General features: G+C 46.7%; 1 protein-coding gene across 5 annotated transcripts; it reads left to right on the top strand.

Moving 5' to 3' along the window:
* Positions 1–71,370: 71,370 nt before the first annotated feature.
* Positions 71,371–224,362, top strand: ATP5MC2 (ATP synthase membrane subunit c locus 2). Of its 5 annotated transcripts, none has more exons than XM_078687968.1 (5): positions 71,371–71,453; positions 217,078–217,150; positions 220,680–220,757; positions 223,311–223,501; positions 224,058–224,362. In XM_078687968.1, the coding sequence occupies exons 1-5, from the start codon at positions 71,386–71,388 to the stop codon at positions 224,170–224,172; spliced, it is 525 nt and encodes a 174-aa protein (XP_078544094.1). In that variant the 5' UTR covers positions 71,371–71,385; the 3' UTR covers positions 224,173–224,362. The 5 variants fall into 5 exon arrangements, with proteins under 5 accessions (XP_078544094.1, XP_078544104.1, XP_078544112.1 ...); XM_078687978.1 differs by lacking the exon at positions 71,371–71,453 and adding an exon at positions 139,483–139,526; XM_078687986.1 differs by lacking the exon at positions 71,371–71,453 and adding an exon at positions 215,410–215,453.
* The last annotated feature ends 63,996 nt before the right edge of the window (positions 224,363–288,358 follow it).

The following is a 288,358-nucleotide window of genomic DNA, read 5'->3' as shown; positions in this document are numbered from 1 at the left end:
TTCCAGTATTTTATACTGGAAGAGATACATAGACGATATCCTTGTCATATGGGATAAAAAACATGATTTACAACAATTCATGGACTGGATCAATAACCGTGACCGATGGTTAAAGTTTACATATACAGCAGATGACTCAACCATTGACTTCTTAGATCTCACCATTTTTGTTGAGCACAACACTCTGCATACCAAAACTTTCACGAAACCAACCGCCAAAAACAGCCTTCTTTCTTATAAGAGTTATCACCCTAAGCCTCTTAGAGACAATCTGCCTTACAGCCAGTTTTTACGAATCAAAAGAAACTATACAAAAGATGTTGATTACAAAAAACAGGCACAAGAACTGAGTAAGAAGTTAAAAGCAAGAGACTACACTACAGATACCATCAATAAGTGTAGAAAACGTGCAAACAACCAACCCAGAGAATGTCTCTTACAGACATACCCAAAAGACCCTGTGCAAGATTTGACAACATGTGTAACCACATTCTGTCCCTCCACGTACGAAGTACAAAAATTAGTGAATAAAAACTGGAGCATCTTAAACACAGGCAAATTTACTTGGCCAAAACCACGATTCGCAAATAAAAGAACAAAGAACTTGAGGGACAGTCTAGTCCATACGCGTCCCAGAAAGAAAAAAACACCTAGAGTCACCATAAGAGACGCAACTATGACACCAATAACAGGCCACCACCCGTGCAGCGACTGCACTGCCTGCAAATTCACAACAACTTCTAAGCAATTGCAACTCACAGATACACTCCTATGGACACAGAGACAGCATACTAATTGTAACTCTACCCACGTTATATACATGGCTAGCTGTCCCTGCCAAAGGAAATACATAGGGATGACCTGTCAAAAAGTTAAAACCAGAATAGGAGAACACAGGAGCAATATAAGACTTAAAAAAACTATGACAAAACTCTGTGCCCACTTCATTGAAACAAAACACTCTTGTGATGACCTACGTTGGACAGTCCTAGAAATGTTGGAGGACAAAAGCCACGAAGCAGAAAAAAAACTATATGAAAAAGAACAAAGGTGGGTGAATCGTCTTGGAACCCAGATCTGGGGCCTCAACGATGCCATACCTTGGCATCAATTTGCAAAATAACATCTTGAATCATGTTCATACCGTCACAGCTCTCAGAATAATACTGTATAACTACGTGAGGGCACCTTTCTGGACTAATATGACCTGAATAACAACTACTTTGAGTAATTAAACTACCCCAGTACACAGTATTTACTATAAATAAGTGTGTCCAAACGATATTCGGACGACTCCAATATCATTTCACAATGAGAACTCTGGATTTCCATACTTGTAAAGGAAATTGAAATGATCTAACATTTAGCAAAAGAATGAAAATGTTTCTAGAAACGACATGTTCTATATAAATCTAAGTGAAATGCTCACATCTAAATTCCTAGATTTATAGAAACTTTAATCTGAATTGCCGATGGTATGAACAAACCAATGACCCAGGTCAAACTATAATTCTATCCTTCGCGGATCATCGAGTGTTTGTTTGCTGTGCTTGCCTCAGGACAATAAAGCTACTGATCTCAATAGAAACATTAGCCCTTTAAAAAACGAACACACGAGACCCCTCCCTATCCAGGGGCAGAGTCAGCACAAGCGGCGAAATCGGAACCCACGCGGGTAATGGCGTCTATGCGGAGCAGTCTCCAACTCTTTGCCAGTGCGGTAAGACGGCACCATTCTCTTGCTAAATTCGGTTCCGCTTTCCTTTAGCTCTGAGCTTCAAGGAAGCTGGAACCCCCTGACGATATGAAATCCCTATCACTACAAGGTAAGACAAAGTCTGTCCATTTGTATGATAGAAAGTAATTTCCCGACAGCTTGTTAGTCTTCCAAGTCAATAATATGTGCATAGTTAAAGTATGAGCGCGTAGTGATAACAGGCTGATCACACAATACTGCGTAAAGAACCATACTCATTGATAACTTTGTGCGCGGAGTCGAATCTTTATCAATAAGAAACAGGAGAGTCAATGATTTTCATTATTTTTATTATTTTTACTGTGACAAGTACAATACTCGCTATGATCATTTATCAAAAAAATACTTTGCTATTTAAAACTCCAGTCCTTTGCCTCCTTACAATCTTCTACCCATTTGTCAGATACAACCTTTAATTACAAAAAAATAGGCAATCCCAATAGAGATACCTAAATAATGGAAGAGGCATTCGTTTTACCCCCCCCCCACATGATACAGCCAATAACTACGCAAATTGTTTGAATGGTATTTCTTGTCTGTATTTCCTTCTGTCTCTCCCTATTCACAGCGCAACTGAGGGTGATTGGGCAGTGAAAGCCTACAATAAGGCAGTGAACAAAACAAGTTACTACACTAATTGTGTAAGTACATGCTACCGCTACGTGTTTGTTTGTGTATGTGTAAGTCCTGACGAAAGCCCCATAGACTCGCCTGAGCCAAGGGGGGCTGAAACATGTCGACGAAACCCTTTTAACACTTAGAGATCCAGTAACTTGATCCCTTACAAGTATCATTTTTGTTTTATCAATATAGACTCTTACCAATTATTAAAGTTCATTCGGGGAAGAGTTCTATTTTTTAATATCACTTTTTCACTCTTTTTTACCCTTTCCTGGTGGGGGTACCTTTAAAACCATCTCTGGACACTGCAAGCTAGACCAGAGGAGCCTCTGGGTGAGGCGGGCACAAATCACAAACTGTGGTACCCAATGATAACTGCCAAAAACTACAATGTGGGGCGGAGAAACGATATACACCGCAAAACCGAAATTACATTGAGTTTTTTTAGGGGACCACAGTACCTTTACCCAAAGGTTTAGATTTGTAACTAGTGTCCATTTTTTATATTTGATAACCTGTCTACCAAACCTGGGGAAGCAAATGGACATTTATTCCTCCTCCCTACCTTTAGATCATTCAGTCTATTAAGCAGCGCACAGCTGCGGGAGTTCTTTTTGAACTAGATAAATATTATTCTCATACATCTAACTTTTGGAAAGAGAAGGATAATGGAAGGCAATGTTGGACTGAGTTTTGATGAAAGCGATGTAGAGGAAATACTGGCAGCACAGCCACTTTTACAAAATACGGCCCTCACTGAAGTATTAGCACAGACGGATGACTGGGACACACTTTCAGATAAGAAAAGAGATCAAATCCGCACAGCGATTCATGGCATCATTATGACAGAATATTTACGTTTCAAAACAGCTCCGAGGGGCCTGTGGGTAAATAATGCCCCAAGAATCTTTCTACACGACCTGGCATTCCGAAGAGATTGGTCCTCCATATCCTGGAAGTGTACTTTAGACTACCTTGTGCTCATAATAAAAACAGCTAAAAGACTCTCAGAGGCATTACTACTAGAGATCCAAGCTTGTGAAAATGAACTTAAAAAAGGCATGAATCCACAAATTTATAAAAGAAGACTGGATGAAATTAACAAGGAAATGGAAGAAACCAATGAATTCATTATGCAAACAAAGTTACAAAAACTGGGGAATGACCTGAAAAAATTCAGTCAAGAGAAAATGCACCCATATTCTAAAGAAGATTATAATACCACTGATCAAGGTTCAGACAATGAATCCACAGGCAAGAATTCATCAAACAACTCAACCAGCAGCCTTGAAGATCATGCCACAAAGAGAGGCAGAAATACCAACCGTTATCAACGACCAAGAAGGGGCAATAGATGGCAAAGACCATACTATCCAAGTATGAACTTACCATACCTTCAGCCTTTCATGCCACCTTATGGAGGATGGATGGACCCATATAACTATGGAATGCCACAGATGCCACCAATGGGAGATCAACATCAACAAGGCCAACAGAACCAATACCAACAACAACCGCCTTTTTTAGCGAGAGGCCAGAATCAACCAAGGGGAAGGAAAAAGTCTCTAGGATGGCAAGACCAACAACGGAACATATTAACAAGAAGCATGTCCTCAGCTCAAGCAACAACGAGCAAGAACAATCATTAATAGTGAACCTTTCAAATGTAGAACTAACAGAAGACCAAAAGAATGTACTCAACAAGGGATTAGGATATGTCCCTACACCACCTATGGACAGTTTTAAACTCAAATGTGAACTAGCAGAATTCTGCCGTACCCTAAAATTGAAAGCATTCTTTACAGGGTCACCAACATCACTACAAGATGGGGACACAAGGTTAAGGAGGAAATCCACTTTCAACCCACCAACAGGAAGTGTTCCACCAGAATTCCAAACCTTTGAACAAGCCTTATTGAAAGGAGTGGATGCGATGGAGAGAAATAAAAAGACCCCATTTCAAAATCTGAGCAGACGTGAACGACAAGCGCTTAAAGACCTTGAAGATAATGAAGACATAGTGATAAAACCCGCCGACAAGGGTGGGGGGATTGTGATCCTGAACAAAGAAGGCTACAATCAACAGTGCCTTACTCTCCTGTCAGACACCAAATTCTACAAAAAAATCGAAATTGATCCTTCAGAGAGATTGGTAAATACTATCAAAATGATGGTCTATGAGGGTGAAACACAAAGATGGATATCAAATAAAGAGGCTGACTATCTTTTGGCAAAAGAACCTAAGACTCCTTACTTTTATTCACTCCCCAAAACACACAAGAACAAACTCCCACCACCAGGACGACCTATAGTTGCAGGTATAGGATCGATCCTGGAACCACTTTCTAAATTTGCAGACGAATACTTAAAACCTTTGGTTCAGAAAATGCCCACCTACTTAAAAGATACTAGAGACCTGTTAATACAGATTTCTGATAAGTCATTTGATCAAGAAACAATGCTTTTGGTAGGTTTGGACGTAGAATCATTGTATACGAGTCTACCTCAAGACGACACCCTACAAATGCTCGAGGACGTCCTTTACAAAGAAAACTGGGAATATCAAACCCGAGACATTTTGTTTTACAATGTTGCCAATTGGCTCTAAAAGAAAAAACATTTTGAATATGAGGGAGAATTGTACTTACAGAGCCATGGCACCTCCATGGGGAGTGCTTTTGCTCCTTCGGTGGCGGGACTCTATGTGAGCAATTTTGAGAGTCAACACATACTCAATGATTCAAACCCGTACTCTTCCAGTATTTTATACTGGAAGAGATACATAGACGATATCCTTGTCATATGGGATAAAAAACATGATTTACAACAATTCATGGACTGGCTCAATAACCGTGACCGATGGTTAAAGTTTACATATACAGCAGATGACTCAACCATTGACTTCTTAGATCTCACCATTTTTGTTGAGCACAACACTCTGCATACCAAAACTTTCACGAAACCAACCGCCAAAAACAGCCTTCTTTCTTATAAGAGTTATCACCCTAAGCCTCTTAGAGACAATCTGCCTTACAGCCAGTTTTTACGAATCAAAAGAAACTGTACAAAAGATGTTGATTACAAAAAACAGGCACAAGAACTGAGTAAAAAGTTAAAAGCAAGAGACTACACTACAGCTACCATCAATAAGTGTAGAAAACGTGCGAACAACCAACCCAGAGAATGTCTCTTACAGACATACCCAAAAGACCCTGTGCAAGATTTGACAACATGTGTAACCACATTCTGTCCCTCCACGTACGAAGTACAAAAATTAGTAAATAAAAACTGGAGCATCTTAAACACAGGCAAATTTACTTGGCCAAAACCACGATTCGCAAATAAAAGAACAAAGAACTTGAGGGACAGTCTAGTCCATACGCGTCCCAGAAAGAAAAAACCACCTAGAGTCACCATAAGAGACGCAACTATGACACCAATAACAGGCCACCACCCGTGCGGCGACTGCACTGCCTGCAAATTCACAACAACTTCTAAGCAATTGCAACTCACAGATACACTCCTATGGACACAGAGACAGCATACTAATTGTAACTCTACCCACGTTATATACATGGCTAGCTGTCCCTGCCAAAGGAAATACATAGGGATGACCTGTCGAAAAGTTAAAACCAGAATAGGAGAACACAGGAGCAATATAAGACTTAAAAAAACTACGACAAAACTCTGTGCCCACTTCATTGAAACAAAACACTCTTGTGATGACCTACGTTGGACAGTCCTAGAAATGTTGGAGGACAAAAGCCACGAAGCAGAAAAAAAACTATATGAAAAAGAACAAAGGTGGGTGAATCATCTTGGAACCCAGATCTGGGGCCTCAACGATGCCATACCTTGGCATCAATTTGCCAAATAATATCTTGAATCATGTTCATACCGTCACAGCTCTCAGAATAATACTGTATAACTACGTGAGGGCACCTTTCTGGACTAATATGACCTGAATAACAACTACTTTGAGTAATCAAACTACCCCAGTACACAGTATTTACTATAAATAAGTGTGTCCAAACGATAGTCGGACGACTCCAATATCATTTCACAATGAGAACTCTGGATTTCCATACTTGTAAAGGAAATTGAAATGATCTAACATTGAGTGTGGCAGGTGGGGACAGCGCTCAAGTCGGGCCGTCCTTCCCGCCCTCTTGGTGTATTTAACAGAGCCCATTCGCAGCGCTCGGTGCCTTTCAGATGCTCTCCCTGGTGAGGGGAACTGGGGCTGCGAGCGGCAGAGGAATTTTACTAACGTGATATTTGATTTATGTTCTGAAAAATCAGCGCATCTGGAGCGTTTTTAATAATTTTAAAAATCGCCTTACTTTATCTTTGGGGGATGTCAGTATAAGGGGAATTGAACTGCTAGGCACTCTGACACCTCTATCACCTTTTATTCATTCATTCTTCTCCTTCAGCCCAGCGGTGGGCGCCATCTTGAGTGTGGCAGGTGGGGACAGCGCTCAAGTCGGGCCGTCCTTCCCGCCCTCTTACCTTCCTATAAAATGTGCAAGCCAATCAGACGGCGCAGCGGGCTGGCGCAGCGGGCGCGCCGGATGCGCGCCGAAGCCGCGCCTAAGCCAAGCCCGTCTGCGCCCGTCCGCGCCAAGACCGCGCCAGGCACAGGGCATACCGGCCAAATTACCCCTATGATCAGGTATGACCCCTTTGAACTATATTCCTTGCGTCACGTCATGGGAGCCCACCACTGTAAAGGCTGCCTTCCCAGCAATCAACTTTGGGGCCCTTTCTCGTGTCGCCTCTGTAGGTGGACGTCCCTGGGTGTCACCACTGGAACACCTACACCCCCCCCAACCTAAGCATTAATTAGATACATTTAAGGGAGGGCTCATTAATGCTAGGTCCCTAGCATGCCACGGTCAAGACATCCATGACCTCATACAATCTCATGACTTAGATGCCCTTTTTATTACAGAAACCTGGCTCAATAATTCATCGAATCCCGATCTTGCAACCGCCCTACCCCCAGATTTTACTATCTTTAGGCGTGATAGACCCATTGGCCGGGGAGGGGGGGTAGCCTTTGCCATTAAGAAATCCTTCACTTGCCATACCTTCGACCTAAGCCACCTTAAGGACTGTGAGGGCATAGGCTTTGCTATCAAAATTAATGCTTCCACCTTCTTTTCAGGGGGGCTCATCTACCGCCCACCTGGAAATGCCACCCCCTTTCTGGACTCCCTCGACGACGCTCTTGGATCACTCCTGACACATTATTCCACTTTCACCCTTCTAGGCGACCTGAACCTGCACTTGGAATCAGGCACAGACCCGCACACCATTTGCTTCCAACAATCTCTCAGTATCTTCGGTCTCTCCCAACTTGTCTCCTCCCCGACACATAGGGCTGGACACACGTTAGACGGCATTTGCTCCAATCTGACAACTATGACCACACTCCCCCCGATTTCGCAAATATGGACCGATCACTGCTTTATCCCCTTTGTCATTAAGGTAAACTCCTCCATGTCACCAAGCGCCAAGCGCCTCCTCCCTCCTTTTTCGACTAATTGGAAGAAGGTGGCCGAACGTATCAAGTCAGACCTCCAGCCTTTGGCCCCGCCCCCCACTTCAGTCGGGGATGTCGTGTCCGACTCCCGTAACTTCGACACCTGGATTGGCAAAATTGTCTCAGACAACTCCAGTCCGACCCGCCGCCAGTCATCCCGCCGAAAAAAAAAGCCCAACGCCCCCTGGTATACCCAGTCCCTCACTGATAGCCACCTCCAATGTAGGATTCTAGAAAGGACATGGAGAAAAACCTACGATGAAGCCTCCAGGCTACTTTACATCCTACAGAGGAAACTCTACCTCTCTAACATTAAAGCGGCCAAAAGGGAGTATTTTACCAAAGCCATAGAGGAAGCCCAGCAGAAACAGCAAATGATCTTCTCCATAGTTAAGTCCTTCACACATCCCAAAGCCCTCCTACCTGAAATCCCTCCATCCCAAACACTATGCAACCAAATTGCTGATTTCTTTATAGATAAAATTGCCAACATTCAGAAAGATTTCCCTCAACCCCTCACTACCACCCACGACGCCGTTACAATTCCCTCCACCCTTGGCAGTTTCCAGCCAGTCTCCCTTCAACAAACCCATAAGGCCATCTTGGCCTGCAAATCGGGAGCCCCCACGGACTCCTGTCCCCCTAGCATTCTTCATCACCTCATTGAAATTGTAAATCCCACGATTAACGCCATTATTAACGAATCCCTTGAATCAGGCATCGTTCCCGATGACTGGAAAAAGGCCATAGTAAAGCCCTTAATGAAGAAGCAAAACAAATCCCCCACTGACCTCACTAACATGCGCCCAATCTCGCTACTACCCGCGCTCGGCAAAATCACGGAGCAGCTAGTATATGGCGAGTTAAAAACCTTCGTAGAGAACAATCATCTTCTGCACCCCCAACAATCAGGATTCCGTCCAGGCCACTCCACTGAAACCGCCTTGATTGAATTATCCGACTCTATCAAGTTCTTGCAGGATGAGGGGAGACAGGCTGTACTCATTCTGCTTGACCTAACTGCAGCATTTGACACCATCTCGCATGTCATCCTTATCAACAGAATGCGCGAGATTGGTGTGACAGATACTGTACTGACATGGATCATATCGTTCCTTTCCAATAGATCCCAAACAGTTTCACTAGGCCCCTACTCCTCCAGAGAAAGACCAATCGCATCAGGAGTCCCCCAGGGGTCAATACTTAGCCCTCTTTTTTTTAACATTTATATGACCCCCCTCCTTGCACTGATAGAATCCCACGGAATCCTCGTTACATCGTATGCTGACGACACTCAGCTTGTCGTTACCATCGATAAAAAATGCACGGACGCAGTCTTTAGATTTAAGAACTGTCTCTCCGAGGTCTTTCTATGGCTAAATAACAACCACCTCAGATGCAACAGTGCCAAGACTGAGATTATACCCCTAGGGTAAGACTTGTCCTTTTCACCAAAAGATTGGTGGCCAAAAAACTCAGAAGCACCTCCTAGTGCTGTCTCATCGGCTCGCAATCTCGGCATCCAATTCGACTCATCCCTCAGCTTTGATGACCATGTTCGCATCACTGCAGGGAGCTGCTTTAGCCTTATTAGAACTCTGAAGAAATTCTTCGACTTCCTCCCCATCTCCGCCAGAAAATCAGTCGTGGTTGCCTTAGTCCTCTCCCGACTCGATTATTGTAACGGATTAATGGCAGGAGTGAAGAAGTCCACCTTGAGGAAATTGCAATGTGTTCAGCATGCGGCTGCTAGACTCGTTCTCAAACTCCCCAGAAGGTCCTCAGCCTCAGCTGCCCTCAACACCCTCCACTGGTTGCCTCTTCACAAAAGAATCTTGTTTAAACTCCTATTCACTGTATTTAAAGCCACCAGGAAAACTGGCCCCCTGTACTTTACCAAGCGCTTTACGTACTACAATCCTACGCGCTGCCTGAGATCCTCGGGAACCCACCTTGTCGTTATCCCCAGATTCAGGTTAAAAACGCGCGGGGGGAAGACTTTTTCTTTCCTGGCATCTAGAGCCTGGAACAACCTCCCCGTCAATCTCAGACTAGCTGCCACTGAGAGCCACTTCAGGAAACTCTTGAAAACCTGGGTATTCCAGCAATCCGACTCCTCAGTCTTTGCAGCCATCTGATCTGTTTATCACTATGTCTCTTTTCCTGCACGCTCAGCGCCAAGATGCTCCTCCCGGAGCGATAGTCGCGCTTTACAAAATCCCATAAATATCAAAAAATAAAATATCAAATTTAGCAAAAGAATGAAAATGTTTCTAGAAACGACATGTTCTATATAAATCTAAGTGAAATGCTCACATCTAAATTCCTAGATTTATAGAAACTTTCATCTGAATTGCCGATGGTATGAACAAACCAATGACCCAGGTCAAACTATAATTCTATCCTTAGCGGATCATCGAGTGTTTGTTTGCTGTGCTTGCCTCAGGACAATAAAGCTACTGCTCTCAATTGAAACGTTAGCCCTTTAAAAAACGAACACACGAGACCCCTCCCTATCCAGGGGCAGAGTCAGCACAAGCGGCGAAATCGGAACCCACGCGGGTAATGGCGTCTATGCGGAGCAGTCTCCAACTCTTTGCCAGTGCGGTAAGACGGCACCATTCTCTTGCTAAATTCGGTTCCGCTTTCCTTTAGCTCTGAGCTTCAAGGAAGCTGGAACCCCCTGACGATATGAAATCCCTATCACTAGAAGGTAAGACAAAGTCTGTCCATTTGCATGATAGAAAGTAATTTCCCGACAGCTTGTTAGTCTTCCAAGTCAATAATATGTGCATAGTTAAAGTATGAGCGCATAGTGATAACAGGCTGATCACACAATACTGCGTAAAGAACCATACTCATTGATAACTTTGTACGCGGAGTCGAATCTTTATCAATAAGTAACAGGAGAGTCAATGATTTTCATTATTTCTATTATTTTTACTGTGACAAGTACAATACTCGCTATGATCATTTATCAAAAAAATACTTCGCTATTTAAAACTCCAGTCCTTTGCCTCCTTACAATCTTCTACCCATTTGTCAGATACAACCTTTAATTACAAAAAAATAGGCAATCCCAATAGAGATACCTAAATAATGGAAGAGTCATTCCTTTTACCCCCCCCCCCATGATACAGCCAATAACTACGCAAATTGTTTGAATGGTATTTCTTGTCTGTATTTCCTTCTGTCTCTCCCTATTCACAGCGCAACTGAGGGTGATTGGGCAGTGAAAGCCTACAATAAGGCAGTGAACAAAACAAGTTACTACACTAATTGTGTAAGTACATGCTACCGCTACGTGTTTGTTTGTGTATGTGTAAGTCCTGACGAAAGCCCCATAGACTCGCCTGAGCCAAGGGGGGCTGAAACATGTCGACGAAACCCTTTTAACACTTAGAGATCCAGTAACTTGATCCCTTACAAGTATCATTTTTTTTTTATCAATATAGACTCTTACCAATTATTAAAGTTCATTCGGGGAAGAGTTCTATTTTTTAATATCACTTTTTCACTCTTTTTTACCCTTTCCTGGTGGGGGTACCTTTAAAACCATCTCTGGACACTGCAAGCTAGACCAGAGGAGCCTCTGGATGAGGCGGGCACAAATCACAAACTGTGGTACCCAATGATAACTGCCAAAAACTACAATGTGGGGCGGAGAAACGATATACACCGCAAAACCGAAATTACATTGAGTTTTTTGAGGGGACCACAGTACCTTTACCCAAAGGTTTAGATTTGTAACTAGTGTCCATTTTTTATATTTGATAACCTGTCTACCAAACCTGGGGAAGCAAATGGACATTTATTCCTCCTCCCTACCTTTTGATCATTCAAAGAATATAGTACCCACAACTAAATTTGTTAACAACTATGTCCCATGAAGTAACATGAGGACACGTTATCTTGGCATTAATGGTATATATATGCCAGGTAGTCTTGTTTTTCATGAAGACTAAGAACTAGGGAATCTTAGTAAAACATGAGACTCAAAGACTAGATACAGATCATATTGAGGCAGGGTTACCAAATAGTAGGGCATTAGAGGTAGAATGTAAATGAATCAATGTGCAATTGTCAGATCTAATATTGGACCTAATTGGAATATATTGTGACATGTTTTTTGTAGATACCATGGTAATGAACAAGTCCGGAAGAAGGTGCAAGATTGTGTGAGGCACCGAAACGCCGCATCGACAGTTTGTTCTCTATCTGTAATAAACAAGTTGTACAGTGATGGAATGAGATAGTTAGCTCTGTATGTTTGAGAAATTTGATGTATATTGAGATTTATGTAACAAACGCTTAGTAGCAGTATTTAGGAACTGGTGTTTAATAGAGTTGAAAAACATTTTATAGTAATGTGCATAGAATTGTCAGCAGAATACATATGATATAATGTATTAGTGTTTTTAACAAAAAAAATTGTAATAAATGAATGAAATTCTTTACTTTGTGTTTGCAATATTTGTTCATGTCAATACTGATCTGCAATTGATTAAGTTGTAAATTTGGTAACCCACGCCTAGACTGATTTCCCAACTTGTGCAATCTCTGCCTAGGATAGGATAGCATTATAAGTCTTGTTGTCAAAATCAGGAGAAGGAGTTTTTGTTTAAGATTTATCAGTTCCACATTAAAATAAGTGCTAGCCACCTAGCAGCCAAAGATATGAAGGACATAGTGACAAAGGTAACTCAGAAGAAAAAAGCACATGCAATTTATCCCCAACTAGTACTTTTATGAAAATATGAGTCTTCAGAAGAAAATATTGATAGTTTGCATGGAAAAAGTGCGAGAGACACCACAAAGTATGACCAGTAATCAGAATCTACACTAGACTATGCTTGCTAATAAGAACTTGGCATATCCTAGGAGGACTATACACAGGAAAGTCTAGATAATATATCACATGAGAGCAAAAAAAAAAAAAAAAGGGAGAGGATGAAGACAAAAAGCAGGGAAGAAAAATAACATAAAAACGTGAATAAAATAAAAATGGAAAAAATAAATAAATAAAAAAAAAACACCTATCATTTAAAGATACACTAGTATAGCATATAAAAACACGAGTATGACTACAATAAAATAAATAGATAAACTAAATATATATATATATATATATATATATATATATATATATATATATATATATATATATATATATATATATATATATATACATATAAAAACCGAGGGAAAAAAATAAATAAATAAATAAATAAGTAATAAACAAAATATGAAGATTAAGGCTGAATAGGGAGATAGGCACTCAACTTTAAAAAAAAAAAATAGTAAAAGCCCTTGGCAGTCCTAACCTTTTAAGGATTGATAATAGCTCCAAAACCCAACAATGTAACTGTAGCCGAGGGAAAAGAGCAAGCTGCAATGGGCGTAAAGGTGGCCAGACATCAGGCCACAGTAAGTAGGGGGGGGGGTTTCCCAGGGGGGAGGAGGAGGGGGGAAGAAGGGGAGAAAATATAAAAAGTCCTCACAAGCCTAATCAAAATAGTTCTCTAGCGTGTCCCTTTGATTTAAGTCTGACTACAATAAAGCCAAGGTTAGTAGTCACCAGAAGCCAAAAACTGACCATGAAGGAGGGTGAGGTGGGATCAATAAAATGACTTTGCACCGATATCTATCCTGGAATGTTAATGGTCTGCGGGTGATGGGTAGAAGGGAGCGCATCTTCCAATATTTAAGAGACTCCCAGGCACAGATCATTGTCCTCCAGGAGACACACTTAATTAAGTCAGAGGCCGAACAGATATTAAAGAAATATAAATGGATAGACAAATTCTGTTCTACAGATCATAACGCAAATACCAGGGGGATAATATTTATCTTTAAGAAATCAGCCAGTGCACAAATTCTAGAATATAAAGAGGACTATACAGGGAGATGGCTAATAGTTAGAGTATTACTGGAAGGCCAAGTTCGCACTTTGGTGGGCAATATGGCCCCAATTCAGATGACCCATCTCACTTAGATGCAGTTAGGAATCATTTAACAGTAGTGCAGGACCCAGTGATCTGGATGGGAGATTTTAACATCGTACTCAACCTTAAGTTGGATAAATCCACAAGCTCCAAAATTCCTAGTTCACCTAAATCGAGGCAAACACTTATTGCAATAATGAAACATCTTGGCATGGTAGATTTGTGGAGAGAAAAAGCTGGCAATAAAATGGGGGTTTCCTTTATAAATGGCCAGTTTAAGCATAAATCAAGAATAGATTATGCTTTTTTTAGTTATTCTTTGAAGGACACCCTGATAACAATAGATTACCTTCCTTCACATCTTTCAGACCACTCTGCACTTTCTTTTACTATGAGATTAGACAACAAGACCGTATCAACATCTTGGTCATTTGACCGGACACTCTTGCTCGAGGAAGAGGAGGTCAAGTTTCTAGTAGAAGAGTCTTCAACATTTTTTTACTTAAACTTAGGTTCCGCAAATCTGATGGTAGTCTGGGAGACATTTAACGCCTTTTTGAGAGGACAGATTACCAACAGGGCCTCGTACAGGCGCAAAATCTATAGAGAAAAAATAGCCAATCTTGAGGAGGAAATGAGACTATTAGAGCAAGACATTGACAAACGTCTGGCAACACCACAAGAACAGACAAGGCTAGCTGAAAAGAAGGCACAACTGGAAGGGATCTTACAAGAAAGGATTAACAAGAGATGGGAAGCAAGTAAGATATCCCAGTTTGAGTTTGGAGAAGCTGCCGGCAGAGTTCTGGCTTGGAAAATAAAATCAGACCAAGCTCTCAAACATATCAAAGAGATACAGGTAGAGGGAGAAGTAACAGTAAGAACATCTAACTCAGACATAGGTAATGCCTTCCACGATTTCTTTGAACTAATATATAAAGAAGATCTTCCCAACAATCAAGGGGCTAGGGAAAATTGGCTCAAAGAAATTGTGCTTCCTGCTCTCTCAATGTCACAGAATAAAGCTTTAGAGAGTCAGATTACAGAGGAAGAGGTAAGGTCAGCAATACGGCACTCCAAAAAAGGAAAGGCGGCAGGCCCAGATGGTCTCCCAGGAGAGATATACAGAGCTCTGGAAGAAGTCATTGCCCCTGTTCTGTGTGGTTTATTTAACGACATCCTAATAGAAGGAAATCCAACACCGAAATCATGGGGGGGGGCAATAATTGTGCTCATCCCAAAATTAGGCAAATCGCCCCGGGAATGTGGATCTTATCGACCCATATCGCTTCTAAATAACGATTATAAAATCTTCACCACTATATTATCAACAAGACTGAGCGGCGTAATATCTAGCCTAATACACCAAGATCAAAAGGGCTTCATCAAAGGGCGACAACTGTCAGAATTAACACACGATCTGATAGGAGCCATAGATATTGCATCAGCCTTTTCCCTACCCTTGGCCACACTCACGCTAGACGCAACTAAGGCGTTTGACAGGGTTAATTGGCCCTATTTAGAGGATGTCCTCGCAAAATTTAACTTTGGAAATAGATTCCGCAAAGCAATATTTCAGCTATATAGTGCCCCCTCAGCCAAGCTATTGGTTAACGGCATCTTGACTGAGGCATTTCAAATTACCAGGGGCACAAGACAGGGATGCCCGCTCTCCCCACTCCTCTTTAATTTATATATTGAGCCATTTGCCCAGGTCCTGCGGGCAGAAGCAAATATTCCATCGTTTTGCTTTGGGGAGTGGGAGAGGCGGGTTGCACTATACGCTGATGACATTTTGATCTTAACATCGGATCCAAAAACTACACTACCCGTAGTCATACAGCGAGCAAAATAATTTGGGCTTATCTCAGGGTATGACATCAACTCGAGTAAAACAGAAATAATGACTTGGAATATCCCAGAACAACATCTGGGAATAAATGTTTCACCGTCCATGCGGTACCTAGGAATCCGAGTTACCCAGGATGTGGGCAATATTTGTCAAATCAACCTAGACAGAATCCACAAAGAGAGTAAAAAGCTGTTGAAAACATGGACACACTTGCCGCTTTCTGTATCAGGACGAGTAAACCTAATAAAAATGTGCATCCTCCCCAAATATACCTTTATATTTAGTACTATCCCTTTGGCTTTTGATCCCAAGGCAATCAAAAAAAGTCAACAAGAAATTAACTCCTTCATATGGAACTATAAGTCAACAAGAATCGCTTGGAAGAAGCTGAGGAGAAGAAGGGAGAAGGGAGGTCTGGCTCTGCCTGTCCTACTATACTACGCGTGGGCATTTCAGCTGACTCACTCGAGGATGCTTCTAAAAACGCCAACTAATTTGCTGAATGGATCAATCTACAAAGCTATGTTAATTGGGGCAAACCTATCAGTGGATGGGTTTATGTTCAAGTTTGCCAGCCAGAAATTCTTCAAAAAAATCAAACTTAAAATACTACAATCGTGGTCTAAGACCTGGCTCATCATAAGGAAAAAACTCGGGCTGTCATACTACTCAAACTTTGCCCCAATACGGGAATCTCCCGGGCTTCCACTATACATGAGAGACAGTTTGTCAGGTGTACTTGAGCAAGCAGGGATTACAAGATGGGGTCAACTAGTTAAGGACGGATTATTAATTGCATGGGACGAGTTAAAAGACCACGTTGGTCCCGGAATGTCCAGATTTAAATACATCCAGCTGGATAGCTGGACAAGGAGCCAGCGTAGAAAAGATAAACACTTGGGGAAAGTAAGCCCCCTAGAAGAACAGCTAGTGGAGAAGCCAGTGGGAAGAAGAGAGGTAGCATTTTGGTATTGGCAGTTGCTTGAAGAAATTGATGGAGATTTCTCTCTCCCAGTCCAACTGTGGGGCGCAGTAATTGGCTCCCAATGTGAGGAGATGTGGTTGACTTCTTTTGCCCTCTTATACAAGACTGTGAAACCATCATGGCTAAGAAGAAACCACCTTTTTACAGCGTATCGAGCATATATCACCCCACTCAAACTTTCCAAATTTCTCCCGGACAAAAAATGTAACAAATGTAATCTCACGGGAGCTTCAGATGTACACATGTTTTTGGAACATAACCCTGACATAACTAGGTTTTGCCCTGACATAACTAGGTTTTGGCTAGAAGTGGAGGCAACTCTAAAATCCATCATGAATACACCACTCTCAATTACACTACCACTCATCATCTTTGGTCTGGATGGCAACATCACAGGTAAAGCAAGATCATTCCTCTTCTACGCTATCTTGCTGGCTAGAAGGCAAATCTGTATACACTGGACGGAGAAAGCAGCCCCTTTACATTCTGCATGGCTTACTTCACTATATGAAACATCTAGATTCGACCTTAATAGATCAGGCAGTAAGCGTAACTTGGCATTTTGGGAGCTGCTCATCGAGTGGAGATAGAATCCGTTTTTTTTTTCCCCGGGTCCTGTGATTATGCTGATAAAACTCCATGGACTGGGTATTGCCTCGTTCCGATTATGGTCCTACAGGTGGTAATGCACCTAGATGGAGTCACTCTGTATGCCTTGTGTCACTGGGTTTTATCTCCCACCCATTAAACTACTCGAGTCCTGGTAAATGGATGGAGGGGACCTCTGAGTGAACCCTAAGGCAAGGACTCGCTAGGTGGTTGGTATTTTCCCATACTGAGGTCATGGCAAATGAGGACAAATTTTTTTTTTTTTTTTAAATGTGCATAGAATTGTCTGCAGAATACATATGATATAATGTATTAGTGTTTTTAACAAAAAAAATGTAATAAATGAATGACATTTTTTACTTTGTGTTTGCAAAATTTGTTCATGTCAATACTGATCGGCAATTGATTAAGTTGTAAATTTGGTAACCCACGCCTAGACTGATTTCCCGACTTGTGCAATCTCTGCCTAGGACAGGATAGCATTAAAAGTCTTGTTGTCAAAATCAGGAGAAGGAGTTTTTGTTTATGATTGTTGACCCAATCCTTTTCCTGACAAAAGGGTAGCTCCCTCCTCATTTATTGAAACTGATAAATCTTACATTGAAATTTATGGTCCATTCTTTGTGTGTGTATTCCGGTTGTATTGATGGTTTAGATATAGCTATGCCAACTATCAGAACATGAGATGTCTGCCGCTAAAAGTGGAGGTGACATTTTGAGGGGGGGATGTGAAAGTTGTACAAACATAAATGCAGAGCCCCAAACTTTTTCTCATTCACATAGAAATGCGCTGCATATGGAATATTATGCCTAGGCATGCATTACAGATAGGGCGCACTTTCCAATCCAATCCAATACAATAATAATTTTATTTGTTATGGAACTCCAACGGAGGTCCACAAAAATGCACCAGTACTATCAAAAAGACATACTTTAAATGCATTTTTTAAAAGAGTACACCAATAGATTAAAATGAGGACAGGAGGAGAGACATACTTAATATACAGTGTAAAGTTCTTTGATGTCAACCATTAGACGCTACAGCATACAAACAAAACTTTACAAATGTCCTAATAAATAGGCAGAAATATTTTTAAAAATTGAAATATCCTGTAGCAAACCATTTCATTTGGTGAGGACAAGATAAATGTTTGGGCCTCCTGCGCAGAATGGATGTTAAATGTAATAAATGATGATCTTAAAAACATACACCTGGCCCTTTGTAGTTCTGGGCACACAAATAGCACATGGTTGAGATCCTGAATTTGTAAGTAACACAATTCACAATTTCTCTCCTCTCTTGGTATATTTTCCCATACCTCTAATAAAAGAGAGAGGGACCCCACAACCCAAATGGATGGAGTACCACAGAGGACTTTTTAGTCAGGCAAATATTCCCTTTGTGACACCTTATTATTGAAACAAATATTTTCAAGGACACAATAACAAAAATAAACATTTAACACAAAACTGTCCTAAAGGCAAAGTGAAAACACATGCAAAATTATGAAAAATACTGGACAGTTTATTCATCACATAATACACTATTAAAAAGATATTTTCATTAAAATAAATTTAAAAACAGGGGAGTTGACATTAAAGGTAAGGAAACAATAGATTCCTATTTGTCAGCCTCCGCCAGCCCAACGACTTGAAACCAGGTTTATATTATACTGCAGATACAGGCATTGAGTAAGATTGCCGGTGATAAGAAGTACTGATCTCGCTGGACGAGAATCGTTTTAAGACATATGAGGTACTTACCGCGAGAAGTTATGTCTAGAAAATGGCCATCAAGAAATCTTCTGGGAAGACATTACATTGTATTCCTGATGAAGGTGGTGTAATTATATTGATCCACCGAAACGCATCGCATGAGAGAAAGGAGGATTGTTTCATAAATTTATTGGACAATTATTCTGACGTTTTCGCTGAATGAATTCTGCTTGTCTATACCTCCTTTTTTACAAGTAGGAATCTATTGTTTCCTTACCTTTAATGTCTACTCCCTTGTTTTTAAATTTATGTTAATGAAAATATCTTTTTAATAGTGTATTATGTGATGAATAAACTGTCCAGTATTTTTCATAATGTTGCATGTGTTTTCACTTTGCCTTTAGTACAGTTTTGTGTTAAATGTTTATTCGTGTTATTGCATTCTGGCCCCTCTGCTGTTTACAGTTTACATTAATGCCCTTGAACCTGTGCTTAAGGAAGCGACCCCTGATATACCGCGCATAGGGGAGACTTGTGTACCGGTCCTCCTATACGCGGATGACGCTGTGCTTCTATCACGTACAGGGGTCGGGCTCCAACGGTTATTAGACACCTTTGGTCTATTTATGAACTCCCTAGACCTTAAAATAAATGCTAAAAAATCGCAAATAATGATCACGGGAGGTGGCTCACGGTGTAAGAGAGTGAAAACTTTTTATTGCTGTAAGGAAGAACTATGCAGAGTGTCCACATTTCCTTACTTGGAGATCATTTTTAATTTCAAAGTGTTTTTATTGAGTTTAAAAGCAAAGAAGACAGGCAGTGCATTGCAATAGACATTCATCAGGCAAAAATGACGAGCGAGACAGACATACATGTCTTCTCTATGAAGCAGTAGAAATGTAGATAAATCATGCCCAAGTTGAGAGGCGTTGCCTGGAGTTCGGTAAAGGCGCCCAGTCAAAGCGATGAATGAACAAAACGATACGAAAAACCCACCCGCCCCCCAACTCCCAACTCCAACCCCCTCCCCCCACCCCGACCATTATGCCAGTTGTCCAGATTGTCTGCAAGAGCCTTTACAGGCTGAAGCGCCTTAAGGTGTATCGGGTTGTGTTTGGTCTCTTATACGGGCCGTGAGTCGCATGATGCGGAGGTATTTCGGACACGTGATTTCGTGGAATTCCCTGGATAGCAGTGATAGGAGCGGTTGCCAGGTGGTCTGGAATGCGTCAGCGGTGTGTGTGAGCGTGGCCTGGATCCGTTCCATGCCCAATGTGAACAACAGTTTGTGTAGCCAGCCAGTGTGAGTGGGTAAGGTGGGTGATCCCCATAGTGACAGGACGTGTTGTGACGCTGCTTGCATGGCGATGCCCATCTGTTTGCCACGAGGTGATCTCAGGGGGAATGTGAGTGCATTGGGCAGCCCTAGGAGTGTGTATGCTGGGAAGCGCGGGATTTCGGTGTCAAATGTTGAGTCTATATCATCCAAAACTGCCTTCCAGTACTCCTGCAAAGTGTGGCATTCCCACAGGAGATGAGTCAGGGTGCCCTTTTCTCCACAGCCCCTCCAACACAACGCGCTTCGAAGAGGGTTACCCTGATTGAGTCTTGCTGGGGTAAGGTGCCAGTAGATGGCCAGCTTTACCGCCGATTCCCTGGCTTTAGTATTGCGAGTAGTGTGAGCAGCTCTGTAGTGTATGAAGCCCCATTCTTTAGGCGAGAGAGTCCTTCCGAGTTCTGATTCCCAGCGTTTCTGTCCTGCAGTTTTAGCCGGATCGGTGTCTGGGGAAAGCATCTTGTAGAGGTCTGAGATAAGGTGTTTATCCGATTCCTTCGATACCAGCCAGCGTTCGACTGGCGTCACCTGCCGACCGACCAAGGGGGCATTATCCGGCTGCAGGAGCCAGTGGCGAATTTCGAAGTATTGAAACATGTGGGGCTTAGTCACTCCGTAGTCTCGCGTGATGTCGGCGAGTGGGAGAAACCCCTCCAAATCAAAGAGATGGCCGGCTGATCGGCAAGGTGTGTCACGCCATTGCAGGAAGGCGTGTGGATCCGTGCCCGGTGGGAATGCAGGGTTGTCAAAGAGAGGGGTGAGTGGGGAGGGGAAGGTCGTTAGACCTCTCTTGACTGCTACCATGTCCCAGGTTGCCATGGTGGTTCGCGTGATAGGGGAGCGAAGGAGGTATCGTGGCCTGTGCTGGCGGGCAAGAAATGGGATCTATCACAGGGAAGTCTGGGCCATCGCTCTATCTTGAAAGAGCCATCTCTTTTCAGATTCGGGTCGGTACCACTCCACCACGTAGCGGAGTTGTGAGGCCTGAAAATATTGCAAAAGGTTGGGGATACCGAGGCCTCCTTCGTCAACATTTCTGTACGCCACTCGTTTGTGTAGTCTTGCGCGTTTCTTTTCCCATACGAATTGGTGAATATCATGTTGTAGGTCAGTAAGCACGCCTGACGGCGGTAACACCGGGAGAGTCTGGAAGATGTACAGGATTTTGGGTAAGACAGACATCTTCACTGCCGCCACTCTGCCGAGCAAAGAAAGGGGTTGTTTCGACCAACGCGTGAGGTCGGCCCGGATTTGGGAAGACAAAGTGTTATAGTTAAGGGTGACCGTTGAGTCTGTGGAGGAGGTTAGAGTGATCCCCAGATACGGAAGCCGAGCGGAGGATTGTAGGTCGCAGCCAAAGTTAGGCGGCGGGGCATTGGGAAGAGCATGACAGCCCAGGGGCAGTATCAAGGATTTCCCCCGGTTAATTTTGAAGCCCGACACCGCTCCAAAGCTCTCCAGTTCCGCTAGGAAAGCAGGTATTGAGCTTGATGGGTGGTCCAACGCGGCGATGATGTCATCGGCATACAGCCCCACTACGTGGGGTTCACGGCCAAAGGGTATTCCTGTGATGCTTGCGTTCTTGCGAACTTTCTGTGCTAGGGGTTCCACGTATAGGGCGAATAGAAGGGGCGAGAGAGGGCACCCTTGGCGTGTGCCTCTCTGTATCTCGAAGGGGTCCGATTTGAGGCCGCCTAACCTGACCCGAGCCATGGGGTGGTGATAGCAGCTCGCTATCCAAGCCTGGAACCGGTCGCCCAGGTGGTATCGCCGCAGGACAGCCTGCAGGTAGGTCCAATCGACGCGGTCGAATGCCTTCTCCGCGTCGATGGCCAGGAGAGCTGAGTCTGAGACCTGAAAGCGAGTTTTGTCCACGAGATGTAGTAACCGCTTAGTATTATTGCTGCATTGGCGGTTCGGGACAAATCCCGATTGGTCTGGTTCGAGGATGCCGGGGAGACAAGGGCCTAGACGGGCCGCAAGTACCCCCGTAAACAGTTTCAGGTCCAGGTTAAGTAAGGAGATGGGGCGGAACGCAGAGCAATGTGTCGGGGGTTTGCCCGGTTTGGGTAGAACCACTATATCAGCTGCCAGCATGTCTGGCGGTATGGAGCTTGGGCCCTCAAAGGAGTTGAACAGCCTTGCGAGGACTGGCGCTAGGATATGGCCGAAGGTTTTATAAAAGCCCGACGAGAAGCCATCAGGGCCTGGTGATTTAAGCGGGCGGAGGCGCGCGATGGCAGCAAGAATCTCGTCTGCGCGAATGGGGGTGTCTAGGGCTTCAGTTTTCGCTGGACATAGTGGCGTGATGTTGGCAGATTGTAAGTAAGTGTCAATGGCCGTCGGTGACGTTGTGTCCGCGCTGTACAGAGAGGCATAAAAGGAACGGAAGGCGGAAGCTACCTGCGCGTCCTCTGCAATAGTGTTGCCGGAGTCGTCCAGGAGCGTAGTGATTTTGGAGCGTTGGACTTTGGCTTTTAAGGCACTGGCCAAGAGCCGTCCGGTACGGTTGCCCCCCACATAGTACGTGTGGCGGAGACGAAGAGCGGCAAACTCCGCCCTGTCAGTATCGAGGCTAGCCAGTTGAGCACGGGCAGCCTTGAGTTGGCGCCATATTCTCGGGGCGCATGTGCGGCTGTGGACCCTTTCTAGTTCAGCCACTTTAGTGGTGAGGTCATCCCTCTTTTCTTTACGAAGCTTAGCGTCGGCGGCAGCGATAGCTATCAATTCCCCCCTCACCACAGCCTTTAAGGCCCCCCAAAGGGATGAGGCTGAGACTGCGGGAGTGTCATTAGTAGCTAGGTAATCCGAAATGCATTTGTGAAGTTGGTTGACCACGGCCGGTTTCTGTAAAAGGGGTTCTTTGAGTCTCCACGAACCCGGAGTGCGCGGTGACTTGGGCACTGCGAGCGTCAATTCTACCGCGTCGTGGTCAGAGAGGGCTGCCGGGACAATAGACACTGTGGTAATGTGAGGAACAAGGTCCGATGAACCCAAGAAGTGATCTAGACGCGCATAAGTGTGGTGTACATGGGAATAGAATGTGTAGCGCGCTGCGTTGGGATGCATAGTTCTCCAGAGGTCTGAAAGGTCTCTATCTTGTAACCAGGTTCTGCCCGTTTGCGAAAGCGCGCCAGTGTCACCATAACGGTGCCCAGATCTATCTTTATTTGTGTCCATGACGAGGTTGAGGTCCCCCCCAATAAGCATGTGAGAGTGAGGTGACTGTAGTGCCTCTGAGAGTGCAGTTTGCAAGAAGGGTTCCTGACCTGCATTGGGAGAGTAGGTGGAGCCTATCGTGAATGTGCTTGTGCCTATTAGAAAGGTGTGGGCCAAAAGGCGTCCCTTGATTTCTCCTGTTTTGGCTCCCACCCGGCCCTTGAAGCGTCGGGACACAAGAATAGCTACCCCAGCTTTTTTGGACGTGAGAGAGGAGAAGTATTGTTGTGGGAAGGCTCGGGAGCGCAGCCTGTGCCAGTCTTTAGCTAGGAGGTGGGTTTCTTGCAGCAAGCATATGTCGGCCTCAGAGTTTTCCAGGTAGGAGATGACCGCTCTTCGTTTGATCGGATTGTTGAGGCCCTTTACATTGAGAGACAGTATCTTGAGTGTATCAGCCATCCCGTGGGGGTATGGAAGCAATCGAGCCTATTAGCGTAGGATGCCGCAGCATAGTAAAGATTATAGGCAACACTTGAACCCTGTATAGATCCCATGGCATACTGGTCGCCTCCCTCGTTCCCCATCCCCCCCTACCCATTTCCAACCAACCCGGAGGGCCACCCTAACCCCAACAGAGTGGACTTCCCCGACACCCCCAGAATCCCTGTCCTCCCCCACACAGACCCCCCTCCCCCTCCCAGAGCAACCCCCCAACTAGAACATTTCAAAGTCTCGGGCCTATTTGTGTAAGACACGGTCCGTAGGAAGTCAATAGAAAGGGTACCATGGTTGCAGCCGAGTTGGCGGCTCCCCGGCCTGTCACCCCAGTTAAGCAAAGTGTGGACAATAGAACACCCCCCAAAATGCCATTGTCTTACAGATCAGGTGCTGTGTTGTCCGCCACTCCCTGCACAGCCGCCTCACGCTCCTGAGCAACTGTCGCCGGGTCCGGTTTCAGAATGGGTCTCGGGGGTCGTCTCCGACGTACCGTTTGCCAGCCGTCCCCCGCACGTCGGGACGGGTCATCCTGCGATCTGTTTGGAGAGGTGTCTCTAGAGCCCGAACCCTCCGGCACGTCAATTCCCAGCAGAGTACAGGTGTCGCGGAGCGATCTGAGCTGATGAAGGGAGCCTTTCCATTTAAAGATCAGGCGGAACGGGTGACCCCAGGAATAGGGTATTCCATTATCTCTCAGGAAGTTCGTTGCTATCCGGAAGGCTTTGCGTTTCTGTAGGGTGATGGTGGAGAGGTCTTGGAAAAGGGCCACAGGTTCGTCCCGAAAGCTGATGGGTTGTGCCTTCCTGGCTTCCCGAATGATGCGTTCTTTCAGAGGAAAGTCTGGGAGGAAGGCCAGGATGTCCGGCGGAGGTGCAGGTGCTCGGCGCGCCATGCCAACTCTGTGAGCTCTGTCGATCCGAATTGCGAAATCGCGAGGTTCGCCTAGGATTTCCCTGAATAGGTCCTGCAGGTATTCGACCAGATTGTCCTTTTCGGCTTTCAACGGGACTCCCCTGACCCGTATGTTGTTCCGCCTGGAGCGGTTCTCCAGATCTTCTGAGTGCGATTGTAAGTCCACCTGCTGGTCTTGAAGTCGAAGTATCTCCTGTTGTAGCCTTTCCACCTCCATACTGCGGGACTGATCCGCTTCCTCCAATGAGGCCACCCGCTCGCCCAGGCCATCCATGTCACGATGGAGCTCCCGCTGCTCCCCAGCTAGGTCTTGCTTCAGAGTCTGAAAGTCCTCCCTCAGGGTGTTGAAGAGGGAGGCGAGGAAGGCTTTAGTAATGGGAGCGGTGTCATCGTCCGGTGTTTGGGGGCTCGCTGGGGGCTTCGGGGACGCCGGTGTCTGAGTTTTATCCCCTTTCGGTGCAGTTTTGTGCAGGAGATCCACAATATTCCGGTTCCCCTTGCGGTTAGAGTGCGCCATGGTGCCCGGGCTGGGGTCAGTGGATCCGGGTGTGGGGAACTGCCGGGGTTCTTCGGGCGTCTTCTCAGTAGCAAGGAGGTGGCTAGCCGTCGAGGAGTGGCGGGCGCCCCAGGACCTTCACGGGGGCAGTGTAGGAGGTGAGGTATGGTGCTCTGGCAAGAGGATGACCAGACAGCCCCAGGGTCGCCGAGCGCAGATGGCGCCTCCGTGGGGGGGAACTGCGAAGGGTGCTCCTGGCACGCGTGGCAGCAAGAAAGTACGGATTATCCGGGGTAGCGGGCTATGCCAGTCCGGGGCCAGAGGATTCTGCCAGAGGGAGCCCCCGGTATGCAGCAGCAGATGCGTGAGGCGGAGAAGTCCGTGTGCGCCAAGTGTATGCGAGTAGGCCTCAGGCAAGGGGGCAGTGTTGCAGGCCAGATATCGGTGCAAGGTCCCGGGCGCAGGTAAGCCCTCAAGTGTCCCCGGTGGTGGTCGTGCCTGGACCGAGCATTCTGGTCGGGCAGATCCGCCCTCGGAGGTGTGCCGGTGTGAACTCCCAGGGGTGCGCAGCCGAGCAGGATTGCTCGGAGGTCGAGTGCTGACCGTCGGGGTTCTCTGGCTCCAGGGGAGGTTTTCAGGGCCTGCGACGGGGGTCCGGTTCGGGCTGTGACCCTCGCCTAGGCAGGGAAGGTCTGTGGCTTTTGGTCCGGCGCTCTGCCCCAGGGGGCGCGGGTGCTGCGTCTCCGCGGCTGGGGGGCAGGTCGTGGTGGGACGCTCACCAGTCGTAGAGCGGGTGTCTTCCGCCGAGCCGCAGTCTGTGGGGAGGCCTGGGCGGGTCGCGGGCAGCGGGCGCCTTACTTGTTTCGTGCGGCAGCTCCGGTGGGCGGAGTCCCGTCCGCCTCTCAGGTAGGCCCACGCCGGGGCCTAAATTAGCTGAAGGCCTGCTGGCGGTGCGTGCAGTATCCGGGCGCAAGAACACTCGGCAGTCCCCGGCCGCTCGCCGTCGTCCGCAGGGCGCGCCCCACCTCGCTCCGCGGTGCGCGCCTCCGGCGTGCAGTCCGCAGTGCTGGCCGCCGCTGCGTTGTGGAGCTCCAGCGGGTGGTGTCAGTCCCTAGCCGCCATTACGCCTCTCCCGCCGGCAGCTGAAGAGGCGGGTTGTAGGCGATCTCCGGCTTGGAGGGGCTCGGTTGGAGGCTTTCCGTGGAGGTGAGGCGTTCCGGGGAGAGATTCGAGCAGTTTGTAGGGGGGTGTCTGCTAGAAATATCGTGCTGTGGGGCACAGGGCTGGGGAGCCTCACGGAGCACGTCTTCTCAGGCCGCCATCTTGGCCACGCCCCCCTTGGGGATCATTTTTGAGGATAATGGAAGCTGGGGCCCACAAATAAAAAATAGAAACAGCGCCCTTGTAAGAACATCGTCGGCTATAATGGGCTTTAGCAGAAGATTGGGGGCAAGGCCAATCTCAACCCTTATGAACATTTATAAAGCCAAGTGCCTGTCTGTCGCCACCTATGGTTGTTCATTATGGGGCTATGGTCCGACAGACTGTCTTCAAGTTACAGAGAACACATTTTTTAGATCAGTCTTGTCTGTGCCCCAATCTACGCCATCTTACTCTGTTCATTCTGAGTTGGGGGCTGGTTTTATAACAGACATAATCAGAGTGGCCCCTTTAATTATGTGGCTTAAGACTTGGCTGAATGACGAACTGTCCCTTAATCGGTCTATCTTCAAAGATTGTCTCTCGCTTGATAATGTACATAAAAGTAAGTGGCTGACCTATGTAAAAAAATGGGTTTAATGTACTGGGAAGACCTGAGCTCTTTTCTTCACCGGAAATATTTACACATAAAGACATAGCCATAACCAAAAGGGATATGTATACGAGGTTGACCTCAGTAAGAGAGGAAAAGGAGCTCATAAAACCAACTGTAAGAGCTAACCTTTTGGTTGCCAACCACCCTGGTCCAGAATTTTATCTTACCTTGGTTAACTGCCCCTTTCATAGGTTCCTTTTAACTCGCTTCCGACTAAACATGATACATTTGATATTAGGTCAATATCCAACATGGTGTAAGCCTGAACAGTCATTACCATGTTCCTGCGATAATTTTTCTTCGCAGGACACCATGCACTTCATGATGTTTTGTGGTCATTTCATAGAGGAGAGGAGAAAGTTTCTTGTGCCTGTTCTCAAAAAGGCAGGGTTTTTGCAGGTTAGGCCAGCACTTCTTTACCTGCAGTTACTAAATAACCCTAGTGCCATCTTCCATATAGCCAGTTACTTGGTGGGCGCTGTGCGCTCAAAGAACAGGCTCTAGGGAAACGTGAGATTGACTACATCCTTATGAAGTTTGCATTTTGTTATACAAAGGATACCGTGTATTGGGAGTAAGGACAACGGAGGAGAGATCAATTTATTTTGTGATAAATGTTGATTTTAGGACAACGGAGGAGAGACCATTTTATATTGTGATAAATGTTGATTTTATGAAACTAGTGATGTATTTTTAAATCTTACTCCTTCTCTTGTTTTTAACATGATTGTCTTTTTTTTAAAAAACACTGAAGTATATTTTAAATCTTGAATGATGTGTGTTTTGTTTTGTTTGAATTCTTGACACTGTGTATTTATTGTACTGCGCCTTTTTTTATATTAATTTATCGAAATAAAGTATTTTGACTGACTGACTGACTGTTATTGTGTCTTTGAAAATATTTGTTTCAATAATAAGGTGTCCCAAAGGGAATATCTGCTTGACTAAAAAATATTTTCCCATACACCAGTAACTTCTCTTAAAGGCAGCAGGTTGGTTCTCAAACGAAGTATCAGCCTTCTGATCCCATGTGGAAGATTCCATATTAAATAAAGCTGTGGTCTCCTCCCCCCCCCCCCCCCGTACTCCCACAGACCACTTTTCTATGTTTGCATCTCAAAGCAGGTGCGCCAGGTGCAAACATGAAAAGTGCGCCATATCAGGAAAAACCTGCTGCCCTCTGGGCAGCCACAAACTCAGCTAAACACTTGTGAGGTCTTAAGATCTGATGTCACTTCTTGTGACGTCACTTCCTGTGATGCCAAGTGCAATGTCATGCGCCGTGATTTCCCAGGCCATGATGTCATGCGCTTTGATGACATCTGCATACTAAATTGGTTAGTCCCTCCAAATCTTTTTTGTGGACTTGTTTTTCGTACTTGTGCCCCGCCAAGAGCACAGCAGGTAGTGCGTCAGAGAGGGGGGGGGGGGTGATTGACAGCCAGTCTTTGTATGCCTTGCTTGCTGTATGTGCGGCACCCACAGGTTTCAGCTCTGCCTTCCATACACACCAGCTGCCCAGGCAGCCGGGGAGCCGGCGGAAGAGCAGCATAAAAATGCAGATGCGGGGCCTGGCATGAAATAACGGCCCATATAAATCCGCCTCCGCCCGCCACAAGACGGATCGGCCACATTGAAATTCCGCCGCAGTGGTAATTAAGGCGGCCGCGCTCCGCAGCTAAATTACTCGCCTGTAATCCCGGCGCTCCGGGTCCTGCGAGCCGGCTCCCAGGGCCGAGCAGCAGCCTTTTTTATCACCCTCCTGGGTGTGCCTGCCGGAGAGTTTTCCTCCTCCGAGACCGTAAAGCTGCCGAGCTGATTTATTCCGCCCTCCCGAAGCCGATTACATAGGTTTCTGCGCTGTCCCGCCATTCCGCTTTTTGGGGTCCGTCAGAGTGCTTCGAAAATAAAATTCTCAAATCCCGCTCTGAAGCGTTGTACTGTAAAGATGCTTGCACCTGGAAGCCCCCTAACTAAACAGACACGAGCACCGGCAGTAAACACAAAGGGGTTTATTTACAAGCCCCTTGCGCCACTTTTGCGTCACTTTTCCCATGTTACATTTGACGCAAAAGTGGCGGAAGGGGCTTGTAAATCTGCCTCAAAGCATCTGGAAATAGGACGGAACCAGGTCAGTTTCTGACCTGGATTGACCTGCACACCCCAGGGCGGTTATTACTTCTACTTACGGAACTTGTAGCATAACATTTATTTTTTCAGGTTTATATAGCGCGAACTTGACCGAAAGGTACAGACTGGAGCGCTTTATATGAGCGTCACAAGGCCGCGTTCATTTCAGACATGGGGATATTAAGTGATTTCTCCAGAAGTTGTTGAGCCGGTTTAGAACCTGGACATCCGAGTTTAAATTCTGGCTTCATGACCCGACAAAACTTTGTGATGCTGGGCAAATCACCCAGTCAAAACCCCAATCCCTTTGTTTCCTGGAAAAAAAATTGTGAGCGTCCTTGAGGAAAATCATCAACTGGCAGTATGTGTGATACAATTTGTAGTGACAGTGTAGTGTTGCCCTTTAAGATATGTTTAGAATTGTTTTGGGGAAGAAATCCTGTGTAGGTTGTACCCTACCCTGCTCCTGTACTTTCCTCTTAATAAACTCACCTTTTTACTAAATATTGAGTGGACTCAATACTACAGACAGTCATCACTGAAAGCAAACAGGCGCCTATCATATTATGAGATAATATGGTAAAGGTACCTTCAAGGGATTTTGTTGAAAAATATTTTGTGCTTATTAAAGAAACTTAATTCGCGACCCCAATGGATAGTGGTCTATGTTCAAACATGTAACGTTCTGTTATTCATTCAATTTGACAAGTGTTAATAATCACTTTAAATAAATAAAAAATAAAAATACACAAAAAAAAGGAGCAGAAATAACGGGTGTATACAGAAAATATTCTTTATATATTATTCAATCAAGGATAGGGTACTGGATAGTATATTTACAATGTTACAAGAAGTAAATGATACAGAGAAATCAACTCCACTGTAACAGTTGTATACGCTTTTCTTCCTTGTTGTACTGAATACGTGATAAGCAAAAAGAACAAGCATTTACAATGCAACGGTTTCGCCTTTGCAAAAGTTAGAGCTATTGGCATTGTAAATGACAAAATTTTTATTTATGTGTTGGTTTTGAAAACAGATAAATAAATGGCATTGTCATTTACATTGCCAACAGCTTAATCTCTCGCAAATGTAAGACCTATTGTACTCTACTGGACGAGCTCATCAGACAGCAATTACTACCACACACACACCCAGAGCCACACACACACACCCACCCAGAGCCACACACCCCCCCCACACATCCCAGAGCCCCACACACCCAGAGCCACACACACACCCAGAGCCACACACACACCCACACAGCTTTAAGAGGTCACTCAGAGGTCGCCAGTGAAAATTACCAGGGGCAGCCTCTGTTTTTACCTTTGCGATCCCACCTCTGATAACACTGTTAAAGGACACTTGAAGTAAGCCCGTAATGCATTCATTAGTAGAACATACCCAGAAAAGCCGGTGATGTAGCTTGGTGGATTAATGCACCCATCAGGGAGCTCTATGTGTAACCTGGAGTCTGTAGCTTAGGATTCCAGCTGGCTCCAACCATCCATTCATGCTTCATATGTTGGAGATCTAAGCATTATTAACTTGGATCTTATTCAAACACGTTCTTGGAAGCTCGCACTGATTCTCCTTTTAGAATCTGTTGAATAAATGCAGCAGATAGCCTAGTAAAGTGATCACGTTGAACCTAGTCCTTGCCAAGACTCAGGATAAAATGATTAAAGAACTAACACACCTGAAACATTTCTATACACCCTTGCTAAACTTTTCCAACTAACACCGATTCACATTAATAATTGGTGACGTTTCTTCTGTATGGAAAACATATGTTGCAAATGGTAGATTTTAACACACCTCTAACTACTGGCCATGGCGCACCCCTTGTTTGCAGATCAAGAGGCAGAGGCGAAGAGATTTGGAGAAGATCAGACAATGTGGTGTGCTAGTTTGTCAACCATGTAGCCACCGATTACTGCTTAACTCACCTTGTTAGATTACTAAAAGTAGTGGACACCCAGATGTATGCCACGTCTGAGCAATACCAAAATATAATCAGGATATTGACTAATACAATGCTGTGAAGGAACAAGCATGCTAAGATAACCAATCTAAGGACCTAAATTGTTCCAATACGGGCTGCTAGTTATTTAAACCAGAATATCGCTGTGACTGTGTGCATTTTTAACTGAGCAGTCATTTCAGCAGAGGGGCCCTGGCCTCTGTGTTAGCACAGCCTGCCTTTGCGTTTACAGAGCCCCATCACTATTAAAGAACCCTACCTGTCTAGCAAGCAGTACAGCTATTAACAGAAGGCAGAGGGAACCAAAGCTCCAATGTGAGAGGACATTTCCAAATCACCAGCTGCGAGTGTGTCAATGTTCTCCGTTAAATGTTTATTGACACTGGTGCTTGAAACAATACTCTCAGTAGAAAATATAGCTATTGGAGCTTGAGAAGATAAAGGCTGTCCGTGATTGAGACCCTGCTTCCCCTCACTTTTATTTGATACCCTTTCTACCCAACATTTCTGTGGAGGCAGCTGCCAATTAGTAATGGTCCTTAAGCATCATGCTACCAATGTCAGGAAAAACCTGCAAAGGACCCAGGAAACTCTATAAGCCACCTAACACAAATGCGGTAGAGGGGCGGTAATAGTGGGGAAACAGTCACTGCTGCATCCCGGCGGCCGCCCGTCCTGAAATCATTCAGACAAAAAAAAAAGTTGTACAAGATTCCGGACCAAGGTATAGAGACAGTGGACATTACTCTTCAAAAATGCCACTAAAAAGTAACTAAACGATTATCGTGTGTTATAAAAGCTCCGAGTAGTCTTGTATGTGAAGGGGCCTTTAAAAATTAGTGTTGTTGGGGAGGTCCAGGTTTTAGCACTGTACTGTACTTCAACCTAAAAAGGCGCCACTATGTCAGTAAAACCCGCTTTGAGTATCCTGTGGTTTTGCAGTTAGTTATTTTACATACTTTTGAAAACATGCAATGGGATGTCAAAAGAGCAGGCATAACAAGTTAATCACTACTCCTTGACGTGGCCATAACACACTGCCACCTTTTGAAGTAAAGTCTGCTCAAAAATAGATCCAACTATTCCATGTACGACAGCTTATTTTTCAACGATTATTAAATGCGTCTCCAAACTTGATTCCTTATACTGCCACTAATTCCATAGACATAACCTCGGTATTGAAACAAGTCAACACATCTGCACAAAAGAATAACCAAGTAATGTAATAACTTAACTATGCAATCGCCAGGAGTTCACATGAAGGTGGACAGACTAGAGAACAAACAAAACAAGATGTAGGATTGGCCACTGGAATACACATTGTCTATAAAAACGTATGCACCCGCACTCACCGACTGTCTTCTGGCGGGCGGGGCTCTCCTCCTCACACGGGAGCCTTGCTCCCTGCAGCACTCCTCCGGCGGTCGCTTTGGGGCCGCGGGCGGGGTTCCTCTCCTCTCCTAGATGCAGCAGGGCTCCCTCGCATCACGGGAGCCCTGCAAACCGGCCGCCATGCTTCTTCTTTCTTCCCCCCGGGCTGCGGGGGCGGGCACTTCCGGCCGGCCGCGCTGGGATTGGCCGGCCGGCCAACCACTTCCGGGTCGCTGCGGGCAGCGCAGCGGCCCTTCTCCTTAGGTAGGTAGGCGGGGGCTGATTTTTACGGGCAAATGCCGGGTGGGCACCGGCTCTAGATCACCATCAATCGGGGCGGGAGTGGACACGGACGGCGGGAGGGGGCGGGAGTGGACACGGACGGCGGGAGGGGGCGGGAGTGGACACGGACGGCGGGAGGGGGCGGGAGTGGACACGGACGGCGGGAGGGGGCGGGAGAGGACACGGACGGCGGGAGGGGGCGGGAGAGGACACGGACGGCGGGAGGGGGCGGGAGAGGACACGGACGGCGGGAGGGGGCGGGAGAGGACACGGACGGCGGGAGGGGGCGGGAGAGGACACGGACGGCGGGAAACGTGCACAGGACAGCGAGGGGACAGCGCATCAGTGAAAGGGGAGGGAACGGGAAAAAACGTAACTCCGCCCTGGGAAAAAATCTCGGGAACGCCCCCGAATCTGGTCCGGCCTTGACGGACAGATCTCTGTTCCAATGGCTAGCCTCCATTTATGGAGCTAGCCAATGGGACAGGGGGGCGTATTCCATTCTCCTTACTGGAAATCAAGAGATTTCTCTGGAGGCGGAGCTAAGAGCTCCGCCCTCCAGCGAAACCTAAAAAGCGTTGGTCGACGTTTCGGTCTCTAGAATTTGATTGCCGAGACCATCTTCAGGACAAGTGAAAATATACCAGTTGACCCCTTTATAGGATGCAGGGTTAGCGTTATTTATAGTAGTCTGTCAGTGGAAAATCCAAAGGATGAAAATACATTCACAATTAGTTCCAAATCTTTCTCTGGATGTGAAGCAGTGCTAGAATGTATAGAAAATCCTGCCTTCAATGGTGATTTATATAGAGCGTCTTTATTTAGAAACTGCTACTTGTAGCCTTCACACAATGTGGCAGTAGGTCTATGAACCTCTATTTATTCGAGCGTAGCGTTCGGAACCACCGAATATTTTGAAAGCTGGATCCTCAGGGTATATTCTGTTGCTCACTAAACTTTACTACTATCATATTATGAAGCATACAAATTTCTAGCTAACAGTGAGTTAATGGCCCCTCAACCTCACACAATGCAGGTTTCACTCTATGCTCGGACTGGCCATTTGGATGAAAGTCATTATAGAACGATAATGCCCTCTAGAAAGTACATTAAATCAATGCTAGTTATGCAGGGCCTCTAGAATTATGTGACAAAACAGGACAAAATTATGCAGCGGGATAAAAAAATTATGTAGCAAGCGATAAAAAATTATGTGGCATACGGTGGCATATTCTGTGACAGTATTTGTTTGCAATATTGTCATTTTGAATACTCATTAACGCTGCCAGGGCATTAGTACTCCTTTATTATCTGCATACACCAATCAGCAATTGAAAGGACTCCAGTTCACCTTTTTAAAGGGTCTGTCACCATCCGTGGTGCTTATTTAGTAACTTTTGCTTGGTGGATAATGTGGCAAGTATGATACATCCATCACTATACAGAATATGCACGCTGGATAGCTCTAAGTTAGAAGCAGGACAGCTATACATCAATCAATAAATCAATCATGACATTTGTAAAGCGCGCTACTCACCCGGAGGGGTCTCAAGGTGCTGGGGGAGGGGGGTACTTTACTGCTCGAAAAGCCAGGTCTTGAGTTGCTACCTGAAGGAGAGATGGTCCTGGGTTAGCCGGAGGTGGATGGGGAGGGTGTTCCATGTCTTGGCTGCCAGGTAGGAGAAGGATCTTCCTCCGGTGGTGGCTCTGCGGATGCGTGGAACGGCGGCGAGGGCGAGGCTGGTTGATCGTAGCTCACGGGTGGGAGTGTAGAAGGTCAGGCGGTTGTTGAGGTACTTGGGGCCCAGGTCGTGGAGGGCCTTGTGTGCGTGGGTGAGGAGTCTGAACGTGATCCTCTTGCTGACAGGGAGCCAGTGTAGGTCTCTCAGGTGGCCGGAGATGTGGCTGTGTCGAGGGATGTCCAGGATGATTCGTGCGGAGGCGTTCTGGATGCGTTGGAGTCTTTTCTGAAGTTTGGCTGTGGTTCTGGCGTAGAGGGTGTTTTCGTAGTCCAGTCGGCTGGTGACGAGTGCCTGGGTGACCGTCTTCCTAGTTTCGGTGGGGATCCACCGAAGGATCTTGCGGAGAATGCGCAGGGTGTTGAAGCACGATGATGAGACGGCGTTGACTTGTCTGGTCATCGAGAGGGAGGAGTCCAGGATGAAGCCCAGGTTACGTGTGTGGTCCATTGGCTTGGGAGTGGTGCCCAGGGCAGGGGGCCACCAGGAGTCGTCCCAGGCGGAGGGTGATGATCCCAGGATCAGGACTTCCGTCTTGTCTGAGTTCAGTTTCAGGCGGCTGTTCTTCATCCACTCGGCGACGTCTTTCATCCCTTCGTGTAGGCTGGTTCTGGCGGTGGCGGGGTCGTTGGTGAGGGAGAGGATTAGCTGGGTGTCGTCAGCGTAGGAGATGATGTTGAGGTTGTGTTGGCATGCGATGGCTGCGAGGGGGCTCATCTAGACGTTGAAGAGGGTTGGGCTGACAACATTGCACCTAATGTTGGTGGAAGGCCAATGCCCAGTGGGTGATGGTGGCGAGGGTGTGCCCGGCCACACCTAGTTCAATGAAGCCACATTTCATAAAAGACACAGTCAGAGTCAAAAGCTGTTTTCTGCGTTCTTCATCCGAATCCTGGCCTTTCGACAAGCACCTGGAAAAGAATCATATGGTCATTCTGACTTGGACTTTAATTTGACGGTTTGTTTTCAGTTAATTTCGGAATCATTTGATAGAAAAAAATATCTTCATCGTCATATCCATTATCGCTACCCCATGTCCCCTAATGTGGCCACAGAGCAGGAACAGAAATGGAACAGAAGTCCAAGCTTCTCTGTTGCGCACACGCAGCCACACCAGTTCACGGGTGCAAGCTTCCCTCACATAGCACTATTTGTGTTGCAGCACTCATGTAAGCTTCCTTTACACAGACTGCTGCAGTGCCGGCCCGCTCACCAGTACACAGATACAGCATGGCCTGCAGCCATGGAAGCTACCCTAACATATAAAGCAAGTTCAGCATGGGCAGCGGCACTACAAACCTAATTCACCCTAAGAACAGGTAACATTTTCAGCAGCGGTGGATGTTTCCGCAGCAGGCAGAAACAGTCTCAGTCAGAAGAATAGCATGGGCAGCAGCACAGGCTTCATTCACGCTCATGACAGATAAAGCACAGGCAGCCACAAAGCAAGGCAAGGCACTTCCACTTCATACCAAAATTATCACGCTGCAGCAGCCACGCACGCTTCCACAAACAACCCAGCACGAGCGCCGTAGCAGCAGATGCTTTCCCTCCCGTGAACCACATACAATGTGAGCAGCAGAATGCAAGCTTCCCATACACTTCCCATACACACTGTCCGATGTAACACTGGCAGGGTGAAGCAGTCGGTACGACCATCATCCCGTACCCCTCGGCTCGAGGATTGAGAGCCGTGCGCAGGGTACGCCTCGTACTGACCCAGGACTTAAGACTGTCCCGCTTCCCCCTTCCCTAATCCTCAAAGACTTTGTGGTCCCTCGACCACTGTGTACATAAGAGTGCTTTCTTCGTTTTACTGCTTATATAAAGAACTTGTTACTAGAATCTCCCGGTGTGGTGTCTGTTCGTAGTGTGGTGAGAGCTCAGTGTGTACGATCCTAGACTCGACGTCCTCCCCGGTGAGGACCTCACGATAAGACTCGGCAAGTTCTGTGGGAGAGGTGGGTCTTGGGGTGACCGGGTGAGCTTAACCTGGCCCTCTGAGATCGCCCCTTCTAACATTGGTGGCAGCGTCGCGATAAGAACCTACGTCTAGGGATCGTACAGCACTGACACACTAACCGAACGAAGAGCAACCATGAGCATCACAAACGACGAGACCACCTTCCAGATGGAGCTTCTGAAGGACTATTCACACCGTGAGCTCAAGCAATTCTGCAAAGATCTCCATATCCCGTCAACGGGATTAAACACCAAAGAGGACTTTCAACAAGCTCTAACAGCCTGGGTGGAGACCGGAGCCCAACCTCCAGCACCGACAGAAGCCGATGGAGGGGGAGCACCCCTGATCGAAACCCACGCCCCGGAACAAGAAAGAGCAGAGTCCCCGACGCGGACTCACAGCACAGAGAGAGGTCTGTCTTGAGAAGAGATGACCGACCGAGAACGCAACCGAAGCCACGAGCTAGAACTAGCCCGTTTGAAGATGGAGGTAGAACTCAAGCTGGCCGAGAAAAAGCTAGCCATCGAGCAGCTGCGGCTGCAAGGAGAACTGGAGGAGAAGAAACTCCAGCGAGAACTGGAGGAGAAGAAACTCCAGCGAGAACATGATGGAAAGAAGCTCCAGCTGGAGCACGAGCGCAGCATATTGGAAATGGAACTAAAGGCCCGGAATGAAGACAACCGAACAGCAGCGACCCGAGAGTCCGTTCTCCCGGTGGAACCCAAGGTCCACATCCCCAAGGACGTGGTCAAAGAATATTACAAAAACGATGATATCCAGCAATGGTTCAAGGCCTACGAGGTCGCCATGACCTCCCATCGAGTTCCGCAGAAAGATTGGGGAGCCGGGCCGTGGGGTCGATTCCTGAGCGAGGGGAGGGACACCCTACTCGACCTACCGACTGCCGAACAGACCTCCTACAGCCACATGAAAGAGGCCCTCCTTACAAGGTACGGGCTCACCCCAGAAATGTACCGCCAACGCTTCCGAGAATGCAAGAAGATCCCCGGCACCACATGGGTAGAATATGTCAATTTCTACAGCCGGGCCCTGGAAGGGTGGATCAAGGGCAGCAAAGTATCCACCTTCGAGGGGCTCATCGACCTCATTGCGTATGAACACTTGTCCCTGAATTGCTTTGTGGAACTCCGACAGCACCTCCTGGACAGCAAGTTGGCTGACCCCCAGAAACTGGCCGTCGAGGCCGATGGCTGGGTGAGCAAGAGAGTCCCCCGGGGGCCCGGGGGAGATCCTGGCCGAAATGAACAGGGATCGTCCCGCCAGAGGGGAGGGGGGAATCAGAATAGACAGAGGGCATCCCAGGTAGGGTCCCCGCGCAGTCCCCCCAGAAACCAGCCCGGCACCTCGCCTCCCCCAGCGCGCGCAGGGTTTCCACCAGCTAAGCCAGGGCCCCGAGTCAGCCAAGCCTGCTACCATTGCCAGCAACCCGGACACTATGCCAATGACCCCCGCTGCCCTTTGTTCAAGAAGCCTGCCGCTGCAGGGCCCCCAGTGCGCCACATCACCTCAGTAGCCCTAGAAGAGGAAGGGGAGGAAGAGTTCGAGGGAGCGGACCCCGCAGCAATGATGTTAGTCTCCCTGGGTGATAGGTAGATGGTCCCAGGAGCTCCCCTACCCGATAACACAGAGAAATACCGACAACAGGTGACTGTCAATGGCCATCACATAGGGGCGCTCAGAGACACTGGGGCCAGTATCACTGCCGTCAAACGGCACCTCGTCACCGAAGCCCAGATTGTTCCCCACATCTCCTGCAGGGTGATCGCAGCCGATAACTCCATCCGCACCTGCCGGATAGCTCAAGTCCCGTTCGAATGGGGGGGCGTCTCCGGAGAGTTACGAGTGGCGGTCCGCTCAGACATGCCCGTGGACTGCCTGCTCGGCAACGATCTGGAGAGCTCCCCATGGCAGCGGGTTGAGAAAAGGACCCACTTGGAGATGGTGGGCCTGCCCGAGTGGGCCTGTGTGAGTACCCGGTCGATGACCGCCCGAAGGGGCGACCGTAGAGGCGGCACCGGCGACCCCCGAGGACCCCGAGGTCCCCGAACCCTCTGAGACCCCTGAGCTGTTCCCCGGGGAGAGCTTCCCCCCCGACGCAGGTCCCCTCGGCCCTGGCGTCGAACCGACCCCGAGCCTGGACGACCTTCCTGAGCTGGCCCAGTGGCGCCAGGAAGGAGGACCATCCAGGGAAGAGTTCTGCCTAGAACAGACCTTCTGTCCATCCTTGGTTGGGCCGCGGCAGCAGGCCGCCGCCCAGGCCGCCGGTGACCAGTCCGGCTCCCACTTTGTCTATTGGGAAAACGGCCTCTTGTATAGCGAACAAAAGTCCGCCGAGCTAGGGTCAGGCCGAGTGCTGGTGGTACCCCTACGCTTCCGCGGCTTTCTCCTGAACCTGGCCCACGACGTGCCCCTGGCGGGACACTTGGGTCAAGACAAAACATATCACCGCCTAGTCACCCACTTTTACTGGCCGGGCATGCGCTCCGATGTGGAGGCCCACTGTAAGTCCTGCCCCACGTGTCCGTCCAGCGGAAAGAGCGGGGGGAGGCGCAAGGCTCCCCTCCAACCCTTCCCCGTGGTCAGTACCCCCTTTGAAAGGGTGGGAATCGACATTGTGGGCCCCCTCGACCCCCGGACCTCCTTGGGACACCGCTTTATCCTGGTCCTGGTGGACCATGCCACCCGATACCCCGAAGCCATTCCCCTCCGAACGGTGACCGCCCCTGTAGTGGGGCGGGCCCTCATGGCCATCTTCTCCCGGGTGGGATTCCCCCGAGAGGTCGTCAGCGACAGAGGGACCAACTTCATCTCGAAATACATGAAGTCCCTTTGGCAACAATGTGGGGTGACGTACAAATTTACCACCCCATATCACCCCCAAGGTAACGGCCTGGTTGAGCGATTCAACCGGACCCTCAAGGGAATGATCATGGGTCTCGAAGAGCCCCTGAGGCGTAAGTGGGACGTCCTCCTTCCCTGTCTCCTCTTCGCATACCGCGAAGTCCCCCAGAAGTCACTGGGGTTCAGTCCCTTCGAGCTGCTCTACGGGCACCCCGTCAGGGGACCCCTCACCCTGGTCAAGGAAGGGTGGGAGACGGCGGCCCCAGAGCCCCCTCCCGATGTGTTTCGATACATTCTGGCCCTCCGGAACCAGACTAGGAAGTTCCGAGAACTGGCCGAGGCCAACCTCGAGGCCAGTCAAGAAGAAATGAAACGGTGGTATGACCAGAATGCCACTCTGGTCGAGTTTCAGCCCGGACAACAGGTCTGGGTGATGGCCCCCGTGGAGCCCTGTGCCCTGCAAGACAAGTGGACAGGGCCCTTCAAGGTGGTAGAACGTAAGAGCCAGGTGACCTACCTCATCGATGTAGAGTCCCCCCGGAACCCCTTGCGGGTCCTTCACGTGAACCGCCTCAAGCCCCACTTCGCCCGGTCCGAGTTGAGCATACTCCTCGCCACGGACGATGGGGAAGAAGAAGAAACGGAGCCCCTCCCCGATCTCCTGTCCACGAAAGAAAAAGATGGCTCCGTAGAGGGGGTGAGTCTCTCCTCCTCCCTCTCTCCCGAGCAGCGCGAGGACTGTCGCCAGTTGTTGGGACAGTTCTCGGACCTCTTCTCCCTCACCCCCGGCGTCACCAGCTGGTGCGTCCACGACGTGGACACCGGGGACAGTCCACCGGTACGGCACAGAGCCTACCGCGTCCCTGACAGAGTCCGGGCCTGCATCAAGGCCGAGGTATCGAAGATGTTAGCTCTCGGGGTGGTCGAAGCCTCTGACAGCCCATGGGCTAGCCCTGTGGTCCTGGTTCCGAAGGCAGCCGCCCCCGGTGCCGTTCCCGAGCTGAGGTTCTGTGTTGACTACCGAGGGCTCAACGCAGTCACCAGAACCGATGCTCATCCCATCCCCCGAGCAGACGAGCTTATCGATCGCCTCGGGGCTGCTCGGTTCCTTAGCACGTTCGACCTGACCAGTGATACAAGCAGATCGCCCTCACCAAGGGGGCTAAGGAAAGATCCGCTTTTTCCACCCCGGATGGTCACTACCATTTCCGGGTGATGCCCTTCGGGATGAAAAACGCCCCCGCCACCTTCCAGAGGCTGGTGAACCAGGTACTGGCGGGGTTGGAGGGGTTCAGCGCTGCGTATCTGGACGATATCGCAGTGTACAGCTCCCACTGGCCCGAGCACCTCCAGCACCTCAGCACCTCTGGGCGGTGCTGACGGCCCTGAGAAGGGCCGGGCTCACCATTAAGGCAAGCAAGTGCCAGATCGGACAAGGGTCCGTAGTCTACCTCGGGCACCAGGTCGGAAGCGGCCTCGTAGCCCCCCTCCAGCCCAAGATCGATGCCATCGTGGCCTGGGAGGCCCCCACGACCCAGACGGAAGTGCGGGCGTTTCTAGGGCTCACGGGGTACTACCGCCGGTTCATCAAGGGGTACGGCAGCCTCGTAGCCCCCCTCACGGAGTTAACCTCCAAAAACCAGCCGAAGAAAGTCAGCTGGACCTCCGCCTGCCAAGAGGCGTTCGAAACGTTGAAAGACGCCATGTGCACTGCCCCCATCCTGCAGGCCCCCGACTACTCCCGAGAGTTTGTAGTCCAGACGGACGCGTCCGAGCATGGCATCGGAGCAGTCCTGTCCCAGGTGAACGAGAACGGCCTAGACCAACCAGTGGCATTCATTAGCCGGAGGCTACTCCCTCGAGAACAAAGGTGGAGCACCATCGAGCAGGAGGCCTTTGCGGTGGTTTGGGCCCTGAAGAAGCTGAGGCCCTACCTGTTCGGTACTCACTTCCGGGTCCAGACCGACCACCGACCTCTCCGGTGGCTAATGCAGATGAGAGGGGAGAATCCCAAATTGCTGCGCTGGTCCATCTCCCTCCAGGGGATGGACTTCACTGTTGAGCACCGGCCTGTCCCGATTCGTCCGCCTCAGCGAAGAGAACCCCCAAGAGGATGGGTAGTTCTCCCCGCCTTCAGCTGGGGGGGACGCGTGTTGGACCCGGCCTCGTGGCGTGGGACGCCTCTGGCCCTCCGCCCCCTGTGAGCGTAGCCTGCACCCCGAGCCTGGTCGTCCCCCTCCAAGTAAACCTAGATCCCCCGAGAACCTCGACCAGGCCTGCCTTCCCTGCTCCACTCCCGGCTCCGAGCGCCTAACCTTGCATGCCCCACAAGGCCCGGACGCCATCTTCCCTTCCCGACATCCCTGTCTCCCTGGGCCTAGCGTGACCCCGGCCCCAGCGAACCCCAGACTCCAAAGGCGCGCCAGTCCCAGCTGGGGGGTAAAGCGCTCCCCGGGTGTGATAAGCCAGGCAGTTCAATGGCACCTCCGGCCTCCCCTGAGAGACTGGTATCTGTCACACCCTTGGCCCTCCCCTGTGGGCCCGTTTCGATCGCACCTTCAGCCTCCCGGAGTGCTGGCTCCAGACCTGCTGGGCGTCTGGGAATTCCCGGACCCCTCTGTTCAAAGGATCAAAGACCCCACCGCCGGACCTCGCCAACGACCAGCCCCCAGGGCTTGAGACCTCCACCTGCGAGGGTCCGGACATCAAAGGGCCCCTGGACTATATCTGGGCTCGCCCGACAACTAGCGGGCAGTTGTATCTTGGACCTGAAGCACAAAAGATAGACCCCGCACCCTTCGAATTTCAATTCCAATGTTTGTACATCAATATTACTTATTAAACATAAATGTTAGTAAGCATCAAGTTGTTCTCCCAAGAATTTTTCAGATCCAATTTCTTCAAAAAAGTTCTTTTTATTCGTCAATCATAACAAAATAGCCAACGCGTTTCGTCCGTGATCGGACTTCTTCAGGGCTATACAAAAAGAGAAATATACAAGATAAAATATTTACATATAACTAAATATATACAACATTATCACACACATACTCAATATGTGTCCATTAAAACCATACAAAGAGGAAGAACCAGATATCTTCACAATACATTGTATTCGAAACATTATAGTTCCTATTCTGGGAGAACATGAATCTAAGAGCACAATGTCACAAGAACCCCAATGTCACATACAATCACAGTATCAAAAACCAGTGCATGCAGTTTATACTCGTTGTGTCTAATAACACCATTGTCAAGAATCCCTTGTATTAATTCTATAAGGATAGTCAAAATCTATGTACAAGACAAATACTTTGCTCAGCTTCTCCTTTATTTTTAGAACAAGCATTCTTCACATATGTTAGATCTGGTAATCTGGAAAATGCAATAGTATATTCTTAGTAACAAAAAGATTTTTTCAAAAATTCTAACTTCAAACTTACTAGGCATTCAATAGTTTTTTTTAAAAATGACAAATTCAATCAAAACAATAATGCTGTTGCCATTGATCATCATTATGACGTGTACATATTTCATACCTTACATGTTACATTCCTAAATCAGAAACATGATTTTACTCCATGCTGCTAATAGGCAAAGCTTAAGAATGTCAGTGAACATTCACGTTATGCTCTTGTCTCTTGCACGGCAGGACTGTTCATATAAACCCAAGAGACCATACATTTGACTCAAAAGCCTATCTGAAGAAAACAATTTGTTCAACAACTTCCATATTCCACTTGTGTACCTTTTAGCCCTACATTTGCATTACTTACAGCATGGGGCATGAACAGTCAAATTTCAATACAATGGAGTGTTCCAAGCGAGAAGATTTTTCAATGTAGAAAGCCTATGAAAAAAATGCAAAGCAAAAGACCATTTGTTGGGTATATGTCCATTTCCTCAGACACATTAATCAGCATCCTAGTCCCATTGTGTGTGCAGGTTTATATATTCAATATTTATATTACTATAGCATATTTATCTAACAAGAAGGAGAGTTTAAGAAGAAGTCGCATCCATCTGAGACTAAATCCACCATCTTGGACTAGTCAAGAAGGCATGTGTCGGTATGAATATTGCCAACCGACAATCATGGATGTACAATGTAAAACCCTATTTCAGCTTATAAACAAGTAGTCAGTGCCTGTGCGTTGCTGGACTAGCCCCAAGTTCGTCAAAGCTATTCCCAACGAGTGCAGCCTCACAAACGATATTGGCGGCCATCTTAGCTTAGTCAAATATTTTTTCTTTTAAACCGCCCATTTTAGTGGCTGAATAGTATACACATTCTTGGATCAAGAGAGTACCCACAGGACACGATTACTGGCGCCTGGATAAGCATCTCGCAAGCAGAGGCTTACAAATGTGTCACCGCTATTCCTAACGAGTACAGTCACTCGAACGGTATTGGCGGCCATTTTAGCTTAGTCAAAAGTTTCTTCTTATGCAAAGTCTCCTTCAATAACTAAACAGTAAATACACCTTGATGCAAGAGAATGCCAGACAAGCATGGTTGCTTCCGCATAAATGATTCTCAAGCAGATAGGAACTTACCGCAAAGAGTATCGGCACGTCGTGGATATGTGGTCATCTGGTTCAAAAAAACCTTGCTGACCCTCGAGTTTATATACCAATGAAAATAGGCCATCAATCACCAATTAACAACAGTAAATTGGCAATTAGCCTCATTGAAGTCGAGTATCTATGACGTACTGTTATTTTCGTTTTTTGGAGCGCCATTTTTAAGTCAGTCACACGAGATAACTGTGTAATACTGAATACAACGGCCATCTTGAGCAGGTTATTCTCGAATTCAGATGGTCGGCCATATTAGCCTAGTCAAAGAAAGTCCGTGTCGAGGCCATAAATTCAATAAAACGAACGAAAAGCAAACTTTAAGGATAGATTTATAATCTATACCTTCAAAGTCGTCCTTTTAGCGTGTATATTAGCATCCAAATTATTTTGTTAATGCCCCAACACAAAAAGTCACGAAGACCCTCGATTTTAAGGCGACTGTCTAGATCTAATCAAAATATAGAGATAAGGCATCGGCCATATTGGCCTAGTCTGACTAGTATTCGTATGTTAGGCAAAAAGTCAGCAGATCTATATTTAGGGATTATTCACAGTCGATGTTTTCGTTTTTTTAGGATTTCTTGAAAAAAACGACAAGTTAATATATCTTTTTTAGACGTGACCTACAAGAACAATTTGTGGTCAATACTTAGATGGTCAGTGAGTCCAATTGGTCTGATATTGATATGGCATAAATTATAATTCTGATCATATGGTTAAAAATCCATAATAAGTGAATTCAAAGTAGAATCTACATATTCATTACAAAAAACTAGGTAGGCAGATATACAGTGATTAAATGGCAAGTCTCAAGAAAACTGTCCAATATATACAAACTCCAATCTTTAGATTAACAACAGCCACACACTCATAGTTCAGCCATATTAATTCAGTCTTAAAGAAAATGATGGAATTCATTTATGACATTAAGTCCCTGACTCACTGATCGCAGTCTACAAATCCAGCGGCCTCTAACTGTCTGAGATATGTGGTCCTATCACCTCCCCGGGTATTAGCCAATGCCCTGTCCAGTGCATGAAACCTAATATCCTTTTTTAGGGGATGGCACTCCAAGATATGTTGGGCCACCGGGCTGAGTATGTCACCATGAATAATATTCCTAAGATGTTCCTGAATTCTTATCTTTAAACATCTTGTACTACTACCAACATAGACCATATTGCAATCACAAATAATCAAGTACACCACAAAGGTGGTATTGCAATTGATAAATGTGGTAATCCTGTGTTTTTTAGGGCTGTTATAACTGAAGCTCTCAATTTTATTGATTCCATATTTACATACAGAGCAAGTACCACATACAAAAAATCCGGTTGGTTTGACTGGAAACCATGCGACGGTGTTTTGTTTGGGAGGTTTTACATAACTAGGACATAATATGTTTTTAATCGTTATTCCCTTTTTATAAATAACTCTTGGTTTGTCAGGAATAATGCCCATAGGCAAGGTGTCAGATTTCAGTAGGTGGCAATGTTTTCTTAGAATGCCGTAAACATGGTTACTATACATACCATATTCAGTGATGAAGGCACACTGATTTACAGTTTTAGATTTCTTTGGCGGTTGTTTAATCAGTGTTTCCCTACGTTCCTTCTTACGGATCTTATTTTCTGCTTTCACAATATCATTATTTGTGTATCCCCTCACTGCAAAATCCCTTTTTATTCTTTTGATGTTTCCCTCAAAGTTGACCTCTTCACTACAGTTACGGCGTGCACGTATCATTTCGCCATAAGGAATTGCTGTTATGGTGTTTTTAGGATGACAGCTGGTCGCATGCAATATACTATTGCAAGAAGTCGGTTTTTTGTACATATCACTATGGATTGTACCATCTTTTATGTACAGTCTAAGATCCAAAAACACAATCTCTTTCTGGGAGTGACTAATAGTTAACTTGATGTTGAAGTCATTATTGTTGAGGTAATGAAAATAGTCAGTTAATCCTTCAACACTGCCCTTCCAAATAAGGAAGACATCGTCAATGTACCGGACGTAAAATATTATATCGTCCATCCACTTGCCAGCTCCATGGCCCCAGGCATGCTCCATCTCATACAGACCCATAAAAAGGTTTGCATAGGATGGAGCAAACCTGGAGCCCATGGCCGTACCCTGTTTCTGTAGGTACCAATTGTCTTCATGCAGAAACGCATTCTGCGTCAGTATCAATTCTGATATGGTCAACAACATCTGAGTATGTTCCAGATGGCAGGCATTGCGTTTATACAAGAAATGTTTCAGTGACTTCATTCCATTACTCAGCTCTATACAAGTGTACAGGCTTTCCACGTCCATAGTTACAAACGTGAAAGTATTCTCTTCCCAGACCACATCCTCCAATTTACACAAAAGCTCTCTACTATCTTGTAGATAAGATGGCAAATTACGTACAAACGGCTGGAGGAAGGAATCAACGTATTCAGCAATGTGTTCCGTTGGCCCCCCATTGCCAGATATAATGGGCCTACCAGGGGGGAACGTACCACCCTTATGCACCTTGGGGAGTGTATAGATGCATGGAAAACGAGAGTTTTCTGCTAATAAGTATCTATATTCAGAGTCTGATAATAGTCCGGATTCCTTCCACTCCACTAATCTTGCATTGATGGTACACTCAATGTTCTTAATCGGATTCGAATGTAATCTGACATAACAATTCTGTTCACTTAATTGTCTATGTATTTCATTTGTGTAGTCTAGGTGGTCCATAATAACAACATTCCCACCTTTATCAGCCTCTCGGACGACCAAAGATGGGTCATCACGGATAGACTGAAGAAAAAGTTTCTCGGACTTACTGATATTGTGAGGATGTTTGCATCTGTTCTTCATGTGATGCATGTCCTCTAGTTTGTAGAGATCATGTGTGACCCTAGTGGAAAATTCGTCAATGACAGTTTTTGGGCTGGATGGTATAAACTTGGAACGATTTTTTAGACCACTATCTATCGTTGTATCCTCACATATATCTAAGTTCCGTGCATGAGTAACAAGATCACCCAATTGATCCTCATCATATAGTGTAGCTATAGTATGGGAAATGTCAAGTTCTGCAATTGTGAAATCTGATACACACGAAGCATTTTGTACAGGAATACAGACATTGGTGTGTTCTGCAAAGTATTTTTTTATTTTCAGTTTACGAGTGAAACGAAATAGGTCCACATGTACACTCCATTGTATTGAAATTTGACTGTTCATGCCCCATGCTGTAAGTAATGCAAATGTAGGGCTAAAAGGTACACAAGTGGAATATGGAAGTTGTTGAACAAATTGTTTTCTTCAGATAGGCTTTTGAGTCAAATGTATGGTCTCTTGGGTTTATATGAACAGTCCTGCCGTGCAAGAGACAAGAGCATAAGGTGAATGTTCACTGACATTCTTAAGCTTTGCCTATTAGCAGCATGGAGTAAAATCATGTTTCTGATTTAGGAATGTAACATGTAAGGTATGAAATATGTACACGTCATAATGATGATCAATGGCAACAGCATTATTGTTTTGATTGAATTTGTCATTTTTAAAAAAACTATTGAATGCCTAGTAAGTTTGAAGTTAGAATTTTTGAAAAAATCTTTTTGTTACTAAGAATATACTATTGCATTTTCCAGATTACCAGATCTAACATATGTGAAGAATGCTTGTTCTAAAAATAAAGGAGAAGCTGAGCAAGGTATTTGTCTTGTACATAGATTTTGACTATCCTTATAGAATTAATACAAGGGATTCTTGACAATGGTGTTATTAGACACAACGAGTATAAACTGCATGCACTGGTTTTTGATACTGTGATTGTATGTGACATTGGGGTTCTTGTGACATTGTGCTCTTAGATTCATGTTCTCCCCAGAATAGGAACTATAATGTTTCGAATACAATGTATTGTGAAGATATCTGGTTCTTCCTCTTTGTATGGTTTTAATGGACACATATTGAGTATGTGTGTGATAATGTTGTATATATTTAGTTATATGTAAATATTTTATCTTGTATATTTCTCTTTTTGTATAGCCCTGAAGAAGTCCGATCACGGACGAAACGCGTTGGCTATTTTGTTATGATTGACGAATAAAAAGAACTTTTTTGAAGAAATTGGATCTGAAAAATTTTTGGGAGAACAACTTGATGCTTACTAACATTTATGTTTAATAAGTAATATTGATGTACAAACATTGGAATTGAAATTCGAAGGGTGCGGGGTCTATCTTTTGTGCAGCATATTGGAGAGACAAGGCTTTGTCCCTCCACCATTGGGACTCAGGGGATTTTGTCCCAGACCTCCAGCACCTTCTTTCTTATGAGATAACTGGGACTTTTGTTCTTAGTGCGGGCAGAGTGGCTTTAATCCCTTTTCTTTTTTATATACAGTATCTTGGACCTGAAGCCTGCTGATCTGATCGCGGCTGACCCTAAGAAGACTCATCCCGAACCCCTGAGCCCTGCTGACGCTGTCGCGGCTCCTCCTTCGTCTCAAGGAACTGAACCACCAGAGCCCTGCTGACGCTGTCGCGGCTCGAGCTGAACTGTAACCATCGGAGCCCTGCTGACGCTGTCGCGGCTCAAAGCTGAATCGTAACCATCGGAGCCCTGCTGACGCTGTCGCGGCTCAAGCTGAACTGTAACCCTCGGAGCCCTGCTGACGCTGTCGCGGCTCGTCCTCTCTAAGACCTCGGGGCCCTGCTGACGCTGTCGCGGCTCGAGCTTGAACCTGCAACCATCTGAGCCCTGCTGACGCTGTCGCGGCTCCTCACGAACTTCTCCAGATCGAGCCCTGCTGACGTCGTCGCGGCTCGAGGAGTACTCTGGTCCGGCTGGACCATTGAGACCACCATCACGACCGAGCCGTCTCGACAGAGGTGAAGCAGTCGGTACGACCATCATCTCGTACCCCCCGGCTCGAGGATTGAGAGCTGTGCGCAGGGTACGCCTCGTACTGACCCAGGACTTAAGACTGTCCCGCTTCCCCCTTCCCGAATCCTCAAAGACTTTGTGGTCCCTCGACCACTGTGTACATAAGAGTGCTTTCTTCATTTTACTGCTTATATAAAGAACTTGTTACTAGAATCTCCCGGTGTGGTGTCTGTTCGTAGTGTGGTGAGAGCTCAGTGTGTACGATCCTAGACTCGACGTCCTCCCCGGTGAGGACCTCACGATAAGACTCGGCAAGTTCTGTGGGAGAGGTGGGTCTTGGGGTGACCGGGTGAGCTTAACCTGGCCCTCTGAGATCGCCCCTTCTAACAGCGATGGATGCGAGGGGACTCATGTATACGTTGAAGAGGGTGGGACTGAGTGATGATCCTTGTGGTACGCCGCAGATGACTTCGGTGGCCTCTGATCTAAAAGGGCGGAGGCGGACTCTCTGGGTTCTTCCGGCGAGGAACGAGATGATCCAGTCCAATGCTTTCCCTTGTATTCCGACGTTGCTGAGGCGTTGTATGAGGGTGCTATGACAGACTGTGTCGAAGGCTGCGGAGAGGTCAAGTAGGATGAGGGCAACTGTTTCTCCGTTGTCCAGTAGTGTTCGAATGTCGTCTGTTGCTGCGATGAGGGCGGTCTCGGTGCTGTGTTTGGCTCGGAAGCCGGACGGTGAGGGGTCGAGGGATTTGTTGGATTCGAGGAAGGTGGCGAGCTGATTGTTGACGGCTTTCTCAATGACTTTGCCTGCCAAAGTCATTGAGAAAGCCGTCAACAATCAGCTCGCCACCTTCCTCGAATCCAACAAATCCAACGAATGGGAGGAGCGAGATGGGGCGGTAGTTCTTAAGTTCAGTGCGGTCTGCTGTGGGTTTCTTCAGAAGGGCGCTGAGTTCGGCATGTTTCCAGCTTTCCGGGAAGGTAGCGGAGTTGAGGGAGCAGTTGATGACGTCTCGGAGATGGGGTGCGATGATGGAGTCTGCTTTGTTGAAGATGTGGTGGGGACATGGGTCGGTTGGTGATCCTGAGTGGATGGAGTTCATCAGGCGGATGGTGTCTTCGGTGGTGATTGGGTTCCAGGCGCAAAGGTTGATGGAGGGGGGTTTTGGTTCGGAGGTGGGTGGAGCGGATTGGTCTCCGGACTGGTTTTCAAAGCTGTTATGTATGTCGGCGATTTTGTTGTGGAAGAATGAGGCTAGGGAGTCGCAGAGGTCTTGGGAGGGAGTGATGTCGTTGGTGCCGGCGGTGGGGTGGGTAAATTCTTTGACGATGTTGAATAGTTCCTTGCTGTTGTGGGCGTTGTTGTCAAGTCGATCCTTGAATGCTGATTTCTTGGTGGATCACATCAGTTGGTGGTATTTGCGGGTGGCGTTCTTGAAGGTGGTCAGGTTGTCAGTGGTTGGGTTTTTTCTCCAGGCTTTCTCGAGGGTGCGACAGAACTTCTTGGATTTCTTAAGGTCATCGTTGAACCAGGGGGCTTTTTTGCTACCTTGTTTGATTTGATAGTTTTTCAAGGGTGCTAGTTCGTCGGCGCTGTGGGTGATCCATTGTGTGAGGTTGGTGGCTGCTTGGTTTGGGTCTGATGATTTGGCAGGAGGGTTTTGGTGAAGTGATGTGATGAGCTGGTCGGTGGTAATTTTGTTCCAGTTTCTTCGGGGAACTGGTTGTGGGAGGTTGTGGGTCGTGGTCTTTTTGTAGTTGAAGTGAACGCAGCTGCGGTCCGTCCAATGGAGAGCTGTGGTGTGGTTGAAGGAGATGTGCTTGCTGGAGGTGATGATTGGGTCGAGTGTGTGTCCAGCATAGTGGGTGGGGGTATCAACAAGTTGTTCGAGTCCGAGGTTGGCCAGGTTGTCCAGGAGGGTGGTGGTGTTGCTGTCGTTTTTCTTTTCCAGGTGGAAGTTGAGGTCTCCCAGTAGAATGTAGTCCTTGGAGGGGAGGGCGTGTGGGCTGATGAAGTCGGTGATGTCTTCGCTGAATTTTGTGCGGGGTCCTGGTGGCCTGTAGATGAAGGTGCCTCTGAGTGTAGTTTTGGGGTCGGTGTGGATCTGGAAGTGAAGGTGTTCGGCGGTAGCGAGGTTGTCGTCGGAACTGGTCGTGATGCGGATGGTGTTCTTATGGACGATGTTCTTATGGCCATAGCAGCACATGCTTTCCCTCTAATGAACCACGTACAACGTGAGCAGCAGAATACAAGCTTCCCTCACACACTATCCAGATGTAACACTGGCAGATGCAGTGCAAGCTTCTCTCACACATGAAGAGGTGCAAAGAGCGCAGTAGCAGCACATGCTTTCCCTACCATGAACCACGCACAATGTGAGCAGCAGAATACAAGCTTCCCTCACACAATATCCAGATGTAACACTGGCAGATGCAGTGCAAGCTTCTCTCACACATGAAGAGGTGCAAAGAGCACCTTAGTAGCACATGCTTTCCCTTTCACAAACCACATACAATGTGAGCAACAGAATACAAGCTTCCCTCACACACTATCCAGATGTAACACTGGCAGATGCAGTGCAAGCTTCTTTCACACACGAAGAGGTACAAAGAGCACAGTAGTAGCACATGCTTCCCTCATTAACCACGTACAATGTGAGCAGCAGAATAAAAGCCTCCCTCACACACTATCCAGATGTATCACTGGCAGATGCAGTGCAAGCTTCTCTCACACATGAAGAGGTGCAAAGAGTGCAGTAGCAGCACATGTTTTCCCTACCATGAACCACATACAATGTGAGCAGCAGAATACAAGCTTCCCTCACACACTATCCAGATGTAACACTGGCAGATGCGGTGCAAGCTTCTCTCACACATGAAGAGGTACAAAGAGCGCCTTAGCAGCACATGCTTCCCTCTCAGAGAACAAGTATAATGTGAGCAGCAGAATACAAGCTTCAGTCACACAGTGTCCAGATATCAAACTGGCAGACTCAGTGCAAGCTTCTCTCACACACAAAGAGGTAGTAAAGAGCACAGTAGCAGCACATGCTTCCCTCTCGTCAACCACGCACAATATGAGCAGCAGAATACAGGCTTCCCTCACACACTGTCCAGATGTAACACTGGCAGATGCAGTGCAAGCTTCTCTCACACATAAAGAGGTACAAAGAGCGCCTTAGAAGCACATGCTTTCCCTTTCACAAACCACATACAATGTGAGCATCAGAATGCAAGCTTCCCTCACACACTATCCAGATGTAACACTGACAGATGAAGTGCAAGCTTCTCTCACACATGAAGAGGTACAAAGAGCGCCTTAGCAGCAGCTGCTTCCCTCATGAACCACGTACAATGTAAGCAGTAGAATACAAGCTTCCCTCACACACTGTCCCAATGTAACACTGGCAGATACAGTGCAAGCTTCTCTCACAAATGTAGAGGTGCAAAGGGCGCACTAGCAGCACATGCTTCCCTCTCATGGAACACGTACAATGTGAGCAGCAGAATACAAACTTCACTCACACAGTGTCCAGATATCAAACTGGCAGACTCAGTGCAAGCTTCTCACACACACGAAGAGGTAGTAAAGAGCGCCGTACCAGCGCATGCTTCCCTCTCGTGAAACACATACAATGTGAGCATCAGAATGCAAGCTTCCCTCACACACTGTCCAGATGTAACACTGGCAGATGCAGTTCAAGCTTCTTTCACACACGAAGAGGTAGGAAAGAGCGCAGTAGCAGCACATGCTTTCCCTACCATGAACCACGTACAATGTGAGCAGCAGAATACGAGCTTCCCTCACACACTATCCAGATGTAACACTGGCAGATGCAGTGCAAGCTTCTCTCACACATGAAGAGGTGCAAAGAGCACCATAGCAGCACATGCTTTTCCTTCCACAAACCACATACAATGTGAGCAACAGAATGCAAGCTTCCCTCACACACTATCCAGATAAAACACTGGCAGATGCAGTGCAAGCTTCTCTCACACATGAAGAGGTACAAAGAGCACAGTAGCAGCACATACTTCCCTCATGAACCACGTGCAATGTGAGTAGCAGAATACAAGCTTCCCTCACACACTATCCAGATGTAACACTGGCAGATGCAGTGCAAGCTTCTCTCACACATGAAGAGGTGCAAAGAGCACCTTAGCAGCACATGCGTTTCCTTCCACACACCACATACAATGTGAGCAACAGAATGCAAGCTTCCCTCACACGCTATCCAGATAAAACACTGGCAGATGCAGTGCAAGCTTCTCTCACACATGAAGAGGTACAAAGAGCACAGTAGCAGCACATACTTCCCTCATGAACCACGTGCAATGTGAGCAGCAGAATACAAGCCTCCCTCACACACTATCCAGATGTAACACTGGCAGACTCAGTGCAAGCTTCTCACACACACGAAGAGGTAGTAAAGAGCTCAGTAGCAGCACATGCTTCCCTCTCGTGAAACACATACAATGTGAGCAGCAGAATGCAAGCTTCCCTTGATAAAGATCAATTCAAAAATGGTCAGGCGATTTCAGTAGATGTTTCCTAAGTTAAATTTGCCCGGCGTAAAACGCCTCTAATACCATACGAAGTTATTCAATAAAGAGGCAGGCGCTGGAGACAGGAAGACAGGAAACAAGTTTATTCCGACGGAGTAGAACACATCAGATCAGACAACAAGGTATCGTCTCGAGGTGCTCTCTCAACCTCTCTGAGACCTGGTCTTTTATACACTGGTTTAAGACATGTGAACGTTCTTTATTACAACAAGGCTATTGTGAAGCATGAGAACGATATCCCCGGCACCCCCCCCCCCAGTTCCGGCCCATTCCAACACATGACAACAGTAGAGGCCCTTTCCCCTCATATGATTGGGAGGGGGCTATCACGCAGCAGAGTGTTCTGCCGATTCCTTTGGAATGTGTGCGCCTGATCGAATCTCTGGGGGTGGGGATGTCATGATCAATAGTGGTCTCTTTCAGGAGAGGCGAGTGCATTCAGTAGTGGGCAATAAACTGTATCCTCGGGCTAAGGGATGATCAGCGGTTCGTGCAGGCAGTCGGGCTCAGAGGAAGGGGTCATCAAAGGAGGGGTATTCATGGACGGAAAGGAGGTGTTGGTCAGGCGCGGGGTGTGATTCCCTGAGACAGCGTCATGGGGGGTTCATGACTTGTGCATGTGAGTGCGGGGGCAGCCAGGATGTGCGGGGAAGGCTTGCAACGTTCAGGGAAGTGTGCTGACGGGCGATCGTGAACAGGGAGACCATGGTACCTAAAATGGCTGTCGTGTATGCTCATACGTGAGTCTGCAAGATGGCGTAGATGATGTTCAGTACACGAACTAAAATTCCACAGTCCTCCCTTTAACATGTCTCGCCAGCTTGTCAGTTTGGATCAATCCCCATGAGACCACGCACCTCTATCTCGTATAGGGGACTCATGTGCTCAGTTTTAAAGTTCAAAGTCTTTGGGCACATACAGTTGGAAATGAGTGCACATAAAGGTGGTAAACATTGAATACCTAAGCAACACCCACACAGTATCATGATTGGTATCAATAAAAACGTGAACAATCTCCATCCCCAGTTCTTTAAAGTGCCCCAGAACCAGCCTCCAAGCGACCATCCTTCCTGTTCCTGGTGAACCTCCGAGGACAGTCTGTGGAGGTGTTCGATTGCTTGGTAGACTGAAGGTGAGTTATCTGGCACATAGGTGCAACAGCTGGAGCCGATGAGGCGGCATGCACCTCCACGGTCGGCCAGAACCACATCTAGAACAAGACGGTTTTGAAGAGCCACCAGGCGGACTGCCTGAAGCTCAGCCGTGTTGTTAGCAAGGATGCCAGCGGTGATGTTAATGGTTGTTTCTACTGCCTGAGTGAGGTGTCGGATAGCGCGGCTATTTGCCATTGGTCTCCACAGAGGAACAAGTCCCTTTGCTGCATCCAGGAACTGTGCTCCGGTGGAGTCGGCTTGCTCAACATCTCCGGCGCGCTTTTGCCGGTGGTGGTAGGCTGAAGCCACATACGTGGGAGGAAGAATGAAGGCGATGTAGCACGTACCCCTCCAGCCTTTTGGGAGCCACGTGTAAGCTTTGGTGCCACAAACAAAGTACATATTCGGGGAAGCAACAAAGGAGGGGGGGTCAGCTGAGACCAATGTTTTGGTGATGCGACAAGAACTGTGACCCACCAGCTGCGTTCCTTGTCCTTCGAGGCATACGAGTCCTGTGACATTGATGACAGACAGGGCCACGGTCAGGGTGGCAGCCATTTGTTTCCGCAGGTGGGAGAAGGTGGGTCTGGCTGGATTGTGGAGCACTTGCATTTCGACCCTTTCTTTGGCAGGGATGTTCGTAAGGAAGGTTGAACCTGAAATTGCAGGACAAAAGGGCTTTCCTGTTTTGTTCAGCCAGAACCCATTGTAGAAGTGTGACACTGTTTGACCAGAAGCGGCGCTGTCCTTGTGGCTTTCCTGCATGAGGATCAACCAGGCGAGGCAGGAGCCGTGAACTGAAAAAGGAGAAGGGATGAAGGGGATGGAGTGTCCGGTAGCATGTGGGAGCAACCCACAGATCCAGCAGTTCGTGGCATTCGCAGCAAGGTTGTGCTGGTGCAACAGTTGTACGAAGGAATTGTTCCAGAACTCCCTACGCCTTTCTCGGAGCTGAGGTGAAAGGGTGATCAAGTGGTGCTCTTTCATGGTGGTTGGCTGGACAGTGGTTGGCAACATCTGGTGAGCGGGTGTGCTTTCCTCCAAGATCCAGAAGGAAGTCATGAGGAGGAGGCAAAACAGGAAGACAATGAAGAAAGCGATTGTCTTTGATTTGTGCAAATTATCAGTCTTTGGGTTCCTGTAGCGGGTATTTCCTGTTGCTTCCGACGTCTTCTTATCTGGCGCTTCCATCATCTTCTTATCTGGCGCTTCCATCATCTTCATCTTCAAGGTGCTCGGTAGTGGGCAGAACCACAGACTTCGTTTAGCTTCTCTCCGGGTAACCCTTGGTTGCTTTGGGTCACCGTTCTGAGATTTTTAACTTAGTCAGTGGCCTACTTAGCCGAAGCTCCCTCCTTTCGACGCAGGAAATACCCTTCTCGAGATGGCACAGTGGGATCAGAGTGTTTTGCAAGTTCGAGTGCCTTGGTATCAGGATAGCAGTTCAGCGATGGTCGGTCTTTGTTCAGGAGCTCTTCTTGGGTGCTGACGTTGTCTGTCGTGGCCAGGGTCGAGGAAACCTTTTTGCAGTGATGGGCGTGCAGCCAGTGCTTCTTCCCCTCCACTCGAAGAGCCGTCCGAGTGGTGATCAGTACTTGCCAGGGGCCCGTCCACCGGGGTTCCAGACTCTTCGCTCGTTGAAAGTTCCGGACTAGGATGTAGTCACCCGGTTGGATATCGTGACCGGGACCCCTGGAAGCATCGGGGATGGCCTGCTGCACCTGTTGATGAATGACAGACAATGTTTTAGTTAACTTGTATAAATAATCTGACAGCAGGACGTCGGGGACGTCGTGAATGGAGGTCGATTTGGGGGCAGTCCAGAGGTTCATAGGTCGCCCAAACACAACTTCGTAGGGGGTCAAGTGGTGCTTAGTGGGAGTGGAGCGCATCGATAGTAATGCCAGTGGAAGGGCATCTAGCCACTTAAGTCCTGTGGTGGCCACTATTTTTGACAGTTTCAGTTTCAGTGTAGCGTTGTGTCGCTCAACCAGGCCAGCGGATTGGGGGTGGAAGACTGCGTGGAACCTCTGCTTCACCCCCAATCCCTTCAGGATTAGTTGGATAACCTCAGCTATGAAGTGGGGGCCATTGTCGCTCCATAAAATTCGACAAAGGCCGTAGCGAGGGAAAAACTCCTTCAGTAGTACTTTGGCAGTAGTCATGGCAGTGTTATCACGGGTCGGATAGGCTTCCACCCATTTGCTGAAGGCACATACAATGACTAATACGTACTTCAAGCCTTGGAACCTCTCCAGTTGGATGTAATCCATCTGGAGGACCTCAAAGGGGTGGTCGGGGATCCCAAACCCTCCCCGGGGTACCACAGTTCCTTTCCCGGGGTTGTGTTGTAAGCAGATAAGGCACTGCTGGACTAGGCGTTTGGCCGAGTCGGGGATCTTGTTGTTGTGCCAGACTTTGGAAATGAGTTCAATCATGGGGGCAGAGCCTATGTGTGCAGGGGAGTGTGCCATTGTCAGTATGGGGATCAAATATGCATCAGGCAGTAACCATTTGTTCGTGTCTTTTGTCCGCCAGCAGCCTTCATCGTCCCTTAGACCCACCCGTGCCCACTCAATCAATTCGGGTGGTGTGCTGGCCGATTGGATGTCCCTGATTGTTTCCCTAGCGTCGGTCCATTTTTCTGCTTGTGACCTGGTCACATACATGCGTGTCGTTGTCCTATTCTCAGCTGTGGTTCGGGCAGTGATGTCGGCTAGTGCGTTTCCCTGTCCAACTAAATCTGTCACCTTCTTGTGTGCCTGGCATTTGATCACTGCTAATCGTTTGGGGAGAAGAACTGCTTCAATCAGGGCGGAGACTAGATCTCCGTGAAGGATGGGCGTGCCGTGGGACGTCAGGAATCCCCTTTCCCTCCACAGGAGCCCAAAATGATGAACCACCCCGAAGGCGTACTGGCTGTCCGTGTAAATGTTTGCCGTGGTTCCTGCTGCTATGATACATGCTCGTGTGAGGGCAATTAGTTCTGCTGCCTGTGCGGATCGTTGTGTGATGCGAGCTGTTTCAACTACTGTTCGAGCTGTCGTCACCGCATAGGCAGCAGAAGTGGTGCCGTCTGGGAGTTTGATGCAAGAGCCATCTACCCATAGTTCTCCATCAGGATCTGTGAAAGCAATGTCTCGGAGGTCAATTCTACTCCTGGTCTGTTCGTCCGTGAGGGTCACACAGTCGTGTATAGGGGGCACATCGGGGTCGTTTTCAGGCAAGGGTAACAGTGTAGCAGGATTCAATGTCGTGCATCTCTTCAGAGTGATGTGGGGCGCAAGTAAAGTCAATTCGTATCCTGTCAGTCGTGCACTAGTCAAGTGTTGAGTCTTGGTCTGGTTCAAAAGGGTGTCAACTGCATGGGGTACTAATACCGTGAGAGAGTTCGAAAGTACAATTCCCTCACTCTGTCGGATAGAGACAGCAGCAGCGGCTACTGCTCGAAGGCAGGCAGGTAGAGCTCTGGCGACTGGATCAAGTGTGGCAGAGAAGTAGGCGCAAGGGCGTTGTTTGGCGCCGATGGGCTGAGTTAGAACAGACAATGCGCATCCCTCTCTTTCGTGAGTGAAGAGGGAGAAGGGTTTGGAGTAATCTGGTGTTCCTAGAACGGGTGCCGAGCAAAGGGCATCCCGCAACTCCTTAAAGGATGCTTGGCATTCGAGAGTCCAAGGGAGTGGGAACGGAACATCTTTGGCCAACAGGGAAAGTAAGGGTTTTATAATGAGACTGAAATTTGGTAACCATTGTCGGCAGAAAGAAGTAAGGCCCACTAGTGAACGGACTTGCTTTTGTGTTTTCGGAATGGGGGTGTCTAGAATGGTTTGGATTCGGTCGGGCGTAAGTTTCCTCCCTTCTTTGGACAGGAGATGGCCTAGGTATGTTACTTGGGGCTGGCAGAACTGCAGTTTCTTTTTGGAGACTTTGTGGCCATTCTCCGCAAGAAAGTGCAAGAGTTGGATAGTGGCTGTGATTGCAAGTGGAGTGGTGTCGGCCGCCAAAAGGATATCATCGACATATTGGATCAATACCACTCCATCTGGTAGCTGGACGGCGTCCAGCTGTCTTTTGAGGGCCTGGCTGTAAATGCTGGGACTTTCAGTGTAGCCCTGGGGAGCTCTACAAAATCGGTATGAACGGTTTTTTAAAGTGAAGCCGAAGAGATAACGGCTGTCTGGATGGATGGGGATAGAGAAAAATGCATTTTTAAGATCAATAACGGTGAAGGTGGTGGCAGTGGACGGGATGAGAGTCAGAATGGTGGCGATGTCTGAGACTACGGGGTACTGTGGCACCACCACTTTGTTGACTTCTCGCAAGTCGATGATGAAGCGGTACGCTTTCTCCTCTCCCTCACCTTGCTTCTTAACAATGGGTAGGATAGGGCTATTGCAGACATTACTAACCACTTCCTCTACCACTCCTGCATCTGCCAAGGACTGAATAATCGCTACCAATGCCTTCTCGCCTTCGGGCGATATCCGGTACTGTGGGAGTTTCGGGAGTATTGCATCTGGTCGAACAGTTATGTGTACAGGATCGATCATCATTCGTCCTACATCCGAGTCGTTTCTGGCCCATAGGTACAGGGGTAGGGTATCGAGCAAGGATAGGTCAGCATCTGTTATGGTGTACATATGTCGTGCGGGGTAGGGTCTGGACATGCTCGGGTTGTCGTACAGGATGACTCGGACTCCATCCGGGGAACACCTAATAGTAGCTCGGAAATGTTTCAGTAAATCAATACCCATAATGGCGTCAGGGGAGTTGGAGGAGAGCAGAAACGTGGTGTCAATGGGATTGTTTCCTAGGTCAAAGGAGATAGGTACAGACAGGGGATTAGTGGAGGGCGTTCCATCGAAACCTATCGAGGTAATGTGTGAGCCAGACAAGGGTGCCCTTGGAATCAGTCGTTTTGATAATACACTACGTGTCGCTCCAGTGTCTACCAAAAATGGAGACTTTGTACCCAGGACCTTAGCAGTGACGTAAGGACCTTGCTGGTCAACACAGAGCTCGACTGGATCCCTCCCTTGCCCCTGGCAGTCCTATGCAAAGTCGTGAGCATTGTTGCAATTGGACTGTTGGCACTGATTCTGTTGGGGGCGGTCAAATGTGTTTGGTCTGCCAGATCGGTCATTGGTGGTGTCGCGGGTCTGTCCTTGTCCCTGCCCTCCAGTTTTGGGGCCATTTGTCATGTTCCTTGTCTCTTTATTTTTAATCAGTTCCCGAAGGGCCAGGCATTGAGACTTCCACTGTCCAAATTCTTTACAAAATGCACACTGGTTCTCATCGAGGTCGGTTCGTGGAGCGCCAGGTGTGGGTTTGCGGTCTCTAGGTGCCGAATTCCTAGGGGCATTCGACTGGTAGTTTCCCCTATACCGTTCCCTTCCTGTAGTCACTCCCTGCAGTTGAGCAATCATTACTCGTTCCTTTAAGTCCTTTTTCTTTTTCTCAGTTGCCCTTTCGTTCTCGTTCTTTTGGTGTTCGTAATACTGAGCCATCTGAAGGATAGCTGCAGGTTTAGAGGCCCCCCAACTACTCTCGCTAGTCTGTAACTTTTGGGAGACCTCTTGCGATAGCCCCTTTACGTAGTTTTGCACGAATAGGTGTTGTCCGGTTGCGGTGGTCATGTCTTGGCCACTGTAGTCGGAGAAAACCGTTTCAAATCGGGAGAAGTATTCTGTTACGTCCTCCTGAGGTTTCTGGCGGCAAGCCGTGACTACCGACCAGTCTACCTTCTTTTCTGGGATCAACGTCTTTAGCTTCTGTACTATTTTGTCGGGGAGTTCCAGTATGTCTTTTACAGGTTTCTTTCCGGGCTCTCGCTGCCTATCTAGTTCATCGAGTTTTGTCCAGGTGTGTCTGAACAGATCTGTGTGGTCGGCTCTCCGGATTTGCTTCCACACATCAGCCGGCAGACACAACCCGAAAAACAAATCAATGTCCGCTAGAGTCATTATAGTTGAGCCCAAGGCTGTGCCTAGTTCGGTATAAAATGCTGTAGGGTTCTTTCTTAAATCGGGCAGGGTTTGCCTAAAAGTTCAAATATCTTGCCGATCCCATGGTTGGTAAACCCAGTTGTACACAACCCTCCCTTTGGCATCTGCGTGGTTGATATCATCGTTTGTTCCCTGACCTCTTGGGGGAACCCAGTAGGGGGCGGCTTCTCTGATAGGCATCATAGTGTTGGCTGCTTCTAACGGGGGTTCAATCGTCCCAGGGACTGTGATCTTGACCTCTGGTTTCTGTTCCGCGAGGTGGCGGAAAACCTCAAGCGTTTGCATGAAGAGGTCCGTCACATCGCTCTCAGTCCCATCTCCAACATCGACCCTTCTATATAGAGTCGTCAATTTAGCAGGACCTTTATTCTGGTACCTATCCTCATACGCGTTCAGGGTGTGGTAGCTGAACCGTAAAATGAAATGCCGTCTGTGACTACCGGCATGTGAATTGTGCATATTCATCGTATATTCTTCGCTCTCCTTCCGTTCTACCAGGGTTTTCGCTATCTGGTCGATTCCATCCCGCTCATCTTTGCTCAACCTATTTGGCCTGGCTGTTAGCTGCCTGTTAGTCTCATGTTCATCTGCTGTTGTTACGAATGTGGCTGGTGCGAAGGCCGTAAGAGCCGGGGCACTAGCGCTAGGGTCACCTTCGCCTGCATTTTGAACTGGTGAGGTTGTGCTAGAGGCTGGTTGGGAGCATAAGGAGGAGGCATGTAGATAATTGGAGGACCGAGCAGTAACTCGTCATTTGCCCGCTGTTTGGAGGGCATCTCCGGGTAGAGCGCAGAGGTGGTCCTGACAGGGCATTGGCCTGCCAGTCCTGATTCTTGCGTTTGCTTAACTTCCTCTCTTCTTCTTATTTCTTCATCTAGTTCTTTTGCGACCAGATGGGCGGCTTTTCGTAACTCTTTCACCATTTTTGCTTCCTCTCTTTTCCTGCGATGTTCTGCTTCTTTGCGCCACATGCCAATACTATCGAGCATAGTGGGCGTTGCCTTATTTATTTTTACAGCTGCTTCTAGTGTTTTTATTTTATTTTCATCAAAAGAACCTATCAGTGGCCACTGACTTTCAGGATCCTTTTTTGTATATTTATGCCATAACTTACTATAAGCTATAGCGACTAGTCCTTGCTTAGTAAACATGTCCTTATTAGGGGTGCCTTCCAGTGGAGCTGGATGGTTCATCTCTAATAAACGGTCCGGGTTGACCCAACTATTAACCAATGGGGAGAAGATAGGCATGACGGATTACAATGGGGGGCAAAAGCCTGCACTACCTATCTTTTCACTATTTGCAAAGACTGGACAGAATATTCTATTCTACGCTATTTGCAAACAGAGAATACCTCCAGAAAGAACCAATTCCAAACAGTCAATGTTTGGACCAACAATCAATCAATGAGGAATGAAATAGGTACGACGTGTTAAAGGTTTGCGTTACCTACCCTTCACTATCGGCAAAGGGAGAGAGAATATTCCTATTCTTCCCCGTTTGCAGGCAGAGAAGATCCTTAAGAGAACCAACTTCGAACAATTCAATGCTCGATTCAATCAATCAATCAATGGGGAGAAAAATAGGCACGACGTGTTAAAGGTTTGCGTTGCCTACCCTTCACTATCTGCAAAGACTAAACAGAGTATGGCGATTCTGTGTTTGTTTGCAAATAGAGAATCTCTCAGAAACAATCAATAAGTAATACTAGTATTTTCAAACAATCAATCAATCAATTCCGCAATTTGTCGTGTGCCACGACCTTACCCGGACCGTATGGACAGTTTCTCGTCTTCCGCTTCCAGCGCCCGATCGTCCTCTACTCTCTGTTGCTATCGCGGCACTCCTGGTGGTTCCCAGTCAGGACCGTACATCACTCGGGAGAGGTCTGCTCGGAATCAGTGAAGTTCAGATGATCGGCTGTCAGACGAGGGTCTATCGGACAGGAGCTCTTCCGATCGTTGCAGTCGTTCACTCTGTCGTCGGGACCTCTCCCACTGGATCCACGTGTCGCTGATGGGCCCCGCGTTTGGGACACCAATTGATAAAGATCAATTCAAAAATGGTCAGGCGATTTCAGTAGATGTTTCCTAAGTTAAATTTGCCCGGCGTAAAACACCTCTAATACCATACGAAGTTATTCAATAAAGAGGCAGGCGCTGGAGACAGGAAGACAGGATACAAGTTTATTCTGACGGAGTAGAACAGATCAGATCAGACAACAAGGTATCGTCTCGAGGTGCTCTCTCAACCTCTCTGAGACCTGGTCTTTTATACACTGGTTTAAGACATGTGAACGTTCTTTATTACAACAAGGCTATTGTGAAGCATGAGAACGATATCCCCGGCACCCCCCCCCCCCAGTTCCGGCCCATTCCAACACATGACAACAGTAGAGGCCCTTTCCCCTCATATGATTGGGAGGGGGCTATCACGCAGCAGAGTGTTCTGCCGATTCCTTTGGAATGTGTGCGCCTGATCGAATCCCTGGGGGTGGGGATGTCATGATCAATAGTGGTCTCTTTCAGGAGAGGCGAGTGCATTCAGTAGTGGGCAATAAACTGTATCCTCGGGCTAAGGGATGATCAGCGGTTCGTGCAGGCAGTCGGGCTCAGAGGAAGGGGTCATCAAAGGAGGGGTATTCATGGACGGAAAGGAGGTGTTGGTCAGGCGCGGGGTGTGATTCCCTGAGACAGCGTCATGGGGGGTTCATGACTTGTGCATGTGAGTGCGGGGGCAGCCAGGATGTGCGGGGAAGGCTTGCAACGTTCAGGGAAGTGTGCTGACGGGCGATCGTGAACAGGGAGACCATGGTACCTAAAATGGCTGTCGTGTATGCTCATACGTGAGTCTGCAAGATGGCGTAGATGATGTTCAGTACACGAACTAAAATTCCACACCCTCACACACTGTCCAGATGTAACACTGCCAGATGCAATGCAAGCTTCTCTCACACACGAAGAGGTAGTAAAGAGCGCAGTAGCAGCACATGCTTCCCCTACCATGAACCATGTACAATGTGAGCTGCAGAATACAAATGTCCCTCACACACTATCCAGAAGTAACACTGGCAGATGCAGTGCAAGCTTCTCTCACACATGAAGAGGTGCAAAGAGCGCCGTACAAGCACATGCTTTCCCTCCAGTGAACCACGTACAAAGTGAGCAGCAGAATGCAAGCTTCCCTCACACACTATCCAGTTGTAACACTGGCAGATGTAGTGCAAGCTTCTCTCACACATGAAGAGGTACAAAGATCGCAGTAGCAGCACATGCTTCCCTCTTTGAAACACGTTCAATGTGAGCAGCAGAATGCAAGCTTCCCTCACACACTGTCCAGATGTAACACTGGCACATGCAGTGCAAGCTTCTCTCGCACATGAAGAGATGCAAACAGCACAGTAGCAGCACATGCTTCCCTCTGAAACACGGACAATGTGAGCAGCAGAATGCATGTTTCCCTCACACACTATCCAGATATAACACTGGCAGATGCAGTGCAAGCTTCTCTCACACATGAAGAGGTACAAAGAGCGCACTCACAGCACATGCTTCCCTCTCATGAAACACATACAATGTGAGCAGCAGGATTCAAGATTCACTCACATAGTGTCCAGATATAAAACTGGCACATGCAGTGCAAGCTTCTCTCGCACATGAAGAGATGCAAACAGCACAGTAGCAGCACATGCTTCCCTCTGAAACACGGACAATGTGAGCAGCAGAATGCAAGCCTCCCTCACACACTATCCAGATGTAAAACTGGCAGATGCAGTGCAAGCTTTTCTCACGCATGAAGAGTTGCAAAGAGCGCCGTACCAGCGCATGCTTTCCCTCCCACGAACCACATACAATGTGAGCAGAAGAATACAAACTTCCCTCACACACTATCCATATGTAACACTGGCAGATGCAGTGCAAGCTTCTCTTACACATGAAGAGGTGCAAAGAGCCAGTGGCATAGGAAGGGAGGTGCGGTGGGTCCGGGCCACCCTAGCTATCATCACTGAGGGGGAGACAAAATGGCAAAGATATGTGTTTTGAACATATATTTTTGCCATTTTGTCAAGCCGGGGTGACAAGAAATTTTCCATACCGGGTACTACCTGAACTTGCTATGCAACTGCAAAGAGCGCTGTAGCAGCACATGCTTTTCCTCTCACGTCTCACGTACAATGTGAGCAGCAGAATACAATCTTCCCTTATACACTGTCCAGATGTAACACTGGCAGATGCAGTGCAAGCTTCTCTCACACATGAAGAGGTGCAAAGAGCGCTGTACCAGCACATGCTTTCCCTCCCATGAACCATGTACAATGTGAGCAGAAGAATACAAACTTCCCTCACTATCCAGATGTAACAATGGCAGATGCAGTGCAAGCTTCTCTCACACATTAAGAGGTGCAAAGAGCGCTGTACCAGCACATGCTCTCCCTTTCACAAACCACATACAATGTGAGCAACATAATGCAAGCTTCTCTTACACACTGTCCAGATGTAACAATGGCAGATGCAGTGCAATCTTCTCTCACACATGAAGAGGTGCAAAGAGTGCCATACCAGCACATGCTTCCCTATCATGAAACACATACAATGTGATCAGCAGACTGCAAGCTTCTCTAACGCACTGTTCCTGATGTAACACTGCAGATGGAGTGCAAGCTTCTCTCACACATGAAGAGGTGGAAAGAGTGACTTAGCAGCACATGCTTTCCCTCTAATGAACCACGTACAATGTGAGCAGCAGAATAAAAGCCTCCCTCACACACTATCCAGATGTAACACTGGCAGATGCAGTGCAAGCTTTTCTCGCGCATGAAGAGTTGCAAAGAGCGCCGTACCAGCGCATGCTTTCCCTCCCACGAACCACGTACAATGTGAGCAGAAGAATACAAACTTCCCTCACACACTATCCAGATGTAACACTGGCAGATGCAGTGCAAGCTTCTCTCACACATGTAGAGGTGCAAAGAGCGCCTTAGGAACACATGCTTTCCCTTCATGAACCAGGTACAATGTGAGCAGCAGAATGCAAGCTTCCCTCACACAATCTCCAGATGTAACACTGGCAGATGCAGTGCAAGCTTCTCTCACACATGAAGAGGTGCAAAGAGCCAGTGGCATCGGAAGGGAGGTGCGGTGGGTGCGGCCCACCCTAGCTATCATCACTGAGGGGGAGACAAAATGGCAAAGATATGTGTTTTGAACATATATTTTTGCCATTTTGTCAAGCCGGGGTGACAAGAAATTTTCCACACCAGCTACCACCTGAACTTGCTATGCAACTGCAAAGAGCGCTGTAGCAGCACATGCTTTTCCTCTCACGACTCACGTACAATGTGAGCTGAAGAATACAAACTTCCCTCACTATCCAAATGTAACACTGGCAGATGTAGTGCAAGCTTCTCTCACACATGAAGAGGTGCAAAGAGCGCTGTACCAGCACATGGTTTCCCTCGAATGAACCACGTACAATGTGAGCAGCAGAATGCAAGCTTCCCTCACACACTATCCAGATGTAACACTGGCAGATACAGTGCAAGCTTCTCTCACACATGAAGAGGTGCAAAGAGCGCTGTACCAGCACATGGTTTCCCTCCCATGAACCACGTACAATGTGAGCAGCAGAATGCAAGCTTCCCTCACACACTATCCAGATGTAACAATGGCAGATGCAGTGCAAGCTTCTCACTCATGAAGAGGTGCAAAGAGCTGCAGTAGCAGCACAGGCTCTCCCTTTCACAAACCACATACAATGTGAGCAACAGAATGCAAGCTTCTCTTACACACTGTCCAGATGTAACAATGGCAGATGCAGTGCAAGCTTCTCTCACACATGAAGAGGTGCAAAGAGCCCGTACCAGCACATGCTTCCCTATCATGAAACACATACAATGTGATCAGCAGACTGCAAGCTTCTCTAACGCACTGTTCCAGATGTAACACTGCAGATGGAGTGCAAGCTTCTCTCACACATGAAGAGGTGGAAAGAGCGCCTTAGCAGCACATGCTTTCGCTCATGAACCACATACAATGTGAGCAGCAGAATACAAGCTTCCCTCACACACTATCCAGATGTAACACTGGCAGATGCAGTGCAAGCTTCTCTCACACATGAAGAGATGAAAGAGCGCCGTAGCAGCACATGCTTTCCCTCCCATGAACCACGTACAATGTGAGCAGCAGAATACCAGCTTCCCTCATACACTATCCAGATGTAACACTGGCAGATGCAGTGCAAGCTTCTCTCACACATGAAGAGGTACTAAAGAGTGCAGTAGCAGCACATGCTCTCCCTTTCACAAACCACATACAATGTGATCAGCAGACTGCAAGCTTCTCTAACGCACTGCCTAGATGTAACACTGCAGATGCAGTGCAAGCTTCTCTCACACATGAAGAGGTGGAAAGAGCGCCTTAGCAGCGCATGCTTTCCCTCTAATGATCCACGTACAATGTGAGCAGCAGAATGCAAGCTTACCTTACACACTTTCCAGATGTAACACTGGCAGTTGCTGTGCAAGCTTCTCTCACACATGTAGAGATGCAGAGCGCAGTAGCAGCACACACTTCCCTCTCATGAATCACGCACAATGTGAGCAGCAGAATGCAAGCTTCTCTCACACACTATCTAGATGTAACACTGTAATAGCGCAGTAGCAGCACATGCTTCCCTGTCATGAAACACGTACAATGTAAGCAACAGAATGCAAGCTTCCCTCACACACTGTCCAGATGTAACACTGGCAGATGCAGTGCAAGCTTCTCTCACACATGAAGAGGTGAAAGAGCGCCGTAGCAGCACATGCTTTCCCTCCCATGAACCACGTACAATGTGAGCAGCAGAATAATAGCTTCCCTCACACACTATCCAGATATAACACTGGCAGATGCAGTGCAAGCTTCTCTCACATATGAACAGGTGCAAAGAGCGCCGTAGCAGCACATGCTTTCCTTCCCATTAACCACGTACAATGTGAGCAGCAGAATACAATCTTCCCCCACACACTATCCAGATGTAACACTGGCAGATGCAGTGCAAGCTTCTCTCACACATGAAGAGGGTCACAGAGTGCAGTAGCAGCACATGCTTCCCCGCCGTCCCATGAACCATGTACAATGTGAGCAGCAGAATACAAGCTTCCCTCACACACTGTCCAGATGTAACACTGGCAGATGCAGTGCAAGGTTCTCTCACACATGTAGAGGTGCAAAGGCAGCACATGCTTCCCTCCCATGAACCACGTACAATGTGAGCAGCAGAATACAAGCTTCCCTCACACACCATCATGATGCACCACTTGCAGATGCAGTGCAAGCTTCTCTCACACATGAAGAGGGTCACAGAGTGCAGTAGCAGCACATGCTTCCCGTCCCATGAACCATGTACAATGTGAGCAGCAGAATACAAGCTTCCATCACACACTGTCCAGATGTAACACTGGCAGATACAGTGCAAGCTTCTCTCACACATGTAGAGGTGCAAAGGGCGCAGTAGCAGCATGTGCTTCCCTTTCATGGAACAGGTACTATGTGAGCAGCAGAATGAAAGCTTCACTCACACAGTGTCCAGATATCAAACTGGCCGATGCAGTGCAAGCTTCTCTCACACATGTAGAGGTGCAAAGAGCGCAGTGGCAGCACATGCTTCCCTCCCATGAACCACGTACAATGTGAGCAGTAGAATACCAGCTTCCCTCAAACACTATCCAGATATAACACTGGCAGATGCAGTGCAAGCTTCTCCCACATATGAACAGGTGCAAAGAGCGCCGTAGCAGCACATGCTTTCCTTCCCATTAATTGTATTGTATTGTTTTGTATCTATGCTTATATAGCGCTACTGCCACCCTACTGGTATCCTGGTGCTTTAGATATCCAGTCAATGTAGAGGGTGGACCTGCACACCAAGTTTCTAAAGCTATTCTGATGTATTCACTGTCTGAACAGTTTTTGCGTGCTCTCTAGTTGTAAGGGGGCGTGCCCTGCTCCCTAATCATACCAACTGTGTAAATATGAGCCCATGGAAACCCTGAGCTGCTAGAGGCACAGCTATAGGGCAATCAGCCTTTAAAAGTATAAACACATATTAATCGTTTTTTGCTAGTATTGCGAATATATTTTATTCTCATAACATAAAATGTTTGTAAAGAGGAAATAAAGCTGATGAATACAGATTATGTATTGTAGTTATTATTATCACAAGCACGTTTCTATGTAAACAGTGAAATGTTCATAACTCACATTATCAATTTACATTTCATAATTCATTGAAAATAACATCAAAATAATCATGGTTCATATCCAAAATCCCAATGCATTTCGGGTTTAAGTAAAACCCTTCGTCAGGGGATATAGAAATTAGAGTTTTATAATGTACAGTCTTGAGATGTCGACGTTCAATGTTGAAATCTTTAGATATCCAGACACTTGGTCAGCTGGCTGGTGAAGAGAGAGAAAAGAACATAGATCAGAGTTTTGGGAAAAGCCAGGTTTTCAGGCTTTTCCTAAATTCGATTAATGAGACACTCTGTCTGATCATTTGTGGTACCTTGTTCCATAACTGTGCCCCTACCACACTGAAGGCCCTCCCCCCCATCCGGGAGCGTTTACATTTCCTGACTGCCAGCTAGCCGGTACCCGAGGACCGGAGCTGACTCTGAGGGAGATACCAGGAGAATCTTTCCTGTAGTGGAACTGGGCCCATCTCATGTGAGGCCCTAAACACCTGGCAGAGTGACTTAAAAAGAACCCTTTCCCTGATTGGTAGCCAGTGGAGCTGCCTCAGTGCGGAGGTGGAAGAAGAGTCACGTCGTAGCCCCAGTACCAGTTTTGCCGCCACAGACTGGACTCTTTGCAGCCCCTGAAAGATGTACTGGGGGGCTCCTAAATATAGGGAGTTAGAGTAGCCCAGTCTGCTCAGCACTGGGCTGCTTACTACCACAGCGCGCAGTTCTCTTGGTAGCATGGGGAGTATTCGACGAAGCAGGCGCAGCAGGCCAAAGCAAACATTAGCTATCTTGGTTGCCTGCGACTCCATCTGGAGGTTTTTGTTTATTAGGACCCCCAGGTTTCGCACCGTATTGGCCAGGGTCAATATATCTTCCTCCGGAGTAAGTCTAAACTCCAAGGGGGAGTAGATGGTCGGCCTTGCAGGGGAGCAGTAGAGCACTTCAGTTTTTCCGCCATTGAACTGCCAAGAGTTCCTCCGCAGCCAATCCGCGGTGTGGTGCATACACTCTTGGAAGTGCTCCAAAGAAACTGCCTGTTCTCCTTCCAAGGGAAATGCCAGCTGCGTATCGTCCGCATAGTTGCCCAAGTCAACCACGAACAATTTGATAATAGAAAACAGCGGCTGTAGATAGGAATTAAAGAGAACAGGGCTAATAGCAGAGCCCTGAGGCACCCCGTGGGTGACCGACATCTTGCAGGAGGTGAAAGATGCCATAGAGACTGTCTGTTCTCTTTCTGTCAGATAGGAACCAAACCATTCCAAGGCTTTACCCCTGACCCCCATCCTTTCCAGTCTCTCTAAGAGGATTGGATGGCTTACCGTGTCGAACGCGGCCGACATATCGAGTAGTACCAATACTGCACCATTCCCGTTGTCGGCCCTCATTCGTAGGTTGTCCAGCATAGTCAAGAGAGCAGACTCCGTCCCGTGCGCCAGCCGAAACCCAAACTGATCCTTGTCCAACAAGTGATGTTCCTCAAAGAAGTCTGACAAGGACCTGCTTACCGCCCTCTCCAAGATTTAGATAGGAAAAGGGAGCAGCGAGATTGGACGAAAGTTGACTGGGTTTGTGGGGTCTAAGGAAGGTTTTTTAATCAGTGGAGTCACCACTGCCTGTTTCCATTCCCCCGGGACAGTGCCTGTTTCCAATGACTGATTGCATATCTATCTGAACCAGGGAAGAGTTTCGTGGCCATAAGTTTTCCATATTTTCTGTGGCAAAGGGTCAGAGGGGGATCCTGAAGATATATTTTTCACTACCTTGCTAAAGGCGGAGTCAGAGAGAGCCTGAAAGCTATCAAGAGTGTAATATTGGCTCAGGGCCAGGGCCGTTTCTGCTATTAGGCAGGACTAGGCGGCCGCCTAGGGTGGCAAAAGGTGGAGGGCGGCAAAAAACATGCGGGCAGCGGCACCGATAATAAGTGGAGTGCAAGCGCATCATTCTTTATTATGCTGTCTTGTACTAGTAAATTGTTGCTGAGCGCACCCTAGCTTAGTGGTGGTTTGTGGTGCGTGTGGAGAGGAGCGGGTCCCTCCCCAGGGCCGTCAATCTAGTAGCGCGGGATAGCGCTACCAATGACGGCCCTAGGCGTCATCATTTTGTCCAATCACGGAGCGGTGAAGCCGGTGACAGCGTGACGCGCACCACCCTCTAGCTGTCGGTGCGCGGGGGACGGCCAGACTGTGCGTAGCGGTGCGGGCTAATTGGAGCATTGACTGCCAGGCCCGACCAGTTGACTGCTGCCAGTGCCCCGGTGCCCCACAAGAACAACACAGACCTGTCCTGTCCAGCGGCCGGCTACTCCGTGGCCTGGCTTGAGACCCCAGAGTCTCACAGTAGTAGTGCCGGTGGTAGCGCGGAGCGTCTGACTGAGGCCAGTAGTGCATGAGCCTCGGAGCCTGCAAACTGCACGGACTTGCGCGTGGACGTGACATTCTTTCACCCGAGCACAGGTGAGTAAGTTACCACGCAGTTAGAGCGAAGCGAGTATTACGAACATCATGCAGGCCTGCTGCAAATGTGAAAAATATGTACAGTACTTACTCTTAATTTGAAAAGAGGCCTGTGAGTCTGAGTCAGTCTCTGAGCTCGTCCCGGTCCTCACGCCTCAAGAGACGGGGGAACAACTGTGAGAGATAAGTCTGCGTGGGTGTTGTTAATTTTTGTTTGTTGCGCAGCAGGCCCTCATTCAAAAGTCTTAAATGGCAGGCATTGTGATTGGCGTCCGCCACCCCATGTCCAGACGGCATTCCTCGGCTCCAGTCAGTGAGGTGATAGAATCCCTCCACAACTGTGCATGTGGGCAAGGCTGGGTGGAGGTCAGGACACGGGAGGGGGGTCAAGGAAGGCCGCGAAGAGCGTGTGCCTTCCACTAGTTTAAAGTCCGAGTGAGGCCCCCATTTCCTTAAGCTGCGCGCATTCCAGCAATGTGTTTAACTGTCTGGGCCTCTGGAGTCAAGAGTGTGGAGCGCCAGTGCCAGGCTGAGTGGAGGTCTGCCATTTATTCCAGTATTATACCTCTACTTGTACTTTGTACGCTTTTGTATCTTGCACACATGTCACTTTTTACTCCTGTAATTTACCGTTCGCTACTACCTCTTGCATTTTGTTTACTCACAATTGTCACTTCTGAATCATGTAACTTAACGTATGCCTTTGTAATCTGTTCACTTGTAATTTTCTCCTCATGTATCATTACTGTTCCCATTGTGAAGTGCTCTGACACCTTCGGGTAAAGTCTGCGCTATATAAAAACGCATAAAATAAATAAAATAAAAGGAAGGCCGTGAAGAGCGTGTGCCTTCCACTAGTAGTTTAAACTCTGAGGCTCCCCTTTCCTTGAGCTGCGTGCATTCCAGCAATGCGGGGGACTGTCTGGGCCTGATGTCAAGAGTGCGGCGCGCCAGTGCCACAGCATTTCACCACTGCCAGCTCTTCTGTGGTACAAATTAAAAGATTTAGGAGGATTATGTAGGATAATTCGGACTATGGATAGACCTCAATTGGAGGCTGTTCCTCATGATTAAGGGTGGCTTGGGTCCTATTGCTTGAAAGAAAAAATGCCCTGTTGCCCCTACAGTTGAGTACATAAATCTAGCCACAATTGGTGCTTTTTGGGCCACATAGCCTATGATGTCAAAATGTGACATCACAAGAAGTAACATCAGATAAGGTAAGATCCCACTCATTGGTTTTTAATAGGTATATATTATGAGTGCATTAAGCAATAAGCACATTATTTGGTTCAACAAATTTTGCTTTACGGTTGTCCTGAAAAAGTGGCACACTCCCAAAGCAAAATGTGGGCCTAAACTAATTTTATAATTTTTTAAAACCCTGCCATAAAGAAATTGGTAACCAGGAGAAGCATGATAGTACATCTGTTATGCTTAATTGGTTTCAAAGTCTGCATTTTCTAATATTTAATGTTTGATGTGTTTTATCGTTGAATACAAGTTGTTTTATATCTGATGCATTCATTTTTCTATCCTGGATGACGGGGGGGGGCAAAAGTGATCGTAGTAAAAGGGAGGGGGCGGCATTTTTCAATTCTCGCCTAGGGCGGCAAAACACCTAGAAACTGCTCAGGGCCCCCTCCGTCTCCAGTGGGCTGTGGGGCTGGGTGTCGGTATTAGACACCCCAAGTGATCTAACAATCTTTCCCACTTTTTCCAGGAAGTGCAAAGCAATATCATTACATAGTTCCTGGGAGGCCACCACTTTAGTGCTCAGACATGCTGGGGCTGATAGATCTCTGACTATCCTGAAAAGTTCTCCAGTCCCATTAGAGGCGTGCGAAATAGAATTAGCATAAAAAAGGGCCTTGCAGCCTAGGATCCATTGTTTATACGCAGTCTGTGCTGCTCTCAGCTCAAGCCTATCTCCCTCCAAATAACCCTTCCTCCATTTCCTTTCCGCCTTTTTACACAACAGGCGTAGATGTCTCAGTTCATCATTATACCATGGTGCTGAGATTTTATTTCTTATTTTGATTTTTTTAATCGGGATTATTTGATCCAATGCACTCACGATATAGTTCTGATAGATGTTTAACCACGTACAATGTGAGCAGCAGAATACAAGCTTCCCCCACACACTATCCAGATGTAACACTGGCAGATGCACTGCAAGCTTCTCTCACAAACGAAGAGGGGCACAGAGTGCAGTAGCAGCACATTCATCCCTCCCATGAACCACGTACAATGTGAGCAGCAGAATACAAGCTTCCCCCACACACTATCCAGATGTAACACTGGCAGATGCACTGCAAGCTTCTCTCACAAACGAAGAGGGGCACAGAGTGCAGTAGCAGCACATTCATCCCTCCCATGAACCACGTACAATGTGAGCAGCAGAATACAAGCTTTCCTCACACTGTCCAGATGTAACACTGGCAGATACAGTGCAAGCTTCTCTCACACATGTAGAGGTGCAAAGGGCGGAGTAGCAGCACATGCTTCCCTCTCAAGGAACAGGTACTATGTGAGCAGCAGAATGCAAGCTTCACTCACACAGTGTCCAGATATCAAACTGCCAGATGCAGTGCAAGCTTCTCTCATACATAAAGAGGTACTAAAGAGTGCAATAGCACCACATGCTTCCCTCTCGTGAAAACACATACAATGTGAGCAGCAGAATGCAAGCTTCCCTCACACACTGTCCAGATGTAACACTGGCAGATGCAGTGCAAGCTTCTCTCACACATGAAGAGGTACAAAGAGCAATGTGAGCAGCAGAATACAAGCTTCCCTCACACACTATCCAGATGTAACACTGGCAGATATAGTGCAAGTTTCTTTCACACATGAAGACGTGCAAAGAGCCAGTGGCAGAGGAAGGCACCACCCTAGCTATCATCACTGAGGGGTGAGACAAAATGGCAAAAATATGTGTTTTGAACATATATTTTTGCCATTTTCTCAAGCCGGGGTGACAAGAAATTTTCCACACCGGGTACCACCCGAACTTGCTACGCCACTGCAAAGAGCGCCGTAGCAGCAACACATGCTTTTCCTCTCACAAACCACATACAATGTGAGCAGCAGAAAGCAAGCTTCCCTCACACACTGTCCAGATGTAACACTGGCCGATGCAGTGCAAGCTTCTCTCACACATGAAGAGGTACAAAGAGCGCAGTAGCAGCACATGCTTCCCTCTCATGAACCGAGTACAATGTGAGCAGCAGAATAAAAGCTTCCCTCACACACTATCCAGATGTACCACTGGCAGATGCAGTGCAAGCTTCTCTCACACAATAAGAGGTGCAAGGAGCCAGTGGCGTAGGAAGAGGTGTGGTGGGTGTGGGCCACCCCAGCTGTCATCACTGAGTGGGAGACAAAATGGCAAAAATATGTGTTTTGAATACATATTTTTGCCATTTTGTCAAGCCGGGGTGTCAAGAAAGTTTCCACAACGGGTACCACTTGAACTTGCTACGCCACTGCAAAGAGCGCCTTAGCAGCACATGCTTTTCCTCTCACGAACCACATACAATGTGATCAGCAGACTGCAAGCTTCTCTAATGCACTGCCCAGATGTAACACTGCAGATGTAGTGCACGCTTCTCTCGCACATGAAGAGGTGCAAAGAGTGCAGTAGCAGCACATGCTTCCCTCTCACGAACCACGTACAATGTGAGCAGCAGAATACAAGCTTCCGTCACACACTATCCAGATGTAACACTGGCAGATGCAGTGCAAGCTTTTCTCACACATGAAGAGGTGCAAAGAGCGCAGTAGCAGCACATGCTTCCCTCTTTGAAACACGTACAATGTGAGCAGCAGAATACAAGCTTCCGTCACACACTATCCAGATGTAACACTGGCAGATGCAGTGCAAGCGTCTCTCACACATGAAGAGTTACAAAAGAGCGCACTAGCAGCACATGTTTCCCTATCATGAAACACATGCACGGATGACCTCATTCTTTATACTCAGAATCCTAAGGAGGCTATCCCTAAGTTGTGGGATAAAGCAGATTTATTTGGGAAGGTCTCCGGATATAGTGTAAACAGAGATAAGACGGAGGTTATGGAGTGGAACCAATCTTCTCAGGCTGCTGGAGTGAAAACTCAAATGCGATATCTTGGCATTATAATTACACAGAAGCTAGTAGATCTCCCAGGGTTAATTGGAGAAAGATTAGCCAGGAGGTTGGAAGACTATTGACCAGATGGGCTAATCTTCCTCTTAATCTATACGGAAGGGTAAATTTGATCAAAATGATCATACTCCCTAAGATTTCTTTTCTTTTTAATATTATACCCCTCCCATTTGATAGGAATAAGGTGGCAAAATTACAGTGTAAGATAGGATGTTTTGTTTGGGCGTCAAGAGGTCCGCGTATATCTTGGAAAAGGCTGAGGAGAAAGTTCAAGAGTGGCGGTCTCGCCCTCTCAGACTTGTGGGTCTATGCACATGTATTTCATTTTAAGAACTTAAGATGCTATTAAATAAGCCAGATGATTCTGCATTAGGCATAATGTATGGGGCATTGCTTAGTGATTTGAGGGACAGACAAGATCAGTTCCTTTTTAAGTTCGGAGACCCGAAATTTTTTAAAAGAGTAAGGTTAAAAATTCTCCTGCAGGCGCTAAAGAATTGGGTATTCATACGGAAAAAAGTGGGAACCCCATATTAATCAGATTACTCACCAATTTGGGGTTCCCCAGGTACTCCAGCATGTTTAGACGATTTACTTAGCCTACCATTGGAACAAGCAGGTATCTCTCGTTGAGGAGATTTAAAAATAGGTATGGATCTGATGAGTTGGGACATTTTTACATTGTGTACTCGTGGTCAATTAACCAGTTTCAAATGCTATCAATTGTCTGCCTGGTGGGCTCAGCAACAGTGGGAGAAACAGATGGATGATGCCTGGCTAATTCAAACTATGAGAATTGGGAGCATCAAAAAAGAGGTGGCTTTGTGGTACCGAACTTTGATTGAAGATTATATAAATCAGGATATCCAAAAACTCTGGAGGGATGATGTAGATACCACTAATTTGAGGGATGCTTGGTTGAGTTAATTTACATTGCACAGTGAGACAGTTAAACCAGTTTACCTTAAGCGAAACCATCTTTTTACTCTTTACCATGTTTATTGGTCTCTGGCGAAAGTGACAACATTTTCAGGAACTCAGCATGTGTGTTCGAGATGTCGGGATCCTTCAGCAAATGACTGTCACATGTTTTTAACTTGCCCTGTAATCACAAAATTTGGATGGATTTATGTGAATTTTTGACGGATGTAACAAGAATCCGAACAGAAGTAACCCCTGGGCTTATATTTTTGGAATTAAGCCAGGATAGCATTCTGGTCTCAAATAAAAACTGCGGCAAGGCTGATTTTTTATGTTATTTTATTGGAAAGAAGAGAGATCTGTAAAGCTTGGAAATCGGCCATCCCACCCCTTTTCTCTGACTGTAAAAACAGCATTATATATATGTCAACAAGACATGGCATATGATTCTAGAAGTCGGGAAAAGATATGGGCCATGTTGGCTGAGTGGTGCCAGATGAATGGGGCCCAATGATTAAGCCAACAAATAGCTGTCGGTCCTGGTGCCCCTCTTTTTTGTACTCTTGCATGTCAAGAATAAGAGGGGTTGGAGTGGAAACAGCTAGATTTCTTGTCTGGAAAGACTCTATTCCCATCTTGCTCCTAGCAGGGGAAAGTGAGTATCACCAACAGGTTACTTGGCAGGATGAGGACCAAAAAAAAATAAAAAATTAAACACATACAGTGTGATCAGCAGACAGCAAGCTTCCCTCCCACACTATCCAGATGTAACACGCAGATGCAGTACAAGCTTCTCTCACACATAAAGAGGTGTAAAGAGCCAGTGGCGTAGTAAGGGAGGTGGGGTGGGTGCGGGCCACTTCAGGTGTCATCACTGAGAGGAGAGACAAAATGGCAAAAATCTGTGTTTTAAACACATATTTTTGCCATTTTGTCAGGCTGGGGTAACAAAAAATTTTCCACACCAGGTACCACCTGATTTTGCTACGCCACTGCAAAGAGCGCCGTATCAGCACATGCTTTTCCTCTCACGACCCACGTACAATGTGAGCAGTAGAAAACAAGCTTCCCTCACACACTGTCCAGATGTATCACTGGCAGATGCAGTGCAGGCTTCTCTCACACATGTAGAGGTGCAAAGGGCGTAGTAGCAACACATGCTTCCCTCTCATGGAACACATACAATGTGAGCAGCAGAATACAGCTTCCCTCACACACTATCCAGATGTAACACTGGCAGATGCAGTGCAAGCTTCTCTCACACATGAAGAGGTTCAAAGTGAGCAGTAGCAGCACATTGTATTGTATTGTAATTGCATTTGTATAGCGCTTACTACCCCAGACGAGGTGTTGAAGCGCTTTTTCGGCGAGTAGCACGCTACCCCGGGACCCGTGGAGGATTAGTGTTGAATTAGTATAGTGAAACATGCAAGTACATTTTAAGTGGTGGATATATTAGTCAGTTATTTGGATTCGGAAGGATAGAAGGGGAAAGAAGGTTTTTATTTATATAGCGCTTCTAACCCCTGATGGGGTGCAGAAGCGCTTTTTCTGGCGAGTAGCACGCTACTCCGGAAACCCATAAAGGATTAATATTGAAAATTAGTATAGTGAAATATGAAGTAATTTGAGTGGTGGATATTAGTCAGTTATTTGGAGTGAGAAGGATAGCGGAGAGATAGAAGAGAAAGAAAGGTTTGCATTCAGATAGCAAAAACAGCAAGTGATGGACTGAATGTGGATCAATGTCACACACTCCCCCAGTCAAAAGATCTGGGCCCAAATCCATCGTTTTTTTGCACTCCACACCACCCTGGGTTAGACAATGGCGATATGCAAATCAGCTCTGACCCTGTTGCCCCATGGGAACAGTCCAGTCCGAACTACAAAAGCCATGTCCTTTCCAGAACGGAATCAAGCATCCGAGGACCGGACCGGTTTCGAGGTAACACCTCTCTTCAGCCCGGCTAGCTTGACTCCAAGTGGTGTGGAGTGCCTGGGACCCACGTCTGGGCATCCCCAGCGCACTTAGGGCGGCAATTGCAAAAACAACAAGTGATGGACTGAATGTGGATCAATGTCACACACTCCCCCAGTCAAAAGATCTGGGCCCAAATCCATCGTTTTTTTGCACTCCACACCACCCTGGGTTAGACAATGGCGATATGCAAATCAGCTCTGACCCTGTTGCCCCATGGGAACAGTCCAGTCCGAACTACAAAAGCCATGTCCTTTCCAGAACGGAATCAAGCATCCGAGGACCGGACCGGTTTCGAGGTAACACCTCTCTTCAGCCCGGCTAGCTTGACTCCAAGTGGTGTGGAGTGCCTGGGACCGGACTGGACTGTTCCCATGGGGCAACAGGGTCAGAGCTGATTTGCATATCGCCATTGTCTAACCCAGGGTGGTGTGGAGTGCAAAAAAACGATGGATTTGGGCCCAGATCTTTTGACTGGGGGAGTGTGTGACATTGATCCACATTCAGTCCATCACTTGTTGTTTTTGCAATTGCATTCAGATAGCGCCTGTTACCCCTGATGGGGCGTTGAACCGCTTTTCTGGCGAGTAGCAGGCTACTCCGGAAACGATAAAGGATTAGTGCTGAAAATTAGTATAGTGAAATATGAAGTAATTTGCGTGGTGGATATGTTAGTCAGTAGCACGCTACTCTGGAAACCATAAAGGATTAGTGGTGATAGTGATAGGGTATTCAACCATGGGATGAATGATGAGAGGGAGAGGATAAAAGGTTATGATGCATAGTGATAGATCAAAATAGCGACAAATATCAACCACAGGTCCTCGTACAATAGTGCAGATAGTTCTGCTGAACATTTGGTGTTCCTATCAGAATGTGAGATCCCCTTATGTTCGCCTATGTTGTTCCATTAGGACATGCAGAAAGACGTGTAAGCATGAATTTGAAGATTTAGAGGACTTTTGTGTTAAAGTAGCATGGTGCAGTAGATTAAGGAAAACAGATGTACTTTAATATTAGGCAACTGTTTGGCTATGGCTGCTGAGGAAATATCGTTCCATTAAGAAAATGATATTCAATCACAGCCAAAATATCAATTATGTCACAGTTTGTGTGTGTATCGCCCAATCTGCGGTTTAACTGCAGCACTGAGTACTAATACATTCAGTGGTGTGACAAGCAGAAGTAAAAGAACTCCAGTTTCATTCCAGCCATTTCACATGAAGACAAGGCTGATATACAAACCACATATGATTTAGTTACGCATAGCCGAAGTTGCCATCAACAAATGACGCAGATGACCGACAGGTTTATTACACAAACATGTATTCACATTGGGTGTCAATCCCCCTGAAAAGCCTTGTACATAGTGCCTGGGGGAAGCACACACTATACTATGGCTGGCTTCGGACAAATGTAATTTGCCAGCAATCTTCCAAGGTTATCAATGTGACAGCAGCACTCTTCATAAGAGCACGCCACACGTGCCCCGGATTATTTTACCATTAACATCATGGCCGTTTTAAAAACTATAATTCAACATAAAATCAGAATTGTCACTCAAGACCTTGCCACATATTTGGCCAGTCTGCACTTATTTTACTCGCGCCAGTGTTAGGCCTATATCATGTAATGCTCTTACATATAACCCATAAGTGTCTCATTTATGTATTATTCACACTTTTGTAAGAAAAAAATGATACTATCTGTGCCTTTCACATGTATAGTTAATGAAACCTAGAGAGAATCCTGACAATAGCAGGAAATGAAGAAAACCGCCCTGGCGATGACCATTGGATGTTAAAAGGCTGATTGGTTAACGAAAATGACCAAGCAAAACCCACCCGTCCCTTTCAGAGAGGCTACCTTCGACCTCCTCTTATTTTTAGCTGCGGAAACCGCACATTACATGACGTGCTGCACTGCTAGAATGAAAACCGCCTCTTGAAAAATCAGAAGCACACTAAGGGGGAAAACAGTAGTGAAAGGACACGTGCTCTGTGTGTAAAATGTATTCAGGACTCGATGTGTAGATGTTTCTCTGACCACAAACCCAGAGCCTCGGCCACCTTGTTGATCGCTTTTGAGTGAGTGCTGACCTGAAGATTTATACAGACTACTGCCACTGTGTTGTCTGATTTCACCAACACACATTCAGGCATATGCATCAAAGTAAATACCGGTCGCAAATGTGCAGATTTTGCGACCGGTATTTTTGCATTTGGGATGCATCATCCCAAATGCAAAAATCGCAATTTAAGGAATCTCTAAATTGAGATTCCTTAAATTGTGATTGTATTTAAGGAATCCCAAATTGAGATTCCTTAAATGCAATGCATGAAAGTTAAAAAAAATAGCGAATTCGCTAATAGGAGTAGCAAATTACCATGAAGTAGAACTTTATGGTAATTTGCTAAAACTGAAAAAAGCACTTTTGTGCCTTTTTCAAAGTTTCATGTTGGGCATGTGTGTGTGCAACATATGTGCAGAGATCAATTTCAGGGGTGCAACAGGGTGTCATTTTGACACCCTTGCACCCTTGAAATTGCATTCACAATTCCAATTGCATGCAATCTCCATTTCATTCCTATGGGCCCCATAGGAATGAAAGGTACAGCATTTTCTTAATTGCGACTAGCAATTTGCGAGTAGCAATTAAGGAATGTTTAGGAATCGCTATTTTAATAGCGATTCCTACACGCATAGGCTTTTGCTATTCCTAAATAGCGATTCCTTAAAAATCGCTATTTAGGAATAGCAAAAGGCTACGTTGATGCATCTGCCAGAAAGATTCTAATAGGATCAAAACAAATCAAGACACTTTACTTTGTGATTCACAAATGGTAAATATTTGCTGAAACTTAATTTACACACATCATCATTTCTGTGCTATTTAGTTTTATCAGTAGAACTGCAAGTCAGTGCACATTTTGTAGCAATTTCAATGTACTCTCTCTTTCATCTTTCACCCCTTGCCTCCAAAGAGAGCCTTGGGTCTTGACTTCCGGGTTGTATTTCCGCCTGGCGTTCTTTGAGCTCTTCTTCAGTCAGTCGACTTGCCGGATGCAGCCTCCATCAGTGAATCCAATGTGTACTCGGATTTGGCGTGTCTTTTTTCTGTTCCTCGATGTGAACCCAGTCACAGGGACAACATGGTTACCCAAAGGCAGTGCAACAGCACCCCCAGAAACGACCACACCGGTGGTAAACGATGGCAGCAGCTCAGGCCCTCCTGACCGCCTCAGAACGCAAAGGAACAAACAGTCACCAAGAAGATACTTATTGTCCATGCAGCACAACTGTTTCCTCCGTGAAGAATACCCAACTGCAGTAAACATATTTCATCACTAAAGTTGCAATTCATAGTAACAGAGGCTGTAAATGTCAGTATTCCCTGACTGCAGTTCCAAGCTCATGAGATTGCTAATAAACAATCGTAACAAAACAATAATGCTCGGCAGGAAACATTCAATGACCATAAACATTCAATAAAATCAATTAAAGTGACGTTTTTAAGGCGTGTTGTTTCCACGTTATGAACAGGGCTCTCCCTGTCTGCAGCTTATGAAGGGAGCCCCAGCAGTGCGCGTTCACGAGGCTGCTGTGAGTGAGGACGGCAGGCAGATCTGAGCAGCTGTTATCCTAGCAGTGGAGTAGCTAGGGGGCACTATTTCTGGCGGCGTCAGAGGTGAGCAAGTCATGCTATCAACTACCACCATACCACGCCCCCTGAACAAGTGGTCTTTCGGATGCCCCCCCTTACCCAGTGGCGGCTCCTCTGCTAAGGCGGAGGAGCGTTGCCACACTGCGTAGCAGCAGTGAAGGAAAGAAAAAACTAATTAATAACTTGATGTTTTTATCATTGTATTTGTTCCTGGGAGCGGGGCTGCTCTGCTCGCAGGGGAGGAATGGTGCGCACACTGAAGTGCACATGACACTTTGGGCGGCCGTCTTAGGCCAGCCAAATAGTCATGGGCACCTAGCATTACCTCCACCCAGGCTACATTACAGCCTGGGTGGAGACCATGCCCAGGCCCCCAGTCCCAGTCTGAGCACTGAATTATGGTGCTCAGACCAATCACAACGCTGCATTGCAGTGCTCTGATTGGCTTAGGGGAGCCAATCACAATGCTGTATAGCAGCAATGTGCTTGGCTCAGGGGAGCCTGGCTGCTTCCTTATCGGCCGACGGAGGTGAAACGACATAGGAGAGAGCGGCGAGGAGACAAGTGTATTGTTTCTTTTTTTACACTCCCTTACCCCCCCCACACCCCACCTCCCCAGATCCGTGAAGGCCGGCACTGATCTTACCTGCACTGGGTGGCAAACTCAGAGGCCGCCCGGGTGGCAATAGATCTAGCTACACCACTATATCCTATTCTTAAAGAAAATGTGTTTGCTCTTGGAAATTAGCATATTTCTTGCCCAAACATTTCAGACAGCACAGGCGAAAACTAACTAAAATGGTACAGTGCAATAGTACACACAGGTGATCCTATAATTTTTCCTCCCCAAAATGTACATTTTGAGGTGAACTCTGAGAACCATGTTTACAATTTTGAAAAATGTACTTAATATGAGCAGCCACTGAAAGTAAGGCATTACCTGGGAGAAGCAGTTCTGGCTGGGGGATACCCGAGCCCAGGTATAAAGGGTTGTCCTTGACTCAGGCAGGTATCATCTCCCATGCAATTATCCCAAAGGTTTTCTTGCCCTTAAAGGAGAAGACTTGCCTTTTTTGGAAACTATTCCACCAATTTATTCTCCACCTGTTTCACCTACTCATAGCCTTTTTTCACGTTTAGTTCAGAGAGATGATATTTCGCCTTAAAGTTGGTTGGGATCGGCAACTGTGTACCTGCTTTCGGTACACCACCCACAACCTTCCTGGAGAAAGCAGGAGAAACATGCAGGGCTGTATGGCGTGAGACGCTTCCCTTGCATTAACAAATGTGAGAGAGGGTGGTGCAGATGTTCGTTGAGGCAGAAGTATGTATGTATGTATACTGCTAATTCCAAGATTGTACATTGCTTTATAACTAGACATGCATTCTGTGCTGGGTGGCATGTAGCTACTGGGAAGATTGGCCAGTAGCAGCTGTTACCCAAATAGGGAGGTGAGGCGGGGGGATCGAGGTGGGGTAATAAAAAATGTTAAATACCACTTGCCTTCATACCACCGACCGCCGCCTCTCCTTCGTCCTCTCTGGAGCAACCTAGAACCAGGAAGCGAAGCACACAGCCTCCCAGAATCCCCTGGCCAACAGCAGCGCTGCCTTAGCAGAGTTGTGACTGGTCTGAGCACTGTGGATTGGCACTCAGACAGGGGCTGGCAGGCTGGGCATGTTCTCCACCCAGACTGTAGTGCAGCCTGGGTGGAGAGCATGCAGAGTGCGCATAACCCTTTGCCCAGCCTGAGACTTACGGCAAAAGCGGCATGCCCACTTTTGGTGCTGTCACCACTCCTCGTCCCTGTGAGACGCGGGGAGCTCAGCCCTTGCCTCGCCCCTTCAACTGCAAGCTGAATACAAAAAAGCAAAATGATACTAACAGAACTTTATTATAATTTTATTTTTTCGTACTCAGCTTGCAACTGAAACAGTGGGGCGACGCTCCTCCGCCTTAGCGATTCGCCCTATCCACAGTCTATCATGCAGGACACTCTTCAGACCTACTTTGCGTCCAGTACTTGATGGTCCTTGACAATTGCAGCATTATAAGACAAACTGCAAAGGTATGGGCAGATTGTCCGTGACAGTGAGATGCTGACATATTATTCTCATGTGTATGAGAAATGTAATCCAGTGATTTGATAGCCAGTTAGAGAATTGATAAGTCTATAATTTTCAATATGTTTTGGCGTAATTTCCCTTGTTTATGATATTTCAGAAAAATTACACGACATCGTATGAACTGCAAGCTCGTCCTTTAATACTATTTTTAGGATGAAATGCATCCTGGCATCCGTTTTGAACTAAACAAATAGCCCTACGACGCACATAGGGCGAATAGATCCCACTCTTGTACTGTTCATTCGTGTTGTTCCCGTGCTCCTGTGAATTTTTGTCCCAGGACGAAAACTGCAAGATGTGATGGGCATTTTGGAGTGATAAGCCTAATGAGAAATGCTGGAAATTATATAACATTATGGCCGAGTAACGTAAATCTCTTCTGAGCCTCTTTTTTCTCTATGTGTTAGCTACTGGCTAAAAGGGAAGGTCCATTGTCTATGGTCCATAGTTTGAGAATTGAGGCAGACAGAGCCCTTTGGCTATGCTGGTAAGGTTGAGTACTACTCTTCATAGCTTTAGATCGACCCACTTTCGCCAGCTCCAACCACTTATTTCCCCTGTGGCCCTAGAATTGGTCAACCTGTCTCTGAAACTAGCCACCGTCCCTAGAGCTCTCCTTGCGGTCACAGAATCTATCCGAAGCCAGCTGGATGTAGGAGACTCTGTGGCCTTGGTCCTATTGAATCTAAGTGCCGCTTTTGATACGGTGTCCCATGCGATCCTCCTTGAACACCTTTGGACGGTTGGAATCAGGGATGATGCCCTGGAGTGGATTCGTTCCTTGCTGGCTGGGCGGTCGTTCCAAGTGTCGGTGCCTCCTTTTCATTCTCAGGAACATGCCCTGTGTCGCCCTGTTATTCAATCTGTATGTGGGACCTTCGGCGGAGGTGGCCAGAGGCAGGGGGCTGTCCTTGGTGTCAAACGCAGACGACACTCAGCTGGTGATCGCTTTTTAAAAAAATTGCCGCGCCAACCTGGAGAACTTCAAGGAGGATCTGTCGATTATCTCGGACTGAATGAAGGCTAACTGCCTTCAATTAAACGCCAGTCAATCCAAGATTCTACTGTATAGGAAGGACCAGGAGCTTTGGTCAGAGCAGTGGTGGCCTGATCATCTTAAACCCGCCCGTCACCAAAGGAGACGGTAAAGAACTTGGGTGTCTGGTTCGACACTGGACTAACATTCGAGAAACAGACAAGAGCCGTTGCCGCTGTTTGCTTTGGGCTCCTGAGAGGATTGAGGCCCTTGCTTGTTTTTTTTCCTCTCAGAGTGTGCCTAACCATCCTGCAGGCCTACATTCTTGCGAGGCTTGATTATGGCAACGCCTTATATCTGGGTGCCAATAAAGTGAGTATTAAACGCCTGCAGAGGGTCCAGAACGCGGCAGCACGTATGCTAGTGGCGCTTCCAAGATCTCAGTCGGTGGCTCGTGTGCTCTCTAAGTTGGACTGGCTGCCCATTGAAGCACGCATTCAGTTCAAGGTGCTGTGCATTGCGCACAAAATTCTTATGCACCAAGCCCCTATCGGGCTATCGGGTTTATTGAAGCCCTATATGCCCAGGCGTGCTCTGCGATCTGCCAATCGTGGTCTGGTCTGTGTCCCTCGAGTAAGGAAAGCGAGGGCGGGGGGTTGCTCGTTTGGACTTTTGGTGGCGAAACTCTGGAATTCCCTCCCAGTGAGCATCCGAGTCATCCCTAATCTCTTGGCGTTTCGGAAGTCCCTAAAAACATGGCTGTTTCCCACCATCTGATGTTGGACGCTTGTGAGTTTCCCTGTTCCTTTTTGGTTTCTGGTTGCGCAGGGACGCCTCGTCGCTGAGGCAGCCATGCGCATTATAAATCCTGTATAATTAAATAAATAAATAAGATCAGAGGCAGGCACTATTTGCTTTCACTTTGTTGGAGGCGAACGCACTCCTTGTCGCTGTGGCAAGAGGCTGGCGGCCTGTCCCTTTTTTCGCGCAGGATTTGATCTGGGTCACAGGCCACATCACCGTGTGTTCTGATCTAGATAAAGCAATGCGTTATCATTCCAATGATAGTACAGGATCCACTTATCAATACCTGCTTATGAGATAGGTTCATACTTAAGTCATGAGTTTAAAAAAGCAGAGTGAAATGTATTCAAGCTTGGCATCAAGCATTGATGTCTGGAATATGATATGTCACTCATAATTCAGTCAAATATGTTGAAACCTGAAAAATGTCACTTCTTTATGGTGACAGAATATTGCCAAGCATATGTGACCCCACCGTATTCATGCACTGTATCACACTATGGCCCATCACATTTACCCCATCACACACATCGTCTCACACATGAAGAAAGTAAAGACACAAGACACAAACGCATAATCTATGACTGCATCGTTGGGGTCCTGAAGCGACTTTCTGTTATCGCTTACTTGCTGTTTGATCCATGCTTCCATGCACTACTAATAAATGGTCTCATTTAAATAGTCCTTTATGTATGAACATACTCACACGGTCTATCCAGTGAAAAAGATGGTGTGTCGACCCAGTGGCAGAGGGGTAGGTGACTGATGTACATTCACATTGTAGAGGCCAGGAGCCAGTGACAGGGATGATGATCAGTATTGTGAAAAGTAAACAATATTCTTGAAGCCCTAAAGATTCACTCAAACACTGACACATGCTATGCTTTGTTATCCAAACTGTAGAATAGCTCACTGACTGAAGCTTCTTGGTGCAAACCAAAGAGAACAATGCAATCATGATCCTGTCCATTGCCTTTTGAGTTAACAACAACGTTTGGTCTTACCATGAGAATCTGCTGCCTATAAACTAGTGTTTTAAAAATAATTCTCAGAATGGTTTGAGACATTCCATTGTGTATACAGTTTAAGGTGCCCAATGTTGCATAGCTCAGCTTCTGCCTAGGAATAGCTCTGTTCTCCATTCCTACACATCTGGGGTGGCAGGGGGACTACTAGTAACCTCCAGTGCACAGATATTAGCGAGTGTGAAGGGGAGGAACTCTTGACTATAGATACCACGAAATATGGTAAGCTGGAGAAAATGGCATTCTGGGCAATAACAACGGATTTAAAGAGGATTTGTTTTCTATTTTGCAGGCAGCGTTGGGCTCTCACAGTATCTGATACATGATGTTTGCACAGCCCTTCTTGAAGTCTGGCTGTCACTAATTGTAAATAGCGTTTCTGGGGCTGCCAGGTAAATACTGTCTCTATATTCTAAGTGAGACTAGATACATGAATTCACGACTTTCCCATGTGGATTGTTCTTTTAATAAGGTCAAATTCTGCACAGAGTCTTAATATGGTGGTAACAGGTACGAGTGCATTTTGCAACTTGTTTATCCAGGCAGCCTGTTATGAATGGGCAGTCCCAAATTATTCACTTCCTAAGATGGAGTAGAGCAAATACCCATCGGAAACAGCCAGATGAAGCTATGCCATAATGGGGCATTAAAACCTTTGTTTTAGACGTGTTGGATTTTAAGCATGCTGCCGGCATTCATCAGTGAGTAGCAGCCAAACAGGATGCTAGTAATGTAGGTGCAAGCTCACTGACCACACCTGCTTATGAGTTTAAAGGCAAGTGGTCTGTCACTTGGATATATGTACAATTTGGCCCATACTGTAACAGGAAGGCCAGAAGTTGCATGTATATATTAAATTGGGGACACAATAGATGCCTGAAGGCCATTCCAAGTAACCTCGAAGGGTTTGAGCGGCATGATGGTCAGGCTAATGCCGGGGTGTCCAAAAAGAAGGATTTAAATCATTCTAGCGCTGTTTGTCTAAAGCTAGTGTTGTCTAGCCGGCTGAGTCAGATGACCTGTCGGATGGTATCAGAGGCTGCTGATGAATCAAATAAGACACGAACTGCAGTGCCTCCACCGTCAACTTTGTTCTCAGGTCTTCTAAAGCAGGGAGCTCACGAGTTCGGTAGGATTTACATGGGGAAATTGTGCATAGAAAGGGTTAAACAATTGCTTAGACTTAGCAAACCTTTAGACCCACCCCACAGTGACTATCTCCTAAAGTGTTACCGGGTGGAGCAGTAGTAGGAAGATGGGTCTAGAGTTTAATTCGGAGGCCGAAAGGGGTGTATTTTAAAGAGATCTTTTACTATTGTGACTTACCATTCCACAGGGATGCATTCCCCTTTAGCAGACAGTTTAATACAGTCATAACATAAGATCTTCCAACAGTGCTGAAGCAAAGAGTTTAAAAACGCTAGCTGAGCAGGGAGGTCCAAACGGCTGTGTAACCTGCTAGTCAAAGAGAAATGACCCCGAATTAACTCAAACTCTGATAGAGTCTCCAGGACAGACCTGTCTTCACTATGGCCGAGGGAGGGCCCGATGTTCACTGGCAGATTCTAAAGCAATGTCCTTTCATAATGTTGGTACTTTGGATATAGACCAGTGCAAGGGAGAACAGTCTGCTTTCATTTTGGCTGTCTACTAAGTATCTATGGAGATGTCAGTGGATTATACAAAAAAACCTTGAATAGATTTTCAAGATGATCACATGGCATAGAAAGTGAGTTACAAGCAGGTGCTAGTTCCAATGGATAGTTCAGGAGGTCGAGTGTCTGCTGCAGAGATTTGGATGACACGCGAAGGTTGTATATTCCAATTGCAACAAGGGAGCGTTGCAGGCTAATGCACTTGTTATGTGTCTGTGTTTCCATGTGTGTGACCTCAGAGTTGTAGCTATTTTATATGTGGTATTGAAAATATTGGGCACCCAACTCAGAAGAGGTGAAGAGCACAATGTTAATGCCCATGTTAATGTCAGTAGGAGCATCTGATACTTTAGCAAAAGTATATAGGATAGAATTCTGTATGATGTGTGTGTTTGAACCGGATTACAAAACAGAAAGAAAGTGAAATGGAGGTGTGTGATAGGAATATGTCATTGGGAAGTATGACAATAGAGCCTTTGGTAATTAAAACACAACCTAGGCAACCATTTTACTCTCAGAGTAAAAGAAAATGGTGGCTCAAAATATTTGGCGGAATGGATTGTTATTAAGAAAATGGGAAATGGTCTTCACAGCATTCCCTTTTCAGCCAAGCAATATTTACTTTCTTTGGTGTCATCGCAACATAATTAAATACTATGAATTAATTTCAAAATGGGTCCATTCGTTTAGAATATTGAGGTTTGAATGGTTTACATCTTCACGGTTGAACTAAAAATAAGAGGGAATCCTAATGAGTCAGACAGTCGAACAGCGAATTTTTGGAATGTTACTAATATGATTTATGGGATGTATGACGTTACAACGCATACTTTTACAACGCCTACCTTTACAACGCGGTTTTTACCACGCATACCATTACAACGCATAGCGCTTTGGGGTGCTGGATAGTGAATAGTTTAATTTACTATTCCAACTCCAGTCCCCGTGGATAGTAGGGAAGGTTATTGGATAGTAAATTAACCTATTCCCTATCCTAGAGCGCCCCCCAGAGCAATGCGTTGTAATAGTTTGCGTTGTAAAAGTTGCGTTGTAATGGTAGGTCGTTGTAAAAGTTTCGTTGTAAAGGTTGTATACCTGATTTATGTGGTTCGTTTGCAGTATGTAGATATATATGTTCTTATATTAAAAATTTGGATTCATGTCATTTAGACAGGATATATCCTAGAACCACGCAAAAGTATCTGGACAGGACCAAATGTTTCCCATGTCGATTGAATGAAACCTTTGAATATGTATTTGAACAAGAAATTAAAAATAATCCCAATTAAATGTGAATATACACTTTGCACTTTATATTTATTCTATAATGGATTGATGCCTAAATTATTGTATATTTTAATAGTCCATGCTGCTATGTATTTATAATTTAGTTACAAGTAATTACGAAGACCCAAGCATAGAAGGAATGTATAACAGTATTTCTGTCATTTTCACTAATCACGTGACATAGTGTATGGTGAAGTTGTTTAAAAGCAAAGAAGGACTGAGGTCTCGTCATGTGAACAAGCCCACTGGATGGGAGAAATGTGTCATCTACCATGCTGAGCGTCAGCTAATAAAGAAGAAAAACTTGCACTTACTTGGTGTTATCTGTGATGTTATTAATGGTGTAATTTAAAATGTCATGAATGATGTAATGTGTGACATCAGAAGGAGGTATGCAAGTTCTAGTTAGTTCACTGAACTATAACTGGCAAATTTCAATAATTGATAAACGTCATTTTTTAGCTCATTTCAACACCAAACTGTAACATTTTCAGTGAATTTCTGCTTTATTTTAGTGAAAGAGAAGGGGTTCATATTACCATAACTAACTATACAGTCTCTTTAACTTTTTTTTTTAGTGGATTTCTGTTTTAAAAAAAAATCATATTTAGCCAACAACTCAACCCCTTCAGCAATGCTCAGTGGCTAGTGAGCCCAGGCCTACTCCTGACGAGTGGCCAACCCAGTGCAAACTGCCCTCGGTGGTCAGCTTGCTGTCCCTGCACCCTTCGTGTCTACCTTCAATTGGCGTACCCTTGCCCTTTCCACCTACCCTACGTGGTTAGTCAGTAAACCCTCCATGGGCCCTTCTCTCTCCTGCCTACCATACATTCACTCGAAGTCGGTGCCTACAGAACACCCAGTGCCCACTGGCGGTTTAGGTCTCATCCTTATCCCGGACGACACAGAGTCGGATCTGCATCGCTCAACGCCGATTCCGGTGCCAGTAGAGCCCAGGGATTCAATGTTGTCACCTGAGCATTTTCTCGACGGTTCTGGCATGGAAGAAGACTGGGAGGGGTCTATGGAGCCTTTGGAGCACCAGGCTGCAGAACAGATGGACTGGTATGAGGAACTTGCTGCGGCCAGTGGACAGGACACATCCTCAGATACTGGCATGCTATCTCCACCTACTGTGGCTACGGAGGAGATGGCTTCTTATGCCATGGTGGTAAGGAGGGCAGCTGAGGTCCTTGGACTGTAGTTGCCCTTTGTGCAGGTCAGGACTAATCTCCGGACCGAAGTGCTTCAGCCTGGGGCTTCCACCTCTAAATCCCTATTGCTCTTCAATGAGGCACTTACTGATGTCCTACTAGGCACGTGGTCCAAGCTAAGCACAGGAGCTCTTGTGAATAGGATAACTGCACGCCGCCATTGACCGGCTCCTGGCAATCCAAAGTTCCTCAGCCAACATCCCTCCCCTGAAAGCTTGGTGGTGCAGGCTTTTAACTCCCAGGGAGTGTTCCCTTCCACCCCTCCGGATAGGGAATCCAAGAGGTTGGAATCACTTGGGAAGAAGATATTTTCTTCCTCCAGCCTGGCTTTGCGGTTGGTGAATAACGCAAGCTTATTGGGCTGTTTCTCCCATTCCCTTTGGGAGATGGTTGAGCAAGTGGTGCCAATAGTCCAGGAGAAATCCCAGGCGGTTAAGGATGTGAGAGATGCAGCAAAATTCACCATCAGGTGTGGACTTGACATGACTGGCGCCACGCCTGGCTTGGAACTACTGGCTTCTCGGGTGATCTCCAAGCTAATTTGATGGACATGCCATTTGATAGTTCTCGTCTGAAGGCAGATTCAGCACTGGAACTGTTCACGGAATCTCGTGCTATGGCCAGATCCTTGGGCCTTTCTACAACATCTTGAGACCAGTCTAGTTTTTGCCCCTTTCATGGCAATGGAAGGGGGTTCCAGCCACACCTGCCCTATCCCAGCCACTGTCCTGCGCAGACTTCCCAGGTTGTGTGGGGACGTGTTCACAGCTCATTCCGTCCTAGGAATAGAGGCCAGAAGTCATCAGCCACCCTGCCCTCAGCAGCCGCAGCCTCCAAGCATTCCTAGTCTGACTCGACCAGACCACGCTACTCCAGTGGGAGGGACAATCCATCATAATTTCCCCCTCTGGAGGTCCATAACATCGGACAAGTGGGTCTTGCAAATCCTTCAAGAGGGCTATTCTCTGCCTTTCCTTTCTTTTCCTCCCCTATTTTGCCAAATCAAGAACAGCTGGTGGAGGATCATTTAAAATTGCTCCAAGAGGAAGTTACAGCTCTCCTTGCCAGGGGAGCTGTAGATAGGGTCCTGGTTTGAGAAGTAGGCAGTGGCTGTTATTCCCGCTACTTTCTGATTCCAAAGAAGAACAAAGCGTTACGGCCCATTTTAGATCTTTGGACCATTGCGCCTTTAACTAGGCCGGGTCACCCCCTTGCTTCCCACGCCTGCCGTCGCCTGCCTCCTGCTTGCTGCTGCTGCTGAACGACCCAGCCGCCGCTGGGCCGCCCGGATCTCCCCCTGCCTCCCACGCTTGACCCAGGGACACAGAACCACCGCCGGATGCCCAGAGGTTCCCGCCGCTGCCTCCCTGCGGCCCCGCCCACCACCAGCCCATTGGCCGCCCCGCTCCCGCCACCCAGCTGACCCGCCCACCCGGCTCCTTACTTAAGGGGTCCTGCGGGGTCAGCCAGGGAGTGACCACTGCACCTTTAACTAGGCCGGGTCACCCCCTTGCTTCCCACGCCTGCCGTCGCCTGCCTCCTGCTTGCTGCTGCTGCTGAACGACCCAGCTGCCGCTGGGCCGCCCGGATCTCCCCCTGCCTCCCACGCTTGACCCAGGGACACAGAACCACCGCCGGACGCCCAGAGGTTCCCGCCGCTGCCTCCCTGCGGCCCCGCCCACCACCAGCCCATTGGCCGCCCCGCTCCCGCCACCCAGCTGACCCGCCCACCCGGCTCCTTACTTAAGGGGTCCTGCGGGGTCAGCCAGGGAGTGACCACTGCGCCTTTAACTAGGCCGGGTCACCCCCTTGCTTCCCACGCCTGCCGTCGCCTGCCTCCTGCTTGCTGCTGCTGCTGAACGACCCAGCCGCCGCTGGGCCGCCCGGATCTCCCCCTGCCTCCCACGCTTGACCCAGGGACACAGAACCACCGCCGGACGCCCAGAGGTTCCCGCTGCTGCCTCCCTGCGGCCCCGCCCACCACCAGCCCATTGGCCGCCCCGCTCCCGCCACCCAGCTGACCCGCCCACCCGGCTCCTTACTTAAGGGGTCCTGCGGGGTCAGCCAGGGAGTGACCACTGCGCCTTTAACTAGGCCGGGTCACCCCCTTGCTTCCCACGCCTGCCTCCTGCTTGCTGCTGCTGCTGAACGACCCAGCCGCCGCTGGGCCGCCCGGATCTCCCCCTGCCTCCCACGCTTGACCCAGGGACACAGAACCACCGCCGGACGCCCAGAGGTTCCCGCCGCTGCCTCCCTGCGGCCCCGCCCACCACCAGCCCATTGGCCGCCCCGCTCACGCCACCCAGCTGACCCGCCCACCCGGCTCCTTACTTAAGGGGTCCTGCGGGGTCAGCCAGGGAGTGACCACTGCGCCTTTAACTAGGCCGGGTCACCCCCTTGCTTCCCACGCCTGCCGTCGCCTGCCTCCTGCTTGCTGCTGCTGCTGAACGACCCAGCCGCCGCTGGGCCGCCCGGATCTCCCCCTGCCTCCCACGCTTGACCCAGGGACACAGAACCACCGCCGGACGCCCAGAGGTTCCCGCCGCTGCCTCCCTGCGGCCCCGCCCACCACCAGCCCATTGGCCGCCCCGCTCCCGCCACCCAGCTGACCCGCCCACCCGGCTCCTTACTTATGATGCCCCCAGAGCGACCGCGCAGCGGACGCGCGCAGCGGGAGCACCGAATGAGCGCCGAAGGTGCGCCAAAGGTAAGCCCGTCTGCGCCCGTCCGCGTCTGGCCCGCGCCCAGTGCCAGGACCCCTGGCCCCCACCGACGGAAGCCGACCCGACGGACTTACAACGCCACCGAACTCAACGCACTCAACACCGGCCGAACTCCGGGCTGCTACCGAGCCACCCCGAGACGCACCCACGGACCCTTCAGCTGCCACTCCTGCAAGTTCACCTGCAACCGGACCCACGCCACACCAGCACCCACCAAGCCGACCTCCAGCGGCACCCACCTGAAGTGCATCCTGCTCAACACCCGCTCCGTCCACAGACATGCCGTCGAGCTCTGGAACCTGCTCGACACCACAGGCCCAGACGTCGCCTTCCTCACGGAAACCTGGATGAACGCCTCCTCAGCACCCGACATCGCCATCGCCATCCCAGACGGCTACAAGATCATCCGGAGGGACCGCGTCAACCAGACAGGAGGAGGCATCGCCATCATCCACAGGAACACCATCCGCATCACGACCAACACCGACGACACCCTCGCACCCGCCGAACACCTGCACTTCCAGATCCACGTCAACCCCAAGACCACCCTCAGAGGCACCCTCATCTACAGACCCCTGGGACCACGCACACAATCCAGCGAGGACATCGCCGACTTCATCAGCCCACACGCCCTCCCCTCCGCCGACTACATCCTCCTCGGGGACCTCAACTTCCACCTGGAGAACAACAACGACCGCAACACCACCACCCTGCTGGACAACCTCGCCAACCTCGAACTCAAGCAACTGGTAGACACCCCCACCCACTACGCCAGACACACTCTCGACCCGATCTTCTCTTCCAGCAAGGACAACGCCTTCAGCCACGCCACAGGGCTCCACTGGACGGACCACAGCTGCGTCCACTTCAGCTTCAGGAGGACCACGCTCCACCATCACCAGCAACATGCTCCCCGCAGAAGCTGGAACAAGATCAATGCAGACCAGCTCGCTACTGCCCTGAACAAGAACCCTCCCACCAGCACAACAAACCCCAGCCAAGCAGCCACCAACCTCACGAAATGGATCAGCGACTGCGCAGACGACCTCGCCCCGCTGAAGACCCCGCCGAGCAGACCCGGCAGCAAGAAAGCCCCATGGTTTAACGACGACCTCAAGAGCTCCAAGAAGAACTGCAGAGCACTCGAGAAAACCTGGCGCAGAGACCCAACACCGGACAACATGACTGCCCTCAAGCTCGCCACCCGAAAACACCACCAGCTGATCCGCGCCACCAAGAAAACCGCTTTCAAGGAACGACTGGACAGCAACGCACACAACAGCAAGGAACTCTTCAACATCGTGAAAGAGCTCTCCAACCCCAACGCCGGAAACAACGACATCACCCCTTCGCAAGACCTCTGCAACTCCCTCGCCTCCTACTTCCACAACATGATCGTGGACATACACAACAGCTTCAGCACTCAACCGACGCACACCACGACCGAACCACCGCCCCCCACCACCACCCTCCGCGCCAGGACCCCGATCAGCACCGAAGACACCATCCGCACGATGAACTCCATCCACTCCGGATCTCCGACAGACCCCTGCCCTCACCACGTCTTCAACAAGGCCGACGCTGTCATCGCACCCCACCTGCGGGACATCATCAACACGTCCTTCGACATCGCCACCTTCCCGGAGAGCTGGAAGCACGCCGAACTCAGCGCTCTACTCAAGAAACCATCAGCAGACCCAACCGACCTCAAGAACTACCGCCCCATCTCGCTGCTCCCGTTTCCGGCCAAAGTCATCGAGAAGACAGTCAACAAGCAACTGGCCGCCTTCCTCAAGACGAACGGTTCCCTCGACCTCTCGCAGTCGGGCTTCCGGGCCAACCACAGCACCGAGACCGCCCTGATCGCAGCCACCGATGACATCCGAGCCCTGCTCGACAACGGAGAAACAGCGGCCCTCATCCTCCTGGACCTCTCCGCGGCCTTCGACACTGTCTGCCACCGTACCCTAGTACAGCGCCTCAGCTACGTCGGAATCCAGGAAAAGGCACTGCCGGAAGGACACAGAGAGTCCGCCTCCCCCCGTTCAGATCGGAAGCCACCGAAGTCATCTGCGGCGTTCCTCAAGGCTCCTCGCTCAGCCCAACACTCTTCAACGTCTACATGAGCCCCCTCGCTGCCATCGCACGCCAGCACAACCTGAACATCATCTCCTACGCCGACGACACCCAGCTGATCCTCTCCCTCACTAACGACCCCGCCACCGCCAGAGCCAACCTACATGAAGGGATGACAGACGTAGCCAAATGGATGTCGCTCAGCCGCCTGAAACTGAACTCGGATAAGACGGAAGTCCTCATCCTGGGATCCTCACCCTCCGCCTGGGACGACTCCTGGTGGCCCCCCGCCCTGGGCAGCGCACCCAAACCAACAGACCACGCACGCAACCTGGGCTTCATCCTGGACTCCTCCCTCTCCATGACCAGACAAGTCAACGCCGTCTCCTCGTCATGCTTCAACATCCTGCGCATGCTATGAAAGATCTTCCGATGGATCCCCACCGAGACCAGGAAGACGGTCACCCAGGCCCTCGTCACCAGCCGTCTGGACTACGGCAACTCCCTCTACGCTGGAACCACCGCCAAACTCCAGAAGAGACTCCAGCGGATCCAGAACACCTCAGCACGACTCATCCTGAACATCCCCCGCCGCAGCCACATCTCCGGACACCTGAGAGACCTGCACTGGCTCCCGGTCAACAAGAGAATCACCTTCCGGCTCCTCACCCACGCACACAAAGCCCTACACAACCAAGGACCAGGATACCTCAACAGCCGCCTCAACTTCTACGCACCCAAATGCCAGCTTCGATCGACCAGCCACGCCCTCGCCGCCGTCCCCCGCATCCGAAGAGCCACCACAGGAGGAAGGTCCTTCTCCTACCTGGCTGCCAAGACTTGGAACTCCCTTCCGACCCACCTCTGCCTTACCCAGGACCACCTCGCCTTCAGGAAGCAGCTCAAGACCTGGCTGTTCGAGCAGTAGCGGACCCCCTCCCCCCCAGCGCCTTGAGACCCTCCGGGTGAGTAGTGCGCTATATAAATGATATGATTGATTGATTGATTGATCGATCTCTTCTTCAAGAAGGAGAAGTTCAAGATGCTCATTTTAGTTCAGGTCTTGTTTGCTCTAGACCAGGAAGACTGGATGGTAGCGTTGGACGTGCAGGATGCATATTTTCACATCCCCATCCTGCCGGACCACAGGCGTTACCTGCGGTTCAAGGTAGGCCACAAGCATTTTCAGTTTACCATGCGCCCTTTGGCCTTAGCAATGCCCCTCGGATGTTCACCAAGGTTATGGTGGTGGTTGCAGCTCATCTGCGCATGTTAGGAATTTCAGTCTTCCCCTAACTCGATGAATGGCTGTTGAAGGCGTCCTCACCCAAGGCTGTCGTCTCCCAACTTCAGACTATGGCGAACATCCTGCATTCAATGGGGTTCTCTATAGACGTGCCGAAGTCACACCTGAATCCTTCTCTGATGCTCCCTTTCATTAGAGCTGTTCTAAACACAGTGCAGTTTCGAGCCTATCCTCCAGACAGCAAGTCCAGGATATTCGGGTTATGATTCCAATGTTTTAGCCTCCATCCGGGATTTCAGTGAGCCTGACTCTGAGGTTGTTGGGCCTTATGGCCACCTGCATCCTGTTGGTAAAGCATGACAGGTGGCATATGCGGGCTCAGCAGTGGGGCCTGAAGTTCCAGTGGGTACAGCATCGGGGCGATCTCACAGACGTGGTCCACATCCTGGAGAAAACTGCAAAAGATCTGAACCACGATTGGGTCGAGGGCAGACCCCTCTCCGTTCCCCAACCAGCTTACACAGTGGTGACAGATGTGTCGTTTCTGGGATGGGGCGGCCATATGGAAGAGGTGGAGATCAGGGGGCACTGGTCTCCGGCGGAGTAGGGGCTCCACATCAATTTGTTAGAGCTTTCTCAATTCAGGTGGCATTTAAAGCATTTCTTACCTCTGTCAAAGGGAAGTTAGTACAGTTGTTCATGGACACCATCACCTCCATGTGGTACTGCAATTAGCAGGGCGGGTGGGTCGTGGACCCTTTGTCAAGAGGCCCTGCGTCTCTGGACATGGCTGGAACAGCAGGTCATAACCCTGGTGGTTCAACACCTTGTAGGTTCTCTGAATGCAAGGGCAGATGAACTCAGCCATTGATGCCTACTGGATCATGAGTCGGAGGTGGCGCAAGGTTTCTTTCACCAGTGGGGAGAACCATGGTTAGATCTGTTCGCCTCTGAAGAGAACGTGCAATGTCAGCAGTATTGCGCACTGGAATTTCGAAGGCGGCTAACGCTAGGTGACGCTTTTCTTTGCGGGTTGAGCTCAGATCTGTTGTACTCCATTCCACCCATACCACTTCTGCCCAGAGTTCTGAGAAAGATCACGAACGACCAGGCCCAAGTCATCCTTTTGGCTCTGGACTTGGCAAGGAGAGTCTGGTATCAAGAGCCTCTGAAAATTAGCATAGATCCTCTGATCAGGCTGCCCCTTCGAAAGGAACTTCTGTCACAGCAATATAGTCCTCAACCTGAGCCTGTCAACTCTGCGCCTCCATGCGTGGAGATTAAGCGGCGGCAGTTGATGGCTTTTGACCTTCCTCCCGAAGTATGCAATGTTATTTTGGCGGCCAGGCAGCCCTCGACTAAGATGGTATATGCCTGCTGTTGGCAAAAGTTTGGATCATACTAGAAAGGTCTATTGACTCTCTTTCTGCTTCTCTTTTTTTTATTCTTACCCTTGCCCAGCAGGGTGCTCTTAAGAGTTATTTTTCTGCTCTATCTGCTTTTTGAGGCTCCCAGGCCAATTCTCTCTTTTTTAGTCTCCAATTGTAAATAGGTTCTTGAAAGGGCTGGCTAACTTGTTTCCACCCACTCCCTTTGTCATGCCACAGTGGGAACTTAATTTGGTCCTCACTTTTCTTTATGTGTGCTCCCTTCAAGCCATTGCAAACTGTCCCCTCGGGCTACTTACCATCAAGATAGCCTTTCTGGTGGCAATAACATCTGCCCAGAGGGTGAATGAGTTGCAGGCGCTATCATGTAAGCCCCCTACATGATGACTTTTCCAGATAAAGTGGTGCTTTGCATCCGTGCTTTATTCTTGATGAGTTGGTGACCCCATTCCATCTGGGTCAATCAATCACAGTGCCCACCTTCTTTGCTCCCCTGCATCCCTCTAAAGAGGAGTTTCTCCACCGTCTAGATAAAAAAAGAGCGTTGTCGTTCTACCTTGACCGCACAAAAAGTTCCGAGTGGATGACCAACTCTTTGTGGGGTACGTGGGAGCTAAGAAAGGTAGGGCAGTGCAGAAAAGGAAAATTTCTCGCTGGGTCGTTCTCTGCTTAAAAATCTGTTATGCTTTAGCTAAGAAGCATCCCCCTGAGGGATCAAGAGCTCATTCCACCAGGGGAAAGGCTGTGACTACTGCCTTTGCTCGGGGCGTCCCAGTCCTGGACATCTGTCAGGCAGCAACATAGGCATCTCTGCTCACGTTTGCCAAGCACTGCTGCCTAGACAGTCAGGTCTGCGGGGATGGGCATTTTGCCCGTTCGTTCCTGCAGGACTTCCTAGTGTAAGGTATTGGTCCGCAACCCACCGCCCGGATGGTATGGCTTGGGCATTCTAATTCAAAGGTTAGTAATCTGCAGCTAGAAGTCTCTATCAGATGAAAAAGTTACTTACCTTCAGTAACACATTATCTAGTAGAGACTCTATCTAGCTGACGATTCCTTACAGCCCCATCGATGCCTCACCCGCTTTGCGGACTGATTTTGTTAGGGCTAAGTTTACTCCCCTTTTCAGGGCCCTAGTTTTGCACACAACTACGTCAGTTACTTCATGGCTCTGCGCTTCTGCCGTGGAAAAAACAAAAAGTATTGACGTCTGTGCGCCTGGATGCACCGATATAGATGACCGTGATGTCATAACCGACGCTACCGATGCCGCCGACGTCATGCAGATCCGAATGCAGCCACCCAATGGCACACGCAAGGGGTATTGCTCAGCGAAAGTTTCTGGATCCAGCCTGATGCCTGGGAAATTCAAAGGTAAGGAATCTGCAGCTAGTTAGAGTCTCTACCAGATTATGCGTTACTAAAGGTAAATACCTTGTTCTTCATGTCCGGAGACACACAGGACGGTTTATGCCCTTATATAATCCAACAAGTGGCAAAAAAGAGACTGCAGTGAAGGTGGTAAAGCACAGGCCCTCTTTAGTTAGGAAACTGCTGATTTAATTGCCATAGCCCTTTTATAAACATAAGTAGGAGCATTTTCATGAAGAGGTGAAGGGAGGGCGGGTGTGAGACCCTGGGGATCTGATCCCTGTGACAATTGTATAACATTCTAGGAGGCTTGTGAGTTGTTTGGTGTAGTTGCTAGCAGATTTCTGCAGTTCGCAAAGCTAACCAAAATATTTATGGACATCTGAATGTGTTTCCCTGCAGCCCCGGTAGAGATGCACATATTAGAAACTATACTTGACATGGGCTTGAATTGGCATTTGGTACCTCGTCTTTATGATGCCTTAAATAAAGATAAGAGCCCCACTGGTCGTAAATGCCAGATCAAGATGGGAGAATGCCAAACAAGAACTTGTGACGGACAGGGCATGGGAAAGAGCTTTTGCTCAGGTGAGGGAGGGCTCCGATAATGGCTCATTTTCATTTGTTGCATTGCACCTACCGCACACCTCCTAGACTCCACTATATATCCAAAAAGACCTGACGTGTGTCCTAGGTGTAAAACGCTTTTCTGCATATGGTGTGGAGTTGCATAAAGGTTGAACAATAGTGGAGGGGGATCAGAGAAAGAATGAGGGAGACCACGCATATTCGTATAGAGATGTCAATCAAGAACTGTCGCCTAGGAGTTATTCCCTTTCCCCAAACACAAAAGGATCATTAATGGCTTTGCAACATAGGGCTACTACTTGTAAAAAGACGTATAGCCACATGTTGGTTGGCATATACTGGTCCCAAAGTGCAGACATGACCTAGAGATGTTGAGGAGTGGGTGTTAACAGAGGAGAGGTGTATAAAGGAAAGGCGGACGGATGAAAAAGTTGAGGATTGTTACATATTGTGGGTAAAATTGTTCAGGAGTTGGTGGACCCCTTACTGTCTGACTTAGCCTTGGATGATTTAGAGCAGGAGGAGATTTAAGGATACTTGGGACAATCACATCTTTAACTGTCCTCTGAACTGCATTCATTAGAGAAAGTGTGTTCCACTTATATCCCTCCCAGGACTGTGACCTACTCTATTGTCCTCTGAACGACTAAACAAACAGTAACACCACACTTCCGCCTGGGCGTCCTGTTTGACCGAGTGACCACACTTCCCTCCCACCACCTTCCCCCTGAGGTCAGTCCCAGGAACAGCTGCACAGTTCGCACCACCCTAATGCTGCCTGATCAAGATAATAGCAACGAGAGAAAAAAAATGGGTAACTAATGCAAACATTGAAAAGGGGATGCTGCCAATGCTGGAGTGATGTTCATCTTGAAGTATGGCTCACAGTATTAATTACAAGGCAAAGTGGGATCCATTTTGGTTGCCTCTGTCTTGACGCTTCACAAATGAAGGGCGAGGAGGGCTTCACCAACCAGTGGAAGTATATTGCATGAATTCCTATGGCTAGAGGGTGGAGATACAGATAATGGGGTGCAGGTTATGGTCAAAGTTCTCCATTTAGAAATTCAGAGTAAGGGGAGGGACTGCAGATTGTGTTGTGCAAGTTGAAAAGGATGCGTTGGTTGAGTCAGAGCTTTTGTCTTCCTTAATCCCACCTTCATTTGAACTGATGATAGGTAAGTGCAGAATGCTTTTGGCACTCCCCCGAGCCCGACAGCCAAGGTCAGGAACTTGGGAATCATTTTCGACGAAGGACTAAACTTCATGGACCATGCTAATAAAATAGCATCTACAGCCTATCACAAACTGAAGATGATTAGGAAGATTCGCCCTTTTCTCCCGGAGACAGCCATCAAAACCGTGGTCAGCTCCTTAGTTCTATCAACTCTGGACTACTGCAACGGTTTATTCCTTAACGCACAATCCAGAGTCATAAGGAAACTACAATCCATTCAGAATGCGGCAGCTCGCCTGCTCTCTGGAAAAACAAAACACGAGCCCATATCAAAAATCATAAAGGAATATCATTGGCTCACAATCCGGAATAGAATACATTTTAAGTCCTTATGTATAGTTTATAAGGCACTCAAAAATCAAGGACCACATTTCTTGAAAGAGCAACTCCAACTCTACAAACCAAGCAGACTGCTACGATCAGCTACCCTCAATCAGCTAGTTATTCCACGCGCCAAAACAGTGTCCTGGGGCGATCGCCGCTTTTTAGTAGCTGCCCAGAAACTGTGGAATACTCTTCCCCAAAATATCAGGCTAAGTCCTTCCCTTCTACATTTCCGTAAACTTCTAAAAACTTGGCTGTTTGACCAATGAGTCCCCATTATTTGTTTTAGCTCTCCTCTTCACAAGGAAGTGCATTTTCAGCGCCGAGACGCCTATGGGTATTTGCCGCGCTTTAGAAATGTCAAAAAATAAATAAATAAATAAATAAATGCTCATACCTCTGTACGGCTCTGTTAGGGATGACTAAGGCCAGAGACTTTCCTGCTATCAGGGGCATCAATACACAAAGGCTGTGTATGGAAAGAAGCCTGGAATTTGTTAATCAACAAACATCCACACCTTTAGTAATCTGAAGAAATGCCATCATATACGGGAAGGGAAGTAGGAGCTTCAGTGATACTGTCATTAGAAATGCCCCGGTTACTTACCGGTAATCTTTATTACTCCGAGTCCTTGTCTTCCTCGCCACAGTAATTACCCATGAGCCTCCGGCTCCCACAGAAACTCCAAGCAACTTTTAGCTCTCTAGTCACCCTCTCCCTCCCTCCAAGATGGCCTCCAGTGGCTACAGCCAATCCCATAAAGGGATACAGAAAACATCCAAACGACCTGAAACCCAAGCCGCAGACATGAAGCCACCAAGAGGGCCGGGAGGGAAGGGAAACTATACTGTGGCGAGGAAGACAAGGACTCGGAGTAATGAAGATTACCGGTAAGTAACCGGGGCATTACCTCCTCGTCCGTCTTCCTCGCCACAGTAATTACCCATGAGCCGATACCAAAGCAAATCAGCTTCATGTAAGTAAAAACAGCCCACACCAGGAAAGCAGTCAAACAACAAGTTTATTAACAAGAGGCAGATAAACAAAAGAAATCCCCTCAATAAATACCAGCAGTCAGCACCGAGGAGGCAAAGGAAACAGAGCCCCCACCCCCAACCTGAAGGCGGTAACAGGACATGAAGGTATGAGGGGACGACCAAGTGGCAGCCCGGCAAACATCCTCCATGGAGACCCCTTTAAACGCTGCCCAAGAGACATCAACAGACCTGGTGGACCGACCCTGAACAGGAAGAGAGGGAACCCCAGAAACAGAACCATATGCCAACAAAATAGTCTCCTTAATCCAACGACTGACCGTGGAAAGGGAAGGCTTCAAGCCCCAACGGGACAAACCAAAATTGACAAATAAATTGTCCACCTTACAGAAGGAAGACGTGCGTGATAAATAAATCAACAAGGCACGTCGAACAACCAACAGATGCAAAAGACACTTCACATCCGAGGAGGGAACAGGGCACAGAACAGGAAGGATCACCTCAGCAGACCGATGAACGAAAGAATCCACCTTCGGAACAAACGTAGGATGAGGGCGCAAGACCACACGATCCTCCAAAATAACCAAAAACGGAGCAGACTGCAGGAAAGCTCCCAACTCCCCAATACGCCTGGCAGAAGTAATAGCCACAAGAAAGACGACTTTAAGCGTCAAAAACTTCAAGTCAACCGACTCCAAAGGCTCAAAAGGAGCCAATTGCAAGGAGCGTAAGACCAAAGGAAGGTCCCAAGGAGGAGGACACAGGATAGGATGGGGACGCTGGAAAGACAGAGACTTAAAAAGCCTCACCACCAAAGGAGCCACCGAAACCAAAGGAAGGACATGAAAGGCCCTAATGGCAGCCCACTCAGCACGAAGGGTAGAAATGGCCAAACCCAACTCAAAACCATCATTCAGAAAATCCAGAATGCGAGCCGGGTCCAAAGAATCCACCGACAGCTCGCCACAAACACACCAAGAGGCGAAGTTATCCCAATGCTTAGCATAGGATTTCAGTGTAGAAGGCCTCTGGGACTTCTGAATAACATCAGCCACAGCCAACGAACAACCACCACGTATCAGCGAATCCCTCTCAAGAGCCAGGCTCGCAGACCCAGGGACCGAAACACAGGCAGAGGAAGTAGAGGTCCCAACAGAGGGTAAGGCACGAATGGCAAGGCCCACCCCGGGGTCACAGCCAATTCCAACAATAGGGGATACCAAGGGCGACGACACCACCCTGGAACAATCAGAAGGACAAAAGACCCCTCCCTCTTGATCTTCTGCAAGACAACCGGAATCAGGGGAACAGGAGGAAATGCATACAAGAGGCCCAGTGGCCAAAGGAACGACAGAGCATCCACTCTCCAAGCATCCCGGCAAGGCTTAACTGTGCAAAAGCAGCGGATTTTGGCATTGGACTGGGAAGCAAAGAGGTCTACAATCGGAGACCCAAACATCCTCCTCAACCTCCCGAACATCAAGGGCGTCAGGGACAAAGACCCCATGGATGGAAACACACGGCTCAGACAGTCCGCCACAGTATTCTCCCGACCAGGCAGGTAAATCGCAGACAGGGACGCCAGGTGTAATTCCGCCCAAGAACAAATCCGACGACTGAGGGAACTGAGGGAAAGAATCCTGCAACCCCCATGATGGTTGACATAAGACATCACCACTTGATTGTCTGTCCGGACCTGCACATGGTGACCTCGAAGAAGATCTGAGAAGGCCAACAGACCCAACAGAACAGCCTTCAGCTCCTTGTAGTTGGAAGAACATGACATCACAGAGGGAGACCAAACCCCATGGCTCGTTGAATCCCCCAGAGTAGCACCCCATCCTAGCAGGCTGGCATCTGTAGTGAGAATCTGAGTTGGAACAACCAGAAACGGGCGACCCCGAGACAGATGAATCTCGTCCAACCACCAACCCAGGACCACCCGAACCTCGGATGACACAGGGATCAGAACCTCCATATCTAGGGAACAGGGGTCCCAATGCAACAAAATGTGAGACACCACCGGATACATGTGAAGGTGAGCCCACGGCACCGTCAACAAAGATGCCGACATCAGACCCTGAACCCTCAACCACAGGCTCATGGGATGAGAAGGCCCCAACAACAGGGAATGAACAGCAGACATCAGGGACAGAATACGAGCAGGGGGCAGGAACGCATCCACAACTGAGTCTTGAAAAGAGCCCCAATGTAAGTCAATTCCTGCGCAGGAACCAGGGAGGACTTCAGAACATTCACCAGGAAACCGTGATGCTCCAGGACATGGCACACCCACCGGACATGCAACTCCACCTTAGAAAGAGAAGAAGCAGAAATCAAAATATCGTCCAGATAAGGAAAAACACTAATGCCTTCCCCATGCAAATGGCCCACAAGAGGAGTCAGAACCTTAGTAAAAACCCTGGACGAAGAACAGAGCCCAAAAGGCAATACCTTGAACTGATAGTGCTGACCCATGACTCAGAACCGCAGAAACCTCTGAGAGTCGGGGTGCACAGGCACATGCAGATAAGCATCCTTCAAGTCGATCGAGGCCAGAAAATCCCTTTGAGAAACAAGAGGAAGGATCACCTGGAGAGAAACCATTTTAAACTTTAGATGAGGAACGAAAGTATTCACCCACTTCAAATCCATCACAGGTCTGAGATCCCCTGTGCGTTTGGATACCATTAACAGAATGGAATAGACTCCCAACCCCAACTGATCTTCCGGTACGGGAATCACTGCATTCTTTTGCACAAGGGATTTGACGCCCTCCAAAAGCGCCAACCTCTTCAGCGCGTCCTTGGGACGAGGAGTGGACCTGAAACAGTCTGGGGGAGTCTGGGTAAATCCAAGATGAAAACCCCCCGAAATCACCTGAAGGACCCACTGATCCGAAACAGTCTCGTTCCAAGAGTCCCGTAAGAAACTTAGATGACTCCCAACTGGACCCACTCCAGGAGCAACCCAGTCATGATTTCGAAGCTGGAGAGGAGGAGATAGAAGCACCGGAGAACCGGGATTTGTCAAAGGAAGGAGCACTCCAGCCACACCCCCTCCCACGAAAGGGCTGACCAGCACGGCCCCACAGCGAAGGACCAAAAGCCCTCTGGGAACCAAAAGTACGGAAGCGACCAGTACGACCAGGAGCAAGCAGCTTACCGTCTTCCGCCATTTTCTTCACCATATCCTCCAAAGGGGGACCAAACAATTTAACACCAGAAAAAGGTATCTTCATCAGCAGACCCTTCTGCGCAGCATCAGCTTTCCAGGATCGGAGCCACAACTGCCGTCTCGCAGCGACAGAAGACCCAGCAGCAGCCGCCCCCAACGAATCAAAAGAAACATCGGAAATCAGCCGAACCTGTTGTTCCATCATCACCAGAGTAGAAGAGACATCTTCCCCCTGGTCCAACAATTCAGCCAAAGACTGAAAATCCTTAAGCAAGGACTGGGTGGCGTAAGAAGAATAGGCTGCAGCCCGGTTGGAAAAATTAGCAGCCGCAAAAGTGCGCTTCACTGCAGCATCCACCTTATGATCCACAGGGTCAGCAGGAGAGGAATCCTCAGAAACAACAGTCCCATGAGAGGACATACTGGCCATCAAGGAATCCACCTCAACGGAGGAAGGAAATTCAACTGCAATGTCCTGCAGAGGATAGCGCTTATTCAAAAAACGCGGAAAAGAGCCCTTGTTCACATCTTTCCACTCCGACTCCAAACCCCTCAACACAGAAGAATGAAGGGGTAAAGACTCAGGCTCAGGACGCTGATATTGAGAGAACAAATCATCCTCCAGAGGGACAACAGAATCAGGAAACACCAAATTCCTGCGAATGTGACCACGTGCCAACTTAAGTTCAGTACCTTGCATAAAACGTCCCTTGACGTCCACATCCTCTTCAGCCTCAGAGTCAAGAGCAGGAGCGCCATCATCCCTCGCCCTTTTCACAGGAGGAACCGGCACCTGATCCTACAAAGCAGCAGCCACAGCAGAATTAATCATTTTCTGCAATAATTCCAAAGACGGAATTGTCACCCCGGAACCAGAAGCCAAATCCAAGGGACCAGGAGCAGGCACATCGGAAGAATCTGTCACGGTTGTAACTCCTCGGGATCGGAGAGATGCTCTAAAGGGGTCCACCTCCAGACGTCCCTGCACTCTGGTGTACCATACACATACAGAGTGCGAAGGCAGTCAGGCGAGGGAAAAGTCGGGGTTAAACAACCCCTGGGAATCAGTGTCATGCCTCGAGGTCCGCAAACGGGCGGTCCCTTTAAGAAACCCCTACATAAGCAATTAGAGCCCTTGGAGCGACGCTTTACGTCCTTGCGTCAAGCTCCCGTTACTGCAATTCCTGTCCTGTTTCCTGTTGCCTGATTTCCGGATTTTCCTAGTGTTGAACGGGCTCGCTTCCGTTCTTCTGCTTTGAGGCTTTCTACTTGCTCCTGCTGTGGTTCCGAGAACTGGAACTTGTCTAAAAGCCTCGTTTTGTATTTGACTGCTCCGCCCGACGGCCGGGTTTTACTCCGCCGTCCGGCCGGGCAGTGTGTCAGTGTTCCCCTAGGTCTTGCTGGCTCCGCCCGACGGCCGGGTCTTTCTCCGTCGTCCGGCCGGGCAGTACACTGACCTCTCCTCTTTTCCCTTGGCTCCGCCCGACGGCCGGGTCTGTACTCCGCCGTCTGGCCGGGCTGCTACTTCCCCAGTCCGCCCTTTCTCTTACCTGCTCCGCATACCAGCCGGGCTTGTTCCCCGCTGCCTAGCAGGGGATTCTTTAGGTATTTAGCCTTATTTATTCCTACCCTCCACCCGGCGGCCGGGCTTAGTCTCCGCCATCCGGTGGTTCCCTTACCCGCCATTTGTTTCCTTCTTGGTCATTATCATCTTCCTTCACTTCCTGTGTTCCTGGCCATACTTACTGTGTGAGGGTTCTGTACTTGCGTGGACTCGTGAAAGATACATCTCCACATCTCCCAGAATCACGACATTTAGTTCTACGTGAATGTTACCTTCTGATTCTGGTGTACTCTACTGCGATACAGATGTTTGTTTAAGAGTCTTCTACATGTTATCAACTCAACCAAACCCCTGTCACCAATCCACAGTTATATGCCAGCAAAGTTTAATTACCATTGCTCCTACACCCACCAGAGGTCCAGGCCAGGTGCATGTCCACACACACAGAAGTCTACAACCAAGAAGAATATTTTTTCCCCGCCTTTCCTTGTTTTGTCTCCCTGTTTTCCCCTGGCGAGCCTCTCGGTACTCTAGTGTTTGATAGAGTCGGAAGGCCGTAGGGGAAGGCTGTGGAATATTCATCGGATCCTTGGCGCTCCTGCGGAACCTGCCTGAGAACCATTACAGAACGTAAAGCCCACGTGGTTTGTTCTGCCCGAGCGTCATGGATCTCGATGCGGTATCCCTGGCTGATGTTGCTAGTATGTTGGGGAATCTACAGGTAGAGACCCAAGCATTGATATCTAGAGTGGATGTATTACAGCGACAACAGTCTGTTGGAGCTACTGGGGGAAGCACATCGGTGGTTCAAGTAACCACACCCCCTTCTCTACCTTTAGCACCACCTGAAAGGTATTCCGGAGACGGGGCACGATGTGCCGCCTTCCTTAGTCAGTGTCAGCTGCATTTTTCCTGTAAAGCTGCATGTTTTCCGTCTGACCAGGCTAAGGTAGCTTTTGTAATTTCCTACCTCAGTGGGGGAGCTGCAGATTGGGCCATACCGTTAGTTGACAGGGATGATCCGTTGCTACACAGTTACCCCGCATTTAGGAGGGAGTTTCGAAAACTTTTTGATAGACATGTATGCACCCAGTCTGCAGATACAGAATTACTGGCTTTGAAACAGGGCAATCAAGATCTCGTGTCCTACATTACTTCTTTTCGTAGACTTGTAGTCGAATCCCACTGGCCAGAGGAGAAACGTGGCACGATGTTTTACAAAGGCCTAAGAGATGACTTGAAGGATGCTTTATCACAGATTGTAGATCTGCCTACATCATGTAACGAACTCATTGATTTAGTGGTAAAAATAGATCACAGACAACAAGAAAGAAAGAAAGAGAAGGGTAAACATGAAGCAAGATATCTACCTTTACGAGAAAAGAAGGTCACCGTGGAGAAACCCCATGACGAGAGTGAGCCCATGCAGATAGGCATAGTGAGGGGACCTCTCACACAAGAGGAAAGACATAGAAGACGAACACTCAGACTGTGTCTGTATTGTGGGAAGGCAGGCCACTTTTTGAAAGATTGTCCTGTAAAACCCGCACAGTCTAAGTATTCGAGAAACTAGGAAGCCTGGAGTCCTGCGAGACAAGGACTCCAGGTAGGTTAGGATTAACAGTCTCTTCCTCTGACTATAGAAACACCCCAACAAATCACATGTATGTGTCTGCCTTTTTGTCTAGCGGTCACATGGTTTACATGCGTTAATAATGATTGATTCGGGGGCATCAGGGAATTATATGGATCAAGAATGGGCCAAAGAAAACTTGTTACCTTGTACACCGAAAGCGATAGCCAGTCATGTCACCACCATTGACGGTAGCCCACTTGTCTCAGGCCCTGTGACACATCATACCTCTGTTTTACACATGACTATAGACCCCGAACATCACGAAGACATAAGTTTTGAACTTATTTGTTCTCCGCAATTTCCAGTACTCCTAGGTATACCCTGGCTCAGAGCCCAAAACCCTAATATCAATTGGGAAACCTCGACAATAACGTTTCCACCTAAACCAGGGGAACCAATAGGTGGAACATTAGCTGACATGGTTTCTTTGTGTAGCAGTAGTGATGAGAACAAGACTGAACTACCCTCGTGTTACCACGATCTGCACTCGGTCTTTGATGCTAAAGAAGCAGAGATCCTCCCGCCACACAGGGTTTATGATTGCCGCATAGACCTAGAGTCGGGAGCAAGAATTCCATGTAGCAGAGTGTATGCTCTCACCGAAAAGGAGAATGTATATTTACGCGATTACTTGGACCACATGCTTGCTAAGGGTTTTATAAGGCCTTCCCGTTCCCCGGCCTCTTCTTCTCTATTTTTCATCCCTAAACGAGAAGGAGGTCTTCGGTGCTGTATTGACTACAGGAAGTTGAATACTGTCACGATAAAAAACCGTTATCCATTGCCTCTGATCAATTCCCTCCTTGACCGAATCCGCAATGCCAAGTTTTTTACCAAGCTGGACTTGCGTGGCGCATATCATCTTGTGAGAGTCAGGGAGGGAGATGAATGGAAAACCGCGTTTTGTACTAAATTCGGGCTATTCGAGTATCTTGTGATGCCCTTTGGGCTCTGCAACGCTCCTGCAGCGTTTCAGTTTTTCATAAACGAGGTCCTGAAAGAAATGCTGGATCTATACGTCATTGCATATATCGACGATCTTCTGATTTTTTCTTCATCTTTGGGTGAACATGTGCAGCATGTACGCAACGTGTTGGAACGGTTACTAGAGAACCGTTTGTATTGCAAGCTAGAAAAGTGCAACTTCCATACACAGGAGGTCCCCTTTTTGGGTTATATAGTGTCTCCTTGGGGTCTCAGCATGGATCCCGCTAAGGTGGAAGCAGTCTTGTCCTGGCCAGAGCCTCGTACAATAAAAGAGATTCAAAGTTTTCTGGGATTGGCCAATTTTTATAGAAGATTTATACAAGGATTCTCTACGCTTGTGGCACCTATCACTGCATTGTTGAAGAAAGGAATCCCTTTCGTTTGGTCCCTAGCAGCAGCCGAGTCTTTTCGCCTGCTGAAAACGGCCTTCACTAGCGCTCCTGTTTTGAGGCATCCGAACCCGGCCTTTCCCTTTGTGGTGGAGGTAGACGCCTCACAGGTGGCAGTGGGTGGAGTACTGTCCCAAATAGACACGGAGTCAGGCGAATGTCATCCGGTGGCCTATTTCTCCCATAAGTTCACCCCTGCTGAATACAACTATGCAGTGGGAGACAAAGAATTACTGGCCATCAAGAAAGCATTCGAAGAATGGAGGCAGTATTTACTGGGTGCCAGGTATCCCGTTGTGGTATATACGGACCATCGCAACCTACAATATATCAATTCCGCTAAGGCACTTTCCATGAGACAATTACGTTGGTCACAATTCTTTAGCGAATATAACTTTACAGTTCACTACAGACCCGGGAGAAAGAATGGCAAGGCTGATGCACTGTCAAGATTAGGGTTTAAAGTTCCTACGGACGTAGTCGAACAACCATACATCATCCCTAGAACTAGTATTGTAGGAGGGACGTCAGAGGAAGAAGATTTCATAGCACAGGTTCGGAGTAGCCAGGCTGCAGTGGACATGACAACGTTGGTGGGTTCCCAAGACATGATCTCAAAAGAGGGTTTAGTCTGGGTACAGGGGGGAGTGGTGCTACCTTCTACTGACTTACAACAACAGGTTATGAAGTGGTATCATTCACATCCAGTGGCAGGACACCCAGGAATAAAGAAGACCACCAAGGCCTTGAGAGAGAGGTTTTGGTGGCCTGGTATGCTTAAGGATATAGAGACCTATGTGAAGACATGTCACGTTTGTGCCCAAACTAAGGCTTCTCACCGTAACCCAGTTGGCCTGCTCATGCCGTTAGCTTCTCCTCCTAGCCCTTGGCATACGGTGTCACTTGATTTCATAGTGGAGTTACCAGTAACTAAGAGGAAGAACAACACGCTACTGGTAGTGGTAGATTTGTTTACGAAAATGGCCCATTTCGTACCCCTACAAGGCTTACCTACAGCAGCTAGCTTGGCTTCCATATTTTTACAGCACATAACCAGACTCCATGGGGTCCCTTCCGTCTTAGTTTCCGACAGGGGTGCCCAATTTGTGTCACGTTTCTGGACGAGTTTCTGTTCCATGCTCCAAATCGATGTCCGACTGTCCTCAAGTCACCATCCGCAGACAGACGGACAGACAGAAAGGGTCAATCAATGTTTTGAACAATACATACGAAATCAAGTATTACATTCATTGAGTGATTGGGATGAGTTAGTATGGTTAGCCGAGATTTCATACAACAACAGTCCGCATTCCTCTATCAACACAACCCCTTTCTTTTGTTCCTATGGGTATCACCCCAAGCTATTGCCTTCAGTAGTCCCTACTGATGGATCCAATCCAGCTGCCACTGACAGACTAGAGAAACTACAACAGGTACACAAGAACGCTATCGACTGTCTAGATATGGCTAAGGTGAGGTACACAGAAGGGGCTAACTTACACAGGAGGCTAGAACCCATTTACACTCCAGGAGATAGAGTATGGCTTTCCACAAAACATATAGCATTGAGGGGTCCACGCAAGTTCAACCCCAAATACATTGGCCCCTATAAGGTGGTGAAGATGATAAATCCGGTGGCCATGAAACTGGAACTTCCCCCCTCTTTCAGGATTCACCCAGTGTTCCACGTTTCACTGTTGAAACCGGTTGAACCAGGTACCAAACTGCCCCAAAGACCAGCTCCTGTGAACCTCCAAGATTCGGATGAATATGAAGTGGAGGAGATTCTGGATTCCCGTAGAAAAGGAAGGGGCTTGCAGTATCTGGTGCACTGGAAGGGTTACGGAATAGAAGAGCGTACATGGGAACCTGACACTAATATCCATGCCCCACGTCTGATTCGTCTGTTTCACCAAGGTCATCCTGACAAACCCAAACCAGGAGAGGGGAGTTGTGGGGGGAGTGTGCTGTCATGCCTCGAGGTCCGCAAACGGGCGGTCCCTTTAAGAAACCCCTACATAAGCAATTAGAGCCCTTGGAGCGACGCTTTACGTCCTTGCGTCAAGCTCCCGTTACTGCAATTCCTGTCCTGTTTCCTGTTGCCTGATTTCCGGATTTTCCTAGTGTTGAACGGGCTCGCTTCCGTTCTTCTGCTTTGAGGCTTTCTACTTGCTCCTGCTGTGGTTCCGAGAACTGGAACTTGTCTAAAAGCCTCGTTTTGTATTTGACTGCTCCGCCCGACGGCCGGGTTTTACTCCGCCGTCCGGCCGGGCAGTGTGTCAGTGTTCCCCTAGGTCTTGCTGGCTCCGCCCGACAGCCGGGTCTTTCTCCGTCGTCCGGCCGGGCAGTACACTGACCTCTCCTCTTTTCCCTTGGCTCCGCCCGACGGCCGGGTCTGTACTCCGCCGTCTGGCCGGGCTGCTACTTCCCCAGTCCGCCCTTTCTCTTACCTGCTCCGCATACCAGCCGGGCTTGTTCCCCGCTGCCTAGCAGGGGATTCTTTAGGTATTTAGCCTTGTTTATTCCTACCCTCCACCCGGCGGCCGGGCTTAGTCTCCGCCATCCGGTGGTTCCCTTACCCGCCATTTGTTTCCTTCTTGGTCATTATCATCTTCCTTCACTTCCTGTGTTCCTGGCCATACTTACTGTGTGAGGGTTCTGTACTTGCGTGGACTCGTGAAAGATACATCTCCACATCTCCCAGAATCACGACATTTAGTTCTACGTGAATGTTACCTTCTGATTCTGGTGTACTCTACTGCGATACAGATGTTTGTTTAAGAGTCTTCTACATGTTATCAACTCAACCAAACCCCTGTCACCAATCCACAGTTATATGCCAGCAAAGTTTAATTACCATTGCTCCTACACCCACCAGAGGTCCAGGCCAGGTGCATGTCCACACACACAGAAGTCTACAACCAAGAAGAATATTTTTTCCCCGCCTTTCCTTGTTTTGTCTCCCTGTTTTCCCCTGGCGAGCCTCTCGGTACTCTAGTGTTTGATAGAGTCGGAAGGCCGTAGGGGAAGGCTGTGGAATATTCATCGGATCCTTGGCGCTCCTGCGGAACCTGCCTGAGAACCATTACAATCAGGTCCTGTAATGAAACAAAAGGACACGTATCAGAACACTCCCTCTCCTACAATCATATCTAATGCATGGAATAGATACAGAACGGTACCTGATATCGTTCAGGAGGTGACCCCTTCCCGTCTCAGCTCCTTCGAAGAACTCAGGGGCATAAGGAATGATGCCCTCAAAGAGAACGGGAACTGCTGACTCCTCAGTTCAGAAAAGAAGAAAAACAAACTCCTCCCACCTGGGGTAATCACCAACGTGGTGATCAAAGATACGAATTCTCCAAAGGAAAGCAAGAAGCCACCCGGCTAGTCTTGAAATCAAAACAAATCAAAGAACATAGAAGAGTTCCAAGAGGGGGCAATCCAGCGTCTCTTGACTCTAAAGACGAAGAACTCCTTGTGCAATGGAGTGCGCACTCAGCCGAGTGCCACACACAAGGGCGTATAGTTTGTGAGAACGCAGAGGGTGCAATCCTGCGTCTCTCGCGTCTCACCAATGTAATCAAGATGGCAGTACCAGCTGGTACTGCTGAAAAACAAGGAGATCTTCCTGGTGCGAGCACGGAGGGGGCAATCCGGCGTCTCACACGCCACACACCACACCAGGATGACAGAACCCGGCGGTATCTGTCAAGGAGTATCTGCGTGGGAGCGCGGAGGGGGCAATCCGGCGTCTCTCACGCCACCCACAGAGATCAGAGAGCAAGTAGTCTGGCAAGAACGCGGAGGGGGCAATCCTGCGTCTCACGCGTCTCACCAAAACCCTCCACAATGAAGACAGCACCAGCCGGTACTGCCGAAGACCCTAAAATCGGTGATGGTGCGGAGGGGGCAATCCGGCATCTCACGCGCCACAACTCACCGCTAACGAAGATGGCAGCCCAGCCGGTACCTGCCGAGAAGGAACCGTGGTTCAGCCGAACCACGAAGCAAAGCCTTGCTCCACAACCACGGAACAAGCAACGGGAAAGTATCCAAAGAACAGGAACTCCGTCAAACTCCGCAGAACTCCGCGGGGACAGGGCGTCCGCAACCTGCCTCTCGGAATGACGAATCACGTGCATCGGTTGTTGGCTCCCATAGTTCTTTATGCTTTCTGTGGCCCGTCCCACTACCCTAAGCATTCTGGGAGACGTAGTTCTTTCAATTCAGGCAGGCACCTCCATCAGATCCTGACAGAACCACCTCCATGATAGCCACACACGAGTGAAAAACACAGGCAATATACTGAAAAACACGCCCGGTAAAAAAAGGCGGGAGGTTGCTAGGCAACCAACACAAACCTCCCATTCCACGCCCACAATAGAGCATAAAACCTCAGGAAGTCCCGCGCGCACCAAGTAAAGAATGCCTGGACACATCATGTACAAAGAGCAGCATCAGAAGCCAAGACGCGCCACCCTTAGCCCCCGAACAACAGAGGCGGCACGAAGGTAAGCGCGTGTCACCGGGAGCCTCCGGCTCCCAAATCAAATCGTACCCGGCCGCGCCACGTCCGCTAAGCAGGATACGCGGTCGGGAAAAGAGCACACCCAGCAACGGTCCGGCTCAGCAGGACCCCAGGCGCGCCTCCACGGAGCGAGGCCCAAAGCGACCCAGCACACACAAACACTCTGAAAGTCCGCTAGAGCAGGACACGAAGCGCGCAGGCAGAAGAAGGGGGGAAAACACAATTACTATAAAAAATCTACATAACAGTAAGGAAAAATACCCAACAACACTAACTTCCCCCCTTCCAGATACCAAAGGCCATAAGGGGCTGCTCCAGCAAGACCCCAGCCCCCACTCACCTGTACCACAGACAGACAGCACTCGGAGTAGTGCAGAAACCAAAGAACAGGTCGTTTGGATGTTTTCTGTATCCCTTTATGGGATTGGCTGTAGCCACTGGAGGCCATCTTGGAGGGAGGGAGAGGGAGACTAGAGAGCTAAAAGTTGCTTGGAGTTTCTGTGGGAGCCAGAGGCTCATGGGTAATGACTGTGGCGAGGAAGACGGACGAGGAGGTAATGGCAATACAGCATCAGAAGAAAAACTACAGTAAGTTAGCTTGTTTCCAATACATGCAGTCCAGGAGATGATGTATGATTTGTTCTTGAAGTGGGAACAATGTAGTTTCAATGTTAAAAAATATTTGCGGATTACTTCTTGGAATTACAGGTTTGTTCTGGGGCTCAATATGTGTGAACCGGTGCTCCTCACTTAGCAGTCTCCATACATGTGCTCCTTCATCGATGTAAATACCATCAATACCACCATGTCTGTTCGGGCAGTGAGGGAGCAGCCCGCATGACTTACTGCTGAGCACTCTTGGCCGCCACTCCCTTGCTAGAGGTCACGCTGGATATGCCAATATAACGTCTGGGTTGAGAACGGCGGAGCTGGAGATCCGATGCAGCCAAAGGGTTTCCTTATGGCTACAGCACCTGCTTTGGCTAATCATCTCGTTTTGGTGGTGCAGTGAGCATTGAACGTTAGTACAGCCCAGGATTGCGCCTGAGGTTAATTCCATCTGGAAGGATGTTTTCTTGAGGCAGAGATCTTTAGTAGAGAGAGAGAGACGAGGAAGGAGCCAACAGGTGCCTCACTGAAGTAAGGAGGTCTTTGATGTCGCGGAGTCGTCACGATAGACTAGCCCTTCCCTGGTAGCAGTAAACAAAATCTCCTATAATTCTGGTGGACAAGAGTATGTGGCAGATGGTCCTGAGGGGAGCAGGAGCTCCAGCCCTGAGTCCCACATCAGCAAACCAAAGGTCAAAAAGAAAAAGCAGCACAAGCATGCATTCTTGCAGTAAGGAGGGAGAAAAACTCTGCAAAAAAAGGCAAGGTGCCAGATAATATGATGGAGCAGCTATCACTAATCTTTACAGATATATCAACCTCCCCCAGGATTGCTATACTGCACCTCTCTTAGATCCTGCCTCCACTGGTACTGTATCTGAATCTGATATGGATGATATGAATGGTAGCTTCAATCCCCCAGCAACGGAATAGTAGTAAATCTGGGGAGATGGACTATTAATTGGATATACTCAACAGAAGTGGGGGAAAAAGATAAATCAATGAAAGTGTTTGGAAAAGAACACAAATATTATACTTTATTTGTAAAAATCGAAAAACAACTTTGGAGAGGTTAACTATACGGACAGAACGTTTGGAAGAACTCAAATTATCAGTAACATGTGACTTGGATGCAGTATTGGCACCAGTCTCTGTGGATAATTTGTTGTTGCCAAATGTTGATCCAATGGTTAACACTGGGGTAGGAAAAGTCTCTGATTTATTGTCCCAAATTACAGAAACTATGAGCCATGAGAGGATGGGTCAGCAACTGTCAATTGGTGTCGAAAGACCCAGGCTGTTAATTATGCTAATTCCTCAGGGGTGCAGAGCCAGCAGCAAAGTAAGGAGATAGCTAATTCTAATCAACCTTCGATGTACCAGGTTCAGCAATTTGTTTTAACTATCCTAGCTAAAATTAGAGTATGTAAGACCTCCCTGGTGCCGTAAATCACCTCAGTTCATCACAGGTTGGATAAGATTGAGGGAATGGTGCAACAAATTCCAGAATGAATCAAGGATCTTGAGCAAAGAGTATCAGCATGCAGGATCACTCTCTTATTTGGGATAAAGATAGCAACATTCTCCATAAAAAACTACAGGCTTCACAGTTTAAAGTAGATGAAATGGAGAACTATGCGAGAGGATCTGATTTGCTTTTCATAGGATTCCCAGAGGAAAATAAATGTATTAATGAGCGGGCAAATCCGTTGATGTATATGGAAACAATGATAAAGGAACTTATCCTGGAGAATGCACCAGCAGATCTTACTATTGAAGGAAATGACCCACTTGGGGCCACCCGGGTCACCCAACCACCTCTCAGCCTGCCATACCAAATGAAGAGTCAGAGTGACAGTGGAGAATATACACCAGTAACTGTTTATTCGTATACACTCAGAGCGAAGCCCCATCTGCACAGTCACTGTGAGTGGCACAGAGGGAACTGAAGATCAGTAAGCATAGAGATACATTATGTACATTTCATGATTGCTTAAGAATACGCCCACAGTGGAATTTTCCAGGGCACATGCAGCAGGACAGTAAAAAATAAAAAACGGTTTCTGCTCTCGAAACTCAGCACAGACCAAAGCCTTGGAATCCCGAGCTGCGATAAGGCTACCAGACAAGTGGGAGGGGGCCTCTATCTAGTGGGAAAGCTATGCACTGGCGTTAACAGTTCTTCATTGCAGAAACGGAACTCAGCAAAGGGCATTTCTCAGAAATAGCAAAGAATAGTTTTGATCATCTTTCAAAATGGCGTCTAAATAGAAAATGGTGCAGTGAATGCTAACTTATTCAAGGAACTGCGTAAGAATTAATGGGCCTAATCTAACATACCCTCCTTTTAGCATGAGCTAAAAACATTTTCCAATATGCAAAAATACGAGGAAGGCAAGCAATATCATCATAATATTATCAAAACGTCAGCAAGTGAGCGAGCATCAGAATTGAAAGACACAATCAGGGTGAAATTATGGTCACTCCTTACAGTCAACATTAGGAAATGGTACAGCAAGAAGGCAAGAATCCTCAAATATTCCCTCATCAATATTAATGAGATCAGCAATGTCGGCCCGAAGCATCATAGCAGCATTTGTAACATGGGCTGATATCTTCTCTTTGGGCATGAAAACAGTGGCACAGTAAGAATAACAAGAAGGGAGACATTGTATGAGGGCACAACAGAGCACTAGTACCACAATAAGGTAAATCAGTTGTTGAAGTATCCAACACCAACTGCAGAAAATAGACCAATTCTAGTTACCACTTTTCATTCCCTGTACATTTTCGATAATATCCATAATATGTTGCGTTTTATTTTCTCTAAATTTTTTATACTGACCACACACTGGTCACCGCCCACTGTGCATACACCTCCCCTCTTTGCCAAGATAAAATCCACTGTATATCTAGTCTGTTCTGAATACACCCGCATATTTTCTGAGTTGTAATATCGAGAAAGGCTGCTACTGTAGCATTGGATAGGAGTTGTAGCTTACAACCAAAATATTCCCTATCTTTCTCACCCCTGGCCATGACAGACCCACCAATGTAAATATGGAGGAGAGAATGTACCCAAATGTAATTCCGTTACTGTAACTATTTTCTTCCAAATCTGTTACCCCGTCGCAGAATTCTTTCATTAGGGTCCTTTTCACCCATTTTGTTTTGGGTTGAGCACATTATTTAAATAGAACACACAATGGCAACACCATCCCAAGAGCTACATCATCAGAACCATTAGACAGAAAGAAAAACCTATATTGGCCCTTATAATTTATGCGGAGTATCTAGAGTTCATTACCAAAGTGCTCAAATCTTATTTCTCCACCAAGAGAACTGTGTCTGAACAATATTATCCTGGAACAATTAATGTACAGTGAACTGTCCATGCTATTTAGTATGGGACAACAAGCAGGATAGTAACCAGCCTCCCGGGGTACTGTCAACTATTTGTACCCCAGATGACCACTATCCAGCAAAGTGAGTCTTTGTACCACATCCTCAGTTCATGAGGTTCCCTTTATGTCTCTATCCTCATTGTAACATTGAGACTTTATATCTCATCACAGATGCCAAGGAGCCATTGAAAGCACACTAGGATAGTTCATTGACAGTCCCATCCTACCACAAGTAGGTCCATAAATGGTTACCTACTTGAAGCGTTCACCACAATGTATTTCAGGCACTGAATCATTTTTGTTATTTTCAGGTGCCCCCCATACAACCCTGTCCTGACGAAGACCCCACATTGAGGAACAAACCACCCTCCTTCCAACAGGGGTCAAATTGTAGACTACCACATACTCTCAAACCCATAGGAATAGAACCAACCAATTCATATGTACTTATGTGTTATGAATATTGGGGAACTAAGGACTGATATTAGGCCGTAAAGGTTCTACTGTATATAAATGCAACTGTGCCTATGTCACTGTACCTTTACCCTGCCCTTCACTCATCTAGTCACCCCCCATTACCCAAACACCTTCTTTCTCTCTATCACACTGTTAGCACTGTAAATATTACATGCACTAGGAGTATACCTAAGTAGATATATGGAATAATATTAATGCTTTGAATTACAAGAGCATCTAATGAATGTTTCACTTATGAAATTAAAAATCTTTTCTGTTGATTAGAATTGGAACTGTTTTGTGGTGAATTGTTTGTCTTCACATGTTTAAATTTGAAAGAACTACTTCGACCCTTTCTTGAACGGACTGCGGATGATTGGCAGCATGAAATTTCTGTTTGGTATGCAAGCCTTCACACATAATTAAATCACTTTCCCATTAAAATGAGATCCGTTATCACCCCAGATAATTCGGGGCATACCGAAACGAGGAAAATACTCTTTAAGGAGTACTTTCGCCATTGTGGTGGCTATATTGTCTTTAGTAGGGTACGCCTCAACCCATTTACTGAACGAGCATATAACCATTAGGACATGCTTGAGATTATTACAACGTTCCAACTCAATAAAGTCCATTTGGAGGACTTCAAATGGAAATGTTAGAGCAAAATTGCAAGATGGTGTAGGGGTACCCTTCCCTGGATTCTGCATCATGCAACTCATACAATTTTTTACTAAATGTGTAGCCGTTTCAGAAATATTATCGTTGCACCTAACCGGAGCCAATAATTTACAAATACCTTTTGCACTAATATGAGCTGGTCCATTAGCCATAGTAACCACAGGGAGCACATATGCATCAGGTAACATCCATTTCTGTTCTCCAGACTTGTCAATCCAACACCCTTCATCATTTAATTGTGCCATAGTTTCCTTCCATATCGCTAGTTCTTCTACCGTTGCCTCACTTTGTATCTCTTTCACACTCTCAACCGTATTTTCAAACATGGTGTTCTCAGGAACTCATCTAGCCGGACCTGCAACAAACATTCTTTTCATCTTGCTTTGAGCAGTTTCCTTGGCTGTCTGATCTGCAACTGCATTCCCTCTACTTACATCATCCCTCTACCTATATGATCTGTCGCTGCACTTGATAATCACCATCTTCTTAGACAGTGTTAAAGCAGATAATAACCGCAGTATAAGATATCCGTGTTGTATATTAGTGCCATGAGAAGTAAGGAACCCTCTCTCTGCCAACAATCGCCTACAATTATGTGCGACCCCAAATGCGTATTGGCTGTCTGTGTAGATATTGACAACCAAACCCTTGCTCAATTCGCAAGCTCGTATAGGAGCAACAACTTCTGCTGCCTGGGCGGACTGATAAGGGACTCGTGATGTTTCACTACCATGCACAAAGTAGTAATAGCATAAGCTGCAGTAGTTGTGCCATTTGGTAATTTAAAACAAGAGCCATTGACATATAGTTTCCCTTGGAGCTCAGATAAGGGAAGATCAGTCAGGTCTACCCGTCCCTTCGTCTCTTCCTCTGTTTGAAAAATACAGTCATGCTTGTCGACTGCATCGCTTTTGGAAAGGAAGGGCAGTAGCGTGGCTGGATTCAGAGTGGTACATCTTTTAATCGTAATTTGCTTAGCAAACAATGTCAGTTCATAACCAGTAAGAGGTGCACTGGTGATGTGCTGTGTCCCCGTTTTGTTCAAAAGTGTGGGTACCATAACTGTGAGGTCAGTATCAAGTATGAGTCCAGCCGATTGTCTGATTGAAGTCATCACAGCCGCGACCACTCGCAGACAGCTTGGGAGGGCTTGTGCGCCAGGGTCAAGCACAGCAGAAAGATAAGCACAACGTCTCTGTATATCACCAAATCTTTGAGTCATGACAGAAAGGGCACAATCAGCCATCTCTTGGACATAAAGCACAAAAGGTTTCTAACAGTTAGACGTGCCTAAAACTGGAGCAGAGCAAAGCGCAGTTTTAAGTTGTCCAAAAGAATGCTGACAATCAGGCGTCCAAGGCAAACGCTCATGCACTTATTTCATTGTTAATGCAAGCAAAGGTTTGATTAATAAAGAGTAGTTCGGGATCCACTGATGACATTAAGAAGTAATGCCAATGAAAGCGCGCACATCTTTTTGAGTTTTCGGATGGTGCATTTTAACGATGGTACTATTGCGTTTTGGCGTTAACATTCTACCCTCCTTCGACAGTAGGTGGCCTAAATAGGTGACCTCCTGTCGACAATACTGAAACTTCAAAAGGGATACCTTGTGTCCATGATGGGCCAGATATAACAATAATGTTACTGTACTATCATTACAACCTTGTTCTGTGTCAGAAGCAACTAACAAATCATCGACATATTGGATCAATACATTACCTGGAGAAAGTGAGAGTGAATTCAACTGACCTTTCAGTGCTTGGCTATAAATACTAGGACTTTCGGTATAGCCTTGAGGAGCGCAACAGAAGAGAAAGCTTTTGCCAGCTAATGTAAACCCAAACAAATACCTGCTGTATGACTCCCTGCTCACTTGTAAAATGTAAATGTAAATGTATTTGAGCTTGTAAAGCGCACTGCTACCCGTCCATAGGTCTCCTGGCGCTGTATAACTCTGGGGAACCCGTCCTGGCTTTCCCTGTGGGATGGTCCCTGCTGGGAGTCCCCAAGGTGGAGCCAGGCATCCCCGGAATTGATGGGGCCGTTGTGGAGATTAGGCAAGCTAATGCCCAGAGTTGCCGAGTGGAAGCCCTGATTAGAGTAAGCAACGAAGCGAGAATTATCAAGTCCGCTGACCAAGGTCCACGACCCTGCCGCGTCGGGAATTGAACCCTGGACCCGGGCCGACTTCTGCTCCCGGGTCTGCCGCCTCTAACCAGTGAGCCACACTACTCCACGGTAATGTATTGATCCAATATGTCGATGATTTGTTAGTTGCTTCTGACACAGAACAAGGTTGTAATGATAGTACAGTAAAATTATTGTTATATCTGGCCCATCATGGACACAAGGTATCCCTTTTGAAGTTTCAGTATTGGCGACCCCTTTTTCCGGAACCTCGTCCTTAAGTGGACTAAACTTTTTGCAGAAGTACGGGTCACTGGCTGTGCCAGTGACCTTCCTCCTTAAAATACACACTGATTCTGCTCCATAGGTGTAGCTGGCGGCTGTCTAGTATGAGGAAGCTCTTGTTGGGGTCCCCGCCCCCTGGTGTTACCACGATACGCTTGTTGCAATAATGCCTTGGTCTTCAAATCTTTATGCTTTTTCATCATTTTTAACCTTTCTCTTCATTATCCCTATGCTCATAATATTGGGCCATATTTAAGATCACAGAGGGAGAAGACGTGGACCAAGTGCTCTCAGATGACATTATTTTGGGGAGGAGATTAATAACAAACCTATCAACAAATAAACGGACTCCTCCCTCCGTAGACATAACCTGTCAACTGTAATCCCAAAACGTTTCCTCAAACCTAGTGAAGAATACTTGTCACCATGGACATAACCTCGTTATATACGAGAATCCCCCAGGGGGCAGCTCTAGATGTCATGAGAGCAGCCTTAGACAAAAGGGCCAGACCTACCCAAGTTTCCTCTGAATTCATTCTTAGATTACTGGAAATAGCAACGACAAATAACTTTTTCGTCTTCCAAAATGACTACTACTTCCAAACGAAGGGTGTGGCTATGCTCCCAATTTAGCCATCATCTTCATGGATGCCTATAAACACTCAATTATATTCAATTAAACCAACCCATTTAGTGAACACATCAAAATGTGGCGAAGATATATAGATGATGCGGTGATTATCTGGTGAGGGACAGAGACCCATCTTAGGTCTTTCCACACTTGGCTAAATACCATACAGTTTTCCTTAGAACACAACAAGGAAGAAATACACTTCTTAGACATCACCATCAAGGCAGAAGAGGGTAGGCTTCACACCACCTTGTATAGGAAGACAAGTGAACGTAGCACTCTTTTGAGATACTCGAGTCATCACCCACCCAGCCTCAGGGACAATTTGCCCTTTGGGCAATTGTCAAGGGTTAGGTGTAACTGTATTAAGAAAGAAGATTACTTCATGGAGTCTGCTGACCTTTTGGGTCGGTTGACTGAACATGGCTATCCTGCCAGGCTCCTCAAGAAGGCACATAAGAGGGCCTGGTTCAGTCACAGGGAGTATCTTCTGGAACCTAAAAACAAAACCTCCCAGACACAGGATCAATTAACTTGTGTCACGACCTATTGCACCAAGAGCAATGACATTCGGAAAACTGTGAACAAACACTGACACCTGGTTGCTGACAATCTGGGTATACCAAATCCCCCCATGCTTGCCTTTAGAAAAGAGAAAAGCCTCAGGGACTTCTTGGTGAAATCTTTACTTCCACCCAAACCCAACAATGTCCATTTACCACTATGGAACATCACCCCCATCAAGGGTCATTTTAAGTGTGGGAGCTGCAAAAGCCTGCCCAATGACCAAGGAGATCAAGAATTTCAAATATAATGACTACACGTACACAATGAGGGATCACACGAATTGTAACTCCTCGGGGGTTATATATGACATCTCATGCCCCTGTAACTTTTTATATATTGGGCGCAAACAACGCAGGAGGTCAAAACCCGTCTCTTACAACACTGTAGTAGAATACGATGTGGGGTACAAGGTGCCCCACTGGTAGAACACTTTACCACCTTTGGGCACTCGGCAGAGAGCCTAAAATGGTGGGTGATAGAAAAAGTCCACAGGAACCCAAGGGGTGGGAATTTCTTCAATACCCTGAACTACCGTGAGTGTAAATGGATTCATACATTTGATACTGCATTTAGGGGGTTGAACGAATACGAGGAGATAGCCAGACAGGCGGCTACTTTGAGTGTTGGCTAAACATCCCCTACCAGGACCTCGGTCCTTAGACCTGCGCATTCAGACACTGCACATATAGCTATTAGGATGTATATAGGCAGGCTACATTGCTACCTAGCACCTACCTTATAGTTTGTAAATAGGCAGAATGCATTAGATCCCTTGTCACTCTATGCATATACACCGCTTGTAAATATGAATAATAATATATGTATGCACTCTATGTATATACACCGCTTGTAAATATGATTAGTAATATATGTATGCATCCATGGCACCATGTATATTGTGGTAAATAAATAAATAATACCCTATTTTTGAATGAATAAATGAATAACAGATAGCTCAATAAATAAGAGTCAAGATTCGAGGTAGTAGGAGTTTGCAGGTTTATTACAGCATAAAGGACAGGAACAGGACAACCTGCACAGGAATAGGATGGCTAGGCCCAGCAGCGCTGCCGGGGACAGGATCGGGACAAGGGGAACAACTTCTTAATAACAGTGCGTGAGCATATATACATAACGCAAACACATAGCATTACATTGCAATAGGCGTAGCAGTGGGTGGAGCAAAAGGCGTGACGCGTAGCAGTCGCGAAAGATAAGGGTGAAAAGAGGTGTAACAGGGCGTATACATAGACATGTGATGCAAACGTAACAGAATATGTCATGAATGGGGCGGAAACCATGGAGGGGGCTACCTGAGGAGCCGGGACCTCTAACCTGATGGTGCGCGCAAACTGGCAATGACGTGTTACTAAGAGAAGCTGGGGGCTATGAACTCTGTGCTAGGAGCAGAGACTGAAGTCTGGAGAGTCAGGGCGACATGTACCTAAACAGTATCTAGTATCTGATGTTTAGAGAACATGTCGATATAAACTAGAAGTCAGGAGGGGAAAGGCTAACTTGATTCTAAGACTGGACCATGCATTATTCTACATGTAGTGCGTGGTGAAGAATATTAAATGACCATTAAATGCAGTATTTCTCTAACGTGGAGACGTGAAGGCTAGACAATGACGGAAACTATCGATGCGATTCAGTAGCTTTAGGAATGCAGAGAAGGAGGACTGAACTGATAACTGGAATCATAACATATTCTTGGCAGACTCAGAGGCAGAGCCAGGGTGAGCCGGGCACTGCAAGGCAGGAAGTAAGTGAAGGGTCGAGGATACAGGTGGGGGCTGTATCGCTCCTCAGCGAGGCTTCAGGAGACAGGAGCTGAATCTGGTGTCCGGGCCCTTTTGAGGCCTAGAAACGGGGATTTTTCAATAGAATAACGTGCACACTGAGAAACGTGGCAACGTAGCTTTACATAGGCCTGATATTCGTAGTATTCACGAGAACTGGAAACTGGCATACTAGAGGTGGACACAACTGTAATTGCGTCATTAATCGAACATAGGGAATGCATATGCATATTTAATCATGCACACATAACATATGATGGATGACACGTAGGGACACAGAACATGGCAAAATTTACTTTTCCACATTCCCTCCTTGTCACTACGTTTCCATCAGGAAACATCAATATTCATGATACCATCTATCATTTCATACAGTATCATTTGCTCGTCTCGAATTATCCTGGAACGGGATTTAGAACGGGGCTTGGGACTAGGAATACAAGAGGTAGCACAAATGCCGCAAATCGCAGGGCCACATTGTATACAGAGGCAGCAGCTGAATATGATCGCTACTGCAATACCTAGAAAGGACAAGACTTTCCACCCCCAGGCGGAAATTATATTCCAGAACCAACCGGACCATGTCCAGGTGCCTGGATCTTGGTGTAACAGATGGGCAATCTTATGGAGTCTGGTTATAGCTGAATAAACAGACGGCGCGTTATTTGGAATGAAAATGCAGCAACTAGATCCGATGACTCTACAGGCCCCGCCCCTATCGGCCAGTATGACGTCAAGGACGAGACGATTCTGTAAAACGACAAATCTCATAGCAGATTGCTCTTCAGTTAAATTACCTAGAGCAGAGGCAGTCTCATTTACTACAGCTTCGAGGGTTCTGGTTAACCTACGGATTAGCTTACTATTCTGGATAGGTCCTATAAAGAAAAAGAAACCTCTGTTGAAATCTGTATACTGTTCTAGAGCAGTTTCAGTATAATCGACAATTGGGGACTCCCTTCTATGTCTAATGTGTACTAGATGTGTGTTTCTATGATAATCAGGTGGGGCTAGGAAAACTGGTGGCAGTAGGAAGGCAATGTAACAGGTTCCCTCCCAATCGAGGGGCAGACGAACATATGCAGTTTGACCACAAATAAAATATGAATGACGTGAAGCTTTGAAAATGGATTTCCCACTGTCACTATACTTGACAATAGTAGTACAATCACTATGTCCTACGTGTACGGAACCATTATTTCGGACACATAATTCGCCTTTAACTGGTAATACTGAAATAGCAGGTAAGTCTGGAGTAGTATCAGACTGAACATTCAGGACCATGAAATTCGAAGAATAGTTACCTAAATTATACACTTCATTTTCTAGATCTAACCCGGTTCTGTGGGGGAGACCTTGCTTGTCTGGAAAACATGTACTGTTAAGAAAAGACATATCTGTTGAGGATGACGTTAACGTGGACCATGCTCCACACGAACCATTATGTGAAAAAGGATAAGGAAAAAGTGGCAGAACTCCCTTCGGTATCTGGAAAGGGGGGAGTCGACCACACACCCAGCAATTTGTGGCATTGCTGGTCTGATGTGAGTAATGTAACATGCGGATGAAAGAATTATTTTTCATAGCGAGGCGGTAAGAGAGTTCATGAGGAGGCAGATCACTAAACGTGTGCTCTACTGTAGCATTAGCAGACTTATTTACATGAAGAACTGGGAAACACAGGTAAAATGCGTAACTAGTGCAGGAAATCATAATGCTGAGAAACAATATGAAACATAGAAAAACGATACATCGAATTGAGTTTTGACTAACTCTCTCACTATGGGGGTCTATTTTATACATGTCAGAAACAGTCTAACCGTTTCACCTAGGGGAGGACTTAGACAATCAAACTGGCTGACTTATTTTACTAGACCGGAGTTTCAACTTATACTCCTGTTGCGTAGTTTTCTCTAACAGGGGAGGGTTTGTAGCAATGTCTTTTGCGGGACAGTCCTTGAGAACAATATTTTGGCAATCCTTCAAATCCTGGGAAATGTTCTTTGAGACGGGTTTCAGTCCATAAAACTTTTTTATATGTGAAAGGTGCACCCAGCCTTTGCGACCCTCCAACTTCACGGCTGTACGGGTGGCGAGGAGGACCTGTCGGGGCTCCTTCCAGCGTGGCTCCAGCGGACTTGAGCGGTCAAAATTCCGGACAAGGACCATGGATCCTGGAACGATTTCATGCGGTGCCACCTCGGTATTGTCTGGAAATGCGGCGGCAACCTGTGAACGACAAGAGTTGAGGGCAGACATCAAGGAAGCTAGGTAATCTGTCAGCATATTACTTGAAACATCGGTAATACTTCGGGGTCTAGGAGTACCCCACATGTTAGGGGGGTGGCCGAAAACGACCTCATACGGGGACAGACCTGATCTGGAATGTGCGACCATGCGCATATAAAATAAAGCGACTGGCAGAGCTACTAGCCAGTCCACACCTTTCTCTTTACATACTTTGGCGATTCGGATTTTCAGAGTCTGGTTATGTCTCTCTACGAGACCGGCTGCTTCAGGATGGCGTACACAATGGAACTTCCACTGGTACCCTAACAAAAGGGAAACATGCTTCATCAACTCAGATGAGAATGGCTGGCCGTTGTCAGAATATACGACTCTAGGGAGTCCATAACGGGGGAAGAACTCACGAACCAACTGCTTGGCAGTGGTCGCGGCGGTGTAATCTGGAACTGGATATGCTTCTGTCCACCTGGACAAAGCGCATACAACTACAAGGACATACTTGAAACCTCGACATCGCTCCATCTGGATATAATCCATCTGGAGGACTTCAAAAGGGTGGTCAGGGGGCTGGAATCCCCCTTGTTCCACCGGGACACTTTTACCTGGATTAAACTGACAACATATCATACAGGTACGGACTTTCTGCTTGGCTGCAGCTCGTAAATGCTTGTTGAACCAGATGTTCTGGATACTGTCTAACATAGCTTTTTCTCCTAAATGTGCTGGACTATGTGCGGTATTAATAATGACTTGAACCATAGAGTCGGGGAGAAACCATGTGGCTCTACCCTTCGTTAACCATCCTTGATCTGTCTGGACCCCTCCTTGTTCGGACCATTTCTTGATTTCTTCGGGAGTAGCATGTAACTGTATATCTATGACATCTTGTGTAGGGTCCTTAACTGTCATACATGTAATCGGATCTGGAGTGTGTGTCATGTTAACTGGAATGTCTAGAGTCTGTGCTGTAAGCTTGGCTGTGCGATCTGCTAGATCGTTACCTTGAGAAATGGTGTCAGTAACTTTCGTATGTGCTTTGCACTTCATGATAGCGATAGATGTCGGTAAATGTATGGCATCTAACAGAGCTTGAATAAGGAGACCATGCTGAATCTTGGTTCCATGAGAAGTCATGAAACCTCTCTCTTGCCAGAGCACTCCGAAGTCGTGTACAACTCCAAATGCGTAGCGTGAATCTGTGTAAACATTAACTTTCAAGTTCTTGGCGTGTATGCAGGCTTGTGTCAGAGCAACTAGCTCTGCTGCTTGAGCGGACAGGGTGTCGATACGGTGTGTTTCAATAACTTCAGTGTCAGTAGTCACTGCATACGCGGCGACTAGTTCTCCTGTACTTGTTCTCATACATGAACCATCCACATAAAGTGTCAGGTCGGGGTCTGGTAACGGAATATCTGTCAGATCTTGTCTTGGCTTGGTCATAATGTTAACTACTTCCACACAGTCATGTGTGGCCGAATTCGGAGTAACTGATGGTAACAGTGTAGCAGGGTTCAGGATGTTGCAGCGTCTGATTTCTATGTGTGGCTGGAACAGTGTCAATTCATAACCTGTTAAACGTGCAATTGTCAAGTGCTGAGTCTGTGTTCGGTTTAAAAGAACTTCCACGGAATGTGGAACTTGTACTGTCAAGGAATGTCCTAAGACTATGGAATCACTTTGTCTGATAGCTAGTGCTGTGGCTGCAACTGACTTGAGGCACGCAGGCAGAGCCTGGGCTACAGGATCTAATGTGCTCGAAAAATAAGCACAGGGCTTGTATTGTCCTGCTTGATCTTGTGTGAGAACAGATAATGCTGTACCTTCGCGTTCAGTGACGAAAAGTGTAAAAGGCTTACTGTAGTTCGGTGTCGCTAGAACTGGAGCTTGGCATAGGGCTTTCTTTAACTCATTGAAGCTAAGTGTATGTTCAGATGTCCAAGGGAGGACAGTCGATACGGCTGCCTCCTGTGTCGTTAACTGTATCAGTGGCTTGGCTAGAAATGCATACTGAGGAATCCATTGTCTGCAGTAAGAAGTAAGGCCGATAAAAGCACGTACCTCCTTCTGGGTCTTGGGCTGAGGAAGACTCGCTATTAACTGGATACGGTCTGGTGTCAACTGCCTACCCCTCTTGGACAGTAAGTGTCCTAAGTAGACCACTTGCTGGACACAGAATTGAAGCTTAGAAGGGGACACCTTGTGCCCCATCTCGGCTAGGAAATACAAGACTGTAAGGGATGCTCGCTCGCAAGCACGTTCAGAACGGGCTGTGATCAGGAGATCATCGACATACTGGAGCAGGGCAGTGTCAGTTGGCATGTGAATGTTGTCTAGTTGTCTCTTAAGTGCTTGACTGTAAATGCTAGGGCTTTCTGTGAAACCTTGAGGAGCGCGTGTGAACATATAGCTCCTTCCATTTAAACAAAATCCGAAAAGGAACTGGCTGTCTGGATGAATAGGGACACTGAAAAACGCGTTCTTGAGGTCGATTACAGTAAAGAACGTGGCTTCGGAATCAATGGCTGTCAATAGGGAAGAGATATCTGGAACGACTGGGTACTGAGGAATAATACATTTATTAAGTTCTCGTAGGTCAATCACTAATCGATATACTGGGGGTGCATTTGGATCAGTACGTTTCATGACTGGAATGATCGGAGAATTGCATACATTGGAGTCAGTTTCTACAACCACTCCTTGAGCCATGAGCTCGTCAATAATTTTGGATAAGGCTGCTACAGCCTCAGGTGGCAATCTGTACTGTCTGATTCGTGGTAACACTACACCTGACTTGAGAGTCACACAATAGGGTGTGATTTGCATATAACCAACATCAGTTGGACCTTGCGCCCATAGATGCTGCGGGACATTAGACAATCTGGGATCAAAATCTCGTAATACATAGTGACCCTTAAAGTCACGTAGGAACAATCGTATTCCCTCTGGGGAACAGCATATAACTGCACCTAACTCTTTCAGTGTTTTAATGCCTAATAGGTTTTCTGGACATGACTTAGTAAGTAACAGATCAGTAGTGCGGGACAATGGACCTACTTCTAGAGTAACTGGCTTTGATATTTCATTTACAATGGGCTTTCCTGAAAATCCAAGGGAAACATTTCTTGAGCCTGAGAGTGGAGCCCCTGGAACTTCGGCGTGACTAATTGTGGTCCTACTTGCCCCTGTATCAATCAAAAACTTTCTGTCTTTCCCTAATACTTGACTGTGAACATAGGGACCTTCTTGATCTACAGGTATCTCGATGAGAGGCAAGCCTACCTCCCTCTCTAGGCTGTTTCATGAATACTGTTGGTACTCTGGATACTCAGACTGTGCATACTGGTACATCTGCTGTGTAACGTGCTGTGTTGCAGCGATGGGCTGCGGTGCGGTAACTGTCTGTGGTGCATTCTGTGGCTGAGGAGTCTGTGAAACTTGTTCTTGTCTAGGCGGACGTGGTCTTTCTTTAGTCTTACCAGTAGCTATGTTGTGTTTCAGAACTGCACACTCGTTTATAAAATGACCTGGCTGTTTACAATAATTGCAGTTCCCTTTAACGGGAGCTGCAGGATGACTGGCTTGATTCAGACCCCTCTTCTGACTGTCTTGAGGAACAGATTGTGCAACTAGTACTTTCATTTTCGTGTCTTTCATACGTTTTCTCTCGTGTTCTTGTTCTTCCCTGATCCTATTCTGGTGGTATTGGAGCATCTGCAACATCTGGGACGGGGTATTAGCTTGCCAGGTACTTTCGACTTTCAAAACTCGATTTTTAATTTGTGGACTTGAATTCTCGACTAATTTAGTAACAAAAAGGTGAGGGTATGACTCACTACTTGTCTTGAGGCCACTGTTGATGCTAAAACATTTCTCAAATCTAGAATAAAAATCACTAATATCTTCGTCTTGTTTCTGTTTACAGGCTGAGATTGCATCCCAGTCTTCTTTTCTAGTTGTCAATAATCTAGGTAAAACTTGTATTAATAATTCTGGTAATTCTTTACATTTCGCTCCAAGACCGGTACCTGGTACTCGTGCCTTGTCTTCAGCTTCTAGAACTGCCCAATCGATCTTTTTCTCTCCCACCTCCCATTCTTTTTCCTTGAGCTTTTCATACACCCCTGCGGGCAGCAGAACCTTTAACATTTTAATTATATCTGGATACGTGTATTCTCCCATACGGAGCATGTCTTTTAATTCTCTATGGAACCCTGCTGGATCTTTATCATGACAGGGAATTAATTTCTTCATCTCTAGGAGTTCCATCTTTGTAATCGGAGTGTAAACAAACACTCGTTCTAGTTCGCCACCCGTTCCTCTAACTGGGTGGACTTCTCGTAACGGATTCTGTCTCTCCATATAAAATGGTTTACTTTCGGGGGGTGAGACATGAACAAAACGCGGGTTCAGAAACGTTCTATATTTGTGACGCTGTTCTAGAATGATACTAATTAAGTCGGTACCTAAACCTTTCCATCTATACTGGAGTAACTCGTTCAGGATATCACGTAACGGGCCTGGATCAGAGTGCTGACCCTCATACAATGTAATGAGGTGCTGAATCATATACATACCCGCCAGTCGTTGCTCGGCTGGGGGCATTTTCAGAAACATTTGTGCCACTATTTCATCTGGAAAAGTGGTAGAATCAGTAATCCATCGGACTGCTGATCGGACTAGTTCTTGTTCATGCATGGTACTCAACTCACTGTAACCGATTCGTGATTTCAGAATGTGATCGGTAGCTTGAAACACTTGTTCTAGAGAACCTTGTTCTGGTGCTGGATGATGGAAAGTTGACTTGTGTTCTAGGCGTAAATGGCGATCTGGAAATCTAGATTTTCCTACATACGCTATTCTGTCGGGATTCTCGTCGTCTAACTCTTCAGGATCAGAGTTACTTTCTTTCTCGCTTACTTGTGCTGCTTTACGCTGTTCGTGTAACTTTATTATTTCTTTACGGATTTTCTTGTACATACTCTCCATAGCACCGACGGTCTTGTGCTTACCCTCGGCTATATTATCACTCCACCTTGTCAGGGTTTTCATTTCAGCCGGATCTTTAGACGGGTAATCTTGTTCTCTTATTAGACAATTGATCAGAAACTTTAATATCATGAGCTGGGTCTCAGCTTTCCTTTGAGACATGGCCTCGCCAATGCTTTCTGGATCATCCCCTGTACGGATGAAACGATATATTCTGTCTAGATCTTCTTTCATATTCGGTAAGGTGACTAGATACTCGGCCACCTTTCTTACGCGGAATGAATATAAAACCATATTATCCTCGCCTGGGACTGGATCATAGCCGCATTCGGCAAGGGATTTTCTTATTTCTGCTACAGTCTGATGTCTGGGCGTACGCTGTGATGCTTGTATATGTAATTCGGCTGTCGTTAAACGCTTGTGTGGCGGCGGGGTTTGAGGAGTACCTCCCCCTGCGGCCCCTAAACTAGAGTCGTCTACTGAGGCTCTTCGTCCTGGCAGAGTGGGAAATGGAAATGTAGGCTGGACTTGTATGGCGGGCTGGACCGGGGGTACCGTAACAGGTACTCCGGTGTCTGGAGGAGCGGGAAGTGCCTGATTTACAGGGACTGGCGGAGCGCGAACAGTATTTGCATATTCTGGGACTGTGTCGTCCAAATAGGACGAAATAAAAATATCAGCTGCGGTCTGTTTGTGACGTAGCTTGGTCGGAACTAATGGTGGCGGGAAATTACTGGATGCCTCTGGGGTCGCTTTTGGCAAGCCCTCGGCAAGGAGAGGATACATACCCCTAATAAGGGCATGCCTCTGTCTGTCTGACTGTTCGGCTTTGACTTGTTCACCTATCTCGATTAGTTCTTTTTCTTGGACTCGTTCCAAGGATTCTCTACTTAATTCTGACTTTCTGATTTCTTTTTCAGTTCTTTTATGAGCTTCTTTGCGCCATAACTCGATGGCATCTTTCTGTGACTGTCTGGCTTTCTTTTTCCATAATGCCTCTTCTACTCGCATGATGCACTCGGCATCCCATGTACCCGATACGGGCCATCGGTACTTTTCTTCTAACTGTTTGGTATACTCTACCCATAAATCTAGATACAGTATAGCGCTTATGCCATGCTTCTGATACATAAAATGACCTGGACTGTCCCTAGGCGGGACAGGAACTGCTGCTTCCAGCAGACCCTTTCTAGTTTTTAACTGGCGTAACTTAGAAAACAAGGGCATGACTGGACTGTAATCTAGACACAATACAATACACAATGAACACGATACTTATTCCCCATTCATACCACGACATTAAAATACATGAAGAACATTTAAAAATAACAGTTCGAACAGAATACTACCTGGAATACGGAACACAGAATACATGATTTTTCTCGAGAACAGAACTGACTAGAACAGGAACTAGATGCACTGCTAAAACAGTACGAAACTTACCGGTCTCATAAAGAGACACGTCAGGACCCGCATCCACCGAAGTGGACACTTCGTTTGTGGGTCTGTGTACCACCAACCCACGGACCAGAGTCAATTAAATTGACCCTGTCTAGATACTACCCCAGTAACGGTACTCACCGGGCAGCAAGAACGGAAGGCCTCAGACTGGACTGGAATGCCTCGACGTCGGACGGACGAACTTCGGACTTCTGTTACGGGTGGGCCTCCGGATACCTCGGACCTTGGACTCTCGGCTTGGGCTCTGGTCGGGACTCGCCGCGTTCCTCCACCGTCTCGTCTGGATGCTGGACCGCCTCCTCCGTCTCCTCCGTGGGCCTGAGGGATACTTGAAGCAGAAATATCTGCCGGTGCGCAGAAGAGTTCCGTCACGACTGCAGAGGGTCAGGGGGTCGGCGTGGCTTCACCGACGCGTGGGGAAAGGGCAAGTCCCTGTTCGGGCGCCATTATGTGGTAAATAAATAAATAATACCCTATTTTTGAATGAATAAATGAATAACAGATAGCTCAATAAATAAGAGTCAAGATTCGAGGTAGTAGGAGTTTGCAGGTTTATTACAGCATAAAGGACAGGAACAGGACAACCTGCACAGGAATAGGATGGCTAGGCCCAGCAGCGCTGCCGGGGACAGGATCGGGACAAGGGGAACAACTTCTTAATAACAGTGCGTGAGCATATATACATAACGCAAACACATAGCATTACATTGCAATAGGCGTAGCAGTGGGTGGAGCAAAAGGCGTGACGCGTAGCAGTCGCGAAAGATAAGGGTGAAAAGAGGTGTAACAGGGCGTATACATAGACATGTGATGCAAACGTAACAGAATATGTCATGAATGGGGCGGAAACCATGGAGGGGGCTACCTGAGGAGCCGGGACCTCTAACCTGATGGTGCGCGCAAACTGGCAATGACGTGTTACTAAGAGAAGCTGGGGGCTATGAACTCTGTGCTAGGAGCAGAGACTGAAGTCTGGAGAGTCAGGGCGACATGTACCTAAACAGTATCTAGTATCTGATGTTTAGAGAACATGTCGATATAAACTAGAAGTCAGGAGGGGAAAGGCTAACTTGATTCTAAGACTGGACCATGCATTATTCTACATGTAGTGCGTGGTGAAGAATATTAAATGACCATTAAATGCAGTATTTCTCTAACGTGGAGACGTGAAGGCTAGACAATGACGGAAACTATCGATGCGATTCAGTAGCTTTAGGAATGCAGAGAAGGAGGACTGAACTGATAACTGGAATCATAACATATTCTTGGCAGACTCAGAGGCAGAGCCAGGGTGAGCCGGGCACTGCAAGGCAGGAAGTAAGTGAAGGGTCGAGGATACAGGTGGGGGCTGTATCGCTCCTCAGCGAGGCTTCAGGAGACAGGAGCTGAATCTGGTGTCCGGGCCCTTTTGAGGCCTAGAAACGGGGATTTTTCAATAGAATAACGTGCACACTGAGAAACGTGGCAACGTAGCTTTACATAGGCCTGATATTCGTAGTATTCACGAGAACTGGAAACTGGCATACTAGAGGTGGACACAACTGTAATTGCGTCATTAATCGAACATAGGGAATGCATATGCATATTTAATCATGCACACATAACATATGATGGATGACACGTAGGGACACAGAACATGGCAAAATTTACTTTTCCACAATATACACCCCCTTTTTTTGTTAATATGTACTTTGACTTGTGACTGTCATCACAAATTGAACCTTTATACATGCACAAATATGTATCCTCGAGTTTTGGTGAACAATTCTCCTACACAAAAAAAACCTTAGCTTCTCCAATGTTACATCACATATATGCACACCCCAACGAATAGGAATCCCCTATGATTAATTGCCACATTGAGTAGACCATAGTATCCTTCATTCCTCTGTAGGTAAGGTAGCAAGCACACATATGTAAAATCCTGCAGATTAGACCTCCTTGCATGCACATGTATATATCTCTAATTGAGATTGTAACATAGTCTCTTGCCGGTAGCATGTCAATTTACAGCTATCACTGTATATATGTGCATCTCCTTATATTTGTTGGTATCGCTTTAATGATACTAAAGAAATGTATTCTCTGGCATCCAACCCGGGCCTTTGAACTTGACCTCTGGGCTTGCTCCGTGTTTTTTACAGCTATCACTGTATAGATGTGCACCTCCTTACAATTGCCTGTATTTCTTTAATGACACTAAAGAATTGTATTCTCTGGCATCCACCCGGGCCTTTGAACTTGACCTTTGGGCTCCCTTGAACTCTGAGCTCCTTGATTGATGCACGAGGCTTGAACGTGCAACGTGCACGTTTCCCTGCCTTCTGCATATAAATGGAAGCCTTCTGCCAGTTCAACCTTGCACTTGAACTTGGCAGAAGGGATTCTACGAGGCGTGTGACACCCAGTTTTTCTTTCAAGGTAAAATTTTGAATTCAGTGCCAAAACGACATGCGTTACTTTGGCAGCTTTTAATCTTTATTAATTTTCGTTCTATCCCCTTTACTTGCAGGTCTTGACAGATTAATTGAATTGTCTGATGACCATGTCATAACTCATTTACTGTTTTAAATACCAGTGAGAACTTCACAAGGTGGGCCCTCATGAGTGGATTTCAGATCACTACTTTTGGGTGAGTGCATAATTAGAGTAACCACATACCTTGCGCCACATTGCAGATATATATGCATACTAATTTTAGATTTGGGTTTCCACAGAAAACCCTCAGAGAGCCAATAAGTACTCAACCTCCAGTGTTGTACCTGAGATGCCTGTGTGGCACCAGGATTAGGTCAGTACTATATCGTCACTTGATTCTTTCTCGAGAACCGCTAGGTTTCCCCCGCCCCAACTCATTGTCCTGAAGAAGACTCGCAGCGAAGGTTGAAGTCACCCTGTGTGCACAAGCCGAGTCAAAATGTCGACGCATCCCACCCACTAACGGCCTGTATCACATCCCATCCCCTTCGCATGATGTTGCATTTATACATTTACAAAAAGTATTAAAAAAATGAAAACAAATTACAAACTTTTTTATAAATGTTTGGGACAGGCCTCTCTGTACTAGTCTCTTTACCAGTCCATTGCCAAAGGTGTAAAAATGTATATTTGTGACCATTCACTTTTCCCTACCCATCATGAGCACACCCATTCTTCTCTCTTCTTTTGAGCAACCTTTGTACCTTCCTTTTGTCAAATTAATTTTGATCTGTTTCAAGTATATGAAATTAAATATACTGAACTTAAACAATTCTTTGGCGCTTTTGTGTTGTACATTGACTGTACGTTTGGAACAATGCTATCTTAGACAGCAGGGTATGTTGTTGCATTTATTTTTGGTATTTTTTACCAATGTTTGACTTATTTAAGCTACACACACATGATAAATTATAATTTATTCTTCTCTAAAGCAGTCACGGACCAGTTGTTTCATTACTCTAGTGAAGAAATCAAGCACACTCTTGTCATTCTTCTGCCAACAGGCAGTCAATCTATCCCAACTAACTTTCTTGGGCTGAATAAGAGTATGCATGTATTCTATTATACGGCCGGGCAAAGCAAGTAACTCGGCACATGGTTTATATCCTGGCTTCCTATCTCTGTCCCAACCTTTTATCGCTTCCCACGTTCCACCTAACTCGGCAACATGAGTTTAGGTATGTACTTGCCGCCAAATATCAACAGGAACAAGTAAACCAAAAATCACCTCAATGTCAGCAAGGGTCATCACAGTAGAGGTAGCAGCCTATGACAATTCTTTATAGTACCAACGTAGAAGGGACTCGCACAGCCTTATAATATAAGTTTGAGAAAGCTACTCGGATTGTAGCGTGCTACAGAGGTATCGCTGTCTGTTCCTAACAGCGTCGTGAACAAGAACTAATGCTGAAGCAACCTCTGCATAGGGGTTTACCCTCTGTGCACAGCTGAAATAAAACTAAAAGAGTTTTTGATCCAATAAACGATTTTTGGAGCAAAAAGTTCCACAAGAAAGTCTTTAATTCCAGTCTTTAATGATCATTCTCTTCATGATCACATATAGTCAATTGTTCAATTATATTTGCTCCACTGTCAAAATCCAGTGTGTGATTTTTCTTAAATACAAGGTTCACCGGAACATTTCCCAATGCATTTCGGGCATGCTAGTAAGCAGTAGGATTTTTCCTAGGGTCAGGTAACGTAGCCTTAAGGGCTAAAACCTCACTTCTCTTCCATGGTCTATAAACCCATTGTTCCTGAAAGCGGGCCAGCACAGCCTGCCTGGTAAACGTCCCATGCTGATCGGTTATTGCAGGAATTTTCGGATGATAAACTGGATGTACTTCTTGCATTGGAAATTGAGTTATTTTGGTGGGGTTCTTATCATGCAATCTATTTCTATAAGTCAACAATGTGGAAATGTTTCTATACAAAGGGGCCAACTCCAAACTATCTACATAAGCACCTTCATTAATCTCAAATAATATGTTGGGTGCTTCCATTTAAATCTGTATGCTCCAAAGGTTAATCAGGGCGGAGGACAAATGTTTGAGGACATGTTGTTGCAGAAAGGGTTCATAGTCATGCATTACCTGTCAGATATCTGTGAGACTATAAATTGGGTTGTGAGCCTACTTGATTGCCTGGTCCTCTACCTCATTCTTCTCTCTATCTCCCACCCCAGATGGCATTAACGGACTTGACCGTTCTCTAAGTCCAGTGAGATCTCTATCTCCCGAGCCGCGCACTGGTGTGTCAGTAATTAAGGACGATGGAGGATGAATTTCTGGGACAGGAGTGGTAGGTATTATAGCAGTTAGAGAGTGTAATGGAAGAGAAAAAGCAAGGGGCACACTAACTGGAGCAGTAGGTATGACAACTGTAGGGGCGGATGTACCTGGTGCCTGTTGTTGCTGATGGGGAATAACGGGATAGACTCATTTTGGGACATATGGTGGCGGAGGCCGAGTATCCAACAAGGCATCCATAAAAGTATCTCCATCCTCCTTAGATACATAAGACTTATCAATGTGCAACCGAAATCTCCTATCTTCACGTTCTATAACCTGTCTCCTGTTTTTCTTTATCATAAGTTACGCCCTTTTGTGTAAGTGTTCGCATCTTTTCTTTTGTGGCATCTCTCTCCATCTTCAATCGTCTCTGTTTGGCTCCATTCTGCCAAGTACGAAGGGAATCAAACATAGATTGTCTACTATGTCTTTTAAGAAACTGTTCCTGCAGAAATCCCATCTTTTGTTCATCAAAAGAGCCCCCCAAAGGCAACTGTAACTCAACATTGTTCCTTGTATATTTGTGCCATAATGTACTAAACATAATGGAGCCAGGGCCATGTTTCACATACATATCATAATTAGGACTGCCCTCAGGAGGTGCAGGTTGGGATTCGGCCAACCATGCATCAGTAGAACAACAATCACCAAACAAACTCTAAATCTTACTAAACCCAGGCATTGTAAAGGAATAAGAAACAAATCGTTATTTTACCTGGCAAAGTATTTGCAAACAATTTTTACCAAAACAATCCAAATGCCGAAACAAAACCAGATCACAGTGGTACCACATCCACATAGAACCAAAACAGACTCACCTGATATCCAAGGTACAAAGAAACCAGTTCTCCACGGCCGACTCTTCGGACCAAACAGTCAGATCAGGGTTCGCCGTTCAGTACCCCAGTCATAATGACCTCTGGGCAAGGCACCCTCTGGTGGGACAGAGGCAGCAGCTGCAAGTAACAAAACTCTTCGTGTAGGGATCCCTGAGCCGTCAGTCTGACCTGATGATATCCTCGTCCTCCCCTCTGTCCTCTGTAAATGGATGGGTCAATACAAAAAGGGGTCCCTGTTCGGGAACCAACTGAAGGAAATGACCCGCTTGGGGCCACCCGGGTCACCAGTAGACTACCTTTCAGCCTTCCATACCAAATGAAGAGTCAGAGAGACAGTGGAGAATATACACCAATAACTGTTTATTTGTATACACTCAGAGCGGAGCCCCATCTGCACAGTCTCTGGGAGTGGTACAGAGGGAACTAAAGATCAATAAACATAGAGATAAATTATGTACATTTCATGATTGGTTAAGAACACGCCCACAGTGGAATTTTCCAGGCACATGCAGCAGGACAGTAAAATACAAAAAACAGTTTCTGCTCTCGAAACTCAGTACAGTCCAAGGGTGTTACACCCAGAGCTGCAATAAGGCTACCAGACAAGTGGGAGATGCCCTCTATCTAGTGGGAAAGTTATACGCTGGCATTAACAGTTCTTCATTGCAGAAACAGAACTCAGCAAATGGCATTTCTCAGAAATAGCAAAGATTAGTTTCGATCATCTTTCAAAATGGCGTCTAAACAGAAAATGATGCAGCGAATGCTTAATTATTCAAGGCACTGCGTAAGCATTAGCTTGCCTAATCTAACACTATAATGCAGTCACATACAGCCCCAGCTCAGCGTTCAGCTGGTGCTAAGTATCCAAAGACAATGATAGTATAGTTCTCAGATTATCATATAAAAGAAGCCATTTTAACTAAAGAGATAAAGAAAAAGGTTTTTTTTCTAACTGATGGGTCAAGAGTGATAGTATTTTCATATATGTCGGCAGTAGCGGCTCGCTGACGAAGGGATTTCCTGGGATTGATTGGTCAGTTTAAAAATGCAGAGGGCACAGTCTGCCATTGTCTAACAATCCAAGTTGAAAGTGTTATTCAAAAAACATTTTCATCTCTGTGTGACTCTTGAGGAAGTCCAGGAGTTGTAGCAGAAGGTGGTCAAGGGAAGTAATGAATAGAGGAGTAGCAGGGGAAGCTATGTTAAATTAGAAAAGATATGAGATTGCAAACTGAGTTAGTGGTTATCCAGAGCATATTAAATATTACTCACTTTTTGTATTATGGTTTTCTAGGTATGCAACTAAGCACCCGTCACTTTTATATAGTAGATTATAGCACTTTGCTGATGGGCATGAAGCTAATACAACACTACTGAATTTCGGATGTCAGCAGCACATATATTTTGTTGTTGCTAAGCACTAGGCACTTTGTTATAACACGTTTGGTACACTAGCACTTTATACTCAACCCTGGTCCGAGGGAGAAGATGAGAGCTGCTGGGATATGCTGCAGAGTACCAATTCATTGTTTTTGGTTTTAAAGCATATAACATTTTGTAGTATTTTTTTCTATGATGTCTGAGTTTATGGAATGCCATGAGTTGTGGGAGGTTGTTTAGTAGATATAAGGTGAACCTTTTGTTAAATAGTACTTTTGAGTACTTTAGCACTTTATACTTGGCTCTAGTTCCAGGGATATGATAAGGCTAAAATAGCAGGTGTGAAAGCGAGAGAGTGTGAGTAGGTGCCAGGTCAGGGCACCATACCTTCATGGGTGGGCTGAAGAAGGGAGACACGGGCCATCCCTTTCCTCAGATGGGTTTGGGGTGGGGAGGTGGCTGGTGGGGTGGCAGTGGGGTTGCGCATATAAAAAGGAGCAAGATGAGAGCAGGCCATGTTTGGATCATCAATAGGAGAAAAAGAACGATGGGACGGTAAGTGAAAAACATGCAAGATATGAAAAAGGGCCAATTCTGCAAGTAAATGGTAGATAACGGACGTTTTTGAGAGGACAAGATGCATTTCTGAGGCCAAAGTTAAGAAATGCCACAAAGTATAAAGATAATTACGTGTAATGTAAATGCCCTGTTAAATGTGCAGAAGAGTGGGGCTCTGTTGAAATGGTTGGTGTACTTTTCCTCGGAGGTAATATTTTTGCAGGATACGCATTTTAAGTCTAACACTCCCAAAGTGTTTTTGTCAAGGAAACATTCACAGGCCTATTTCGCCTTGGCAAATTTGACAGTGCGGTGAGTCGGAATATTGTTCTCGAATACAGAAGATTGGGGGATTAAGGAAGTAATTTGTGATAGGAAAGCTAGATAGATTTGATTAAAGTTAAAGTCGCAGAAGTATTTCTTACCTTTTTGAATTACCGTGGCCCAATTTTAGATGATACTAAAGCTTTGGGGCAGTTATATGATTTATTAATAAACTTGGAAGATTCCATAGTCATGGGGGGATTTTAATTACATACAAGATCTAGGGCTAGACACTTCGAATAAATCTAAGTGACCATTGAAACTAATAACCACAGAATTGATTAAGATTTTAAAGGATGATTGTGCTCTTATAGATCTGTGGCAATTAGATCATCCAGGTATTTCCCATATTATACGCCACACAGTCTACATAAGATGTTCTCATTGCTCCCGGATCAATATTTCAGGTGTAAGATGAATGGTGCGGGTGGATGGGCTTATACATTTTTTTCAACTACTAGCCTATAGCAATTTTGGTAGGATGTCTTTATGATTATTAGTCATGGGATGTCGACTATCATTCTTCCATCAACTATGTTGGCTCTATTTGGCTCTTTGCATGCAGTGCACCAGTTATAAAAGTACCAACAATATTTTATTTTTATAGCAATAGCAGTGGCCAGGTCTGTTTACAGAATTGAGCAGATGTCCTTGTGATGAACAGTCCCAGCAATCAATAATCCATGTGGTTTTACTCTGTAAGTTTTATGCAACCCAAAGAAGGAGCTGGATTCTACCAATTTTAAAAGTAATGGGCTTGAGACAATGTAGACCAGCATTTTTAGCTTTACAATTTCTAGATAATGAAAATTTTATAAAACCAATTTCATCATTTTAAAAATGTACAGTGAAATGCAGAAAAAACATTTGATCTGAATCAAATGACTGCACTCATTTGAGCCTTCTCTCATCGTGATATTAGTTTGTAAATTCACCCCAAGCTATTTTTTTAACTTATGTGACATTGAAATGTTTTTAAATGTATGCTTTCATGATTTTATTACAAAAATCGAATAAAGCTTGTTCTGATCTGATCTGATATGAACTTGCTCGATTGAAGAATATGTATGAATTGTTTTTATTACCTGCTTCTTTTCTTGCTCAAATAAAAAACTTTAAAAAAATACCTGAATGTCCAGGTCCTCAACACAGCGATTAAACACGAGTCTTGTCACACAATCACAGGACAGGAAACAGGAAAGGAAATGCTATCCTAATCCCACCCACCCTCAACTGGGTTCTATAATGGAGTCGCATTACTGCAGCACTCATTGTTTTATTTCCTGTCGCAGACCAGGATCAGGAGTGCTGAAGGTGGTTGCTTGGCTCCAACCTGCAGCCATATGTGGAAGAGTTTGTCTCTCTGCCAGGCTCGGAGGGTTCTCTGTTGCCTATGCTGGAGCACCATGCTCTAGGGAGTGCTGGAATGGATCCCTGAGCACTATACAGTAAGATATTCTAGGCATGTATTGATTGGCTGGAACGCGTTCTTATTTATCTTTTATGCACAAAAGCCTTGTTGTTGTCGCTCTTTATATCCAGGATTCCTTCACCATATATTGGCTGTTGTTTAGCTGGATGCCTTCTGGGTGGGGAAGCATTCTGGCAAGTGCGCAGTCTTTGTTGATTTTATCCCTGAAGTTGTGCATGTGCATAGAATAGATTCAGAGTGTATGAGCTTCGCACATGCTCAGTGATGTCTTTTTTGTTGGCTTCATTTCTGTCTTGTTCTGAGCACTTCGGGTGAATTTGCCTCTTTAAGTGACTGGTGGTAAGTCACTTAAGAGTTAAGAACTGTTGTTTGTAATTTTTTTGCTGGATTATAGTCATTATCGATCTAGTTGATGTGGAAGCATGTGGGCATGGGAATCGACTTTTCACCTTCTATTTCTTCGTCAGGCAGCAGGTTGGAAAAGTAGATCATCAATCGAGAATGAGAGAATAAGGAAGCTGATATTATATACTATAAAATATTATATACTTTAGTCTCTTTGAAGAAGATAAAAGGTGATGCTGGAGAAGGTGTAGGCTATGAAGGCATCTATTCAGATGTATCTGGTTCTGATCAATCTGATGGTTCATCTGCAGAGAATAAGGGAAAATATATTATTAGGGACATTTTATCTGATCTTTTCAGCCATAGCAAAGACAACATGGGCTTTCCACCAAAGGATGTTGCTAGATCATCTAAGGATTCTGTTCTAAGTCAGCTAAAGAAACCTTACAGTGTTGGTGTTCCAATCCACCGGTTTGTATTGGATGTTATCCTTAACGAGTAGAGAGATCAAGACAAGATTAACATCCTCAGGTTTGTGGCAAAACCTTACATTTACCTTTTGGAGGATAAACTACCTGATGCAGTTCATGTACACTCTGTCATAGCCGGCTTGGTGGGTAAATTGTGCATGACCAAAGATAATGTTCTGAGAAACCCTGCGGATAAGAGAGTGGATTTGGCTTTGAAGAAAGTATACTCAGGTACATATTCCAAGCACTGGTGCACATTCTGATAAATGGTGTTATTCTCTGAACCTTTCTTTTCTGTTCTATTTCCTCTATTCTACCATTTCTGTTGGATGGGTTTGAAAAAACGTATCTCTTTCCACACTTAAAATGCAGGGGTGTGCAATCAGAGCTTTTCATAACACCAATCATGAGATTACAGAGGCAGAGGCGTTGGTCGCTAGGATGTTTAAGAGCGTTGCTATTTCTCTAACTATCTCCCACTCTTCGAATCCTCTTTGGGAGCTGCCTTTAGTCTAGATAGCCTCACAGAATTCACCTTTTGAATCCTTAAGGTTGGTAGACTTCAAATTTCTCACACATAAGGTTCTTTTTCTAGTTGCTATACCTTTAGTTTTGTTTTTCTTTTTCTTAGATATTTATTCGTTATATCAGATCTTCACATAATATGAAATATATCAAAGCAGTTTAAAAGAATATACAGCAAATCTTTCAGCATGAGTATATGCACACGAGATACAATTTTGTAATGGTTCATGCTGTCTAGAGGTCAACACACACAGCTTCGACTAAATAAATACGTAGTTGCTCTATCATGAGGGCAGAGGATCAAAACATTGCAGAACATAATGTCCAAAATGATAATGTGTAGTATTCTGAGTCATTTAGTGTGGCATCTGTGGATATTGGGGTTCAGTGATGGGGTTGTGCAAGTCATGTCATTCTAAGTACATTGTTAGTGGGCCCCAAATAATTTTTGGTCGGGATGTGGCTGGCTGGAAGGAGGCATATAGTGCTGACCAGTCATTGCAGTGATTACGTTTTGCAACCCATCAACTTTGGTTGCTGATCTTGTCCCACACCAGAGCATACCCGCCCTCTGATTAGCTAATAGTAGTGCCATAGCTGTGTATTTTCGAACAGAGGATGGTACTATCCTGAAATACCCTAGGAGAGTTAGCTCCGGGTACAATGCTGTTCTACTATTGATCATATTAACCAGGGTACTGAATAACTCATGCCAATATTGCTGACCGGGATGGCACGTCCAGGCAAGATGGAGAAAATCTGCCCAATGTGCTCCACAGCGTAGGCTATTATGGGACCTGGATGAGTCAATTCTGTGCTGTCTAGTGGGTGTGATCGCCACTTGGTATAGAACTTATAAGGTAGGAGTTTTATGGCGGTGATTAAACAGAATTGTTTGTGCACAGCAGTAAGTTCATTTAACCGCTGTCATCTCACCCCCAAGGTTTTTTTCCCAGTCCTGTTTAGATTGCATTGAGTACCCCACACAAAGTCCATGCATCATTGTATAGAAACGAGAAACCAAACTAGTCACATCAGGGGATTTTCCTCTGCCTGAAAGTTAGGAGAAATGCCTTTCTTGTTTTGTGGAACTTCTTTTTTGCAATGTGTGGATGATGCAGTGGTGTTCAGATTGGATCCTTCCTTTTTGCCTAAGATCAGTTCTTAAATATCATACTTATCAAAAACGTATTCTTCTTGCTTCCTATCCTATTTTTACTTCTGAGGAAGAGCAAATGATACGTTTGTGCATGTTTAGTGTGCATTATTTACTTGTCTTAACAGATCCAGTCAGTACAGGAAAACAAACTCTTTTTAGGTCGAGGGACTGTAGGCTTGGCAGTAGGCCAAGACCGGAAGTCCGGAGATTTATTGTTACTTAGTGTGGCAGCTTAAACCCGCCTCCCTCCTCGTCTCTCCTCCATTGGTTGGCTTCCTAAACAGAGGCCAGCCATTGGAGGAGAGAGCCGTCCCTCCAAAGAAGCTCCGTCTTTTTCGGATTTGGGGGCGTAAGTTTTGCTGTTCTTTAGACAGTGACGTAGTCTGTCACTCAGAACCACAAAACCACGCCCCCAATTCCGGAAAAATCGGAAGCTTGCAGCCGCCATTTTGCAGCTGTCTCTCCGAGCACCTACAGGCTCGCGTGGAAGTCCACTCCCCAAAGACTAGTAAATAATAAAAAAAGAGTCACATTCTGGGAAAATCATCCTTGGAAAATCTATCCCACCTGGTTTCATTAATCACTTTCACGTCCGAGATTCTACTGTTGTATTCATTTAAGTCATTGTCTAGCGCGATCTAATTGGGAAGCAGTGGAGTGCTGAAGACCGGCCATAGCGCGATCTAATTGGGAAGCAGTGGAGTGCTGAAGACCGGCCACTGTTAAAGGTTTGGGGTGGGGTTTTTTTTTAACATTATGCGCATGAAGACATTTCACAGGTGTACAGTGAGCTTTTTCCATTGCTCCTTTTGGCTAGAGATTTAGAGTATTTATTTTGAGGACATTAAGACCTGCCTGACTGTAAACTGACTTGTTCTTAACATGTCCAAAATGGAGGTCATTCTCTATGGCTGTAAAAAGAAAATCCCTTCACTTGCTGCCCTTTCTTCGTGAGCTGTAGTTAATGGAGAAAGTGAGAAATTGAGCTACGGTATTTATTTAACTGCAAGCAACGCCCCCGTCAACTAATTGCCATGGAGCCGTTATCAGTTTGATTGCAAACCTATCCTCCTTCGTTTTACTGAAAAAATAAACTGGGCACTTAAAATCAGAGCAGTTAAATCGGTTTCACCATTCTTTACTTCAAATTGCTTTAAATGTCTGCGCCCGAGAGCACAAAACGCAGTTGTGGGAGGTAAAGGTCGTGTCAGCAGCCCATGGGGCGTTGTTGCATTGGCTTCCGGTATTCGTGTTAAATTGGGTTATTTGCAGGCCCACCGTAATATATGCGATTCTGTGCCGGGGGTTTATTTCGTATAATTATGGATTTGCCGCATAATCTGCAGGTTTTTAACAAACAATGTCACTCAGTGCACGGCAAGCGCGGGCAGAGCTCACTCACTCAGGACTCTGCAGCGGGAGAGCGGACGGGCTGAGGAGGGAGCTTCACCTGCCGGGTGTAGGACCTGCGGGGGCTGTCAGCAGGAGCAGAGCCCTGGAGAGCCACAGACCGAGGCCACAGACAACAGGGAGTCCGTGCACTTCAGCGGCAGCCTGCTCCAGGCTCCCTGGGCTGAGTTCAGCGCGCACCAGGAGCTGCCCCTGGGAACAGGCAAAAGCAGAGCTCAAAAGTGCCAAGCCCACAGACTGTGGGGGGTGGCTACACTCACTGCCAGGACAGAGCAGAGACTGCAGGGCTGCAACAGGAGCAGAGCCGCCCCAAGAGATATACTCCTCACAGTCACAGACCTCGTGTCTGGAGCACCACAGACCTCAAAGCAGAACAGAACGTAAGAGACCACGGATCACAGGAAAGCAGATCGTGCCACAGACCACACACAAAATCGGAGTAAACAAGCTGCTCAGGATACCACAGACCACACGGATCAGTGTGCCACACACCACGGATCAGAGCAAGAAAAACACCCCCATGGTTGCCTCATTTAACCCTCTCCCCGAACCCACTCGTTGTCCTTCCCTCCCCTCTCCATACTCACAATACATTTCCAATTCTCACGCATTTAGCGTAGTTCGGCTGGCATAGCATCTCGTTTCATGGTTCCCATCGCAAACTCCTACCACAACCCCACCCCCTTGCTGGCCCTGCTTCTCCCGGGGGGTGTTTTTTTTACCCCATCTCATTTGCCCCATGTCCCTTGTGGCGTCTCCTCAAGGCATGCGTTGCACCACCCCCAACTCTGAATATAGGGATTACGTGGGGTGTAATTTAAAGGGTCTCATGAAGGGGCGACATCCCTCTCCCTCACTACCTCACTCTTTCACTACCTCACTCTCTCTATCTCACTACTTCACTCTCTATCTACCTCACTCTCTCTCTCACTACCTCACTCTCTCTCTATTTCAATACCTCACTCTCTCTCTCTATCCCACTACCTCACTCTCTCTCTGATAATGCAATAGGAATCACATATGCAAAAAAAAAAACTAATGCCAATAGAAATAACAATCTTAGAAAAAGCGTAGTGCTGGCCGTACAAATACTTTGTAACGTCTTCTTAATTGGAGTAACAAATCACCTATTGATTGAGGATTTGTATGGTATTTTTATTTATACCTTATGAATTATTCATTTTCAAACAACACATTATAGTTTGACGAAAAAGACATCCAATATATACACAATTATTCAAAAACTCAACAGTACAAAATTATGACACTACTACATAAAACATGAAGCAAAACATTTCATATGCACATTTCATATGTACATTTGCACAATATTCAAATTTGGTCAATATCATATATACATTACCAAAATGTTCATATTATTGATGCAATTCCAATCAAGGAATGGTGAACACAATTAAGAGAAAATCAAGAAGAAATCAAATGGAGAACAGATGAATCAGTAACATGCACAATCTTAATCAGTGAAAGAAAAGAAAACACTGAATCAATGTTTCAATCATTCAAAAGTGCTATTCTCCAATAGGACTTTTGAATGATTGAAACATTGATTCAGTGTATATATGATATTGACCAAATTTGAATATTGTGCAAATGTACATATGAAATGTGCATATGAAATGTTTTGCTTCATGTTTTATGTAGTAGTGTCATAATTTTGTACTGTTGAGTTTTTGAATAATTGTGTATATATTGGATGTCTTTTTCGTCAAACTATAATGTGTTGTTTGAAAATGAATAATTCATAAGGTATAAATAAAAATACCATACAAATCCTCAATCAATAGGTGATTTGTTACTCCAATTAAGGAGACGTTACAAAGTATTTGTACGGCCAGCACTACGCTTTTTCTAAGATTTACATATGGTCCATCTGCCCGTACGTCCCAGGACCTAACTCCCTGTTTACAACAATAGAAATAACAATGCCATTTATTTAGGGATACAAAAAAATTTGCAATACCAATAGCTCTACCAATAATATTGCCGAGACCATTGCATTGTAAATGCTTGTTTACTTTTGGCCTTCCTGACAGATGTAAGGAGGCTTCTAAGATACCCTTGAGTTGATGGATAAAGCAGACAATTTGACTTGTCTACTCAAACTCAGGCATTACCACAAAAAGTGCAAGGTCACTTTAGAAGAATTGTGGCTGCTTCTTTAGCAGAATTCCAAGGTGTTGCTCTGGATGGGATTTGTAGAGCTGGAACTTGGGCTTTAGAGCATACCATTATAAGACATTATAAACTGCACAGCATGCAAAACAGTCACAAATATTTTGATGAAGGGAAGTTACAGTCTGTGTTACCTTAATTAGTTATTTCTTTCTGCGTACTTTATTGACCAGGATATCCGCTAAATAAATCATAGAAGTGTTGCATAATACCTTGGTCATTAGTTTTATTATGTGACATCGATTTGTCAAAGGCCTTTTTAAGTTACTTTGGTATGCCTCATTTAATGACTAGGTTGAGGACGAGGGACGTAGACTTAATGCCCGATTACTTCATTACTCTTAGTCCTACTCATCCTTGACTCAGTCACTGTATCACCCATGCTAACAGATCCGATTCAGGTGGAAGACTCCCGATGTTTGAAGCCAAAACTGGCTTTATTTTAGCAATCCCCTGCCAGAAATTGCTTCTGCTTCAACAGAAGTGATTGAGGAAAATACATTCCCCCATTATTTTTTTTCAATATCTCCCACTTTTGTGTTCTAAAATGTTAGCATGTATGTTATATCCTACCCACCCTCCCTGTTGTCTGAGCCTTTGAAAAGCAGTTTAGATTACGGACAGTCCTGTGGCAATGCTACCCCATTATAGCACCGAACTGAGGGTGGGATCAGAATAGCATTTCCTGTTTTGTTTCCTACCCTGTTCTGTGATTTGTTGACAATCCTCATATTTAATTACTTGCTCGAGGACGTGTAGGACAAACAGTAGTGGAGATTACTGGTAAGTAATCGTGGCAATATGCAGTAACATCCTATCTTTACTTGTCAATCCAGTGGGTGAAAATGCAGGACTATGATCCTGACTGAAAAATTGCTAGCTATTGCATCAAGAATTTTCAGTTCTATGAAGTACACAGAGGGCAAGGATTATGCTTCTCTGTTCTTTACTGGGAAAAAACAGCAGCCAATCTGAAACAATTAAACACAAAAACGACATTTCCCTTGTTCCAAGTCTCCCATATTTCACTAATCACCGCCGTTAGTCGCCTCAAATACGAACAACACCATCTTTCTTTGTGCATTTAGAAATAGCCAAACCTTTCCTGCCATGAACAACACAGTCACTGGCTGAACTTTGCCAAACCTGTCCAAACATGAACAGATCAACAGCGGCTCCTTTCACCCATCTAGATATATGCTAGCAAACTCTAATGCATCCAGAACTAGCACAAACTGGTTGTTGAGTCTTGCTTCTGTTCTCTACAGAGATCAGATCACTTTAGTATGCTTCTGCTCTCCACCTACGTAGGGAAAAAAGATTGTGTAAGCTCTGTCTCCAAAAAGGAACAACATTCTCCAAAAAGGAACAACATTCATATACTACACTACATACTACAATATTAACAATATCGCATGGATGATTAAAGTCGGTTGGTTGGTTGGTTAATAACTTTATTCGATCTTAATTGATAAGGTCATAAAAGTATACACATCATACATTAATCAAAGTATATAAAAAAGATACATCACAAGCAGTATAATTAAAACATCACAAAGATATACGAACAGGGAACCATTTAAAATAGTAATACTATTCATTGAATTATTCAGACTAACTTATCAGTAGCTCATAAAGTGCTTGGGGCCAGATGTAGGTAGCCCTTTACCGGTCGGAAACAGCCGAAAATACCGATTTTCAGCCATTTCCGACCGGTAAAGTGCTATGGAGATGTAGGGGCAAAAAAACCGTACATTTTCGGTAATTTTACCGAATCGGTAATTTTACCGAATCGGTAAAAGTACAGAATCGGTAAATTTACCGATTCTGTAAATTTTACCGATTCGGTAAATTTACCATTCGGTAAAAATACCGAAAATGTAATTTGTGATGTAGGTAGCACTTCTAACAGTGCTACAGGGCCTTTAGAATTCGGTATTTACCATGCAATACAATTGCATGGTAAATTACGAATTCTTGTGTACATGCACATCTGTGCATGTACACCTGTGCCATTTGGCACACTGACATGCCCTAAGGGCATGTATGTGTCCCTAAGGGCATGTATGTGTGCCACATGGCGCAAACGCCAGTTACAGGGGTGCAACAGGGTGTCAAAGTGACACCCTGTCCCCCTTAGCAATTCGGTATTGTTACCGATTCGGTAAATACCGAATCAGTATTTGCTATTGAATCCTATGGGCTTCAAGGCCCATAGGATTCTATAGCAAATACCGATTCGGTATTTACCGAATCGGTAAATACCGAATCTTACCGATTCTGTAAAAAATACCGAATTTTTACCTACATCTCATTTACAGATTCATAAATACCGAATTGGTAAAATTCGGTATTTATGAATCGGTAAATGAGATTTACCTACATCTGGCCCTTAGTGCTTAAAGTGCTAACAGCATAGGGCCATATGTAGGTAATCTCTATTTGCCGATTCTTAAATACCGAATTTTACCGATTCGGTATTTACGTATCGGTAAATAGTATGTAGGTAAAAATTCGGTAAATTTTACCGATTCGGTAATATTTGGCATTATCGATTCGGTATTTACCGATTCGCTAATTCCCATTCATTCCTATCGGCCTGGAGGCCCACAGGAATGAATGTGAAGCCATTCACTATTATCCATTCGGTAAATACCGAATCGGTAATGGAGGGAGCATATTCAAGGGTGGCAGGGTGTCACATTGACACCCTGTTGCACCCCTGAATCGTGCATTTGTGTACATGTGGCGCACATACATGCCCTAAGGGCATGTATGTCTGCCACATGGTACTTTTAAAAAAGCACAAAATTGTTTCTTTAAAGGTATTCTATATTTACCACCAACTTGTAGTTGGTGGTAAATAACGAATCGTTAAATCAAAAATGCACTCACTTGAGTGCTCCCTACATAGGATTTAAGGATTCGGTAATTTACCGATTTGGTATTTTAAGAATTCGGTAATTTACTGCTTCCTTGAATTACCGATTTGGTAAATTACCGAATCCCTAAATCCAGCCACCTACATTTGAAAAAGCTAAATACCGGTCGGTAACGGGAAATTTACCAATTTTCGGCCGTTACCGACCGGTATTAAGCTACCTACATATGACCCATAGTGATTAAAGTCATCAAATATTATTAATACGAGGTATAAGATGTACTGAGTGTGATAATCCTCGCCTACGTGTCCTTAATAGAATTGAAAATGCTTGACTCAATAGCTAGCAAATTTTTCATTCCATGTTAGGAAGGGAGGCTCGAATTATGCTTGTTTAAAGCTGTCTGACCACCACATAATTCATCCCTCCATCAAAAAAAATTTCAACCACCTAGCTAGTGTGGCTGATAATACAGGATGTAAAGGTTTCTGCAGGTCAATCAACAATTGACCTGAAGAGTCTTGTCTATGGATCCTAGTAATATCTTCAGACTCTTAGAGTCGTCGAATCACACACAATTTATAGTTAGCAGGAAAAGCTGAGTAATTTACATCTGTAATATTCATTTTCGTGCATTTAGAAATGGGGGATATCAAACCATCAGTCTCTACCTGTAATGTCCAGTACGCACATCAAACTTTTGTTACTGGAAATCAGACACAATCACATAGTCAATTTAGCTGACAATTGTTTGAGTGAAAGATCCGAATTGTAAGGTCAACATTCTAAATTTCTGTACAACTTTAACAACCCACACACAGCCCTCACCATTCACAAATTTAAGGCAATAAAGAAGGAACTACAAGCGCCCTTGACCAGGGAGACTGTTTCACTACTACTGCTTGCCTGAATTTTGGGCTGGTATTGGATATAGATGTACCTATACTGTGCAAGTGCTGGTACCACATATTCTCAAACAAAGCGTTGTGGAGAGGGTGATAGTCAGTATCATTATCAGTGGTTCTGTGTGTGCATATAATAGTTTATGTAGGTAACAAGAAACAGAAATACACAAGGACGAAAAGCATTAATATTAGTACAACGAGGAGGAAAAACATAAATGAAATACATAACTTGAAATATATATTGTCTCTAGTTAGATGGTAGAGCGAGGCTATCCTCCAGTTGCTTCTCCTGGTTCTCCCTCTTTTTCCTGCTCTGTGTTCAGAGGGGTGGATGGCATGGATGGGGCCAGACAGATGTTTGAGAGGTGGATCCTTGGTTTGTGGCCTTGGACTTTCACAGCGGTAACTGTGCTGTCCATCACTGGGAAGGGTCCATTCAATTTTATGTCTTACTACTTGCAAACAAAGTTCCTGATGTAGACTGTTGTTCCCAATGGTATGGGTGTCTGTTGGTCATCTGCTGGATATGCTTTGGCATCCTTGTCGGCTGCACGTGTAACCTATTTACAGAAGAACTTTGCGGCTTTTGTTAGCTCTACCATGTAAACATCTATTTCAGTTTTTACTATCTGATGTGGGGGTCGAATGGTGATCTGATCCTGGGGTGTTTCTCAAGGTGAACAGTGATAGTGGGAGATAGTACAACCATTTATTTTTCAATGTTACACACAGTTTACCTATTTTACTCTTTAGGAGGTCATTAAGGAGCTCCGCAATGCTGTTGCTTTGGGGATGATAAGCTGATGAAAGTTTGAGCATTATTCCTAACAGGGTGGTGAGGTTGGAGAAGATATTATTGACGAAGTGTGTACCATTGTCAGATTTGATCCCCGGGAAGGCCCCACTTGGGTATAACCTCGCAGATCAAAAAATTAGCAGCAGACATAGCATCACAGTGGACACAAGGTCCAGCTTCGATCCACCTTGAGACTACAACTCTGAGGTAGCAATTATGGTAAAGTCTGTTGACACCGGCACAGCTGTCACTGTGCTACAATGATAGAACATACACTGGGAGACCCAGTCTCAAGTCCTACTCTGCCTTTGACCACTTTCAACTGTTTAGTTGAGTTCCCAGAATCTTCTGGACATACCAGTGGGATGCCTAAATATTGTGTCATATAATTCATACACAATCTTGAATGCGAATACCAAAACATATCGATGTAATCAATATGCAGTTTCTTAAATGGTCCTTGTGGTAGAGGATTTGTGGAAGCTATTACCTTGATGGTGGGGTTTGGTGAATACTGCTGGCACACGGTGCACGTGTGTGTGTGTACATTGTGATCATCTGATGTAAGTTGGGAACAAACCAATATTGGTGTATTTGGAGGCACAAGTTGTCTCTAGCGGTGGGTAAAGGAAGATGCAGCTGGTTTAGGGATGCCAGTAGCAACACTTGGGGAATGACAGGCTCCCTTGTGGATATCTGTCAGTATATTAAATCTGTTCCTGTCTGTGTACATTCTCTCACTTCCCACAACTGCATCTTTTGCTCTAGGGCACTTTCTTGTATTTCTCTTAGGTGAAGGTGAACTGTGTCTGTATAATGTGTGGCTGCATCCAAGGGGCCTGAAGGTGCCAATGTTTTCCTAGCTAACAAACTGTGGTATGCGCGTTGTTAAGGCGGTGTCTTGCTGCATCCTTGGCTGCCCAATCAGCCAGGGCGTTCCTGCTGGATTCAAATTCCTGGGCATTAGAGTGGACTACACACTTCACCACTGCAACTTTGCGTGGCAGTGTCAAAGCTTATATTAAGTCCTCCAAAATGGAGAGATGCATGAGAGGGCTCCCATCAGACTTGAGAAACCCATGTCTGCTCCACACCATGATGCTGGAGCGCAATGTCATGGTGACATAAGCTTAATCAGAGAATGCTACTTTTGGTTTCACCTTCCCCCTGTTTGAGAGCTGCCACTAATGCCACTAGTTCGGCAGCCTGGGCTGAGTAAAGAGGTGGCAAAGTTATCTGTCCTGTTATCTGCCGTGTATCTAAAGAGTCATGCTGCATAGCTCTGACCACTACCGCACCTATGTGTGTCACTCTCATGTCCTAATCTATTGTGGAAGACCCATCCACAAAATATGCCACACTACCTGGAATGGGGGTCTTCTGTTGTTTGGCTACACTAGTCTGGAGTATATGTGGCTCACTCATGGGCATCATCGTCTGTATCTAAAACTGGGTGTGCAAAGAAGTTGGCAGGGTTGACTGTATACCACTTAACTACCTTGAGAGATGATAATGATAATATTATTTTGTAGTCTGATACTCTCTGTGTTGTAAGTGTAGTTTTTGCTTTGTGAATGGTTGTAAATACTGCATGTTCAGCGTAGAGTGTCAGAGGTACACCCATAACAAAGACGGCACTTTTCTATACTGCAAAGACTGCTGTGGCTAGCACTTGTTGGGAGGGGTAATGTCCTATTATGACAGAATCAAGTAGGCCACTAAAGTAAGCAATCAGTTTGTGGCCTAAAGTATATTTTTTGGTGATGAAAGCCGTCATTACATGGCCATTGCAGTGGTAAAAAAAGAACTCTTTATTGTAATCAGGTGTTCCTAACACTGTTGCATTTGCTATTACTGTCTTCAATTTGCAAAAGGTTTTCTCCATCTCAGCAGTCCATGTTTTCTTATCCTTCTGTGTGTCAGACTTATGGTAGACACGAGCAATGGGGCTATTAAAGTTCTATAGTCAAAAACCCATTGTTTGATATAATTACATAAGCCAAGGAACTTCTGCATTCCAGTCACAGTCTTGGGCTCTGTCATCTGTCTGATGGATGCTGCTCTTTCGGGCATTACTCAGCGGCTTGAGGCCGACAGCAGTTGTCCCAAGTATTGGACTTCTTCCTGACAATACTGTAATTTGTCTCTGTCAACCTTGTAGTCTCATTGAGCAAAGGTACACAATACAGACACAGTGTAATTTCTGGTCTGCTCCTTTGTAGCACTGCAGATCAACAAGTCATTGACCTACTGCAACACCATTACATTGCGAATTGGAGAGGTCATTCTTGACCATCCTGCTGATGATGCTAGGGAACTTGCAGTACCAATGAGGTAACAAAGAATGGAGCTACTGAGCACCACAATAGGATAATGTGGTTAAATAGTGGATGTCTGGGTGCAGACGAATGCTGAAAAATGCATTATTTAAGTCTATGGCTGAAAAGTATTTGCCTTCTTGAGTTATGCTGGTGAGAATGACGGAAGGGTCAGGTACTACAGGGAATTCTGGCACCACTATATTATTAAGGGGGCACAGGTCTTGAATCATATGCCACGAATTGCCCTTGGCCTTCTTGATGGGTCAATCAAGGTGTTGCAGGGGGATACACCGGGGTATATGACTTCCGGCTCTACCAATGCCTTTATACTGGTGCAATGCCCTTCTCTGCTTCTTTAGGGAGATGGTATTGTCTAACTCTTGGTAGTGTTGCCCCTTCCTTCAGAGTTATTCTGAAGGGTACTGCCATGCAGACAAGGCCTACATCATGGGGGCCCATTGTCCACAAGTTGGGGGGGCATCTGGGCATGGTCATCGTCCTTGATAGGGCCAGAGACAGTTCTTGACTCCGTAGACCTTGTCTCCAGTGTGGTCCATAGGTGTATACTGTCTAGGTAAACAGTCACTGTCCTTTAGGGGGCATCATCAAACAACTGATCATCTGATTTGTCTCTCACTTGGGATCATAAAAGATAACCCATGCCCAAAGTGCATGGGTGTGCTCAATTTACATCAGTGTCCCATAGGTGGGAGATTTCTCCAGAGCCTCTACTTCCAGGATGAGGTTTTTTCCTTGGTGCTTCAGAAATTCGACTAGTTTTCCTGTCAGTTCTGGTGTTTCTGCTATGATGGTATACACTGCTCTATTGAAGGCTAAAATGTCTGCAGGTCTAGCTCTAACCCCCTTACAGTCTTAAGGGTGTGTGACCATTGTTATGATGCGTGTACAAGGCATTCCTGGTGTTGAACATAGTTCCGTCCTCTTCAAAGTGGATGGACATGTTTACTTTTGCCATAAGATCATGTCCTAACAGGTTGTCAGGGGTGGCCGGGGCGAATAAAAGACTGCCATCAACATAACTCACCTTTATTTTCATTTTCACAGATTTAGAGAGTGGAACCCTCATCACAACCCCAGAGAACCCGTGTGTCCATTGATGAATCTGACAGTGGGAGTCCCTTTTCATGGAAACAGGACCTCAGGACCTTAGTAGCGGTTTCTGTTCGAGGGACTCGGGGCTCCACCCCCTTTACATTCACGGCCAAAAAGAAAGTTTTGAAACATTACTAAAAAACTTGTACACACAGTGTATACATATTGAATTATCTTCCTGGGAGCTGCAGTACACTCGCCATCACCGTACTCATTGTTGCTGTGATGACAGTGACCTGAGACTTTCCCTAAATATGCTCCCCTGGCGGGCCCACAGTCCAGTGTATTTGCCAGGCTGACAATTTCACAACCCTGAGGCCTATGAGGTCATCAACTCGGCAAAGACACTGCACCTATGGCCAGTCGCCACCCCCTGATGACATGGGGGTAAGGTTAACCCTGGACTTTAAGGGCCCGATGTAGGTAATAGTGAAATACTGAATTCTAAATACCGAATTTTGCCGATTCGGTATTTAGAAATCGGTATTTCAGATGTAGGTAAGAATTCGGTAAAAAATACTGAATCCTTAATATTCGTTATTGCCGAATCGGTAATTGAGATTCGGTAACAACGAATACCTACCCATTCATTCCTCTGGGCTTGGAGGCCCAAAGGAATGAATGTGAAGACATTCGGTATTACCGATTCTGTATTACTGAATCGGTAATACCGGAAGGTATTTCAAGGGTGCCAGGGTGTCCAAAGGACACCCTGTTGCACCCCTGAAATGTGCATGTGATGGAGCAGGTTAATGAACAATATTTTGTTCAGCCTTGTGAAGTCAAACTTCCATAATGTTTAATAAAACTAATATGTTTGCATGTATGTTATTAAACCAACCTAGAATAAAAGTTGCACTCACCAACATAAGGGATTAACATTATGTGCTCTATGTTGCAGCAAGTACGTTTTAAAATAATTAACTAACCTTGTTTGTTTGTCTATTGTCTTATTAATTACAGGCTGTTCAATTAATTGCATGTGCCTATTTTATATATGCTTTTGTCTATGTGGTGTCTTTTTATTTTATACAGGTATGTGGAGAATCCTGCTGGACTAAATGAAGAATGGTAGATATAAATGCTGCTTTATTTGTTTGCTTCTGCTAGGTAATATAGACTAATGGGTTAATTAATTAGTAAAGGTGGGTGGGAAACAGAACAAATGTTGATTCCTTAATTAATTCCTGTTTTATGTTTGTTTATATAATAGTTTTACAAATGAAGCTTAGAGATGGTTGCAGAAAAATATAACACTTTTAAAAAGTGGCGCAAGTAAAAGGTGGCGCAGAAAATTGACGCTTTCTGAAAAGAGGCCTTGTTGATGAAAAGGCCACAAGAGAAAATTATTCTGAAAAAGATGAGAAGCCTATGAACTTATATTTTGAAAGGTTTTGGAAAGAACTGCCAAAAGTGACTCTGTGGAGAGGTTTGCTAACGTGCCACGGAAGCTCAGAACGACAAGCTCAAGGTTGGAAGGAAGAGACGTGACAGATTTTGTATTGCTTGAACTTCTTTCGCTACAAAATGTAGCAGCCTGAGGAAGTGCTGCCAAGACTTCGTGCATGAACAATGAGCTAGTGAATAATCTCGGACATGAAGAAGGAGATGTCACAATTTATAGTGGCATGAGATGGCTCAGCCAATGGAGAGCTAGAATTCAACTGTTGGAATGTGAAAAATTGTTAGCTCAGCTTAGTTTTAGGGTATTACCGATTCCTTAAATGCAAGGCCAATAAGGAATAGGAATTAAGGAATCGGTATGTACCTTGAGCCGCTTTACATCCAGACACATTAGGTAGGCAAAATAATTGTGCTGCACTAAATTTCAAACAGCAGGTTATCGGGTGACGTTCGTCTTTTACTGATGGGCAATGCTACAAGTAAACTGTGTTTGTTTCTATCTGTTGCCCAGCCTTATTTTTCAAATGTAAATGCAGTCCTTGGATGTCTGTGATCTGGAACATGACATCAACAGCCGTTATTCTAAATGGACATATTAATGTCAATTATCTATTTTCTTGTAGCCTGCAGCCAGTATGTGTAAATAGCCTTAAAGCCCAGTCCTGGAAGGTGTGCCCTTCAGAGTCCGAGCAATATGTGTATTGGATTGCATGTACCTAGGCGAGGCAAAGTTTGGGATTTTATTTCGCGTTTCAGCAATAGTGTTTGTCCCATTTTGCTTTTAATCTCTCTGACTATGACTTTACATTAATATCCAATTGAAAAAAAAACTTACATGTTTTCTCCTAGCTGTGGATGATTGGATATTTATGAGGCTTCTATAAGAATTTAGATTTGTGTAGTTGATGTTCTTTATTGACTTTTAAAATTGTTAACTTTTGTCTTCCCTGAGAGCAGCTTGGGGTACCTCAGTCTCTTGCCACTGCTTTCTTGGATGCCGTGTGCGCTTTCTGCGTGGGCAGACCCACACACCGGTTTGTGGACACAAGTTGTTTGTGTGCGTGTATTAAAATAAAAGGACTTGTTTTTATTTTGGTCCGCTTGTTGCATTTTCTAAGTGCACTCAGTGTGTATCCTGCAGGTTTTGGGCATGCTATGTGTTTAGATGCCCTACTTATTCAGCATATTGCGATCAGTATTAACTTGTAGAGGATTTTTCAAAGTATATATTGTGACAATGCTATTTGTGCTTAGAGTGTTATTGGTTTATTTAGTCCGTGCATACACACACACACACACCCACGCTGTCTATGGTATTTTTGCATGTGACCTGTGCATGAGTAAAGCATGTGTGCATATTATTAATGTACAGCTGTTTTGATGCAGTGCCTGTATATTGTACAGGGTTTGTATAGTCTGTATGGCATACTGTGCATGCAGATTGTGTTTGCCCAGTTTGTATGTACATTGTCTGTACAGTATAATGTAAATACATGTCAATGTTGCTCATTTTTTCAATGTATATTTTATAACTGGTTAGAATATAATGTAAGCATGCTCCTGCTACATCATTTTAGTTCAATAACATTTGCACAGTAAATGGCGACTGGCTTTCCAAAAAATGCTATGCTCCACTAACGTGACCCCTCTACCCCCACCCCAGGCTAAGCCCAGCTTCACCACTCTCAAACTTCACCAGGCGCCACTGCAGGACCTTGTGGCCCCAGTATCAATGAGAAAGTTGTACTCCTTTTCATTTATAGCTAACGTCACAGTGGTGTCAGGAAGTCCCTGTCATAGATGGGGAAATACAAGAGACAGAATACAAGGATATCTCTCCCCTCCTTTACTTGCAGCTCACGTGGAGTACGTTAGCTGACGTTCCTTCAACCGCAGTAGGAGACAAGAAAAATGGATGTGAGCCCTTTAAGAACGCATCTGAGGAGGAGGAGGAGCCAAGCCGGCGGCCAAGATGGTCGAGTAAGAACTCAGCTCTGCCGATTTTCGCTTCCTGGCAATGTATCCTGCTAGTTATCCTGCACTCGCAATACACTCCTTGCATTGAGAGGTGAAGCGACGCCTGAGAGTAAAGCCCCAGACCGTCTTGGTGCTTTGGGAGCAGCGTGAGTCCGTCCGGAAGTTTGGGGCCTGGACGTGTGGTGAGCCGGGGCCTGTGGTGACTTCGGAGCTCCTTATTTTTAGCTCCCGGATTTTCACAGATTCTGTCCTGGTTGCTGCGGTGACATCAGGGCATATTTACGTTATGAAGCGGCCCGCGTTGCCAGGAGGATCTTCGTGATGATGGTGACTTGTGCCCGGTGAGGTAACACTCGAGAGGGGGCCAAAGAGAGCTGTGGATTTTGTCGCAGGTCTGGCAATCATCAGGGACCCCTCCCCTTTCCCCCCCACCCCTCTTGGACTGAATGAAAGGAGCTTCTTTGTGCACTGTACACTGCCGGTGATTAAACCCGAGAAGGCCTACTGCATTCCTATCTCAGACTCGCCAATCTGCCGCCTAAATTTGAGCTGCATTATCTGGCGGAACGAGGTGCTGTGAAGGAATTTCGCGTTGGAGGAGACCTGACCACTGCAAAATTGAACTACACCCTCGGCGTCTCTATTTCCACCTGAAGGGTCTTGAGGATACGGGACTGGGTGAGCGGATCTAGACTGCGTTGCGCCAGAGGGGGCTGAAAAGTGAGTTACCCGCCGAGAACTGTCTGTGGAGACGGAGATATCAGTGGCTCCATAATCAAGCCAGCGATACAATGGCGGCGAGACCGGAATTGGATAGATCCCTGCCGCGGTCTTCTAGGGGCCCTAAACCCATTCAGTCAAATAAACTGGATAGATATACCTTACCTAAAGGGTCCCCGAGAGAATCTAAGAAAGCACCGACGGTGGGTGAAGAATTGGAATCTGCCCCTACAGAACTTACTCTAAGAGATCTTATGGCGGCTATCAATGGGGTACAGATGACGCTATGTCAGAAAATGGAAGCCCTGGACACCAAATTAGATACAGTCACCATAGAGATGGGGCTATTCTGAGCAGATCTAGCAAAAACTAACGAGAAGGTGAAATCACTTGAGCTTCAGTCCAAAACCTTAATAGATGATGTCGGTCAGTTGCAGCAAGAGGTGCAAGACCTCAGGGCCTCGCGAGCTCTCACAGACCGCAAGCTGGACGAGTATGAAGGGAGAGTTCGACGGAACAATATTCGCATTCTTGGAGTACCCGAGAAAACAGAGGGCCATGCACCGGATCTGTTCATTGAAACTCTGGTACTTAACTATCTCCAGCCAAAAGGCCTTAGTAACTTGTTCACAGTTGAGCGGGCACATCGAGTCCCGGGGGGAAAGCCGAGACTAGGAGCACCCCCACGTCCCATGATTGCCAGAATCCTTAATTTCCGAGATAGGGATGTGATTGTCCAGGCTGCCAGGAATGGGCCCTCTTTGAAATATGAAAATGTGACACTCTCCTTTTTTCCAGACTTTACCCAGATGGTACAGAGACAACGGAAACATTTTCTGCCAGTGAAAAAGAAACTGAGAGATAAAGGCTTAAAATATGGCATGACGTTTCCGGCCCATCTCCGAGTTGAATTAAATGGGAAGACCTGGTTTTTTGACAATCCCGAGGTGGCTGCGGATTGGCTTGATAGTGTGATTGCTACGGAGAGAGAGGATTGCAAATGGGACGAGACGGAGGAACAATAATGACACTTTTACCGGAAATATCGGAGGCGGCATTACCACTTCTTCTTCGTAAAGGAGACAATTGGGAGATAAGGGCCTGAGTATGCGATGATGTCTCCGATCTGTCTCTGAGTGGACCGCAGTGGAAGGACCTGATTCTTCATTTTGTTATTTTTTGGCAGCTCTAAGTAGTGACGGATTGGCTATATATTGTGGCTGTAGCCGGGATGGAGGGTCAGGCTGGGGGCTGGACTGCACGAACAGTATATAATGTAGCTGGTGTCGCAAGCTTAAATGGTAGATGAATTGAAGAGTGACATGATTAGGTAATGTTTTTCTCGATTCACCACATCTGTAAATGGTCGCATTATATTACCCTGGAAAATCGTGGTGGTGATAGAGCGGGGAGCGGGATGGGGTGGAGGGATGGGTGGGTCCTCCCTCTGTTTTCTACTTCTAGTTAGTCGTAGATTAGTGTTGGGGTGAACAGGGGCGACAGGCACACTGCTATTTGGGATTGCGCGTAAGCGATATGCAGGGGTGCAGGATGGGGGGAGAAGGGTTGGGGGAATTTTTGTGTTATTGTTTGCTACATTCGTGATGATTTCTTTAAATGTTTTGAGGTTTTGTACGTTTGATGGCATCAGTGTATTGTACTTGATTAACATGCAACAGACACAGGAGCATTTTTTGCATTTCTATGACGATGGGGGGTAGTGAGCTCAAGGTTTTAAGCTGGAATGTGAATGGTTTGAGGGACAAGGTTAAACGTAGTGTGGTGCTCCAGTACCTCAAGCGCCATGCACCAGACGTAGTTATGTTGCAAGAAACGCATTTAATTGGGAATTCGTGAATGGCAATGCATAGAATGGGGTTCAGGTTGGTGGCGCATGCAGGGTTCACGTCAGGCTCCAGGGGTGTGGGTATCCTGGTTCGGAAAACGCTCCCCTTGGTTATAGATGCTACATGGACAGATGATAGGGGGAGGTATGTTGTGATCTCAGGTCGCTGGGAAGGGCAAGTACTTACTCTTGTATCAGCCTATATCCCCCCGGGTTTGCAGTCTACTTCATTCTTTGATTTAGGGAAAATGTTGCTCGAATTGCCAGAAGGGCTTTTAATCCTAGGTGGAGATTTTAATGCTGTGGTTTTGGGGCTTCTAGATAGATTCCCCCCCCCCCCGCCCCGGTAAATGGGTCGGGCCCAGAAATGGATGCCAGAGTTTCTTGATGCAATGGGTCTCGTAGATATTTGGTGTTTGTTTCACCCAGACAAGGAGCAATATACATTTCACTCGGGTGCACACGGTAGCCTCTCCCGCCTGAACTACTGTCTGGTTTTAGCAGCTCAGGCGTCTTATATAACTGAAGCGGTTCATCTTGCTAAGGGTATTTCCGATCATTCCCCACTTTGGATCCGGTTCCGTGTTGCTCCAAGCTCTGCTGGTAGGGTTGCCCCTATTAATCCCTGGTATATGCGAAACCCAAAGCCAGAAAAGATCTTATCAAGGCTCTGGGTGACAATTTTACACATCACGAGGGATCGGTGTCCTCGTCGGTATCACTGTGGGAAGGTTTTAAAACCGTTATTAGGGGTCAAGCCCTATGGGTGATAGCTGGTATTAAAAAAGAGCGGAATAAAGAAATTGTAGAAGCGGAAAGGGAGATTGGTAAGCTGGAGGAGGAATTGGAGCATGAGGTGACGCAGCATAACTTGCATATCTTAAATCTTAAGCACCATGATTATAAGTCATTAGTCACTGATATGGCAAAGGTTCTCGGAAGGGAGCAGAGAGGGGAGATTTATGATTTAGGTGATAATGCAGGGAAACTTCTTGCTTGGCTGGACAAAAGGGATAGTGCCGGGCGTATCGTTCCAGAACTTGTTTCAGATGTAGGAGAGTTAATTACCGACCCCCAGAGCATTGTTGATGCCTTTGCAGGATATTTTCAAACGGTCTATGCCTCGATCTCAGATAGACCCGAGGAGGACTCCCATTTGCTGCTTCGAGATATACGACTCCCCTGTCTGTCCAAAGAGGATTGTGACTTTATGAATAGCGACCTGACTGTGGATGAAATAGCACAAGCAATCCGTACTTTGAACTCAGGTAAGGCATTGGGCAGCCGATCGAGCTTTATAAGCTCAGACCGGATAGATTGACTCAGCACCTGAATAATATGTTTGAGGAAGCTCTGGAAAGGGGGATTCTACCCAAGGATCAGAGAGTGGAATCGATAGTAGTAATCCATAAGGAGGGCAAACCGAAGACTAAATGCGCCTCATATAGGCCTATCTCCTTATTGAATGCTGAACCTAAAATATTGGCTAAGGTTCTTTCAAATAGGTTGGTAAAAGTGATCAGTGGACTTGTCCACCCGGACCAATCAGGCTTTATTCCCCATAGAAATACGGCCCTGAACCTGCGCAGATTGCATGGCGTAATAGCAAAAGCACACACTGTGCATGAATCAGCCGTGGTCGCTTCCCTTGACACGACCATGGCCTTTGACACCGTAGAATGGTCTTATATATGGGCGGTGCTGGCTAAATTTGGATTCAGATCTGATTTTATTGGCTGGGTACTTCTATTGTACGCTGAACCACTCGCTCAAGTAGTGGTTAATGGTCGGGTCTCGGCGCCATTTTGTTTGAGTCGGGGCACTCGGCAGGGCTGTCCCCTTTTCCCCCTTCTGTTCTCACCTGCGTTAGAACCCCTGGTGGCTTGGATTCGCTGGGAGCCATCGATCCGGGGGATACGGTGGTCCCCTGAGTGGGAAGATAGGATTTCCCTGTATGCAGATGATATCCTGCTCTACCTGACCTCTCCGCGATAATCTCTCATGGTGGTGTGCGATGTCCTAGCCTCATTTGGGGAAAACTCCGGCATCTCCATAAACTGGGGGAAATCTTTGTTGTATGTCCTTAGAGGGGAAACGCCAGTTCCCCCCCGTAACTGCCCTATTCAGATCAATACGACCGGATTTAGATATTTGGTCATTTTTATATCATTGGATTCGGCAGCTAGATATAGTGAAAATCTTCTTCCCCCCTTGCAGAGGCTCAGAAGTGATTCCGCTCACTGGCAGGGACCTCCGATCTCACTGTTGGGCCGAGCGGCCCTCTTTAAGATGATGGCCCTACTCCGCTTACTGTATGTCCTTCAGAATACTATGGATGCTGTGCCTGCCAGTTATTTCCACGAGATAGAGACATTACAACATAGCCTGTTATGGGAGGGAAGGCCCCGTATTGCTTTGGCTAAGTTAACCCTCCCATGGTATGATGGAGGTATTTCCCTCCCAGATATCAAGCGGTACTATTGGTCCTCCCAGCTGGCTGCAATTAATCATGCGACATACGGACCTGCACTTGATCCAGGGTACACAATGGATTGGTGGATTCTTCCGGGGGGCAGTTACAATAGGGCGCTCTACTCCAAGCCAGCGAAGCTAAAATTGACAGGACCAACCAAGCATGCAGTGAAGATCTGGCATGATGCCACAAACTCCTTGGGATGGAGGGACAGGCTGACACTGGCTACCCCTCTGTTTGACTCTGAAAAATTGGGCAAATTGTGGAACACAAAGGGCTTCAACAAGTGGGAACTGATAGGTATTTTGACTATTAAGGTTGTGTGGAACAGGGGGCAGACTAAAACATTTGCGGAAATGCAGGATGAATTTGAATTATCTAGTCAGAATATTTCCGCTATGCACAAGTCCGACACTCATTGCAAAAGGCCCTGCCTATGGAGGTGGAGTTGCCGGAGGCGTCACCCCTCGAAGATAGAATCCTAGACGGCCATCTCCTGGACAGAACGATTTCCCTGATTTATAAAAAATTAATTAATATCAGAGCTGATTTGCTCAGGATCTGAGAGATAAGTGGATAGGAGATGGAATAGAAATAGACAATGAAGACTGGCAACTGGCCATCTCTTCCCCGAAGGTTGTTGCTATCCCTGCAAGGTTACGGCTCGTACAAATGAAAATTTTACACAGGGTGTATGTCACCCGCCCCCGATTGGTTCAGATGGGGTTGGCAGATGAAGGACTGTGTAGACGCAAGTGCGGTCTCACTTGTACATTCTTTCATATTATTTGGGAGGGTCGAGAAATAGCCCAGTATTGGGGGGAATTCACAATATTATTCATGAAGTTACTGGTGTAGCCTTGCCGCCGGAAGGCGCGTAGATGTCTCCTTAATATATGGGAACCCACTGATCTTACTACTGCGCAAACACAATGGGTCACATTGGGATGTATGGTGGCTAAAAGAAATATTGCGCAGAAGTGGGGCTCGGTCTCTCCACCCACCCTTAGGGAATGGAAAACAGACATGGGTTGGAGTATGTTTCGTGAAAAAACAATGTATGTGGCGAGGGGACGTCCCCGAAAATGGACATTAATCTGGGGTCAGTGGAACGAGTACAGAGGGGGGATTTGTGTACCACCTAGAGATTCTGTCATTGATGCTCCCTCATCCCCGTAAAGCTTCTTGGCAATTATGTACTTTTGTCTCTCACCTCCCCCCCCTTCCTTTCTGTAAATGTAATGCTGTGTGTAATGTGATTCTTCCGAATTGTGTCTTTTGTTGATGCCTTGTTCAATAAAAAAATTATAAAAAAAAAAACGCATCTGAAACGGCCCACGTGGGGGGACACGTGGGCTATGGGGAAGTGTGACAAGAGGAAGAGAGGAGTCGCAGAGTGGCGCAGGAGGAGAGGCGAGAAACAACGGAAAGCAGGAAGCGAGGAGGAGAGGTGACCTTCATGAAGAGGGATTTAACATGTCCAGGGAAGAAGACGGCGAGAGGGAGAGAAGAGCGGGCCTTCTACGAGGCGGATCAGAAGAAGGTGCCCAGCCGTCGCCGAATAGAGCAGACGAATCCCGCCATGGCCCCGGAGGGTCGTGGCTCTCCCAGGTGAAAGGGCGTCTGCGGGGATATCTACGGGGAGAGGCGGAAGGGGGCCGAGAGGGAAAAGGGAAACAAGGGGAAAAGACGCAAGGATAAAAGAAGGATAAAGAAAAAAAAGCACGTTTAAGCTTATTGAGTGCCTTTTTGTTTTCATTTCTTTCTTAGGTCCGGAACACCCACATCTTCCATCACATTTGACTGGTTTCTTTTTCTTGTTTGGTGGTCCCCCACTCCCCTCCGATTGCTTACTCTAAAACAAAACACAAAAACACTTACCTGAGCCTTTCTTCTCTCCGAGGGAGGTCATTGGCCAGGAAGACTTCGCCCAAGGGACTCACGTAGAAGACCCCGAAGAAGACGGAGACAAGAAAGAAACAATTAAAAGACAGTTTTGGAAAAGAAATACCTTAAATAAAAGAGAAAAAAATTCACACATTCTAAGCTGTATGTCATTTCGAGTCCCTGCATACTGCGGTTCATTACAAGTGGATTCTTCGTTTGGCCTGTGGGTTACTGATAAAACTGGACACTTCAGACTACTCCATGGGTACCTTCATTGGGCATATCCTCCCATGTAATTTTACTGCAAGGGGTTTCCTACCCGATAGTTAACCCTCCTTGTGTTTCTGCTGTTGTAAGGTGAGCTGCATTGACTGTGGTGGCCCGTACTGTATTTGTGGCACATGATGCTATAAATGCAGAGGCTGCAACTGCGGCTGAAGTTACATTTGCAATTGGGGCTGAGGAGATATATCACTTGGAAACTCATGGCCGGTTGGGCCATGATGCGAAACAAAAGGGGATGATGGACGGAGCGTTTGAGCAAATCAAACACTCACCCCCAGTCAACTGATCTGGGTTTAATCCACCACCTTCCATGGACCGGAAACAAGCATCCTGGGACCGGTTTCGGATTCATAATCCTCATCAGCCAGGCTATCTTGAATCCAGTGGCCAAGTGAGCAAGGGACTCACGTCTGAGCATACCCTGCCACACTTAGGGTGAACAAAGCGAAACAAAAGGGGATGATGGACGGAGCGTTTGAGCAAATCAAACACTCACCCCCAGTCAACTGATCTAGGCTGATGAGGATTATGAATCCGAAACCGGTCCCAGGATGCTTGTTTCCGGTCCATGGAAGACATGGCTTGGCAGTTCGGGCTGTACTGTTCCCATGAGGCACAGGGTCAGACTGATTTGCATATGGCCATGTCTGAAATGGGGTGGCTGAGTGGGCTAAAGAATGGTGGTGGATCAAACCCAGATCAGTTGACTGGGGGTGAGTGTTTGATTTGCTCAAACGCTCCGTCCATCATCCCCTTTTGTATCGCTTTGTTCGCCCTAAGTGTGGCAGGGTATGCTCAGACGTGAGTCCCTTGCTCACTTGGCCACTGGATTCAAGATAGCCTGGCTGATGAGGATTATGAATCCGAAACCGGTCCCAGGATGCTTGTTTCCGGTCCATGGAAGACATGGCTTGGAGGTGCGGGCTGTACTGTTCCCATGAGGCACAGGGTCAGACTGATTTGCATATGGCCATGTCTGAAATGGGGTGGCTGAGTGGGCTAAAGAATGGTGGTGGATTAAACCCAGATCAGTTGACTGGGGGTGAGTGTTTGATTTGCTCAAACGCTCCGTCCATCATCCCCTTTTATATCGCTTTGTTCGCCCTAAGTGTGGCAGGGTATGCTCAGACGTGAGTCCCTTGCTCACTTGGCCACTGGATTCAAGATAGCCTGGCTGATGAGGATTATGAATCCGAAACCGGTCCCAGGATGCTTGTTTCCGGTCCATGGAAGACATGGCTTGGCAGTTCGGGCTGTACTGTTCCCATGCGGCACAGGGTCAGACTGATTTGCATATGGCCATGTCTGAAATGGGGTGACTGAGTGGGCTAAAGAATGGTGGTGGATTAAACCCAGATCAGTTGACTGGGGGTGAGTGTTTGATTTGCTCAAACGCTCCGTCCATCATCCTCCCTTTTGTATCGCTTTGTTCGCCCTAAGTGTGGCAGGGTATGCTCAGACGTGAGTCCCTTGCTCACTTGGCCACTGGATTCAAGATAGCCTGGCTGATGAGGATTATGAATCCGAAACCGGTCCCAGGATGCTGTTTCCGGTCCATGGAAGACATGGCTTGGCAGTTCGGGCTGTACTGTTCCCATGAGGCACAGGGTCAGACTGATTTGCATATGGCATTGTCTGAAATGGAGTGGCTGAGTGGGCTAAAGAATGTGGTGGATTAAACCCAGATCAGTTGACTGGGGGTGAGTGTTTGATTTGCTCAAACGCTCCGTCCATCATCCCCCCTTTTGTATCGCTTTGTTCGCCCTAAGTGTGGCAGGGTATGTATGCTCAGACGTGAGTCCCTTGCTCACTTGGCCACTGGATTCAAGATAGCCTGGCTGATGAGGATTATGAATCCGAAACCGGTCCCAGGATGCTTGTTTCCGGTCCATGGAAGACATGGCTTGGCAGTTCGGGCTGTACTGTTCCCATGAGGCACAGGGTCAGACTGATTTGCATATGGCCATGTCTGAAATGGGGTGGCTGAGTGGGCTAAAGAATGGTGGTGGATTAAATCCAGATCAGTTGACTGGGGGTGAGTGTTTGATTTGCTCAAACGCTCCGTCCATCATCCCCTTTTGTATCGGTTGGGCCATGATGCCAACAGGTGGTGACACTTGTTGGCATATGTTGCCCTTGCTTGGTTGTTATGTTTAATACTCTTTTTGGACCTGCAGTCCCTAATGAAGTGTCCTACCTTCCTACAATAGAGGGACATCTGTCCACTTTGGAATGTGTTTGATCTATTTCCCCCAAAACGTCCCCACTTTCCTCTGCCATTCATGTTATTTTTTCCATGGGCATATGGTTGAGGTTGCATTAGATGCCTGAAAGGCACACCCAGGGATACTCTGGGCTAACTGAGTAGCAGCAGTAGAAATTCCTCCCTCCCTTTTCTTGGCCAACTTCTGCTGGACTAATTTGGCTTCTGCTTTTTTATTTTGTCTTTCTCACTCTTTTCTTTTTCCTGCCTCTTCTTACAGAAGTGCATTATCTGTGCTTGTATCTCTGTCCATGGTTTGGTGTCTAAAGCCACTTTGTTGTCTAGTTTGTCCTGCACTTAAGCTAGTACACCCTTTTTCACTATGTTATAAAACAGTACTGCATTTCCTCCAGTCATATCCCAACTTTCCCCAACTTCCTGTGTCCATTTTTCCTTCATTCTGCTAAGGAAGTGGGCTGGATCCTCATTTGGCTGCATTGTCTGTGCCATAAGGGACCCAATATCTGGCCTGTCGGGATACATGTTTCTCAGTTGTTTCCAAACAATTCCTCTAAAGTTATTGAAGGACGATCTGTCACATCTAGGGTCAGTCAGTATCACATCCTCTACTCTGCCATCTTGAATAGTGTGTCTGACTCATCTCCTATGAAGGAACTTAATAAACTTTTGATATCACCTACTGCGAGAGGACTCCCTGCAGTATGTTTTTCGAGAGCTGCTATCCACTTCCCAGCCCCTTCAACGAGGGGTGACTATTGTTTATAAGGTTCTCTTTGTCCATATGAGTCCATGGTACATAAAATCGTATTCCCCCTCCTTTATATATTAGGGGCGTTTGGGATAGGGATGTGTCAACTAAGCTGTCACAGTGCTGTGAATCATATTTTCTGGCGTACTTTCGCCGTACACGCACTCTTCTACATATAGGCATAGTCCTATTCTGCATCTCCTATGCCCTGAAAAATGCACATTTCCGCATTTGCCTTGTCTCTGGGTTCCAAGGAACCTTCACGGCCATGGCGTCATTTGTGGTGCCATACCTTCTGTTCAACCTACTAAGTAAGCATGGGCGGAATTTGCAAATTCGCGATACGCGAATTCGCGTGAATTCATTATCGTGAATTTGCGCAAATTCGTAATCGCGATTCGCAAAAATCCACCAAATTCCGCGAGCTTGCAAATTTTTTTGTGAGTTCTCGAGATTTTTTTACCAGTTCGGTAACCAGAACTTGCGCATGCGGTCGCCACGGTCGCGAACATGTTGTTTCCACTTAACCAGCCTGCTTGCGATGCCTTTTTCCTGATTCGGGTCGCAATGACATGTTCGCGTTCAAAATGTCCTGTTTTGGGTCGCAATGACGTGTTCGCGATCGCGCCGTCGCTTGGCCAGCTACCAAAATCTCGCAGCGCACGCGAACAGGGAGGAAAACTTATCAGCGAACGCAGAATCATGGTAAGTCAATGCAGCGCGCGCAAGATTGTATTTTTGAAGCACGAACAAGAAAATAAAATCCGCCAACTCGGGAATTGCGGATTTTGGGGCAATTTTGCACGATTCGCAGATCGGGAATTTGCCAAAAATTCGCAAAATTCACAAAATTTTCCGGCCATACTTACTACTAAGTTGTCAGTGAATGGGATAACATTGCACCTACTTTTTTCTTCCTCAGTCACTATCTCATTTGGAGTGAATACTTTTCTGCCTGGTAGTACGGGACGCAATGGGTACTGACCCAATGTGTCCCTTCGTAATGTCACATGCCCTCCCATGTCAAACATCCCTGTGTAGGGCTGACCATGATACCCATCAAACTGTAAATTGTCTACCTCAGTTCTCCTGTTTCCTTTTGCTCGGTGAGGTCTGTTATTATCAAATCTTCATAATTTTCACCTCAATCTAATTTTGGAAGGTGGACACTTTGTTGTTCTATTAAACCATCTATAATTTCAAGGTGCTTCCTTGCACTAGCTATGATCTCCTCTGTTCGTATTTTACTATTGTCTAGTTCAACTTGCCTTCTGTGAAGGTTAGTCCCAAGTCCTGCTGCACTCCCCATACCAAACTAGTGCCACTTTTTCTACCCATTGCTTGTTTTGGCCACTGGGTTCATCACCCTGACCCTTCACCCATCTTCCTGTCCATGTCTGACCATGTTGCTGTCCTAACGTGTCTACTACACCTGCTACTATTTGTCCAGGAATCATCTGCCTTTTCGGGAACTCGGAGGCTGACAAAATAAGTAAACCCACATTGTCCCTGTTCCATAATTTCTTTTTACTGTCATTGTCATCAGTGTCGTTCTCCTTCTGTTCAGGGTACTTATTGTCCATAAGAAAGGTGAATTATGCGTTCACCTATCTTGCATATTTGGTTGCAACACCATCCTGCAGGCATCTAGGGGTACTGGTGTTCCTAGGTTGAGGGTCATTCGGACTGAGTGCAAAGGCTCTGAAGGGGACCCAGAGGATGTGGAGACTTCTGAGTTGTAGAAACCGACTGCAGGGGCATCTTCTTCATCTGTTTGTACCCGATACATCCCTTGTATTTTAAGGGCCTGTAGTTCTTTCCCTAATGTCCGGTACGGCACGGGGATGCTGTGGGAGTAAGTGCTACATAGTCACTGTCCATCCGCTTGTCTTTCTTTTGCAGAAGACTCGCCATCGGCTAGGGTGGTTGCTCTTCCTTTTTTCAAATTTAGACCCTGTGTATTTGCTTTGCAAGAAAATAGTCATGTGGTCTAATGTTGCTTCATCAAATGCGCCATCTTGGGGCCAGGCATGTGCATGTTTTAATGTTGCCTTCTACCATTCTTTACAGTGTTTTTCTATCCTAACTTTATTTCCGGGGAACACCTTCACCATGTGTTTTAAAGGGGACTCCCATGTCTCAATCTCAAAAGGGGATACTTAATCTCCTTAGTTTTATTGTTTATATAATACTTTGTTGCACTTTCTAGTATGCTTTACACCGTAAGTGGACCCTTCATGGCCTATTTCTGTACTTCACATAAATTGTTGGGCCCTGAAGGTGAACTTCGTACATAATTATCCCTAATCTCTGCAGAACTTCATCCATGCATATGCCTTGGGCAAGTGCTTTTGTGGGTGGCCTAAGTGGATTATTGCCCGATGCAATGGACATTATCGCGTTATCATGAATGTATATGACTATTTGTGGTGTTAGTAGGTGACTCATATCCTAAAGTCCCACAATTTTGAACGTCTGTGAACAGTGCGTCAACTAGAATTTCTAGCACTAGGGGCGAGTACAAAATTTTCTAGCTATCGCGACAAGAATTTTAGATTCTATTAAGGACACGGAGGCGAGGATTATGCCTTCTCATTTCTTTACTGCACAAACAGCAGCCAATGAAAGTAGTACTACAATAAGTAAAAACAACATTTCCCATGAGGCTTTGAACCACGCCTCCAACAACAGTAACCAATCACAGAGGTAATAAGCATATAAAGTATCGAGACACTAATCTGGCCTCCTCTTTCTTTGCGCGAACAGTCTAGTCACAGAAAAACAAGTCTTTAACTCTCAACGGAGAGAACAGTTCCTTTGCACTTCTCAACGGAGAAAAACATCAAAAAACCAGAAGGATCAACCTCCATCAGGGAAGAGTAGCCACAGCATCCACAGAAGACCATTAACTCTTGTTGGAGTCGTTTCCTGAAAGCAGAAAAAGGAAGTGTGAGAAAAGAAACCACCAACCCTATGTCTCAAAGGGCGGGTATAAAGTTGTTAGACAGTCACAGTTCAAACAAATCACAGTGATCTAACTGTCCCAACGGGTGGGATAATCCTCGCCTCCGTGTCCTTAATAGAATCTAAAATTCTTGTCGCGATAGCTAGAAAATTTTGTATTCTATGGCAGGACCGGAGGCTTCTGATTATGCTGGTTCAAAGCTCAACAATCAAAGCTCGTCAATCACAGCATCAGAAACATGAGGAATAGGTTTATAATAAAACACTTTAAACATTGAATCTGAAGACCAGTCAGCAGCTTTCAAAATATCTTCCAAGCGGGAACCCAATAAGTAGGCTTTAGAAGCCATCGCACCTCTAGCTGAATGAGCACCATAAGTAGATGTATCAATGCCAGCTTCCGACATGATCCATCTAACCCATCTAGCCAAGGTAGCCGCAGCCACCGGCTTGAAGGGTTTTTGAACCGATATCAGCAATTGGCCCAAAGGATCCACCCTATGCACAAGAGTACGTTCCTCATAACACTTGAGGCATTGTAACACACATAGCTTGCTGTTGTGTGGAAAGGCAGGGTAGTCCACTGAACGTGACATGGTCTTAGTACGCCGTGTAATAACAAAAGACACACCCTGAGGAGAAAACATCCTACCAGCTAAGTCGAGAGCCCTAACATCTGAAACTCTGCGACATGAAATAAGGCACAAAAGCATAGTGAGCTTGGCAGAGAGCTGTTTCAGTGACAAATCAGTATTATTAGGCCAGGTTTCCAACAAATTAAGTACCTTTGTAACGTCCCACATTGTGGAATACCTGGGCCTAGGAGGGTTGGCAACACGCACACCTTTAAGCAATTTACAAACCAAGGGATGGATCCCCACAGGTTTACCCTCAATGTGGTCGTGACCAGCAGAAATCGCAGACCTGAAATTATTAACTGACCTGTAAGCCAGACCAGAGGCCGCACGCTCAGATAGAAAATTCAGTATCTCAGTTACATTTGATCCCACGGGATCCACCTGCTTCGAAAGGCACCAACCCACCCACTTCTTCCAGGATGCAGAGTATCGTTTCCGGGTGGAAGGAGCCCACGCTTGCTGCATAAAGCTGGAAGCCTCTTGTGAAAGCCCTGCAAGGCGGTCATGTCGCCTGAGAGCGTCCACACCATTAAAGTCAACTGGTTCTGCAGGATTAAGGGGTGACATTCTCCCACTGGGTCCTGCAGAAGCGTCGGGAAGACGGGGAGCCGGAATGGGAGATCCACAGACAACTCCAACAGTGTGGGAAACCACGATTGAGTCGGCCATAACGGAGTCACCAACACAATTGACGCTCTCTGTCGGCGCACCAACGCCGCCACTCTCGGGATCAGTGCAAACGGAGGAAAAGCATAATTCCTCAGTTGCCCCCAATGGTGAAGGAACGCATCCGTCCCCATGGCCATCGGGTCCGGCCTCCAACTGTAAAAGAGGGGGAGATGGGCATTGAGGCGAGATGCAAATAGGTCTATCTGACAGGGGCCTCGCATAGTCATGATCTGCGAGAACAGCGATGGGTGAAGTCTCCAATCGCTGAAGTCCCGGAGAAATCGGGAGTTCCAATCTGCCACCTGATTGAACTTCCCCGGAAGGTATTCTGCCACCACAGAGATCTTGCGATCCAGGCAGAAGTGCCAAAATTCCTTCGCAATGTGGACCAGCATCCGGGACTTCGTCCCACCTAAGCGATTGATGTATCTCACTGCCGAGACATTGTCCATTCGGAGGAGAATGCAACAATTGCTCTTCAGCGGTGAGATAGACCTGATGGCAAAAGACCCCGCTAACAACTCTAGACAGTTGATGTGTAGAGTAAGTTCGTCTGCTGACCAACGTCCTCCTGTGGTAAAATCTCCACACCGAGCGCCCCAGCCCCACTGACTGGCGTCTGACTCGACTACCACGTCCGGGGCTGCGCCGAAGATGGCTCGGCCATTCCAGGCTGACATGTGTTCCAGCCACCACTGGAGTTCCTCCCGGGCCTCCGTGGAGAGAGAAATTAGGTGATCGTAGTGAAAGCGCCGTTGGAGGTAAAATATCTTCAATCTCTGCAGGGCCCTGTAGTGTAAGGGGCCGGGGAATATGGCCTGGATCGACGAGGCCAGCAGGCCCACTATCCTCGCCAATACCCGCAAGGAGATCTTCTCTTTGGCCAAGGTGGATGTAATCTCCCTTTTGATGGACCTGATCTTTTGGTGGGGAAGAAGCAACTGAGCAGACACCGAGTCTACCAGGAAGCCTAGAAATTCCATCTGTTGATTCGGTATCATCACCGACTTGGCGGTGTTGATGACGAATCCCAGATTCTGAAGTAGGGAGGTCGTCCACTCCAAATGAATGAGAAGGAGGGACCGATCCTGGGCTAAGAGGAGCATGTCGTCCAGGTACACAATGAGACGCACACCCATCTCTCGCAGACGCGAGACAACAGGTTTGAGGATCTTGGTGAACACCCACGGGGCTGAAGACAGGCCGAAGGGGAGCACTTTGTAGCGATACCATAACCCTTTCCAAGGAAACTGCAAGAATTTTTGATGAGATAGGCAGATGGGGACCGTCAGATATGCATCCTTTAGGTCTAGGCGGACCATCCAGTCGTTCTCCAACAGGAGGTCGCGCAACAGATGGATACCCTCCATCTTGAAGTGGCGGTAAACGACATAGGGATTGAAGTCTCGTAGGTTCAAAACTAGGCGTTGGCCGCCACCTTTCTTTTGCACCAGGAAGACGTTGCTGCAGAATCCTTCTGGGACGAAGGGTCCGACAGCAATAGCCTCCTTTTGCAACAGCTCCTTCAGCTCTGAGTCGATAAAACTCTGCTCTAGACGGGAAAAAAGGAGAGGCTGAGGGGGGAAGGGTTGAAGGGGGGGTTCCACCATTTCTATGTGATAGCCCTGAACGGTCTGTAAAACCCATGCGTCCGAAGTGATGCACATCCAATTCTTTACAAAACAACGCAATCTGCCCCCTAAAGGGGCCAGGAGACACAGGTGACTTACCGGATGACTGATTATCGAAGTTTTTGTAGCCCCTGTTGACTCCTCGATTGTAGCGACCTCTGAAGCCGCGGGATCTCGAAGGGTAGAAGCCAGCCTGGTCGGGCTCCTGTGTGTACCCCCTGCCCCGCCTGGGGGCGTAACCTCGTTGAGGACTGGTATTCGAGTAGCGGCCGGTCGAGCGTCCCCTGCCACGACCGGCCCTATGAGAGACCTGGTGTAACACTCGTTTCAAGGAGGCCTGGGACTTATCCAAAGAAGCGAAGGTGTTGACAAATTTAGCAATGTCCTTGACAAAATTGTCGCCAAACAATTGCCCTTCGGCCAGGGGGCCCGGCTCTGACGAAGCCAGCTCAACCAACTGGGGGTCAATCCGGAGCAAGACCGATTTTCGTCTCTCCGAAGCCAGCGCGCAATTTGCGTTACCCAACATGCAAATGGCTCTTTGCGCCCAACCCGCAAGGACTTCAGGGTGGATAGCATCACCCGTCTCTTGAGCCTGGAGGGCCAACTCCAGTATCTTGGCCAAAGGCCCTGAAAGGTCCAGGACCTTATCCTGGCACGCCCGGAGGGCGCGATCAATTCCTTTTTTGGGATCTTTTTTGTACTTTTTTAGGAAAGTAGTCATTGAAGCGTCGATGTCTGGGGTAATGGCTACCTTGTGGGCCAGATCGGGCCGGGGACACTCGGACTTAAGGCGAGCTCTCACCTCCTTGTCAAAGCCTTTACGGAGGTGCACCTCCATGTATTCGGCCACCGCAGGGGGTGGGACCCAATCAGAGGACCTAGGATGAACGATGTCCGATGGGTCAAAGGAGAAGGGCGAGGGAGTGACAGAAGGGGAGACATGTTTGCGCTTCTTAGACCGCTTGCGGGGCGCTGCATCCGAGGAGTCCGTGTCTGTGTCAGTGTCAGTGGTGGTGACCTGAATAGGGGATGAGGGAGGGGGACGGGAGGGCAAGGTCTTGTCACCAGAGGGAACCTCTTTCGACTTATAGAGTTTATCATAGGACTGGGCATGGGGCCAGGACGGGTCGAGGGCAACCTTCTTACGGTTAGAGGGGCGAGGGTCCGGGACAGGGAGAGGGACAGGCTTACCAGGGACAAGCAGATCAAGCTTTTTGGCCAGTGGAAGCAGGGCTGAGGAGAGGGCCTTGTCAAGCTTAGCGTCCAGCTTCTTATCAATGAGATCCTCCACAGATTCCTCCTCATAATACTCGTCATTGCCCTGGTAATCACACGCAGCACCCTCCTCATCGCAGTACTCAGTATCTGCCATCTTCACCAGAGAGCACAGTCTCACTACACAATCCCCAGAGGGAAGCAGAAACACCAGCCCAGTCAGGGGCGTCCAGGTGGGGAAGTGCCAGGCGCAGGAGCCGAAATACCAAGAGAGTAAATATATACAGAGTCCAATTCCAGGACTAATGGAGGGAAAACAACCCCAATCAACAAAGGGGTGCCAAAAATTATATTACCCCCCTTCCACAGTCACTGGGAAGGCAGGGGTTAAATTATCAAAGCTCCGATTGCCAAAGCGGTAAAAACGCTGCCTTTTGATGAAGAAAAACGGCCCCGCGGCTCCTGGCCCGCTGCGTGGAGGCCCCTTTCAGCCGGGGCTAGAGCGTCAGACAGGCACAGAGGGCTGCGCGCGCACAACAGGCGTGCGCGAGCCCTGAAGACGCACGCCGGGCCCGGCCGGGCGCCTGCGAGCGCCTCCTTCCCCGAGGGGGGGGCGAAGTCCCTCCGGATCGCTTGTGCGATCACCCGCGGCAGAGCCGCCAGCAGCGAGCAAGTACAAGCAGGGGGAGCCTACGAGCGCAACACGCGCTGAAGCTATGTGACGGGGAGAGAACGGAGCGGGCAGGCAGACCCGCTCCGGTACCTGAGGGGGAAGGGGGGTGTAAAACACGCCGACCGCGACTACAGCGCGGGGAGAAGCAAGGCAAACAAGCGTCAACAACGCACAGTCAAACGGTAAACGTTATCAGCAACATGAATATGTACAATGCAATTACGCGCCTGTGGCGAACCATACACATCGAAAATAAGCATATAAAGTAGGAAGCACTTATCTGGGCTGCGGAGCAGCAAAGAAAGAGGGGGCCAGATTAGTGTCTCGATACTTTATATGCTTATTACCTCTGTGATTGGTTACTGTTGTTGGAGGCGTGGTTCAAAGCCTCATGGGAAATGTTGTTTTTACTTATTGTAGTACTACTTTCATTGGCTGCTGTTTGTGCAGTAAAGAAATGAGAAAGCATAATCAGAAGCCTCCGGTCCTGCCATAGAATCCGTTACTGTTTCGGGGATTGAATAACACTGTGGTGCCACTGAAATGAGAATATGACTTGAATATCGCCTGTCACTGGCCACAAGGTGGTGTCAGTGCCACACATGAAGAGTTAAAAATGAATATCTCAGTGAAAGAAGGTTCAGTTTGCATTTGTCCTGCCCTGTTTAGCAGGGAGCGATGTTTCCCCACTTCCAAACTTTTTCGTTTTTTACTCATATGTATCAAAAAATGTATTAATGTCTTGTTGTACCATACCAATTCAAAAACTTTATTCGACAGCCGTCATAAAAGCAATTTTTCATTCTACGCTACACAATAAATACTACAAGAATATTAAAAATCATCATCTTTTTAAGAACAAATTAAACAAAATGCTGTCATTTACAAAGTTACTACCTAAAATCATGTCAATTAGTCATATTAATAGTTCATTACACAATGTCTAGCTGTTGGAAGGTGCGGGTGCGTATAATCCATGACCAACCTAGAAATTTGGCGACAGCCGTCGCCAAATGAGGTGTACAATCAGTTTCCAATATTCTTAATGCCTCTGCACATCTTCTTGTTCCTAAGTTTAGACACACTGATTTTAACCATATTCGTCGTGTATTAACATATAAGGGGCAGACAAACAATACGTGGGCCACATTCTCTATTAGGTCATTACAGTGAGGGCATTTATCATCTAGGTTTGTCGACCATCTGCAGGTGAACGCCTTGATAGGAAGTGTTCCAATTCTAAACTGAAAATACAGTTTTCTATCAAGCGGTTTTTCAATAATGTCCCAATAAGACTCACATAATGGTACAGATTTAAAGTTTAGATAACGACCCGTTAGGTTTGAGTTTAAGCCTGTACAATGAGTTGACAACCATATCATTTCCCAATACATATTCTTTATTGTGGTTTTTGATGGGAAACTTTCAATATTAGAGGAATTCCACAGATGGTCTAATCCCAGTTTTCTTAGCAACCCTCTTATTTCTTTTAGCCACTGAATTGAATGAAAGCGGTCAGCCCTTATAATGTCCTTTAGGGCATTTGCAAAATGAACAAGTTCTGGTGTGGTCATAAGTCGTCTCCAGAATAGTAGTGGGCGTAGCCGAGCCAAATCATTGATACTTTTTCTGCCCAGATCATAGGCCAGTGCTACGGTTGGAGTGCTCTGGGGAACCCCAATCAAACGGCGGAAAAAACTGTTTTCCGCTGCTGTTAATTGTTTCAGATTGGAGAAACCCCCGAGTTCAGAACCGTATAGAACAGCACTGATTACCATGATATTGTAAATTTCTAGGGCAGGAGTGATGGGCTTAGTTAATGAAGTTTTATGTTTGTGAGCCACCACACCTGCCAGTTGGTGAAATGTAATGACAGCCATATCAATGTGAGTTTTCCAGTTCATATTAGGTTGGAGGTTCATTCGACCTGTTCAAGCTGAATACCATTAAAGTTTATTGAACCTCTAAAGGTTTTTCGCTGGTTTAAGCACATGAACTTGGTTTTAGATGTATTTAACTCAAGTCCATGTGCTTTACAGAACTCTCCGAAGGCATTAACTGCCTTCTGGAGGCTGCTTGGTGTTCGAGAAACTATGAGAGTATCGTCCGCAAACATGAGGACAGGTACACGTGCGCCTGCTAATATTGGGGCATCGGTGGGGAAACGTTTAAGATAGTGTACAATACCGTTGATGTATATGGAGAACAATGTTGGTGCAAAAACACCCCTGACGAACCCCACGTTCGACAGGGAATGTGTCGGTCACCACGCCCTGTGCACCCCACCTAATTCTCGCGTAATTGTTCTCGTGCAGGCGGACCAATAGCGTCAACAGTTCCGGGGCCATCCCAGCTTCAGCAAGCACCCCCCAGAGTTTAGAGCGAGGAACTAGGTCAAAAGCAGATTTTAAATCTACGAATACAGCGTAGAGTGTTCCCTTGGTAAGCAGGACATTCCTCCAATAAAGAGCTAGAAAAAAGAAAACCTGGTCAACTGAACTTGTGCAGGGACGGAACCCAGCTTGATAGGGGGATAAAATGTCTTTTTCGTCAATCCAGGTTTGAATTTTATTCTGAACTAAACGGCCTATTATTTTTTTAGCTAAGTCTATGAGACTAATAGGTCTATAGTTACTGGGTAATGATTTATCCCCCTTTTTAAAGACTGGAATTATTTCTGCACCCTTCCAGGAGATCGGTATAGGTGCGCCTCTGGCCACAGAGTTTGCTAGCCACTGGAAGTATTGGGACCAGGATAGGCGATCACTAAGAAACACATCTGCTGGTATGGCATCCATTCCAGGGGCACGGCCCCCGTCACACTATCCAACGCTATATTGACATCCTTTAAAGTAAATACATTCCGAAGGTAGAAAACTGTAGGGGGTAAGCTATATTCCCCTTCAGTTAGCGCCCGCGCATATTGAGGTTTAAAAAATTCAACCCATAAGTTTTGGGCTACATTATTTTGCGGGGGCTGGGCCACCCCTCCTCTGTCTCATTTAACTATGGCCCAACATTGGCTCTGATTCCTTGCAACATATGCTGCTTTCAAGTCACGCCAGTGGGCTTCATCCCATTTTTTCTTAGCCTCTTTTTGTACCTTCCTATAGGTTTCCCTCGCTCTTCTCACCCCTAGAATATTCTTGTTCCTAAGTTCTACACTAAGGTTCTTGTGAGCTTCTCTACAGGCCGTGTCATACCATCCTGTTTTTGGCGTATTGTTTTGAGCATTTCCTGATTTATTCTTCTTATAAAACGCTTGGAGTTTAGTAAAAAATATCATGTGAGCATCAAGCATAATTTCAGGGAAGTTTTGCCTCTTAACTTGGGAGTTGATCTCAGCCACTTCGTCCAACACCAGTTTTTTAAGCTCCTCTAGGCTTTCCCTATTCTCAATAAGTCTACCCCATTTGATGTGGCGTTGGTTGTTCGAAGTTACCACATCCAGAGTAAAGTTACCTGATCCTTGATTATGTTTTCTTAGCCCTTCATTTATTCTAAGATCCATACAGAGAGGATTGTGGTCACTCTCTGTTCTGATTTTAACTGACATATCAATCAGCCTATGCCATAATCTAACATAAACTAGGATATAATCTATTCGACTGGAGGACCTGCCATTATCAAATGTTTTATTCCCCTGTCGATCTGAGGGGGTTCGTCCATTCGCTGCTCTAAGTCCTCTTGTTAAACATAGGGCCTTAAGTTGTATGGCCACCGTTGTCCATCTAGTGGCTGCGGGAAGATCCAGCGATGGGATGCCCCATTTGCTGTCTTCTTCCTCAGTCAGAAGTTGATCTTCTTCGCCAAGTGGTTCGAAGGTAGTATTAACATCACCCCCTACAATGTATGGCAAATCTACTGAGAGAGCTTCAAGCTCGTGATCCAGAGCGGTTAATACTTCTGATTGTTTACCCCCCACAACTCCCCTGGCATAGATGTTAAATACGACCATCCCCTGACCATTTGCCCAAGTTAGTATAATTGACAAAATATCGTCATGGGGAGAACTCCTTTGTTGGATTTTACAGCATAGATTTTGGCGAACCCAGATAATCAGGCCCCCTGCCGGTCGACCCTTAGGGTTTTTTATAGCTGGATTATAAAAGTTTAGATACCCAAGATGATGTAATGGGGTCACTGTCCATGTTTCCTGGAACAGTGGAATGTCACATTGCTCTATAAATGCACACCATTCGGGTGAAACTAACTTATTTGTGATTCCAGCAATGTTCCAGGAAAGAAAGGACAACCCTGGCTCTACTGTTCCCTCTACTATTACATCTAAAGGGATCTGCGATAGGAGGGAACCTTGTAGATGAGCTTCCTTCTCTATTTCTATTTCTCTAACTACATTATCAGTATGGTGGCATAGAAGTTCGGGTATCGAAACGACAAGGTCAGGAACTGGGCATGATTCTCCCATAAAGGGATTTGATTGTGGCTCAAAGTGTATCATCTTGTTTCTACTGTCTAGAGTGGTTGTTTCCTTTACCCTTTTCTCCAAATTACAGGTGATAGTATTTGTCACGCGGGGCTCTTTCGCTGTGGGAGTTTCTGTGTTCTTTAACTCCTCTGATTCTTTTATCACCACTCTATCAGTCAGCTTGAGTCAATCACATTCATTCAGATTAGACAAAGCCCCAAATCGGTTTTCAAGGTTTATTTCCCATTCACTAGATTGGGGGATCTTGCCCCACTTATGTGACACCAAGTTCCACTTGGTCTTTAAGATATTTGGATTCCCTATTTTATTACTGCGGTAGAAGAAATCCAGAGTTAACAGAACAATATCTGTGCTCCTACGTTGTGGGGGATAGATATACCTTAGAACCTCAGGTAGTATTTCTGGATTTAGAAAATGTAAGACTACACAGTCACCCTTGAATTTTCTATCGCCATTCCCTATCCATTCCACCCTCTAGCCGTGGTAATTTCTTCGGCTAGTTGCTGCTTGCCCCAAGGAGATATCAACATATTGTTAGATAGCCAGTGATAGGCTTTGCTGATCAAAGAAGGGGTTGATTCTACTTGGCCCGTTTTTAATGGAGGTACATTGGCCAGAACCAAAACTAGGGGGGAAGCCTCTACGATGAGTTGGACAGGACCTTTCTCAATACCTATGGGCTTAGGTATAGGTTGAGGATCTTCTGGGCTGATTCTTTGGTTGTTGTCAGGTGCATCATGTTGAGTTATTCGCGGAGTTGCAGTCGAATTATCCCTAATCTCTGTCCCGGCACCTATTACATTTACTGTGGGTTCAACTCTGATTAAATCTAGGGATGATATGTTGCCCATCTTTTCTGCGGTCTGATCTATAATACCCCCTAGCCTGTTCATCACCGATGTCAAATGATCAATTTTTGCTATCAAGGGTTTGACAATGCTTTTTATCTTAGAATCAATCATACTTGCAAGTAATGTAATTTGGTCATCCCCCAGCGATACCTTCCCACCAGACATCCCAGATGTATCTTTTATAGGCATGGTTTTAGGGGGGAGACAATCCTTTTCTTGCTAGAGCGTAACCCACCACGTTTATTCTGTCCCTTTTTGCATGCTCTAGCTGCTCTAGTAACAGGAACAGACACTGGGGAAGAGGTGAGGGATTTTTCTGGGGACTGGTTGGATAAATCTAAGGTGTCATTAACCAGATTGATGGCAGTGTGAATGGTTTTGTCAGGATTATCTTCCTGAGTAAATACATTATCATGGATATCAACAATATCACTATGATGCACCTGGATAGGGACTTCAACCTGGCGTGATTCTAATGGAGAGTTCTGAATAGAGCTAGAGGGAGTAGGAAGGCCCAGTCCAGTCGCGGTCAGTCTCGGACTGTCTCAGACTGTCCGCCCTTTGTCCGGGCTTCGTCCGGCGTCCCGCACACGCGTCCCGCTGTGCGTAAAAGGGTGTGTCTAAATAGGAGGAGCAGGGGCGGGAAGAGTCACCAGGTGCGCTGTGTTGGGCGTGCGCAAAGGACCCTGGTTCTCGCAGTCCCGGCCCCTGTAAGCAATCCGTGTTAGTCCAAAAGCAATTAGTATCCTCTCAGCGAGGCTTGATGGCTCTCGAGCGTGAAGGAATGCAGGATCAGGTTGCGTGTCCCAAAACAGCAGCTACAGCTACGAGCGGCTCCCGCGAAGCGGGGGCCGCGAGCTGTAAATACGCGATGAAACAGGGAGGAGCAGGGGGGGAAGAGTCACCAGGTGCGCTGTGTTGAGCGTGCGCAAAGGACCCTGGTTCTCGCAGTCCCGGCCCCTGTAAGCAATCCGTGTTAGTCCAAAAGCAATTAGTATCCTCTCAGCGAGGCTTGATGGCTCTCGAGCGTGAAGGAATGCAGGATCAGGTTGCGTGTCCCAAAACAGCAGCTACAGCTACGAGCTGTACCTCTTCTCTATCTATATTGGTTAGTATGGAGGTCACTGGGGTATTAGGCCAATTTGTCTCTATCTGTCCTTGATGATTATGATAAAGTAAACTTTGATCACTTCCCTCAATACTCATAGAAGGGATAAGTCAGTTCTGTTTAGGGCTGTTAGAGGGTTTTTCACTATAAATTGGACAACTGCAACAGGTTTTGTAGAATTTGCAATTAACTCCTTTGGTTTAGTTCTATGAAAGTCCTGCTCAGAATTACCTTTAAGATAGTTATCTATCTTCCTGTCTATACTGTTTGATAATTCGTCCTCTGTCTGTGCATCCCTAAGATAGTTATCTTTATCCCTGTCTATACTGTCCACTAATTCTTTTAGTTTCCAATCCTGAGGGGGGGACACTACACTACTACAACCTACTGATAGAAATTACAATGTCCTTGTTAGATGTTGTATTGGCACGAACACTCAGTTTTAGAAATGTATCTAATCAGTTATTTCAAGTACTCATCTAATTAATTTGCGGATTTGTTGTGGTTGATCACTTGCGGGCTGTTAAAACATTTTCCCAATTCAGTCAGTCTCTTAAACTTTCTTTTCTAATGTTGTACATGATCCTTCACAAGATGGGAATAACTTCTTCCTAAGTGATACACCAGGTGACATAAAATTACAATACAATGTAGCCACATTTCTATTTACATGTACATATACATATTCATCAGTTTTAAACTACATACTAGGGCAGGCTTCTCCAACGAGTAGCTCGTGAGCTACTGGTAGTTCTACAGGTACCAATAAGTAGCTCTACTGTGTTCAGCCTAGCCTACCAAACTAGAAGCATTTGCTTGGTTAAATTAATATATGTATACCAAAATTGAAAGCATATATTCAAGATGAAAATGTGTTTTTTTTGAGGAATCGTAGACTGGAGAAAAATGGCTGAATTGCCAAAATATATTTAAAGCTGATATTTGAGTAATAAATGTTGGGAAGACGTATTACTGATATTATGACCTTGATACCAGGGGCATTACTTCTATGGCTGTTATGTATTACTCATGTAGAGGCATTCTGCATTGATAAAGCCTTTATTACATTACTGCTGGCAACCATGCCTGGAAAAATGAGAAGATTACCGATTGTAATCTTGCAAATAGTGTCCACTAATGAAATCTTGTCTGATGTTGTTAGTATTATAACACTTATAATATTAGTAGATCAGGGTGATTTTCATTGAACATAAGTAGCTCTTATTACAGCAAAGGTTGGAGACCCCTGTACTAGGGCAATAATCATTGGTCACTTCTCTCCGCATTCATAGAGGGGACAAACATTCACTATTTGTAACTGCTAATTGTGACTTCTAGACTTAAGGTCTGGGATTACAATAGTGACTCGGGTGTTCTGTTCTTACTTAGGGTAAAGTCCGATGACACCGGCACAGCTGTCCCTTTCCTGCAATGACAGAACATACACTGGGAGACCCAGTCTCAAGTCCTACTCTGCCTTTGACCACTTTCGACTGTTTAGTTTAGTTCCCTGTATCTCCCGCACTTACCACCAGGATGCCTATATATTGTATCATATAATTAATACACAATCTTGAATGCGAATACCAAAATCATCCATATTGCAATACCAAATGTTGACTCTTTAAAATAAAAATGGAACGGAGTCCGCACTGTCCTCACCAATGTTCCCTCCAATTTCTTTCCTCTGTGTGCCGCAGTGTAGGGTCTCTGTGCGCTGCAGCCATGGCTATGTGCACCAGGAACCACACCGCGCGTGTGTGCAGCCCTAGATATCACTCCAAACGTTTGCTTAAAACCCTAGCAGCCCAGCTCTGTTAGGAAGAGACATTTTATTCCTCTGTCAGATGTAACATTTCCTATACATTGATTTACGCACTATGATTCAGTGTCTCTGTGTAATGTGTATGCGATGTAAAGTGCTTAACACCTCACACTGGTATGAGTGGCGTATTAAACAAAATAAATATGAAAGAAAGAGGGGTTATGGAGACTTGAGGGTCAGTGTTTAAGGTTGGTAATGAGAGTATCCGTGGTGGAGGTGGTCATTGAGGCGCCAACAAACATTGTCACACCAGGCTACACCAGCACTAAAGCCGACCCTGTTCAAATGGCACTAATAATAACAGTGAAATATGAAAAAATCCCACATTGCAATTTGAAACCTTGGCAGCTATGTTGCTGCATTTCTTTGCCCTATTTAATAGGGTTGGGCTGTGGGGTGATTGTGTGCATTTGTTAAGGTTTTCGTGTTAATTGCAGCCCATGATGAGTGCTGCGATTAACATGAAAACTTTAACAAATGCACAGGGACACCCTAAGGATTTTGAGTGCCTGGGCCAAACTTATTTCTGGGGGCCCTGATTAGAACAGCTTTGTCCTTTTTGGCCAGGTCACCGACACTGCAGAGGCACACTCGTCCAAATTCTAAATGTGCTTCCATGTAATATTCAGGGATAGTGGTATGTGTTTTCAAAATTGTAACATAGCCTGAAGGGAAAGGAGAGGAGACTAGTGAGAAATAGGATTTAGTGGCGGAGAAAGGGGGAGAGAGGAACAAAGTAGAAAAAAAGTCAGGGCGCAAAGACGAGAAATGGGGAAGGGGTAATGGAGAAATTGGTAAGAGAGGGACGGAAAGAGAAAGGCAGCCAGAGGCTTTGAAGAACTGGGAGGGAGAACAGAGAATGGAAAACCGGTAAGAGAGAAAGCAAAGAACAAGCAGTGAGGGGAAATGAAGACAAGAATGGGATGGGGAGCAGGGAAAATTAGGTAAACATGGCGCCGGACTGATATGAGGAAAAAGAAAAAGAAGAGAAGGAGACGGCGAGAGCAGCTGGGAAGTGGAAGAAAAAAGGACAAACAATATGTCAGAGAAGACAGCAAGTGTGGTATGACAATGCTTCAAAAGTAGCGTCTCGTCATACCGACGTTGGGGAGTTCTATAAGGAGCCTTTTTCGCCATCTTGTCATTTGCAAACGCTTGCTCTATGTAACTGTGCTCACCTGAACGAACTAAGAAGGGTGGAAGGCTGGTTAGGCCTTGCCAGAGATTTTTAATATTGCCAAGATGCAGGTCTGAGCAGATGGCAGCCACAAGTGTGTAAATGACTGATCCATCTGTCGGGAGTATTCTCTTCACTAACACTTGCTTCCAGTTGTCCCGGCAGATTTCGGTAAAAGTGGCTCATGTCCCGGTTTTTGGAGAGGGTGAACTAAATACAGTGAGAGGCATTTTTTGTAGGTGTTCCAAAGCAGGGCTAGTAAGCAGCTGTTATAAGTAAGCAGTTTAATTAACTGGCATGATGCTGGTTTTAAAAATTAAATTTTATTTATTTTCTGTTCTTGTCTGTTCTGTGTTTCTATGAGGATGAGGACTGGCATTATTTGCCACTTTATTGATGTAAATGTGTAGTCCTTCCTCTATTTTTGCAAAATGTCCCGGTTTTTGGGTCGCACGATCTAGTCACCCTACTTGCAGGGGATGGGAAATACTTAAAAGAGAGTCATTTTCTCTCTAGATTTCCCTTCTCTTTTTGAAACTCCGGAGCAGCAACATTGTCGTGGTGTCACCAGGGCAATAAGTTGAAGCCTTTTCAATATTACATACAAGCCATAGTTGCTGCTTATTTAACTTATGCAACTAAAATCCATTATCAAAGACAATAGTCCTGACTTGTAGGTATGATGTTACTTCTTGTATCTTATATCTGGATGCAATGACAGAAACAGCAAAATACAAGTCGGGTGACACTATGCTAAGCACAGATTTTTAGCGTATGTGTTTTAAGCCATGCCCTTGATTACACTGGCCACGCCCCTTTGCGAGAGCCCCCAGTCTTTTCATCTCACTTAAAGCCCTGTGTATGATGTTACTTGTATCATATATCTGGATGCAATGATAGAAGCAGGAAAATACAAGTAGGGTGGCACACTATGCCAAGCATAGAAAAGTGTAAATCACCCCACAGCTGCGCTCTATTAAGAAGAGAAATTCAGCAAGTCTACAAACACAATGTGTGCCTTTCAGAGTTGCTGCATTTCTTTTCTTAACAGAGCTGAGCTGCGGGGTGATTGTGCGCCTTTGTTAAAGATTTCAGGTTAATCGCAGCGCCTGTTTGGAGCTGCAATTGACCTGAAAACTTTAACAAAGTCCCACAATCACCCCGCAGCACAGATCTGTTAAGAAGAGAAATTCCGGGGAGGAGCTACGCTATGAATCAAGATGGCCGCGTAAGCTCCCGGCTCCGCTGCCCTCCGCCAGCAGCTCGATTATCCTGTCTTCAATCCTGACCTTACACCGTATTTCCTTGTTTATGAAGGTCTACTGCTTCTAAAGGTGCAAACCCGAGATTTCTACCTCATCGGCTGACGAAGATACGCCGTATTTCCATTCTCGGTCTAACAACGTGTGGAAGCCGGGGCCTCGATTTCTAGACTATCCGGGTCAGAGTTGAACAACATCGGCCGTGAGACCTGGACTGAGCCCGGTCTCCCGAAGAGTGCCTGAATTGTTGACTTTTTGTGACGATCCTTTGAACGATCTACACCGAGGACACACCAGCGTGCCACGCCGGCTGCTGTGGTGGGGGTCCGGTGCCCGGAGACCTTGCTGCCCTCCCGGGGTCGACGGGCTGGGGCCCTCTCTGACGGCGAAGGTGTGTTCTGTAAGACGAGGAGCGCCCATTACTTGATATCAGATTTGGGTGGCCTGCGACTCCGTAGCAGCCGGCCTCCGGGGTTCAAGTCCGGCTCTGTCGCCTATTGAGAGGGGATGGAGCGGACGGAAGGCGCGCCATCGCTGCAGGCCGTTGTGGCCGCCATTGGGGCGCTCCATTCGCACACAGTCGCTGTGTTCCGGACACTGATGGTGAAAGTGGACGGTATCCTGGACCCTGAGGACGACACCTCGATTGGTTTCCAGCTAGAGATGGTACCAGCGGTGCATTGCACATCAGAGGTCGAGGTCCCCGTGCATAACCCGGAGTTCATGAACCTTGACGGTCCCCTATTACCGACAAGCCAGCCCGTGCTTCTCGCTATCGTCTCTTGCCTGATCCTGCTGCCACCTACCGCATCTATAGACGGTCTTCCATGTGGCTACGAGTTCCTTGGTGATGGTTTGGGATACTCGCTGTTTTTGGACACCTTTCCTAGTTCGAGCCGTGAACTTTTATCCTGTATTCGATCCTCCTGTGCTGACAAGAACTTTTGTGGACGCTTTGCCTTTTCCTTCAACATGGCGGCTCGAGTGGCAAAGACTCTTATGACGGACCGTACTAGCCAGGGCTGAACTTTATCGCTGGGTTCCGATAAAATAGCTTTTAGCGATGCCGGGGTTGTGCCTATATTGTGACGAGAATTTGGTGGTTGTTGTTTATCCTCCCCTGACTGGTTTGTATAATTGCTGAATATTGATTTTACCATGTCTCGGGGTGGTCGCTGTTGGCGGGGGGTACGGGAGACCGGGGTGTGTTTGCTTTCTCCTCCTCCGCTTTCTCTTTTCCCTTCATTTAGGGTAGTTCTTGGGCGACAGGCACGCTGCTAGTGGGGTTAGGCCGTAGCCATTGCAGGGGTGCGGTGTGGGGGGTTAGGGGTGGGGTTTTTTATTTTGCCTTCTTTTGTTCTATGGCCACTTTTGTCTTTCTTTTTCCTTCTACGAGAGATGGGCTGTTTATTTTTCACGAATCCTTTATTGTCCGGGTGTCTTCGCTGGCTTAATTATCCTGTAACATTGTGGACGAGGTCACGCGGGTGGGATTGCTTTGATTGCTTAATAGATTGCTTATTTCCTATTTCCGTTATGTGTACCCGTGATGGGTCTTTTACTTCTTACAGTGATTATTGTTTGTATATTTCCCCCGCCTGGCTCTGTTCTGTATTTTACTGCGAAACACCTGATAGCTGTATTGCCTGCTCTTGTCTTACTGTTAAAATTAAAAATATATTAAAAAAAAAAGAAGAGAAATTCCGCAAGTCTACAAACACGACGTGTACTTTTCACGCCCTGTTTGTAGACTTGCTGAATTTCTTTTCTTTTTTTTTTAACTCTTTTTATTAACATACATCGGCAAATAGTACAGTACAGAGGATCGGGCAATTATACATCACAATACATATGGGTGGAAGGATATACAGACAATACAATGGAGAGGAACATTAAGGGGAGGTAGGGTCGTCTTGTTCAATGCTACAAGGTGGTGTACAGGGTAAACAGACAAAATATCGACTAAAAAATATCGAATGGCCATAATATCGAGTCCAATATATAGGCTGGACAAAATATCGAATGGACAGAATATAGACATCAAAATTATCGTTTTGAAGGTAAGTAATGTAATATCGAATTTTAAAATATAGATAGTCAAAATATCGAAGTACATAATGTAGGTCAATAAAAATATCGATAATTTAATAATATCAAATTGTTTTATAGTGTATTTTATGTGTTAAAAGTGTTTATTTATGGTATAATGTAATTTAATTAATGAATTTAATGTTATTTAAATTTTGAGTAATTTAATTCTGTAGCGGGTTGTGGGTTTATAGGGGAATAGGGTGGGAAGTAATTTAATTATAATTAATTAAATATGTAAATTTATTTATTGATATTTGTTTATAATTAATTGTTAATTAATTTTTATTTTGTAATTAATTAAATGTTAATTGCCAATTAATTTTATTTAATTGATTAATTGATGATTATGTTAATTTAACTAATTTATTTTCTGTAGCGGGTTGTGGGTTTATAGGGGAATAGGGTGGGAAGTAATTTACTTATAATTAATTAAATATGTACATTTATTTATTGGTATTTGTTTATAATTAATTGTTAATTAATGTTTATTTAGTAATTAATTAAATGTTAATTGCCAATTAATTTATTTTATTGATTAATTGATAATTATGCTAATTTAACTAATTTATTTTCTGTAGCGGGTTGTGGGTTTATAGGGGAATAGGGTGGGAAGTAATTTATTTATAATTAATTAAATATGTTAATTTATGTATTGTTATTTATTTATAATTAATTGTTAAATAATTGTTATTTGGTAATTAATTAAATTTTAATTGACAATTAATTTTATTAAATGTATTAATTGATAATTATGTTAATTTTACTAATTTATTTTCTGTAGTGGGTTGTGGGTTTATAGGGGAATAGGGTGGGAAGTAAATTAATTATAACTAATTACATATGTTAATTTGTGGGGGTATTTATTAGATTTTAATTGTTAAGTAACTTTTTAATTACTAATTAATTAATTGTTAATTTGTAATTAATTAGTATTAATAGATAACTAATTGTAATGATGAATTTAAATTAGTATTTGTAATTAATTATTTATTATATTATATTACATTGGTTATTACTTTTAATTATTTTTTTTAGGTATTAATATATATATTTTTTTAAATAATATATGAAGTATCTACTTTCCCTACTGTTGCACTCACTTGAGTGGGAATAGTAATTTTTACCCCTATGCTATCCAACGCTTTCCCTACTGTTGCACTCTCTGGAGTGGAAATAGTCATTTTTACCCCTACGCTATCCAACGCTCTCCCTACTGTTGCACTCTCTGGAGTGGGAATAGTAATTTTTACCCCTACGCTATCCAACGCTTTCCCTACTGTTGCACTCTCTGGAGTGGGAATAGTATTTTTTACCCCTACGCTATCCAACGCTTTCCCTACTGTTGCACTCTCTGGAGTGGGAATAGTAATTTTTACCCCTACGCTATCCAACCCTTTCCCTACTGTTGCACTCTCTGGAGTGGGAATAGTAATTTTTACCCCTACGCTATCCAACGCTTTCCCTACTGTTGCACTCTCTGGAGTGGGAATAGTAATTTTTACACCTACGCTATCCAACGCTTTCCCTACTGTTGCACTCTCTGGAGTGGGAATAGTAATTTTTACCCCTACGCTATCCAATGCTTTCCGTACTGTTGCACTCTCTGGAGTGGGAATAGTAATTTTTACCCCTACGCTATCCAACCCCTTTCCCTACTTTTGCACTGTCTCGAGTGGGAATAGTAATTCTTACCCCTACGCTATCCAACGCTTTCCCTACTGTTGCACTCTTTGGAGTGGGAATAGTAATTTTTATCCCTACGCTATCCATCGCTTTCCCTACTGTTGCACTCTGGAGTGGGAATAGTAATTTTTACCCCTACGCTATCCAACCCTTTCCCTACTGTTGCGCTCTCTGGAGTGGGAATAGTAATTTTTACCTCTACGCTATCCAATGCCTTACCTACTGTTGCACTTTGTGGAGTGTGAATAGTAATTTTTACCCCTATGCTATCCAACGCTTTCCCTACTGTTGCACTCTTTGGAGTGGGAATAGTAATTTTTACCACTACGCTATCCAACCCTTTCCCTACTGTAGCACTCTCTGGAGAGGGAATAGTAATTTTACCCCTACGCTATCCAACGCTTTCCCTACTGTTGCACTCTCTGGAGTGGGTATACTAATTTTTACCCCTACGCTATCCAACCCTTTCTCTACTGTTGCACTCTCTGGAGTGGGAATAGTATTTTTACCCCAACGCTATCCAACCCTTTCCCTACTGTTGCACTCTCTGGAGTGGGAATAGTAATTTTTACCCCTACGCTATCCAACGCTTTCCCTACTGTTGCACTCTCTGGAGTTGGAATAGTAATTTTTACCCCTACGCTATCCAACGCTTTCCCTACTGTTGCACTCTCTGGAGTGGGAATAGTAATGTTTACCCCTACGCTATCCAATGCTTTCCGTACTGTTGCACTCTCTGGAGTGGGAATAGTAATTTTTACCCCTACGCTATCCAACCCTTTCCCTACTTTTGCACTCTCTGGAGTGGGAATAGTAATTTTTACCCCTACGCTATCCAACGCTTTCCCTACTGTTGCACTCTTTGGAGTGGGAATAGTAATTTTTATCCCTACGCTATCCATCGCTTTCCCTACTGTTGCACTCTCTGGAGTGGGAATAGTAATTTTTACCCCTACGCTATCCAACCCTTTCCCTACTGTTGCGCTCTCTGGAGTGGGAATAGTAATTTTTACCTCTACGCTATCCAACGCCTTACCTACTGTTGCACTTTGTGGAGTGTGAATAGTAATTTTTACCCCTATGCTATCCAACGCTTTCCCTACTGTTGCACTCTTTGGAGTGGGAATAGTAATTTTTACCCCTACGCTATCCAACGCTTTCCCTACTGTTGCACTCTTTGGAGTGGGAATAGTAATTTTTACCACTACGCTATCCAACCCTTTCCCTACTGTTGCACTCTCTGGAGAGGGAATAGTAATTTTACCCCTGCGCTATCCAACGCTTTCCCTACTGTTGCACTCTCTGGAGTGGGAATAGTAATTGTTACCCCTACGCTATCCAACCCTTTCTCTACTGTTGCACTCTCTGGAGTGGGAATTGTAATTTTTACCTCTACGCTATCCAACACCTTTCCTACTGTTGCACTCTCTGGAGTGGGAATAGTAATTTTTACACTTCCGCTATCCTACGGTAATAATATTGGATATTTTTTAATTATATTATGTTACTATATATATATGTATATATATATATGTTTTAACAAATATGATTGTAAAAATGTTTTTTAACTTTAATTATTTATTTAATTATTATAAGGTAATTTAAGTATTTTTAAGTATATTTTAGTAAATAATTTTTAATATTAATTTAATTTAACATTGTTTTTAATAAAGTCGATATTTATATAACTATATTTTTGTAAACGATATTTTTTACGCGATATTTTTGTACTTACCTGTTTGTAGATACAAAGTCGATATTCTGTCTGTCGATATTTTGTCGCGGATATTTTTGCTAGTCGATATTATGTCAGTGATCCTTAGTACAGATCTCTCCTCTATAGCTATTCCACGAGCCCCAGATATGGGACCACCTCTTGTGTCACCCCCTTGCCAGATACACCGTTTTTTCTCTGAACATACACCAATCAAGGTTTCTTTCCCAGGCTTCTAAAGTAGGCGGATGTGTCGCCCCCCACAGTTGAGCAATATTTCTTTTAGCTAACATGAACCGCAAAGTGGCCCACTGCGTATGTGAGGTGTTCTAATCTGTGGACTCCCATACATTTAGAAGGCATCTCCTTGCCTCCGGACGGAGGGAGAAATGCGTAACACCTTGCTGATTATATTATGTACTTGAAGCCAAAAAGAGCTGATATGTGTACATTCCCAGATAATGTGTATGAATGTTCCGGTAAGGCCACATTGCCTTTTGTATTCTTACGTGTCGGCCCACCCCATGCTCACTAATCGGGACCCGTTATGTAAATTCGGTGAAGGATTTTTAGTTGAACCAGTCTCAAGCGTGCTGGAATAGTCACCACTCTGGGGGAAGACACCGCCAACTGCCAATCTTCGTCATCCAATTCTATCCCGTCCTGCACCCACTTATCCCTCAGTGTTTGAAGAGGGTCTGGCATGTGGTTGATTAACTTTTTATATAGTAGTGAGAACATTTTTTCGGGGAGGTGACCATCCAAAACTCTGTCCTCCAGTGGAGAAGCCTCGGGGGGGATCAGTTCCTTTGGGTAAGGAGGACTGAGTGAGTGTGAAACCTGCATGTAACGAAAATACTCTGAGTCTGCCAGTTCGTATTCACTCTGAAGCTCATTGAAGGTCTTGATCCCTCCCTTCCCCCACATATCCTTGATAGCTGAGATTCCAATAAGATCCCACCTGTCAAAGCCCTTCGTTTTCCTAAGATCGCCCAGTTTCTCCGAGTCCCAAAGAGGGGTGACTAATGTTAACGTGTGTCTCCATCCCAGAGAGCCAGTGGTGTCATGCCAAATTTGAACCGAAGGTTTCATGGGGCCCGTTAATAAAAATCGCTGGGGTCGGGAGTACAGTGCTCTACTATAGTTCCCACCTGGGAGGAGCCACTTGTCCATGGCGTAGCCCGGGTCGTCTGCACGACCGAACGTACCATGGTTAATAGCCGCCAGCTGGGAGGCCCAGTAGTATTTCCTGATGTCTGGGAGACTGATGCCTCCATCGTACCAGTTTAGCGTTAGTTTGTTTAGTGCAATCCGAGTTCTGCCATCCCATCATAGGTCCCTTTGCAGGCCCTCAATTCCCCTGAAGTAAAACGCTAGAACTACATCAATCAATCAATCAATGACATTTATAGAGCGCACTACATACCCGTAGGGTCTCAAGGCGCTGGGGGAGGGGGGGTGCCGCTACTGCTCGAACAGCCAGGTCTTCAGCTTCTTCCTGAAGGAGAGGTGGTCTTGGGTCAGGCGCAGGTCGGTCGGGAGGGAGTTCCAGGTCTTGGCGGCCAGGTAGGAGAAGGACCTTCCACCTGTAGTCGCTCTTCGGATGCGGGGGACGGCGGCGAGGGCGTGGTTGGCTGATCGGAGGTGGCGTTTGGGAGCGTAGAAGTTGATTCGGCTGTTGAGGTAGCTCGGGCCTTGGTCGTGTAGGGCTTTGTGTGCGTGGGTGAGGAGGCGGAAGGTGATTCTTTTGTTGACGGGGAGCCAGTGAAGGTCTCTCAGATGTCCGGAGATGTGGCTGGTTCGTGGGATGTCGAGGATGAGTCTGGCAGAGGCGTTCTGGATCCGCTGGAGTCTCTTCTGGAGCTTGGCGGTGGTACCGGCGTAGAGGGCGTTGCCGTAGTCCAGTCGGCTAGTGACGAGGGCCTGGGTGACGGTCTTCCTGGTCTCGGTGGGGATCCACCAGAAGATCTTCCGTAGCATGCGTAGGATGTTGAAGCACGCCGAGGAGACGTTGTTGACTTGCCTGGTCATGGAGAGGGAGGAGTCCAGGATGAAGCCCAGGTTGCGTGCATGGTCTGTTGGTTTGGGTGCGGTGCCCAGGGCGGGAGGCCACCAGGAGTTGTCCCAGGCGGAGAGTGAAGAGCCCAGGATGAGGACCTCCGTCTTGTCGGAGTTCAGTTTCAGGCGGCTGGTCGTCATCCACTCGGCTACCTCTTTCATCCCTTCCTGCAGGTCGGCTCTGGCGGCGGCTGGGTCGTTGGTCAGGGAGAGGATCAGCTGGGTGTCGTCGGCGTAGGAGATTATGCTGAGGTTGTGTTGGCGTGCGATGGCCGCGAGGGGGCTCATGTAGACGTTGAAGAGGGTGGGGCTCAGAGAGGATCCTTGAGGGACGCCGCAGATGACTTCGGAGGCCTCTGACTTGTACGGTGGAAGGCGGACTCTCTGTGTTCTTCCGTCGAGGAAGGAGATGATCCATTCCAGCGCCTTGTCCTGGATTCCGACGTTGCTGAGGCGCTGTACTAGGGTGCGGTGGCAGACAGTGTCGAATGCCGCGGAGAGGTCTAGGAGGATGAGGGCCGCTGTTTCTCCGTTGTCCATCAGGGCTCGGATGTCATCGGTGGCGGCGATGAGGGCGGTCTCGGTGCTGTGATTGGCTCGGAAGCCGGACTGAGATGGGTCGAGGGATCCAGTCGTCTCGAGGAAGGCTGCCAGTTGCTTGTTGACGGTCTTCTCGATGACTTTGGCTGGAAACGGGAGGAGCGAGATGGGGCGGTAGTTCTTGAGTTCGGTGGGGTCCGCCGTTGGTTTCTTTAGTAGAGCGCTGAGTTCGGCGTGCTTCCAGCTCTCAGGGAAGGTGGCGGTGTCGAAGGATGTGTTGATGATGTCTCGCAGGTGGGGTGCGATGACAGCGTCGGCCTTGTTGAAGACGAAGTGAGGGCACGGGTCAGTCGGTGATCCGGAGTGGATGGAGTTCATCGTTTGGATGGTGTCTTCGGTGCTGATCGGGGTCCAGGCGTGGCGGGTGGTGGTGGGGGGTGGTTGTTCGGTCCTGGTGTGCGTTGGTTGGTTGTTGAAGCTGTTGTGTATGTCTGCGATCTTGTTGTGGAAGTATGAAGCGAGGGAGTTGCAGAGGTCTTGCGATGGGGTGATGTCGTTGTTTCCTGCGCTGGGGTTGGATAGCTCTTTCACGATGTTGAAGAGTTCCTTGCAGTTGTGTGCGTTGTTGTCCAACCGGTCCTTGAATGCAGTTTTCTTGGCGGCTCGGATCAGCTGGTGGTGCTTCCGGGTGGCCAGCTTGAAGGTGGTCCTGTTGTCCGGTGTAGGTTCCCTTCTCCAGACTTTCTCGAGGGCTCGGCAGTTCTTCTTGGAGCTCTTGAGTTCGTCGGTGAACCATGGGGCTTTCTTGCTGCCGGGTCTGCTGGGCGGGGTCCTTAGCGGGGCGAGCTCGTCCGCGCAGATGCTGATCCACTTCGTGAGGTTGTCGGCAGCCTGGCTGGGGTTCGCTGAGCTGGCAGGGGGGTGCTGGCTCAGGGAGGTGGCGAGCTGGTCTGCTGTGATCTTGTTCCAGCTTCTGCGGGCGGTCTGTTGCTGGTGGTGGTGGGTCGTCGTTCTCTTGAAGGTGAAGTGGACGCAGCTGTGGTCCGTCCATTGAAGCTCTGTGGCGTGGCTGAAGTCGATGTCTGGGCTGGAGGAGAAGACTGCGTCGAGTGTATGTCCGGCGAGGTGGGTGGGGGTGGACACCAGCTGCTTGAGTCCAAGATTGGCGAGGTTGTCGAGCAGGGAGCTGGTGTTGCGGTCGTTGTTGTTCTCCAGGTGGAAGTTGAGGTCCCCCAGGAGGATGTAGTCAGCGCAGGGGAGGGCATGCGGGCTGACGAAGTCGGCGATGTCCTCGCTGAATTGTGTGCGTGGTCCCGGGGGTCGGTAGATCAGGGTGCCTCTGAGGGTGGTGTTCGGGTCGGTGTGGATCTGGAAATGCAGGTGTTCGGCGGTGGTCAGGGTGTTGTCGGTGCTGGTCGTGAGCCGGATGGTGTTCCTGTGGATGATGGCGATGCCTCCTCCCATCTGGTTGGCGTTGCGGTCCCTCCGGACGATCTTGTAGCCTTCTGGGATAGCGATGGCGATGTCGGGAGCTGAAGAGGCGTTCATCCAGGTCTCCGTGAGGAAGGCGACGTCAGGGGCTGTGGCGTCTAGGAGGTTCCAGAGTTCGATGGCGTGTCTGTGGACGGAGCGGGTGTTGAGCAGGATGCACTTGAGGTGGGTGCTGCTGGTGTTCGACTTGGCGGGTGCTGGTGTGAGGCAGGTCCGGGTGCAGGAGAATTTGCAGGCGTGGCAGCTGAAAGGTCCGTGGGTGCGTCGTGGTGAGGCTTGGTGGCATTCTGGAAGTCGGCCGGTGTTGAGTGCGATGAGGGTGGCGGCGGAGTACGTCAGGCGGGTCGGTCGCGGTCGGGGTCTTCGTGGGCCAGGGGTCCTGGCGCTGGGCGCGGTCCGGTCGCGGACGGGCGCAGACGGGCTTACCTTTGGCGCGCCTTCGGCGCACAATCGGCGCGCCCGCTGCGCGTGAACGCTGCGCGTGAACGCTGCGCGTTCGCACGGTCGCCATATAAGGCGAAGTGCGCGGGTGGGCGGAGCAGCTGGGAGGCGGGAGCGGGGAGGGAAGACGGGGGGCGGCGAGGTAGGCGGGCAAACAGGAAGGAGAACGCTAATACGGGCACAAGCTGACAAAATACAGGCACAAATGGATATCAAAAACGCTAACACGGGCAAAAAATACTAATTAAACAAGCACAAATGGAGACAAAACAAATGGCACAAATGGAGACAAAACAAAACAAAACAAACGACAGCAGGGTCAGCCGGCAGCGAGGCAGGCAGCGAGGCAGAGGGCAAGGCAATGGGGCACACGCAGCAGCTGGTGGCCGTGCGGCGCGGGGGTGTCCCACAATCTAAAGTGTTTTGTAGGACATAGAGGAATCTAGGCAGGGTCATCATTTTGAAGAAGGCGGCACTGCCCAGGAGTGAGATGGAGAGCTTCTTCCAGTAGGCAATGTCACTTTTGAGTTTCTGAAGAGGGGGAAGAAGATTCTTGGTATACCTAACTGAGGGGTTAAGAGAAATGAAGATCCCTAAGTACTTAAATCCAACTGTGTTAATTTGTATTTGGCAGTTTCGGGGAGGAACAGGAGGGCTTCCCCTTAGGACAAACAGTGAGGATTTCCCCCAATTGATGGAGAGTCCCAAAAATCTTTCAAAGACTGTAAGAATATCAAGAACAACCACAAGGGATTTTGGTGGGACCCATATAGAGCAAAATATCGTCGGCATACAAAGATATGCGGTCCTCCCATCGGGGGACCACCTCAGCCCTCTTATCATTGGATCCCAACAAATCCACGCAGCAAGGGGTTCCAAGGCCAGAGAAAAAACGAGGGGGACAGCGGGCAACCCTAACGCGTTCCCCGACTAAGCAGGAATGTAGCTGACACTTTATTGTTTACGACCACTTGTGCCAGAGGTGCCGAGTACAGAAGGCATACCCACTGGATGAACTCTGGACCAAACCCAAACTTAGCCAGGACTGCCCACAAATAGGGCCACTCAATAGTATTGCAGGCCATGGTCGCGTCCAATGACACAACCACGGTTGGTTCTCTAAGGGTGTGGGCTCTATCTATCACCCTGTGTACTCTGTGTAGATTTAGAGCTGTGTTTCTATGGGGCATAAAGACGGATTGATCGGGATGTATTAAGTCGCTGATCACTTTTACCAATCGGTTAGCCAGGAGCTTGGCCAAAATGTTGGGCTTGGCATTCAAAAGAGAGATGGGCCTGTAAGAGGCACAATCCGCTTTGACCTTTCCCTCCTTGTGAATGGTAACAATAGTGGCTATCCTTTGTTCCAGGGGTAGCATTCCTGCTGCTCTAGACTCTTTAAACATTATTTTTAAATAGGGGGCGAGTTTATCTGGCCTAGGTTTGTAAAGCTCGATGGGGAGTTTGTTTGGGCCCAATGCTTTCCCTGAGTTTAGCGAACAAATTGCTTGGGCAATCTCTTCAGTTGTAAGGGTATCCACATATTCTCGGTCATCAGGGTAAAGACAAGGGAGTTTGATGTCACAAAGTGGTTCCTGCGAGTTTGCCTCCAAGAGGGGGGATATTGTTGTGTCGACTGTTTGAAAATGATCGGCGAACCTGCCCACTATCTCCTGCGGCTCTGTGATTGGGACGTCTCCTTCTATTCTAAGCTCCGGAACAAGGCGGCTTGTCCATTCCCTTCTGTCCAGCCATGCAATGAGTTTCCCGGCCTTACCTCCCATATCATAAAGCCTACCCTGTTGTTCCCTGATAAGGGCTTTGGCCCTATCTGAGACCAGTGTTTTATAGTCGTGCTGCTTTAGGCTTAACAGATGAAGCTTATCCGGCGTTACCCCCGAATCCAACTCGCCCTCCAGCCTATAAATGTCCATCTCAAGAACTTCTTTTTGCTTGTCTCTCTTAGAGCCAGATATTAACGATAATGCCTATCCCCTGATTACAGTCTTAAATGCCTCCCACAAGGACTGGGAGGAGGACACTGATCCCACATTGTTAGTAAAATATTCGTCCATGGTCTTAAGAAGGTCTTTACGGATCTTAGGGTTATGAAGGTACCAGGGGTTGATTAGGGCCAACCTCCCCGCCGTGCCCCGGCCTATAAGAAGGTGGATCCAAAGTGGTGAGTGGTCAGAAATACCTCTGGCTAGATGTTTAATGTTGCTTATATAGGTGGCTTGGGCATCTGGTACAAGACAATAGTCTAACCTGGAGAGACTATGGTGAGCCCCAGAGTGAAAAGTGTGCTGTATCTGATCTGGATGGTAGAGCCTCCAGCCATCGACCAGGCCCATAGCTTCTAAGAAATCTGGTGACCAATGGGCAGCCCGCCCCACCTCCCGGGGAGGATATCTATCGAACGTACCGAAGACGACTGCATTAAAGTCACCTCCTAGAATTAGGAGCCCATCTGGAATAGTGAGTAGGACAGTACCCAAGTAAGCAAACATGGTACCCTGCAGGCCTGGGGGAACATAAATGGACATAAAAGTAATTAAACGGCCCTCCCACATACCAGTGATGCCAACATATCTGCCTCAATCATCCATCCATGTGGAACTCACTGCTAGCGGGAATGTACTTCTCGTCATGATACCCACACCCCTGGACCCTGATATAAATCCTGAGTGTGCAATCATCTTATATCCCCCCCTGTGCATTGCCTTGCACAGGTTCCCAACTAAATGCGTCTCCTGAAGTAGGACCACATCCAGAGCGTGTCTCTTAATGTATTGGAGAACTACACTTTGTTTAATTTTGTCCCCTAACCCGTTAACATTCCAGCTCAGAACTTTGACATCTTTATCCCCCATTATCCTTGGTATGAACATGGCAATGCCAACAATCCTCCGCGTTCGCTTTCCCAATAGTTCTTTTACAGATGTAACCATATACTGTACAGATGTAACAAAAAAGATATAGAACTAGCAAACAAATTACCCCAACCCACAACTCCCCACCCCGCTGCCCTGCACTGTGGACTTAAAAACTGCCCATCAAAAACTTGCAGCGTGCCTGTCGCCCTAGAAGAATTCAAAGGAAGAAAAAACAGGGGGGGAAGAAGTGCGCTCCGTGTCCCTGCCCTAAACAATGTCTATGTTACACCCCTATTGAACTGATAACTTAGAGCCATATGAGAACTACCAGTCCCTTTAAATATAGCACAGATATTCCACCCTCCCCCGCATGAATTTTTCCCCCATTACTCTATGCAAGGCCGCCATCGTCCAAGTCTCCATTTCAGGGAGGCTGAATGTCCGCATGTTCCCCGTCTCCTCGGTCCGTCTGGCTCTTTGCTCCTTGGTATTCGATCCATTCTGCCACTGCTTCCGGTCGCTCAATGAACCAATCTCTTCCCTCCGCCTCAACACGGAGGTGCGCTGGGAATAGCATCGAGTAATTCAGGCCCTTTTCTCTATCAGGTCACGTTTCACTGAAAGGAATGACTTCCTTTGCTTCTGTACTCTTTGTGTGAAATCCGGGAAAAAGGAAATGTCAGCATTTTCATAGCAGAGGGGGCACCAGCTCTGGAATTTTGGTTAATCACGTCCCTATCACGGAAGTTTAGGACCCGAGCAAGCATGGGCCGCGGGGGAGCGCCTGGTTTGGGTTGGCCGCCCAGGACCCTGTGAGCTCGTTCAGTCACAAAAAATTTACTGAGGCCTTTGGGTTGCAAGTGTTTAAGAATGAGGTCTTCAACAAATAGGTCCGGTGTTTGCCCCTCTGATTTCTCCGGGACTCCTAGGATGCGGAGGTTATTGCGGTGAAGTCGGCCTTTATAGTCATCTAGCTTGAGGTCTGTAAGGTTACGAGAGTCTTGGAGTTCACAGACCTCCCTTTGCAGCTGCGTGACATCTCCCACAAGTCTAGCGGCCATCATTTCCACCTGCTTGACTTTTTCAGTGAGTTTTCCCAGATCGGCCCTGACGAGATTAATGTCAATGGCCATAATGTCCATTTTATGTTCCAAGGAAGTTTTGACACCAGTGATGGCCTCCATGACATCTTTAAGGGAAAGTTCCTGCTCCTCTTCCCCCAGGCACCCTCGTGCGGATTCTTCCGACAGTAGGCCCGATGCGCCTCTTTGGAGACCGTGTAACGGTCCAGCTTGTTGGTTTGGATCGTTTCGGCCCCCGGGACCCGGACCCCTTCACAAGCTCCATTGTAGTGTTCAAGGTGAGTCCCAGGCAAGATTAAAGTGCAAGGGGTAGTCAGATGTGGCACTGCTCTCTACACCGGTTCCAATTTGATGCATGGGTCACTGCAGGTCTTGCACCAGTTCCTGCTCCCCGCAGGTGCAAGGGCCCTTCACAACAGATCCGGGCGGCCCCACCACTCCAGGGCTATGGCAGGTGGTGAAGACTGGGGCGCATCAGTCAAGAGGCTGTCGTTAGCCTCACAGGGTGAATCGTGCAGAGCACTAACATCACCAAGTGCAGTCACCTCGGCCTCTGGCCCCCAGACTGAGGAGAAGGTGCAGGGGGCCACCGAGTCTCCAGGGGGGGTTCGCTTCAGAGCCCCTGGAAACCAGAAATGTGATTATGACAGGGCCTCCTACTGCCAGCGAGCGTAGCCAAGGTCAGCGCTGATGGGGCAGGCAGAGCAAGAATTTTCACCATTGAAGACGCGCCGCCGCCATTGACTGCATCGCGGCCGGCGCGCTTACCTCCTCACAGTGCGTGCGTCTAGTTTCCTTACACCCGTTCACCTTAGCGGGTCTATGATTGCCACTGCTGCCACATGTACTAAAATCTTCTTGGGTGCTCCTGCTGCAAGGGGATTGCAGCAGCGCCTTGATCTGCAGCACCACCACCGAGCGGCGTTAGGCCGGATGGAGCTCTCTTCCAGCAGGCTCATGTACTGTGGGTCCTGGCTTCAGGCCCCACTGCAGGCCGCAACTCTCCGGGGGTGAAATCTCGATCGTCCGGCTCGATCTGCACACCAGAGCAGGCGGGTTGGGCTCCGCTGGTGTTCCGGCGTCAGGGGCTGTCGACGGGTGTAGCGGATGATTGCTCAGGATAAACATGGGCTAGGACGAACGGCGGAGCTCACACACTATGCGGCCATCTTCATTCTGCGCTTGGCCACGCCCCTGAATTTCTTTTCTTAATAGAGCGCAGCTGCAGGGTGATGGGCAGATTGTGTGCTTTTGTTTAAAGTATTCATGTTAATTGCAGCTCCTGACAGCACTGCAATTAACACGAATACTTAAACAAAAGCACACAGTATGCACCGCAACCGGGCTCTACATCAAAGAAACACAATTTTTTCGCGCTGCTTGCTTTTTAAAAGTAGCAGCGCAAATGTTCTTGTTTGATGTGGTGTGTGTGTGCGCGCTCCACACACAGCACTGCACGCTACATTTAACAGAGGTGCGCGCGCGCTCATGCTTACATGTCATTGGGAACAGTGGTCCTCACCTTAATGATGGCAACTCCCAGTCCTCCCCGCCCCCGGGAATGGGCAGAACTCATGAAATCGGTGTCTTATTACCTTCTCTCAGGGTGTGCAATCGACTCAACGGAAGAAGGTTTTATTCCAGATGGTGGCAATCGGTGAGGCCAAGGGGAACTCCTGGCTACGGGGCTCGCCATAATTTTGGCGGAAAATCTGAGAAATAAAAACCAAGTCACAACTGGCAAAGTAATATAGGTTTAATCAAAAACAGCTGGGGAGATCAGTCTCCTCAGTGGAGGCTGAAACGTGATATCAGAAGTACTGCACTCAGACAATGATATTTATACGCCAAAACTGCAAGTTGGCAGGTTCAAGAGGTCAATACTTTTTGAAACTAAGATAAGCGAAAATCTCCCATGTGGTTTCCTGTTCTCAGAATTCAAGCAAATCAAAAATATATTTAGGTGACTGCACATCGCATGGTTATATCTCGCTAAATGCTAATTGGGCCAAACTATCTGACCTTTACGTGTGGTTTCTTTTGCCAAGCTATCTGACCTTTACGTGTGGTCTCTGCAGCAACATGCACATGTCAGCATATTTTCTAATGTAAAAACAACAGTTGATGGACAGAATGCAGAACAATGTCATACATTCACCCCAGTACAAAGATCTGTTCCTAAATCCATCGTTTTTTTGCTCACCATGCCATTCCAGTTTGATCCCAGCGATTTGCAAATCAGTCTTGATCCTGTGCCCAATGGGAACAGTCCAGCCTGAACTGCCAAGCCAGGTCCTCCCTGGACTGGAAACAAGCATCCTAGGACCGGTTTCGGGCTTTCAGCCCTCATCAGCCAGGATAGCTTGACTCCAGTGGCATGGAGAGCACGGGACTCACGTCTGACCATACCAGTCCCAATCGGGGTGACCAATGCAAAAACAACAGATGATGGACAGAATGCAGAACAATGTCATACATTCACCCCAGTACAGACATCTGGGCCTCAATCCATCGTTTTTTTGCTCACCATGCCATTCCAGTTGGAACCCAGCCATTTGCAAATCAATCTTGACCCTATGCCCCATGGGAACAGTCCAGCCCAAACTGCCAAGCCAGGTCCTCCCTCCGTCCATCAATTGTGTGTCTTTTGCTTTCTTGCCCTAAGTGCGCCAGGTATGCCCAGACGTGGGTCCTGGGCTCACTGTGCCACTGGAATCAAGCTGTCCTGGCTAAAGAGGGGTGAAACCCCAAAACCGGTCCTAGGATGCTTGTTTCCGGTCCAGGGAGGACCTGGCTTGGCAGTTCGGGCTGGACTGTTCCCATGAGGCACAGGGTCAAGACTGATTTGGATATGGCCAGGTCTAAACTGGGGTGGCATGGTGAGCAAAAGAATTATGGATTTAACCCAGATCTCTTGACTGGGGGTGAATGTTTTGATTTGTTCTGCATTCCGTCCATCAATTGTGTGCCTTTTGCTCTCTCGCCCTAAGTGCGCCAGGTATGCCCAGACGTGGGTCCTGGGCTCACTGTGCCACTGGAATCAAGCTATCCTGGCTAAAGAGGGGTGAAACCCCAAAAACGGTCCTAGGATGCTTGTTTCCGGTCCAAGGAGGACCTGGCTTGGCAGTTCGGGCTGAACTGCTCCCACGAGGCACAGGGTCAAGACTGATTTGCATTTGGCCAGGTCTAAACTGGGGTGCATGGTGAGCAAAATAATTATGGATCTAACCCATATCTCTTGACTGGGGGTGAATGTTTTGATTTGTTCTGCATTTTGTCCATCAAGTGTGTGTCTTTAGCATATTTTCTAAGGCAGGATGAGACACCTGGTGTTTCATCCTGTAGACATGTTTACACAAGGGTGTAAGAAACCATCAGTGCTTTGAGGAAAAACAGCCCTAATATGAGAAGCATCTCAACTCATTTTCCTAGCAGATGAAGATTATGGTGCCCTATTTTAATGCAACAGCTCAGCTGAACTCACACCAAATGTTCTGTCACGTTTCCCGAAACTTAAGTGAAATGTGACCTGCCGGTTTCTGCTTAACGCACTGCCTTTCCGCTCTTATCTATTTCCATATGGGTCTGTCACTGATTATATAGGTTTGATGCTATTTCTAACCTGAAAGGTCTGCATTGGGATCTGTGGTGTTAGATCTGTGGTTGGTCTCTACACGTTGTTTCTCATTCTGCTCTCCATCAAGTGTTACAACGAGTACTGGCGCCGGTCTGTTGTTGCTGCTGAACCAAGGTGTGCTTTTTTTAAAACTCTGAATTGGTGCGTTGAGGTACGCGCACTGACCTGGTAGTAGAAATGAAAAAAGGACGGCACTTCTCTCGCTCCCTGGAGTGCAGTCTGTCCTGATCTACAACTCCACAACTTGTTTTGCCACAACTACAGTGGCAGAGGTTAAAGTACTTGTGGAGGTAAAAAAAATGCACAGAGTGACAAAAGGACACATAGAGGTATTTGCATTGCGCTTAGCATGCAGATGTGACAAACACGTCAACGGAAACTTGCAACCACCCGAGCACAAATGCATGCGGTGGTTAGGTTTCGTTGTAATAGTGAAACACTCAAATTATATCACAATAAATTACATTAACTTTACAGATCACATATATAAACTCAATATTATAGTACTTTTCTTGACTGCTGAGCAGCAAAGAAGCAGTCAAAATGCTGCTGTTTGTATTTGAGGTGACTAAAGGGCAGTGATTTGTGGAATATGGGAGATTTGGAAGATGGGAAATTTAGTTTTTGTGTTCAACTTTTTCTGATAGGCTGCTGTGTTTTTTCACACAAAAAACAAATAGAAGCATCATCATGCTTCTTGCCTGGACGTCCGGGTAGCTGGTACACTAGAAGGTCAAATGTACTATTCTAAATCCAGTCCTAGAATATTTGAGGGAAAAGCAACTTCCCCCAAATATTCCAAGAGGTTTATTTACTATTCCAACTCCAGTCCTGGATTATTTTAGGGAAAGTGATAAATGTGCGAAGTATTTTTAGGAACAGTTGAAAAGTAGAAATTTTGAGTGTCAAAAAGTGCTGCCCTCAGGGCACAGCTCAGGGCAAAAAAATAGGAATACCAGCATAATCTTAGCCTCAAATTCTGACATAGAATGTAATGCCTTTCCCCTAATTTTACACTAATCTCTCGGCAGACCGTAGCCCATGGCGCTGGGAGGAGAGGGAGGACGCCTGCCACATCGGATCTCCCCACCTCTAACACCGTGCACGAGGCCCTTGGCCCCCCGGGCCCGCCACGCAGCCAGGTCTGGGGCGCCAACACTGACCGGGGCGCTACCCGGCATGGAAAACGGGCACAACCAGGAGGCGCAGCCCACCCTCCCCTGGGGACGGGGTGGAGAGAAAGCAGCCGTCCGCTGCAGGTAAGGCCCCTCGCACCACAAGGTCCCTGGTGCCCCGGGCCAGCCGGAGTGACCCACCAGACAAGACCGCCGCACGCCGCAGAACCCCTCCACCATGCCAGGCTCCAGCGGCCTGGGCAGCGTCTCCCCAAGGCACCACCCTCCCCTTGCTGCCCCCACCCTTGCAAAGTAATGAATCCACCGGAGGAAAGGAAAGGTGCCACCCGGCCCCCAAGAGGAGAAACCACCCTGCCCTTGCTACCCCCACCCTAACAAAGAAATACATCCCACAGGAAAAATGCATTCAAATGCGGGTGAAGGAGCTGCCCGGCCCCCAGGGAAGAAGCCCGGGAGGAGCACTCACTCGTAACTTTTGGACTGGAAACATGTGTGCGCCCCGCCATTATCGGACCGTCTCCTGTTGTCGCTCCTGTCCTTGGTCCACTATTTTGCAAAACAGAAGACATTCTACTGCCCTCTCTTGGTGCTGTGTCTGCGTCCCCCCTCCGACCCCACTTAATAGAACTCTGCTCTCCTTGTTTTTTGGGTCCTGACCTGAGAAAATCTACTATTTGTATATATATGTGTATAGAGATAACTCTAACCACTAGTATATGTATTAGACCTTTATACTCTCTACCATTCCTATGTGACTCTTAGAGTTTATCCATTTGTATCTCTTCCTTGAGTGACTTTACAACTTGTACATTTGCAATATTTTTTTCAGTTTCTATCGCTTCCATGTGTGACTTTACAACTTGTACATTTGCAATTTATTTTCCGTTTGTATCTTTTATGTGACTCATGTCATCCTAAATCCTTATGTATCGCAACTGGTTCTTATGCAAAGCGCTCTGACACCTTCAGGTAATGTTCGCGCTATATAAAATCGCATTAAATAAATAAATAAATACATACATAAATAAATAAAAATACACCAGCAAGGAGAAGGGTTCGCTTCTGACACCTTGTAATGTGCAGGGCTTCCTGACAGTTAATCCTCATATTTACACATGATTAATGTAACTTTCTCTATCGCTGGCGCTTGTATCTCCTCTTATTTTGTGTGAGTAAGCACTCTAGGAAGTTTAACACCAGCCAGCCCTGTAGTGTCCTAGCATGGACACGTTCTAGTGTTCAAGTGTCTGTATTACACTTTACACCCACCCACCACAGACGTCATGGTGTCACATGACGCTGGCAATAAAAGGGGCCGAGCGCACGTGCTTGAGGCCATTCCCACTACCCTCATCTGGTGTCCGTGTCAGGTCTCTTACTGCTCCTCACATGTGGGCCCAGGGCCCTCCACCTCTAACTCTACAATGGCGACGAGGCCGGTAGTGCAGCCCCTGCGTGCCACTACCCTCGGCTAAGGAAAGGGGAAGAGAGCTGCCCATCTAGAGGGCATCCCCTGTGGCGAGGCGCGACGCGCCGAGAAGACCGGTGGGCACGTCGGAGCCCCGCAGTGACCGGGAGCCCCTCAGCAAGCCGACCGGAGCCCACCCGCGTCGACCGCCACCAACGAGTGCCACCGAAAACAAGCGGACCGCCCAGTGCCCACCTGCGACGGCCGCGTGACTGCAAACCCCACCGGAGAGGTACTCAGGCCGGGCGGAGCCCACCCGCCGCGACCGCGACGGAGCATCTGGCCCGCCGGCCGAAGGTGAGCCCCACGGGCGAAGTGCCCGCCCCGAACTGTGCCATAAATAAGCAGGACCAGCGGAGCCTACCCGCGGCCTGCCCGAGTCGTCCCCCGCCCCCGCCGCGTGTGAGCTTGGAAGCGGCAGGGGCACAGAGACTGAAGACCGCGGTGAACATAAGTGCGGCCGGACCCGCAATCACCGACGACTACGAGGGGGAGGGAGCGGAGTAGCTAACCGCCTCCCGACCCCCCTCGCCACGTCATCCGGGCCAGCGGAGCCCACCCGCGGCTCGCCGGTAGCCCCCAGCGAAGGAGGACTCAGCAACGCCAGCGGAGCCCACCCGCGGCCTGCCGGCGGCACCCCAGCGTGTATTGACACTGCAGAGCCAGCGGAGCCTACCCGCGGCCTGCGAGGTACAGGGCAGGTCTCCGCCGCGCAGCGTGAGCAAGGTGAAGCTGCTGCGGCGGGAGACCGGGGACAAGTGAAGCCTGCCGTGCCCGAGAGCTATTGAGCCATTAAATAGGCAGAGCCGGCGGAGCCTACCCGCGGCCTGCCTCAAGCGTCCCCTGTCCCGGGGAGAGTGACCAGAGCCTACCGCGGGTGACGCCCCGCACGGCCCCAGCGCCGAAAAGGAAAAGGAACCGCCAACAGCACCGCCTCTCGGTGCTCTCACCCGCTCCGCACAGGCAACGCCCCCGCACGACCACGCATCGCCCACCAACCCCCCTGCCCGCGCGGGGACTGAGGAAGCCTGCCACGGGCGGTGAGGGCGCAGAGCAGTGAAGGCGGAGTGGGCGTCAGCAACAGGGGCATGCCTCACCACCTTGGTTTCCCCGGCGGGACAGTGAGGCGCCTGCATGCGGCCAGGAGCCGCCGAGTCCACATGTGCCCTCACAGAGAAATGAAGTGACGGTGCACCCAGCACGAAACCCCCCCCTTTGGTGGGTTTTCACCTTAAGCACAGCAGTGCATTCCACAAGAAATCTGCCCCAAAGCAGGAAAGAGACTTACTGTGCATCAGCAGCAGCTCCAGCCCCACGATTGCACTGAAGAGTGGATGATAGAGTGCAAGGTCAGGGAAGAAGGTATTTAGCAAAGCATGCTGCTACAAAAGTGAAGTCTACCGCCATCTAGTGGCCAGAGAGGAAAAGGGCACCTGCGTCGATAAGCAAGACAACAAGCACTGCACACTACAAGTCCATTCCGCAATAGCAAGGGGTAACAGACTAAGTCTAAACAACGCCCCTAAGGAGAATTTACGACTCCCGCAGCAAGTAATTTCTCAACAGCGAAAGTAACAGCGAAAGCATCTAACCTCCCGCAGCAAGCAACTGCGCAACAGCGCAAGCGACACCCACACACACCAGCAAGGAGCCGGCGACTGCCACTTCCAACGCGACGTGGGAAAAGGCACCATTGCCTCACAAAGCATCCAAGCACTGACGTCTGGGGGAAACGACTGCCAAGCACTAGAAAAACGTCCAGGGAAATGACTGCCGCGATCAAAGGACGGAGAGAGCAGCGACGCCTTGTGGCCACAGGCGCTCACCGCAGCATCAACTACTCCCGCCAACGGTCCAAAGCATCAAGTACCCGACGACAGCCAAAGCAGCAAGTACCCAACGTCACGCCACAGGCGTCCCAGAACCCTGAACAGTAAGTGCGCAAACAACGCGCCACGTGGCGACGCACAGCCACCGCCAGCAGAAAGAAGAATGCATGCAGCACCATCGCGCAGAACAATCTTCGCGAACGATCGCCCATCAAGTGCCGACCCGCGACAGATCCATGGCGCCTCCCAGGAGCCGATCCCCAGAATGATCGCCCATCAAGTGCTGACCCACAACGGGTCCCTCAGGAACTGTTGTAGCGCAAAGTCCGACAGGACGACCGAAAGCAACCTGCCAGGCATCGGCAGAAGTGGACCACCTACCGGTCCAGGACGTTCAACCATGAACAGGTCTCCAAACATGGACCCCCGAACGTCACCAACAACCATCAAGAAAAGAAAGCATCAATAAAAGAAGGTTCGCGACACCAACTCTGGCTGCGGAGGAAGAAGGAGAAAGTGTCCCCGACGAGGACAAGACCAGGGGTACACATGCAGGGTGCGCGCACTGCATGGAGGACCCAGGTCAGAAGAGAATACACAAGTTTGGTCCAAGTGATGTCGCGATGCAGAAGGAAGAAAAGGTGAGATCTGAGTGGCACGTTTGCCACTGCGAAAAGGAAGGAAGAAAAGGAGAGATCTGAGTGGCACGTTTGCCACCGTGAAAAGGAAGGAAGAAAAGGAGAGATCTGAGTGGCACGTTTGCCACCGTGAAAAGGAAGGAAGAAAAGGAGAGATCTGAGTGGCACGTTTGCCACCGTGGAAAAGAAGGAAGCATATCCATGTGGCCTGTTGCCACAGTTAAGAGTAGAAGGAGAAGTCAGTGCGAAGCAACGTCCTCACAGAGAAACAACTAAGGAAAGACAGAGAGGAGTGCAGGAAGACGAAGACCGCTCACTCCCGAAGAGAAGTAAGGTGACCAGTGCCAGGACAACGGTGAGAGGAACACGAGGCCGGAAGAACACCAGTGGCAAAGAAGACCAGCTGACAGACGATGTTTCCGCACACCCTGGGTCTGCGGAGAGGAGCAAGCGAGACCGTTAGTGACATCCACCTTTGGGGTCACACGGACACTGGACACATGCCAGCCGTGGTGACCCAGGGGCAGAGGCCTCCGGGACGCAGTCCCCGCGACGAGAGACGGTCCTCCGACGCCCATCCGTAAGGTCCGGGGAGGGCGAAGACGTCGCAAGCAAAGACAGAAACCAACAGCTACCTTGGGACGAGGCTGCGGAATCTGAGGTGAGACACATCGTCTCTTCCATACCCCCACTGACGGCGGCGCAGGAACAACTGATGTGGACACATCCAGCCCAGCGCGAATCCGAGAAGAGGACCTCAAGGATATCCCGTGGCAGGGGAACACCGACGAGAGGGGTCATCCTAGTGAGAGGGATGCCTTGCAATGGATCTGCCTTTTGCCAAGTAGGACATAGACTACAAATAAAGCCAAGGCCAAGGCCGGAAATCGTGCATCATTCCCCGGCGAATCACAAGAACTCGAACTGCACCCGTCGCCATGGAAGTGAGCAAAAGAAGGACTGAGAGGACAATTTGATCGCAGAGTCATCAACAGGCTGTTTCCATCGAGCACCACAAACTGGTGCCACTGTGAACTGATGTTACCCGCAACAGGTTGAACACCATCTGTGATTCCAAGCAGCGGCGGATTGAAAGACACTGTGGAAGCTGAACACTTTACTGCATCCTGATACATGTTATTTTCCCCACAGGTTGATTTCTGAATGTGGGTCTTTGCAATTAAAAAATGGGAGGGATGTAGTGTCCTAGCATGGACACGTTCTAGTGTTCAAGTGTCTGTATTACACTTTACACCCACCCACCACAGACGTCATGGTGTCACATGACGCTGGCAATAAAAGGGGCCGAGCGCACGTGCTTGAGGCCATTCCCACTACCCTCATCTGGTGTCCGTGTCAGGTCATTGCTGCACCTAGCATGCGGGCCTAGGGCCCTCCACCACGAATCCTACAAGCCCTTCACAAGTAGTGGCCCATAAGCAACTATAAGCTACTAAGTGGCCCATCCTGCACTCTACCATGGACCAACGGCAGAGGGCGCAGAGTTCCGATGGAACACATCTATGACCTTCTGTGGGTAAGACCCTGCGTTCGGGCGAGCCACGCAGTCGCAGACTGTCTCGACCTCTGAGTGTCGGCTTGGTTCAGGCTTTCGCGCCTGGCTGCGGCCTAGAGTCAGGGAGAGGACGGAAGGTGTCCTTAGAAACAGAAGAGAGACTACGATCGGTTAGAGTCCGAGCACGACTCCCTGAGCCTTTACTTAATTTGTCGGCCACCTTAAAATAGCAAATTTTGTAATGAAACCAGATAGGAAAGACACAAACAAGGTATTTTTTGCATAGCAATAGGAAATGCAGTTTGAAAATTGGTTAATCTTTATAAAAGATATATGTATTCACTGACTTAAATGCAAATGAGTTGTGCAAATTAAGCGTAAAGGAATTACGTTCACAGTGAATGTTTATAACAAATATTGTTTTATTTCCGTTTTCCAATTTAAGTTGTAGTTTTGACATATTGTGGTACAGACCGTGACATCCTTGCCTGTAAACTATGTTTATGATCAGATGCCTATCACTAACACAGAAAATGGACCGATAGTGGCGGAAGTCTCGTTCATTGATGGTAGAGAAAGCTGTAACCATCTTTGAAAAACACCTTCATCATAAGTTAACAAGATTTTTTTGTCAAGTAAATAGTTTTATGAGGGAAAGAAGAAGCGGGAAAAAATATTCTAAAATTCGGTGCCATAACCGATATCTTAGTAACTAAAGCAGACGAACCACATTTGAAGAAGTTAATATTTACTATAACATTTTTACAAGGATATTCCATATTGAGTACATTTTATAATTGTTTGTACTGACACTGTTCTTCTAGCTTTCCTTGGCTTTTGGCTGTTTCTGCATACTATATCACTAAATGTGCATATTTTCAAAATGTCGTTTGGTGTGGATGTCGACTGAGGGTGTGTCCGTGCTAGGAGCTTGTTCCTAGTCTGTTTTCCCTTTCCTTCTCACTGCAGCCTAAAGGCGCGATTGGCTAGCTCACTTCCCGTGGCTGCGCAGGCGCAATTCCCCTTCTCTTTCCCTCTGTGTCCCTGAGCAGGTAGGTTACAGCAGGCCCCAGCCCAGAACATCCAGACTGTCACCAGTTTACTTGTTGGTGGGTTACTGCTTGTGTAAGAGTGTTTATAAGGGGTGAGCGACCAGTGAGGCGTTATCGCTGCAGAGAAGGTTACTGCAATGGGTTGTTTTCTGCGGGGAGTTCTGCAAATGGGAGGGGTCACTGCAGTCATATCTATCAAGTGATTCTAATTTGTGTTCTGGACCAACATTTTGCACTATTTTTAGTCACAAATAACCCGTTATCCTGCTGAGGTCCCAACTATTTATTCCTCTGTCGTACATTTCAGTTGGAATTAAAAACTACATCATAATTTTCGGCTAGCTAGTGATTCTCATATATATCTTGAAAGGTTAACAACGATATGCACCCGAGCAATACATACTATGTTTCCTCAAGAAGGATTGTTGGTTAATTAAGGGCAATTGCAGAGTAGGGTAGATCAGTGCTGAGAGGGTTACTGCAGTAAGTTAACGGTTACTGCTAAGAGGATTACTGAAGATGAGCTTGTGCAGTGTGGAGGCAATCACTGCAGACAACAATTCTTGTATGCAAAGATTGATAACTGCAGGGCGTTTTCTGTACGGATTATCCGAAGAAGCAGAGCACATCAGAGAAATCGACTGTAACTTTCAGTTGCCCATATCAGGTGAAGGGGTGCTCCATCAGAATTTAACTACTACAGTAGAGGGTTTATTGCACCCATATTTGGTTTCTCAAAGTGTGGATAGATTACATTTTATTAGCATTTCTTGCAAAGAAAGCGGGGATTGTATCATAATTTATTCAAAAGATGGTCACACCAGTGGATTCGTGCTCCTCTCTAAGGTCTCCGTGTGAGGACCATTTCTGCAAGACCCACCACCCTATCCTACTTAGACGTGATGCATATTTGATATAGTTGCTTGGCTATAGATGACATGGCAAGTTCACAGTATCGCTGTTTCGTACCAATAATGCTGTTACACCGCTAAGATTTCCCTTCCTCGCCAGGGCGTTGTTTTACTATGTATTCAACATGTCATGTGCTGCCTGCAACTACGGAGGAGAATGGCAAATAAGGAACATTTTAGAGCTTATTCAGCTCTGCCATTGCTGGACTGATAATTTGGTGGTCATACTTATCACTGCCATCTGGTTTTGGGAAGTCATTTGTTTAATATTATACTATTAGTTGTTACACAACCAGGATATCCAAAGTACTTTTGAGCCTTTTGGTGCAACATTGGTGTTTTATTCCAGAAACGCTTAGTACTGGGCTTGTATACCCATTATGTTGCTAATAAGTATATGACGTATATTTTATGTCTAGCTCTTTTTGGAGACGTGATAACAGCAACAAACAAATGTTGTTCTACTGGACCAAATGTGCATTGGACAGTGTATCCTTATACTCCTTTTTGAATCTAAGTAGAGAGCACAAAACGTAATATGGTATCTACTGAAGGGGTCCAGGATCAAGCCACCCCTTCAGCTTAACTAGTACATAATACGACCCAAAGACTTCCTTCAATGATGTACTTCCACCACCCTAGCTCTGCACATAAAAAATATTCTGGGACTTAAGGGAAGATTTTATAATGTCTTGTCTGATATTTCTTTGCAGCTGCTTGTGTATCCATCCCTTGCTGACCCTCAACATGTACGCCTGCGCCAAGTTTGTGTCCACCCCCTCCTTGGTAAGTGCATTCGATACTGCTTCCCTTCAGTGTATGGTTGCAGAAAATTATGGAAATTGTCACTATAGGTTGTAGATGTTTATCAGTACATTTTCTAGGTGGTCTAGGGTTGTATGCTCCTGTCCAACACTGATGCACACTTTCTGTGTTAATTGGGGGGAATCACTGGTTTTCTGTGTCACACCAGGAGTTTGATGCTTTAAGCAGATTGAGGTGGCACTTTGCATGTCATACCTAGGAGGACCTAGAAACCGTATCTTAGCTATGAAGTCTCCTCGTTACTCAAGCTACTTACCCAGAGACCTTCAGCATTCATGTCTCTTAAACACTACAATTAGGGTTCATCCTTGACTTTGTTTGCTCCTGTCCTCTACAAATGGATAGATGGTTTTACACATTTACTTACCTGTCCATGAAGGATTTTTCATAGGATGTGTTTATTATGGGAGCCTAAGACTCTTGTTCTCCTTGCATCCTGAAAGGACTTGAAAACCCACCTCCTAAAACCCAACCATTATGCTTTTTGTTTTTGGTTTGTATTTTATTGTTTACTTTTGCTTTATTTGTAAAGCGATTGTGTCACCTGTGACTGGGTCCACAGAGTAGAACTTCCTAGAAATAAATTACTCCCTTAGATTGACTGTTTTCTAGAAGACGCTTGGCTTTTTTTTGTTTTGTTGTTATTTCCTTGTTTTCCATGGAGTTTTCAGTTGTGTGGGATCAACAACCTTCACTGATATTACAATCTTTCCATGTCCAGATCTTTTGCTCGGGCTATGGGACTTTGTAAACCGTGCAAACTGGTCTCAAGTCTATGCCTTACTTAACCACTGGTTCTTGTCCCACTTGTTTAAAAACTCAATCTAACACTGTGGTTGAGAGCTGGTTCGCAGTAAACCCACCCGTAACATAGAAACACTTATGTTCAGCAAGCAAATTCAGAATTCTGGTAAATGCTGTCCATCGGAATGTCTTACAGCAATGTGGTGCAGTATTATTGAAGGAGAAGCTTTCACCTTGGGTGGCCTTGACAGTTAGTTTTCATATAACTGCTTCTGCCCTTTCGCTTTTGAAGGTCTTCCACATTCATGATTTCCACAGTAATTTTGAACCAACTAATGCAGATGAGTTCGCAAGTCTTCTCTTTGAGCCCTTTAAAAAGTAATATTCGGCTTGAAACTGGTCTTCTGCATACGGATGGAAACAGTCGCTGAAGCCTTGACTCTTTCTGGGGACTAGTGTTCCCAAGGGCCACCCTTGTGGGTGATACACTAATTTATATTCGTTCTCCAGCTAGCAACACTTGGGCAAAGCCCTACCTTCTCCAAAACTAAAAAGTACCCCAGCTGGCCCTATGTTGTTGCGACTACATTTGTTGGTTGGCAGCCAAGTCTCAAAGGTTAACACTGTGCACTGCTTAGCAACGCCTTCTAGTTAATATCTGCACTTACATACCCGACCGCTGGACATCTCTTCCCAGCTCTTTATTAGGAGCGCACCTGAATCTTTTATCATTTGAGTTCTTTATCTCCGTTTTGCTTCGTGTGGCAATTAATATGTGTTTGTTGTAAAGCTTAAATGTTTCTTGCTATCGCCTTTGAGCAGATTAATGAAAAGCCCGCCCCTCACATTTTTAGTTGTTTGCCAACATTTGACCTTGGACTTTGTAGTTGAAGTTGATGCTTGGAGTATTTATGCTTATTGCTTTCTCTCCAGGACCTCCCTTGTTGGGCCATACAGTGTTTTTTGTTCCAGCTTCTCTGCCTTGATACATGATAAAGCCTTCTTATGTCTCTGCGAGGTTACTGCAGAGACATTATATACAGGCAATATTACTTTAATGAGAATTTTTCGGATCAAGCTGAAGGCCGGCTTTCACTACACCACTTAGCAACAAACCATTCATTTGGTGGTTCTTTTTTATGTTTTGTAATTTAAGGGCGTAGTTATACTTGTTAGAGGAGGGCAGGCTCCCTTAATATACGACAGTGAAACCCTGAGCCAAAGGATGGGGGCAGGGAAGCTTCAGTGAGGTTTTAGTAGTATGGAGAATATGCTTCATTGGCTGCCACCAGCAATGACTGAGTGTCACGCAGTCCATCATTAAACCAGTCAGCTGAAATTGTGGTTGGCTGAGTAGCTAAGATTTCGTGCTAAATAATGAGATTTGTCATAGTATATTGTTTTCACAATAGTAAGATTGGACTTGCTCATTTTTGGAGTTTTCTAAACTGTGCGGGCTCCTTGTTGAGCAGAGTGTAAATTACTACTTAAAAAAAAAAACACTGGCTTTGTTTTTAAGTAGTAATTTACACTCTGCTCAACAAGGAGCCCGCACAGTTTAGAAAACTCCAAAAGTGGCATACACTTTCAGTTTTAGTCCAACTAAATATTTTCATGACAAAAGGCATGATCCTTTCCACTTTGAATTGCATTGAAGTATGGAAATATTTTGTTTTCGTGCTTCAAACACAGCCCTCAACCGCCCTCTCATTTGAGCATAACCAATGCTGTCCAAAATGGTCTCTGACTAAATGCTTGAATTCAGCAGCTGAAAGTTGTCTGCGGCAGTTTATCCATCTGTGTGCAGCATTTCTGATAACTCTTGATCGGATTGTGTTGGAAGCACTTTTTTGTCAAGTAAATTGTACAACCGAAATGGATTTAGCTGTGTAAATCCAGGAGCCCCTATCGCGGCCTTGATTTGATTTAAAATTCATAAAGCGCAAACTAATGCCCGGAGGCGTCTTGGCGCTGCTCTGAAAGGGTAAGTTATAGGCAGGGAGACGGAGAACCCTAATCGTGCATGAAAAGCCAGGTTTTAAAATTGTTTCTTAACTTAGATAGAGAGGGGGGCATTTTAAACTCCAGAAGCAGTGTTCCAATTTCGAGACGTACAACCGACTAGGCTCCTGCCAATCTGTAGGTAGGAACTACCAAGTCTCTAGGCTGGAGTGAAGATTGCTGCCTGGAAGATACCATCTGAATCTGTCTTTTAAATATATGGGGCTAAGGTCATGAAGTGCTTTGTAGGCTGTACACCGGCCCTTAAATGCTATCCGTTTCCTTACAGGTAGCCAATGCAGCTTAATGATGGCTTGAGAGGCCGAACGTGCTGCAGAGTTTTGTAGAACTTGAAGTTCATCAAGGACTTCTTTAGGCAATTTTTGATATAAACTATTACATTAGTGTATTATAGATATAACTAGAGCAATAATAACTGTATCAGCCTTTAAGCAGAATTTATGAGAATATAAGGAGGGGTTGGTGTGAAGAAAAGTTGTTGGGACCGGAGCATGACATTTCATTTGAGCACAGAATGTCTGTCTGTCAGCCCTTCCTTGAAGGGCCGGTGTCATGCAGCAGAACCAACTCGTTAGCTGCAGTTGCCATGCATTACAGGAAATATTGCTGTTTCTTATAGTGTGGTCGTATGCTGTCATCTGGATGCAACACGTGCCTCTCTTTGAAGTTTGCTGTGCTTGTAAGACCGTGGAAGTGCTGTGCTAATTTTAATTATTTAAAACAGGTGAAAAATGGCTCCAGGCTGCTTTGTCGACCACTCTCTGCATCCGTGCTGAACCGACCTGAAGCCAGCACAGAGCAGGTAAAGTAGCCAGTGAAGTGTGTGTTGTGCCACTCGCCATACTTATACCATAAGTGTACTTTGGTATGTTACCCAATAGGCTGTAACAGATGCAGATGAAGCAGATATCTTTAATCGGCTGGTGTAAATCGTCTGCTCACAAAATGTTTCATTTCATGGCGGCACTATTGGATACAAGGGCGCATCAATATTTGGTGATCACGCGCAGCGCTGCACCATTCTCTCCTCATTCGGGCACTGCACTCGAGTCCTTCTTGAGAGCCCTTCCTCGCTAGGCATGCCCCCTAGGAGCCGAGACAGCTACTCCACTTGTGTGTGTGGGCTGTGGGCTGCCATCGGATGGGCTCCTTGCAGTAACCCTAACATTCTGAACTAGGGGGCCACATATCTTGCACAGAACAGTCCATGTGTCTGTATGGTTTGGGAGGGTAAATAAATGCAAAAATGCAAGACCGCTGCAATTCAGTTTCCATCTCCGACCAGCAGATGGCGGTCTTGTCTAGTATGTCAGTCAAATATGATGAGACGACAAACCAACTGTTAGGAAGCTGGAAACGAATCTCTGCCTCGGTCTTTGGTAAGCGGCAACCATAGTACGTTTCTTTGTAAAATTCAATTTTATATTTGATTTTTAATTTCGAACTTTAAGTTTGAATTAATATAACATATTAATAGTGTTTTGAAATGTATAAAGTAGTTATAACAATTTTTGAAACTAGATCAGAATAGTAGCTGGAAATGGGGACGAGCTGCGAAAGTCGGAGGACTCATCGGAAAAGTCCGAGTTCTCTGTAGACGTTGCCATATTGGGCTATTTATTATTTTGTTCTTTCCTCTAAATTGCTCATAATGTATGAATGGTGTTTGCTACCATAAAGCATTCTGTTTTAGAAGGAGTCGCAGAACACAATTCTATTAAATATATTAGCATGTATTCACACCTGTGATGCAGCTTCTGTGGTGGTGAGAAACGGTGTTTGGTAGATGTAGATGTGTGGGCTTGTCCTATTGAATAGTCTTAACAATATCCTTGCTTTAAAGATGTATCACCCTGCAAGTCCTCAAAGCTGGCACAAGGTGAATTCGAGTTCACCCTTAAAATACTTTTTACTGAAGTAGTTGCAGCTTTTGTGCATTTGAACAAATGGCCACGTGTGTCAGATGGGATAATACCTGATCAAGTCAACACACTTCTGCACATACCCCGGAAAGAGAACAGAAAGACAATCACTTCAGAAGCCCTAAATAGGTTTCCAGGCTGAAGTAAATCAAAAAGCGATGCTGGCATGCTTGAATTAATGCCAATCACTGAGGATTACTTGGGCCACAATCTAATCTATCATTTCTTTTGCCCAGCATGCCGCCTCAGATTACACCCAGTTATATGCATATCAGCCATGGTCCTGCTCCTACAGGGCCAAGCAGGTCCTCGCCAATCCAGAGCGCAAGCAACAAAATACTGGTTTGTTAGCTGAATCTCTTCAGTCTGCTGCAGCTTGGTTGCAGTGACCTAGTGAGTACGGGTCCCCCATTTGGGTGTACCCGGCGTACATAGGGTGTCGCACTAAAGTAACGAAGAATAGCTTAAACATCCTCGACTCCTAGAGTTCAGCATTAAACTGATCTGGATTATGCTGAGTCTAAGACCAGCACTCCTGCTCCTATGCACCCTGCAGAGCCAGCCCTTAGACTGCACATCCTCAAAAGGATTTGCATGGCCGGTCACATGCTGATAGCTATCCCTTTTCTTCAACTCTGAAACACAGCATGCATTCATGTTTTCAAGCATTAATAATTATAAATTGGTGGACAGAATTGAGGCAAAATTAGCAACTCTTTAGTTCTTGACTCTAGAAATCAAACCATCGAAAGTCAACCAGTTAACTTGGTGCAATGCGTTGAAAATTACTGTGTTCAGCTCTTTTAGTAACTTGTGATCAGTTTGAGCTAGAATCAAATGTTTGTTTTATTGAAATCTGCAGATTATGCTGTAAATCCTTACTGCACCTTTGGAATTGCATAATTCCATTGGTCGTGCCTTCGGACTAGGTAGAGAAATACATTGTTTCACTCGAGGAGGTTATCAGAAAACGCTGATACTCCATGTCTGGGTCAAGAGCCCGCTCCCCCCCCCCCCCCCCCCCCCACACTCCTGGTCCATGCACATTTATGTATCTTCTACCTGCATTCTTAACTGCACAACCTTTTGTAAAAGCCTGCCTTTGATTCTTCTATCACACGTGTGTACCTTTTTGTGTTTATATAAAGAGTTTATTCTATAACCTGTTCTGTCAGTTTCACATGACGTTAAAAGATACAGAACTGAGTGTTAAGATTGATGTTAGTGAGAATTGTGTGCAAGTCTATTAACTGTAACCTGTGTGTTGCTGCATCCTTATGCTTAAATGTTAATTGGTGTGTCTCTGGCATCTATATAAATTTCAAGTTTCACAACTCCTGTTCATTTGTGCATAGTTTGAAGTCTTACATTTTGTAGGCTCCTTTGCTTGTGTCGTCTACTGCCACCTTTTGACATCTGTTTCTCCTTGTCAGACTCTCTCTGTGCTGCCAGTCCAGAATGTATTGACCCAGGTCGCTCGACGAGGGTTTCAGACCAGTGCTGTTTCCAGAGATATTGACACTGCAGCCAAGTTCATCGGCGCTGGTGCTGCCACCGTAGGAGTGGCTGGATCTGGTGCCGGCATTGGTACAGTGTTTGGGAGTCTCATCATTGGTTATGCCAGGTAAGAAATTCTTGCAGCCCCAGTTTCAGTCCCCCATATTGGGCCAACATTCACAGTTCCTTGTGCTCAAGTCAGGTGTAACATCTCACCCTTGTCCAGGCCACCTCTTTTAGGTTGTCCATCATGGCCAACGTTTTCTGACCCCTGCAACACTTGTGTGCCAGTATTTCCAGTCTCCTTTCCTATGCCAGCATTAGTATGTTCCCCAATCTAAGCCAGCTCTCGAATGCCCTATACTAAATTAGCACCAACATGTCCTGTCAGTCGTAACTTTCCAAACACTATCAGTGGGAGCACAAGAAGACTCCAACAGCAATTGTCTGAAATAGAGAGCCCAACACCCGGGAAACTTTTGTGTCGGCACTTGCTGTCACATTTCTACAGAATACACATTGAAATTGAAACCATTAAAACAATAACATTATCTTGCTAGTTTCAAGAACCTATTTCTACTGAACTAAACGGGCAGAAGACATGGGCACTAGTGAGCTGCTGTTCTAAAGGATGAGTTTACTCTGATGCTATTGTCTAATATGTTCCTCTCTTCCTCTTTCAGAAACCCATCCCTAAAACAACAGCTTTTTTCGTATGCCATCCTGGGCTTTGCTCTCTCCGAAGCCATGGGTCTCTTCTGTTTGATGGTCGCCTTCCTCATCCTGTTTGCTATGTGAGGGGTGTTGACAGCCCTGGCCTATTTTTACATATATGTTCAGGTGTCTGTGACTTCAATCGTTCCTTCCATAACCCCATGGGCACTTGTAATTCCTCACTATTTGCTCTCCATTTCAGCTGCTGTGTTCAGGGCCTCGGCTGGCCCTCTGTTACTCTGAGGGAAGGTGAATAAAAACTGTAATTATCGAACCCCTACACTGTGTGCCCTTCATTTCTTGTGGTAAACCGTTATGTCATGGCAAGTAGTTCCCAGCTCATGAGATTCTCTCAACAATACAATTTAGTTAGTTGTGGTGGTAATTTTTTTAAATGTAAAAGAAACTCAATCACTTACGTAAAGTGCTGCGAGTCTGCAAATACTTGTCTCATGCTGGTGTAACCTCAGCTCATTCAGGACGGGGGATCAAAGGGCCCAGAAGTGTGGATGGTCTTTGGAGCCATAATTGATAGTGCCGAGGAGTATCTGCTCGAATCAGGTGCCATGCAGCTGCTGCTTCTGTTAAGCAGTTCTTTCTCCACTAGTTTGACCTGTGGAGTTGCATGTAGGTCAGCTTGTCCATGCCTTCATTGGACAACTGCGAATAGCCTGTTTTTTAACTCTGCTACTTATTAAATGTATTTGCTTCAATTGCAGTCTGAGACTACGTTATTGGACTATAGTAAGATTTGACATTGGCTGTGGAGGCAGGTAAGCAGTTTTGTCCCCTCAACCCAGCCTGCTCTGTGGCTCTGAGTTAGTTTCATCCTGTCTGGGTTCCACCTCAGCCCGTTCTTAGCCATCCAATAATCTTCCTCCAGGTTGACAGAGATGAATGTGTCAATACCAGTGTCTGTGGAAACAAGAATAGGTTATGTGTGCTGTCAACCTACTCATAGCAGTGTTCTGAATACTATCTCTGTGTTCAGTGTAAATCAAATCAAATCAGACTTTATTTCGGTTAATATTTCAAACCATAAAAAGTACATACATTGATTACTTTATCAAATTGCACATCAATACATTATTAAAAAACATTATACACAAATATCATTAAAATCATCATGATTGTTTAGTTAGCAAAAAATGGCCTGCTAGTCCTGACATAGTGCAATATCGCTTAAAAAAGATCATAGGTCTAAGCAAGTTCTTATTCTCAGTGCAAGTTTTAAAAACGACAAAATATGGAGTACACAGTCCTGGTGCAAAAGCTGCAAATAAATGAGGGCAGGTCTGATTTGTTTAAAATCCAATGATCTCAGCAAATCAACAAGAAAGTAACGTCTGGGATAATCATAAAACCTACATAAAAATATAAAATGTAGCAAATCCTGGGGAGACTTCCCGTCGCAGCCACAGGGAGCTACATGTTTACTAAAAATGTCTGATTTGGGTCTTATTAAAAGCTGCTGAAAAGTGTTAAATCTGAACCTAGTCAGCAGGAACTTTTCATGTGAGCTGAAGGCACAAGCCAAGTAGGGCTCCATTCCACCACACGACTTTAACATGATAAACTTTCTAACACTTGGTTTCAGCACTTCCACACTTTCTCTGTCCGCCATTTTAAACTTGAGATAGGCTCTTTTTACCGCTGTTATGTCCCCCTTCACAATGCCACTCGGATGGGAAAACAGTTTAGGGCACCCCAGCATTTCAAAGCAAGATTTCAAGTATTTGAGCCAGGGGATGCGCATACAGCTGTCCTGAGATGTTACATCCCGTACAATCTGGTGAGTGAGTGGTATCTCCTTGTTAAGCCACAGCGAGACCCAGCAGGTCAGTGGCTTCAGTGCTAGGTTATCGCATAAAAACGGTGTCCCCAACTCCTCGTGCACCACAAGGTTCGGGGTACTCGCAGGGACACATAATAACCGTTTAAAGAAGGTGTTTTCGATAACCTGTAATTGAGTATTAGACACATAGCCCCACAGTTCACTGCCGTACACCGCCGTGGCTACAGACTTAGCATTATATAACTTAATCATTGCTGATATTGGTTTCTTTCCTATCTTTTTCGCAAGATTAAGGATGGTTCCATTAACCCTCAACATATCATTCTTCTTCTTCACCAGATGAGGGGCCCAACTTAACTTCGAGTCAAATAGCACACCCAGATAGGAAAAAGTCTCTGTGACCGGAATGGGACTATCATCAAGCTTGAATACAAAGTTCTTTCTTGGGCGTTGGCCAACCTGCATTATATAGGACTTCGAATTATTGACCATTAGGTCCCTATCAGACATAAAAACATTAAAAGCAGTTAAAAGTGCCTGGAGCCCCTTCTCTGTGCGCGAAATTAAAACCACGTCATCCGCGTATAACAGCACGGGGATGCCCCTTCTACCTACTCTGGGGCAATCCACCTGTATAGATTGTAGAGCTGCGTCCAAATCGTTAATATAAAAATTAAAAAGAAAAGGGGCAAGAATACATCCCTGACGTACTCCTTTATTTATCATAAACTTATCAGTGGTGTCCCCATTAGATGAATATCTTACATTGGCACTAGTTTGATGGTGCATATCCACCAGGAAGTCGACAATCCCAGTGTCGACTCCCCTCACCCTCATGTGCTGCCACAGCCTCCCCCTGTTGACACAGTCGAAGGCTGACGACAGGTCCATGAAGGCGAGGTGGATCGTACCCTTCTGGGCTACCGTGTATTTACTGAGTATGAGGAACAAATTAAGACACTGAGTTATCGTGGATCTGCCCTCGCAAAATCCATATTGAGATATGGACATGACATTATTTGCGGTTGCCCAACTAGTTATTCTCCTCAACAGAACTCTCCCGATAACTTTAATCTTTGAATCTATTAAGGAGATTGGACGGTAGCACAGTGGGCTACCCCTATCTCCCTTTTTGAAAACCGGGACAATGGTTGACACCCCCCAGGTCACTGGACATCCTACCACTGTGGCAGCATTAAAAACCGCCTGCAAGATAGGAGCCCAGAAATGTGGTCTGGACTTAAATAGATCAGGGGGGATGCCATCTGGGCCGGGGGCTTTATTTGATGTTAAACCTTCTATGGCTTCAAGCACTTCGCCGCACTCAAACCTGAGTACTCCTTTAGATTCACTAGGATAGCACACACCATTTCCAAGATCGGCTGAGAAGTACAGTGATTCAAAGTGACGAAACCAATCCTCTTTCATTATACAGCACTCCAGCCCATCCCCCGGATATTCTGACAGGAATGGTTTTTTTACTAACTGCCAGAATTTCGTGCTACTATTTAGGGTCTCGGGGTCCAAAAGCTCATTCCAGGCCTCCACACGCAGAGTATCCTTATGTGTTTTAAGGGAAGACTTATATGCTTTGCGGCAGAGACGGATTTTCTCCTGATTCCGCGGTACATCTGCCAATGCCGCCTTCAGGTTACGGGCAGCTTTCGAGCACTCTTGGTTAAACCACCTTGGCCCACATTTCTCTACATTTCCCTTTGAAGGTTTCGTAAGTAACCCTGACACTTTCCCCGCCAAAGCTTGAAAGGCATTAAGCACCCCCTCCGGATCTAACCCTGTACACTTAACAATTTCATCTGCACAGGATTCCTCTATATTTTTATACAGAAGGTCAGGGGTAATAGTTGACCACTTTAAGCGCCGCCTCCCATCGGTCGTTGTCAGATTGCCATCAAGACGTGAGGGCATGACATCTGAGAGGCCAAAACCCCTGAGACAAACCACAAGGGGGTTGTGATCACTGAACTCACTTTTGTTAATATCAAAGGATTCTAGGAAAGGCAACAAAGCTTCAGAAAATAGCATGTGGTCAATAAAGGTGCCTCTGCCATGCCCTTTAAAAGTCGGAGTGTCAAAGCTCTTACAGGGATCTCCAATTTCCATGCCCATTGTTAAGACTAAATCATTCATCATGGAATTGCAAAATTCACCCTCTGCTGTATGTACAAAATGTAGCCCATCTGCTCTATCGCAGTTTAAATCCCGTATACACTTCCTAAGGGGATCACCACAGAGGTGCACGTTGAAATCTCCCATGACCATTAAATTAAGGCTGTGTTTCCTATTGGAGACATTAATATATTCATCTAATACACTTAGATCATTAGATGCTAGGATGGTATTAGTAGCATTGTAAAAATTGACCAATCCAACCCTATTACTTTTGGCAGACATAACAATACCCTGGGCACATGAACGTTGTACATTAATGGTGAGGATACTCGAGGTAATCAAAACAGAGACAAAGATCACCAAACCTCCCTTTGGTCTTCCTCTATTCGATGGAGTTGCTGGCACAGAAAACGCTTTATAACCTTCTAAAAACATTTCACACTCCACATCCCAAGTCTCTTGGAGGCAAATAACCTTATATTGTTTAATAAAAGTAACCCATTTTTCATCTGCCATTTTGGTTGCTAGACCCGCAACATTCCAAGACACAATGTTTACACATTTATTGGGCTCCTGTGGGTTGGTAGAGTCAGTAATGCATGTTAGATCAGCTACAGTTAATCCATCCTTACCCACAGGTACTTTATGTCAGTCACACATATCAAGACCGGACAAAAGTTCGTATCTGTTATGTGTGTTGACGTTATAGCCCGTCTGGCGTTGCCCACCAAGATCAAGTCTGTTCCCTGGGTTAGTTGGGAGGCCTTGCCCGCCAGAGTTAACTACATTGTATGTAAATTGCATCCCATTACTCCCAATGTTCGGGGTCAGAGTATCAAACCGAGGTGTTGGCCTACTCAGTTGTGGGGGCGCCGTGCAAAGGTGAGCATAAAAATAACCCAGAGGACGAACACAGATACTACCCTCGTTGTAGGCCAGAGATGCAGCTCTCAGGAGTACAGTTGCCACATGTTGGGGGTGTCTAAAATTAGCCACAATACAATCCCCATTACCCACTTTATTAGAGGGCCCCACCCAGTTTACCCTTCTAACTAGCGTTATCTGATCTGAGTACCCAACGGGGAAGCCGCAGTTCTTATTTAGCCATGAGACTGTCTTGTTTTTTAGCGAGTCATATGACTCGCCATATGGAGATGCCGGATGGGTGCCAACTGCAGGGACATTTGTTAAGACCACCACAAAAGGCGCACAATCCGGGGGAAGATTTAGATAACGATTTCTTCTGTCAGGTCTAGGGTCTATTTTATTACCTGTAGTTGGAAGTGAGCCAACACGTGGCTGCAGGTATCCTGCTTTAGATTGGGGGGAACTGACAGGTGGTGGCCGCTGGGGTCTATTCCCTAAAGCACTCTGTGCTCCTGCCGAATTAACTGCTACTGGCACTTTTTTCCCCTGTTCAGCTTGGTTGGACCTTATTTCATTTAGTATAGTACTAGTATCTCCAGCAGCCTTTTGCTGCGCGGAGACAAGCCCCCCAAGCCTGTCTACTTCTTTTACAAGGGAATCAATTTTATCCACAAGTGGTTTAAGAGCTTCCTCTATCTTCGTTCCCAGGCTAGTCTCCATAATAGAGATTAAGGCAGTGAACTGCTCAATAGTAATATTATTACTTGCATTCTGCTTAGGGGGGCCTGAATCAGCTCCCGTAAACACAAAAGGATTGTTAGCTGCAGCCCAGATGTTATCGGTAGTGTGGCTAGGGTTTAGTACCGCTGAGTTGCTAGTTGGTTGTCCCCCTTGACGTAATGCCGTCTTTCTACACTGCCTTACTGGCCTCTTCTTGGTGGGTACCCCCTCACTCACTTCACTGTTTATATCGGGTTGCTCCCTCTCTCCTGTGTGTACCATTGCCTCAACATTTACAGAGAGTGGTGTTAGTGTCAGCATACATGTTGAAGGGCTAGCTGATAGCGGGTCGGGAGACCTCAAAGAGGACATTACCGAATTGGACAAACTAGCCCTATTAGTGTCCTCTGTATCTTGTTCAACAACCAGAGGATCATCCTGTGTACATACTGTGGTATCTCCTTTCCCTAGTGAGGCACGTCGATCGCAGTTTATTTGGGCGACCTTTTTTACCATGTAGTTCTCGATGGCAATCTGTCCCAGAGGCATATTGCCTACTTTAGCCTTTGACATTGAGCTTAGAAAGGATGAAACACACTATAGAAAGAGATTAACAGAGCAAAAACAGAACTATACCAAATATAGGCACAATATTTAAAATGTCTCAGTTGCTACTAAGAATCGACATACAAAAGGGGCCTACCCAGTCCGAGCAGCGTTTCTGGCCCAGACCAGACTCCTCAGGCCTCTGAGGGCCACAGAGGGCCCGCCCTTGTCCCGGGCTTAGCCCGGCGCGGCTCCGCGCGCGCTCCCGCGACGCGGGAGGGGCAGCTGTTACTTATGCGCCTCCTGGCGCGGAAAACCGGAAAAGCAGGAAGTCGGCGTCCCAGGGGATCCTGGGAAGTGTAGTTTCCCTCCCGGCGGCCGCGTTGCCCTGCGGCGTCGGGGATCTGCACACTGTGGTCCGGTGCTCTGCTCCGCTCCCCAGCTCCACTTAAGCCGTCAGTGTATATTAGACAGCAGGAGTGCTAAGCTTCCTTAAAGCCACCAAAAGCGATTGCTAACGCGCAGTTATGAGAAATAACCCGCTTATGTTGGGCACCAATCCTTAACCATATGGCCTAGACTGGAGAATTATTTCTTGATGATCCGCCCCTTATTCGTATGGTACTGGGGATCCATGCCCACATCATGGCTTTCATGTTAGTATGATCAGGTCAAACAGTGGAGACTTTAGAGCCCTTAAAAGCTCCCTGAGATGTTCCCTAACATATGACTTTAATATTCATGGTATTACTATTATATTTGTTATGCTTAACAATAAACTAAAACAATTGAATGAAGGCATGTGATCATACAATACTGTAATTTTAAAGAAGTCGAACTAAGGCCCTATTGTAGTTGGTCTTGCAACATTCCTTTGGGGAGGAGCATTAGGTTATTGGAGGTCAGTGGGTCGCCACAAAAGTGAGCAACACAGGGTTTTAACATAAACCACTGGGAGCGCACCAGGCATAGGCCTAAAACTAGGTGCATCAACAGCAACCGAATGACCACTTGATGAAATTCCTACTTAAGGAGATGAGTTTTACAGAGATGACAAACTTCTAGAAATATCTCAGTAGGGCCACATTGTACAAACAATGCGCTTCACTTCTCATGAAAAGGCAGAAATAAATACTGTATTGAGTGTAGCGGCATATAAATAGTGTGAGTCCTTTGTGCAAGAAAAGTATTTGTGCTGGTGGGGGCCAGATCAGGGTAATCTGGTTGGGTATGTCTTTTAAGCGTACAATAGCACCCAGTTATATTTAAGAACCTCCGTCAGGGCAAAAACATGTTGTTTTGTTTTTTTGGGGATTTGCTTAACTTATGCCCTGTTTCACCAATTTGCACAAAAGTTGGCTCTGACTTAAAATATTCCACTATGGTTCATCTTTCAAATTTTGTGCTGATAGGTGGGGTTCGAGGTAGAGAGGGTGGGGTGGAGTCAAACATATCTATTCCCATTCTGTTCTGGACAACCTGTTCCAAATTCTAAAACCGTGTAGTTAAATGCTCAACACCCAACACACCAGTTGTGCACAAATTGGCTACAACATGCTCATTGAGCGTCATGCACAGGTGAGGTTAGGCAGCCTGAAACCTCAATCTTTAAATGATCATCGCAATTCTGTAAAAATATTTCTATATAGTTTTAAATATTGTCTTGGGAGTAAACAAGTCTTGCCTTCATAATTTGCGTGGAAAATGTTACCATTAAAACAATGTTATAAGAGTTCATCTTTAAAAGTTTTCAGTTAGGCAGTCACGTTTTATGGGAATTTTGTTGACCTTCAAACCATTCTCTCAACGTCAAGGATAAACGGGCACGTCTCGCTGTTACCTAGAAATTTTCGCTTAATTGTGCTGTGTAACGAAGTCCTTGCTGGAATCATGTTCAACAACAGACTTTAACAAGCATTGGCATAGCCAACAGGTCTCGCCTTTGGGACCTTATAAGTGTTTAGCCATGCAACCCTTGATATTGTTGTTGCACCAAGGATATTGTGCTGGATTACTAGACATTTATAAGCAGACCCCCCAGGATATAGCTGCATGGATTAGCAAATTTAGCGGCACAAATATGGAAATTTAGCGGCATTTTTGCGGCACTTTATTTTACTCCTAATCATTCATTTTCAGCATTAAAACAATAAACTGTTTTAGCAGAGTATTCCACTTTGAAATAGGCACTGATTTAGTATTTACATTTAAGTAACATTGCTTGCAGGCATAAGTTTCTCTATGTATCTTGGATAGTGAATACATAAAAGTATACAGCCTGATTATAACACGCCCATTAAATTGAGATCCCCCTTCAAACACCTGTTTGCCCAGAGACCGAGATTGTAAGTGTTGTGATGCCTATCACACTCAATATTAAATTGAGATCCCCCTTCAAACACCTGTTTGCCCAAAGACCGAGATTGTAAGTGTTGTGATGCCTATCACACTCAATATTACCCTTTGTTCGATTTCAGCAAAGCAACCCTGCGGGAATTTAGCCAGAGGAAAAGGCATGGTATGTACAGGACTGGCACATTTTTGTGCATTAATGAATACAATTAACATGTTATTGCCCCACAAAATCAGAATTGCCGCAAAGTATCAAGTAGAAAAATAATTGAAATAAAGACTCAGCCAGCCTGTCAGGGCTCGTAGGGACATTTTAGTCTAAGAGTCTGCGTTTCTCATTAATTAAGAGCATTGAACCGTGGGTTACTGCTCTTCTTCTCCCCTCGGCTCGCCCTCTAGCTTTCCCTCTACCCCTTTTATTCCTCCTCCCAGGCATCCCTCCTCTTCCTCGCTTTCATCCTTCTATACACCGTTCACTCTTTCTCAAGTCCTCTTGGTTCTCTTCTCCTCTCCTCTTTACCTTCTGGCTCCCATTCCCTCTGCATCTTTCGCTCCCTTCCTATCTTTCACTTATTCCTTCTCGCCTTTTGCGCATTCACTTCCCGCACTTCTCCTGTATCGTCCCATCTCTTCTATCTTTGTCTCTCGTTTATATTCCATCTCCCCACCTCTTCCCTTCTATCCTCTTTGCCCTCCTCCGCCACTTCAGCTCTCAAGCTCTCCCTCCCCCTCTCTATTTCCGCTAGGGAAACCATTTACTCATTCTCCTCGCATCTCTATTCTCCTGTTCCACCGCTCTCTAAATCTTGTACTCTTTCTCCCTTCTTCTCATATCTCTTCTGCTCCTCTTTTCCCCATCTCAACCTCGTTCTGCCCCCCTCAAGGCCTCTCTCTTCCCTCCCATCTTTAGCCGTGGCACCCTTTTGCGCACCTAATTCTTCTATCCCATCTCTCTCTTCCTTCCCTTTGTGAAATCACAAACAGTTGAACGTAAACACGTTGTGCTCTCATTCCATGACGTCCCAGGCTATGAAATGAAAGCATGTGTTCAGATTTCACCGCAAACAGTGGAATGTAAACAGCGCTCTCTATTACATCACAATCAGAGACGAATGTGAACAGTTCTCATTTATGACGCCATAAACAATCCATGAAATGCAAACATGACATGTTAACCTTCTATGACATCACAAGCAGTTCAATGTAAACAGATAACGCTCCTTATCTGTTGTACAAAAGGCAGTTGAATGTAACTCGACAGTGTCTCAAATCTATGAAATCACAAACAGCCGCAGAAATGGAAATACACACTTTTAAACGCCAGAATGCAGACTGGCTGCACCCGTCTTTCATTTTAACGTATTTCGGGAAAATGGTCTCATATCTGGAGATCGGCTGGCCTTGGCATGGGAACTGGACGAGTCCGGCTCCGGAAGTGATGTCACAGTATGGGATCTCTCGCCAGACCAGTCTGTGACTTCTCTCCAGGAATCGTAAAAAAGAATGCACGGAATTCAAACATCTCTCCAGGATGGGATGTTAACTAAATAATAAATCGCAAAATCAAGAGAATAAAACAAAAAGTAATCAGAACAACCAAAGAGGGGCCCTTTAAAAGCACCCTTCAGTGCCACCTAAACCCATGGCCCTTTCTGACCTGCCACTGAGATCAGTGGTGCGCCGCTAATTCTTCTATCCCATCTCTCTCTTCCCACCCTCACCAACTCACACCTTCCATTTCTTTCCAACCTTCCCCTTTCTAGCTCCTTCACTCTTCCTTCACATCTCACACTTTTCTCCCTTTCTTGTCTCTTTACCTTTCCCCCTCCAATCTCTCTTCCCCTCGCCTCTGCATCCTCCTGCCCTCCCCGTTTCATCCCCTCATTCTTTCTCCCTCCCTTCCCCCTCAAATCCTTGTTCTCAGGTCTCATTCTCAGCTCTTTCAAATCTTACTTTTCAGCCCCACACCCCCTCCACCCCTCTCCACGCTGCACATCTTTCCCTCCCTCGCAGTTGCCGCTGGTCCCTGGGTATTGTCAGTTGTCTGTCACATCAGCCACCCCTCCTTTGCCTGCCCCCACCCACAGGATGCTCAGGCTGTCCGAAATCTCTTTTCTCTACCAGAGAGTCACCTAGGAGTGAAGCCGCCCCCTGTTCCTCACGAGGGCGACCTGCAGGAATAGACACGTGGGGGCCGACATTCCAGTAGGTTGGGCGAGTTCTGTTAAAAAGAGACCCCCCCCCCCCCCCCGAGCTCCTGAAACATTAGCAAGACCCATCTGATACCGAAGCATGTACTTCTCTGCCACTAGGGCAGAGATGTACTGACAACACAGACCTAAAAGGGGCCTCCTTCTATGAGCTCACCAACCGTCCAAATTTCGCGGGCAGTTTTGTAAAAATCGCGGCATCTTTGCAAAACTGCCGATTTCGCGATTTTTTTTTTTTTTTTTAAATGTAAATTTTTTTTTTTGCAAATCGCGAAATCCTGGAGGGTCTGTATAAGGTCCCAAAGGTGAGACCGATTAGCTATGCCAATGCTTGTTTTAATTCTGTCTGGCTGCCAGCGCACCCACCAGGCCCCACCCCCCAATCTTGTTTGCATGTTTAGGGAATAGATAGCTTTCTCTGGGAAGGCTCTGGCCTTGAGGTGCTGTGATAGTTCCAAGAAGGATCCCACAATGCTTAGCAAGTGTGGCGGTTTAGTCTAGACCAGTGATATTAAAAGTACGGTCCGGGACCACTTGCTGTCCTCTTGACCTTTACGTGCAGCACCCCCCTCCTCCGTACAGTAGCACAAGCTACTGTTTACTTGCTGAGCACTAATATTAAGAAAAGAAATGTTAACCTCTTGACCTTTACGTGCAGCACCCCCCTCCTCCGTACAGTAGCACAAGCTACTGTTTACTTGCTGAGCACTAATATTAAGAAAAAAAATGTTAAATTAGCAGGCAAGCATTTATTTGCAGGTTAAATGAAGTAACTACTGTTGTGTCCTGCACCACTTAACTTTAGTTAACCTGCAAATAAATGCTTGCCTGTATATTTACATTTTTTAAACCTCCTTACACAATCCCTTACCGCCACAGTGCGGCCCTCGGTCACACCTCATACCATACTTTGTGGCACCTGGGCAAAATGTTTACGAGTACCCATGGTCTATATAAGGACCAGAAGCTGCTTTTAATGCTCCCCGAGGCCCTCGTTATCATGACTATGATTATCTGCCCTAGGGACATGCCTCGTGCTTAATTTGTTAAAGAATAAGTACCAGGGCTCAAAGTTATGCTCCGTATCCCACAGCCTGCGCCATCGGACGTCGGGTGATGAATACCTAGGCTGCATAGCCTTGATTACACCTCATGCATCCGCCACAGGTTCGGTTCCTGAGGTCACTCACAAGTGATACTTCCTTGCATCCACCCAGTGCCCTACACCAGGGTGCTAACCAATAATATTCTTACCTGGTGAACCCGCCTACGTCTGGATGTCTGTCACAGGTTTCCCTTATGAAACTAAGAAACTGCACTCTTTATTTACCAAGCAATCCTGATCATTCATGCTAGGTTTTATGCATATCCATGAAATTAGTTTAAACTGTCTGGTGCTACACATCAGGAAAGAGTTAACATTGGGGTGCCTTGTCACAGCTGCAAAATGCACCCCCACACACACACTTTTAACCAGTCACTGGTTTTTAGCCATCGTTGAGCAGCAAAGTAATGCTAATTGAACTACTGACCCTACAAGTTCCAGAATGCAACATGCTGTTGGCTAAAAAGCCAGGCATCCATTTAGCCCTTGCTACCACAGATCTAGTCGTGAGTGAGGCATCCCCTAGAGTATTGAGTCTGGGTCTCAAGAGCGTCAGAATTTAACTTCTCCAGTGGCTGACAATGGATAACATGTAAGGGGCGCCCCAGGATTCTCCTGAAGAAATGATGTAGATGAAGAGAGGGGTATGAGAAGGGATGGAATTACAGAAGAGGGGGTGAGCATATCCCAGCACGGTGTGAAGAGAGACTTGTCGGAGACACTGGGAAAAGCAGTAAAGTGATGGGTGGTATGGAAAGGGCAACAATAGGAACAGAATCGAAAGCGACATGCGATTTATGGTAGCGAATGATCTAAAACCGTGCTGGTGAACAATGACAGTTTGTATAATTAATTCAGGCTATGTATAGCAGATTAAAAACGGGCCTCGGAAGGGGGGACAAGACTGTTTTATTTTGATGGTGCTAGTTCACCTCCCAGGTGGCAGCGAGCTTGTTCCCATAACTCCATCTGATTTGGTGTGTTGTGCATGAGCAGGAGTGCAAGCACCCACATGCCCCACACCTGGCGGACCAGTTTGCTGACTTTTGAGCTGAAACTCACATGCTCTTTGAGGGCATGCCGTACAATCTCAAGGAGAGAATGCTCAACTAACTGTGGGAACGCCTGCATGAGGAAGCAAGAGGTCTCCCCCTTACGTATATGAGATCCAGGTGGTTGTCTATCAGTAGTGCAGTAGCACCGGGGACTAGAAGTGTGAGCCCCACCGCACAGCGGGGGGGGGGGGTCTCAGGACTCTTTATTGCTGCATTAGGGCCCTGACGCCTTTCACTGTTCCAATGATTACATTGTATTAAATGAGGTCTTCTCATTGATTCGCCTTCCAAAACCGAAGCCGCTCGAACCAACTCACCCTCTTTCAGATATGGACTGGCCTGCAAAGACCTTTATTTCCAGACACACAGACACCGTGGCCATTCTGGTAGGCCCGGGCTCAAGCCTCACCGGACATGTCATTGACCACTCCCTACCCACCTTCCAGAGGCACCTTGCGGTCTTGAATGAAGGAGCGAAGAAGAGTGGGAGAAGTCAGAGAAAGGAAGGGAAGCCAGAGAGAGCAGGGGTTGAAGCAGAGAATGTGAAGCGGGAAAGACTAAGGTGAGAGAAGCCTGGAGGCAGCGTAGCAGAAGAGTCTGGGTGGGGATAAGTTACAGGCACGGTAGAGGAGGAAGCAGGGCTCCCGGATGAGACAGACGCGATTCTGGAGGCAGGGGAAGCCTTGCAGAGCTGCCACTTTCAGTCTGAGTGTCTGTTGTGAAGAGCAAGGACTAGACTCAGAGTGCGGGAGAGACCGTGCTATCCGGGGAGAGCTGGCGTGGATAGACTTGCCGGACCTGCGATCAGACTGATGGCTCTAGTGGGGTAGAGACTGCGCCTGGAGCCGAAGACGGGCTACGAGACCCGGCAAGAGCCTCCTAATGCTGTTTTCAAGCACACTCGTGCTTGTGGTGTGCGGGAGCGAGCAGCGGCTAATTAGCATGCACCCCGCTGCTCGCTCCCGCAAGGTGGATGCCGCCACAAGCACAACTATGCTTCAAAATGAGCAGACCGATGACTAAAGGCCCTCCTAGAGCAACGCATGCGCTCTGCCTAGACGAGACCTAAAAATCCTTTTATATTCTTGATGAATGTTCATCAACCCACCTTTGCATAACATGTACAAATCTGAAGGCTATTGGAAATTTGGTGAAATGTAGTCAAAGATTTTGAATTCCTTGTTCAAAGTTGAAGTATTGCGACACTACTATAGGTGTATACATAGAGGATCCACAATTGGCCATTCTGTATATTAAGATGTGTAGTGTATCGCTGTATTATTTCCTTAGTTTTGTTAAGTGCAAAGCTGGCAAAGTTGAAACAATAAAAATCAAAAAGAAGCCCGTTTTGGCAGAGAAGATATTCGGGCTGAGGTGACCTTGCTGCGTGTCAGGTGCTCCTTACCAGTTCAAACGGTATGTGTACCTCTCCTACGCTGCAGGAAGTCCGAGTGGCTTCCTGCCGCAGGAAAGGGGTACTATATGACATGTGGAGTGGCAGTTGGCATCCCCTGTCAGCGCTAAGTGACAGCAAACAAAATAATACCTTAGATGCTCTGTTGCTCTACTTCAACCCTCTTGCAGCAGCAAATTTACTCAAACCCACCATTGGATCATCATTTGGATCACAAGGTTACAAAAAACCTCTGCTGCTATCCAGTCTGTGCCAAAATAATTGTCCTTAAAACTGGAACGTTCCCAAAATGACACAGATTAAACCAATTAAAACATTCGCAAGCCTGAATAACCATCGACCAACAGTGGTATTCCTTAAAAAAAAAATTTTTTAAGCACGCTCATCGAAAGGTGAGCAATTAAACACACCCTGTTGTTCAGTTAAGAAAAGTATCTTTTTGAAAACACCAGAAGGTTTTATATTTTTGACGCGTGGAATCGAGGCATAACTGGATGACATCAAGACAATTGTGCACTTAACTGTTGATTGCCAACTCTCTACAAAGGCTTATGGAGCTGGAGATGCAAGCAATTCTGTAAAATGGTTTGCATTTCACCCCACTGAAATGATGCTTGCCATATCACTTTATTTTTTCTTCTCTAAATTGCTCACCCCTACAGCAAGCATACCAAAAGACTCCATCATTGCTGCTCTGTATCTGCCTACGACAATCTCTTCACCTCATATTCTCCTTCAATTCCACCAGCTACGAATATGCTGGTGACACAAAATAAAATCCCTCCTGACAGTTTCTCCATCTTTGATTCATACCATGGTAAAATGCCTCCAAGCAACTGACCTCTCGATGCTTACCTACTACCTCAAGCCAAACATGTCCAAGATGGAGATTTTTTTGTTTTGGAAATAGGGGACCCCTATATATTAATGAACTTGCTATACATAGGGAAATATAATGGGTTTGGAAAAGGTCTATAGCTAAGTTAGAACACACGAATAGAACTAAAGGTACAATTGAAAAACCCACATGAGAAGGACTAATCACCAAATAAGTAGAAAAATCCTTAAATTTTTATTAATCAAAAAGGCTTGGTTTGCCGTTATCAATTATATTTCATACTGTTATGTGTTCAAAATGTGATCCATTATTTACACAGTAGCATTATAAAAACCTCATAAAAGACACATGACAAACATAGCATTAGACAAAGACGATGGATGCAATGCGGTAGATAAGGACTATGCGCGTTTCGGCTTGTCAGCCTTCATCAGGTAACAGTCTATTGCAAGACAAAGAACACAAGTTAGAAAGACAACGGAGAGAGTAAACCAATCGTTAACGGCAGATATTCCAAAAAGTCGATAAAAGAGAGGAAATGATGACAAATAAATAAGATGACGCAGTTCCTGGAGGGTAGGAAGGGTCTCGCAAATACCCTCTCACAGGTATGTAGATCACCGAAGGATGAAGAGAAAGCACAACAAGTTTGACGAAAAGGCAATCAGATGATGGATAGCAGTCATCTGAACAACACGTATGGGCACCGATCAATGGCCGAGATAAAATGCTAGTGCACACTTGCAGGGATATCTGTGCAGCGCGGCAGTGGAAGGGTGTATGGCCCTCGAGCTTCGAAGCACACCGCCAAACTCGGCGTCTTGAGCGGATGAAAGGTGCGACCCTTGATACTGGCCGCTCCTTTCATCCGCTCAAGACGCCGAGTTTGGCGGTGTGCCTCGAAGCTCGAGGGCCATACACCCTTCCACTCTTCACTTCACCTTTGACGATTGGTTGTTTACTCTCTCCGTTGTCTTTCTAACTTGTATTCTTTGTCTTGCAATAGACGGTTACCTGATGAAGGCTGACAAGCCGAAACGCGCATAGTCCCTATCTACCGCATTGCCTCCATCGTCTTTGTCTAATGCTATGTCTATGTCTGTCATGTGTCTTTTATGAGTTTTTATAATGCTACTGTGTAAATAATGGATCACATTTTGAACACATAACAGTATGAAATATAATTGATAACCGCAAACCAAGCCTTTTTGATTAATACAAATGTAAGAATTTTTCTACTTATTTGGTGATTAGTCCTTCTCATGTGGGTTTTTCAATTGTTCCTTCAATCAGTTCTATTTGTGTGTTCTAACTTATCTATAGACCTTTTCCAAACCCAAGATGGAGATTCTTGCATGCGGCAACTGGACAAATGGTAATGAGTCAAACATTTTTCCTCCGGGATTAGGACCCCATCAGCCTACCCTTCTAAACTCTGGAATTTTAGGAGTGATCAGACACTCTAAACTCTCTCTCTCGTAGCAGAACTTAATGACCTAGTTAAAAATACATGTTTTCATGATGAGAGCATCACATTTTTCCATAACTGGGATTTCCACATAATTTTCAGGCTACCGTCTCCCTAATATCTTGCCTTGGCTATGCCTGTGGGCTCACTGTGGTTATTGCAAAGAATTCAATAAGTGGCTGGCAGACAGCTCCGTATTTTACCATTGCATTTTCACATTACCACTGGAATTTTCTCACAACAATGTGTATAGTTCCTTGTATTATCCCTGTGACTAGCCCACACGTCCTTCATCAAAAACTCTACTTAAATAACCCCACAAGAACTGTACGCAAGGCTTACCCTGTTACTAAAAGTAATTCCATACCCAAAATCTCAAACTGTCCCAATGTTCCAAAATTCAATGCATGCCAGAATATGAAGTAAGAACATTCTGTTCACGAAAGCATGAATGGCTCCACCTTACTCAATAACTAGTTCATATGGCCCAACCATGTAAATTGATAATTGGGCATCCACAACTGTACATTTTCTGCACTGTTTCACATATCGGTATTGTATAGTCTGAAGCACATCTTCAAGCCCCACACCTCAACTAGCTACTAACGTATAGGTCATTAGACATCAGTATGTGTTGCAACATGTATTGTTGCTTTGCAACCTTTCCCTTAGCTATCTATTCCCTGCTGCTCCGCCAGTATTAATGTGGTGTGTGTGTGGAATGTTAGAATGCCTGATTGAGTGCCTGGTGGAGTTGAGAGAGAAACCGTTTGAGTGGGTGGGCTGAGCAGCAAGGATACTGCTCCTGGTTGGGCTGCACTGCTGAACGTCTCATCCTACTTACCATCCTGTAACTAAGCTTAAGAAAGCTCTTACTACATGGCTATGGACTTCATTTTGGATTACGATTTCCAGAAGCGTGCCAGAATACGAAGTAAGAACTTTCTGGTCACGAAAGCATGAATTACTACAACTTACTCAATATCAAGTTACCATTAATAGGCCGTGTAGCCCTTATAAAAATGTCCATACTTCCCCTACTTGTTTCTTTTTATGAACGAGCCATTGAAAATGAATACTAATTACTTTTAAAGGGCTTGAATCTATGTTTAGGGAATTTGTCTGGAGTAAAAAGACTTCCAGGGTCATGTTAGCAATACCATAGCTAGAAATTAATCAGGGTGGGTTAGCATTGCCGAAAATTCGAACTTATTACGAGGCAGCAATTTTAGATCTTACAGCTCGTTTGCTGGAACCAAATGGATTATTAGACTTTTTTTTGTTGTTGTTGAGAAAATGGTACAGGAATCTGGCTCTTAAATTCCGATATTTCTAAAAATATCTAAGCTGCCGAAGAGGACTAGATACAAGACTTTGCAGGACTACGCTTCTAGAGAGCAATCCTTTTTAGGTCGAGGTAATATCCGATCTGCTGAAGGCAGAACAGGAAGTACCGAGATTTAATGTTGCTTAGTGTGGACTATTGGTCCCGCCTCTGTTTTTGCCTCTCTTCCATTGGCTGGCTTCCTAAATGGAGGCCAGCCATTGGAGGAGAGAGCTGTCCCTCCGAATAGGCTCTGTCTTTTTCGGATTTGGGGGCGTACATTTTGCTGTTCTTTCGCCAGTGACGTCACTCAGAACAACAAAACACACGCCCCCGAATGCGAAAATTACCATGCTTTCTCCGAGGCATTTCTGCTTTGCCACGAAGAAAGATGGTGGTGGTTTCCAGAGCTGCTCTGCTCGTCCCCCCTCACTCCGCAGCTCTCCTCTGTCCCGCTCCTCCCCCTCCCTCTGCCCGCAGCTCTCCTCTGTCCGGCTCCCCCCCTCCCTCCGCAGCTCCTCTGTCCGGCTCCCCCCTCCCTCCGCAGCTCTCCTCTGTCCGGCCCCCCCCCCTCCCATTGCCCGCAGCGCTCCTCTGTCCGGCTCCCCCCCACCCCCCTCCGCAGCTCTCCTCTGTCCGGCTCCCCCCCTCCCTCCCTCCGCCCGCAGCTTACACAGTTTGCACACTGACCTCTGCCTTAGTATTTAAAGAACGCAAAACCGCACTCCCTCTGTTGGTTGCGGCAGGAACATCGTTACCTAATGTCTTTAATTGGAGTTTAGGTATCAACTGGTGTCAGAGAACCTTACACGAGCAAGTGAACATTATACGCTAGGGGAAAAAGCGACGTAGTACTTGCTTTGGTATATTGGAGAGAACGGTAATAGAATCTATTTCCATGAGGTAAGCATATGCTCATGGAAGTTAAGAATTTGTATGTTTAGATCGAGAAAGGTTGCAGGCCCTTCTCGTGAGTGACGAAGCTCTTGCTCCACCCCGCAAACCACAATAAATGGTACAACCCAGCTTCTGGCCCGATCCTGGCCGAAGTACTTGTTATGTAACCAGGCCCCAGACCCGCACTCAAGGCTTTGGGGAGGGCCGTGTTATCAGCAGCAGCGCTGACCCCGGCAGGCCGGTAGAGGCAAGGCCTGTCGTCCCGTCCACCTCCCCCCTCACCCATCCACCGCCCTGTTGCCCTTGTTAGGTCGAGGTTTTTCTCTGTCCCGCTCCTCCCCCTCCCTCTGCCCGCAGCTCTCCTCTGTCCAGCTCCCCCCCCTCCCTCCGCAGCTCTCCTCTGTCCGGTTCCCCCTCCTTCCGCAGCTCTTCTCTGTCCCGCTCCTCCCCCTCCCCCGCCCGCAGCTCTCCTCTGTCCAGCTCCCCCCCTCCCTCCGCAGCTCTCCTCTGTCCGGTTCCCCCCTCCTTCCGCAGCTCTCCTCTGTCCGGCTCCGCCCCCCCTCCCTCCGCAGCTCTCCTCTGTCCGGCTCCCCCCCTCCCTCCGCAGCTCTCCTCTGTCCGGCTCCCCCCCCTCCCTCCGCCCGCAGCTCTCCTCTGTCCGGCTCCCCCCCCTCCCTCCGCAGCTCTCCTCTGTCCGGCTCCCCCCCCCTCCCTCCGCAGCTCTACTCTGTCCGGCTCCCCCCCCTCCCTCCGCCCGCAGCTCTCCTCTGTCCAGCTCCTCCCCTCCCTCCGCAGCTCTCCTCTGTCCGGCTCCCCCCCTCCCTCCGCAGCTCTCCTCTGTCCGGCTCCCCCCCCCTCCCTCTGCCCGCAGCTCTCCTCTGTCCGGCTCCTCCCCCCCTCCCTCCGCAGCTCTCCTCTGTCCAGCTCCCCCCCTCCCTCCGCAGCTCTCCTCTGTCCGGATCCCCCACCCCCTCCGCCCGCAGCTCTCCTCTGTCCGGCTCCCCCTGTGGAAAAGTAAATTTTGCCATGTTGTATGTGCCTACGTGTTCCCCATCTTATGCTATATGTGCATGATCGATATGCATGTATCCCCCTTTGATCGATTAAAGACGCAATTACAGTTGTGTCCATCTCTAGTACGCCAGTTTCCAGTTCTCGTGAAAGTAACGAGTATTAGGCCTAAGTTGCCACCTTATACAGTGTGCACGTTAATTAATTGAATTGTCCCCGTTCCTAGGCCTCAAAAGGGGCCCGGACCTCAGATTCAGCTCCAGTCTCCTGAACCCTCTCAGAGGAGCGATACAGCCCCCACCTGCATCCCTGACCCTTCACTTACTTCCTTTCGCGCAACACAGTGCCGGGCCTGGCTCTGCCTGCCTGTCTGCCAAGAGTATGTTATGCTTCTAGTTATCAGTTCAGCTTTCTTTCTTTGCATTCCTAAGCTACTGAATCGCATCAATAGTTTCAGCCATGGTCTAGCCTTTCTGTCTCCATGTAAGAGAAATACTGTATTAATATTCATAGAATATTCCTAGCACACGCAATACATGTAGAATTATGCACGCACTAGTCTTAGTGTCAAGTAGCCTTTGCCCTGATAACTTTTGGATTCTATCAACATGTACTCCAAACACCAGATACCAGATATGATATAGGTACAAGTCGTTCTGACACTGCAGACTTTAGTCTCCTCTTCTAGCGCAGAAGTCAGCCCCCAGTTCCTCCTGGTAACACGTCATTGCCCGTTTGCGCGCACCACTAGGTTAAAGGTCCCAGCTGTTCAGGTAGCCCCTCCATGTTTCCGCCCCATTTATGACACTTCTGTTACGTTCACATCACATGTCTATGTATACGCCCTGTACACGCCTTCTTGTTACACCCATTTTTGTCCTTATCTTTCGCGACTGCTACGAGTTACGCCTACTGCTACGCCTATTGTATGTAATGTAATGAAATGTATTTTACTATATATATGCTGCAATGTCGATGAAGCAGTGCAGCTGCCATCCCGTGCTTTCTATTTCAGGCTGTCCTGTTCCTGTCCCTTCCCTTATGCCTGATTAAAGCCTGTCAGACTCAAGATACCTCGAATCCTGTCTCTTATTTATTGAGCTATCTGTTTTATTCACTGTATTCAAAAATAGTACCGGTAATTAATTATTTATTTACCACATAATGGCGCCCGAATAGGGACTTGCCCTTTCCCCACGCGCCGGTGAAGCCACGCAGGCCCCCTGATCCTCTGCAGCCGTGACGGAACCATACCGTGCACATGCAGATATTTCTGCTTCAAGTATCCCTCAGGCCCACGGAGGAGACGGAGGTTGCGGTCCAGCATCCAGACGAGGCGGTGAGGAACGCGGCGAGTCCCGACCAGAGCCCAAGCCGAGAGTCCAAGGTCCGAGGTATCCGGAGGCCCACCTGTAACTAAAGTCCGAAGTTCGTAGTCCGACGTCGTAGCAGTCCAGTCCAGTCCGAGGCCTTCCGTTCTTGCTGCCCGGTGAGTACCGTTGCTGGGGTAGTATCTAGACAGGGTCAATTAATTTGTCTCTGGTCCGTGGGTTTGGGTACACAGATCCAGTCCGAAGTGTTCACCTAGGTGGATGCGGGTCCTGACGTGTCTCTTTATGGGACCGGTATGTTTCGTACTGTTTTAGCAGTGCATCTAGTAATTCTAGTAAGTTCCGTTCTCGAGAAATTCATGTCTCTGTTTTCAGTATACCAGGTAATATTCTGTCCGAACTGTTATTCTAAATGTTATTTAATGTGTTTTCAATGTCGTGGTATGAGTGATTTGTTTTTCTAAGTCATTATTGTGTTTATCGTGTATTGTATTGTGTTTGGATTCAAGTACAGAATGCCTCTATTCTCCAAGTTACGTCAGTTAAAAACCAGAAAAGGGTTACTCGAGGAAGCAGTTCCTGTCCCGCCTAGGGACAGTCCAGGTCATTTTATGTATCATAAGCATGGCTTAGGAGCCATATTATATCTAGACTTATGGGTGGACTATACCAAGGAGTTAGACGAGAAATATAGATGGCCCATATCAGGTACATGGGATGCCGAGTGCATCATGCGAGTAGAAGAAGCATTATGGAAAAAGAAAGCCAGACAGTCCCAGAAAGAAGCCATCGAGTTATGGCGCAAAGAATCTCATAGAAGAACCGAAAAAGAGAACAGAAAAACAGAATTAAGTAGGGAATCATCAGAAAGAGCCCAAGAAAGGGAATTGATCGAAGTAGGAGAACGAGTTAAAGCAGAACAGTCAGACAGACAGAGAAATGCCCTTATTAAGGGTATGTATCCTCTTCTTGCTGAGGGCTTGCCAAAAGCAACCCCGGAAGCACCATGTAATTTTCCGCCGCCATTGGTTCCGATTAAGCTACGTCACAAACCGACTGCAGCTGATATTTTTCTCTCGTCCTATTTGGATGATACAGTCCCAGAATATGCAAATCCTGTTCCGCCTGCTCCCGTAAATAATGTAATTCCTGTTCCTCCAGCCACCGGGGCCGTGGGTACAGTTCACGTTACCGCACCCGTTGCAGCATCTGTTACAGCACCCCCGGTCCAGCCCACAGTACATGTACCCGCTACATCAGTCACTCTCCCAGCACGTACAGTACCCATCGACGATTCTAGTTTAGGAGCTGCGGGGGGAAGTCCTCCTGGAACCCCGCCTCAACACAGACGTATGACGCTACTTGAGCTACATGAACGAGCGTTACAGCATACGCCAAAAATTCAAACATTTACAGATATCAAGCGAGCACTTACCGAATGTCGTTATGATCCAGTTCCAGGCGATGGTACTATGGTCAAATATTCATTACGTTTAAGACGGGTGACCGACTACTTGGACACCCTGCCCGATATAAGAGAATATCTAGACAGAATATATCGTTTTATCCGTACGGGAGTGGATCCAGAAAGTGTTCGCGACGCCATGATTCAAAGAAAAGTCGAGACTCAGCTCATGCTTTTAAAGTTTTTAATAAACTGTTTAATAAGAGAACAAGATTATCCGGAAAAAGATCAAGAAGAAATGAAAGTCCTGACCAAGTGGAGTGACCATATAGCCGAGGGAAGACACAAGACACAGAATTGTATAGAGAGTATGTACAAGAAAATTCGTAGGGAAATAATAAAGTTACACGAGAAACGAGAAGCTACACAAGCAACCGAGAAAGAAGACAACTCTTCTAATGAAGAGGTAGACGACGAGAATCCCTCCAGAATAGCGTATGTAGGTAGAACTAGACTTCCCGACCGACATTCACGCCTAGATCACAAGAAAGTTTTCCCTCCTCCAGCACCAGAACAAGGTTCTCTTGAGCAAGTATTCCAAGCTACCGATCACATTCTGAAATCACGAATAGGTTATAGTGAGCTCAGTACAATGCATGAACAAGAACTAGCCCGATCAGCAGTCCGGTGGACTACTGATTCTACCACTTTTCCAGACGAAATAGTGGCACAAATGTTTCTGAAACTGCCCCCAGCCGAGCAGCGACTGGTGGGTATGTATATGATCCAGCACCTCATTACACTGTATGAGGGACAACATTCCGATCCAGGTCCACTACACGATGTTTTGAACGAGTTACTCCAGTACAGATGGAGAGGTCTAGGTACTGATTTAATTAGTATCATTCTAGAACAGCGCCACAAATATCGAACGTTTCTAAATCCACATTTTGTTCACGTCTCACCCCCAGAAAGTAAATCATTTTACATAGATAGACAGCATCCGTTACGAGAAGTACACCCAGTTAGGACAGCGGGTGGTGATCTAGAACGAGTATTTGTATACACCCCTATTACAAAAATGGAACTCTTAGAGATGAAAAAGCTAATCCCCTGTCACGACAAAGATCCAGCAGGGTTCCACCGTGAATTAAAAGACATGCTCCGTATGGGAGAATATACTTATCCTGATATCATTAAAATGTTAAAGGTCCTGTTGCCTGCGGGCGTATATGAAAAACTCAAGGAAAAAGAATGGGAGGTGGGAGAGAAAAAGATCGATTGGACAGCTCTAGAAGCTGAAGATGGTTTACGAGTACCAGGTACCGGTCTTGGGGATAAATGTAAAGATTTGCCCGAGTTATTGATACAAGTTTTGCCAAGATTACTAGCCACGAAAAAGGAAGATTGGGATGCCATCTCAGCTTGTAAACAGAAACAAGACGAAGACACTAGTGATTTTTATTCTAGATTTGAAAAATGTTTTATTATTAATAGTGGTCTGAAAACAAGTAGTGAATCGTACCCTCATCTTTTTGTTACCAAACTAGTCGAGAATTCAAGCCCGCAAGTTAAAAATAGAGTATTGAAAGTAGAAAGTACCTGGCAAGCTAATACTCCGTCACAAATGTTACAAATGCTCCAGTATCACCAGAACAGAATCAGGGAAGAGCAAGAACACGAAAGAAGACGTATGAAAGACACGAAAATGAAAGTATTAGTTGCACAATCTGTTCCACAAGACAGTCAGAAGAGGGGTCCGAATCAAGCCAGTCATCCTGCAGCTCCCGTTAAAGGGACTTGCAATTACTGTAAACAGCCAGGTCATTTTATAAACGAGTGTGCAGTTCTGAAACACAACATAGCTACTGGTAAAACTAAAGAAAGACCACGTCCGCCTAGACAAGAACAAGTTTCACAGACTTCTCAGCCACCACAGAATGCACAACAGACAGTTCCAGCACCGCAGCCTATCGCTGCAACACAGCATGTTACACAGCAGATGTACCAGTATGCCCAGACAGAGTATCTAGATTATCAGCCGTATTCATGAAACAGCCTAGAGAGGGAGGTAGGCTTGCCTCTCATCGAGATACCTGTAGATCAAGAGGGTCCCTATGTACACAGTCAAGTATTAGGGAAAGACAGAAAGTTTCTGATTGATACAGGGGCAAGTAGGACTACCATCAGTCATGACGAGGTTCCAGGGGCTCCGCTCTCAGGCTCTAGAAATGTTTCCCTTGGATTTTCAGGAAAGCCGATTGTTAATGAAATATCGAAACCAGTTACTCTAGAAGTCGGTCCATTGTCCCGAACTACTGATTTGTTACTCACGAAATCTTGTCCAGAAAATCTGTTAGGCATTAAAACATTGAAAGAATTAGGAGCAGTAATTTGTTGTTCCCCAGAGGGGGTCCGCTTGTTTTTGAGAGACTTCAAAGGTCATTATGTATTACGTGATTTTGATCCAAGATTATTGAATGTACCACAGCATTTATGGGCGCAAGGTCCAACTGATGTAGGTTGTATGCATATCACACCCCATCGTGTGACTCTAAAGCAAGGTGTGGTTTTACCACGAATCAGACAGTACAAACTGCCACCTGAGGCTGTAGCAGCCTTATCCAAAATTATTGACGAGCTTATTGCTCAAGGAGTGGTTGTAGAAACTGACTCCAATGTATGTAATTCTCCTATCATTCCAGTCCTGAAACGTACTGATCCAAATGCACCTCCAGTATATCGATTAGTGATTGACCTTCGAGAGCTTAACAAATGTATCATACCCCAGTACCCAGTAGTCCCAGATATTTCATCCCTCTTGACAGCCATTGATTCTGAAGCTACGTTCTTCACAGTTATCGATCTCAAGAACGCATTTTTCAGTGTCCCCATTCATCCAGACAGCCAGTACCTTTTCGGTTTCTGTTTAAATGGAAGAAGCTATAAATTCACACGAGCTCCTCAAGGTTTCACAGAAAGCCCTAGTATTTACAGTCAAGCACTCAAGAGACAACTAGACAATATTCACATGCCAACTGACACTGCCCTGCTCCAGTATGTCGATGATCTACTGATCACAGCCCGTTCTGAACGTGATTGCGAGCGAGCGTCACTTACAGTTCTGTATTTTCTGGCCGAGATGGGGCACAAGGTGTCCCCTTCCAAATTACAATTCTGTGTCCAGCAAGTGGTATACTTAGGACACTTACTGTCCAAGTGGGGTAGGCAGTTGACACCTGACCGTATCCAGTTAATAGCGAGTCTTCCACAGCCCAAGACACAGAAGGAGGTACGAGCTTTTATCGGCCTCACTTCTTACTGCAGACAATGGATTCCTCAGTATGCATTTCTAGCAAAACCACTGATACAGTTAACGACACAGGAGGCAGCCGTATCGACTGTTCTCCCTTGGACCCAGGAACATACACTTGTTTTTAATGAGTTAAAGAAAACCTTATGCCAAGCACCTGTTCTAGCAATACCGAACTACAGTAAGCCTTTTACACTTTTTGTCACAGAACGTGATGGTACTGCATTATCTGTTCTCACACAAGATCAAGCAGGACAATACAAGCCCTGTGCTTATTTTTCAAGCACATTAGATCCAGTGGCCCAGGCTCTGCCTGCGTGCCTAAAGTCAGTTGCAGCCACAGCTCTAGCTATCAGACAAAGTGATTCCATAGTGTTAGGACACTCCCTGACAGTACAAGTTCCACACTCCGTGGAAGTTCTTTTAAATCGAACACAGACTCAGCACTTGACAATTGCACGTTTAACAGGTTATGAACTTACACTGTTTCAGCCACACATAGAAATCAGACGCTGCAACATTCTAAATCCTGCTACACTGTTACCGTCAGTTACCTCAAATCCTGCCACACATGACTGTGTGGAAGTTGTTAACACTATGACAAAGCCAAGACAAGATCTGACAGACATTGCATTACCTGACCCCGACCTGACACTTTATGTGGATGGTTCATGTATGAGAACAAGTACAGGAGAACTAGTAGCCGCGTATGCAGTGACTACTGACACCGAAGTTATAGAAACACATCGTATTGACACCCTGTCTGCTCAAGCAGCAGAGCTAGTCGCTCTGACCCAAGCCTGCATACGTGCCAAGAACCTGAAAGTTAACATATACACAGATTCACGTTATGCATTCGGAGTCGTACACGACTTTGGAGTGCTCTGGCAAGAACGAGGTTTCATGACTTCTCATGGAACCAAGATCCAGCATGGTCTCCTCATCCAAGCTTTGTTAGATGCAATACATTTACCGACAGCTATCGCTATCATGAAGTGCAAGGCACATACGAAAGTCACTGATATCATTTCCCAAGGTAACGATCTAGCAGATCGAACAGCCAAGCTTACAGCTCAGACTCCAGACATTCCAGTTAACACGACACAGACACTCACTCCAGATCAGACTACTTGTATGACAGTTAAGGACCCTACACAAGATGTCATAGACATACAGTTACATGCTACTCCTGAAGAAATCAAGAAATGGTCCGAACAAGGAGGGGTCCAGACAGATCAAGGATGGTTGACGAAGGGAAAAGCCACATGGTTCCTCCCCGACTCTATGGTTCAAGTTATTATTAATACCGCACATAGTCCAGCACATCTAGGAGAAAAAGCTATGTTAGACAGTATTCAGAACCTTTGGTTCAACAAGCATTTACGAGCTGCAGCCAAACAGAAAGTACGTACCTGTATGATATGTTGTCAGTTCAATCCAGGTAAAAGTGTCCCGGTGGAACAAGGGGGATTCCAACCTCCTGACCACCCTTTTGAAGTCCTCCAGATGGATTATATTCAGATGGAGCGATGTCGAGGTTTCAAGTATGTCCTCGTAGTTGTATGCGCTTTGTCCAGGTGGACAGAAGCATATCCAGTTCCGGATTACACAGCTGCGACCACTGCCAGGCAGTTGGTTCGTGAGTTCTTTCCCCGCTATGGATTGCCTAGGGTCGTGTATTCAGATAACGGCCAGCCATTCTCATCCGAGCTCATGAAACATGTTTCCCTTCTGTTAGGGTACCAGTGGAAGTTCCATTGTGTACGCCATCCTGAAGCAGCCGGTCTCGTAGAGAGACATAATCAGACTTTGAAAATCCGCATTGCTAAAGTATGTAGAGAAAAAGGTGTAGATTGGTTAGTTGCCCTGCCAGTCGCTTTATTCTACATGAGAATGGTTGCACATTCCAGATCAGGTCTGTCCCCGTATGAGGTCGTATTCGGCCGTCCTCCAAACATGTGGGGTACACCTAGACCCCGTAGTATTACAGATGTTTCCAGTAATATGTTGACAGATTACCTAGCTTCCTTGATGTCTGCCCTACACTCTTGTCGTTCACAGGTTGCCGCTGCATTTCCAGACAACACTGAGGTGAAACCGCATGAAGTCGTTCCGGGAGACTATGTCCTGGTGCGCAATTTTGATCGTTCAAGTCCGCTGGAGCCCCGTTGGAAGAAGCCTCAAATGGTGTTGTTGACAACAAGGACCGCGGTCAAGCTAGAGGGCCGGAAGGGGTGGGTCCACACCAGTCATATCAAGAAGTTCCATGGATTACGACAAAAGACATTTATTAAGGACTGCCCTATTTCTAAAGACTGCCTAAAAACAGACTCTGAATTCAAAATTCCCCTGTTAGAGGAACCTCCGCAGCAGGAGTATAAAGCGAAGTTGAGGTCTAGTAAAATAAGTCAGCCAGTTTAATTGTCTAAGTCCCTCTCGGGTGAAACGGTTAGACAGGTTCCTGACATGTATGAGACAGACCCACATAGTGAGAGAGTTAGTCAAAACTCTAAGAGATGTATTATCGTTCTATTTTTCTTGTTATTTTTGAGTCTTATGATTACCTGCACAAGTTATGCTTTACATTTATGTTTTCCAATTTCACATGTACATATGTTTGCTAATGCTACAGTAGAGCACACATTTAGTGATCTGCCTCTTCACGAGCTATCCTATCGTCTTGCTATGCGTAACAATACATTCATCCGAATGTTGCACTATTCACACCAGACCAGCAATGCCACTAATTGTTGGGTGTGTGGTCGACTCCCCCCTTTTCAGACACCGAAGGGAGTTCTGCCACTTTTTCCTTATCCGTTTTCACATAATGGTTCGTGTGGAGCATGGTCCACGTTAACGTCATCCTCAACTGATATGTCCCTTCTGAATCGAACATGTTTTCCAGACAAGCAAGGTCTTTCCCATAGAACAGGGTTAGATCTAGAGAATGAAGTATATGATTTAGGTAATTATTCTTCGAATTTCATGGTCCTGAATGTTCAGTCCGATACTACTCCAGACTTACCTGCTATTTCAGTACTACCAGTCAAAGGCGAATTATGTGTCAGAAAGAATGGTTCCGCACATGTAGGACATAGTGATTGTACTACTACTGTCGAGTATAGTGACAGTGGGAAATCTATTTTCAAAGCCTCACGTCATTCTTATTTTGTTTGTGGTCAGACCGCATATGTTCCTCTGCCCCTCGATTGGGATGGAACATGTTACATTGCCTTCCTACTGCCACCAGTTTTTCTAGCCCCATCTGATTATCACAGAAACACACATCTAGTACACGTCAGACATAAAAGGGAGATCGAGTCCCCAATTGTCGATCAAACTGAAACTACTCTAGAACAATACCAAGACTTCAATAAAGGTTTCTTTTTCTTTATAGGCCCTATTCAGAATAGTAAGTTAATACGTAGGTTAATCAGAACCCTTGAAGCAGTAGTGAATGAGACTACTTCTGCTCTAGGTAACTTAACTGAAGAGCAATCTGCTATGCGTTTTGTTGTGCTCCAAAATCGTCTCGTTCTTGACGTCATACTAGCCGATAGAGGAGGAGCTTGTAGAGTCATCGGATCTAGTTGCTGCATTTTCATTCCTAATAACGCGCCGTCTGTTTATTCAGCTATAACCAGACTTCATAAAATTGCCCATCAGTTACACCAGAATCCAGGCACCTGGACATGGTCCGGTTGGCTCTGGAGTATCATATCTGCCTGGGGATGGAAAGTATTGTCATTCCTGGGTATTGCAGTAATGATCATATTCAGTTGCTGCCTCTGTATACAATGTGGCCCTGCGATTTGCGGCATGTGTGCTACCTCTTGTATTCCTAGTCCTAAGTCCCGTTCCAAGACAATTCGAGATGAGCAAATGATGCTATATGAAATGATAGATGGTATCATGAATATTGATGTTTCCTGATGGAAACGTAGGGCACAAGGAGGGAATGTGGAAAAGTAAATTTTGCCATGTTGTATGTGCCTACGTGTTCCCCATCTTATGCTATATGTGCATGATCGATATGCATGTATCCCCCTTTGATCGATTAAAGACGCAATTACAGTTGTGTCCATCTCTAGTACGCCAGTTTCCAGTTCTCGTGAAAGCAACGAGTATTAGGCCTAAGTTGCCACCTTATACAGTGTGCACGTTAATTCATTGAATTGTCCCCGTTCCTAGGCCTCAAAAGGGGCCCGGACCTTAGATTCAGCTCCAGTCTCCTGAACCCTCTCAGAGGAGCGATACAGCCCCCACCTGCATCCCTGACCCTTCACTTACTTCCTTTCGCGCAACACAGGGCCGGGCCTGGCTCTGCCTGCCTGCCTGTCTGCCAAGAGTATGTTATGCTTCTAGTTATCAGTTCAGCTTTCTTTCTTTGCATTCCTAAGCTACTGAATCGCATCAATAGTTTCAGCCATGGTCTAGCCTTTCTGTCTCCATGTAAGAGAAATACTGTATTAATATTCATAGAATATTCCTAGCACACGCAATACATGTAGAATTATGCACGCACTAGTCTTAGTGTCAAGTAGCCTTTGCCCTGATAACTTTTGGATTCTATCAACATGTACTCCAAACACCAGATACCAGATATGATATAGGTACAAGTTGTTCTGACACTGCAGACTTTAGTCTCCTCTTCTAGCGCAGAAGTCATAGCCCCCAGTTCCTCCTGGTAACACGTCATTGCCCGTTTGCGCGCACCACTAGGTTAAAGGTCCCAGCTGTTCAGGTAGCCCCTCCATGTTTCCGCCCCATTTATGACACTTCTGTTACGTTCACATCACATGTCTATGTATACGCCCTGTACACGCCTTCTTGTTACACCCATTTTTGTCCTTATCTTTCGCGACTGCTACGAGTTACGCCTACTGCTACGCCTATTGTATGTAATGTAATGAAATGTATTTTACTATATATATGCTGCAATGTCGATGAAGCAGTGCAGCTGCCACCCCGTGCTTTCTATTTCAGGCTGTCCTGTTCCTGTCCCTTCCCTTATGCCTGATTAAAGCCTGTCAGACTCAAGATACCTCGAATCCTGTCTCTTATTTATTGAGCTATCTGTTTTATTCACTGTATTCAAAAATAGTACCGGTAATTAATTATTTATTTACCACACCCCCCCTCCCTCCGCAGCTCTCCTCTGTCCGGCTCCCCCCCTCCCTCCGCAGCTCTCCTCTGTCCGGCTCCCCCCCCCTCCCTCCCTCCGCCCGCAGCTCTCCTCTGTCGCGCTCCCCCTCCCCCGCAGCTCTCCTCCGTCCCGCTCCGGAGAGGGGTCGTTGGGTGACGATGTGCCGCTGTCCCTGGCTTTACCCCCCAGCGTCACACTCGCTCTTTTCATGTCGTATCTGCTGTATTTTGTTTTGTCATGTTGAGGGTCTGTGTGGCCCTAGGTCCATCCAGGTGTCCCCTGTCAGGTGTGACAGTTACTAAACCTGCTCAGGTCACCATATGCTGGTAGCTGCAGTCCTTTATGCATAGGGAAATAAATGGTCGAGTGACACTACAAGTACCAGCATGCAACGCGAACAAAGATGTCCGGTCTGTCAGAAGTTCCAGTTTCGAAACATTCCAGTCTGGGAGCACTGGGGTTAAGGGTGATACAAGAGGTGACTAGAAGGACAGACTGAAAATCAGGCTATAGGAATTGTGTGACCTGGCATACATTTAAAGACCATCACTCTAAATGTGACGTAATTATATAGTGGCAGATGTCTCTGAATGAAAGACTTAGCCCCTCCTGTTGCCAAAGCCTTTTATTTCAATTATTCCAATAAAAGGGATCAACATTTGAAGACTTAAGACCGGACCAACCCTGCCTGACGTACTTGACGCAGTGCACCCTGGGGTTTGTAGTTCACCGTGTAATACGGCAGGCAGGTAAACGCCTTAGAAGTGAGACCGCACAGCTGGAAAGGGTGTGAGCGGAGACATTCTAAACCACCAGACCTGTAGGGTGGAATCTCGTCAAAGATTGGCTCTGCCTTTCATCACCGTGAGGTCATCGAAAGCAGCACTTTTATTTGCGTCAGTCGTGTTGTGAAACCCAGATATGTTCATGTCTGTTTCCTCCTGTTCTGAGGCCAGCTGTGCGCGGGGCGAGGTTCAAGCAGCAGGATGTGCTGGCACCGTGTACGTCATGGGAGGATGGACACGGCTTCCTTTAACGTAACATGTGTATTTTGTCAATCGCGCGCTCATTCAGAAGGGTATCTTGACGCTGATTAACAGATGTTTTATTGTTACCCAACTCGATGGTACTCATTTCATCGGCCTCCAAAGGATGAAAGGCTGCGTGGACCCGCCGGGATTGAAACCACGCCCCTCCAGTGGACGCATTAGTCTCACTGAGCCACCAGGCCCGGCTCCCATAGGTGCGGCAGGTGCAGTGGCACCGGGGCCCAGAGGCAAACCCTGGTTATTGTTGCATTTCACGATACAACCAGCGGCCGGGGCGCTTCCTTGCTCTGGGGTGCCGGACACACTGGCATTGGCCCTGCTTGGAACGGGCCTCCTTCGTACCACCTCGTCTGTCCGGCCCTGGAGTCCTCGCCTCGAGGATTCTGTCCACTTCTTGGCGCACGAGCCGAGCTAGATCTGATATGCAGTAGTGACAAAGTCGTACGCCCACTATCACAAGATGCGGCCTAGTCTGGGCGCTGGGATTTCAGAGCGGGTTTATCGGCCTCAAACTCTGCCGCTGAAGCCTCTCCAGGGTCTGGGGTTCAGGGTCAGACGGCGGGGCCTCTGTTTACACGCCGCTTTCACTGCCTCCCAGACGCCCTGCACACCCCCAGAGGCCGTACAGGGGATACCAGGACGGTACAAGGTCACAGACGATGCCCTCGGGTACAGCCTGGCATGCGGACTGATGGCAATATCTTCATTTTACTGCTTTTGTTGCAGAAAAGTGTGTGTGGGGGGAGGGGGCTGATATTTTGGAATAGGGCAGCTCTCTCTTAGCTTCTGTGGATGCCTGCTCTGCCCTTCTGTGCCAACAACGAACCCCCAACGCCCTTCAGATGACCTCTGACCCCATCAGTACCCAGAGCAGAGTAGTGAGTGCAGAGTGCAGAGTAGTGAGTGCAGAGTGCAGAGTAGTGAGTGCAGAGTGCAGAGTAGTGAGTGCAGAGTAGAGTAGTGAGTGCAGAGTGCAGAGTAGTGAGTGCAGAGTAGAGTAGTGAGTGCAGAGTAGTGAGTGCAGAGTAGTGAGTGCAGAGTAGAGAGTGCAGAGTAGTGAGTGCAGAGTGCAGAGTAGTGAGTGCAGAGTAGTGAGTGCAGAGTAGTGAGTGCTGTTGAGTGCAGAGTAGTGAGTGCTGTTGAGTGCAGAGTAGTGTGTGCTGTTGAGTGCAGAGTAGTGTGTGCTGTTGAGTGCAGAGTAGTGTGTGCTGTTGAGTGCAGAGTGCTGTGTATTGGCAATGTAAATGACAATGCCATTTATTTATGATTTAAAGAAAAAAAAGAAATGTCATGAGCAATGCCAATAGCTCTACCTTTAATGATGCCGAGACCATTGCATTGTAAATGCTTTTTTAAACATGCCTGATTCAGAAAAGGGGGTGGTGATGAACAGAGTGCCTGAATTAAGCAGACCACTCTTACCCAGTCCAAAGATCAGGGCTTGATCCATCACCGTTTTTTAGCTCACTGCACCATCCCAGCTCAGAACTTGGCTATATGCAAATTAGTCTGTTCCTGTCCCAGTGCATGATGGGAACAGGGCAAACCAAACTACCAAGCCAATTCTTGTACTGGGAAGGAAACAAGCTTCCGGGGACCGGTTTCTGCCATTTCAGGCGTCGTCGGCCCGGCTTGCTTGAATCCTGATGGTGCAATGAGCAAGGGACTCACATCAGAGTATACCCTTCCACGCTTATGGTGGACAAAATGATTCAGAAAAGGGGGTGGTGATGAACAGAGTGCCTGAATTAAGCAGACCACTCTTACCCAGTCCAAAGATCAGGGCTTGATCCATCACCGTTTTTTAGCTCATGAGTCCCTTGCTCACTGCTCCATCAGGATTCAAGCAAGCCGGGCCGACGACGCCTGAAATGGCAGAAACCGGTCCCCGGAAGCTTGTCTCCTTTCTGGTGAAGAATTGGCTTGGTAGTTTGGTCTGCCCTGTTCCCATTATGCACTGGGCCAGGGACAGACTAATTTGCATATAGCCAGGTTCTGAGCTGGGATGGGGCAGTGAGCTAAATAACGGTGATGGATCAAGCCCTGATCTTTGGACTGGGTAAGAGTGGTCTGCTTAATTCAGACACTCTGTTCATCACCACCCCCTTTTTTGAATCTGTTTAAACATGCCGGCTCTTCTGGATTCCACTATTTAAAGTTAGCGGAACATAAAAGCTTGGGTCTTCAAATCCATTCTAGCCACCTTAAAAAACTGGAAAGACTGCAGCTTAGAAGAACTAGGGCACTTTTTATGAATAATAAAAATAATTACCCGGCAATCGGTTCAAAATAGATAAGGTGAACGCAACATGCTTGGCTTTTTGCAGTATCTACAGATTGTACATTTTATAAATAGATATCTTTCCAACCAAGCAGGTGATTGCTCTATTTCGAGCCAAATTAAGAGGGGTGGGCAACTGGAACTCTCAACTGAGTAAACTGAACAAATCTCCCTTGGTTGAGAAATTATTAGAAAGAGTAACACAGGAAACAAATTGTACTTTGTCAAGCCAGGAGTGGCAGTCTATATCCCAGTTGGGGAGTAAGGTGTTAAGAGCAGCCACTTTTAAAAGGATGGCCTTCTTGTCTCGGTGGATGGCATACTATACTCCTAAAACTCTGAGCAAAAAATATCCAGAAGTGGAGAATAGATGTTTTCGCTGCCGGGAAGAAGGTGAAGGGACTAGGCTACACATTCTTCATGTGTCCAAAACTAGAGCCATTCTGGGTAAAAAAAGAAATTCTGCTATTAGCTTGGCAATTCAGAAGAGGCTAGATCCGGAAGCCGAGGTAGCCCTCTTAGGCATTACAAGAGTAAGGGACGATCTGACAAAAAAGCAGAGGGGACTTTTACAGCGATTTGATCCCTCATTCCTTGTTCTTTAATCCTCCAGAATAGGAGGTCGGAAGACGTACCTTCCTAATCAAAGTGGTTAAACAAAATGAAACAAACTATGATGTTTGAAGAAGCATACGCCAAGAGGGTAAGCGCTACAAGAAATTCACTGCTGTTTGGAAATATTTTGCGAACCTTGAAACCATGGTGGGAATAAAATTTGTATAGATTTTGCACCTCAGCACCTTGGAATTTCATTACTTTGCACTTTAGTATGCTGGATATGCACATCTATAAAAAGTAGGGTTTTTGACCAAAGCTCTATTTGGAAAACTTGAGGAAGTTACTAGATTATAGACGCAATTATTCCTTTTCTTTTTTAATCTGTGCTGGGTATGTGCCAGTGAAAGACAGTTTATTGTGGGTCTGTCTGACTACTATAGCACTATTGTCTGAAAAATTTGCACACTTGTAAATAGTCGTGATATTGACTCGAGGATCGCCCAAAAATTAAGGTTGTAGTCGGACTACTGTTGCAACATGCTTTTTTCTATCTACTTGTATTTAATCTGTGTTGGTTTTATATAAAACGTACATGTTTTTGATCAATTTGTTGTGGGTCTTTCTGGGTACTGTAGCACTTTAGTAAGCAAAATTTGCACACTTATAAACAGTTTAGGATGTAGCCAGATTACTGTTGAAACATGCTTTTTTCTATTCTGTATCTAATCCATGTTTATGTATAACGAACAGGTTTTTGATCGCAAAGTGTTAGTTAAACTTTCTGTTAACTTCTTTTGTTTTTATTTTTTTTATAATCTGTTTATTGGTATTTCAAGAAACAAGAAAAAACAAGGCAGCAATTCAAGGCATCAGCATGTACACACATAGCACAGGATCAAAGGCAAATAAGTATAAATGACACAGGTCTAGTAGTACATTTAAAGACTAGAACCTGGCAGTGCAAGTATTCCATACCTAGTTAAGAAGTCTGGTGGCAATTGTTATTGTTATTGATTGTTGTTATTGATGTTTTGTAAAGCGCATGAATCACCCAGGGGCATCTCTGCGCTAACTAGTCTGAATCACCGAGAACGGTGCAGAAAGCCCCCTTTAGTATAGGAAGGCTTTAAGATGTTTCCCGAAGATCAGATAGGAAGGGGACTTGCGCAGCCTTTCCGGGAGGGAATTCCAGTACTTAGGACCAACATAGGAGAAGGCTTTTCCTCCAAGACGATTTCGATAAATACGCGGAATCGCTAGGAGAGCTTTACCATCAGATCTGAGATTGCATACCGATGTCAATTTGCATAATTTGGTTTGTAGATATTTTGGGCCTGTTTCCCTCATAGCTTTGAAGACTAGACAACATGTCTTAAAAAAAGCTCTCTTTTTGACTGGCAACCAGTGCAGTTCCTTCAGTAGTGGGAGCGATGGAGTGCCCGGAGGGCGATTTAGGACCATCCGGGCTGCCGTGTTTTGAATAACTTGGAGCTTTGCTAGCTGCGTAGTTCCTAATTCACCTAACAGAACATTACCATAGTCCATTCGACTGACTACTAAGGCTTGGCCTACCGTCCTGCGGTGGCTAAGGGGAAGATAAGGAATAATTTTCCGCAGCAGCCGAAGGCTATAGTAGCACGAGCTCATTATGTTACTGACATTGTTTTTCATAGACCGGTTTTCATCCAGCTGGATGCCCAGACTTTTCACTGAGACTGAGGGGACTGGGGCGGTGCCCAGTTCTACCGGCCATGAGTCGTCCAGCACGAGTTCCTGTCCTTTACCCAGAAACATCAGTTCTGTTTTTCCCGGATTTAGCTGGAGGCAGGACTCTGCCATCCAGCTTGCAATGGCCAGCATTCCCTGTGTGAAACGTACTCTTTCCTCTGCCAGATTTTTCCCAATCGGAAAAATCAGTTGAGTGTCGTCTGCATAAGAGACGACCTCAAACCCATGTTGCCGAACTATTCTGGCTAATGGGGCCATGTAAATATTGAAGAGGGTTGGGCTTAAGCACGAGCCCTGTGGGACCCCTCTCTCCAATAAATACTTCGATGATCTAAATGGACCCATCATAACCTGTTGTTTCCTATTAGCCAGGAAATGAACCAGCCATTTCAATGCCAGATCCCCAATGCCGCAGTCCTGCAACCTCTCCACCAGCAGTCGATGTGATACAGTATCGAATGCCGCGGAGAGGTCCAGAAGAATAAGCATCACCGATCCCCCTCCGTCTAGCGTTCGCCTGATAGAGTCTGTGACTGCTAACATAGCAGTCTCTGTGCTAAACCCCGGCCAAAAGCCGGACTGCGATGTGTCCAGAATGTTATTGGACTCCAGATACCGGCTCAGTTGAGTGTTAATGTGTGCCTCCAGTATTTTTGCCAGCAGAGGGAGTAGTGATATAGGTCTATAATTACTCAGGATCGAAGGATCTGCTGAAGGTTTTTTAAGAATGGAGCACACGTGGGCCTCCTTCCATGTCATAGGAATATAGCCGCTGGCCATGAAGGAGTTGAAAATCTCCTGAATAGCCGGCGCACAGCTAGTTGCGATTAAGGCCATGACATAGGAAGGGCACACGTCACTCCTGATTTTGATGTTTGTAGGTGCCGAATGACATCCTGCTGTAGGATAGGCTCAAACTGATTGAGACCTATTCTTGGCTCCCCTTTGTGGCTGCAGGGTTCAGCAAGACTGGAGTTTTTGTTATTTTGAACATTCTCATATATCAGGGAGATTTTGTCCTGAAAATAAGTAGCTAAGGCTTCACATAGATCCTGCGTTTCTACCGGTTGTTGTTTGCAGGCCTGCGGGGAGCAAAAACCTTTCACAATGTCAAACAAAGTCTTTACCGAATTCCCTGCCTGTTCTATTTGCATTTGGATGTATATGCATCTGGCCGTTTTGATATTGTGATGGTAGCCTGCTAGAGCCTTTTTGTAGGCCATTTTGTCCCTCTCGTTTTTGGATCGTCTCCATTTCCCCTCCAGAGTTTTACAGGAGGATTTTTTAATTTTTAAAGCCCCTGAATACCAAGGTGCTGAGACTCGGCTGGGCGCAGGTTTGATGTTCTTTCCCGGGATAACTAGGTCCAAGGTCCGAATCAGAGCCTGGTTAAAATTAGCCAGTAACGCCTCTGTGTCGGCGTCCCTTACTTCTTAGGCTGAATCTCCAAGCTCCGTAACTTTCTCTCAAATGCTTCTACGTTGAGTTTCTGCCAAGTTCTAGTTGTATGGGCTTTTTTAATCTGAACAATCTCTCCTGTTCCTGGTTCGATGCCTCTGGACAGCTGAACGAGATCAGATAATGATCTGTCCAGGTCAGGGGCTGAGTATCCATGAATAATAAGCTTTCATTATTCGAGAATATCATGTCCAGTGTGTTTCCAGCTGTATGTGTTGGGCCGCAGACATATTGTCCCAAACCCAGATCAGATAATCCTGACAATAACAGCGCCACTTCCGGATCCTGGGAGGCTTCTCCATGGTAGTTAAAATCACCCAATAATATGTAGCTACTAGAGGCCATAACCGGTGCTGCAATGAACTCTGTCACCTTGTTGACAAAGTTCAATTTTGAATTAGGTGGACAATACAAAAGTGCGCCCTCCCAGGATTTGGTCGGCGAGAAACTGACCCTAAAAAGGCCTATCTCCAACTTCTCGTTACTAAGCGTGTCCAGCCATTGGACCGTTAAGTTCTCTTTAAATACAATGGCAATCCCCCCTCCCACTTGCCCCACTCTGTCCCGGTGGATAACCTTATACCCATCTGGCATGGCGATGTTAATTGCCGGGGCATTATGGGGGGTCAACCAGGTTTCTGTCAGGAAACATATGTATGGTGAGAGTGAGGATAACATATGCCAGATTTGAATGGCATGTTTTGTTAGTGAGCGAACATTACATAAAATGTAGCTCGGTCCTACATAGGGTACAGCTAGGGAGGTCTCCCCTAATTCACATTGTCTCCTACAAGCCCTGCATCCCACTGGCGCTTCCAAGATAGTCGGAAAAATAGTGAAACAGGTACAGTCTAACACTTGTTTTTTTTGGGCCCTATTTCCGATATCACGTAACGCATTACTTGTGTATATCAACGAATTTGATTTCCGAGGTGCGGTGCCCGGTTGGCCAGTGCTCCCCGTCCACCGTCGTGGCCCGGCGCGGACGGGCACAGACGGGCTTACCTTTGGCGCGCCATCGGCGCGTCCGCTGCGCGTCCGGGGGGGTGGCATCATTTTCTCCCGGAAGTCAGGTGTATCTGGCCAATGACTGGCCCGCTAACCCCTCTTTCTCGCAAGATGGCGCCCACTGTTAGCGCTAATGCCAGAAACTCCAACAGTTGTTCCCCAAGAAAGCAGAGAGCATGTAAATCTGCCCTGCCCGTAAATTTAAAAACAAGTTTTAGATGAGGGAAACCAAAAAATACAATACAGTGCAATTTAAAATCAGCGTCTGGATTCCCGGCTTTCCGCCTCTGGAATCAAACTAGGATGTGCGAGAGCCTTCCGATCGGACTTTTATCCCGGAAGTCAGGTGTTGTATCTGGCCAATGCCTGGTCGCGAACCCATCTTTCTCGCAAGATATCCCCCTCAGGTGTCCCCCGTCCCCCAGTAGGCTGTGTAAACTGCACCAGAGCTCACTCCACCGTGTCCCCGGTGTCCAGTCTGCGAATTAGGTGTGTCATTCGGAGGGGCAAGGGGCTATCGCTGGGCATCTAAATGTGTGTCGTAGGGCAGTCCTCCCCCGTCGCCGCGGCAGCAACCTCCCCGTCTGGAGTCTCGTGTGAGGGCTCCCTGGTCAAGAAAAGGGACCAGAAATAGGTTTGTTGCGATAGTTCGGGAACCGTACAGCCCTCTGCCCGTGATATTCCCGTAACGCACAAGCCAATGCCTCAGCCGTCAGAGCGTATAGTATAGGAGATAGGGGACAACCTTGTCTCGTGCCACTGCACATTTTTGTAGGGTCAGTAACCAAGGAGCCAATCCGAATACGTGCCGCTGGGGCATAATACAACGTCGCCAGGAGCTGGAGGAATACCGTTCCGACACCCATTCGGACAAGGACTTGCCTCATGAAAGGCCACTCGAATGCCTTCTCCATGTCGAGAAAGACTGACACCGCAGGAACCTCCGGGCGTGTGAGCTGCATGGCCGCGAAAACCGTCCTAAGGTTATAGGTCAAATTGCGACTGGGCACAAAGCCCGCCTGTTCTGGAGCGACCATTGTGGTGACCAGAGGGCTGAGACGGTTGGCCAATATCTTCGCGAAGATCTTCGCATCAACATTCATGAGCGACAAAGGTCTATAGGAGGCACAATCCTCCGGGGGTTTCCCAGGTTTGAGTATAGCAACCAGTATCGCCTCACGCATAGTCGGTGGCATCACCCCAAAGGTGCAAATATTTTCATACAGCGCAAGCAACTGCAGGATCAGTAGTTCCGAGAATGCCTTATAAAAGGCAACTATAAGGCCATCACTACCCGGGGCGCTCCCAGCCTTCTTCCCTGACAGAGCCCAGACTATCTCCTCACGCTCTATCTGATGCATTAAGAATTCCGGGCGTAAATTAGATAACCACGGTAATTCAATGTGCATTAGGTAATCCAGGATACGCTCGTCTGGAGCCGGTCCTCGAGAGGCATACAAAGCCGCATAGTATTCCAGGAACTTCTCTGCCACCTGTGTCTCGGTGAGTGGCGGGTCTGATGGGAGCGTCCTCATCCGGCATCACAGTTCTGTCTCTACGCTGTTTAACCGTTCATGCCAAAACCATTCCCGGACGTTCCCCCTCAACGTAAATTCTAGCAGTGGCATACTTCCCAAGGTGTTTTATTTCCGCATCAGCTTCCTCCTGATAATCACGTAGTGTCTGCGCTAGCCCGCAAGTAAGCGCTTCACTCTGGTAGGTAATTCTGGGCGCCTCTAACTCTTTCAGCTTTTTTTCTAGGGACTCTAGTCGGTTCCGAATCGATCTAAGGACACCTGCATGTTTAGAGATGGTGACCCCCCTCTAACATACACTTTAAAGGCCTCCCACACAGTCTGGAACGAATCCACCGATTACACATTAGTTTAGAAAAAAGTCTCAATGGATTTGGCCAGGTCTTCTCTAAATACACTGTCAAGCCGTGAATAGGGTGGGAAACACCACATAAACTGGGGAATACGCTTCTTGGGCGATGCAATAGTCCATAAGTGTGGGGAGTGGTCCGAATAGGTGCGGGGCAATATCGTGCATGCTCGGACATGTTGGTTTAGGGATTTGGAGGCCAGCCAGTAGTCCATTCTAGTGTGCACGTTATGTGGTGCGGAATAGTGTGTGTAACCGCCCTGTAGTGGGTGCCTGTGTCTCCAAACGTCACAGAGATCAAGACTCAACATCGACGTCTCTAGTACTCTGGCAGAGGCTGAGGGGCGTCTGGCTGGGCCGTCCGATCTATCTCTATCAGGGTGTCTGACCAGATTGAAGTCTCCACACAAGAGAACATAACCCCGCGTGTGCAACTGAGCTTTCAACGCCAGGCTGGAGTAAAAACCTTGGTGATCATAATTGGGGCCATATATATATTTATGATAAAAATCTCCAGCCCTTTCCCGCAGCATTTAGAAATAGCAAAGGGTCGTCCCCCCCAGCTGTCTCCAAGGGTGTCAGTGTTATCGAGGCCTTCGGATTCACCCACGTCAGCACCCCCCTGGTGTGTGAGGTAAATCCTGCGGCGTGAACATTGCCCAGAAGGCCTTTAGTGCGCAAAACTGGCCTGTCCTGTTGGAGATGAGTCTCCTGAAGGAGTGCAATGTCGACATTATGTCTCGTAAGGTAGTGTCGTTTTTTTCTGGACTTTGCGATGGTCATTAAGACCGTGCACATCCCAAGTCAATAGGACCAGGGAGTCTAGGGTCCTTCAGGTGGGGCCACCGAAGTGTCAGTCATAGCGGAATGAGTTATAGGTACGTGTCAGTAGTGTGTATATCCTTGCCGTGCAATGCCTCAATTGTGCCATATATCCAGCATTAACCCAAAAAACATTAATCCTCCCCGTCACGTGTTTCCCTTCTGTTTGCACCATAGTGACAGACCCCCCTGCCCCCCAGACCCTCCCACGCCTGCCCATCCCCAACTTGGCTGTGATTTACATCCCTCCCACCCAAACAAAAACTACCCACCTCCCCCCCCACATCCCTCAACAACCAAAACATTCCATATTTGGTATTCACGCTGGGGTGGATGTAGCCCGCTACAAACAAAACCGCTTATGTGTTCGATAACGACCGTTCCCCCCCCTGCTCCACTAGGGCTGGGTAGTGTGAGCCGCACAGTAGTGTAGGGATATTCTTCAATCTGTACCCACCCTGCAACCCACCAGTGAGGTATCTGAATATGGCAAACCCCCCTCCCCCGTCCACAATAACCCATCAGCTCTGAGGTTCAAATGATAACAACCAAAGACCCCCGCCCTCCCCCGAAGAGGACGCAAATCAAAGCAACAATGGAGCCAACGTAGAGGTATATGCATCCCAACACTATTTCGACCCCCCTCCCGCCTGTCGAGTGGGTCCAAACACGTTGAGGTAGCTAAAGGGGATAGGCCCCACAGGAACCGTCGGGCCCCTCTCATTAACAAGTGTCAATAACATCCCTCCTAATCACCCAGCATACACCCAAAATACTCAGCCGTTAGTGTTCGTATTTCGTGGTTAGTCCTGTTCGTCTAGTGCTCCTTCAGCCGCCTCATCCAGGAGAGCCCTCTCAGGAGAGGGCTGCCGCTCTTTCCGCCATTCTTTAAGGACTTTCTGTAAAGCTTTAGGGTCTGTGAAAATCAAGGATCGCCCCTGTCGGTTGGCCCGCAGCTTCGCGGGATAGAGCATCGCGTAATCAACCCCAATTTCTCGGAGTTGCCTTTTCTTTGGAACACACTGTCGCCTCGCCTCCTGCACTTTGGCCGTGAAATCCGGGAATAGAGAAATCGTCGACCCCTCAAATTGTAATGGCTGTTTCTCTCTTGCAAGTCGGAGGGCAGTGTCCCGGTCCCTGTAGTTCAACAATTTCGCAATGATAGGTCGGGGAGGTGCACCCGGATTCGGTCTCGTACCCAAAGAGCGATGAGCCCTCTCAGCCACAAACATTGCGGAGAAGGGGGTGTCCCCTAACAATGTCTTCAGTAGTTTTTCGATGAAGAGCTCCAGATTCCCTATGTGAGTGGTTTCCGGCAGACCAGTAATGCGGAGATTACAGCGCCGAGAACGGACCTCCAAATCCTCCGTCTTGTCCTGAATGACCTGGAGGACCCTCCCCAGCTGTTTGTGCTCTACATCAAGAGTTGTGTGAGCCTCCTCCACCTCCGTCAGCCTCCGCTCCGACATATTGAGGCGCTCGGCGTGTTTATCCAGCCGCTCGGCCATGCGGTCCATTCGATAAGAAAGTGCATCCATCTTGGTTCCCAAGGAGGTAATCCCGCCCTGTAGGTTTTTCTCCATAGCAATGAGCAGGCCGCGGATATCTTGCTGTTGATCCTCTCCGGACGGATCCTGGTCGCCACTCCCCTCCTCCTGGGGAGTCTCGCTGGTCTTAGACTTCTTCGGGTCGAATGATAATTTCGTTTGAGTTCTGTCTACTCGCCCCACTGCAGGACCATTGCAGGCTGTCCCCCTCCTGGGAGTAGACCGGACAGACCGGGCAACGTCGGGGTAGTCAGGTGCCTTAAAGCAGGCCCACCGGGTAAAGGGCAGAGAGCATCCAGAGACCATGCCTGTCTGGGTTACACTGCACCCCCACAGCAGGGTGCCCTCCTCGCCACAATCCTCTGTCTTCGGTGCTCAAGATGGCTATTCCCCAGACATAGCTCACCGTGTGGTATCCGCCGCCGCAGGAAGCAGCCAAAGTGCCGCCAGAAGTCCTCCTAACCCAACACCTCAAGTTCCAGTGGAATGCCGGCATTGGGTACAACTGTGGCCGTGTTTCGTGCCCCGATACCGTGTTGGAGGCCGCTCAACCAGTTCCAAGCGTAGCGCCTGCCGACCCATACCCCTCTCCACAGGACAGGTAGCACAAGTGAGGAGAGATGAGCTCAGTATTTTTTCAACACGCTGGAAGGGGGGGGCACACTTCCCCAGCACCTCCCAATGTATTAGGGTCATCATTCAGCCAGTATACCTGCGTGGCAGCAATGTCCCGGCCCTCAAAATGGCGGTCAATCCTCCACCAGGACCTTCTCCAAGCCCCAGATCACGCTGCTGCGCCAGAGTCCATGCACTGTGAGGGCTCACTGCCAATGAAACTTCCCCCTAGTCCTGCTCACCTCTCAGTCCTTCACCACAACGCTGTGCCTCCACGATCACTGTCGGACGGATCTGCGAGAGAGGGACATGCTGCCTCGCACAGGCAAAAAGCGGGCAGGCCCGACACAAAGGCTCCTGTAATGTGCGGCGGCCGTGCAATGCTGTCAATATCGCCGGGGAGCCACACCAGCAGGGGTCAGCCCGGCGCCCTCCACACGATCCCGTCAATGGGACATAAGGGCCCTAGGGCCTTGGCTCAGAGGTATCCTGTGCCACTCCCCCAGGCGGGGGCAGGCCTCTCCTCTGCCGCAGCTCTTCGTCCCCCCACCTACCCCCGACCTCGCCGGGCGGGACACACAGCAGTTTCCGACACGGGGGGACAGGTCACCCCGCACTCCCCCGCGTCCACTCCCGCAGACCGGCCGCAACTCCGTCCAGCAGCCGGGGCAGATACAGGGGGCTCTCCGATCCAGGGCGGGCCTCTTCTCACCACCGGCTCCGGGGCTCGCAGCTGTCGCAGCGGGCAGGGAGCAGGCAGAGAGCTCGCTCCTTCGACGTTTCGCTCTGCGGTGGCTGCGCAGTCCTACGGTGGGCACAGGGCAAGTTTTACACATGCAGCCCACAGGATAAATGTACGGATAGGGATGTGAAGCAGGGGAGCTCTCGGCTCAAGCGGCCATCTTGGTCGCTAGCTAGCTCCGCCCCCCAACTGCTTTTGTTGTGCTTATTTTGCTCTGCTAAAAAAAAAGTTAATATGGCCCAACCATATTGTCCCGTCGGAGCCGGGACGTGGGGTTTCTCCCTTAGTACCGAGGTTTCTACGGGTGTAGGAGGTGCAAAGAGAAAGACAGGTGCCTTCAATAAAGGTTTTAGCGAAGGCTTTATTGGAATATAAGTCTTCTTCATGTAACTCAAGTAACTCAAGATAAACGGACAAATGAAACAAAGGAGTCTTCTTCTTTGGTCCTTGGGGAGAACAGTCGTCCTGGGGTTCGGGCCTGCTCCGGGCGTTGTCTTTCTGGTTCCGCTCCGGTACCGGCAAAGGAAAGGAAACGAATGTCAGGACACATACGTCGTATAACAGAGTAACGGGGTCGGGAGTGAGGGATGAACAGTCCGTGCACTTTTAAACTACCCTTGGCTTGGGGAAGTGCTCGTGCAGGGATAGTACGGACGGGTAGTCTATGCGGCTATGCGGGAATAGGGATCTGGTCACTGGTGTTTCCTCCGCCCGACCCAGCCCGCTACCCGGCCCCGTACCTCTTGGAGCCACGCTCCTCCCGTGGGAACGTGGCAGGGCGAAGCGTGGAAACATTGGCCTCCTGGCTTGTCGTCCTCCGGTTTCTCAGCTCCCTGATACTGCTCCTCGGCTTCCTCCAGGTTCTCCGCTTTGCTCAAAACGCCTTCCATCTCCTTTCCAGGTGTGCCGGCTTTTGACGCCCTTGCGTCCTCAGGGGGCGGAGCCTCGGCACCTGGCTCGATCCTCTTAAAGGGGCCGTCGTCCTTGTATTCCGGAAACCAGACCGAGCTGTCCTCTTCCATCCATGCTGCCGGCGACGGACAAGGAGCACGGTAAAAGGGGTGTGGCCATCCACCATTTATCCACAGTCGGAGGGTCCAGCTCCCCTGCCCCGTCACACATATAAATTGACGATTGGGCATCCACAGCTGTAAATGTTTCTGCACTGTTTCACAAATCTGCATTGCAGAGTCTGAAGCACATCTTCAAACCCCACACCTCAATTAGCAACTGCCGTATAGGTCATTAGACATCAGTATGCTTCCAAACCCACAATCCTGTAAGGGCAGCCTGGAGCTAATGAGAATCAAACCAACTTGTGGCCATGTCAAGAGTATGAAGTGTAGCAGGGTTTCCTTTCTCCCACAGAACTGTGCATAGAGATTTGTAACCTCGGCGAATTAGGGTGACCCAAAACTCACCTCAGTACCCAAAATCCCCTTACCAGGCTAGCTACAGTGTCTCATTGGTCATCACAAACTTCCAATGATTAGACAAACCAGAACATGAACTTACGATACCTCAGGTTACGTGGAACACATGAACACTCTTTCGTTATACAATCATTTCAAACCAGAACGGGGAGTAAATGAGGACACGTGCATATTTGAAATATTTATTTACTAATGCCGTTTTCTCAAACGCAGTATCTTAGATAATACAAGGAAACATATTATCACAAGCAAAGTTATCAGCATAGTTACTAGTCCATAGAAAGCAAAAGGTGATAGCATGCTAAGATGCTTTAATGAATAAGGTTTAACAACACCTAATTCTCACCCTCCCTAACTAGCATATTATATTAATATCTAAGAAGGTCTCTTTGGGTTTTAACAGGGCGGGCCCATACCTCAAGATCCTAGTATGAAGAGATCACATCAGCTTCCACCAGCTCTCTCTGCATGCGAACCGCATCAAGTGTGTATCTGTGCTCTAAGCAAAGCAATATAAAAAGCGCCTAAAGCCAGAATTTGGCAGGAGCTGCACTTATGTTATGTCTATGAAGGTGCGGAGATCAGACCTCACAACAATTCTGTGTCGAGTTATCCTTGAAGCTTCAGCACTCTCTGTACAGACATAGTTTACTAAGCAAAGCTGATATCAGAGCAATAACATATTATTCTCATGTAAATCACAACGCTCTTGTAGGTTGAAAGCTAAATCAACAATTAAGTGTCGTGTGCAGAAGCAGCAAAAGGAAAAAATGGCGTTTAAACATTTAATAAGATCGTGCTAACTTAACACAGTATATAGATAAGCAGTAACTATATGACACCCCCCCATGATCCGAGCACGGATAAGATAAGATAAGATAAGGGCCTCTTCATGAAAGCAGAGTTCAAGAACTATGAGCAATGTTACAATTTAAAAAAGTAATGGAAAAAATTGTCATCCAAAACACCCAAATGTCAATACAGTGTTTATTTGTACAAGCCAATAGTTCGGGGAGGTGAAAAATGTAAGCAAAATTTGCAAAAAAGTATTTCAGTAGAAATTAGGGGGCCGTGATCTGAAACTGGAAAGCTTTTAGGGCAAGACCGAATATGCAAAATATGCAGCAACAGCCTCCAAAATGAAATTACCGTCTTCATCCGAAAACAGTTCAGCCATCCAATTTAACAACGGGAAAGAACATACGTGCTCTTCTAGGACAGAAGCCTCTAGTACCATCAGAGGACAACTCGGTGGGTTCTCAAGTAAGCTATGCTCCAAGAAGTCGAGCGTTGCCTCGAGAATGTTCCAATGACCCATTAGTCCATGCATCGCTGCCAAAGCCATAATCCTTTCGCCAGAACAAACCAACTCGTGAGTAACGACGGGACTCATCAGCTGATTAAAATCGACGTCAGGAGATACCGTCTTGCAGAGACACAAATCAAGGGCCCAGTCAAAGTCACAGCTCAGGCAATGAAACACAGGCTGGACATAGGTGAAAGAGGAAAATCGAAACGATAATCCATATGCCGTGCTTAAAGTCGCAAGTGGCAGTGTGCCATAGTACTCAAGCATCCGGTTGCGAAACAGTGCCAGGAGGGGGTGCGCGGCTTCTTGCACAGGAAGGGCATCCATGTTTAACTAAACAAAAGATCACCAGAACGCCTGCCGCTAGTGCCAGTAAAACGGGAAATCCACCAAACAGGCTTGAAAAAAAAGAGTGGAAGAAAGCAGAATGACCCCAAATATTTTCTCAAATGAAGTCACTAGACCGCTGCTAACTATGTTGAAAAAATGAGCCAGTCCGGTCGTGGAGGACGCGTTAAAGATTGAATGGACCAGCTCGCTGAAATGCAACGGCAAGTCAGTATTTAAAAGTGCCTGAACTTCTGTGCAAGTGTTAGCAATGTGAAGCACAAATGTTTCTCGAGCCGAACTCAAGGCCACTTCTTTTTGGGACAAAAGAGCTCTTATTCTACTCATGCCATTGAACTCCGCTGTCAAGGTTGGGAATGCGCGGCCAGATGGAAACATCCCCGTTCCCATGTGTGGGTGGGTACAGCACATTTTTGCAGCAAACCACACGTTCAGATACGGTTACCACATAAGCAACACCTTTAATTAACCCACAACAATCTTCATTATTCAAAAGTAAATAACTTCCGTTCGCCAGCAAGGTAAAAGTGGGAACGATAGCGGGAACTGGTGTGCCTTTCAAAACACAGGCTAAATTTGTCGGGTCCTGATTACAAGAACCATGCACTTGAATGTGTCTACACATTAAGGAGTGATCCGGAGTCTCAGTACACTCCTCCCCATTCAGATAAACTTCTTGTCCGTCTTTTAAACATCTATAAGTAAATGGGAGGGACCAGACTTCATGAAGAAAAGCATTACCTAATGGTTCATATCGACCTATAGCAACATATCGCATACAATTTGTGAACTTATATAAAGCAAACGGCAATGTTATCAAACCGTGGATAAGCCACGTTGCAGCAGTGGCTTCTGCCACAGAGAAAGGCAAGGATTCCAACCTCTCAATATGTAACATTGAAAAAGACGCATCGCGCATGGAAAGCAAGCGCTGCTTGTCAGTTAAATTAAAGGGGGCAAACAGAGAGGAGACATTCATGTAGGTCCATGGCACCTTGCCAGACTTAAGTGTTTGTAAGGTCCACGCAAATTTCATGATAGAACGCAATTGATTTTGACCATGGTACAATACAGATACTTCATCCTGCACAATATCCATGACAGAGGACACAATACGTGTAAATGCGGGAAGAAAGCATGTTAATACTATTATCTACCACTGCAAGCACTTTTTCTAGATTAGCTTGATCAATAGCTCTAAGGCGTGTCGCCGCCTCAATCTGTGATGTCTTCCAGATTTCATTGTAAATAGCATATATCCATCTTTTTGATCTACCACTAGCCGGGCCTTCTATGAAATCATTTAAATCCACATCTTCATTCAGCTTGGACAGATGTAATTTTACTGCAGCTAATGTAGAATGTTTCAGCCAATTTTGACATAATTTGCCTACTGAGTAAGTCGTGACAGAATGGTCAGTGTCAAACCGTGGATCAGGTCTGACTTGTTTAAAGCCATCAGATAAACCCAAAAAAAAGCGCTGGCATGAATCAGCACTTCTGTGCCACACCAGCCAACCTTTTGGATCCAAACTGGATATGTTAAAGGAAGAGTTAAGCAAAAGGGTCTGCAAGTCCCTAATCGAAAACTGAGTATAATTACTCCAGCCAGAATATTCTTCCAATTCAGGGATGGTAGGTGTATTTAATTTTTTAGAAGTAGCCAATCCAAAGCATGTTGTCTGTGAAATAGAGGAATTCAAAAACAACATTTGATTCGGGATGAGACAAGCACGATGCAAAGCCTCAGTGCCTTGCACCTGTCAGTTTTTAGAACCCCAAACCGATTTAAGGTCTATTATTTCCTTCCATAATTCATAGCCGCCAACAGCCAGCTGATCAAGAAAGGACTTCGAGTACAATAATTTGGTATCGGTAAGTCTAACCTTGGACATTGGCTTCTGTGTCTTTTTAAAATAAAAGGATTCGGGATTGGACTGATTGAAGTCGGTAAAATAAGTGTACTTTTTCAAAAAAGTACTTGAACTGCCTTGTTTCGGTGCTGGGCAATGCTCCCATTGCGTATAATTTACAGTATTCCTTCTGGAAGTCGTTTTATGTAAGAAGTGATTGCCAAAATGTTGAAAGCAAAACAAATCACCATAATTAGCAGATTCTAAGTACACATCTTCAGCATCAAAGGCAGCATAGTATTTCAAATCAGAAAACAAAGCCTCAACGGCCTGAACATCCCAATCATCAGAACGTATCTTTTGTTTCACTACATCCCCCATGTTAACTCTAAGCACATTAGGGACATTAACAACCTCTGTAGGGGCATGAATTTGAAATCTAACGGCATCCCACACTATCCCATCAAGGACAGGCCAAGCAGTGATGTTAACAAATGTTAAGTCTCTTTTCAGTCTGCGTGCAGAATGTGATGATGAAAGCGGGGCCAAAGTTCCATTGAGATGTCGAATGCATGTTCTTTCCTAGACGTAGTGTCCATTGACAATTCGAAAAAAATCAAACACAAAACCAATTGACATAAAAAGATAAATTGAAAAAAGCACCAGCCAAATATATGTCCAAGGGGGAATCAAAAAATGTTTTTTAAATAAACTGGCATAAACTGCAAACCGTGAGGGTCTCTTGGAGGCATTGGAAACAGAGTCAAACGAAAATCTGGATTCTGTGGCCAAACGTGTCTGCAGGTCAGGCATGGATAAGTCAGTGGGGTAAGTGTAGTCTATTTCATCACGGTCAGTACCAGGCAAAGTACTTTATAAAGGACTGGAAATTGCAGGCAATTCGATGGCCACTTCAGTTTCAGGAGTAGAAGCAGTGGCCAAAACAGAATTTCTCACAATGGAAGGACAGGAGACTGCCGGTGTCATGCTAAGAAGAATCGGCCACTCTGTGTATCTTGACATTGTCAATTGAGATAAACCTATTTTCCTTACGATCAGTAAGTGGTGGTAAAATGACTGTTTTTGTGCCCTTCACTCCAAGGACTGGAACCGGAGCTCGATAGGAAGGACCAAATTCTTTCTTGTTATCGATCTTCTCTCGAACTAGTTCGCCAACTTGGGGTAGCCAGCCGACTACCGGGATCTGCAACGCAACATCCGATGTGGAGGGCAAATGTTCCTTTGCAAGACTGTCTCTGGTCTCTTGTAGATCCTGTAAAACATTGCAATGTTCATCTACGTCAAAGATTGTGGCGCGAGCCATGCAGTCTAGACCGTCAAGATCAGGGACGTACATCTTGATGCCAAAGAGCATTTCGTATGGGGTCCGCCCACCCAGAGACCTTCTAGGGAGATTATTAAGAGCACGCTGCACGCCATTGAGTTGGGCCAGCCAGTTTCTGCCAGTGCCTATAACTCGAGCTGTCAAAGATTGCTTTAAGTCACGGTTCATTCGCTCCACTACACTATTACCCTCAGGTCTGTAGGGAGACGAAAACTTGACTTGGACCCCCATCGAAGTCATGGCATCCTTATACGCCTTAGAGGCGAAAGCCGGACCCTGATCCGAATGGAAGGTACCACAGGCAAAAATCCCTACAAAGACACGCAAATCTCTAATGATAGTCCGTGAATCAGCGCTGCGATGGGGCCAAACCCATACAAAACGTGTGCATGAAACCACTGCTACTAAGATGTACTTATACGCAGTATCAGAGGAAAAAGGACCGCAGTGATCTAAATAAACACAACCAAGAGGTTTATTAGAAATGTACAACTGTGTCTGTGGCGGACGCGCAGCAGTCGAAGGTTTAATCTGCTGGCAAATGTCACATTGAAGGACATAATCTCGCGTCTGTTTGTACAGTCCCCGCCACCAGAAACGTTGTTGTAATTGAGTTACAGTGGCCGAGACGCCCGCATGCGCAGACGCAACACCTTCATGTGCCGCTGTAATCAACGTAGCCCTGCGATCCGAGTTGGGAATCAAACGTTCTCCAACTTCAGGAATTTTCACAAAAGGAACCTTTTCGGGACTTAAGTGGTATGTGTACTTCGAAGGGAACCCCGTAGGATGTTTACCTTCCTTCTCAGTGGCTGCAACAGCCGCCAAGATGTCATCATCAATCTTACTTTTGGACCGTGTAACTGCTGCAACTAAATATGTAGACACCGCTGATTTCGCTGCTTAATCAGCAAGCGAGTTACCGACAGCGTGGACTCCCACACGCTGATGGCCGAGAGTATGAATCTCAAAAACGAGTGGCAACGTAGCCTTAAGCTCAGCCACTCGAACCCAGATCATCTTGTGTTTTATTGTGCTACCCAAGGAATCACGAAAATCATTCTGAGTCGTCACACTAGGATCTGCGTACTCCAACGCTAGTAATAGAGCACGAAGCTCTGCCAATTGTGCGGTGCAGTCCCCCTGAGTCTGCGTGTGCACTACTCTGGACTTGAACTTATCGTTCACCATGGCACCGACCACAATGGCGCATGCGGAAACGTAGGCGTGTTTAGAGCCATGCGCAACCTGCGCCGAACCATCAGTGTAAATGATGCAATGGAAGTCCTCCAAAGGTCGCATAGCCAGAGGAGCGGGGTGAACGAATTCATACTGCAAGTACTCTTGCGACCGTAAAGAGGCGTCAAAAATAAACATGACATCCGTGGACGTCAAGGAAGCAGCCCATTGAATCCACAGAGGGTGCAAAGCTTTAGAATTAGGTACACTGGCTTTCGTAATTGCCTCTAAATGTGGGCAGGGTGTAACAACCAACATGCGCTTTCCCTCCATCATCCCCTTTTGTATCGCTTTGTTCGCCCTAAGTGTGGCAGGGTATGCTCAGACGTGAATCCCTTGCTCACTTGGCCACTGGATTCAAGATAGTCTGGCTGATGAGGATTATGAATCCGAAACCGGTCCCAGGATGCTTGTTTCCGGTCCAGGGAAGACATGGCTTGGCAGTTCGGGCTGGACTGTTCCCATGAGGCACAGGGTCAGACTGATTTGCATATAGCCATGTCTGAACTGGGGTGGCCGAGTGAGCTAAAGAATGGTGATGGATTAAACCCAGATCAGTTGACTGGGGGTGAGTGTTTGATTTGCTCAAGCGCTCTGTCCATCATCCCCTTTTGTATCGCTTTGTTCGCCCTAAGTGTGGCAGGGTATGCTCAGACGCGAGTCCCTTGCTCACTTGGCCACTGGATTCAAGATAGCCTGGCTGATGAGGATTATGAATCCGAAACCGGTCCCAGGATGCTTATTTCCGGTCCAGGGAAGACATGGCTTGGCAGTTCGGGCTGGACTGTTCCCATGAGGCACAGGGTCAGACTGATTTGCATATAGCCATGTCTGAACTGGGGTGGCCGAGTGAGCTAAAGAATGGTGATGGATTAAACCCAGATCAGTTGACTGGGGGTGAGTGTTTGATTTGCTCAAGCGCTCCGTCCATCATCCCCTTTTGTATCGCTTTGTTCGCCCTAAGTGTGGCAGGGTATGCTCAGACGTGAGTCCCTTGCTCACTTGGCCACTGGATTCAAGATAGCCTGGCTGATGAGGATTATGAATCCGAAACCGGTCCCAGGATGCTTGTTTCCGGTCCAGGGAAGACATGGCTTGGCAGTTCGGGCTGGACTGTTCCCATGAGGCACAGGGTCAGACTGATTTGCATATAGCCATGTCTGAACTGGGGTGGCCGAGTGAGCTAAAGAATGGTGATGGATTGAACCCAGATCAGTTGACTGGGGGTGAGTGTTTGATTTGCTCAAGCGCTCCGTCCATCATCCCCTTTTGTATCGCTTTGTTCACCCTAAGTGTGGCAGGGCATGCTCAGACGTGAGTCCCTTGCTCACTTGGCCACTGGATTCAAGATAGCCTGGCTGATGAGGATTATGAATCCGAAACCGGTCCCAGGATGCTTGTTTCCGGTCCGGGGAAGACATGGCTTGGCAGTTCGGGCTGGACTGTTCCCATGAGGCACAGGGTCAGACTGATTTGCATATAGCCATGTCTGAACTGGGGTGGCCGAGTGAGCTAAAGAAAGGTGATGGATTAAACCCAGATCAATTGACTGGGGGTGAGTGTTTGATTTGCTCAAGCGCTCCGTCCATCATCCCCTTTTGTATCGCTTTTTTCCCTGTGACAGAGCACGTTCCTTAAGAATCGCCATCTGCACAGCCGTTAAAACCTTCTCCGCAGTGGAAAACCGCATTTCAGCCGAAGTGTACAAGTGTGACTTGTAAGCAATAGGTACTGTGTCTCCTTCATTAAAAGTGAGGTACGTGAAACCCACCGTCCCAGGAATAATTCTTATCACCAGGTTGGTGTGGTTATCACGAGTCAGTAAGAATTTAGAGGCGAGCAGATCAGCCTGCAAGGATTGCAAAACGGCTGAGTGCTCAGGCAGCCAGCATGATTTAGAAAAAGTTGGTTGTATCAAAGCATACAAAGGCTTGATACGCTGGGAATATTCCAGAATGTAAGTTCTCCCGAAATTCAAAAAACCCAGTAAAGACCGTAATTTTTTCAGTGTTGTAGGAGCACGCAACTGTGCGCATTTATCCAGGAAGTGAGGAGCCAAACCTCTACCTTCTTTGTTGAGCTCATAGCCCAGGAACAACACTGTGTACTCTGCAATGTGCGATTTCGCAAAGTTAAACTTGTAACCCATGTCTGCAAAGTTACAAATGATGGAGTTCACTCGACACAGATGCTCCCAAATTTCATCGTCTGTGAGATAAATGTCATCCACATACGAGCAAGCATCAGGGTCGATCCTCTACAAAAGAGAGACTATGCGGGCGGTAAAAATACCAGGACTATTCTTATAGCCCATTGGGAGACGCCGAAATTGTTTTTGGACCCCAGCGCTTGTAAAACTGGTCCATTGGGAGCTAAAGCTATCCAATCTGTGGGCATAGAAACCGTTGGAAATGTCAAGTGTGGTTTTAAAACGCTTACGCACTAGACTATCCACTAGGGCAGAGCCGTGAGTATTCTGTACTGCACAGTTACGGCAATGCGAGTTTAAATGCCGGTAATCCAATACCAAACGATATGACTTGTCAGGCTTGGTTACAGTAAAAAGAGGGTTATTCATCGGTGACACACATGTTTCAATAACTCCCTGATATTCCAATTGTTCAAGGATTGTCGCGACGGAAGCTTTGGCTTCACGCTGTATGAGATATTGAGGTTGAGGCTGCGGCTGAGACCGCAAAGGAATCTCGTGGCATGGGGACAACTTATCCCAACCACATTGGTTGCGGGTCAGAGCCGGTGCTAGAGCCCTAGCCCACTCTTCTGCAAAATGCAGCGCATGCTCTTTCGAGACAGTGTTCGCGAAACTTGGGAGGATTACCTCCTCCCCTCTCGGAGCAGCGAGCACAAAAGGTGGGGGCCAGTCAGCCTCCGAAAGCAAAATGTCATACGTAGACGAAAGATTTTCCCAAAATACCCCTTTGATGGTACGTTGTATGTCACCTTCTATTAACAGGACAATTTCATAAAGTCTATCAGGGGGAGCAACTCTCGTATCGGCTGTTTCTATCACAACATAAATATCAGTCGCTGTCACCTTCAGTAGTGGACGCAGGGCCTCTCTCACAATGGTAATCTCCGCCGCGCTGTCCAGCAAAGTCAGAGCCCATGTCAGATTCCGAAGCCGCGTTCTCACTATCTGTGGCATATCGATGCGCTGTTAAAGCCGTGACTTTCTTTTTAGCAAACTGCGGTCTCTTCGGCGTTGAGCCGTCCTGCTGTCCTGTGCCTTCTGTCTGGCGGGGCTGGTCACGATCTTCCTGACCACCCCGACCCCTTCCGCCTCCTCCACCACCGGTCTTCAGGGCCGATGAGTCCTGAAAGGAACGAGGAGAGCGTTGATCAGAAACCTGAAATCGATCAGGAGATGTAATCGTCGCGCGATCGCGCAAGTCATAAACACGTCCTGTTTGCGCAAGCAACTGAGAGGCAGGCTGAGACTCCTGTTTTTGCTGCTGTTGCTGTTGCTTACCCTGTTTCTGTTTCTTAGGCCAATTTTGTTTTTTGGACTGGGGCTGAACTTCAGTTTCTGAAGTCTGCCCTTGGGGTTGCTTTTTCTCTTTTACAGAAAAAGGCTTCGACCCACCTTTCTATAAGCAGCCACAATAATTCTCGCCAATTGCCTGGGTTTATCGGCATCGGGAATCGCCTCCAAAGCATTGGCAACTTGAAAGTTCACTGCATCCCCCTTGACATTGGCAAGAATGAGATCGCAAACTATATCAAAGGAGCCACACAGGCGCATACCCAATTCAACCGCTGCCTCCGGTCCGTGATCATCTTGAACACGTTTAACGCTCGCAGGCAGGACAGCCATAGACGGAGTGCCGTAACACCTCGCATAGACCGCCGCAAATGTTCTTCCCCAGGTCTCACAGTCAACGAGTTCGGGGGCCAAATCCTTCGGTAAACTAATCGTTAAGATCCTATGTTTATCTCCAGGAGTTGTATTAGGAAACACTGCTTCCAGCTGGTCAAATTTCTCGGCAAGCCAGAAAGGAAAACCATCCTTTTCCTAGGGACGCTTACCCATCACAGCATTGACCATCACAGGACTGAGCTTCAAAACCGCCCTGTCCCGCTGGAAGAGCCGGACCCCCCGGGGGCCCACCAGGGAGATGACGACCTATGTATTGCACTAATGCACGAATCACGGCAATAGAAACTACATGTAGTCTACGAACTTCCGCTAAGGTACAATTGCCGTGTTGAGGATGAGGAGTAAATCCAGCCAAAACAGGCCAATTTGCGCCTGGAATGGACAAAGGACCTAACCTCGGAGCGGTTAAAGAGTGGGGTAGGGCGCCACCAAACCAAACGCAATGCTGCCAATGATCAATAGGTACTTCCAGTGCCCTGTACGGAGTATATTCATTCGGCACAGGTGAGGGAGTGTAAGTATGGAACACACCAGAATTAGCGTCCACAGCCGGAAACGTCACCCACGAATAAAAGAGTTCGTATGGGTAAGCTGCTTCGGCACTCACCACTAAAATCACAGCCAAGCCATCAACGGGTACATTGTAAGTTTGCAAATGATTGCGCACAGCAATGCGACTATGCTGCAGAATGTCCACAGGCTGGGCCACGACTTCACAGGAATCTTAGAAAAACAAAGGAAACTTTGTAGCACAACTGGGTAGTAATTCAAGGAAACCGTTTTAGAGAGATTCAAGCTTGAAAAGACCTATTTCAAAAACAGGTAGGTTTTTCCGACACCACCGTTTTCCGGAAACGACAGTGAAGGGGTTAAGGTTTGAATGATATACTACTCGAGTGTCATGATATAAGACCACCAACCGTTGGGCGCCATGTAGCAGGGTTTCCGTTCTCCCACAGAACTGTGAAAGAGATTTGGAACCTCGGCGAATTAGGGTGACCCAAAACTCACCTCAGTACCCAAAATCCCCTTACCAGGCTAGCTACAGTGTCTCATTGGTCATCACAAACTTCCAATGATTAGACAAACCAGAACATGAACTTACGATACCTCAGGTGACGTGGAACACATGAACACTCTTTCGTTATACAATCATTTCAAACCAGAACGGGGAGTAAATGAGGACAGGTGCATATTTGAAATATTTATTTACTAATGCCGTTTTCTCAAACGCAGTATCTTAGATAATACAAGGAAACATATTATCACAAGCAAAGTTATCAGCATAGTTACTAGTCCATAGAAAGCAAAAGGTGATAGCATGCTAAGATGCTTTAATGAATAAGGGTTAACAACACCTAATTCTCACCCTCCCTAACTAGCATATTATATTAATATCTAAGAAGGTCTCTGTGGGTTTTAACAGGGCAGGCCCATACCTCAAGATCCTAGTATGAAGAAATCACATCAGCTTCCACCAGCTCTCTCTGCATGCGAACCGCATCAAGTGTGTATCTGTGCTCTAAGCAAAGCAATATAAAAAGCGCCTAAAGCCAGAATTTGGCAGGAGCTGCACTTATGTTATGTCTATGAAGGTGCGGAGATCAGACCTCACAACAATTCTGTGTCGAGTTATCCTTGAAGCTTCAGCACTCTCTGTACAGACATAGTTTACTAAGCAAAGCTGATATCAGAGCAATAACATATTATTCTCTTGTAAATCACAACGCTCTTGTAGGTTGAAAGCTAAATCAACAATTAAGTGTCGTGTGCAGAAGCAGCAAAAGGAAAAAATGGCGTTTAAACATTTAATAAGCTTGTGCTAACTTAACACAGTATATAGATAAGCTACTATATGACAGAAGCACTAAGCAAATGGTGCAATACAATACCACTAGTTGTAAAGCGTTTTCTATAAATTAATCAAAATGGCTGCATACATTTTAGAGGGAGTAAAAAACAAAGGCTTTTATGAGGTATATACAGCTTGGCTTAAGATGTGGTGCCAACATTTATTTATTAAGAGAACGTAATGCTGATTGGATGGAAACTGAACATTTGTTTACAGCTCCATTTTTACTAGAGCTTTCTTTATTAACAAAGTAAATCATCTGATTTTGTCAATGCAAAACAATGTCCGATCAGTTCGGGCCCCATTTGAGCAGCTCAGCACATAATAAAGAACTGATTAACAAAATGTGCATGGACAATAATAACTTTTTGGAAAATTAATGGAGAAATATCTGCTTTATGCAGGATTGTTAAAAATAGAATGGGTCAGCCACAATTGTGGCCATCCCTAAGGAAGGAAAACCTAGAGACTCATGTGCCTCCTATAGGCCCATATCCTTACTTAATGCGGAGCCCAAGATCCTGGCCAAGGTCCTTGCCAACAGGCTCAAACCAGTCCTACCGACACTGGTCCATCCGGATCAATCGGGTTGTATGCCCCACCGCAACACGGCGCACAATCTCTGCCGTCTCCATGGAGTAATGGGGCACTGTCGCACTATCCAGGAATACACGGTTGTGGTGTCGCTTGATGCTGCAATGGCATTTGACACGCTTGAATGGCCCTACATGATGGCAGTCCTTCAGAAACTGGGTTTCAGCCCTGGCTTCATTGGGTGGGTGCGTCTCCTCTACTCTGAGCCTTTAGCCCGGGTAACGGTTAATAACAAAACTTCCGAGGGTTTTGCTCTTGAGAGAGGGACACGACAGGGGTGCCCCCTCTCACCATTGCTTTTTGCCCTGTCTCTTGAACCACTCGCTGCCTGGATCAGACAAGACCTCTCCCTGAAGGGAATCCGATGGGCTGACGGCTGGGAGGACAGGATTTCGCTTTACGCGGATGACATCCACCTTTACCTCACAAGACCTCGTAAATCCCTCATGGTAGCCATGGATATCTTCTCTAGTTTCGGGAGAAACTCAAGGTATAGTATTAACTGGGGCAAGTCCCTGATGTATGTCCTACATGGAGACCCCCGGCAGTCCCCCGGAACTGCCCGATCAAGGTGGCCACGGACGGGTTTAGATACTTGGGGATTTTTATCTCCAAAGAGAGGACCACTAGATATGAGAGGAATCTCCTGCCGCCTTTACAGCGGTTCAAAAGGGACTCTGCTGCCTGGCGGAAGCTCCCGCTGTCCCTCTTAGGTAGGGCGGCACTCTTTAAAATGATGGCACTGCCAAGATTCTTATACGCCCTCCGAAACTATCCGGACCTGTTTCCACAGTCCTACTTTACATCCATCTAAGCCACACAGAGAGAACTACTATGGTCTGGGACGCCCCGCATTTCCCTTCAGAAACTTACATTGGGATGGTTCGACGGAGGCATAGCGCTCCCGGACATCCGAAAGTACTACTGGGTTGCACATCTCTCGGCCATAAATCAGGGCACCTACTACGACGGTAACGACCCGGGTTATGAAATGGACCGCTGGCTCCTTCCGGGTGGGAATTTTGAGGCGGCACTCTACTCCAGGCCTGGCAGGTACCCACTCACCGGGCCCACCCAGCACTCAGTTAAACTGTGGCACATTGTACAGCGAAAGTTGGGATGGGCCAACACCCTTACAATGGCTACCCCGCTATGGGTTTCAGAAAGGTTGGGCACTCTGGGTCGCACCAAAGGATTCCGCAACTGGGACCTAATTGGAATCTCCCGCATTAAAGACCGATGGGGTCCAGACAGTGTGGTGTCCTTAGACTCACTCCAGCGCACTTTTGATCTTGCACAAACAGAGCACTTCAGATACATGCAGGTCAGGCAATCCCTTCTGACAAACATCCCATCAGGGACCCAGCCCCCAGAGTCCTCCCCTCTGGAGGATAGGCTGCTAGATGGCCACCTCCCTGAGCATGCCATTTCACTCACATACAAAAAAATTATCAACAACTCTCCGGATCTGTTATTAAATCTTAAAGGGAAATGGGAGGCTGACGGGTTAGAAATAGACGAGGAGGAGTGGAGAAGTGCGCTTGCATCCCCTAAGGAGGCAGCTGTATCGGCCAGACTTAGGCTGATTCAGCTCAAAATTCTCCACCGAGTATACGTCTCCGGGACTAGATTGCAGCGGATGGGCCGTAGTGAGGATAGGCTCTGCAGGAGGGGGTGCGGAGAGCTAGGGACTTACCTCCACATAATATGGGAGTGCCCACAGCTTCAGGCTTACTGGCACCGGTTGCATCGCTGTATGCAAGAGGTGTGGGAGGTGGAGCTCAGAGTCGAGGCTCAGAGGTGCCTATTGAACATTTGGGAGCCCACAGACCTGCCACATTGTGGGAAGCTTTGGGCTACACTGGGATTTGCAATTGCAAAGAGGAACATTGCTAGGTTATGGGGGGCAGTGGTGCCGCCAACACTTGGCACATGGAAAACGGACATGTACTGGTGCATGCTCCAAGAGAAGACAGTATTTGTGGCTCGGGGATGCCCCCGGAAATGGGTTGAGGTGTGGTCTAAATGGTACGAATATAGGGGTAACATTTGTGAGCCCCCCCCAGATTACTCCGGTTGATGAGCCACTCGCATTGTTACCTGATTAGCGATGAACTGCAGTGAATTATTACAATGTAACCGACCTGTATGCTTTGACTCTTCGTAGGGTGCAAATGTAATTAATGTATTCTCTGATTGTGACGACCACCACTGTTTTCTGATTTGTTAATAAAAAGAACTAAAAAAAAAAATAGAATGGGTCTATGTAAAGGGAATGAGTAAAGTATTCTCTGTTCAGTGGAGTAGCAAAATGAGGATTGGTTTGAAAGGGTTAACATGTGCACAGATAATAAAACATCATTGGGAGTATTAAGTGGTACCTTTTAGAAGTATTAATTTAATCAATAAGAAATGGGAATTTAAGGGAGCATGGCTTATCTGCCTATGATGGTGGTCGTATAGTGAGCTCTGTAAATTCTATAATGTCCTGCCTAACCAAATGCCCATTGGCACCCAAACTGCATGCCCCCGGATTGAAAGTGGGCAAAAGACATTTGAGGGGGTGGGTAGGAGGGATTGATAGCGGTTACTACTCCTCCAGGCCCTCCAAAGTAAAGCACAGCTTGTAATTCACTAAAAAAGATGAGTCGTTGATATTCCTGGACACATTCCACGTACAGCAGCAAAGGAAGTTATTTGTATAGCTCAAAAACAAACTATGTGCTGTGCACATTAAAAACATGCTGCTATGCCCAGCAAAGCTTAAAACAATTTCAGGAAAGACTTTCTTCTTTGTAATGCCTGAGAGTAGGTGGAGGAAAGGAAAGCCGACCACACCAGACTCTGGTAGCCAGAGACTACGCGCACAGCTGTGGTCAACCTACCTCTAAAGAAAGATATTCCAGATGAACAAGGCGGCCAAAAGCTATAAATCTATGCATGAGAAGCACAGAGCGGACCAGTTTGGAGAGACCTCTGCATCAGAAATCATTGAGGCAGATGTTCTGCATTAACACAAGATCTAACATACTGCTTAAAACATACAATTTTAAAGATAGCAGTGTAAAGATTGTTTTATATGTGTGTGTGTGTGTGTGTGTGTGTGTGTGTGTGTGTGTGTGTATATGTATATATATATATATATATATTTATATATATATTTGATGGGTAACTTGTTTACATTTTGTATGTATGTATATGGTACTTCTATAGTACGAATTCAGCCAAATGGCAGTGGAGTACTGTACAGAGTCAAAGACGAGTATAAACTCAGTAAGTGAAATGAGAGGTAGCTGGTTTGTGGATAGTTGATGCATTGTACATATAGACAATTTTAGGCTAGACAATGTATGGGTATTTGAAATATCCAGATAAGTCTCTTGTTGTTCACCCTTAAAATATAGAAAGATGCTATGTTGCCTTATTTCAAAGATTTTTTTTATAGGAGCATCTCTACTGGTATATATGTATTGTGCAAAAAGAACAAAAGAGGACAAGGGCTAGTCAACACGCTCCTTGGTTGGCACGCACAACTGGCTTTTTCTAGGCTCTATATACTATGCAGGGATTGGTTTCAAGTATGTGAACACAAAAATGTTTTGCATATGACATTGAGGCAACAAGGAGAGAACAATGTTGTTCTTTACATTCCCCATCTCATTAAACACTATAAAGAGCTCTGTTACTTGCAAGGGTTATGTTTATGTTATATAAAACGTTATAAATAAATAAAAAACCTATTGTACCAAAATGATCAACATATTCCACATTAAAGCAAATCAGGGGCCCAATGTAGGTAATTCTTATTTACCACTTCTTAAATACCGAATTTTACCGATTCTGTATTTAAGAAGTGGTAAATATGAAGGGGAGAGATGTAGGTATTCCCAGATGTGTAAATACCGAATCTTTAAGATTTGGTATTTACCGAATCTGGAAATACCGAATCGGTATTTCCTATTGATTCCTATGGGCTGTGAAGCCCATAGGAATCAATGGGCAATACCGATTCTGTAATTACAGAATCGGTAATTACCGATTTTAGCAAGGGTGCAGGGGGTGTCACTTTGACACCCTCTGGCACCCCAAAAATAGGCTCGGGTGCCATGTGGCAGGCATTCATGCCCCAAGGGCAGGTCTGCCTGTAATATGGCAGAGGTGTGCATGCACACCGGAATCGGTATTTTACCATCAAATTGGATTTGATGGTAAAATACCGATTCGGTAAGGCTTGTGGGACTCAGAAGAGTCCCACCTACATCTCAAATTTACCGAATCGGTAAAAGTACCGATTCGGTATTTTACAGAATCGGTAAATTTACCGATCGGTAAATTTACCGATTCTGTAAAATTAAGGGCCCTACATACCATTTCTGAAATACCGGTCGGTAACGGCCGAAAATACCGATTTTCTGCCGTTACCGACCGACCTACATCTGGCCCTAAATGTCTTTTGTTAGTTTTGCACAAATTATATATACTATAGAAGATGCACCTATATTCTCTGAAATAAAATAACACGGTATTGGACTATATTTTAAAGGTGAACAAGAGATTTATCTTGAATATTCTGTATACCCATACATCGTCTACCCTAAAATTGCCTACGTCTATTTACTTTTGTGGGATTAGTACCATGTCCCATTTCTAGGGTTAAGACAAATTACCAATAATAGCCTTTTGAGATGTGTCGGTCCCAGATTGGTTACCCCTCTTTCCTTCCTACTATAGGTAATGCGTTGTGATGTGGTTTTCCTTAACACGGCGAGGCTTCAACACTTTCCTAAATCGGAGCAGCATGTTTTTTAGATCCTAAGTGCAAAAATGAAAAGGCCTGCTACCTTGTTTTTGCGTTTTTATATTTCTTAGTTTGCAAACTGATTGTATCCTGGCTGTGGGTGTGCTGAGAATCACCAGAGATGGTGAGCTTGTCTGCAATATAAGTTGATGTGCTGGTCTTAATAGCTTTGTAAATGCTGGTGTTGAAGCTGTTGTGGGATTTGAAGAGGAATTCAGGGCCCGATGTAGGTAGAATCGATTTACCGATTCTTAATTACCGAAAATTACCGAATTTTACCGATTCGGTAATTAAGAATCGGTCAATCTAAGGGGTGGATATGTAGGTATTCCAGATGTGCTGGAATACCGAATCGGTAATATTCGGTATCGTGTTTCGAGACTTACCGAATCGGTATTGACCGATTCGGTAGATACCGATTCGGTAATGGCAATACAACCGTATGGTCCAAAAGTCCCATAGGAATGCATTGGCAAAACCGAATCGGTATTTACCGAATCGGTAGTTCCCCGTAGGGGGTGAGAATGAATGAGCGGAGGGCATATGCACTGTCGCCTAGAAGGAAAAGGGGTAACATTACTCACATGCATACATGTACTTCACACTGCTATTTAGGTTATGGGGGTCTGACACTGTGTCTTACCTAGGAGGTATCCTTCACCGAATTCCCCTGCCGTCAGCCGTGCATAAATTCCGCTATTTTGGAAAATGTAGGAGTCGTGGGTACTCCCTGGAAATTTTGCTACCACGTCAGTGATGACACACTTCGCATTACAAATCACCTGCACATTTATGGTGTGCCGTGACTTCCGATTGCGGTATACGTATTCCGTGTCAGCAGGGGGGCAAATCGGAATGTGTGTGCCATCTATGCAGCCAATGATGTGGGGGAATCCTGCCATCTGGTAGAAGTCTGCTTTTGTCTGTACCAGTTCTGCATGGGTTGCAGGGTAGGAAATGTATTGCTCCATCCTTTGTATCA

Source organism: Lissotriton helveticus, chromosome 1_1, assembly GCF_964261635.1.
Source record: "Lissotriton helveticus chromosome 1_1, aLisHel1.1, whole genome shotgun sequence".
NCBI classification, from domain to species: Eukaryota; Metazoa; Chordata; class Amphibia; order Caudata; family Salamandridae; genus Lissotriton; species Lissotriton helveticus.
This window is presented reverse-complemented; position numbering and strand designations above follow the sequence as displayed.

What these genes read in the sequence shown, in the direction of transcription:
- ATP5MC2 (XM_078687968.1), top strand. Translation starts at nt 71,386, where the DNA reads ATGAGCCTCGGAGCCTGCAAACTGCACGGACTTGCGCGTGGACGTGAC. An exon ending in CTGAAGCCAGCACAGAGCAG is followed by an intron (nt 220,758 to 223,310) that starts GTAAAGTAGCCA and finishes TCTCCTTGTCAG; the next exon opens with ACTCTCTCTGTGCTGCCAGT. An exon ending in CTCATCATTGGTTATGCCAG is followed by an intron (nt 223,502 to 224,057) that starts GTAAGAAATTCT and finishes TTCCTCTTTCAG; the next exon opens with AAACCCATCCCTAAAACAAC.